At 43.7% G+C, this 288,358-nt stretch overlaps 5 protein-coding genes across 13 annotated transcripts; 4 read left to right on the top strand and 1 right to left on the bottom strand.

Annotated features, from left to right (window-relative positions):
* Positions 1–15,817: 15,817 nt before the first annotated feature.
* On the bottom strand, positions 15,818–52,931 carry MCM3 (minichromosome maintenance complex component 3). 2 transcript variants are annotated; one of them, XM_061622312.1, is made up of 17 exons: positions 52,666–52,931; positions 50,031–50,143; positions 47,487–47,695; positions 44,372–44,502; positions 42,685–42,923; positions 41,313–41,421; positions 40,026–40,179; positions 39,000–39,131; positions 37,965–38,173; positions 35,522–35,696; positions 29,316–29,442; positions 27,989–28,139; positions 27,019–27,159; positions 23,491–23,594; positions 22,853–22,944; positions 17,937–18,009; positions 15,818–17,134 (listed from the first exon to the last, which is right to left on the bottom strand). In XM_061622312.1, the coding sequence occupies exons 1-17, from the start codon at positions 52,747–52,749 to the stop codon at positions 16,936–16,938; spliced, it is 2,442 nt and encodes an 813-aa protein (XP_061478296.1). In that variant the 5' UTR covers positions 52,750–52,931; the 3' UTR covers positions 15,818–16,935. The 2 variants fall into 2 exon arrangements, with proteins under 2 accessions (XP_061478296.1, XP_061478298.1); XM_061622314.1 differs by lacking the exon at positions 50,031–50,143 and having other exon boundaries at positions 52,666–52,718.
* A 59-nt stretch (positions 52,932–52,990) lies between these two features.
* PAQR8 (progestin and adipoQ receptor family member 8) lies at positions 52,991–111,818 on the top strand. 3 transcript variants are annotated; one of them, XM_061622315.1, is made up of 2 exons: positions 52,991–53,105; positions 105,551–111,817. In XM_061622315.1, the coding sequence occupies exon 2, from the start codon at positions 105,581–105,583 to the stop codon at positions 106,640–106,642; it is 1,062 nt and encodes a 353-aa protein (XP_061478299.1). In that variant the 5' UTR covers positions 52,991–53,105; positions 105,551–105,580; the 3' UTR covers positions 106,643–111,817. The 3 variants fall into 3 exon arrangements, with proteins under 3 accessions (XP_061478299.1, XP_061478300.1, XP_061478301.1); XM_061622316.1 differs by lacking the exon at positions 52,991–53,105 and adding an exon at positions 88,492–88,918 and having other exon boundaries at positions 105,551–111,818; XM_061622317.1 differs by lacking the exon at positions 52,991–53,105 and adding an exon at positions 101,411–101,468 and having other exon boundaries at positions 105,551–111,818.
* Positions 111,819–122,252: 10,434 nt separating this feature from the next.
* EFHC1 (EF-hand domain containing 1) lies at positions 122,253–156,879 on the top strand. Its single transcript, XM_061626158.1, has 11 exons — positions 122,253–122,427; positions 130,187–130,408; positions 137,691–137,978; positions 140,833–140,982; positions 143,114–143,306; positions 144,463–144,683; positions 150,903–151,043; positions 152,287–152,500; positions 153,307–153,454; positions 154,486–154,699; positions 156,722–156,879. Exons 1-11 carry the CDS (start codon positions 122,365–122,367, stop codon positions 156,791–156,793), a joined length of 1,926 nt encoding a protein of 641 aa, XP_061482142.1. The 5' UTR covers positions 122,253–122,364; the 3' UTR covers positions 156,794–156,879.
* A 34,077-nt stretch (positions 156,880–190,956) lies between these two features.
* Positions 190,957–242,241, top strand: LOC133382828 (cysteine-rich venom protein catrin-like). Of its 6 annotated transcripts, XM_061622322.1 has the most exons (7): positions 212,841–212,988; positions 214,007–214,097; positions 215,032–215,177; positions 215,616–215,710; positions 221,554–221,642; positions 224,194–224,256; positions 225,217–225,400. In XM_061622322.1, coding segments are annotated over exons 1-7 (498 nt in total). In that variant the 5' UTR covers positions 212,841–212,976; the 3' UTR covers positions 225,219–225,400. The 6 variants fall into 6 exon arrangements, with proteins under 6 accessions (XP_061478304.1, XP_061478308.1, XP_061478305.1 ...); XM_061622320.1 differs by lacking the exons at positions 212,841–212,988; positions 214,007–214,097; positions 225,217–225,400 and adding exons at positions 190,957–191,147; positions 194,872–194,953 and having other exon boundaries at positions 224,194–224,473; XM_061622321.1 differs by lacking the exons at positions 212,841–212,988; positions 214,007–214,097; positions 225,217–225,400 and adding exons at positions 192,058–192,123; positions 194,872–194,953 and having other exon boundaries at positions 224,194–224,476.
* A 4,225-nt stretch (positions 242,242–246,466) lies between these two features.
* LOC133382829 (serotriflin-like) lies at positions 246,467–284,874 on the top strand. The gene is made up of 7 exons (XM_061622326.1): positions 246,467–246,526; positions 272,099–272,212; positions 274,245–274,335; positions 275,775–275,920; positions 281,422–281,516; positions 283,506–283,594; positions 284,686–284,874. The coding sequence occupies exons 1-7, from the start codon at positions 246,467–246,469 to the stop codon at positions 284,811–284,813; spliced, it is 723 nt and encodes a 240-aa protein (XP_061478310.1). The 3' UTR covers positions 284,814–284,874.
* The last annotated feature ends 3,484 nt before the right edge of the window (positions 284,875–288,358 follow it).

Raw genomic sequence — 288,358 nt, forward strand, 5'->3', positions numbered from 1 at the left:
TGTTTTTGTTGTTGTTGATGTTGATTTTGCAGAGGACATTGTTATTGTTTCAGATGTTGATGTTGGTGTTGATGTTGACAATTACAATGATGTGTTCTTGTTGTTGATGTTGATCGCAATATTGATGACTATGACAATGACGATAATGACGATGTTGTTGTTGATGTCGATGTCAATGTTGAACTCTTGTTGATGTTCTTCTTCATGCTGTTATTGACGATGACGATCTTCTCGGAAAAGCTGCACCCGCTGCCCTGTTGGACAAGGGCAAGCCTGCAAAGGTGAGTTGAAGATGTTATTTTTATTATTGTTATAGTTTATTTCTCTTGACAATATTAATGCTAATGTTGTTGCTGTTGTTGATGATGTTTTTTCAATGTCGATGATGTTCTTGTTGATGCTGTCATTGACTATGATGATCGTCTCAGAGAAGCTTCACCCGCCACCCTCCTGGAAGACGGCGAGCCTACAAAGGTGAGTTGATGATGTTATTTTTATTATTGTTATACTATATTTATGTTGACGGTATTGATCCCAATGTTGTTGCTGTTGATGATATCAATCTTGATGATGGTGATGATGATGATAATGATAATGTTGATGATGTTGAAGATGTTGATGATGATGCTATTATTACCATTATTATAGCTTATTTATTCCCCGACTTGATGTTGATGGTGTTCTTGTTGGTGGTGCTGCTGCTATTGATGATGTTATTATTATTGTTATAGTTTATTTATCTTGATGATGTTGATGTTCATGTTGATGTCGATGTTGATAATGACGGTGATACATTGTTGTTTTTGTTGTTGATAATGTTTTTGTTGAGGATATTATTCTTTCAGATGTTGATGTTGACGTTGACGATGACGATTACATGTTGTTGTTGTTGACCTCCTGCTGCACCCACCCCACCTCTCATTCCCCGCCACTCGTTCCCCCAGAAGCTGGTTCCTTCATGGGCCAAAGTGTACACAGTTTCTTGTCAGGGTGAAGAAAAGAGGATGTTGTTGGTGGATAACTGCCCCACAATGTTTTAGCTTGCATCATACTTGGTGCTGCAGCGTAAACCTGCTTCCTTCAAGGGCCAGAAGCAGGGTCCTCTATGGGCCAGAAGCAGGGTCCTCTATGGGCCAGAAGTGGGGTTCTTCATGGGCCAGAAGTGGGGTTCTTCATGGGGCACCGTTTACATCTTTTATTGTCAGGGTGAGGCGAAGAGGATACTGTTGGTGGCTAAGTGCACTACAATGGTTTAGCTTGCATCATACTTGGTGCTGGGGCATAAACCTGGTTCTTTCATTGGCTAGAAATGGGGTGCTTTATGGGCCAGTAGCCGGATCCTTTATGGGCCAGTAGCCGGATCCTTTATGGGCCAGAAGCGGGGTCCTTTATGGGCCGGAAGCGGGGTCCTTTATGGGCTGGAAGCGGGGTCCTTTATGGGCCGGAAGCGGGGTCCTTTATGGGCCGGAAGCGGGGTCCATTGTGGGCCGGAAGCAGGGTCCATTGTGGGCCGGAAGCGGGGTCCATTGTGGGCCGGAAGCGGGGTCCATAGTGGGCCGGAAGCGGGGTCCTTCATGGGGCACAGCTTACATCTTTTATTGTCAGACTGAGGCAAAGAGGAAATTTTTGGTGGTTAACTGCCCCACAATTGTTTAGATTGCATCTACTTGGTGCTAGAGTGCAACCTGATTCTTCCATGGGCCAGTAGCCGGGTCCTTTATGGGCCGGCAGCCGGGTGCTGCATGGGCCGGCAGCCGGGTGCTGCATGGGCCGGCAGCCGTGTGCTCCATGGGCCGGCAGCCGGGTGCTCCATGGGCCGGCAGCCGGGTGCTCCATGGGCCGGCAGCCGGGTGCTCCATGGGCCGGCAGCCGGGTGCTCCATGGGCCGGCAGCCGGGTGCTCCATGGGCCGGCAGCCGGGTGCTCCATGGGCCGGCAGCCGGGTGCTCCATGGGCCGGCAGCCGGGTGCTCCATGGGCCGGACGCAGGGTGCTCCATGGGCCGGACGCAGGGTCCTTCATGGGCCGGCAGCCGGGTGCTCCATGGGCCGGCAGCCGGGTGCTCCATGGGCCGGCAGCCGGGTGCTCCATGGGCCGGCAGCCGGGTGCTCCATGGGCCGGCAGCCGGGTGCTCCATGGGCCGGCAGCCGGGTGCTCCATGGGCCGGCAGCCGGGTGCTCCATGGGCCGGCAGCCGGGTGCTCCATGGGCCGGACGCCGGGTGCTCCATGGGCCGGACGCCGGGTGCTCCATGGGCCGGACGCCGGGTCCTTCATGGGCCGGACGCCGGGTCCTTCATGGGCCGGACGCAGGGTCCTTCATGGGCCGGACGCAGGGTCCTTCATGGGCCGGACGCAGGGTCCTTCATGGGCCGGACGCAGGGTCCTTCATGGGCCGGATGCAGGGTCCTTCATGGGCCGGCAGCCGGGTCCTTCATGGGGCACAGCTTACATCTTTTATTGTCAGAGTGAGGTAAAGAGGATACTGTTGGTGGTTAACTGCCCAACAATTGTTTAGATTGCATCTGCTTGGTGCTAGAGTGCAACCTGGTTCTTTCATGGGCCAGACGCGGGGTCCTTTATGGGCCAGACGCGGGGTCCTTTATGGGCCAGACGCGGGGTCCCTTATGGGCCAGACGCGGGGTCCCTTATGGGCCAGACGCGGGGTCCTTCATGGGCCAGAAGCGGGGTCCTTCATGGGCCAGAAGCGGGGTCCTTCATGGGCCAGAAGCGGGGTCCTTCATGGGCCAGAATTGGGTTCTTCATGGGGCACCGCTTACATCTTTTATTGTCAGGGTGAGGCGAAGAGAATACTGTCGGTGGCTAAGTGCCCCACAATGGTTTAGCTTGCATCATACTTGGTTCTCGGGCTGATGATCTTTATGGGCCAGTAGCCGGGTCCTTTATGGGCCACAGCTTACATCTTTTCATGTCAGGGCGAGGCAAAGAGGATGTTATTGGTTGCTAACTGCCCCACCGTGGTTTAGCTTGCATCATACTTGGTTCTAGGGGTGATGATCTTTATGGGCCAGAAGCCGGGTCCTTTATGGGCCAGAAGCCGGGTCCTTTATGGGCCACAGCTTACATCTTTTCATGTCAGGGCGAGGCAAAGAGGATGTTATTGGTTGCTAACTGCCCCACCGTGGTTTAGCTTGCATCATACTTGGTGCTGCAGCAAAAACCTGGTTCCTTTATGGGCCAGAAGCAGGGTCCTTTATGGACATCAAGTGGCATCCTTCATGGGACAGAAGTGGGGTTCTTCATGGGGCACGGCTTACATCTTTTATTGTCAGGGTGAGGAGAACAGGACATTGTTTTTGGTTAACTGCCCTACAATTGTTTAACTTGCATCTACTTGGTGCTGGAGTGCAACCTGGTTCTTTAATGGGGCAGAAGCGGGTATTTTTATGAGCCAGAAGTGGGGTCCTTTATGGGCCAGAAACAGAGTCCTTCATGTGGCACAGCTTATATCTTTTATTGTCAGAGTGAGGCAAAGAGGATATTGGTGGTGGTTAACTACCCCACAATGGTTTAGCTTGCATCATACTTGGTGCTGGAACAAAAACCTGCTTCCTTCATAGGCCAGAAGCGGTGTCCTTTATGGGCCACAGCTTACATCTTTTGTTGTCTGGGAGAGGAGAAGAGGACGTTATTAGTCGCTAACTGCCACAAAATGCTATAACTTGCATCATACTGGTTCTTTCTTTGGCTAGAAGTTGGTGCTTTATGGGCCAGTAGCCGGATCCTTTATGGGCTAGAAGCGGGGTCCTTTATGGGCTAGAAGTGAGGTCCTTTGTGGGCCAGAAGCCGGGTCCTTCATGGTCCAGAACTGGGGTCCTTCATGGGGCACAGCTTACATCTTTTATTGTCAGAGTGACGCAAAGAGGATATTGTTGGTGGTTAACTGCCCCACAATGGTTTAGTTTGCATCATACTTCGTGCTGGAACAAAAACCTGCTTCCTTCATACACCAGTAGCCAGGTCCTTTATGGGCCAGTAGCCGGGTCCTTTATGGGCCGGTAGCCGGGTCCTTTATGGGCCGGTAGCCGGGTCCTTTATGGGCCGGTAGCCGGGTCCTTCATGGGCCGGAGGCCGGGTCCTTCTTGGGCCGGAAGCCGGGTCTTTCATGGGCCGGTAGCCGGGTCCTTTATGGGCCGGTAGCCGGGTCCTTTATGGGCCGGTAGCCGGGTCCTTTATGGGCCGGTAGCCGGGTGCTTCATGGGCCGGTAGCCGGGTGCTTCATGGGCCGGTAGCCGGGTCTTTCATGGGCCGGTAGCCGGGTGCTTCATGGGCCGGTAGCCGGGTCCTTCATGGGCCGGACGCAGGGTCCTTCATGGGCCGGACGCAGGGTCCTTCATGGGCCGGACGCAGGGTCCTTCATGGGCCGGACGCAGGGTCCTTCATGGGCCGGACGCAGGGTCCTTCATGGGCCGGACGCAGGGTCCTTCATGGGGCACAGCTTACATCTTTTATTGTCAGAGTGAGGTAAAGAGGATACTGTTGGTGGTTAACTGCCCAACAATTGTTTAGATTGCATCTGCTTGGTGCTAGAGTGCAACCTGGTTCTTTCATGGGCCAGATGCGGGGTCCTTTATGGGCCAGACGCGGGGTCCTTTATGGGCCAGACGCAGGGTCCTTTATGGGCCAGACGCGGGGTCCTTTATGGGCCAGATGCGGGGTCCTTTATGGGCCAGACGCGGGGTCCCTTATGGGCCAGACGCGGGGTCCTTCATGGGCCAGAAGCGGGGTCCTTCATGGGCCAGAAGCGGGGTCCTTCATGGGCCAGAATTGGGTCCTTCATGGGGCACCGCTTACATCTTTTATTGTCAGGGTGAGGCGAAGAGGATACTGTTGGTGGCTAAGTGCCCCACAATGGTTTAGCTTGCATCATACTTGGTTCTCGGGCTGATGATCTTTATGGGCCAGTAGCCGGGTCCTTTATGGGCCACAGCTTACATCTTTTCATGTCAGGGCGAGGCAAAGAGGATGTTATTGGTTGCTAACTGCCCCACCGTGGTTTAGCTTGCATCATACTTGGTTCTAGGGGTGATGATCTTTATGGGCCAGAAGCCGGGTCCTTTATGGGCCAGAAGCCGGGTCCTTTATGGGCCACAGCTTACATCTTTTCATGTCAGGGCGAGGCAAAGAGGATGTTATTGGTTGCTAACTGCCCCACCGTGGTTTAGCTTGCATCATACTTGGTGCTGCAGCAAAAACCTGGTTCCTTTATGGGCCAGAAGCAGGGTCCTTTATGGACATCAAGTGGCATCCTTCATGGGACAGAAGTGGGGTTCTTCATGGGGCACGGCTTACATCTTTTATTGTCAGGGTGAGGAGAACAGGACATTGTTTTTGGTTAACTGCCCTACAATTGTTTAACTTGCATCTACTTGGTGCTGGAGTGCAACCTGGTTCTTTAATGGGGCAGAAGCTGGTATTTTTATGAGCCAGAAGTGGGGTCCTTTATGGGCCAGAAACAGAGTCCTTCATGTGGCACAGCTTATATCTTTTATTGTCAGAGTGAGGCAAAGAGGATATTGGTGGTGGTTAACTACCCCACAATGGTTTAGCTTGCATCATACTTGGTGCTGGAACAAAAACCTGCTTCCTTCATAGGCCAGAAGCGGTGTCCTTTATGGGCCACAGCTTACATCTTTTGTTGTCTGGGAGAGGAGAAGAGGACGTTATTAGTCGCTAACTGCCACAAAATGCTATAACTTGCATCATACTGGTTCTTTCTTTGGCTAGAAGTTGGTGCTTTATGGGCCAGTAGCCGGATCCTTTATGGGCTAGAAGCGGGGTCCTTTATGGGCTAGAAGTGAGGTCCTTTGTGGGCCAGAAGCCGGGTCCTTCATGGTCCAGAACTGGGGTCCTTCATGGGGCACAGCTTACATCTTTTATTGTCAGAGTGACGCAAAGAGGATATTGTTGGTGGTTAACTGCCCCACAATGGTTTAGTTTGCATCATACTTCGTGCTGGAACAAAAACCTGCTTCCTTCATACACCAGTAGCCGGGTCCTTTATGGGCCAGTAGCCGGGTCCTTTATGGGCCGGTAGCCGGGTCCTTTATGGGCCGGTAGCCGGGTCCTTTATGGGCCGGTAGCCGGGTCCTTTATGGGCCGGTAGCCGGGTCCTTCATGGGCCGGAGGCCGGGTCCTTCTTGGGCCGGAAGCCGGGTCTTTCATGGGCCGGTAGCCGGGTCCTTTATGGGCCGGTAGCCGGGTCCTTTATGGGCCGTATGCCGGGTCCTTTATGGGCCGGTAGCTGGGTGCTTCATGGGCCGGTAGCCGGGTGCTTCATGGGCCGGTAGCCGGGTCTTTCATGGGCCGGTAGCCGGGTGCTTCATGGGCCGGTAGCCGGGTGCTTCATGGGCTGGTAGCCGGGTCCTTTATGGGCGGGCAGCCGGGTCCTTTATGGGCCACAGCTTACATCTTTTCATGTCAGGGCGAGGCAAAGAGGACGTGGTTTAGATTGCATCTATTTGGTGCTAGAGTGCAACCTGGTTCTTTCATGGGCCAGGAGCGGGGTCCTTTATGGGCCAGGAGCGGGGTCCTTTATGGGCCAGGAGCGGGGTCCTTTATGGGCCAGGAGCGGGGTCCTTTATGGGCCAGGAGCGGGGTCCTTTATGGGCCAGAAGCGGGGTCCTTTATGGGCCAGACGCAATATCCTTCATGGGTCACAGCTTACATCTTTTATTGTCTGGGGGAGGAGAAGAGGACTTTGCTAGTCACTAACTGCCCCACAATGCTTTAGCTTGCATCATACTTGGTGCAGGGATGAAAACCTGGTTCTTTAATGGGCCAGAAGTGGCATCCTTTATGGGCCACAAGTGGGGACCTTTATATGCCAGAAGCAGGGTCTCTTATGGGCCCGATGCCAGGTCTTCTATATGCCAGATGTGGGGTCTTTTATAGGCCCGATGCGAGGTCCTTCATGGGCCTGAAGCGGGGTCCTTCATGGGCCAGTAGCAGGATCCTTCATGGGCGACAGCTTACATCTTTTATTGGCTGGGAGAGGAGAAGAGGACGTCATTAGTCTCTAACTGCCTCACAATGCTATAGCTTGCATCATACTTGATGCCGGGATGAAAACCTGGTTCTTTCAATGGGCCAGGGTCCTTTATGGGCCATAAGCGGGGGGCTTTATGGGCCAGTAACCGAGTCCTTCATGGTCCAGAATGGGGTCCATCATGGGCCAGAATGGGGTCCTTCATGGGCCACAGCTTACATCTTTTATTGTCAGGGTGAAGTAAAGCGGACATTGTGGGTGGTTAACTGCCCCACAATGGTTTAGCTTGCATCATACTTGGTGCTGGTGCAAAGACCTGGTTCCTTCATGGGCCAGAAGCAGGGTCCTTCATGGGCCAGAAGCAGCGTCCTTCATGGGCCAGAAGCAGGGTCCTTCATGGGCCAGAAGTGGGGTTCTTCATGGGGCACCGCTTACATCTTTTATTGTCAGGGGAAGGCGAAGACTATACTGTTGGTGGCTAAGTGCCCCACAATGGATTATCTTGCATCATACTTCGTTCTGGAGGTGGTGATCTGGTTCCTTCATGGGCCAAAGTGTACATAGTTTCTTGGCAGGGTGAGGAAAAGAGGACATTCTTGGTGGATAACTGCCCCACAATGCTTTAGCTTGCATCATACTTGGTGCTGCAGCCTAAACCTGCTTCCTTCATGGGCCAGAAGTGGGGTTCTTCATGGGCCAGAAGTGGGGTTCTTCATGGGCCAGAAGTGGGGTTCTTCATGGGCCAGGACTGGGGTTCTTCATGGGCCAGGAGTGGGGTTCTTCATGGGCCAGGAGTGGGGTTCTTCATGGGCCAGAAGCGGGTTCCTTTATGTGCCAGAAGTTGGGTCCTTCATGGGCCAGCAGCCGGGTCCTTCATGGTCCAGAACTGGGGTCCTTCATGGGGCACAGCTTACATATTTTATTGTCAGAGTGAGGCAAAGAGTGTATTGTTGGTGGTTAACTGCCCCACAATGGTTTAGCTTGCATCATACTTGGTGCTGGAACAAAAACCTGCTTCCTTTATGGGCCAGTAGCCGGGTCCTTCATGGGCCGGTAGCCGGGTCCTTCATGGGCCGGTAGCCGGGTCCTTCATGGGCCGGTAGCCTGGTCCTTTATGGGTGGGCAGCCGGGTCCTTCATGGGCCGGTAGCCGGGTCCTTCATGGGCTGGTAGCCGGGTGCTTCATTGGCCGGTAGCCTGGTCCTTTATGGGTGGGCAGCCGGGTCCTTTATGGGCCAGTAGCTGGGTCCTTTATGGGCCACAGCTTACATATTTTCATGTCAGGGCGAGCAAAGAGGACGTGGTTTATTTTGCATCATACTTGGTGCTGGGGCAAAGACCTGGTTCCTTCATAGGCCAGAAGCCGGGTCCTTCATGGGCCAGAAGCGTGGTCCTTCATGGGGCACAGCTTACACATTTTATTGTCAGAGTGAGGCAAAGAGGATATTGTTGGTGGTTAACTGCCCCACAATGGTTTAGCTTGCATCATACTTGGTGCTGGAACAAAAACCTGCTCCCTTCATATGCCAGAAGCGGGGTCCTTTATGGGCCAGAAGCGGGGTCCTTTATGGGCCAGAAGCGGGGTCCTTTATGGGCCAGAAGCGGGGTCCTTTATGGGCCAGAAGCGGGGTCTTTCATGGGCCAGACGCAATATCCTTCATGGGCCACAGCTTACATCTTTTATTGTCTGGGGGAGGAGAAGAGGACGTTGCTAGTCACTAACTGCCCCACAATGCTTTAGCTTGCATCATACTTGGTGCAGGGATGAAAACCTGGTTCTTTAATGGGCCAGAAGTGGCATCCTTTATGGGCCACAAGCGGGGACCTTTATATGCCAGAAGCAGGGTCTTTTATGGGCCCGATGCCAGTTCCTCTATATGCCAGATGCGGGGTCTTTTATGGGCCCGATGCGAGGTCCTTCATGGGCCAGTAGCAGGATCCTTCATGGGCGACAGCTTACATCTTTTATTGTCTGGGAGAGGAGAAGAGGACGTTATTAGTCGCTAACTGCCCCACAATGCTATAGCTTGCATCATAATTGATGCCGGGATGAAAACCTGGTTCTTTCCATGGGCTAGCGGTGGGGTCCTTTATGGGCCATAAGCGGGGGGCTTTATGGGCCAGTAACTGGGTCCTTCATGGGCCATAGGCGGGGTCATTCATGGGCCAGAATGGGGTCCTTCATGGGCCAGAAGTGGGGTCCTTCATGGGCCACAGCTTACATCTTTTATTGTCAGAGTGACAATAAAAGCGGACGTTGTGGGTGGTTAACTGCCCCACAATGGTTTAGCTTGCATCATACTTGCTGCTGATGCAAAGACTTGGTCCCTTCATAGGCCAGAAGCGGGGTTCTTTATGGGCCAGAAGCAGGGTCCTTCATGGACCAGAACTGGGTCCTTCATGGGCCAAAAGTGGGGTTCTTCATGGGTCTCCGCTTACATCTTTTATTGTCAGGGTGAGGCAAAGAGGATACTGTTGGTGGCTAAGTGCCCCACAATGATTTAGCTTGCATCATACTTGGTTCTAGGGGTGATGATCTTTATGGGCCAGTAGCCGGGTCCTTTATGGGCCGGTAGCCAGCTCCTTTATGGGCCAGTAGCCGGGTCCTTTATGGGCCACAGCTTACATCTTTTCATGTCAGGGCGAGGCAAAGAGGATGTTATTGGTTGCTAACTGCCCCACCATGGTTTAGCTTGCATCATACTTGTTGCTGCGGCAAAAACCTGGTTCCTTTATCAGCCAGAAGCAGGGTCCTTTATGGACCACAAGTGGCATCCTTCATGGGGCAGAAGTGGGGTTCTTCATGGGGCACGGCTTACATCTTTTATTGTCAGGGTGAGGAGAACAGGACATTGTTTGTGGTTAACTGCCCTACAATTGTTTAACTTGCATCTACTTGGTGCTGGAGTGCAACCTGGTTCTTTCATGGGCCAGAGGCGGGGTCCTTTGTGGGCCAGTAGCCGGGTCCTTTATGGGCCAGTAGCCGGGTCCTTTATGGGCCAGTAGCCGGGTCCTTTATGGGCCAGTAGCCGGGTCCTTTATGAGCCACAGCTTACATCTTTTCATGTCAGGGCGTGGCGAAGAGGACGTTATTGGTTGCTAACTGCCCCACCGTGGTTTGGCTTTCATTATACCTGGTGCTGCGGCAAAAACCTGGTTCCTTTATGGGCCAGAAGTAGGGTCCTTTATGGACATCAAGTGGCATCCTTCATGGGGCACGGCTTACATCTTTTATTGTCAGGGTGAGGAGAACAGGACATTGTTTGTGGTTAACTGCCCTACAATTGTTTAACTTGCATCTACTTGGTGCTGGAGTGCAACCTGGTTCTTTCATGGGCCAGAGGCGGGGTCCTTTGTGGGCCAGTAGCCGGGTCCTTTATGGGCCAGTAGCCGGGTCCTTTATGGGCCAGTAGCCGGGTCCTTTATGAGCCACAGCTTACATCTTTTCATGTCAGGGCGTGGCGAAGAGGACGTTATTGGTTGCTAACTGCCCCACCGTGGTTTGGCTTTCATTATACCTGGTGCTGCGGCAAAAACCTGGTTCCTTTATGGGCCAGAAGTAGGGTCCTTTATGGACCACAAGTGGCATCCTTCATGGGGCACAGCTTACCTCTTTTATTGTCAGGGTCAGGCAAAGAGGATGTTGTGGGTGGATAACTGCCCCACAATGGTTTAGCTTGCATCATACTTGGTGCTGGGGCAAAAACCTGCTTCCTTCATCGGCCAGAAGCGGGGTCCTTTATGGGCCTGAAGCAGGGTCCTTTTTGGACCAGATGTGTGGTTCTTTATGGGCCAGAAGCGGGGTCCTTCATGGGGCACAGCTTACATCTTTTATTGTGAGGATGAGAAGAACAGGACATTGTTGGTGGTTAACTGCCCTACATTTGTTTAACCTGCATCTAGTTGATGCTGGAGTGCAACCTGGTTCTTTCATGGGCAAGACGTTGGGTCCTTTATGGGCCAGGAGCGGGGTCCTTCATAGGCCACAGCTTACATCTTTTATTGTCTGGGGGAGGAGAAGAGGACGTTGCTTGTCGCTAACTGCCCTACAATGCTCTAACTTGCATCATACTTGGTGCTGGGATGAAAACCTGGTTCTTTCATGGGCAAAAAGTGGTGTCCTTTATGGGCCACAAGCGGGGGCCTTTATATGCCAGATGTGGGGTCCTTCATGGGCCAGAAGCGAGGTCCTTCATGGGCCACAGCTTACATCTTTTATTGTCAGGGTGAGGTAAAGCGGACATTGTGGGTGGTTAACTGCCCCACAATGGTTTAGCTTGCATCATACTTCGTGCTGGGGCAAAGACCTGGTTCCTTCATCAGCCAGAAGCAGGGTCCTTCATCGGCCAGAAGCAGGGTCCTTTATGGGCCAGAAGCAGGGTCCTTTATGGGCCAGAAGCAGGGTCCTTTATGGGCCAGAAGCAGGGTCCTTCATGGGCCAGAAGCAGGGTCCTTCATGGGCCAGAAGCAGGGTCCTTCATGGGCCAGAAGCAGGGTCCTTCATGGGCCAGAAGCAGGGTCCTTCATGGGCCAGAAGTGGGGTTCTTCATGGGGCACCGCTTACATCTTTTATTGTCAGGGTGAGGCGAAGAGGATACTGTTGGTGGCTAAGTGCACTACAATGGTTTAGCTTGCATCATACTTCGTTCTGGAGGTGATGATCTGGTTCCTTCATGGGACAGAAGCTGGTTCCTTCGTGGGCCAAAGCGTACATAGTTTCTTGGCAGGGTGAGGAAAAGAGGACGTTGTTGGTGGATAACTGCCCCACAATGCTTTAGCTTGCATCATACTTGGTGCTGCAGCGTAAACCTGCTTCTTTCATGGGCCAGAAGCGGGTTCTTCATGGAGCACCGTTTACATCTTTTATTGTCAGGGTGAGGCGAAGAGGATACTGTTGGTAGCTAACTGCCCCACAATGGTTTAGCTTGCATCATACTTGGTGCTGGGGCATAAACCTGGTTCTTTCATTGGCTAGAAATTGGGTGCTTTATGGGCCAGAAGCGGGCTGCTTTATGGGCCAGCAGCCGGGTCCTTTATGGGCCAGCAGCCGGGTCCTTTATGGGCCAGCAGCCGGGTCCTTTATGGGCCAGCAGCCGGGTCGTTCATGGGCCAGCAGCCGGGTCGTTCATGGGCCAGGAGCTGGGTCGTTCATGGGCCAGGAGCCGGGTCGTTCATGGGCCAGGAGCCGGGTCCTTCATTGGCCGGTAGCCGGGTCCTTCATGGGCTGGTAGACGGGTCCTTTATGGGCCGGTAGCCGGGTCCTTTATGGGCCGGTAGCCGGGTCCTTTATGGGCCGGTAGCCGGGTCCTTTATGGGCGGGCAGCCGGGTCCTTTATGGGCCAGTAGCCGGGTCCTTCATGGGTCAGTAGCATCTACTTGGTGCTGGAGTGCAACTTGGTTCTTTCATGGGCCAGAAGCGGGTTTTTTTATGGGCCGGAAGTGGGGTCCTTTATGGGCCAGAAACAGAGTCCTTCATGGGGCACAGCTTGCATCTTTTATTGTCAGAGTGAGGCAAAGAGGATATTGTTGGTGGTTAACTTCCCCACTTGCATCATACTTGGTGCTGGGACAAAAACCTGCTTCCTTCATAGGCCAGTAGCCGGGTCCTTCATAGGCCAGTAGCCGGGTCCTTCATGGGCCGGTAGCCGGGTCCTTTATGGGCCGGTAGCCGGGTCCTTTATGGGCCGGCAGCCGGGTCCTTTATGGGCCACAGCTTACATCTTTTTATGTCAGGGCAAAGCAAAGAGGACGTGGTTTAGATTGCATCTGCTTGGTGCTAGAGTGTAACCTGGTTTTTCATGGGCCAGAAGCGGGGTCCTTTATGGGCCAGGAGCGGGGTCCTTTATGGGCCAGGAGCGGGGTCCTTTATGGGCCAGGAGCGGGGTCCTTTATGGGCCAGGAGCGGGGTCCTTTATGGGCCAGGAGCGGGGTCCTTTATGGCCAGACGCGGGGTCCTTTATGGGCCAGACGCGGGGTCCTTCATGGGCCAGACGCGGGGTCCTTCATGGGCCAGACGCGGGGTCCTTCATGGGCCAGACGCGGGGTCCTTCATGGGCCAGACGCGGGGTCCGTCATGGGCCACAGCTTACATCTTTTATTGTCTGGGGGAGGAGAAGAGGACGTTGCTAGTCGCTAACTGCCCTACAATGCTCTAACTTGCATCATACTTGGTGCTGGGATGAAAACCTGGTTCTTTCATGGGCAAAAAGTGGTGTCCTTTATGGGCCACAAGCGGGGGCCTTTATATGCCAGAAGCAGGGTCTTTTATGGGCCAGATGCGAGGTCCTTTATATGCCAGATGTGGGGTCCTTCATGGGCCAGAAGCTGGGTCCTTCATGGGCCACAGCTTACATCCTTTATTGTCTGGGAGAGAAGAGGACATTATTAGTCGCTAACTGCCCCACAATGCTATACCTTGCATCATACTTGATGCCGGGATGAAAACCTGGTTCTTTCAATGAGCCAGGGGTAGGGTCCATTATGGGCCATAAGCGGGGGGCTTTATGGCCAGTAACCGAGTCCTTCATGGGCCATAGGCGGGGTCGTTCATGGGCCAGAATGGGGTCCTTCATGGGCCAGAAGTGGGGTCCTTCATGGGCCACAGCTTACATCTTTTATTGTCAGAGTGAGGTAAAGCAGACGTTGTGGGTGGTTAACTGCTCCACAATGGTTTAGCTTGCATCATACTTGGTGCTGGGGCAAAGACCTGGTTCCTTCATAGGCCAGAAGCAGGGTCCTTTATGAGCCAGAAGCGGGGGGGTTTATGGGCCAGTAATGGGGTCCTTTATGGGCCAGAAACAGAGTCCTTCATAGGGCACAGCTTACATCTTTTATTGTCAGAGTGAGGCAAAGAGGATATTGTTGGTGGTTAACTGCCCCACAATGGTTTAGCTTGCATCATACTTGGTGCTGGAACAAAAACCTGCTTCCTTCATAGGCCAGTAGCCGGGTCCTTTATGGGCCGGTAGCCGGGTCCTTCATGGGCCGGTAGCCGGGTCTTTCATGGGCCGGTAGCCGGGTCCTTCATGGGCCGGTAGCCGGGTCTTACGCTCTTCCTTCTGTAGGGTGGCCAATTACTGATTGTCAACAAGGAGGACATGCAACACCCTTTACATATGCAGATATATTATTTATTATTATTTTGACGTAGTATGCCTTTTCAAATATATTGGTTTCATGCTTCAGGTTTTTTGTTTTGATAATGGGGATTTGAATCTTGATTCAAAGACTGCACTGATGTTCTAGAAAATGATATTGTGTGCATTGCAGACTTCTTGTAACAATTTATTACTGGCTGCCACAATACTGTGGGCTCAATACTGGAATAGACTTACTGCCCTCCTAAAAGAATTGCTCATCAAATCTTCAGACCAGTAGTTCCTAACCTGGGGGCCGTGACCCCCAGGAGGGCCCAAAGTAATCCAGAGGGGACCACGAACAATAAATGAATTATTTTTTACTCTCTGGACACTGTCTGCTCCCCACTGCCGCTGCAGACGACACCTCCCCCTGGTTCCAAATGAGAGGGAGGACTTCTGTGGAAGCGCCAGAGTGTCTTTCAGGCACACCGAGGGCAGGCATCTGCCTGTAAAACATGTGGCAGCCACCAAAGGAGGCTGGGGGTGGAGCTACCAGGAAGAAGAGGGGATTACTATCACTGACTCCCATCTCCTCCCACGGCCGCTGCTGATGACGCCCTTACTCAGAACAAGAGGGCTTTTCGTGAAGTAAAAAGAAGCAAGGCTGCAAGGAAAGGCCGCTTTCCTCCTTCCTTACTGGCAGCCATGCTGCCTGCATTTCTTGGCTCCCGATTCACTGCCATCTCCTTTTAAAAGTTATTGTTCTTTGCAAAGCCGCTCAGTTCTCACCTTTCTGCCCAGACAGAGCCAAGCAACGGTGCGGAACCTCAGGACTTGCTTGCTCCCCATCTCTGAGGCTGTGTGTATGCCAGTGTCCCCTCTTCCACCTACACTCTGCCCCCCCTATCTCTCTCTCCAAGATGCTGCAGCAGTTGAGGGCTTCCCCCCTCCCACATGCCCAAATGCACGCATGCCTGCAGAAGCTTGCAGGAGGGGCAGGTGTGTTTGCGTGCGTGCACTGATCTGTCTTCTGCTCCACTCTTTCCCCAAGTGCATGCTAACCAAGTCATCAGTTCTGATCATCATCCCGAGGCCTAAAAGCACTAACCCCTACTCAATACTGTATTCACAATCTAGCATCCCCACCACTACCACATTGCTGCTCCTTTATTACTATTATTACTATTTTTAAAAAGCTCAGCAGATTGGCTGAGGTCCACATACTGCAGCTGAAATGTATTTATTTACTTATTGCATTTATATCCCACCTTTCCTCCAAGTTGCTCAAGGTGATGCACATAGACCCCCCCCCAATTACATTTTATCCTTGCACCAACCCTGTTGGTGTAAGGCTGGGAGACTGTCTGACCCAAGGGCACCCAGTGGGCTTCATGGCTGGGTGGGGACTTGAACCTGGATCTTAGTCCAACACTGTAAACAACTGGTGTTTGGAGACAGGACTGCACATCTTCAGACTATGTGGGGGGGGGATACCAATTTAATTGGACCTTTGCATTAAGAAAACAACACAAAGGGATATTTGGAGATGTGATTTTGCCATGCACCATTTTTTCAATTAACAATGGCTAAAACTTAGTGGGGTGGGGGTGTTCACAAATGCTTTTCAGCTTATAAAGGGGGTCCTGTACTCAAAGGTTGGGAACCATTGCTTTAGACATTTCTGAACGGACAAATTAACAGATGATTCATAGAAAGAGACACACTACTAAGCAATTTGCTTGAAAAATGAACTCCATTTATTCTGTATTGGAACGAGCAATGTACACAAACCTAGACAGCCGCATTTTTTTGCAATCTTGATATAATTAAAAAAGGAAAGGACTTACAATATTCCTACAAATGTTCTCTCTTAATTCCAACTGCAACCCTCTCATATTAGAAAAAAGGATAAGGTAAAAGACCCGAGACAGAATAAAAACAGCCAAAAAGATCTTCCTTAGCCTTCCTAGTTCCTATCACTTTGCAATTACAGATAGCATCACGTTTGTCTTATGAGGGAGACACATAGATAGACTCTTAATGACATCACTGGGGCATGATAGAGAAGTAATGTTCTCTAGTTGTACACAAGATAAAGCTTCCAATATGTTCTTTAGCTACTATATTCCAGTAACTAAAGCAACTCCTGGGAAAAGCACATCTTTAACATTACATAACATCAACATGACTTACCCAAGATTTAAGACTCATTGTTCCAAATGGCAAAGCATACATAATGGGAAGGAGCTATGCATGAATACACAGTGAGCATATTCTAATCATAATATTTGCAGTGCTATCTTTGGTTGTAAATATATTTAAATAGCCTCATTAACATTACAACCACATTTGGGTTAATTTATTAAAGTCTATTATCAAGTAATGGAATATGTGCAATTATATAATAAAAACTGCCGATGTGCTAGGCTACAATTCACTGAGGTGTTGAAGCAAAGTGATAGCTTGGAATTGCACCACTGTGCTGTGTCAACCTCTATATTGAACTACAGGACCTTTGCACTGATGTTTCTTCCAGTGTTCCCTCTATTGGTTTATTTAGGACATACCTGTTATTCCTAACAAACTACAAGAAGATGGGTATTAAGTACTTTTGAAAGTAAATGTTTTCTTCCTTGCAACAGGGAAAAAAAGCAAATGTACCACCGTGTTACATAATGTGGGTACCAGTTCTAACCTTCCTCACATTGATTGCTCCAAGCTGAAGTCAACATTCTTCTGATCTAGACTGAGGTCAGGCAAGCCAAGCTTTCTAGATGGTTCCTATGAAGATGCCAAAAAACAACCTCTCCATACTAAGGAGCCAAAGGAAACTCTACTTTCTAGGTGTCCATTCAGATCAGGAAAATTATGTCATCCGACATCATGATCTGGTTATCATCCTGCATCTGTTCCAATGCTACCTTGACTTCAGCAGATGAGAAAGGGTTTGGGTTGTCTTGGTTGATGGCCTCCATTAGACTCTTCAAACCCACAGACTGTGCATGACCAGCTCTGAACACCTCCAAAAGGGCAGCCTTGAACGCTTTCAACCTACGCACGTAGGACAAAAAACAAACAAGCAGTAAACTAGTATGATTTGGCCAACATTCCTCAGCTTGGTTCTCAGGCCAGAAAGCAGATAAGATACTTTTACAGAACTGTGCCTGAGTTCTGTCTGTCCCATCTCATGCCTGGCAGAGACAGAGAAAAACAGGCAGAGAGGGCAGCTACAATGTGCCACTGTGTTTTTACAGTGGGAAACGACAGCACCTACTTCTATGGTCTCTATCCATCTTTAACTGAAAGAATACAGACCAGAGTGAAGTAGTGGCTGAATAGTTTGCTCCTTCAGGGTAATGAAACTCAGGGAGGAAGATGGGGAAATCCCTTACTTGGTCAACAGGGAAACCCAACAATGAACCAAAAGGGATGCTGCTGATTTGCATACTTTAGTCATATGTGACAAGCACAATTTGAATATATTTCAGGAACATGACAGTCCCCAGTTATATTGTAAAATCACTCTGCTCAACTAGTAAAAAAACAGAATAAGGCTGAAATGCAAGCTTACCCAGGAGCAAGCCCCGCTGAATTCAGTAAGACTAACTTCTGAGTAGACAAACTTAAGATTGCACTGCTAGTCTCTGAAATATGATACTGATGTATGAGTTTAAAAATCAAGAGTCAGAATAAACATGGCCTGCTTTGTTTTATTTGTTTAAATTATCACATTTTCAAAGGGAACCACCATCAGAGACTTGTAAGTCTACAAAAACCCATGGATCACAGATGAGTGCCTGAGCCTACATGCAATTAAACTCTGTCCTATAGTATTTCTTTGCACACTACCCACCTGGTTTCAGTCAACTTTGATTGAGTTTCTCCAGCACCTGAAGGTTCAGGAGTCTTGGGAGTGTGTGCCTGGACTAAAAAATATTAAGGAGAGATGGAGTTAATCTTGACGGTGCCACAAAATAGGGGAAGGCAATGCCAGTATTTGCCAACAAACTTTGGTGTATTATGGACTGGAGTCTACTTCATCAGATATATCTAATTAGTTATTAATTCACAACAGGTTTATTGCCATAATATTATACAGCCAAAAGAGTTACTGAATACTATAGCCAGCATGGATTTTTTGTAATGTTAAATTGAAAATACCCCCCTCATGCCATTCTGATGCTTACCATCAGCTCATTTTAAAAATAAACTTACAAAATTTACAGTCCTGAACCCAGAAACACTTGCTTAGCAACCCTCTAAATTTTCATGGCAATATACAAAACAGTCAGAGAGAATCAAGAGTTCAAAGTGTAAAAAGAGAGAGAGAGAAAACCAGACCCTTTCGGACTTTTTTCTGTCAGAGTTCTCATAATTTGTTGACATTAAAACTCAGCCATGTTCACAGAGTACCTGTAATCCCATTAATGACCATGCCCCATACTCTGACCTTCATCTTCTGCAGTTTAAAAGTTTTAAAAAATGCCCAGCTGATTTTTAATTAATTTAAGAAATTTAGCATTACACTCATAAGCCCGGGCATGCTCAGTAAGAACCAACAGTCAAGTGTTCTAAAAGCCAGACTCACAGCTGCTTGGCTTGGCTAATTAAGGGGCCACACCCAAGCCAGACCTTTATTTCAGTTTAGACAGTCATGGCCTTCCCCCAAAGAATCCTGGGAAGTGTAGTTTGTGAAGGCTGCTGAGAGGAGACTCCTGTTCCACTGACAGAGCTCCAGTGCCCAGACTGGTTTAACAGTCAGACACTCATACTGAAGGTCTGTGAGGGGAACAGGGCCTCTCCTAGCAACTCTCAGCACCCTTCATGAACTAAACTTCCTAGGATTCTTTGGGGGAAGCAGGACTGTCTAAACTGAAATAAAGGTCTGGTGTGGATGTGGCCAGGGACAGCTTTGGTTTAAATTTGGGTGGGAGACTGCATGTGCCTGCTGTACAATGAAAAGGTGGGGAAAATGCAGAAAAAGAATGCCACTATTCACAATCTTTCCTTTTGGAAAGGAGAGGGGCTTCTCCTCTGGCCAGTGCCCACCCACCCAATCTCCTTGCCTCCCCCCATCCTCCCTCCACTTCCTGCCCTCATCCTCCCCTAGGTCAGTTTCACCTATTCTAAAGCATGATTGCACAGGAGTAAACCCCACTGAACTCAAAAAGCATGCAAATGATCAAGGCTGCCTTCCCCTCCTCCTATCTCCTTCCCCTTGCCGCATCCTTCCCCCTTCCCAACTCTTTCCAATCCACTTCCCCCTCCCCCTCGATCAGTTTTACCTATACTCAGCATGATTGCATGGGAGTAAATCCCATTGAACTCAATAAGCATGCAAACCTGCCCACCTTTCCTCCTCCCATCATCTCCCTTTTGCCCCATCCCTCCCCTGCCTTTGCCCTTCCTTCCCCATTCCCTTCCAATCCACTCCTCCTCCCTGGTCAGTTTTACCTATCTTAAGCATGACCGCATGGCAGTAAATCCCATTGAACTCAATAAGCATGCAAATGATCAGACCTGCTTTTCCCTTCCTTCCCCTCTCCTCACCCTTCCTCCTCCTCCCTTCCCCCCTCCCTCTTCCTTCTTCCTCCTCCCCTCCCCTCCAGTCCTCCCTCCCTCTTCTCCTCCCCCCCACATGGTCAGTTTCACCTATCCTAAGCATGACTGCAGGGGACTAAATCCCACTGAACTCAGTAAGCATGCAAATGGACAATCCATTCTCAGCAAACTTGCACAGGATCACATTTCTTACCTCCCAGATTAAAAAAGCAGAGAAATTCACTAACAGGCAAAAAACACTTGCGATTTAAGAACATACCTATAAGCCAACAGATATTTCTATCAAACTTTAAAAGGCAGGGAAATTAGACAGCTATAGTGAATGCACCAGGGGAGCAGGAAACCTGACCTCCTCTCTGAGATATTGTACTGCCCTACAAATTCGTCAAAATGCAAACACAATTTGGATTGGTCTTTCACAGTCCAATTCACTTCTTGTGTAGCTTGGAAGAATTTGCTAAGATGTGCCTCTGAGCATATGGGGAGTGCTGGCAACACCTGCAATCAGCCCAAATAACAGAAAAAAGACATGTGCTGTGCTGATCTTGTTTTAGCAGGGAGGAAGCAACAATATTAAAACAGTTGATATAGTTCAAATATTTGATTAACTTTGCAATTTTAGTCAAGTTTCATTCTCTTTTGCTTCTGTTTCTGTGAACATGTGAAGTACAGCAACACTTTACAACACTAAAAAAATTCCAAACACTATTGTGGAATAATGACACTGACTATTCTGCAAAATAGTTTCCAATGGACATGAGGAGTGTCCCAGTTTGCACAAGATAAAACAGTGGGAGGTGAAATATATTCTAGCAAAATTCTAGGTGTGGTCTATGTTTTTAATTGACCATGTCCACCTGTCCTTAAGTGGAGTGGTTTAAACATAGCAGGCTGAAAACATGCATCTTGGGCAGGCCAAGTGTTTTTGCAATAGATAGAGTCATTGCTTAAGTAGCAACATATTGTAATCAGTCTGGTTTTACATCAAACTGCAGTTTCAGATTCAACTGTCAATGCACCCGAAATAGAACATAACCTCCAGTTTGAAACACAAAAGGCTGTCTTCACCATCGTATGACACTGACCAATAAAAAGGCTTTGAAATTAATAAAAATAAATGTGACAGATTTCTAGCATGAATAATGAGAGCAATATAATTTTCTAGGTTAGCTTCTCTGTAGAAACAGTAGTAACACAGGAAAGAAGCAAAGTAAGAAGAACACCAACATACAAAAATGTAATTCTCCATCTTTGGAGATGGCAGGTGTTGCCCCCACTCACCATATGCTCAGAGGCACGTTACCAAATTCTTCCAAGGTACACAGGAAGTGGATTGGACTGTGAAAGACCAACCCAAATTGTGTTTGCATTTTTACAAATTTATAGGGCAGTGTCAAGAAAGCTTGAATGTAATATGGCTCTTGTGAAAAGAACTGTGGGATTTCATCTTGTCTAAAATGGGGCCTTTGTGAGTGAGCAATGATTTTGCAGTTTCGTTTCCTAGCTGAAGCTAATTAGGAGGCCTGAGTGAGAACACATGATTATCAGCTAAGGGCCTGGTACTCAAGGTCAGCCTGGCCTGGGAATGGCTGCAGAGGACATGCCAGTTAGGCGCAAAGACTTGAAGAAGCATTGCATCATGAGAAAGCCCCCTGATTGGCTAATTAGTTCTGGACTGTTACTAGGGACTTTTCCATAAGTATAGGAGTGAAATCTTTAGCCTTTGTTCCCCTGGATTCCATTTTGCCTGTAAGTGGATACCTGTAGGGGTTCCAATTCTATCTGGTACCCAAGCTATGCATCTCTGAGGAAATGTGGGACCATACAACCATTATCTCTTCTGTAAGTATAGAATAGGTTAGTTGTTTTTCTTGTTTTGTTTTGTGATAGAACTCTCTGTATTTCACCTAGTCCTTTAGGTGGGGGTTTTAAGGAACCATTTTAGTGCCGTTAACTGTGCACTTATATTTAATAAAGCTACTTCTTATTTACCAGTGTGTTCATTGCAGGAGGAAATTGTCTCTGAATCTGGTACCTTAGCTACTTGGCCACAGACTACCGTGTATTGGCTTATTTGCCTAAGGCTCCAAGGCAAGGAGTGCTCTTTTGGCTCTTATCTTTTGGAATCCTTGGCAGGTTTAATTCTGGTTTCTTGGTTTCCCCTTGACTCAGAGTGGTAGTCTACCTACCTTGCAGAGTTGTTGCCAGGATCAATTACCCTAGGTTTGGGAGTTGAGTCCTGGGACAAACCGTGTCCGGTTTAAGACAGGTTCATGATAGGCAGTACAATATCTCAGAGAGGAGGTCAGGTCTCCTGCTCCCCTGGTGCATTCACTATAGCTGCCCAATTTCCCTGCTTTTTAAAGTTTGATAGAAATATCTGTTGGCTATAAGTACATTCTTAAACCGCAAGGTTTTTTGCCTATTAGTGAATATTCTTTAAGTTACCACCAGACTTCGTTGTTTTTGCTACAACAGACCACCACAGCCACCTCTCTAGAATTTTTTTTTATACATTTATAAATGAGGAAGCCAGTGTGGTTTAGTGGGAAGGCATAAAACCAAGACCTACAACTAAAGCAGTGTAGGATTGCACTGTTACATGCCCTTTTGTTTTTCATGAATATTGTTATCATAGCCAAGTTATTCCTGCTCCTCCAAAGCATTTTCAAGTCACAGAACAGTGGTTTTTAAGAAACAAGGACAAAGTTAAATCAAATGGTTTGCATGTATTGGGGAAACAGATACTGGGTATATGAGTATTACCCAACTAGTACATTCTGGAATGGCAAAAGAGAAAAGCAGTTTTTCATAATTTGGAGAGTTCTGCATGGAAGTCTGCTAGTTCATGCTAAGCAGCTCCAAAGCCATCACACTTCTAATAACCGTGCCAGATTTGAAGTGCTTTTGCAACCAACTGCATGCATGAATTCCTTCTGGGCAGATTCCACTGTGCTACTGTATGAAAATCAAAGAGCGTTACTACTACTACTACTACTACTACTACTACTACTACTACTACTACTACTACTACTACTACTACTACTACTACTACTACTACTACTACTACTACTACTACTACTACTACTACTACTACTACTACTACTACTACTACTACTAATAATAATAATAATAATAATAATAATAATAATAATACTTTTTGCCTGAACCCATTCTACTGAGGAAGACTGGAAAGAAATTGCTCACCTCCTGGCATTTCCTCTTCAGCATCACTGAAATCATAGGGATCATAGGTTTCCTCTTCCATAGGTTCCTGATCATTAGAACGTGTCTTTCTTCTACAGAAGAACAGAAATTTAATAACAATGTTTTCACCATACAAAAGTTGCTAGTAAAGGCTACCTGTAGTGTGTACATTTGTACATGAAAGGGGGGGGTTAAAAATGTAAAAACTCGCTGCACAATATGGAAAGTATTTTGTGGAAAATAACTCATTGTACCTGTCCTTCTTTCATTTGTCTTCCACCTCCCCACCCTAGACTGAAAAGGAGGGTAAAACGGGTAGCGAGAGGCAATGGGAGGCAGAAATTGAGTTTCTGCATTATTGTGCCGAGTCACACACAGCTCAGGTGTTATGTAAAAACACACAATGGGACCCAGATTACCTGGGCAGATTCCAAGGTGAGCTGCATGTAACTGCCTGGAAACGGCTCACCGAGTGAGCCACCAGCAGGACAGATGGATGTAATGGGATGAAGATCCATTTACACATTAAAGATAAGTGTGCAGTTCTGCCATCTACTGCCCAAGCAAGAATTTCTTCCTTTAAAAAAATATCATTTGGTCTCACTTTATACTGTTTATTTATTTATTTCTTCACTTACCTCTTCTTCTCTTTCTTTCCACCTTGCTGTGCAACTTCACCATCTGTTTCCAGGTCTGAACCATCCTCAGCCTGCTTCTTTCGCTTCCTTTCTTTTTCCAGAACCTTTGAAATGAGAGAAGTCAAAATAATCCGTAAGTGGGACAGCCAATCAGCCATTTGCTCAGGAGCCGAGGAGAGGATGAGTCTCAAAGTAGAAGAGCCCGTTAGCAATGGGAACATTTTACAGCAGGAAAGGGAATCTTGGGTGGCTTTAAGCCTTAAGTTACAGCCTCCAAAGAAACAAGTCACTCAACACTTTAGCTTTAGGAGACATAATGTGAACAGTAACACAACTGAGGGAAGCTATGTGCTCATTGGACCAAACCTATGTAGCCATTAGAGCATAGATCGGGTCTGTTAAGATACATCTTCAGCCACCCTTTGCTTGGGTGCAGCTGAACTGCTGCTGGCTGGACAAAGAGATCCATTTACCAAGTATAAATAAACAATCAGCTGGCCACCTGCACCTGTGAAATGTTCCATAATAATTCAGGAGTGCCCAGACTACACCCCCTACACCTGTCTCAAGAAGTACAACCACCATCTCACTCAAAAGATCCATAGGAACACTTGCAAGAGAAGCAAGGACTCATCACCGGTGTGGCTACTACAACCTCTGTTGGCTCCAACTTGCTGTTAACGACATGGAGTGAAGCTGAGGGTCTACCAGTTAATGTTCAAGTATGGAGAGGCAGGTTCGTGTACATGAAGGAAGCCGTCTTACACCAAGTCAGATCACTGGTCCATCTAGCTCAGGATTGTTTTTACTCTCCAGAATTTCAAGACTACGGCTCTCCCAACGCCACCTAGAGTTCAAGGAGTTTGGGGGAGAGGGAGCAGCCTCGTCCATCTCTTCTGTTCATCTCACCTGCAGCTCTGCATCCCTCTCTTTGTTTTTCATTCTTACCCTTTATATGCAGGATTGCTGATGAGCGTCAAGATATCAAACACGCCAAGTGGAGGCAAGAGTTTACTACCCACATGCACTTGCTCAGAAGCTGAGGAAGGAGGGGAACGGCAAGATTCTCCTCATCTCTTGGTAGGGCTACAACTGCCTTATGAAGTAGTCCTACAAACAGTGCTGTACATCACTATGTGGTAAATAGTTATCTGCATCCATCCATTCAAGGATTGCTCCAGCAGAAGAACAAATTGCCCTTCGGCAGGACTAGTAATTGGTCCTGCCTCTACCCTTGCCAGAAGCCAAGTAATGCAAGTTCCCTGGCACAGTACAGCTGTGCCACAGCAGGAGCCATTGTCAGAGAGAAGCTTTAGCACAGTAGCAATAGTTTTGGTTCCTGGGACCAGCCGTGCTCTCAGAAGAGTGCAGGAGTTTCCCTGCCCAATCTGGCAGCATTTGTGCAGCAATGTGTAAGCCATTAAGGATTTCTGCAGTGAAGGGCACGTTACAGGTTTACTGAAAGCAGTAATACAATTCAGGTTGGTAATTTTCACCTCTTTCAGTCCCAGCAGAGTCTGTACATCAGTATGAAGCACTGGAGCTCTGTTAGTTCAAATCAAGCAGAATTGGAACTGTGGAAGACTCCTCCCATTGAAAAGGATCAAGCGAATTCATCCACATAACCACCATCTCTGAAGCAAGTGGGAGAAATGTAACTTGCTCCTAGGTAGCCTCTGACAGTGGAGAAGAAAAAAGGCGACATCCTCATCTGCTGTTTGTGAGTATGAAGGCAAGGACCACCTTGTTATGATCACCGGAAGCCATTCTGGAAGCATTTTCAGGTAAAAATATTTTAATTGATGAAGCCTGATGACATACACAAGGTGCTTGTGATGATGCGGTCAGCAGTGTGTCTTCTCGCCCTTGTGGCTTACTAAAGCTTGTCAAGGGGTATGACCAGGTAGATCCAGGATGTGGTCAACAATCTTTGCAGGAGGAAGCGGTCCTAGCAGCCCTGAAAAAGGTGGTGAGCCGAACCGCTCCTGGAAAAGCCCACCCTGGACCCATTGGATTGTAACAACTGCCTGGTGGCAAATACTCTCTTTTTAAGGAAGGTGATCAAGAGGGTTGTGGAGCAACAATTGCAAGTACTTTTGGATTAAACAGTTTTATCTTAACCCATTTCAATCTGGATTCAGGCTGGTTATGGGGCTGAATCAGCCTTGGTCACCCTCATGGATAAGCTTTATTGGGAGAAAGAAGGGGAAGTGCATCCCTCTCATTCTGACTTGACCTCTTAGTGGCTTTTGATGCCATTGACCATGGTATCTTTTTGAGCAGACAGCGACATGAATATCGGAAGCACTGTTTTACAGTGGTTCCAATCCTATCTTCAGGATCAATTTCAAAGAATAACATTGGATGATTGTCTTTCGGCCCCATGGCAGTTGTGCTGTGGGGTGTCGGAGGGTACCTTCTTGTCTCCAATACTGCTTAACATCTATATGAAGCTGTTGGAAGCAGTCATTAGGAGATCTCGGATGAGGTGTCAGCAGTACACTGCCAATTCTCATCTCTATTTCTCAGTAATATCTGAACTGGGAGAAACCTTGCAAGCCCTGGACTGGTGCCTGGACTTGGTGATGGGCTGGATGCAGGTCAACAAACTGACTCTGAATCCTGGGCAAGACAGAAGCATCAAGGGTAGGTGATTCCCAAGTCTGGATAATTGGTGAATTGCCTACTTTGGATGAGGTCATACTCCCTCTGAAAGAACAAGTTCATAGTCTGAGGGTGCTCCTGGATCTATCTTTGTTGCTAGAGGCCCAGGTGACCTCTGTGGCTAGGAGTGCCTTTTATCAGAGATAGCCTGATCACTGTTGTCCACGCACTGGTAACCTCCAGGCTAGATCACTGTAATGCACTCAATGTGAGGCTACCCTTGAGGTTGGTCCAGAAACTGTAGCTGGTGCAAAATGCTGCAGCTTGATTGCTCAGTGGGGCAGGATATCACCCACATGTTATCCTGCAGCTGAAAGAATTGCACTGGCTGCTAGTTAGCTAAGTTCAAGGTGTTGGTTTTACTGTATAAAGGCCTATACAATTTGGGAACAGGATACCTGAAAGATTATCTCATATCTTATCTATCCAGTTGATCACTACGTTCTGCAGGTGAGGGCCTCCAGTAGATACCATCTCATCAGGTCTGTTCTGCACAACATAGGACTCAGACCTTGAGTGTTGTGGCACCTACCCTTTGGAATTCCCTCCTCTTAAATATATGACAGGCACCGTCTCTGTTGTCTTTTCAGCACCTACTGAAGATCTTCCTCTTTCAAAAGACCTTTTAACTAGATACCTTTATCTCAGTCTGCATCTATACTGGAATTATCTTTAAGATATTTTTATTGTTTTACCACTTGTTTGCCACTCTGGCCTCCTTTCGGGAGGAAGGGTATGATAAACATAAATAACAGCTGTCGTTTGCACCATTCAAAAATACAAGCAATCTGCTACCAAATACTTGCCCCAAGTTAGATGCAAACTTTGTTATGAAAACTGACAATGCAACTCCTGTTTACGCACCTTTTTGAAATAGGCAAACTGCACCAGCTCTAAAGCAGCTTTGGCATCCTGCTTGTCGACTGTTTTGCTCATCCTGGCTTTAGCATGTGCAGTTGAGAGTCTGATCAGTGTCTCCAGTGTACGGGCTGTTATAGGGGAAGTCTGGAAAATAACAGATTTTATCCTTCAGTGGCTGAATGATCATAAGAGGGAGATTGTTCCAGTTTCAGGAAATCATTTAGAGAATAAAAGCATAGCAGTGCCACTCTGGGCTCCTTCTGGGAGGAATGGCAGGATATAAATTTAATAATAAATAAAGAGAAGCCCACAAGGCTCTTTTGCTATAATGAAGGATGGAGACTACCATGCTTACGAAGCTGTCAACAGAAACAGCAAGCATATGATAGCACTATATGCTTTTGTAGTAATCTTCCACAGCGTGAACAGAAAATGTCAGACACACATGCAGACACTAATCTAGGCAGGAGACAGCACATGGCCTTTGAAAAGGACAAGAAAATATGAAAACCAAATGCATGCAGATCACACATAGTACCTACTGATACCAGCATACTCCTTGTAGCTGGAATTTAAGGTCAGCAGAAGAGTATTTTAAAGACAACTGGATTCGATTCCTAGACTAGAGGCTCTACTCATAGATTAGTTAGGAATGCAAATAAGCTATTGGCCCACATCCATAATGAACAGGACACAAAGGTAGCGAACACTGCAGTGGATGATCTTCATCTGCATGGACCCTATGATTAAGCAGTGTTGTAGCCCTAAAGTGTTGTACCCCTCAAGTGTCTTGTTCTCCATGGAAGGAGAAGATCCTCCTTTCAAACTTTAAGGAGACGTTGTCCATAAAGGAAAATGAGGCTTTCTAGGAAAAGTTCTCCTGACACGTGCACAGACACACACACACCCCTTCACGAAGCCAATCCGTATTTCCCGTGTTTTTTTGCAGGCAAAAGGCCAGCTCACTACTCACCCTAGCTACATCAGAGCTGATCTGGTCCTGACTGCGAAGAGAAGAATATTCCTGTGCGATGAAGGCTGCTGCCTCCTCAGTCAAGACTGGCTTGAGCATCTTGGCAAAATGAATGTATTTCCTCATGAACTCCACGCTAACTATCTTCTCTCTGTTTGACAAACACAAAGTGATCAAGTTGTGTAAGCAATTCAAACCATGTCCCACCCTCCAGTGTATCATGTCTTAACACTTTGGTGCTGAATAGATACGGCCCTAACCATAGACAGATGTAAAAAAAATGAAAATTAATGCCAGTGAAACCCTTTGCAATTGTCCCCCCTGCCCCCACAATGTAATCTAACAAAATAGGTAATGTCCTGTTCTGTATGCCAGCAAAAAGGTAGAATTTGTATTGGACAGGACGTACGGGCCAGGATCACAGGCACCCATGCTCACACTGCAGGACCATCTGAAGTGAAATAAATATACACTTTCACAGAACTCCCAAGATGCTCCTTACGGTCCCCAAAACCTATTAGTCTAAGTTGCTTTAAGGGGAAGTGTGAACGCAGTCTCACATCCACAAACTGCTTTTTGCATCCAGGATTTTGGTGGAAGCAAATGATCCAGAGAGGCATGTGTGCCTTTCTGGGTCATTCCCATTACCTTCAACTCCCAGAACTGCCATGCAAGTAGCAGGGGATCACCAACATAGAAGAAGATGGGGGGCACGGAGAAATTTTCTCTATGAGGAAAAACAAAAGTTTATTGAGGAATTTTAGTTTGAAAAAAAAATAACTACTAATGGAGTGGGAATACAATTAAGAGTTTATAAAGTCATAAATGCTGGAGTCAGTTCTCCTGTCTCTTAATACTACAGGCAATAGATCCAGCAGACTGAAGTATTTCACAACATACACAATGAAGAAATTCACTGCTACCCCATGCAGTGATAGTCACAGGCTTAGATAGCTTCAAAAGGAGGAATAGACAAATTTGTGGAGGATGCATTGGTTCTATAGCTAAATGGAATCCCCAGGATGAGAGGCAGGCAAACAAGGGTGGGGCACTGCCTTCAATTTCCTGCTTGTGAACCTCTGGAGACATAGGGTTCACCAGTAAAGGAATGCAAGAGCAGGACCTCTGGCCTGATCCAGCAAGGCTTCTGTTACTTTTTTTTAGCAAAACTTCGCATCCTGAGAGTAAAAAAATGTTGGGAGTATACAAGAGAGCCCTTGAGGATAGATATCGATGCACGTTTCTACATAATTTTAAAACTATGCACATTGAGCACCCTTAAGAGAGAGTAACAATCTGCAAGAAGGAAATTGAGGGAAGCACTTACTTCCGCCTCTTAGGCCCATGCAGTAGTTCATTGTGCTTTTCGTACACCTGCAGCTCCTGATCTTCCTCCTCCGCAAAGGCGGGATCTTCAGTGGCCAGCAGCTCAACTGTGCTACCTAAAGTCATGGCTGGAAACGTAAGGGAAGATTGTTGCTTGGAGACATCTCTAGGACATATTCAATTATACTATATCCATACAGTAACAAGCACAAGAACATGCACTTTCACATGATAGTTTCCTGAATATCTCCATTTTTTAAAACAAATTCTGACTAGCAAAGCAAGATTTAGTTCATTATTGGCAAGTAAACATTAGAGACTAAATGGTGCCTTTTTCGGCATGTATATAGGCCTCTCAACACAGACACTGCTCTAACATTCCTGTCATCAAATATTTAAGCTTTCTTACTGATTCTTAACTTTTGAAGCAGTTAAATTTTAATGGATTTTAAATAATGCAGCGTAATATTAAGGTTAGTCCTTTTGCCTTTGTGTAGCTTACATGACTTAAGTAGTTTTATGGTGACAATCTTATCCTTCAGTTTTGTTCTGTACTTACAATGGCCTATGGCTCAAGCAATGAAGTTCACTGACTGACTATGCATGCACTGTGTGCTCAGCTACACCATTCCTGTATTTATTATTGCATTTATATCCCACCCTTCCACCAAAGGAACCCAGGACAACAAACATGTCAATATTAAAACAGGTTGAAACAAATTTCTAAAAACAGTTAAAAACCCCTAAAAACAATCATCTGCTCTCAACAACTGATAATTTCAGGGTGGCCAGCAACAAGTCTTTCAGCCATCAAATGCCTGGGTAAACAGGAATGTTTTAAATTTTCTCCTAAAAGTTAATGAAAGAGACTGGTGCACCGCACTAGGGAGGGCATTCCACAAATGAGGAACCATCACTGAGAAGACCCAGGCACAGGTCAACCCCAACCCCCAGTGGTGGCACCACCAACAGGGGCTCCCCTGCTGATTATAGGGTGCAGAGATGCACCTACATATGGTTGTGCTTATATGCAGGTATTCAGAAGAGGGAATATTAGTTGGTGTAGCTGCCCTGCGGGATGAGAGGAGCAGCAGCTGTCAAACCTCCCGTCTCTAGTAAGGAAAGTAGGTGTGACTGAAACCACCACATTATCTTTTCCCTAGTGTGGTGTAGTGGTTAAGGTGCTGGACTACGATCTGGGAGACCAGGGTTCGAATCCCCACACAGCCATGAAGCACACTGGGTGACCTTGGGCCAGTCACTGCCTCTCAGCCTCATGAAAACCCTCTTCATAGGGTCGCCGTAAGTCGGAATCGACTTGAAGGCAGTACATTTACATTTTAGTTACCCCTGCCCCCTGTCTCTTTCTCCTCTTTTCTAAACAATTGCAACAAAAAGAGTTGCAGGAAGATTTGGGCTGTTCATTTTCTGAAGCCAATGCCACTTGTAAAAGGACTGTTTTAATAAGGTCAACTTTCACTAAGCCCATCTCTCCATCTCTGAAAAGAATTGTGAACTAGCTCTGTTATTCCTTTTAAGCTCAGTATTCTTTTTAAATCCTCATCGCTTTTGCCTTCTGCTGCATTTATACATACTCAGGCTTCTCATATGATTGACTGTGTTTTGAATCAACAGAATGAACAACCAGATAATGCAAGTCTGCTCATATCTTGTACCATAATATATGCAACTCAGTGTCTTAACTATAGTAAGCATAGGTAAGTACTAATCAAGAACAGCCTTGCTGGACCAGAGCAAGTGTCCATTGAATCCAACTCTCCCATTCTGACAACACCCAGCCTGAAACCACCGGAAGCTGAGGAAGCTGTAAAGGTGATGGCTTTGTCCTGTTTTTCCATCCCCAGCAAACGGCATTCAAAGGTACACTGCCCCTGAACAAGGAGGTTCCATGTAGTTATCACCATAAATTCTCCATAAATACGTCTTAATCTTTTTAGAAGCCATCCAAGCTGATTAGTTAAGAATATGAAGAGGTATGAGAGCAATGAATGTCATTGCGGCTAGGCCTGAGGTAGCCAAGAAATTTTTTTAAGTGCATTATCAAACAGGCCTTACAATATTATGATAACCTTAAAGTCTAAAGTGAAAACTTTGCGGCGATATCAATGTCTGGCAAATAGCATTGGCAGAAAAACTCACTAAAAACTGCCAGAGGACAAATAAGTTACTTTGAAGTGACATGGTTCATCTTTATTTCATTTGTAAAAACCTTTTACCTCCAAAACCACTGACTTACCCATTGGCTGCTTGTGGAAGGACTCGATCAACTAACATTAGTTTAACTAACAGCACTGGGGGACTGGAGAACACCTGCCCTGGAAGTGAGTAGCAGAGTACTTGGGTGCTTGCTTGCTCAAACCTCTGGGTTGCTGTCTCCTGAGATAGCTGAGGTCCCAGGTAAGTGCTGCAAGGACTGGGACCCCCTGCCTGACCCTGACTCCAGAGAGAGGCTGCAGTCAATCTTGCAGCCTCTTGCATCAGCTCCTGGCTGGGTCAGGGGGCATAAAAGCCCAGTTGTCCTTGGCAGGGTCACCACCTTAGGGATCCTCAAGGGTGAGGATACTACCCCCGCTATTTTTTTTTTAAAAAACCAATCTAAAGGAGATTGGAAGAGGGGAAGGCGTATGGTGCATGTCTAGTTCCTGTGCAGGGTGAGAGCCTGTACAGTGAACTGAACAATAGGAGAAAATTGCCAGATGCCTTCAGAGTGAGAGTCTGCAACTGGCAGAAGGCTAGCCCTCCTTGGGTGTGAGATGGGGGGGGATAGATGTGCCCTGTGTGAAAGATACTGAGTGGGTCTGACTGTTCCCAATTCTCACAGAGGCCTATTGGGCTAACTGGTTCAGGTAGGTTTTGTTGGTGGGCTCATGTTGGGTCCATATCAGGTGTTTAAGAGGAATCTTAGTAAGGAGTAACATGGGTGATGCCACCCGAATTTCAGTGATCATGGGTAGAGGGCGATGGTGAACTACCACAGAAGATGAGGGCAAGGCTTGTTCCTCTCTTCCACTCCTCTCATGGACGGGTTCCTCACTGCTCATCTGCTGTGCCCACTGACCTATTGTGTGCTGTTGTTTAACGCCAGATCGGTACACAATAAGACCACACTCATCCACAATCTGATCATGGATGAAGGGGATGGTTAGGTGTGCATCACCCTGGGTGGGTGAGCTGGGAGGAGGTGATCTGACCCAGCTTTGCCCATCTGGATACTTGGTGCAACATCAGCAGAGGCTGCAGGGATGGGGGGAGGAGGAACCTCCATCTCTGTCACCAGGAAACCATTCTGTCTTGGAGCTGGCTGTAAGGGCCTGCACTTGGTGTCGGGTCAAGGAGACAGTAAACTAGGGTTGCTGCTGGTGTACCAACCACCCTGCTGCCTGGCAGCTTCTCTGACCAAGCTGACAGAGGCCGTCTTGGCTGTGGTATTGGAGGAGCCCAGAAGGGTAGTCCTCGATGCTTTCTGTGTACATGCTGACACCATCACATCCTCTCGATTCTTGCCCTTCTTGGCTTGTTAAAGCTTGCCAAGGGGGGTTGACTTAGTGGATCCAGGGTGTGATCAACGTACCATTGCAGGAGGGAGTGGTTCCAGCTGCCCTGAAAGAGGCGGTGATCCAATAGCTCCTGAAGAAGCCCACCCTGGACCCATTGCTTTGTGACAACCACCGGCCAATCACAAATGCCCCCTTCTTAGGGAAGCTGATCAGAAGGGTTGTGGAGCTGCAATTGCAAGTACTCTTGGATGAAACAGATTATATTGACCCATTCTAGTCTGGGTTCAGGCCTGGTTATGGGACTGACTCAGCCTTGATCACCCTGATGAATAAATAACCTCTATTGTGAGAAGGACATGGGAGTGTGACCTTGTTATTCTTACTTGATCTCTCGGTGGCTTTTCATACCATTGACCATGGTATCCTTCTGGGCAAACTTGGTGAGATGGCTATTGGAGGCACTGTTTTACATCCAGGGATGTTTTCAGAGAACAGCATTGGGTGATTGTCTGTCGGCCCCTTGGCAGTTGTGCTGTGGGGTGCTGCAGAGTACCATCTTGTCCTGCATGCTGTTTAGCATCTATATGAAGCACTTGGGAGTGATCATCAGGATATCTGGGGTGAGGTGTCAGCAGTACACCAACGATATCCAGCTCTATTTCTTGGTAACATCTGAATCGGGAGAGGCCGTGCAAGCCTTGGACTGGTGCCTGGACTCAGTGGTGGGCTGGATGAGAGCCAATAAAGTGACTGAATACTAGAAAGATGGAGCTGTGGAATGGTGGTGAGTTCAGGTAATTGGTCAGTTACCTGCTTTGGATGGGGTTGTACTCCCTCTGAAAGAGCAAGTCCATAGTCTAGGTGTGCTCCTGGATCCATCTTTGTCACTAGAGGCTCAGGTGACTTCAATGGCTAGGAGTACTTTTTACCAGCTTCAGCTGTTAAGACAGCTGCAGCCGTTTCTGGACCAGGATAGCCTGACCACTGTTGTCCATGCATTGGTAACCTCCAGACTGGGTTAATGTAATGCACTCTATGTGGGGCTGCACTTGAGGCTGGACTGGAAGCTGCAGTTTGTGAAAAATGTGACAGCAAGACTACTCAGTGGGGCAGGGTATTGCCAGCATGTCACCCCACTGCTGAATGAATTGCACTGGCTGCCTATTAGCTACTAGGCAAATTTCAAGGTGCTGGTTTTTTTTTACAAACCCTATACAGCTTGGGCCCAGGATACCTGAAAGACCGTCTTACCCCTTATATACCCAGTAGATCACTGCACTCTGCAGGTGGGGGCCTCCTGCAGATACCATCTTATCAGAAGGTTTGTTCCACACAACACAGGAAGCAGACCTTTAGTGTAGTGGAATTTGGAATTCCCTCCCCTTCAATATTAGACAGGTGCCACCTCTGTTATCTTTTAGGCGCCTACTGAAGACCTTCTTCTTTCAACAAGCCTTTTAAGTAGAGACCTTATCCCAGTCTGCATTTGTGTTGGAATTGCTTTTTAATACATTTTTAAGCTTTTTTAATAAAAAGATGTTTTTAAAGCTTTTTTGTTTTAACATATTTTAAAGTTCATTATTATGATGTTTTGGAGTGTTTTTAGTGTTTTTGTGTGCCACCCTGGACTCCTACTCGGAGCAGGATATAAATCTAAATAATAATAGTAATAATAATAATAATAAGCAACTAACAAAGATTAATCTACCAAAGGAAAATCTCTTTTGGGCTTTTTTATACCTCTGTTTGTATTATTTTCACTGATTGTTTGTATTTTTTCATTATGCAAATATGAATATAAATATTCAAAAGAAAACAGCTTTGGGGTGATATCCAACAAATCCTTGCCCAGACCAAACCTGTGAGTTAAGCCCATTGATTCCAATAGGTCTACTCTTGCCGAATATTAGATAACAACCTATTATTTACTACAGGGGCTTCCAAACCTTCCATGAAGCACCTGAAAATCGCTGAGGGTCTTAGTAGACCATTTAGATATCTTTGTATTGGTTCTTTTATTTCTTATATTGTATTTTATTGTATTACAATTTCAGTTCCAGAGAACTGACATTGCGCGTTCTTCTCGTGCACACGTGGACGACCTGAACGATGCTTGTGGACCACTGGAGGTCCACAGACCACAGTGTTGGAACCCCAATTTACTCTAGTTAGACAGCCACACTTCTACTGTATGCAAGCTTTACTAAAACCATTGCCTTTCAACAGAACTGCTAAATATGCTTTGCAGCTTTTGTCTTGTGCCCAGGCAGTGAAGTTCCTAAGCTCCTATTCAATTACAAATGTTTCCTTTTATTACAGCTGAAATGAAACCAGGCCTTTATTTCCACAACTGCTGTTCCTTCACTTCTGGTAGTGTAAAAGTCTTCCAGTATTTCTCCCCTTCACATGCAAAAGTTCTATTTTCCCCTGAAATTCCAGCCTGGCTTCCTACTATTTGGGGTGAAAAAATGTCTCTCTCATTTTAGGAGTAGCAGTCCAGTAACATAGACAACAGAGCACAACCATTCCATCATCCAGAACAGGAAGTGTAGCAGTGGCAGAACTCAGTGGCAGAATAGGTGGGTCCCTATAATCGTTTTAAGAAAGGTAGGGCCTTGTGTGACATTTTGATTAATTCTCCATTTATCACATAAGATTTTCAGATAGGGTCTTGGGAAGAGAGACTTACCATCCCCATCTTGTTCATCCGCTGCTCTGTAGCGATGCATCCGTAAGACATGGTCTGAGATCTCCCGATCTTGCTCTGGATCCATTTGATCCAAGACAATGAACAACAAATCAAATCGGGATAGCAATGAGTCCTGAAGGCCAATATTTTCCATGGGAGTTTTGTACTGGTCATACTGTAAATATGTACAAAAGAAAATGGTACATTTAGCCTGCGACTTTTCGGTGGTCTTATCCCTGAAGTGAGAATAAGGCCTACAATGGAAAAGACGGGGACCCAACATTTTTTTCTGAAACAAAGAAACAAATCTTGCTACTCATATGTAACATGATACTGTTTTTTAGTACGGAAAATGTGAAGGAACGTCAGCCAAAGCTTACTACGCACTTTTCCTTGTGCGTCTCTTCCACCTGCTATATCACATCAGAGAATTCCACTTTCAAATAAGGTCAAGCAAAAACGTAAAACCAAACATCCAAGAAACTGTTGTGATGACTCTGGCCTACTTGACAAGACTACCACCATTTTAAAAGCCTATTTTGGGAGCAGCACCACAGTCACATGTCTTAATTCTTTGCCTGGTACAATTCCATTTTACGTATTGTTGTACTTTTAATTTTTAAAATATTCAATTAGCATCTTGAAATCTTGCATTGTGCAGGCTATAATTTGATTAAATAATTTTTTTTAAGTACAACTGGCAGTATGTTTATAAGTCATTACATCGTGAACTTCCTGGGTCTGCCGGCAAACGCCATTCATTGCAGGTGATGATGTACTGCCTTCAAGTCGATCCCAATTTAGGGCGACCCTATGAATAGGGTTTTCATGGTAAGCTGTATTCAGAGGGGGTTTACCATTGCCTTCCTCTGAGGCTGAGAGGCAGTGACTGGCCCAAGGTCACCCAGTGAGCTTCATGGCTGTGTGGGGATTCGAACCCTGGCCTCCCAGGTCGCAGTCCAACACCTTAGCCACCCCACACTGGCTCTCTCATTGCAGGTAATCTCACAATATAATGGTTTCAACTCATATGGAAAGTTCTAGACCATGTGCTTCACATAACCCTTTCCATATCAACTTTACTACCATGGGACCCTTATGCATTACAGAGGGGTTTTTTGGAAGTGTTCTAGAGCACAGAATTAGTTCGTGTAGGGTGCTGGACAGGCCTTTCAAGGCTTAATGTTGCTCCCAAGAATGCCTCCTAAAGTAGCAACGAGCTGATTTCAGGCTAGTGGAATTAACTTAGTTTTTTTACTAGAACCTCATGACCCACCAACTGGAGCCAGATAAAAGATAGTGACTGGGATGAGCAGAGCCAGGTGCAAAATCGTGGTTCAGGGTTGAGCCAATTTCCTATTGCAGCACCCTTGCATTACTTGTTTACACATGTATATATTTCCTGTTTATACATGTATACATTCCTACCCAAGTTACTACAGATTAAGGATTTGATCATCATCATAAAAATCCATCCTGACTCTTCCCTGCTCCAAGTTTTCTTGTTTTCAGCAACTCAACTGAGAAAAAGTAAAAGCTTGTTGTTATAATAATAATAATAATAAAATTTTATTTTTAGGCCGCCTATCTGGCCAAATGAACGGCCACTCTAGGTGGCGTACATAATTAAAAATACAACATATAATACAGTTTTAACATATAAAACAATTATAATCCACCAACCTACATCTATACACTGTAAACTAAAATTATCTAGGAGACTTGTATGCCCGCTGAAACAACCAAGTTGTTGCTGCTATTGTTAAACAATTGGGTGTAAGAAACTCTTCCTGCCAACCTGCTGCAGATTACTAATCTACCTCTGCCCTAGAGGACCCTCAACAGTAAAATGTGGATGATCGGTAGCAGTGGGCGAGGTGTATTTCAAAGAAGCTCACCTGCCATTACTGATCTTCACACTGAGGAATGGTTAATAAGCTTCCAGTGAATCCTAAGAACTCTGGAGCATGGTTTGAAAATAACTTACCTGCATAAAAGTTGTAACGCTGTTACAATTATTTCTGGTGTATATTTTATAATTCGTTTTGGTTTTCTGTATACTGCTCTGATATTTTATGATGCAACTTTGGGAGGAAGGGCAGGATAGAAATTAATTAAATATTTTTTTAAAAAATGGCTTGGGGTTGAGACAGGACACACGCTAGCAGGTTGCCAATCACTGTACACAGCGTAACATGCAGATGAGCACTAGAGAATTCCACCTGACACTGTGCTGGGCTTCAAATCCATAGTATGTGAGAATGAATATGGCCACTTGAATAAGAGTCTCCCTATATTCAAGATGTCACAACTTTTTGAGCTGAGGTGACACAAGGTGGGTAACAAAACCAACTATTTAAAGCAATCAAAAAGAAAGCAGAAGTCTGCGAAGTCAATAACTTCATCATGAGGTTTACCTGAGCAAACCTTCTCAAGTACTCACCCTTCCATACACTGGATTGGCAGCTGCCAGGACACTGCAGCGAGCATTGAGCTGGGCCTGAATGCCTGCTTTGGCAATGGTAACACGACCTTGCTCCATCACCTCATGGATAGCTGTGCGATCAATATCAGACATCTTATCAAATTCATCAATGCATACCACACCCCGGTCAGCCAAGACCATGGCACCTGCTTCCAGACAACGCTCTCCTGAAGACAGAAAAATTATAGTACACATTTGTTTGAACCAGCACCTTCAAACACTTCTTTAAGCGGCAGTATCTTCATGAAAACCAGACATTGTCCCAGCATTGTTACTTAACATGTCCTACAGAAGAGTTAGAGCAGTTTAAACTCATTTTTATCTGACCAGATGCAACTGGATGCACACAGCCAACATAAACATTTATAACACCCACCATCTGCAACTTGAGCATTGATTGCCAAGTGAGCAAAAGTGCTATGCTAAACAGCTCACATTAACCTGAGTCTGCTGACAAAGCAGATCAGTGGCAGAGCACAGAGTTGTTCTAACTGCAAAAGACACACCTATGTTTAGCAGAATTAACTCCGAGAGGCCTATTTCCAGCTAGAGAGATGCCAATAATCTGTGCAGCTTCTTGACATAGCTTACTTCTGGAATTCAGCTAGGAACAATATTGCTAGTTTGCCAGTCATTTCTGCTCAACATACATAGGCTGCCAACTTCAAATATTTTAATTCATAGATTTGCAAGTGTTAGAAAGGTTTAAAATATACACCCAATTTAGAGCAAGGGATATGAAGAAACCCAAACAAGTAGTAACCAGCAGGCTAGTGGCAGATCAAGAAATATAACCCAATTCAAAACAATCTGTTGAGCCCTATAAAGCAACACTGCTCTACGCTCCATTGAGGTCTCCAGCTTCGCTCCCTGCCACTCAGCTTCCAAATGCAACACAAGAACACAGACTATCTCAGCTTCAGAGAGGCAGTCATCAACTTGTGTTTCCCATTGCAGTGACTGTTCCCCTTGCCGAGTTAGCCTGCTCCTTACCGGTTTCTTGATCTGTAGTGACGGCAGCAGTCAGACCAACTCCAGAAGAGCCCCTGCCGGTAGTGGGGATTGCCCTTGGAGCTGTACACAGCACGTAACGTAGCAACTGAGACTTTGCAACAGAAGGGTCACCTGAAATAGAAAAGACTGACACGCTATAGTACAGAGGTGCAGAACCTCCAGCTCTCACCAAGTTTTCTTGTTTGGTCTACAAGGCTGTTTTAGCCAAGCCACACCCACCTACCCTATACTTGTCATCATATATGATGTCAGGTGTGGGGCAGGCAAAGACACAGAGGTTTGCAGTTATATGGGAAATTGACCCTGTAATATTGGAGAGGAGATAAGATGACCTGTGACAATTGTTTCTTCATGTCCGATTTTCTGACTCTCTGTGAATTTAGCAGCCAGACCTTTTAGGAGATTGTAAGCCTGTATGAGGCTTAATTGGCTATTTTCCCAAAGAGATTGTAAGCTTGTTAGCTTAATTAGGTGTTTTCTTAAAAGCAGCCACCTGTTCAAGACAACATCCTTGAAGTTTGGGAGAAGGCCTTATCTGTTGGGGTGGATAGTTGATGTTGTTGTCTCATCTGCAAAAATATTCCTAAACATTGATAAGGGTTGAGAACCTGACCTTCCAGCCAATTAAGCTGGTTCAAACTACATGCAACCAATTAAGTTGGTATAAACTTCAAAAAAGGTGCTTAACAACCAAGAACATGATCATAATGACAGGTGTGATTGATGAGGTTGTTGAGAATTAGCATCCAGCCTTTGGAACTTTTAATTATAAGTTCCCAAGATTTGTTGCCCAAGTGAACTTCAACACAGACCTGGACAGGTGAGGTGCTGCATACTGGCCATCAGCTGGGGTCTCTCCATTGTTCACTTGGAGTTCCCAACAACTGAATGGAGAAAGTAAGCTCAGTAGATTTTGCTGTCTGTATCCTTTTGCCTGCTAATGAATAAAATCTTGCCATTTAAAAGATGGATGGCAAGTCGAAAAAGTGTTCCCCACAGTCATACCAATTAGCAGGATGTTAATATCCCCTCTGAGGCGACTTCTGTTCTCCAGAACCTTCTCCACTCCACCTAGGAGCATGCAGAGAATTGCCTTCTTAATGTACTCATGGCCATGGATAGTAGGAGCCAGAGACCTTGCAAGCTGATCAAACACATCCTAGGCAGAGGAGAGAAGAGGTACAAAAACGATTTGAGTGCCCACAGACAATTAACAATAATTCCAAATAGCAACAGAAAGCAATTACTTTCAAGACATCAAGTAGCACTTCAGGAAAAGAGGAGTTTACACCACTATTGTAAGAAGCGTCCTGTCTCACTAAAATTAAAACTAGATTAAGGTGACACCCACACTGGAACAAGTATGTTTTAAGAATCAGCTGAATATATATAATACCTTGTTTGGTATGCATTACGGGATACTGCATCATTGCAAGACAGCTCTACAGAAAACATACTAAAATGAATTTCTTTACTAACAGTGTTTTTGGCTGCAGAATAGCTCACACAAAAAAACCCACCACAATTTATGAACAATAAAAGCATAAAAGAACAGAGTAAAAACAGCTTAAAGATGCAACAATTTTTAAAATTCAATGCAGACATAATCTTATTTTTAGTTTCATTTTAACACACATATAGGTTTATGAGGGGGGCTCTGCCCCCCTGCTCACCAACTCCCAACTCCAACTCCCACTACCAGCACCCAACCCCCTGCCACCCCCCAGACTCCCCCAATCCCCTTGCCAACCCACTTGCCTCACCTGTTCCTCTGCCACTGCTACCACCACCCCAGCCAGGATGCCGCTGCTGCCTTACCTGCTTACTGAGGCAGGCAGTGTGAGCAGCATGCAGGTGGCGGGGCAGAAGCCTTCATGCTACAATTTGTAGCACCGCCTGTCAATAGGAACTGCAGCATGACACTAACATTTTTATTTAGATAGAAAACAAATTGAGAAGCTCTTTAACAAATAGGAACTAACCCTCAGAGAATAAATATCCCTCCAAGGAAATATCCCTTTAAGGGGATGGGGCAGGGAGGAATGACATCAAGTTTATTACCACTGGTCCATCTGCAACCCTAGTTTTAAAAGCATGCTTTCCAAGGTACATGTCACACAGGCCATGTTTAGGCATATAGCTAAAATATCTTCAACATACACCTAAAAATGTTCAGTGTGACTATTACAAACATAAGTATTACTTACAACTCCGCTGAGTCAACACTATAACAAACCTGAGCTTTTCCAAGCATAATATGTGAAATTATATTAACATCACAGCCCAGTTTACCTTTGAGTGGTTTTTGCTAAATTTTTTTATCTTGGAAATATCAGCTGATGAATATTCAGGCCGAACCTCTTTATTCATTTGCTTCACTTGGCAAGCAATCAGAATGGTCCTAGAGGAGGCAAACAACACAGGCCTTTTGTTATGTCTAAACACCCTGCTCCAGCTTAGATGACTGCTCCAGGGCTGAAATCTTTTAAACTTTCAAAAAACCTTATCTACTAAAATAAAAGTGCCCCCAATTAATCAAGCAGCAGATTTTAGACAACATTGTTAACATAGGTAAAAATGGCAAATAACAAACATAATCTTAAGGGGCATTCACCACTTTCCTCTCATACTGAAGAAATGCCTTTGTATGTGAACCAGCCTATCACAATAGTGAGAAACCATGAATGTGAACTATATGCACAAGCTTTATGAGCACAAGCAAAGTCTCTGGCTCACACACTCCCCCTAGCCCCCAACTCCTTCCCAATGCTGCTGCCCACATAGGGGAAAGTCTGAAAGGGGAATCTCACCTAATGCACACTTTGTGGCCCTTGAAGCTGGAACCCTACACATACACAAGGAGAGCAATACTATCTGTCCTGCAGTACCTTCTTAATTCAATGTGGGGAGAAAGACTGCATTGGCTAAGTAGAAATAGAAAGGCATTCTGCATGAGTTCAGAAGCGCTTCTACTAAATTCCCATTATCTACCAGAAATAATAATTGGCTATCAAGCCAAGGAACAATTTATGGACTTCTTAATATGATGCTAAGTACTTATATTGGGTGCTACAACTTTCCTTCATTTAAATGATATATTAGATGGGAGGACAGAGTGGCTACCAGATTTTGCACTGTAACCCAATTCACAATTTACATATTGACACATATAAGTTATGCACACATCATCGGCAATTGTAGGGGGAAAACGTTATGGAGAAGAAGTAGAAGAAACCATTTTGCGAGGGGCTTCTGGCAAATTTCTATGGGGGTGACTACTGAGAGAGATACAATAAGCAACCCCAGATAGAGAGAGGCCAGTAGGAAGCACCGAGGCAGGAAATGGCAAGTCAGTGCATAAAAAGAGCACCAGCAGCGAGGACGGCGTCACACCGGTTGGGAGCGGGTGCCCTGCACAGTAGCACCTTCACTACGATAAGCCAGAATCTTTGTAAGCTGCCAGAAGGTGCAAAGAATACATGCGAGGAAAGAACTTTAAAATGTTTGTCAGAACTGAACAGATGAAGTTTTAAGATTCTGTGGCAAAGGGACAGGCAGCAGTAAGGGCAACAGCATATTGCACAATCTATTGCACAAAGCCTTGCTGAGTAGCTGGACCTTATGACACCAAACAAACAATAAGCTTGCATACTGAACAACTTACTTAAATGTCCCTGAAGTGTAGCCACCTTTCTTTCCTGGAAGACAACGGAAGGTCCCAATGACCTGCACTCGGTCCCCCGGCTTCACTTTGTCTACCAAGTCGTCATCTAAAATGATGTTCACAGAGCGAGGGAGCTGCCCAGCTGGTGCCTTTTCTGGCATCTCTTGGATTGTGATGGTTTGATGGTCCTTGTAGGTAGACAGGCCAAACTCTGTCTCAAGAGGGTTGTTCTCTTCATCCTGGACAAGTAACATAAAATAAAAGTCACCTTGCTTTTTAATGTAGGCTGCTATGTTCATAGTGGCCCCCTGTCCACAGTCACAGTGCTACCTTGGGAAATGTTGCTGTGAAGTGATTAATCAAGGCATTTAAATGCAAAATTATTTTATTTAATTGTAAGCTTGGCGGATCATAAAATCAATGTATTTTCTCTGGGCAATTGAGTGCAGGGGGTCTAGTAGACTACCTCAAAGAAACACCACTTTCTGCAATCCAGGAATGGCTGGTATTTCGGTCAAATCAAAAAGGTCAGAGTTCAGGAAATTCACAAGCTGACTATTATATGCTATTAAGCACTATACAGGGCAGTTGCAGCAGCATGTGTTTCTACAGCAGTTGTTTTTTTTAACACACAGAACTACTGAACACACAGCACAAACCCATTCAGACTGCAAGTGGGGGAACGCCATTTTTGAATGGTTTACCACATAAAAATGTTTTTTGGTGTAATAATGTAATTCGGTATATCCTATTTAATCTAGTAATTAAAATTAAAACCAATATTTATGAATCACTATTCAACAGTTGCATTGGTTAGAAGAACTCTACATTCACTCTGTCTTTATTCTGCTTTGGAGTTACTGTAATTATAGTTTGTTTCAAAAAGGCAGGTGCATATTCCTCTTTAAACATTCAACAAAACTCATAACTAATTTTGCTACCATTTTTTTTTTAAATCCAACTGAGGTCAATTCATCGAGCCCTGGACATTTATTTATTTAATTTTAATACATTGGATTGTATCCAGGCAGATATATGAATGGAAGGACTTTTTTGTTCACAGAAAGCGGCCAAGATCCAGTGGAGGCTTCTCTCCCACAGGGATAAAAGGTAATATTAACTGACTACTCCCTCTCCCTGCACCACCTTCTCATGCCGCTCTGAAGTGTCCCCACAGGGGGCTGCAGAAAGAATAGGAACAAAAACTGCCTTCACCATTTATACAAACAGAACAGCAATTTCAAGTCTGGATACTACTCATTAAGTGGATATATTGTTCTGTGACAGCCAGTGTGGTGTAGTGGTTAAGTGCTGGACTACGACCCGGGAGGCCAGGGTTCGAATCCCCACACAGCCATGAAGCTCACTGGGTGACTGTGGGCCAGTCACTGCCTCTCAGCCTCAGAGGAAGGCAATGGTAAGCCACCTCTGAATGCCGCTTACCATGAAAACCCTATTTATAGGATTGCCAATAAGTCACAATTGACTTGAAGGCAGTCCATTTCTTTTCAACTAGTCTATTCAGACTGTACCTTTCCAAATCAATAAATTCCTTTTCTCTTGGCAGAAAAATAGTCAAAATAATGAAGATGTGAAATAAGAGATGGGAAATTGGGAAGAAAATAGCTGAATTAAGATAAATTGGTTGATGGGAACACCCAGAGGACACTGAATCCATTTGGTTCACCTTGGTGGGGTAAACAGCAGTGGATGGAAAAGGTTCCAGGGATGTCATATCTGTATACCGGCGCTCAATTGTCTTCTTGGTAGCAGGACAATAGTGCACACTGCGGACTATTTTTGGGCGCACCAAAGAGCCTGTGTTGGGGTAAGAAGGAAAAACAGTCTTGAGTTTTATTTTAGGTTACAATACTCTCAGTGTTCACTCCAAAAGTTCACAAGTGAAATTCCAAATATTTAGAACATAACAAAAAAACTGTTACATTAGCAGCCCAGTTCTATCCAATACTAAATCCAAGTAAGTTCAGTGTAACCTATTCCTAAGCAATCATGCAAAGGACTGCAGCCTAATACCCTTTTAAATGAGTTGTAACCAACTCAGAGATAAAGGACAGGTGTAAAATATAATTTTACTAATAAGTTTATTGTACTAGCCAAAGACCACGACAAATACATATACAAAATATTCAAGAGTATACAAAGTAGTATTTCAAACATTACAAAGTAATGCAGGAAAATTACAACAGAAAAACTCAACTTCATCTTAAAACTCTGACTCTCCAAGACAGTTTATGGCAATTTTGTCTAATTGTCTCTTCCTAATCTTTTTTTCTGCCAAGGCAGAGAGCTACTCTATATATCACATAGCTATTGGTCTCACTCAAAAGAAAATGAACAATTTTTGCAAGGGCATTCCTACATCCATTAAGTTAGCAAGGGTTTCAAGAATCTTTTTCTTAAGTCCCTGTACAGAGGGCAGATTAGCATGTAATGAATGTCTTCCATTTGATGCTGGCCACAGGTACACAATCTGTAACTGACTCTAAAATGTTCTGTTTTCAAAAGAGGAAACCATGGAGATAATTTAGAGCTTTTAATGAACTGCAGATCCCTCCTAGAATCTATCCAGAATAGCTAGCCCCTTAACTGCCTCTTATCAAAGGCAGATTTGAACTCAGGAACGTAGTAGCTATGCTGTTCAAGAGCTGCCTTCCAATATTGATTATTACCCATTTCCAGGCAACACCGTGCCGGAAGAGGTTCATTTGGCAGAGTAGTGATTTGTTTAAAGTACCTCAACTGAGCACAGCCTACTCTTGTCTTAACTGATGACCATCCAGATTCTATGTGCAACTGAGGTGCAGGAGTTCAAGATGGGAGAGAATCGTTTTCGGGGGGAAATATGTCCTGGAAATTGCAGAATATATGTAAAATATCTTTCTCACTGGTGCCACAAGACGATTCTTTGCTCCCCAGCAACACCAACTCCCACCATCAGATCTCATGAGTATACTAACCAAGGAAGGGCAATGCTTTAACCTTGTTATCATCACTTTCCGGTTATTACACGGGTGTCCGCAGGTGTTAGGGACAGAAACTAGATAAACCACGTGAAAGAAAATACCCATCCATGAAGGATGGGTTTATCAAGAGAAATTAGGTACAACAGCTAGATGAGACCACCATGCTCAGGACAGTAAGCCAGCGAGCAATAGTTGCTAATCGGCAGGGGTTGGGGAGAGAGAACACACAGCAACAGGAGTGGGCTACTTCCTGCATGTCCTGTTTGAGGGATCTTTGGAAGCATCTATCTTGCCACTTTGGGAGCAGGATGCTCAGTTGAGAGAGGATACTTTACCCTTCCTAATTCTCCCTCAGATTCCTCCCACTCCCACTTGTCTGTTTCCTAGCTGACACAAAGACTGGGAAAAAACCCCACAGCTAGACAAAGTGCCAATCTCAGGGCTCATTTCCTTTGTGCCTGCTCCCCCCTCCATTTAAGAAGGTGTTTCCCAAGAGAACATGAAATTCCACCAAAAGGCGTAAGCCCTGTGTAGGTATTACCATGAAGTACAGAGAAACACACAGGTGAGCACTAGCTCCATCCCTCTCCTCCTCAGCTTAATGCCTTCCCCCTCAGTTTATGGAGGGCAACTGTGTAAAGCAGGGAGCCTCTTGTATTCATGGGTTCTGAAATGCACAGGGAACCTCCATGGATATAGGACTCAGGAAGCTCCCCACTTTACAGTCGCCCTCCACAAGATGAGGTCTCTGGGAATGACAATGAAGGGAGAAGAAAGCAACAAAGTCATTCCCACTGTCCTCCCCGACATTTTCTCTACCTCATTGTAACACCTGAAGAGGGCAATTATATCCGTTATAACACACTTGGCTTTTGCCCTGCGCAATCATTTACCTAGATCGTTGAATTATACATGTTTTAGCAAAGAGGTACCTACTTCCACGTCAATTCTGCTACCAATGAAAGGTGGAAGCAGAGGGTAAATTCAGTTAAGGTACTACCATATGCCCCACTACCCATCACATTGGATACCCACACAGCAATTCAGTAGTGTTAAGGGTTAATTTATTCAGTTATATAGTACTGCCTTCAGGGTGGCATCTGTTCTGTCATGACTTCGCACCTCCATTCCATAACTGATGTCCTGCATCCGCCATCTTAGAAATATAAGCTGATCATGCACTGTGGCCGGAAGCATGACTCGGGGAATACTCTGGGAGAGCCAGTTTAAATGTAACACACTGTAAAGGTAAAGGTGTCCCCGCACTTGTAGTGCTAGTTGTTTCCGACTCTTAGGGTGACGTCTTGCGACGTTTACTAGGCAGACCGTATATATGGGGTGGGATTGCCAGTTCCGTCCCCGGCCTTTCTTTACCCCCCAGCCTGTGCCAGGTACTCATTTTACCGACCACAGATCGATGGAAGGCTGAGTGGACCTCGACCCCTTTTACCGGAGATTCGACTTCCTCCTTCCATTGGAATCGAACTCCGGCCGTGAGCAGAGCTTTGGCTGCGTTACCGCCGCTTACCACTCTGCGCCACTGTAGTATTATCTTATTTGGAGTTCCTACTGTAAGCTTCCTGTATGTTCACTGAAGGGTATAAAAATCAGGGAACGAAGTTAGTTGTGGCCAACCCACCCACACTGCTTTCCGTTTGTGAGAGTGTCTTTTTTAATAAATATTTTTATATTTTTCTTATAAACTGCTATCTGACTCCTTAAAGACCAGAGTGAGACACGGACTCCTGTTTACCATAACAGTACTAAAGGCTGTTTTGCAGTATTCACAGCTCTCCCTCCCCCCCCATTTCCACTCACATTTTGTAACAATACCCTCCACACAGACAATGCAGCTGAGAAACTGGGACGTCAGTGTCCGGGGTGTCACATGCTTAGATCCAAAACTGCCCTCAAGCCCAATGTAAAAATCTTCATACTGCTTTGAATATGTGGCGTCAACAGAAGCAATAAAGTCCTTCAGGGCACGCTGGAATGCCACCATCTCCTCAAAGGCACTGTTCAGCAGACTAGAGGAAAGATGAACAAAACTCATCAGCCCTGGTGTCAGAAAAACAATTCCTAGTGCTGTGGCAGCCCCTATGATAATCATAGAACAGTAGAGTCGGAAGGGGCCTGCAAGGCCATCCAGTCCAACCCTCTGCGCAACGCAGGAATCCAAATCAAAGCATTCCCGACAGACGGCTGTCCAGCTGCCTCTTGAAGGCCTCCAGATGTCAACAACAGGCAGTTGTTGGGGGAGGGGACACCCTCCAGTCTTGTGAGGGATGCTTAGTGGCCTTCCTACCCTTTCACATCTCAGTTGCCAAACTCAGTTGTTTCTTCCTCAAGGAATTTGTTTGTTTGTTCATAAAGAATTATATCCCACATGAGTACAATTGGGAGATTTTCATACCATATTATTACATAAACAAGCAGAATAGCTTTCCAGTTAGGAGTACTGCTTTTCCAAGTGGCCTAAACTCCAGTTCAGATCTGGACTGCTATCTACTGCACTGGGACTGCATGCATGTGGGTGTACACACACTTGATTCTCCCCTCACCCTTTACCATGGGTATTAAATTGGTAACTCTTACAGGAACTCTTTCCTGGGTAGGGGAAACCCACTTGCTTTTCATTAGAATGGGATCATGGGTCTCCTGGTCTATATACACTGCTCTTCAGTAAGCTCTCATTAGTTTGTTCATAAAAGGATGGATTAAAGGATGATGAGCATTTCATTGGAAAACAGATGTTATGCAGACGTTCTTAATTTTTTTAATTTCTTATTCCATTTATAAGAGAATCTGAACAAGTGGGTCCCTTTTACACATCATTTAAGGAATAGTTCTCAAGAGAGATGCTTGTTCTCCTTTATTCAACAGGGTAGTATTCAACTAAATAGTTGCACACACACAAGGATTACTGCTAGCACAATGGGACCCTTCCCCTCTCCTCCCCCTGCACTGTCCCCAAGTCTGCTCCGGAGGACTGGGGGAAAACCCCCAGAACATATTTAGAGGATGAATGGGAGGAAGAGATGGGAAAGAACATTTCATTGCAATAGGAGAAATCCTTGTGGAATGCAACCTACAGTTCTTAACGAGGCATTTCATTTTTGGTAGAGTAGCAACTGAAAAAAGAAAGGCTAGAAACAGGATAAATACTGAAGCTTCTGTTGCTTCCTATCTTTGAGGATCTTGTTTACACTGTGTTGCCACTCACAACAAATCCTGCTACAGAGCTTTTCTAGTTACCAGTCTCTTATGGAAATTTTTAGGCAATTTGCATCAATTACATCGATTGCAGTGTCTCATTTTTTAATTCTTTAAGACTTCTCAATCACATGTAGTTATTCAGCTGTTTCTATCTCAGTGTGATGTTTATGGTTCAACATTATTGTGTCTTAAATGCTGCATTATTTACAGCAGTCTATTTGTATTTATCTATAAAATAGTTGTATGCCCAAGAACATCTCATTGCCTCTCACAGAAGTAGCTGATCGCAAGGCCTCTAAACACAAAGGGGTGGGTAGAAAACGCAGCAATCAAGACGGTTACATACCTTTAGAAAGACAACAAAGATCCAGAGAATAATCTGAAGGCAGAGGACACAGTTATTCCGCTGAAAATAAGCCTTACTGTCCTGAAACCTCCTAGTTGAGATGCTGCTTGGGAACCATATGTAAAACCACCCCAAGCACTTCCCCACCACCCCTCAGAGAAGTAAAGGAGGGAGCAGCATACAAATACAATAATAAATATAATGCTATTATATCCATGCTTACCCAATTCACTGGTTGCCACTCTGTTTCCGGACACAATTCAAAGTGCTGGTGATGACCTATAAAGCCCTATATGGCTTAGGTCCAGGCTATCTGTCAGACCATATCTCCCTATATGAGCCTGCCCGGGCCCTGAGATCCTCAGGAGAGATCCTTCTCTCAATACCTACGTCCTCACAAGCATGACTAGTGGGGATGAAGATAGGGCCTTTTCGGTGGCTGCCCCGAGGCTTTGAAACTCCCTTCCTAGGGAAGCAAGAATGCCCCCCTTCTTGCAGTCCTTCCGTCGGCAAGCAAAGACTTTTTTATTTCAACAAGGCTTTGGAACGGAATGCTGTTAAGGGCAGGTCTTGAAGGGTGCTGCATTGCTGTTGCCTAATTGCATTATTTTAAACTGAGTTTGAATTATTTTAACTGTATGTATGAATGGTTTTAATACTGTAAATTGTTTAATTTGATTTTAATCTAGGCTTTTGTGTGTTTTTAATTATATGTGTGCTTTTATCTGGAAGCCGCCGTGAGTTCCAGTTTTGGAAAAAGGGCGGGGTAAAAATAATGAAAATAAATAAAATAAACTTACCGGCTGGCTCTTTTCCCATTTTTCCTTCGGAGGTCATTGATGTTCACAATCAGACGGTACTGGTTGTCACTAATCATGTCCCTGACTTTACTCTGGTAAATCCCCTGATCCTCCTGAAACAGAGGAAGTGTCACTGAGATGAAGATGCATTTATTTAAATAGACACTATTTATGAAGCACTTTGCAATGTCCATCGTAGCAGGAAAAAACCTTTTGCATCAAATTTGTCTGAAATAACTGTCATGTCAGGTCCTCAGTTTGTCAGTTACAGAATTCTAGTGATACCCAATAGGAAAGCACCCATCACCCACCTTGTACAGTATTCTAGTCTCTACCACCAGCCAGAGCCCAGATTTTCAAAAGGAGTATTATACTCTGCCACAATCGAAATGCAATACTCACCCCTATCCTCATGGGGAGCCATGAAGCTCAAACCCCAATTCTTCACAGCATCAAACTACAGAAGTGTTAGAACCAGGGGAGAGGGGGAAAGGCCCAGCTGTACTTCCTGCTGAAAGCAGAACTTTGAATACTTTACATGCTGTAGATGTGTGTATGTGTCTTTTTCTCTTTACCCTCCATTCATGGTGTTTTCTATCTCACAAGCTGCCTGGGATTGCTTCCTGCCTTTGTAGTGGCCAGGAGGGACACCAAACAACCCAAGGATGGGCCAAGGAGAGTCACACTCTTTCTTTCTGTATCCACTTTAGGCTTTTTTTCCTCTTTCAAGGTGGGCAGTACAAATCCAAAGAGGAAGTATTTGAGAATTAGCACAATAAATTAGCAGAAATACCTTGTCAGTCTTCTTCAGCCTGGTGCCTTCCAAATATTTTCGACTACAACTCCCATCAACCCCAACCAGCACAGGCACTAAAGTTCAAAAGACCTGGATTTGATGGGAATTTTATTCTAAAACATCTGGGGCGCACCAGAGCATCTGGTTTAAGATTTGAGGTACCACTGATCCAAGGTTGCTTCCCTAAGCTACAAGAAATCCTGAACTACAAGACTGTTATATTCATCTGTTCAATTTCTACCAAATCTGCAGTGAACTTTACCCATGTTTATATACCTCAAGTATCGTCTGCATAAAGGATCCTCCGTGGTGCAGAGTGGTAAGCGGCAGCCGAAGCTCTGCTCACGGCCGGAGTTCGATTCCAACGGAAGGAGGAAGTCGAATCTCCGGTAAAAGGGGTTGAGGTCCACTCAGCCTTCCACCCATCCGTGGTTGGTAAAATGAGTACCCGGCATATGCTGGGGGGTAAAGAAAGGCCGGGGACGGAACTGGCAATCCCACCCCATATATACGGGGTAATGACAACAGAAGATTTATGTAACTTCAAAGTTGACAATGAGGACATTGAACTTGTCAAGGATTATCAATACCTCGGCATAGTCATTAACCAAAATGGAGACAATAGTCAAGAAATAAGAAGAAGGCTAGGACTGGGGAGGGCAGCTATGAGAGAACTAGAAAAGATCCTCAAATGCCAATATGTATCACTGAACACCAAAGTCAGGATCATTCAGACCATGGTATTCCCGATCTTTATGTGTGGATGTGAAAGTTGGACAGTGAAAAAGGCAGATAAGAGAAAAATCAACTCATTTGAAATGTGGTGCTGGAGGAGAGCTTTGCGCATACCATGGACTGTGAAAAAGACAAATAATTGGGTGTTAGATCAAATTAAACCAGAACTGTCACTAGAAGCTAAAATGATGAAACTGAGGTTATAATACTTTGGACACATAATGAGAAGACATGATTCACTAGAAAAGACAATAATGCTGGGAAAAACAGCAGGGAGTAGAAAAAGAGGAAGGCCAAACAAGAGATGGATTGATGCCATAAAGGAAGCCACAAACCTGAACTTACAAGATCTGAGCAGGGTGGTTCATGACAGATGCTATTGGAGGTCGCTGATTCATAGGGTCACCATAAGTCATAATCAACTTGAAGGCACATAACAACAATATAAGGTCTGCCTAGTAAACGTCGCAAGATGTCACCCTAAGAGTCGGAAACGACTCACACTACAAGTGCAGGGACACCTTTACCTTTATTATCGTCCACATAATCAGGATGAAAACAGACTGCACCCACCAAAGGCTGGATTCCCTCACTCCACGGCTTCACTTATAAAATGAGGTGTGCCAGGGCTCAAGTGTGCCAAGAAGCTGGAAAGTGTACCCTGACACCAGATGAGCGAGGACTGGTTGCAACTCCATGATCAAGAACGCTCCTCCCAGTTACCACCGGGCTCATGCAAGATGAGGCGAGAGAGACTCTGTTGCCATCAAGGGATGCTGCTTTCACCTGCCTTGCCCCACCCTCCAGCCTGCAAACGCAGCTTTCTGATCTTTGGGTTGGGGGATACCTTGTACTTTGTTCAGTTTTATTGCTTGCTTTTTTGATGTTTATATACTTTTATGTGTAATGTTGTTGTAATGTGCCTTTATATGCCTTTATTTTGTACGTCGCTCAGAGTGGCTGGGTCTCCAGCCAGATAGACGACTAATAAATCGAATACAATAAAATAAATAAAAATAAAGAGGACCGAGTCTTGCCACTAGAAACAATTCCTGCGGCTCAGCCCGAGGGCGCCCCCTAGACTGACGCTGAGAGCGGACTCACCTCATCGTCCAAAAAATCCAAGTAATCTCGCTGAGCTTCTCGCAGTTCCGCATCGTCCAGCGTAGCTACCGCGGGGGCTGCCATGCCGTGAGCAACACTTCCACGCCCGTTCCAATGTTATGTTTGCTCCCGCGGGAGTAAAATCAAGCCCGGCCGCCTCTGCACCCGCGCAGCTCAACCTCTCTCCGAACTTCCCTTTGGCGCGAAAATCTGATACTTTTTCCCGCCAAGGAAGAAGGGCGGGGCTAGAACGACTCCTCCTCACCGTCCCGCCAACGCCACCTTCCCATTGGTTTAGATTGAGATCACGCTAAGAAATAGAACCACACAGACAAAAGGGAACATTTTCCCCTTTTGCTCCCGCGGACCGAACGTTCCGAGACACCAGCCAATCGATGGAGTCGGAAGTGGGGAGGCGGGCTTTACATCGGCATTGTAGGGTATGTAGTTTCTACAACTCAATTTTTTGATTTCCAGTTTGACGTACAATTTCTTTGAGTTGGAAAGAGCGCGAATGTGTGTCTTGCATCTACCTTTTTTTGTGTGGGGGGGGATACATTGCTGCCCTATTAGAAGCTTTCCTATCTTTTTCTATGGGCAGCTATCACTTTTACAACGCAGGCAAGAAGCCCATTGTCCATAAAGTCTATGTTCATTGATGATGCGAAGTGTAGTTTGCTTACGCGTAGGAATGAAAGAAAATGTAGGAAGTTGGTTGTTGCAAATCTGTCTTGGCCCTTCGAGACAAAAATCCTTGAGACTCAGTGTTGGAAACTCCGTTGAAGTTTTGATAGCTTGGGCTGCAAGTCAATGCATGTTTACTCAGAAGTAAGCTCCACTGGATTCAATGGAATTTACTCCCAGGTAAAATGTGTACTGGGTTGCAGCTTAAGCGGCTTTATGAGCAATGTGAGGTGCAATAACATTGTAGCCAGTAGACAATAGGGCCTTTCCTCTGGCCTTACAACACCATGTCAACTCAGCGAAGAAGAAACATAGTTCCTTTCCCCCCACTATTGGGAGCACTTTCATGTGTGGGAGTGTGGGCTTATCCACACGGGAGCATTACTTTGTACTAAAGATGCTGTTTTTACCTTTGTTTTTTTATTTCCCGTGAAATGTGCCTACATAGTGTATAACGCAAGAAACGTAGATCCAAACCAGGCTGAATCAAAGTTTTCCTTTATTGAAGGAAAAGAGAAGAACAGAGATACAAAATTACTGGGTGCATGACAGCACTGATCATTAATATATTAACCCATTTGGAACTCTAAACTATATATTTATTTATTATTAAATTTATATCTTGTCCTTCCCAGAAGAAGCCCAGGGCAGCAAAACTAAAGAGATAAAACTGCTATCGGAAATAACAGGTAGCAGAGCATACCTATCCTAGGCCCAGTAGAATACAGCTGAAGTGATGGGAACATCTGCCTCAAAAGCAGACAGGAATCTCAATGCCTCAAGGTTTGCACTGTTTTCTCAACCTGTGGCCCAAAGTCCTGTGCTGCATTCCTTGAGAGTGTAGTTATGTAAGTTGGAGCTCAGATTGCCATCTTGGGTCTCAAACCCTGCTCTTAAATACACTTTCTCTCATATAAACCAATGTGAAAAGGAGGCGCAATGTGTGAGGTGATCTTGTGTATGTATTTCTTGCCAACACTCTTAGAAAAAAACACACAGTTCTGCTTTCTAATGCTGTCTTTGAACAACGGGATTGTTCTGCTGGGCATGAGGGAAATCTGCCAAGAAATAACATTTAATTCAGGGTCTGCGTGTTCCTTGAATGGTCCTTGCCAAAAGGTGGTCATTGCTTCTTGTCCCCATTCCACAGTACTCGGGAAGGCACAATGAGTCAGAAAACATGGGGTGTGGGGTGGGAAATGTCGTCCATAATACTCCAGGGTTTTGCCACCCCTTCAACTCACAATGAACCAAAGTTGCATCTTTCCTGTGGTGGGTTTGTCTGAGATGAGGCATTCCCTATAAGTTATTTTCTGTAAGTACTACTTACTACACATTGGGCTGTATCCAAAGTAGCATTAAGTACTGTGTTGTGTCAGCATAAGGATTTCAGCGTGTGCAGTGGGACTTCCCCCAATTCTCTGCCCCTCACATACCCCCCCTAAATCTGCTCTAGGGCTTTCCCTAACCCTCCACAGCAGATTTGGCAAGTGAACGGGGTGCAAGTGGAAATCCTGGCGTTGATAGGACATGTTAGTTGGATACCACCCGATAAGTGCAGGTGGGTGTTAAAGAATCCCTTCCCAAATAGCAACTGCAAAATGTGAAAACTTTACATGTTTCCTGTCCAGGCATTCATTAAGAATTCACTGGATAGTTAATTTAGAATACTTCAGAAGTAAGTCTCTTTGCATTTAATGGGGCTTACGTCTACCCAGGTAAGTGGGTACAGGATGGCAGGCTATGCTTTGGTTTAGGATTGGCATTGGGGACGACAGGGTTCTTGTGCCTTTAACAGCTCCACATTTAGGATCAGCAGGATATATGGTTTCAGCCAATGCTAGTCCTACTCAGAGTAGACCTTTTGAAATTAATGAACATTATGACTTTAGGTTCATTAATTTCAATGTGTCTACTCCAAGTAGGACTAGGATTGGATATTAGCCATAGCGACTTCCCATAGTAAACATGAGGGCTTTTTAAAAAAAAAAAGCAGGAAGGGGAAAGAAAGCACCAATGACTGTACTCTCTCTAATTTTGTGTTATGCCATATCCCCATAGCAACCATGTTGTGTTATGCCATGCCCTTATGGTAGCCATTTTGTGACTGGTACCCAGAGCATTCACTCCAAAATGTGCCCACTGGTCCAAAAAGATTGGTGACCCCTGCATAGACTGTGGCAGTGGTTCTCAAACTTTTTTGGTTCACGGCACACTGGAAAACATATAAAAAATTTCTGGCGCTTTGTGTACAAAATGGGTTTCTTCTCGTTTTTAAAATATACTTTCACAATATTTGAGGCACACCTAGCCACCTCTTAGGGCACACCAGTGTGCCTGGGCGCACCGTTTGAGAATCACTGGACTATGGTATCAAAAGAGATCCAGGAGAATCAACAGGGTGCCCCCCTCCCCATTCCCTGGCTTAAGTTATCCACCAGGGTTATTTCCATCTCCATACCAGATTTATATGGAACTAAATCGTTTTTAGCAAATCAGTTTCAGTGGTCTTCCCTGTGCCAGCAAAGCAGCACTTACGCCACTTCTCAAGGCGTCTCGGCCAGAATCCAGGTGAGTGTAGGATTTCTCCCTTAATCGTTAATCTCTTTTTACACTGCACAAGCAGTGTACATTTTTTTCTGCCGCCCATCATCGTGTAGTGAATTTTGGGGTGTTTAACCAATAGTAAGCCTTTCACAATATTAACTTTATTAGTTATATGCAGTGATAATGCCTGACTGGTGGTGACACTGAGTATGGAAGATATTACCTCAGGCTGTAGAGCTATATCACTTGAGTGCTTCATTTTTTTTTCTCCCAGGAACGGGTTTGTCTTTCCTGATTTTTATTCATTGTTTTCAGATTGTTCATTTCCAAGGGTTGTGTTCTTTATGTACTAGTAATATCACACAAAAACTCTCAAGTATTTCAATTTTGTTTTTGTTGTGTGGTTTTTTTACATTTTTACCAAGAATAAAAATATAATCTTCATTATCTCTTATGTTTGTAAGTTTGGGTGAGATGTACCATTACTCAGTATTTAAATGTGTATGTTTACTAGGTTGTTAATTTTTTAATTCTACATTTTTTCACATCATGTAGTTAGTGAACATGTGCACTGCTGATATATTAAAAACCAAGGCAAAATCCACCTCCAGATTTCCCCCCAAAAGACAGGAAAATGTTTTATTGACTACATCTATATCTGGAATCCAGTTAAAAGGACTGTGTTAACATTTGTTGTGAAAAGGATAAACTATCCAGTTCTGCAAACAAAGAACCAGGAAACAGCAACCAAATCTTGCCATACTGAATGAATGGAGGGATAGGTAGAACTAACATCTTCATAGCAACAAGTATGAGTCAGGTAAGGATCTAGGAGTGGAGCAACAACTGCCACATGATAGTATAAAACAATCATGGACATCTATATTGCAGCATGTTGGCACTCGTTTAAGAAACAGGCAAGCTTCCCCACATTTGCCATTTGGTAAGTTTATACACATCAGCAAAACCTGGAAGTAAGTCCCACTTCAGTATTATTAATTTATTATTTAAAACTTTTATATACTACTTTCTGTCACGAGTGGCCTGAGAGTAATTTCCATATTTACAATCAGAACAGTACAGTTAATAAAATTCAGTGTATAAGAACAATGACAATCAATACAGCTGCAAAGAGAGAGTAAAGGCTAATACTAATATAAACACGACCTCCAAAAAAAGGACATTACCTAGTAAGCATATGCTATGAGACTGATGGTGTTTTTCCCAATGAGGCCTAAGATTTAACATTTGTTTTAAGAAATTATTTTTAGCATATTATTTGCCAAAATGCCTATTTCACCAGCAGCTGCTTTGTAAATTGCCTGTTTATTGGGTACTTATCACTATTTGTACTTTTCTGCAGTGGATTTCATTTCCCTCTGACCTCACAGTCAACAATCCCCATCCCACTCCAAACCATGTAACTCAGGATAACACTTCATGCATCTGATGAAGCAGAGAGTAGTCCACAAAAGCTTATGCCATAATACATTTGTTAGTCTTTAAGGTGTCACACACCACTTTGTTGTTTTTGCTGCAAGAGACTAACACAGCTATCCCTGTGGAAATTGGTTTATGATGAAATGGGCTAGAATGTGAGAAACTACTTTAAGGCAAGCTTGTAAATACTCACTCAACTGGATACGGGTAACAGGTTTGGGCACTTTTAGGCCAATTGATATGTGGGTGATAAGCAGTGAATCAAAACATCAGTATCTCACATTTTAGGGGGAGATACTATGCAAATCACTGCTGGTTGAGGCCTTGCTCTCTATCAGTTAGAATTGAAAGTATCTGCACAGGAAACAGAGGCAATTCCTTCTCTAACAATAAATCCTTTTACAGGGATGAAGCGGATGTCCCCTTCAAGGGTTTTGTGTCTGCCTTCCTAATACACTGCTTTTTCAGACTTAGAAATTAAAGTCATGATTGCCTTTAAGTGACTGTTACGTACCTTTTTTCATTCTTCAAATATTTTTCAATGAAGAAGAGCTTGTGCTCAAAATGTAGAAAGAAATGCTATTGGTTTTTGCTGCTGTTTTTAAAACCACCATCACTTTGGATCCTACCGTAATGTGTTCCTTTCTCTTTTTTGCATGGACTTTGTAAGTAAGGTTTATTTGAAGGATGGGTCAAGAGGGAGTGATCTATGGTCTCCTGATTCTGATTGATACCTTTTCCTGGAAGAAGCGTTATTTTGCTGACAGCAACAAAGGTCACTGTTGTGACCTTTAGCAGAACACCTGCAGCAAGCAGGAATGAAGAATGTATTAACTCAGGCTCATTGATATGTTTGTGTGGTAACTGACGTTAGAGGGAGCCCCAGCTGACGAAGCGTCAAGGTGAGTTAAGCAGCAGAGCGAGTTCGGCAGCAGGGCGAGGAGGCCAGGGCCCCCCACTCTGCCCGTCTGTTCCCTGACCTCAACTAAACTGCAGTCTCCAACCCATTGACGTAATAAACCTTAAACAAAACTATGCAGGTAAGAAGCCAGCAGGGGTGTGGGGGCTTTCCAGTGTTTTGCACTGCGTGCAGCATGTACGACTATCTGCCTGTTGGACAGAAGTCGTGGGTGTGCTCTTGGTGCAATGAGCTCCTGGCTCTCCGGGAACGACTTCATTTCCTTGAGGCCAAGGTGGCGGACCTGAGAGAGGCAGAGAGGTGTGTGGAGGAGGCCTTTAGGGACACTATAGCTGTGTCCCACTCCAACGATGATAGCTCTCCTGCTATCATGGAGAACGATGGTCTCGGGGAAGGAGAGCATCCAGCTGAGGAAGAGGGAAACGATCCCTTAGAAGGGACCCATTCCTTGGGGGATGAGCAGCTATCCTCTCGTGCCGAGAATATATCTCCAGGGGGTGGAGGGATCCTTGTAGTGGGTGATTCGATCATTAGGAACATAGACAGTGGGGTGTGTGATGGGCGTGTAGACCGCAAGGTGTTTTGCCTGCCTGGTGTGAAGGTTGCGGATATCGCCCGTCGTTTAGATAGTTTGGTAGACAATGCTGGGAAGGAGTCAGTGGTCGTGGTGCACGTTGGCACCAACGACATGGGGAAATGCAGCCGTGAGGTCCTGGAAGCAAAATTTAGGTTGCTAGGTAGGATGCTGAAAGCCAGGACCTCCAAGGTGGCTTTCTCTGAAATGCTACCGGTTCCACACGCAGCACCACCCAGACAGGCCCAGCTTCGCAGTCTCAATGCGTGGATGAGACGATGGTGTCGGGTGGAAGGGTTCGGATTTGTTAGGCACTGGGGAACATTTTGGGACAAGCCGGGCCTGTACAAAAGGGACGGGCTCCACTTGAACCAGAATGGAACCAGACTGCTGGCACTTAAAATTAAAAAGGTAGCAGAGCAGCTTTTAAACTGACTGAGGGGGGAAACCCGACAGGAGCTGAGAAAGGTCCGGTTTGGAATAAACCTCCCCCCTGGGATAAAAACCAAAGAAATGATGAAATTTTAAAAGGGGTAGGCCTAGAAGTAGGCATTGTGAGAGCAGGGGCACAGGATATAAATTCAGAAGAGCAAAATTACCACAGGCCTAACCACAAGTGCCAAAGACACTTGAAGAGAGACACTGCTTACAAGTGCCTGTACGCTAATGCTAGGAGCCTCCGAACCAAGATGGGAGAACTGGAGTGCTTGGTCTTAGAGAAGAGCATTGATATAGTGAGCATAACCGAGACCTGGTGGAATGGAGAAAACCAGTGGGATACGGTTATCCCTGGATATAAACTATATCGGAAGGACAGGGAAGGACGTATTGGTGGCGGAGTCGCTCTATACGTGAAAGAAGGCATTGAATCCAGCAAGCTCGAAACCCCAAAAGAGGCAGACTCCTCCACAGAATCGTTGTGGGTGGTGATACCGCGCCCCAGGAGGGACTTAATACTGGGAACGATCTATCGTCCCCCTGATCAAAATGCTCAGGGAGACCTTGAGATGAGATATGAAATTGAGGAAGCATCCAAACTAGGAAATGTGGTAGTAATGGGTGACTTCAACTACCCGGACATAGACTGGCTGCATATGTGTTCCAGTCATGACAAAGAAGCAAAGTTTCTAGATATTCTAAATGACTATTCCCTAGACCAGTTGGTCATGGAACCGACCAGAGGGACGGCAACCCTGGACTTAATCCTCAGTGGGGACCGGGACCTGGTGCGAGATGTAAGTGTTGTTGAACCGATTGGGAGCAGTGACCACAGTGCTATTAAATTAAACATACATGTAACTGGCCAAGAAAATCCAACACGGTCACATTTGACTTCAAAAGAGGAAACTTCACAAAAATGAGGGGATTGGTAAAAAGAAAGCTGAAAAACAAAGTCCAGAGGGTCACATCACTCGAAAATGCTTGGAAGTTGTTTAAAAACACTATATTAGAAGCTCAACTGGAGTGCATACCGCAGATCAGAAAAGGTACCGCCAGGGCCAAGAAGATACCAGCATGGTTAACGAGCAAAGTCAAGGAAGCTCTTAGAGGCAAAAAGTCTTCCTTCAGAAAATGGAAGTCTTGTCCAAATGAAGAAAATAAAAAAGAACACAAACTCTGGCAAAAGAAATGCAAGAAGACAATAAGGGATGCTAAACAAGAATTTGAGGAGCACATTGCTAAGAACATAAAAACCAACAACAAAAAATTCTATAAATACATTCAAAGCAGGAGACCATCTAGGGAGACAATTGGACCCTTGGATGATAAGGGAGTCAAAGATGTACTAAAGAACGATAAGGAGATTGCAGAGAAGCTAAATGAATTCTTTGCATCTGTCTTCACAGTGGAAGATATAGGGCAGATCCCTGAACCTGAACTAACATTTGCAGGAAGGGATTCTGAGGAACTAAGACAAATAGTGGTAACGAGAGAGGAAGTTCTAAGCTTAATGGATAATATAAAAACTGACAAATCACCGGGCCCGGATGGCATCCACCCGAGAGTTCTCAAAGAACTCAAAGGTGAAATTGCTGATCTGCTAACTAAAATATGTAATTGTCCCTCGGGTCCTCCTCCGTGCCTGAGGACTGGAAAGTGGCAAATGTAACGCCAATCTTCAAAAAGGGATCCAGAGGGGATCCCGGAGATTACAGGCCAGTTAGCTTAACTTCTGTCCCTGGAAAACTGGTAGAAAGTATGATTAAAGCTAGATTAACTAAGCACATAGAAGAACAAGCCTTGCCGAAGCAGAGCCAGCATGGCTTCTGCAAGGGAAAGTCCTGTCTCAGTAACCTATTAGAATTCTTTGAGAGTGTCAACAAGCATATAGATAGAGGTGATCCAGTGGACATAGTGTACTTAGACTTTCAAAAAGCGTTTGACAAGGTACCTCACCAAAGGCTTCTGAGGAAGCTTAGCAGTCATGGAATAAGAGGAGAGGTCCTCTTGTGGATAAGGAATTGGTTAAGAAGCAGAAAGCAGAGAGTAGGAATCAAAGGACAGTTCTCCCAATGGAGGGCTGTAGAAAGTGGACTCCCTCAAGGATCGGTATTGGGACCTGTACTTTTCAACTTGTTCATTAATGACCTAGAATTAGGAGTGAGCAGTGAAGTGGCCAAGTTTGCTGACGACACTAAATTGTTCAGGGTTGTTAAAACAAAAAGGGATTGTGAAGAGCTCCAAAAAGACCTCTCCAAACTGAGTGAATGGGTGGAAAAATGGCAAATGCAATTCAATATAAACAAGTGTAAAATTATGCATATTGGAGCAAAAATTCTTAATTTCACATATACGCTCATGGGGTCTGAACTGGCGGTGACCGACCAGGAGAGAGACCTCGGGGTTGTGGTGGACAGCACGATGAAAATGTCGACCCAGTGTGGGGCAGCTGTGAAAAAGGCAAATTCCATGCTAGCGATAATTAGGAAAGGTATTGAAAATAAAACAGCTGATATCATAATGCCGTTGTATAAATCTATGGTGCTACCGCATTTGGAATACTGTGTACAGTTCTGGTCGCCTCATCTCAGAAAGGATATTATAGAGTTGGAAAAGGTTCAGAAGAGGGCAACCAGAATGATCAAGGGGATGGAGCGACTCCCTTACGAGGAAAGGTTGCAGCATTTGGGGCTTTTTAGTTTAGAGAAAAGGCGGGTCAGAGGAGACATGATAGAAGTGTATAAAATTATGCATGGCATTGAGAAAGTGGATAGAGAAAAGTTCTTCTCCCTCTCTCATAATACTAGAACTCGTGGACATTCAAAGAAGCTGAATGTTGGAAGATTCAGGAGAGACAAAAGGAAGTACTTCTTTACTCAGCGCATAGTTAAACTATGGAATTTGCTCCCACAAGATGCAGTAATGGCCACCAGCTTGGATGGCTTTAAAAGAAGATTAGACAAATTCATGGAGGACAGGGCTATCAATGGCTACTAGCCATGATGGCTGTGCTCTGCCACCCCAGTCAGAGGCAGCATGCTTCTGAAAACCAGTTGCCGGAAGCCTCAGGAGGGGAGAGTGTTCTTGCACTCGGGTCCTGCTTGCGGGCTTCCCCCAGGCACCTGGTTGGCCACTGTGAGAACAAGATGCTGGACTAGATGGGCCACTGGCCTGATCCAGCAGGCTCTTCTTATGTTCTTATGAACAAGAATTAGAACTAAAAACAGCAGCTAGTTACTGTTCATTTGAGAACACCCATTTGGGTAATGCTAAAGTCATGTGTTGGAACAGTCCACTTTTTAAGAAAATAGAGAAATGAAACAGGAAGGAATGACCCTTTCACCCCTATGCCACACCAGCACCAGCACATATTCTAACAAAGAGGCCACTGTACTGTTGTCATTAGACGGTTTATTGTGTAGCTGCTGGTAGCATTTTTCAATGTTCAGTATCCAAAATGAACATATTCTCAAGCCATATTATCTGGTGCCTCAAGACTTGCACATTATTGGAAACTATGTTTATTTATAAAAATATTTGCATACCACTTCTTACATTTGAAAAAATCAAATTGGTTTACAACAATCATGCAATTAAAACTATGTAAAAATTTAAAATTGGAGTCCATCAACTTACTATTACAGAAAGACACTATATTTTCTTAACTGCCTGCATAAGGTTAATGGCATAGAAAGGTTTTCAGCAGACATTTAAAGGTTAAAACAGAAGGTGTTGCCAAATCTCTATTGGCAGAGCATTCCACAGGCTGGGCCAATGACACTAAAGGCTCTATTTCGTGTTGGTGTCAGATGTGCCTTGTCAACTTGGGGACGACCAACAATGTTCCTCTTAATTGTTGCTATATCTCAGGGGTGGGGACCCTATGGCTCTCCAGATTTTTTTGGATCAACATTCCCCTCATTCCTGACTATTAGTTATGCTGGCTGGAACTGATGGGAATTGGTCCAACCACATCTGGAAAGCCACAAGTTATATCTTAATCTGATGTGAAAATTAAGACTATTGCATTTTTGTTCTAAATAAGCAGAGAGCAGAGGTGGAGAACCTTTTTCAACTACATTTCCTCATGCCAACCTTCCTGGGGTCACAGTGCCAGTGATGGGTGGAGCCAAAGGCAAAAAGTGGGTGGAGTCACAGATATGATTCTTACCTTTGTACATTAAACTACATTCTAGCCACACAAACATCTACACACACACCTCCATCTGTGGAGGCAAGCAAAAGGCATTATCACAGTTCAAGAGCACATTCCAGTCAGACAAAAGCACTTGAGGAGGGCATGCGCAGATCAGATTCTATGGCCTGGGGAGGGAACATGGTCTGGGCAGAGGCCCGAAAGCTAGGTAGATTCAGGGGAGAGATTCTCGGTCACTGAGATAGCAATTTGGTAGTTTTTAAACCAATCACTGAATTATGGTTTGCTTTACACACAGTTATTTTAATATCAGCCTTACTGCTAGTCCACGGACAATTTCTGATGTTTATTTAAACACCATACAGCCCAATTCTATGTGAAATGGGTACGGGCATCCATATATTAAAAGAAAACAAAACAGGGAGGTCTTTATTTTTCCCTCCCCATAGGTCCCCTAACATATGTTAAACTGTGGACAATATATCTGTGTTTTCTTCCTCCTGCCTTTGTTCTCCTTGGCCCTGGTCCAAGAGCCCGTTATGACAATCAAGCAGCCCGGCAGTATATCTTCATTTTTATTTAGCTGAGAAATTCTTTTCTTGACTAAGGGTAACTCATGGTCAGAAAACTTGAAAAGCCCTGCTAGAACCTATCCTTTTAGCTCTACACTGGTAGTGCTGACAAATTCTTGATAACTATTCAGATGACTGGGCTTATTGCCTTTTGTTTATCCACACCATGAGTCAAAGAAGTTTTAAAAAATTATCTGCACTGTTGATAGTAACCAAGGAATGATAAGGCCAACATAGCTCCTGGCAGAAAGATTCCATGACCCATAAGAAGAGACAGAATCAATAGGCCTTCAGTCAGGACAATATCCTGCTGTGAGTCATTCCTGCAAATTAAAGAACATGGAGAAGTTAGTTTTTTCAGGCCTGTTTGTTGTTATGTGCCTCCAGGTCAATCACGACTTATGGCAACCCTATGAATCAGTGACCTCCAAGAGCATCTGTCATGAACCACCCTGTTCAGATCTTGTAAGTTCAGGTCTGTGGCTTCCTTTATGGAATCAAGCCATCTCTTGTTTGGCCTTCCTGTTTTTCTACTTCCTTCTGTTTTTCCAAGCATTATTATCTTTTCTAATGAATCATGTCTTCTCATTATATGTCCAAAGTATGATAACCTCAGTTTCATCATTTTAGCTTCTAGTGAAAGTTCTGGTTTAATTTCTTCTAACACCCAATTATTTGTCTTTTTTGCAGTCCATGGTATCCGCAAAGCTCTCCTCCAGCACCACATTTCAAATGAGTTGATTTTTCTCTTATCAGCTTTTTTCACTGTCCAACTTTCACATCCATACATAGAGATCGGGAATACCATGGTCTGGATGATCCTGACTTTAGTGTTCAGTGATACATATTGGCATTTGAGGACCTTTTCTAGTTCTCTCACAGCTGCCTTCCCCAGTCCTAGCCTTCTTCTGATTTCTTGACTATTGTCTCCATTTTGGTTAATGATTGTGCCAGGATATTGATAATCCTTGACAAGTTCAATGTCCTCATTGTCAACTGTAAAGTTGCATAAATCTTCTGTTGTCATTACTTTAGTCTTAAAACAAAATTTTAACAAAGCCCATAGGTTTGCAACTGTCATTATTTTATCACATGTATCATTTAACTTACACTTTTCTATAACCAAACTGATGAACAGAGAATATTATTTACAGATACTTGCACACCCTGCTCTCCTCTGTAGGCCAGGACAGTTTACCCTGTGGGCTAGGGCAATTGTATTAGTCATAATTCAGTTCAGTTCTGGGCGCCTCATTTTAAGAAAGATATAGACAAGTTAGAGCGGGTTCAGAAGACGGCGACGAGGATGATAGCCGGTATGGAGAACAAGTCTTATGAGGAAAGGTTGAAGGAACTTGGCATGTTCAGTCTGGTGAAGAGAAGGCTGAGGGGTGACATGATTGCACTCTTTAAGTATCTGAAGGGCTGTCACATAGAGGAGGGTAGATTTGTTCTCTGCTTCCCCAGAGGGTAGGACTAGGTCTAATGGTTTTAAGCTGCAGGAGCGTAGATTCAGATTGGACATTAGAAGGAACTTCTTGACAGTAAGGGCAGTTCGGCAATGGAACCGACTGCCTAGGGAGGTGGTGGGATCCCCTTTGCTGGATGTCTTCAAGCAGAGGCTGGACAGCTATCTGCGGGAGATGCTCTAGCTGTGGATTTCCTGCTGTGAGCAGGGGGTTGGCTTGATGGCCTACAAGGCCCCTTCCAACTCTATGATTCTATGATTCTAATTAATCACAAGGGTGAAATATTGCAAACCGCAGAAGCCTGCCAGATTAGTTAGCCCAACATGCAGTGAGGGAACTAGGGGGAAACAGAAGTTGCTCCTTTTCTCTCTTTCATTCCACTCTCTGTCTCACCTTTCAGACAGTGCTAGCCTCAGGTCTTCCTGGAAATCATACCCTTAGGATCCTTTCTGCCAATGAATCATTGATACAGTTATTGACTTGAAACAGAAGTGTACTTTTCTCATTACTGTTATTACGACTTCCTTCACAACTTCCAGAGCTCAGCCCTAATGCTGAGTATTTTTCCTTTTAGCTTTTAGCACCATAGTAAGTAGCTTGCTATTTGGAAACATCTGAACACTGCAGCAGCATGAGAGATGAATAACGGTGCTGTTAGGTAATTTTAGACTCTGGATTTAATGGTTTTGTGTGTCCCACCCACTTCTTTGTAGGGATGGGATCCGTTGGCTGGTGCCAGTTCAAGCATTCCGTCCACCCAACACTCCAGCGTCAACGTGGGTTCATTCTTTATCTGCAAGCCACTGTTTTTACTAATGGTTTTCCCCTCTGAAAAATGTGTGTGTGTGTTATGTGCCTTCAACTCTATTACGACTTATGGCGATCCTATGAGTCAGTGATCTCCAATAGCATCTGTTGTAAACCACCCTGTTCAGATCTTGCAAATTCAGCATTGTGGTTTCCTTTATGGAGTCAATCCATCTTTTGTTTGGTCTTCGTCTTTTTCTACTCCCTTCTGTTTTTCCCAGCACTATTGTCTTTTCTACTGAATCATGTCTTTTCATTGTATGTCCAAAGTATGATAACCTTAGCTTCTAGTGATAGTTCTACTTTAATTTGTTCTAACACCCAATTATTTGTCTTTTCTGTGGTCCAAGGTATCCGCAAAACTCTCCTCCAACACCACATTTCAAATGAGTTGATTCTTCTCTTACTTTTTTCACTGTCCAACTTTCACATCTGTACATGGAGATTGGGAATACCATGGTCTGAATGAGCCTGACTTAAGTGTTCAGTGATACATCTTTGCATTTGAGGACCTTTTCTATTTCTCTCACAGCTGCCCTCCCCAGTCCTAGCCTTCTTCTGACTTCTTGACTATTGTCTCCCTTTTGGTTAATGACAGTGCCAAGGTATTGATAATCCTTGACTAGTTCATCATTGTCAACTGTAAAGTTACATACAAATTCTGTTGTTATTACTTTAGTCTTTTTGATATTAAATTGTATTGCTTTTGTACTTTCCTCTTTAACTTTCATCAGCATTCATTTCAAATCATTACTGATTTCTGCTAGTAGTATGGTATCATCTGCATATCTTAAAATTATTGATATTTCTCCCTCCAATTTTTACACCTCCTTCATCTTGATCCAAATCCGCTTTCTGTATATGTTCTGCATATAGATTAAACAAACAGGTTGATAAAATACACCTCTGTCTCGCACCCTTTCCGATGGGGAAGCAATTGGTTTCTCCATATTCTGTCTTTACAGTAGCTTCTTGTCCAGAGTATAGGTTGCACATCAGAACAATCAGATGCTGTGGCACCCCGATTTCTTTTAAAGCATTCCATAGGTTTTTGTGATCTACGCAGTCAAAAGCTTTGCTGTAATCTATAAAGCACAGGGTGATTTTCTTCTGAAATTCCTTGGTCCATTCCATTATCCAACGTATGCTTTTGATATGATCTCTGGTGCCTCTTCCCTTTCTAAATCCAGCTTAGACATCTGGCATTTCTCACTCCATATATAGTAAGAGCGTTTCTTGTAGAATCTTGAGCATTACTTTACCTGCATGGGATATTAAGGCAATAGTTTGATAATTACTGCATTCCCTGGGATCCCCTTTCTTTGGAATTGAGATGTATATTGAAGACTTCCAGTCTGTGGGCCATTGTTTTCTTTTCCATATTTGCTGAAAGTTTTTTGTCAAAATTTGGACAGATTCCATCTCAGTAATTTGTAGCAACTCTGTTGGTATGCCATCTGTTCCTGGTGATTTGTTTCTTCCAAGTATTTTGCAGGCAGTTTCCACCTTACATTTTAAAATTTCTGGTTCTTCATACGGTTCCTCCATGAATGAATCTGTCATCCTTGCATCTCTTTTATAGAGTTCTTCAGTGTATTGCTTCCATCTTCCTTTTATTTTATCTTGGTCAGTCACTGTGTTTCCTGTTGATTATTCAACATCCCTACTGTTGGTTTGAATTTCCCTTTGATTTCTCTAATCTTTTGGAATAGGGCTCTTGTTCTTGGTTAAGGTCCTGGACTACAACCTGGGTGACCAGGGTTTGAATCCCCACACAGCCATGAAGTTCACTGGGTGACCTTGGGCCAGTCACTGCCTCTCAGCTTCAGAGGAAGGCAATGGTAAACCCCCTCTGAATACCGCTTACCATGAAAACCCTATTCATAGGGTCATCATAAGTCAGAATTGACTTGAAGGCAATCCATTTTTTTCTTATTATCCTCTTCTATTTCTTTACAATAATTATTGTAGTAGTTATCTTTGTCCCTATGTACTAGTCGCTGTATTATTGCATTTAGGGATCTAACCGCGTTTCTATCTCCTTTTGCTTTCCTTCTATCTTTAACCATTTTAAGTTTCATCAATCATCCATTGAGGTCTTTCTCTCTTTTTAATTAGAGGTATTGTATTTTTCCATTCTTCAATGATGATGTCTCTGACTTCACTCCATAGTTCTTCTGGTTCTCTGTCAACTACATTTAAAGCCTCAAATCTGTTCCTTATTTGATCTTTATATTCTTCCGGGATGTTATTTAAATTGTATTTTGGCATTATGATTGCTTTGTTCTTCTTCTTTAGCTTTACTCTGATCTTTGATATTACCAGTTCATGATCTGTACTGCAGTCTTGTTTTCGCAGAAAGTATGGAACTTCTCCATCCTCTGCTTCCAATTATATAATTGATTTGATTCCTATATTGACCATTTGGTGATGTCCATGTGTACAGTCTTCTTTTCAGTTGCTCAAAAAAATGTGTTTGCAAAAAACAAATTATTAGCTTCACAGAATTCAGTAACTCTCTCTCCTGCTTCATTTCTATCTCCTAAGTCCCATTTTCCCACAATTTCTAGTTCTTCTCTGTTCCCTTCTGTTGCATTCCAGTCCCCCATGATTATCAGAGCATCCTGTTGTGGTGTGTGATCAATTTCTTCCTGTACTTCTGCATAAAACCTCTCAATTTCCTCTTCTGTGTTTGCCGTTGGAGCATAGACTTGTATGATGGTTATGTTGATAGGTATCCCATTAAGTCTCATTGATATCATTCACTCAGACCTTGTGTTATAGCTCCTAATTGCTTTTGTTACATCAATTCTCACTATTCGAGCAACCCTGTTTCTTCTTAATTTATCATTTCCTGCATAAAATATTTTGTAATTGCCTGATTGAAAGTGTCCCATTGCTGTCCATTTTAATTCACTCATTCCAAGTATTGTAATACAGTAGGGCCCCGCTTTACGGCACTTCATTTTATGGCACTTCGCTAATGCGGCGGTCTCAATTAGACGCAATTAGACTAAAGCCTCACTCATACGGAGCTTGTTCCGCTTTTACAGCGTTTTTCAGGCGTTGCACCCCATTCTATTCAATGAGTTCTGCTTTTCAGCGGGGGTCCAGAACATAACCCGCTGTATGAATGGGGCCCTACTGTATTGATATGTTCTATTTCTTGATTGACAATTTCTACCTTTCCCTGTTTCATGCTTCTCACATTCGAAGTTCCTATTGTGTACGTTGTACAACTCCGGACTCTCCTTTCACATCTGTGCACTTCAGCCTCCGGGCTTCCTTTCCGCTTTGACCTGGTTGCGTCATTAGTCACAGCGCTACTCGTACTTGTCCATTGTTCTTCCCCAGTAGCTCACTGAGTGCCATCTGACCTGGGGGGGTCTCATCTTCCAGCACTATTTCGTATTGCATTTTGGATAGTCTATTCATGGGTTTTCATAGTAAAAGGTATTCAGAAGTGGTTTACCATTGTGTTCCTCTGAGTCTCGATGCATCCTAGTCTGGTGTCTCAGCTTTGACCATTTCACCTTGGGTGCCCCTGCTAGGAGTCTATCTCTTGGTCTAGACCAGCCTTCCCCAACTAGTGGGCCACCAGGGGTTGCTGGACCACAACTCCCATCAGCCTCAGCCAGCATTGCCAATGGTCAGGAAAGATGGGAACTGTGATCCAACAACATCTGGTGGCCCACTAGTTGGGAAAGGCTGGACTAGACTCCTGATGGCATTGCTCTCAGCTTCTTCAACACTCTCAAACCCTATTGATATTACTATAGATATTTTGAAAGGACATACAGGTTTTTGAAAGGGAATATGGATATTTTGAAAGGGAATGTCAATAAATTAAAGGAAATATTGATAAAAATATCGATATGAATATCAATATTTTAGATGTGGATTTTAAAAAAACACAAAACCATTTCTGAAAATAGCTGCAGAAACTGACAACATAAAAATCTCATCTGCAGTGATAGCAATAAGCAAATTAATGGAAAAGTCAGTACCAAATCCAGAATAGGTGGAATTCTAGCACATCCTTACCTCTTTGTGGTATGCTCCATTTGAGAGCTCTCCTGCTCATTCCTACCCTGACAGAACCACTGAACCACCACAAAAAGATAAAATCAATGAAAAATGTAAAACAATGTACAATTTAAAATTCCTAAAATGCTCATCCAAAAACACAATAAGAAGGACAACCTCTACCCCACCCCAGTAAAAGATGAGCACCACAATAGAGGCTAGGGCTGCCAAGTCAGAAGCATCCCAACCCCTGAGACCCAGGGCCTGCAGGAAGAGAACATCGCCGCCCAGGGAAGGAGAGTCTGCTGCTCCTGCTGCTGCTGCTGCTGTGGGATCACCACCTCCACCACCCTTCCCTGTGGGACTTCTGCCTGGCAGACCTGCATCCTGCAGGACCAGGCCCCAGGTACCCAGCCAGCTGTGACCGATTGCTACCACCTGTCCCTCTTTGGAGGGATACATAAGGGCTGGCTGAGGTTTTTTGTGTGTTTTTTTTATTTTTATTTTTTATTTTTATTTTTTCCCTTTCTCTTTTGGGGGGGTTGTTTTAAGGTAGGGCGGTGAGAGGTAGGGGGGTTCTTGGGGTGGAGGCCCAGGAGTGGTGGGAGGTGAGAGGTAGGGGGGTTCTTGGGGTGGAGGCCCAGGAGTGGTGGGAGGTGAGAGGTAGGGGCAAGGGCCTGCCTGACTGGTGAACAGGGAGGGAGATATGTGTAGACTGGGAGGGGATACTGTGAGAAGGGTGGGGAGCCATGATATTGAAAGGCTGGGCGGCAGATCCTGGAGAGGCGCAAGTGGCAGGCCACATCAGCATAGGGGCACAAGGGATAGATGCATAATATCCATCCCTTGTTCCGGACCTGTCCACAACCAGAAGATAACTGGGGGATGCAGGACTCCATCCAATCTTCGACTGCTGTTGTGTAATGCCAGGTCTGTGGTACAAAAAACAGCACTCATCCATGACATGATCTTGGATGTGAACGCAGACCTGATATGTATTACGGAGACCTGGCTGGATGAGGCCTCAGCTCCTATACTTGAGGCCATGTGTCCAGCCGGTTTCCGATACGCACAGCAGCCGAGAATTGGTAGGCGGGGAGGGGGAGTGGCAGTCATCTATCGGGGATCTCTGGTTTTCGCCAGACCCCCTCTCCATGAGACCAAGTTTGTTGATTGCATGTACTGGAGGTTGGGCCCAAAGGGCAGTTTAGGGATTCTACTTGTGTACCGCCCACCCTGCTGCACAGCAGACTCCCTGACCGAGGTGCTCAAGGTGATCTCGAGCGTGCGGTTGCTTTCCCCCAACCTATTGGTTGTAGGGGATTTCAATGTACATGCTGAGACTGCCCTTACGGGAGCCCCTCGGGATTTCATTGAAACCATGACTTCTTGGGATCTGCACCTTAGTAATACGGGGCCCACCCATGTAGCCGGTCATGCTATTGACCTTGTGTTTGTCTCGGGAGGGGAGGGAAGTGTTCTGAAAATGGGGGCTGTTTCTTCTAACCCTGTGTCATGGTCAGATCACTATCTGGTGAATATAGATCTCTCTATGCCGCACACCCTCCACAGGGGACATGGACCTATTAGGATGGTCCGCCCCAGACGCCTGATGCAACCGCAGGGATTCCTGAATGCGCTGGGTGATTTGGAGCTGACTGAAGGACGCCCGGCCGAAGCCCTGGTGATGGAGTGGAACAGGGAGATCACTGGGGCTTTGGATAGGGTGGCTCCGAAACGTCCTCTCCCCCTGAATAGAACTCAGATAGCTCCCTGGTATACACCACGGTTGCAAGGTCTGAGACAGGAGGTGAGACAACTAGAGCGCCGGTGGCGGAAATCTCACTCTGAAGATGATCGGACGCTGGTTAGAGCAGCAATAGCTGCCTACCAAGTGGCAGCAAAGGCAACAAAGAGGGAATTCTTTGCTGCCTCTATTGCGTCAGCAGAGTGTTGTCCCAGGAGATTGTTCCAAGTGGTCCGAAGCTTGGTCAGTCCCGTTGCTCAGGAACCCATGGAGCAATCTAAAATCTCCTGTGACATTTTTGCTAAACACTTTGCTGGTAAAATCGAGCGCCTGAAGAGCATGATTCCGTTCGCCGTGGATACAGGTAGTAGGCCAGGGTCGGCCAGTTGCATTCCGGTCCGGTGGGATCGGTTTCAGCCTCTTCCCTCTGAGGAAGTGGACAAGGTGCTCAGTACTGTGAAGCCAACCACCTGTCTGCTTGATCCTTGCCCTTCGTGGCTCGTCACGAGTTGCAAAGAGAGACTGAGCGCAGGGATCAAGGCAGTGGTAAATGCATCCTTGAAAGAGGGTGCAATGCCATCAGCCCTCAAGGAGGCGGTGATAAAACCCATCTTAAAAAAAACCCTCCTTGGATCCCCAAGAGCTGAATAACTTCCGCCCAGTTTCTAATTTACCATTCTTAGGCAAGGTAATTGAGCGAGTGGTGGCCAGACAGTTACAGACACACTTGGAGGAAACGGATTATTTAGATCCATTCCAATCGGGTTTCAGGACTGGACATGGAACTGAAACAGCCTTGGTCGCTCTGGTGGATGATATGAGGAGGGCGTTGGATAGGGGAGAATATGCCTTCCTCGTCCTCCTAGATCTCCCAGCGGCTTTCGATACCGTTGACCACGGTATCCTGTTGGATCGCCTAGGGGGATTAGGAATAGGGGGCACTGTTTTACAGTGGTTCCATTCCTATCTCTCAGATAGGCACCAACGGGTAGGTTTGGGAGATGAGGTATCAGACCCTTGGCCTCTTAATTGTGGGGTGCCACAGGGCTCTATCCTCTCTCCCATGCTGTTTAACATCTATGTGAAACCGCTGGGGGCCATCATCAGGAGTTTTGGGCTGAAGTGTCACGAATATGCGGATGACACTCAGCTCTATCTCTCATTTAAGTCCTCACTAGAGTTAGCTGTGGATACCATGTCCAAGTGCCTGGAATCCGTAAGTGGATGGATGGGAGAGAACAGGCTGAAGCTGAATCCCGACAAGACCGAGGTGTTGCTTGTGGGAGACAGAGGAAGGCTGGGTATTACGGACCTGATGCTTAATGGGGTGAGATTACCCCTGAAGAACCAGGTCCGCAGCCTCGGGGTCATTCTTGACTCCAGGCTGTCCATGGAGGCTCAGGTCTCGGCGGTGAGTCGGGCAGCTTGGTATCAGTTACATCTGATACAGAGGGTGCGACCCTACCTTCCTGTTCATCTGCTCCCACGGGTGATACATGCCCTGGTCTCCTCTCGCTTAGACTACTGTAATGAGCTCTACGTGGGGTTACCCTTGAACACGGTCCGGAAGTTACAGCTGGTACAGAATGCGGCGGCACGCTTGATTAAGCACAGCCGTCGCCGTGACCATATCACGCCAGTGTTAATAGATCTTCACTGGTTACCAGTTGTTTACCGGGCCCAATTCAAGGTGTTGGTGCTGACCTTTAAAACCCTATACGGTTTTGGCCCAGTCTATCTGAAGGAGCACCTACAGAATCACCAATTATGCTGCCTGACGAGATCAGCCTCACAAGACCTTCTCTCGGTCCCACCGGTTAAAACAGCTAGGCTGGTGCGGACCAGAGAGAGGGCCTTTTCGATTGTGGCCCCCACCCTCTGGAATTCCCTTCCTTTTGGTCTCCGACATGCTCCCTCCCTGATGGGTTTTCGCCAAGCCTTAAAAACCTAACTATTCAGGCGGGCCTATGGGATTGGGGAGGATTAATTTTATAAGGTTTTAAATAGAAATTGGTTTTAAATTGATTATGATTGTGTTTGCTTGTATTTTATTTTGTATTATGTACTGCTCTCTATTATTGTAAGTCGCCTAGGGTGTCCACTAACCTGGACAGATAGGCGACCAACAAATAAAATTTATTATTATTATTATTATTATTATTATTCAGGGGTGGGCCCTACTGATGACATTAAGCATGATACATTAAGCATCAACCACAGTTGTTTGGAACATACAATTCAAACAAACGTTTCTCTGATTGGAAATTAAGATAGAAATCTTAACTAAAATATGATGTTCCCAGGTCCAGCTGTGAAGAAACTGAAGCATTCCTTCTCATGTGCTTGGGGAGCCTTGGTAGGGAACATTTAATCTAGCCTACTTGCTTCTGGCAAGAAGGGTTTAAGTGCCCTCAGGCCAGGCCAGTCACCAGAAGGCCATTGTAGGAAGAAAGGAGCCTAGTGTTGTGGAGATGTTAGATGGGAGCACTCAGGAGTAAAGATGGATGCCCTTGAAGGCTGCAATTCTAAACACACTTACTAAGGGACTAAGCCCCCATAGAACTCAATAGGGCTTACTTCTGAGTAGATGTAGTTTGGATTGTGCTGTAGGTAAAGCTTGATTAGGGATCCGCTGCAAAAATATCCAAGCAGGATTGGCACTCCCCTGCCTAGAATGCCTTGCTCCGTCATTTAACATGGCTGCTCCAAATTTCTTCACAGACTTGACTCTTCACTTCAGAAAGAGGTTTGAAAAATGAGTAAGAGTTAAGCAGATTCTCTACCCTTTTCTACCTACCCTGTGGGCTGCTATAAACTCACCTTGACAGCCAACCCAATTCCAGTGACTAATAACTGACAGAGAGAAAAGACACATGGTTTGGTCTACCTTCACAGGCAGCAGCTTGGGAACAACAGCAATTGAAGCCACACTTCCCAATATGTGAATTCTCTTTTACCGCTATTGGGCAAGAAACAAACATTTTGACAAGGATAATAATAATAGCTGACATTGCTGGCAAAATTGAATAACTCAGCATTATACTACTAAAACACTGTTGTACCCAGCTGTCTCTATTCTGTAGATTTAAAAAATACAGTTTTGCTAAATGTTGGTGGACATTAACAAGATTTTTTTCCCCCAATACAGAATAATGGATTTATGAATGTGTGCTTTTAGAGAAGGGAAACTTACTTCAGGGATATTCCGAGTAGTTCATGCAGGAACTTATTTTTGATTGTTTCGCATTTGACTCTACTAGAGCTACTCTAAGATTGCTGCACAATATTACAAGAAAAATATTGTTTTAACAATGTTTTAGCATGTCATGCTTTGCCAAACCATAGCTTAGTTTAGAATGTATGAGCATGCAGGCTCCCAGAAAGGTGATTGTGAGCACTTCACACCTCCCCGGTTGTTTTGCTTCTGTGTTGCGCTAAGCTAAGCCATGGCTTGGCATGTTGTTCAAACCTAAGTTTGTGGTTTAGCTCTCTCCAGAGTAACCATGAGCTGTAATCAAGGTTTGTTTATGATCTATGGCTCATGGTTTGTCTAGGAAAGTGACACCACAAACCTGGATTTGGGCAACACACCAGCCCAGCCATGGCTCAGCTCAGTTCATTCCCCAAGGCAACCAGAGCTGTTTTCATCTCATAACCAGGTCACAACAATTCTATATAATCAGTTTCATCCAAGACTGCCTATAGTTGAGATGGCAGCTGCCCCTCTAGAATCTTGCTCATGAATGGAATTACAAATAGGGAATGTCAACAATACCCTTGGAAGGAACCATGACCAATTTAGCCATCAGTCTAAAGATCAATGGAAACTTGCATTTTCTCAGTTCAACACTGTTGGTCAGTGACGCAGGTTGTGAGACTCACAGACAAGGTTTTTAGCAGAGAGAGAGAAACCTGAAGCAGAAGGGTTAAACTGTGAGAACAGAGTTCCAGACAATCAAGGTCAGTCTGGCTAGCTGAAAGTGTGATAAGCTGGGAACTGGCAGGATCTCAGGTGTGGGGGAAGAATTCTCAATGGAGGAAGATGTCTCTAATGTCTTTGCCTAGTAAAGACTCTTACATGAAACTTGCCTGGCCTGTCTTATTCCTGTTCTAAACGGTTCTTGGATTCATACCACGTCTCACCTACACACGCGGAGCGCAACAGGGGTTATGGGCCCAGATTATGAGGCGTTGTAGCGGGTTCGAGAGCTGGTGAAGTGGCGTTGTTGCAGAGAGAAACAAAGCAAAAGTGAGAGGCAAGTAAGAATGAGCAACATGGCTGTAAATCTGTCTTCCGGGATGCCGATGGAGAGACTGAATGCTGTAAATTACTCCAGCTGGAAGTGGAGAATGAGAGCTGTTCTGATTAAAGAGGATTTAAATGATGTCGTGGATAACTCCGCTCCGGCAGCTCCTTCAGCAGCGTGGCTGAAGAAAGACGAGAAAGCGAAGGCTTTTATTACTCTGGGGCTATCAGATTCACAACTGTTGCTGGTGAGTAATGAGCCGACTGCTAATCAGATGTGGGAAAAGTTAAGAGCTGCACACGTGCAACAAACTGCGGGAAGCAGGCTGTGTTTGGCACGGAAGCTTTATCAGATGCGTTTTACTGATGATGTGACTATGGAAGAGCATTTGGCTGATTTTCGTAGATTAAATGCTGAGCTCCAAGATCGAGGCGTACATCATAATGACTTGCAGATGGTTTATCTCCTGTTATCTTCATTTGATCAAAAATGGGACGTGCTGGTTGCTGGTCTTGAAAGTCAACCAGACGGGGCTCTATCATTGGACTTTGTGGAACAGAAACTTCAACAAGAGTGGTGTAGGAGACAAGAAAACAAGAAAATGGACTTAAAAGAGGCTGAGACTGTGTCTGTACAACGGATTCAAAGAAGCAGGGAAGAGACTAAAACATGTTATTTTTGCGGGTCACGTGGGCATATACAGAGACATTGTTTAAAGAAAAGGAATTACAGAGACTTTGAAAGTCAGAGGGCAAGCGTGAACTTTGTTTCTAAGGAGAGCAATAAACTCATTAACTCTAAGTGGCTTCTTGACAGTGGAGCGTCTAATTGCCTAATCACAGACTTTAGTTTATTTTTCACTTCAAAGCCGACGCAGGAGAAGCTTTATCTGGCTGACGGATCTACACAGAACGCTACAGCAAGAGGAACGCTGAAGATGGGTAATTTGGGAATTTTAACAGATGTATTGATTTCTGGTTTAAAATATAACATTCTATCAGTGAGAAAATTGGCTCAAATAGGTTGTAAAGTTACATTTGAAGGGGATAGATGTTTTGTGAGAAAAGATGGTGAAATATGCATGCAAGGGAAATTACAGAACAAAATGTTTATAGTTGAATGCAAGATTGATAAAGACATGTGTGCTTGGATAGCAGTAAATAAAGAGAAACATGAGAATTGTGTCCATGAATGGCACAGAAAATTAGCACACGGACATTTTCAAAAGATACAAAACACCCCAAAATATAGTCAAGATTTGAAGTTAACACACTGTGAGCATGTGGATGAGTGTGAGGTATGTTATAAAACAAAAATGACTGTGAAGCCAGTAAATAAGAGCTGTGAAAGCACGACTTCAGAACCCTATCAGCTTATACATGTGGATTTAGCTGGTCCTTTTCAGTGCTCAAAAGGTGGAGCAAGGTTTTATTTAGTGATTGTGGATGATTTTTCCAGATTTACACATGTGTTCTTATTGAAAAAGAAAAGTGACGCAGAAGAGAAATTAAAGGCATTCATACAGAAAACAGAGACACAACATGGGGCTGTTATCAAAAATATCAGATCAGATAGAGGAGGAGAATTTACCAGTAATTCATTTCAAGCATATTTGGAAAAGAAGGGAATAATTCAAAGTCTCACCGCTCCCTTCAGCCCTTCCTCCAACGGCTTGGCAGAGAGGAGGAACAGGTCTTTGCAGGATTCCTTGAGAGCAATGCTAGCAGATGCTGATATGAATCAATCTTATTGGGGTGAATGTATAATGTACACTGTTTATATTCAGAACCGCCTAATGCACAGAGCAATAGGCATGTCTCCCTGTGAGAAACTGACTGGAAGAAAACCCAGGGTGACACACATAGAACGTTTTGGGGCAAAATGCTGGGTACATGTAGTAAAACAAAGAAGACATGGCAAATTAGGCTCAAGAGCTCAAGCAGGACGCATTTTGGGATTTCAGAATTCATATTACAGAGTTTGGTTACCTGAGAAACAACAAGTAGTGTTAAGCAGAAACATAAAAGTGATAGATAAACCTTGGAGACACAGCCAAACAGTGATCTTAGAGAGTGAAAACAAACAGGAAGGTGCAAATGTTCCTTTCGGGCAGCAAATTCCATTAAAACCTGCATTAACAGATTTGATTCATGGTGGCAAACGTACTGTTAAAAGACTGAGAGGTGAAGACATAACAACACATGATACAGAAATGCCAAGTACGAGTGCTGGTCCAACTAAAGTTGAAAGTGAGGAAGAAATGGAAATAGATAATGTCAGGAGATCAGAGAGAAAAACGAAAGGTCAACCTCCTCAGAGATTTGCATTTAATGTTACACAACAGAATAATGAAACAGATGAAATTCCAGAGGAATGGGAAAAAGAGGGGCCTATAGATAAAGAAACAATGGATCTAATGTGGAAGTATTGTGTTGAAGAATGAAATGTAATGTATCATCAAATAAAGCAAACATGAATCTGTGAAACTTGTGTAAATAAAGAATAAAGAGAAACTGAACTGAACTGAATCTGTAAATAGAAGCTGTAAGAAACCATGTACTGAAATGTATTTGTAATGAAGATTAATGTTATAGAGATGTAATAATTGTAACTTGATGTTTTGTGGTCTGTAAGTCTCAGGTGGGGGCTGTTGGTCAGTGACGCAGGTTGTGAGACTCACAGACAAGGTTTTTAGCAGAGAGAGAGAAACCTGAAGCAGAAGGGTTAAACTGTGAGAACAGAGTTCCAGACAATCAAGGTCAGTCTGGCTAGCTGAAAGTGTGATAAGCTGGGAACTGGCAGGATCTCGGGTGTGGGGGAAGAATTCTCAATGGACGAAGATGTCTCTAATGTCTTTGCCTAGTAAAGACTCTTACATGAAACTTGCCTGGCCTGTCTTATTCCTGTTCTAAACGGTTCTTGGATTCATACCACGTCTCACCTACACACGCGGAGCGCAACAAACACTGTATGCAGGAAGACAATTAAAAAGAGCTAAATGAGTGGTTATTTTTTTCCAGCCAAAATAGCTTTTTTTTCTATAGGTAAAAGTAACAAATTTATTTTGTTCATAATATCATAAATGGAAGTACATCTCCACCACAGCACCTCTTTAAGAGACAATGTACTGACGCATGTTTGTCCTGCTTCATGCATTTTTAACTGTACATTCTGCTACCCCTGCCATCATTAGGCACAGAACATGACAATTATAGTTTATTTGCTCCTCTGACTGATATAATCGATTTGTTGTCAGACAGTGAATGTTTACTTGTTTGTTCAAAGCATTTTTAACCAACTTCAGCCAAAAGAGGCCCTTAGAGCCACACAAATTGGATAAGACAGTTTCTACCCCCAGGCCTACTATCTAAAAGACATGATACAAAGGGGAAAGGGATGGGGGGGGAGAAAGAAAAAACCCAGGCATTCTTTCTCTGTTTTAATACGTAAAACTGAGGCTTTTTGGCTTCTTGCTGTGTGAGATGATTTAGTTTAAACTATTCTGCTATTTCCCTCTAACAGAATAGCGGTCTAACCACAAATGCAAGAGGAAATCTGTTGCCCTTTATAATTGGTGGTTTCGGACACAGGTTATTTGCTACAATTGTCACATGGTTAGAAACAAAAACAAACACCACTTGGAAGATGCATGCAAAATGAAAAATGTAGTTCCAGATTTGCTTCCAACAGCTTCAAAATTAGTTCCTATTTCAAGGCAGAAGGACTTCAGAACAAAAAGGAATTAGGTCGGTTTCAACCTCTGGATTTTGTCACAACTGTCTCTTGATTTCTTTATTCTCTCAAGGCTGTTTTTTCTCCTCACCCATTGTCCCAATGCTAACACAGATCACAAGGGTTGATTTGGTCCTAGAAATGGTGCTTGTGTTAGACCTGAGCAACAGAATCTAGTAATGCCCTAAAATAGAACTTTGGTCCTGGCCCAATGGAAACCAGGCTGGAAGCTGAGGGAGAAAATAATTTTGGGTTGTGTTTGGAAAAATATGGGTTGATTATGACAGAAGAAGAGATGAAAAGGATGAAGGAAGAGGCTGCAAAGATAAGACAGGGCTGGCTCTGGAAGTAAAATAATCTTAGAACTGTTTTTTATAATCTGCTCTGAGAGCTGCTTGGCTATATGCTGTAAATAAATAAAATGGAAATAATTCCGCCAATTAATCCAACTGAACGTGAGAAAAGGATAGCAATGGTGCATATGTGACCTGCAATACACTGAATGAAATAAAATAGAACAATTACTGTTTAAGAGCAGAGCTGATGCATTTCAATGCAACAGTTCTGTAGTAAAATGTATGTCTAGCAACATTTGCATAAAGTACAAGTGTGGGCAACTAGCTGAAATAGAATGGAATAAGGGCTGTCAGTTAGATGATGGAGCAAATTTGTTCAGATACAATTTGAACCATTGGGTTCAAACTACAATAAGAAGGATTTTGATTAAACATTAGGAAGGACTTCCTCATGGTAAGAGCTGCTCAGCCATGGAACAGACTGCATTGGAAGGTAGTAGACTCTCCTTTATGAGAGGTTTTTAAGTACGGACCTGGTAGCTGCCTATCAGGGGTGCTATAGTCACTGATTTCCGGCATTGGCAGGAGATTGGACTTGAGGTACCTTCCAGCGCAATGATGCTGTTATATAAGAGCATAAATCTTTCTACAATTGCAAATAGCAACTTCAATGGGGCGGCTAATCAAGAATGGAGCCATGGTACATGGAGATGGGTTTTTAAAAATATTCTCTCTCTGCTGCTGTCCCAAAGAAAATTATCCACCTCCCCAGCTGATATTTGTATCAGTAGGAAAGCTCCCATTGGCAAAAAGTATAGGTCACAATGATATAGATCTATTTCTTCTTAATTCTTCAGTAAATCTTAGATGCGTGAGATGATCTGTGGTTATTTAGAGGAGAGGGAAAATACTTTACACATTCTCAGAGAATCTTGATAAATGCATTGGAAGTCCACAAACTGAAACATAATCAGGGGAAGCTAAGCAGGGTCAGGTCTGGTCAGTGCCTGGATGGGAGACCGCCTGGGAACCATATGTAGGCCGCTTTGGGTTTTGATCACGAAAAGAAAGGTGGGGTATAAATGTAATAAATAAATAAATAGTTACTAATACAGGAAGATAGCTCTGCCTAGCATAAAGGATAGCAATTATATGCTTCACTTACACATGCAGATGATCCTGAAACTCTGCATCTGGGCAGGAATGCAACCTCAAAAAAATAAATACAGAGAATATCCAAAAGTAGCTGTGCATGTAGAATATTTTAAAACTAGGCTGCATACTGCTACTTTTTAAGTTCTGAGATGTTAAGCTACTATGCTGCATAACATTTTTCTTCTTAAGATTATGAAACAGCACAACATGAGGAATTAATAAATATGGTACAGTAGATAGTGAGGGTAAAAAATCTGCAGAATTGAATAACTGGTATTAACCTTAATTTCTCTACTTGTAAAAGGGACACGTTAGGGTTATGTGTGTGTATGTTTAATGCAAAATTGTATGACCAAGGTGTTATGGAGAAAACCAGCAGTCACTTAGATCTGAGATCAAGGATCTTTATCTCCTTTGAGGGGAAGTCAGGTTTAAAGTATCTATGTGCTATATTGTGCTGGACTAATCCAAACACAATTAATTTTTATTTAACATAAAAGACAATGTGGAGGAAAGACCTGTTCCACTTGCAATGTGTGAACTAGTTTGCATTACCTAGACAGAAGTGATGGGAGGATAACATTATCAGGAAATTATTTATTATTTATATATGTTATTAATATATAATATATATGGCTCTCAGATCAGCTAACCGGTAACATTAGGAGTGACACAGAACCATATATTTCAGGGCCGAATTTTCATGAGCTCTAGCTTAGATTAAGGCCTGTTGAATAATAAAAGTAGTAAATAATATAGTAGTATATAATAAGGTAGTATAACACACTGTAAACCCCCAGTAAAATCTTTTAACTGAACTGAATAGCAGCAATTCACCTGCATAGGGGAAAATATATCTTTAAGAGAGTTATCAAGGATCATAGTGAGCCTGTTGTAAAGCTACCACAAAGTGCACTGTGGATTTCCAGTTTATTTTGTTAATTAATTTGTAGTGGCTGATGTTTTCCTTAAACTGATGACCACACTGTGCTTGCTTAGCTTTGTTGTTATGTGCCTTCAAGTCGATTACGACTTATGGCGACCCTAGGAATCAGTGACCTCCAAGAGCATCTGTTGTGAACCGCCCTGGTCAGATCTTGTAAGTTCAGGTCTGTGGCTTCCTTTATGGAATCAGTCCAGCTCTTGTTTGGTCTTCCTCATTTTCTACTCCCTTCTGTTTTTCCCAACATTATTGTTTGTGCTTGCTTAACTACCAGCAATTAAACAATGTTCCTTACACATGAACTATAAAATGGTATTCCAGGTGCCCAAGGACATGAAGACTACATGCATACTAACTTCTCCGTAATTGCTTTAATGTGGGAAGGAATGCTTTAAAAGGCCCTCTTTAAATTGTGTATCTATAAATTATAGAATCTTGCATGGTTGGAGTTCAAATGACCAGAAGGTTGTAGAGATAGGAACCATGCAAGTTGTCTCCTATACAGAACTGAATTCTCAGAACTTCTACACCAGACACAGTTTATATGTATTATTTTGGCCAGTCTAGATGCAGTCACTTGATCACTCAACACTTAATTAACACTGCTGAATGTGTGAACTGGTTCCTTTAAAAACCACTATGTCAGAAGGTAATGTGAGAAAACTTTATCTGTGATATTTGATGTTTAGTGGCTCATTTATTCACATGTGGAAATTGCTGCCTAATGCTGCAGCCTTCAAGTGATGAACATGCACCTTATAAACCAGCTCTGTGTTTCACTGTCTGTACACTGCAGGCTACTTCAGAAGGAAAAAGAGAATGTTTACTGTTAGTGAGGCTTGCTTGCATTGGTTCTACTGAAACCTATTCTAATCTGAGCATATTCAGTGATGTTCAGTAAAAGGGTCATGGCAGCTTCCAGCAGACAAAAACAAGCAAAATCACATGACTTTGTAACATAAGAATGAGATGCACATCTGTTCAAGTTCTGAACTTGTTTTAGGTGCACTTTTTAAATGTATACTTAAAATTATAATGTGTGAATGTGACAAATAAGTGTTTGAAAATCTGTGCAGTGGATCTCATAAACCTCAGGAGAGCTAGATGGATACGGGCGGTCAATTGGGGGAGGCCTGTTTCCGCTCGGAGCATTGCAGATGAGGTTCCTGGGGGTAAGTTCAATAAGCACCTGAGAAAGTCCGTTTGAATTGTCTCCAAGGATGTAATTGCTTCAATATCCCACCCCCATATCAAAGCACCATAAAGGACCTGAGGTATTACTTTAGCCTCAAAAATTTTTAGGGCGGGGGTGACCAAGCTACCCCCGGTTAAGCGATGAAATTTTAAGATGACTCCCACTGTTTTTGTTCCTGTTTGTTTAGTAAATTGCAAATGGGTTTTCCAGGAAAGGGTATCTGAGAAAATCACTCCCAGATACTTAAATATCCGGCACTGTTCTATTTGGTGATTATCCATTGACCAGCGATGATTCACGTGTCTTTTCCCAAATACTAGAACTTTAGTTTTTTTGTAATTTATTTTCAGCCCCTCAATGACACAGAGATCGTGAAGACGTCTCATTAGTTTTTTTAAACCTACTGGGACTAACGAAAGAAGGGCCATGTCGTCTGCGTAAAATAGTGCGGATATCTTCCTATTTCCAATAGAGGGAGGAAAAAATTGTGAATCAGACAGGTCAGATATTATGGCTGTTAAAAATAAATTAAATAATAGAGGTGCGAGGGGACACCTCTGTTTGACACCCCTCGCCACTAATATCGGGCTTGCCATTGCACCGCAATTGTTTACTCTAACCTGGGCAAAAGTGTCTGTATACAGAGCCCTTATTAAATACAGTAATCGGTAATCTATATTCATGTTATATAGTTTTGTCCAAAGTTTGCTCCTATCTACTGAGTCAAACGCTGCGGCCAGGTCAACAAATGCCACATAGAGATGTTTTGTGGGGCCACTTATGGCCTGATTTGCCATAAGGTAAAGAGTTAAGCCGTGGTCAATCGGGGAAGACCCTTTCTTGAAGCCAATTTGTCCAGATGGTATAATGTTATTTGAATTTGCCCATTGTTCCAATTTTAGAAGAAGAAATTTACTGTACAGTTTTAATGCCACGTTTAATAAACTAATGGGACGGTAATTGGAGGAATCAGAAGGATCACTCGTTTTGTGGATTGGAACGATGATGTTTCATCTCCATCCATCTGGTATAATGCCTGATTCATTAACTCTTGAAAACAAACATGCCAGAATAGGGGGCCACCAGTCGGGGAAATTTTTAAATATTTCGGGAGGAAGGTAGTCTTCCACTGCACATTTACAAAATAAGGATCTGTTAAACTTATGTTTAACCCACTCTTCTATCCAGAAAACTTGGGGAACTAGACTAGAAAACTTACTGCATAGGTACCATCTAACTACTCACCAATTCAATACCATTGGTTCGGATATGAAACTTCGAGATGCTGTTATCCATCATAGTCAATATTTAGATCGCTTATATCTACTTAATAGCAGATCCGCCCCATGGTATTAGAGATTTAAAACCGATCACAGCTGCTCCCCATATCTTACCACACTTATGCCCAGTAACCTCAGACATGCATTTACCTCGGACTTCCGGGAAGGGTGACTTCGCTTGTGCCTGCTTTTGAGACGTGCTCCCGCCTCAAAAGAAGCTTATTCAGATATAAATCAGTCAGAACATTTTTTTTTTGACTGATGAAATTTCTCCCGGGCAGGGAGAAACGTAGAGATCAACCTCAAAAGCCTGTTTTTGTTGGGAGGACTGGATTTCATTAATTTATGAGAAAAGGTCCAGCCAACAATGCCGGACGGACTTCCAACTTTTGCTCTATCTGTTTAATGCGATACGTTTATCTTTTCTTCAAAGAGAAAACCGACTAACAGGCAAGCACCCTTCTTTCTATTATTTTTCTTACTTGGTTTAAATTGTTGCAGCAAAAGGAGATTTGTCAGATTGATCGGCTTTGAAGTACTTCTGGGTGAGCTATAACTCTTCTCTGTTATTCACGAAATTAACAGCTTATCTCTGTTTCTGTTGCAAAAAGCTGTCCTTCAAGTGCATTCTAAAGATATAAACAGAAGAGGGATTTCTATTCCGAGGAATGTTATATTGTCTGGGACTATTCTCTTTTTGGTCTATTTTATTTCGACGAATCTGCTTCACGACGCCACTAACTGTTTTGATGCTGGGAACCAAATTTGTTTTGTATTCTTGAACATAGAGAGATAAGGCAGGCTGCTCTGTTTATACTGTGATGTCATCAAGCCTGGAATATTAACCCAATTGCTGCTGAAATAAGAAGTGGTTCTTCTTTACTTCTGTTTTGCTTTGTTTTCGTGGTTTTAAAAATGGCAATCAAGAAAGTGGCTGAGAATCTGGAAGTAATTATGTTTCAGAAAATAATGGATGAGATTGAGATAACGAAACAAACCCTGCGACAGGGCAGTAAGGAGCTGAAAATGGAACTGAGCAAAATGACGCAGGAGCTTAAAGAAATAGGGGATCCTGTGAGAGAGGAGAATGAGATCAGAGACGTTATCTCTGAAGAAATTAATGAAGATATTAGAGATAAAGTTATCAATGGCTTGGATAATCTTCTGGACTGGAATGACGTGATGGAGTTTGATATAGTGAAAATCTATGGAATTAACTGCAGCCATGTGACAATGGAAAAACTCTCAAGAGATGAGCCAGTGCATTTTGTAAAAAAGAAGAACAGAGATATGACTTTACAACAGTACTTCAGCAACTTATTCAGAATGGATGGCAAGAAAATATTTGGGATAGAGGAAATTCCCATCAGACTCTTATTATATGACTATGGCTATGACAGCAAGATTATTATGGAATACTGATAATGGAAGATTGGACACTGAAATTACTGGACTTAACAGGACTATTGAAGATGGAAGATGAAATTAATAGGGATAATGGAATAATGGCTATTGAAATTATTGGACCTAACAGATTTTGATGAGATGGATTAATCGAAATGTTTATTTGGAGAAAAATTGATAGATATATTTCTTAAAGAATTGAAACCTCTCTTTGACTTTTTGTGGAAAGAATAAAGTAATGTTTATGAGATTTGATGATTAATTAAGATAACTACTGGAGGAAAGTGATTTTATAATATAATTTAAGAGACAGGATGTTATATATTGTAGATCTATAACTGATTTGATCTGTGACAAATGGGAAGTCAATATTTTATTTTTATTTTTATTTTTTTTGTTTAATCATTTTTGTTTTGTTTTGTTTTTTGTCTTTGAATGTTTTATGATTTTGTTTCGTATGTTTTATGAAAATTTGAATAAAAATTATTGTAAAAAAAAAAAAGACATGCATTTACCTCAATTTGATTTTTCACCTTGCCTAATGCGGAACAGGAAGGAAGAATTGCTAATGTTCCTAAGGAACAAAGATACTGTATATGTGGGTATCAAGGGGTGGAGGACCTTCCACATATTTTACTGGATTGCCCAATTTACTATAATCTCAGAATGAACCTCACATTGAGATGGCCATACCTTTATGAGTTGGCCACGATTGCCGACAAAGTATCATTCCCAATGTCTGACCAGAATTATGAGGTGACACACCACGTAGCTATATTCGCATCTGCAGCTAGGAAACTAAGAGCAGGTTTATCTTCAGAACTCAACCCGAAATGGAATTTTTAAGAGGCTCTACCGATGCCGACCGTATTTTAATTTGCCATTTTAGCAATTAAAGTTTATTTAGGAACTAGATACATGGCCATAAGACTAACACATTGATTTTATATCGTTTTAATTATTTGTTACTTGTTAAAGTTTTATCTTGGATTTTGTTGTGGATTGTATATCTTGTGTTGGCCAGTGGCCCTGCAATAAAGAAGATGATGAAGATGATGAAAATCTGTGTATCATACAGATACGGTCAACAAAGCACTGGGATTGATTGAGGGTATCTGTTGCCTATTCATTATGAGGCAAACCTGGGTTTATTGCTGTGTAATGGGCGATACACTATTTAGTCAGAGTAGTTCCACATTACAAAATCATGTATATGTGGTAAGTGGTTAGTTTATTGTTGTTTCCCTGAGTTTTCAGAATGCAAATAGGAGGGAAAGTACCATTTTATCCCCCACCCCTTCAGAGCTTCAAAGGATTTCAGACAGACAGCTGTTTTTCACAGCTGCTGGCTAGGATATTAAAAAATAAATTGACTTAAATGACATGAAGATCTGGTAATATAAAAGAAATGATATTTGAAAAGATCAAGAGTTTGGATAGATGCTGTTTTTTCCTTGCTGATGGTCTTTAATTGATTATGATTATCAGTAAATATTGTAAATTTGATTTGGGAATACTTACAGAGGCAAGATAGGAGCTGTTGAAGTTTTGACAGTGGAAAAGTACAAGTGGTACAATATACTGGGTATATGGAAAGACGAGTTGTATCGAGGCAAACATTTTGTATGTGAGTTTGTAATCATGCAACAAATTGGGATGCAATATGTAGCTGTCAGTTTCTGTACCAATGACCGCCCCCCCATCTTGTAATTGTTCGCGTTGTTATTATTATCCCCGCAGTGGCACTGATTCTGATCTGTACCCGTTCTTCCCCATCTATTCTCGCCATCACATTGGCATCTCCCCCCCCCCCTTCATTTCGAAGGAATCGGGCATGCTCATCGGATGCTCTCCCGCGTAAGGTGTTGCTTGTTGTGTGTACGCGGCTGGTCGTGTGAATGACTGAATGCGGTTTCTATCAACCTGTTCGAGGCACCGCGCGTGTGGATGCGATGTAAACGTGTGGCGCCGTCCACATGGACGCAGTGGCACAGGCCGGCCGGCGTCAGCGGAGATCATCTGAAGGCCACAAAGAGCCTGCAGTTGCGGGGTGGCTGAGCGTAAGAAAAGGGGTGGAGGGGGGGAGAAAGTATTACCGTTGTGCGTGTAGCCGCGCGTGGGTAGCAGCTCAGGTGGCCGCTCCAAGCATCCCTCGCCCCCCATTTCCCTCCCTTCCCTGAATGGGGAGCCCCTATCAGAAGGAGGATGGGAGGAGCCAACGAGCCGCGCAGAGCAGGCACCCGGGCGGCCATGTGAGTTGCCGCTTGAGTCCTCATCTCTGGAAGAGCAGGAAGCGAGTGGCGCTTCCCTCCGTCGCTCTTCCTCTCTCTCTCTCTGTTGCCTTCCTTCCTTCCTTCCTTCCCTCCCTGTTGCGGGAGCCGTTGTCGCCCAGCAGCGGCTTGCATGTCAATCGGTAGCAAGCAAGCAAAGGCAACCCTTCAGCAGTGTGGCGCTCGCCCGCGTGACGCTCTGTTCCAGTCCAAGCAATACAGCGGGAACGTCGACTGTCGGAGGAGGAGAAGGGAATGAAGCACCCGGAGGAAGAGGCTCCATCGTACAGAGTCAGGACCGAATGCAGCTGAGCTCGCCAAGATCAAGCTGCTGCTGCTGCACTTTCAGGTGAGGTTTTGAACCGTTCATCAAAGGCATTTGAGAAAGCCCCGGGGGTGAGTTTTTAGGGGTAGTTCTCACAACTCGCTTTTGCAGAATCTGCCTCTAAGCACGTGCAAAGTTCCGTTCTCCTCGCCCCTGAAATAAGCGCAGCGCGTTTGGATGTGTTTGGGTTTTTTGGAAAGGCTCCCACGTCTGTTTAAATCCCACTTCTTCCTCCCCCCCCCAGTTAGGGCCGACTGGTAAGTATTGTTCCTAAACCCCAGAAATGGGCATTTTGCGAGGTCTACAACTGTAGTGTGTTGGGGTGATAAATTCTTAGCAAGTGTTTGCTGTGTTTTCTGCAGAGCGCTTGTTGATCCTGGTTGCTCGATCTGGCGCTGTATTTGTGCCTGGGTTTTCTTTCTCTTGGCTCTTTGAGGACGGCTAGGACTATGGTGGTGACGTTATGCAGCTGCGCTGTGCTGCTTGGAAATAGCTTTTGTATCAGTTTTTGGTAGTGACGAATCTGACAGTTACCAACCTTGGTTAAAGGAAAGCAACCAGCTGTAATTTCCTTCATCAGAGAGCTCATCCCTAGTTCTCCACTAACAGGTGAACATATGAACCATCTTCTTACCCTGCTGGCTGGTCCTGACCAATTTCCTAGAATTAATTATAGGACCTCATCCTCAAGGAGGACTAGGTACTTGTTGGCCAGTCTATTGTGCTCGCAGTCAGGGTAGTTAAAAGAATAGACTTTCTCCAACCTTTCAATACAACCTACTCTGTGTATTTCGAATATGGAATATTGCTGGTTCTTGAATAAATTAACATCGAAGAGTGCAATTTGTGCCGGCTATAGTGAGGGAAATGAGAGGAGGAATTTTGTTCAGTTTTACTACTGGATTATCTAATTGCCTGTATAGACATCAGATGCCAAACATGCAAGGTTTAATGAGGCCTGGAAAGTGTAGACTGTGTATCGTACAGATACAGGTGCTGGTAAAACAGAACAGCTGTTTCCTGCATGAAAACCCCCAGCAAAAAGTGCTTAAAAAGCTGCATTGGCTGCCAATCTGTCTCTGGGCACAACTTTAAAACCCTGGATGGCTTGTGCCTAGGGTACTTGAAGAACTGGCAGCTCCTGAGTGAGCTAACCCAGGCATTAAGAATTTATTTGCCAGCCTTGCACTAAGTGCTTCCTCCTTTCTGAAGTGCAGTACATGACAACACAGAGCAGAGCTTTCTCACCTTTAGAACTCCTTACCCATTTCAGTTCACTCCTTTAAGGTGACAGTTCAAGGCTCATTTTTATTCTGTAGTATTTTTTTTAATTTGATTGCTACTGCTGATTGACATTGCAATCCTAACTGCATCTACTCAGACATGACACAAACGCTTCTAGTTGTGTCTTTGACTTTACTCTGAATAATTTAATGCAGAGTGACTCTTCCTCGGTTGCTTACTCACCATCTCCAATGTGAATTAGGATCTTCACATCATCCATAAACATACTTTGAGAAGGTGGAGAATCCTTACTCTGTAACCACTCCTTGTGAGTACAGCAGGGTGGTTAAGGACAGTGTTTGATTTCTAAAATAAGAGGTGCATGGTTCAGGCCTTCTGGGAAGTGGCATGCTTTTACTGGGCTTGTTTATTTGAATATAGGATATCTCTGGTCCGGCAAAATAAATCCTGCTATGAAATTATTGTTCAAGTAAACGTGGCTTCTCTGAGATCCTTCATTAGCGTCTACCTACACTGAGCAGAGGATGGAATTGAGTATAGAATTATGAGGCCTGCTCCCAGTCTTAACCCCAGTGGAATCCTGATAGCTAAGTAACACCTGGATTGGTTTTTTGACTTAGAAACTCTGTTTCCCTAATACCAAATGTACAGTGTGAAAGCTGATGTGGCTGTTCATGGGTGTAGTGAAAACACTCTGCATGTGTGCAGATGCACTCTCCTCTTTGCAGTAGCATGCTCTTAAGATAGAAAACTAGTGTTGGCAAAACCCTGGAAAGCCCATCTTCAAATTAAGTCCTACTTAAAGGTTAACCAATATTTACTGAGTTCCGCCCTATAGCACAGGCAGCAATTTAAACGTACTTTTAAAAAATGTGGACACACGTGGATTTATTATGAGAAAGTGTACAGCCAGGGTTTCTTTGATAGAAGTCTTACTTATGTAAGCAATTCATCATGTGTAAAGTGACTTTCTGTCATAAGAACAAAGGACTGAAGTCTGAACTAGAACAAGCCATTCCAAAAAATACCTGTTTTTTAAAAATTCTTTTTCTGTTAACAGTATTTTCAGTGATCTCATGCTACTGGGAATGTTTAGAATGGAAGTATTAGGTATTATTTGATCTATTTATGATGTGATTTGATCCAGTGTTGTTGCCTGCATGGAGGAAGTCATGGTTCCTACCTTGAGAGGTTTATAATCCAGCCAGCAGGGGAGGACTAGCCCCAGAGGAATGCAATGGTAAACCTCCTCTGAATACCGCTTACCATGAAATCCCTATTCATAGGGTCGCCATAAGTCGGAATCGACTTGAAGGCAGTCCATTTCATTTCAAATACAGTGGTTTATTTTTTATTATTGTCTTCTGAACATAAATATATGTTTTGTTTTGGATTGCTCATTTTATGGAGGACTTCTCCCTCAAGCGCCTTCCATCTCATTTCTTTGTAAGCACTAGCCACTACTTTGATTCAGGCACCATGGAAAATTTAAGAATGACCTAATTAATCTATTTCTAGTCCATATTGCCTTCATATGTGTTCACTGATAAGTACATTCCATTTCAACTTTGCATTAATATGCCATTTTTGAAAAATCTACATAAAATCTTTATTTGAATATGTATTTCTAAAAATACCCATTGCTAAGGTTGGGGGAAGAAATTTGATTCAGTGTGCATTTAAAACCGAATTTATCAAATCTACCCTTTCTGAAACAATATGAGAACTGAAATACAGCAGTTGTTCAAAATTTGCACTTAGCCGAACTTTGGAATGCAGTTCTCCAACCAATGTTTACAAAAATGCATGAAAATGGACTGCCTTCAAGTCAATCCCGATTTATGGCGACCCTGTGAATAGGGTTTTCATGGTAAGCGGTATTCAGAGGGGGTTTTACCATTGCCTTCCTCTGAGGCTGAGAGGCAGTGACTGGCCCAAGGTCACCCAGTGAGCTTCATGGCTGTGTGGGGATTCAAACCCTGGTCTCCCAGGTCATAATCCAACACCTTAACCACTACACCACAAAAAATGTACACAAACATTCATTCATTCATTATTACATTTATATCCCAACTTTTCTCCAAGGAGCTCAAGGTGGCATACATGATTCTCCCCCTCCTCATTTAATCCCCACAACAACCCTTTGAGATAGATTAGGCTGAGTGACTGCCCAAGGTCACCCAGTGAGCTTCATGGCTGAGTGGAGATTCAAACCCTGGTCCAGCATTCTAACTGCTTCACCCAGGCCTGGTGCCAGCGGGCGGCCAGGTCAGGCACTGACCAAGGGCCCCTGTGGCTGACTGAGAGCCCCTGAAGCTGGGGCTGAGAGGGTGGAGCTCCTGTTCCACAATCCCTGCCTGTATCAAGTCATGGGGCATGAATGCAAATCGCGACTGGATGATAGCATGGGAGTTCCACTGTCCCAGGCAACACCACCAATGCATGTGTGCACTGAAATGCACCTGGTTGCGCCATCTCTTGCATCGCCACATGAGCGCACTGCGTGTATATGCCTGCCATCACCCAAGATGGCAGTGGGGGTGTCAACACACCCACACCACCATCTTGGGTGATGGCAGGCATGTGTGCTGGTGCAGCAGTGCAAGAGGTGGTGTGACTGGGTGTATTTAAGCACGTGGGAGGAGGGAGGGGGCCCATTGTGGTCTGGTGTCAGCCCTGACTACATGAACCAGTAAGTAGGTTAGTGAAAGTAACACAAAAAATGAATTATATTAGGAGAAATAGCTTGCAAAAATGTATACATTAATCAAAACTGCATTCAAAAATGTGTCGTCTTAGAAGAAATTCGTGCTAAAATGCTGAAGAATTTTCATGCATTTTTTTTAAATTGCCAATTGCTGCAGAAATGCGGAGAACTGAACGTAAAACTGGGAAAATGAACTGAAATTGACAGACCCTTCCGTTCCTACCCATTCCTAAATGTATATTCTGAGCTCAAAATACTAATTTTTAAACTCATTTTGATATGTTTTTTGAGCAGAGAACCGTGTCATAATATTTGGAGAACATTCTGATCCATACATTAGTCCAGGAGGAGTGGATCAGGTTACTTAATATTGGAATTAAACTATTTTATAAACTATTTTATAGTTTCTTCCCCTGAGCAAAAGCACCAGCTGACCCATGTGTCACTAGGTTCGCTGGAGTGGCAAAGGTCATAGTATTAAACATACCCTATGCAAGTTCCAAAAACGTGTGCTCATGTTGCTGCTCTGCAGTGAAGTTAGCCTTGATTGGCTTTCAGCCTGCCACCGTAGGTGCGCAGGCACCAGTCCTGGAACTGTCGGCCCAGCTCGCTGTCCCCGGGGCAGCTAACGCTCACTGACTGCAGCAAGAGCGGCAGCGGCTTTGGCGTGGCGGGAAAGCGGGCAGGCAAGCGAGCCCCTGTTCCAGGCGGAAAGAGAGCGAGCGAGTGCTGTGTCCTGCCTGGCGAAGGCGAGCAGGCAGGGAGGGAGGAGCCGGCTGGTGAGCAGATCACCAAGCGTGGGGGCCCCCCAAAGCACACGGCCTGGGGCAACTGCCCCGCTTCCCGATGCCTAGGGGCGGCTGTGGTAGTGGTAAAAGTAGTAATAATAACAGTTATAATCCTTTGGAAGGGAATCCATGAACATAACAACACAAAATAGTCCAGCAGTACATAGTATGTGATTTGGCAGTAGATCAGTTGCTTTGACAATGGACTTTATCGTTTCATTTGGATGATGTAATATACGCAGCCGTTTGGTTACTGAAATCCTCCGTGGTATTGTAAAAACTTCTGAAAGACGATTCACGCAATGTAGGGCAGTATAAAGTCAGCATTGTGGGCAGAAGCATTTGCATTTATGACTGAGAAAGGTTTTCCTTAAAGATTTTTCAAAGGGTCTTGTTGTGCCAACCATTGCTCACTTGACCAACCCTCACATGGACAATGCAAATCTGGCCTTCAATTAATTGTATTCAAGCTGTTTTCTAGGAAGTTTGCTTAGGCTGCATCTGTGGATGGCACCGAGCAATGTGCATTTCCCTTGTTAGAAGCTACTTTCTTGTATTGTGTAGAGCACGCATAAAATAATACATACTGGTGCATAATTTCTGCATTATTGAGTAACACCATCAAACTTTGTGCCATTTAAAAGGAGACAGTAGGATATACCTTCACAGTTTTGTCTCTCTAGAATTTAGGGCACACTGAAAATGGAAATGGACTGCCTTTGAGTCGATTCTGACTTATGGCGACCCTGTGAATAGGGTTTTCATGAGGCTGAGAGGCAGTGACTGGCCCAAGGTCACCCACTGAGCTTCATGGCTGTGTGGGGATTCGAACCCTGGTCTCCCAGGTCATAGTCCAGCACCTTAACCACTACACCACACTGGCTCACTAGAGATTTGGAAATGTTGGTGTATTATGCAGAAATAATAGGTATTCTGTTCCAAACCACCCCCATTGTTTTTGCTGAGTTCTGGTCCTCGCATCACTCTGAAGAGCAGACTTCAGAGTAATGTTCCTCCCCTGGCACCACCTGTCAGGCTCCCACCCGTGGCTCCCACCAGGGAGAAACGTACTTTTTATTTTTCTTTAGCTCACCCTAGCACTGATCTCACAAGATCCCACTGCTAGGCAGCACCACCAGTCACTCCCTGTAAACAATACTGCTAGAGACTTCGCCTTAGTTTCCCTTCTGGCTTATTGTTGCTTTGTGTCTGGGTGCACTTGCAGGCCACAACCCCCCTGTATCTTTGTGCCAATAAAGCATACAGCCCTGGCTTGCCCTGGATACTTGATGATACACTATCTCTTCACCACTGCCACCGTTGATACTGTTTTCCAGCCTTGGTAATTACCCTGCCCTCCTTTCTGGTCTGTGAAAGCCCCAACCATGGATCAGGCTTTTGGTAAACCAATAAAATATTTATTTATAAACACCAGGAAATAACAAGATTATGTAAGGTATGTTTAACAAGCGTATGGTTTCATATAGTGTCACTCTTTATGTTTCTGGTCATGTATATATTGCCTAAATATCAGCCAAATACAATCCAACCCTCCCTCAGAACTCTGCCAACCAACTCCTCCAAAATCCCTCATCAACCAACCGCCCTCTCCAACAACTCCCCCCGACTCAACTGTCATCCTCCCATTTATACCTTCAGCCATTCAAACACTCAGCCGATCATCATACAGCATTCTCCAGCATTCTAGCCAATGTACTCCCCGCTGTCACTCAGTCACTTACCATATATCGCTTAATAAACCCGCACTTACCATATTTACAGTTATTAAAATACAGGGACATCACACAGACCCACATGTTTAATGTGTTGAGATAGATCAGACGTTTAGTTAAAGTTAGGAGCTGCTGCCCCATTGTTCGTAGACCCATTGATCCTGGATGCAACAATTCTCTCCTCCCATTTCTGTGCTAGGTCTGTATAGTTTTTACATGATCGTATTGTCCTCCATTTTTTTTTAAAAAAAGTTCTGTATGGATGTAAAAGTTCTGAGCCTCTCCTCATGTGCTCAAATTAGGGAGCTTAGTTTCTAGTGTACCCTACCACAGCAAACTGTGCCCAGCGTTTCCATTTTCAGCATTCTGGAATGAAAACCAAATGTCTCACAGAATTATTATTATCAGATCTTTTGTGACAGTACCCACCGATACAGAGTACTAACACGTCTTCTTCTTTTTTGTTGCCCTTCTGTTCTAGCTTTTGGATTGGATTTTCTCCTGTCCAGGCCGTTCATTCCTTCATAGTGCATTTCTCTCAAAGCAGAACATTGTATGTTGCATTCTCCCACTTGTTCTTCAAGCACTGGGAGATCTAGGCTGCCATAATCTTACTAAAACAAATATGGAGAGTGCAAGAGTTGAAAATACCCCCTTCAGTCAGTGCCCCCCCATTACATTTTAGGCAACATGCAGTTCTGGAATAAATCTATTGTCTTTTTAGCAATTCATACTATAGTACAGTTAGGAAATCTGGTTTTTCATTTCAGCTTTGCTACTAAATACAGACCATTCATGCCAGTGCATTCTCGCTTACAGATAATTTATATTATATATCCACATTTTAGTGAAAGGACAACACATTCTGTAGTACACTTGGTAAAACAAGTGAAGAAGATAGTGTTTTTAAATACCACAGGAAAAGGAAATGGCATTAGGCAGCATTACATACGTCTCTATTATTTTCTCTGTTCTTCAGTATAGACTAGGAGGAGCTCAAAGTGGCTTCATTTCTAAAATTATACAGCCACGAGAATTCTTAAATTAATTAAAAATCAGCCAGGCATTTTTTTTAACTTTTAAACTGCAGAATATGAAGGTCAGAGTATGGGGCAAGGTCAGTAACAGGATTACAGTACTCCGTGAATATGGCTGATTTTTAATTAATTTCAACAAATTATGAGAACTCTGGCATAAAAAAATCCAAAAGTGGTCTGGGTTCCCCCCCCCTCTTTTTAGACTTTGAACTTTCGATTCTCTCTGACTGTTTTATGTATCGCCATGAAAATTTACAGGGTTGTTAAGCAAGAGTTTCTGAGTTCAGGACTATACGTTTTGTAAGGTTTTGTTTTGAAATGAGTTTATGGGAAGCATCAGAATGGCATGGGGGGTACTTTCGATTTAACATTGCAGAAAGTGAAAAATCCACTCTGGCTATAGTATACACCCACTCTTGTGGCTGTATAATCAAACTTTAAAAAGCAGGGAAATTGGGCAGCTATAGTGAATGCACCAGGGGAGCATGAGACTTGACCTCCTCTCTGAGATATTGTACTGCCCTACAAATTCGTCAAAATGCAAACACAATTTGGGTTGCTCTTTCACAGTCCAATCCACTTCCTATGTAGCTTGGAAGAATGTGGTAAGCTGCCCAATTTCCCACTTTTTAAAGTTTGATAGACATGTCTGTTGGCTATAGGTACTTTCTTAAACTGCAAGGTTTTTTACCTATTAGTGAATTTAAATATATGCAGAATTGTTTTACTCCCCATTTAATTGTAATTTTCCTGTTTATGTATTACACTGACCATTGCCTACATCTGTGGAGTTTACGACTGTGTTAACTAGAGACTGACATATATAAAAGAAAAAATACATAGAATGCATCATCTGAAAACAATTTTTCTAATAAATGTTTAATATTCAAACATACAGTTATTAATGTAAAAAAGGGGGGATCATTTGGCAGTATTCTGCATCTAACTTTTCCTTCTTTACAGCTACTTCAAACTTTTTTGGGAAATATTACATATACGCTTCCCATCCTCAAATGTTCAGTGCAGCAAAACAAATACAGCTGCAGTTCGTGTACTTCTAGGAACACAAGTAAAAGGAAAAATACTTAAATATTGAACCATAAAAATACCAAATTCCATGCCCCCTAGGGTAGGGTTGCCATAATGCCTGGTTAGCCTGGTTTTACCCGGATTCTTTCTATGCCACCCGGCGCCCGCTTAGCTTGTTAGGTGGCCAGGATTCTCAACTTTAAGTTAAAAAAAAAATAAGTTTCTAGGTGGTCCGGCTCTTGATATACATCAAAACGTCAGCCGCCCCCGACTGTTAAATCTTTTTTTTAAGAAATCTGTACTGTATAGCACTTCTTAGCTCTAACCCCGCCCATTCAGGATTGCAGCCAATAAGTGAAGCCAGGGTTGTGTTTGGTTGACCTGAGGCAGTGTCTAGAAAACCTCATTGCAATGCCAGAAAATGGTGGTTTCCCCCCGTTTATCTAAAAATCTCATAAATTGGGTAAGCATATACATTTCAGGTTTTTCCCCTCTTGTGTGCAGGAGTCAGATCCTGGGCAGTGTTTTGAAAACCTTCCCAATATTTGCTTTTGTGGGGGTAAAAGCAATGCTAATCCCATATGCCCAGAGTAAATCCCATTGAATTCAACTGTTGTTCCCAAGCTACTGCCTATGGAAGTAGACCAAACCATGTGTGTTTTCTCTCTGTCCATTATTGCTCACTGGAATTGGGTTGGCTGTCAAAGTGAGTTTATAGCAGCCCACAGGGTAGACAGAAAGGGTAGAGAATCTTCTTACTCTTACTCGTTTCTCAAACCTCTTTCTGAAGGGTCAAATCTGTTAAGAATTTTGGAGCAGTCATGTTAAAAGATAGGGGCAGGGCACTGCAGGCAGGGGGTTCCCAACCCTGCTTGGAGATGGATGTCTTTGCAGAGGATCCCTAGTCAAGGTTTACCAACAGCACAATCCATACTATATCTACTCAGAAGTAAGTCTTGTTGAGTTCTATGGTGCTTAGTCCCTTAGTAAGTGTGTTTAGAATTGCTGCCTTCGGGGACATCCATCTTTACTCCTGAGTGCTCCCATCTACCATCTCCACAACACTAGGCTCCTTTCTCCCTACAATGGCCTTCTGGTGACTGGCCTGGCCTGGGGGCACTTAAACCCTTCTTGCTGAAAGCAAATGGGCTAGATTAATTTTTCCCTACCTGGGCTCCATATTATAGCTAAGATTTCTATTAATTTCCAATCAGAGAAATGGGTTTTTTTTCATTGTATACTCTAAACAACTGTGATTGATGCTTAATGTATCATGCTTAATGACAGCACTAAGGCCCATCCCTGTGACATCACTCAGGAGTACCCCCTCCAGCCCGGCCCTGAAATTTCAGGCTTTGGGATGCTTCTGACCTGGCAACCCTAATTCCCGCCTTCCATTGTTCTTAGCCAATGAGGGACACCACAGTTGTCCTGGAAAAATGAAGAATTTTAGTCTGCTTGCCTGCTGCATCTGCAGAATCTAGCAGGTTAGAAAACTGCACATGCCCACTTGATCAACACATGCAGCTCCACCCCTTACCCATACACTTTCTGGTTGCGTCAGCAAGGAGGAGCAGCTTTCATCTCAGTTGCCTGTTTCTCAGGATATGTGTCTTAAGTGGTGAATGCAATGGGAGGGTCTGCCTGTCATCATGGAGGATGGAATAAAAGGGTTTGATTCCACCAAACACTCCCTCCCCTGAACAGATAGAAGATATAAAAGCAAACCTCTCTGTAAAAAGGCAGTGATACTAGCATTTGCATTTTTCAGCCCTGTACCCACCTTATTAAATGGTGCTTACTCCTAAGTAAAGTTGCATTGGAATGCAGCCTCACTCACCCTGTTGCCTGACAGAGCCTCTGTTCAGCAATTCAGAAAAGGCTAAAAAGCATTTTTTGATACATACCCTTCTTCAAAATGACGGGCAGGCATCTCCCCACCAAAGATCACCCTACTTCCATCACCCCAGGGATGGATGTGTGTGTGTGTGTGTGTGTGTGTGCATGTATACCTACACGCATGTGTATATATATACATACACACAGAAGCGCTCCCTCTCTCTGTGCATATAATCAATGCAGTGGGGGGTATAACTTCACCCCCCCCTTAAGACTAATAGGAATTGGAACAGCTACCCTGTCTAATGCTACCACAGCTTGCCAGGTCTCTAGAATTCACTACATTTTTATTTTCTTTTTTTTAAAAAAGGTGCCAGCACCCAGGTGTCCATCATGTTCCAGCCTTTATCATAGAAGGCTCCATTTCCCCTCTATCTGATCGGATATGTTAGAATCGGTGTACTAAAGACACTTATTACATGCTCAGACATGCTCCCTTTAGATAAGATGATTGACAGAACTGATAGAGGTACGCCTGGCTCCTACATTATTATCTTTCCGGCGCCAGGTAAAGACCTTCTTATGCTCCCAGGCATTTTAATCATTTTAATCTTTTTATCTTTTTAATCTTGTAATACTAATCCTTTTATCATCTTATATTTTGTTTACTTGTATTTTGTTTTCATTGTGTCTTATATGTTTTGTGATTTTATTATGATGATGTATGTATTTTATCCTATTCTGTTTACCGCCCTGAGAGCTACTTGCTATGGGCGGTATATAAATGTAACTAAATAAATTAAATAAATAAATAAATAATATTGAAATCTTGATTTCTAGCTGCGTTAAAAGTCGTATGATTTTATAGTGCTGCATTGACTTGTTTTATGTTTGTTGTGCATTTTTATTTTTTTACTATGTTTGCAAGCTGCCCTGAACTCCGTTTTTAACAGTGAAAAGCAGGGCTGTGGAGTTGGAGTCGGACAGTAGAAAAATAGATGAGTCGGAGTCGAAGGTTTGACATACCGACTCCACAGCCCTGGTGGAAAGGCAGGATGTAAATCCTCTTCATAAATAAATATTCCATAATAGGCATTTAAGGTTGAAAATGAAGGATTTTTTTAAATCTTCAGATCCTCCCCCAGTTTTTGGTGGTAATTGCTAGGCACAAAGCAAAACTGGACAATGCAACTTTTACTATGATTAATTTGCCTAATCAGGACATGATTTGCATAATATGCAGATTATGAACCTAATTTATAATTTGCATAATATGCAAATCAGCCTGCCCGGATTTGTGGGATTGGAATACGGCGACCCTACACTAGGGACACATGAACATAGCTCTGTAGACAGGAACATATTATCTCAGTATCCTGTTTTAGAACTCCGGTCGAACATATGTTGTAACTGAAAGTTTGTTGCACAGTACCGGGTATATTCCACACAAACACCATATATAGAACTAGGTGCACCATTTGATAAATGCTTCTATTTTTAGAAATTGACATATTTTTAAAGCAGTTGTAGCTATGAAGACAGGCTTGAAAGTGTGTAAGTGATGACTGATGATTTCAGAAGATGTGGTAGCTGGACTGAGTAGGGAAAAACACACAAAAAGAATACACTTTCTGTTACTGTCCAGAGTCCTCTGTGGCTATAGCAGAGCTTGGAAAAGTTGCTTTTTCAAACTACAACTCCCATCAGCCCCAGCTGGCTCGGGCTGGTGGGAGTTGTAGTTCAAAAAAGTAACTTTTCCAAGCTCTGGGCTATAGGTATACCCAGTTTACCCACACACTGTATTATGTGCACCAGCTAGTTACCAAACCCTCACTGTTTTTTAATTTTTATTTTTTATATGCGATTTATTAGACGAGTTGCATACAAATGCTGTTATTTGTGAGTAGCTAAAACAATTCAGTCCTCCAAATGATAGAGGGTAGGCCGAGGTTGAAATAGATGCCCTGTTAAATGAATATAGCTCTTCAGCAAAGTGTTACACCCACACAGAAATGAGAGAATAGGAGCTTCCTGGAAGTGAAACAGCGAGTGCTGACCTTGGATTTTTCACTCTGTTGTATTAATTGCTTGCTGCTTCGTTCATCATTGCCACATGATTGCTGAAAACTGGCCAGTTGCAAAATCCTAGAATTTGCTTAAATGAAGGATGCTGTGAGCACTGTTAATTTTATGGCTGTAAGTGTTTTCTTATAGTATTGATATTAAGATATTTTCTGAGAAATCTTGGCTCTTGATTTTAACCCATCTAACACAGATGTTTTCATCAAGATACCATAGTCGTGTATTGTTATATTGTCGCAGCTGGAAAACTCTGTCAGATTGGAGGCACTGAAAAGTAGTTTGAAATTCTGGAATGGTGGTAAATCGTTTCCCTCCCTCCTAAGATCCTAGAGGCAAAAGTAACCCCCCAGATGCTCTATAGAGAGGGAATACTGGTGAAGGAAGAACTTTTAGTACATTAAAAAATGAAACTTAAATCTTTCCAGTAGAAATAAGATCTCATTTGTGTTTGTTTACTGGATTATATATCTATGGTGGAGGAAAGGCTTCTCCAAATTTGTTTTTATGAGAAAATGCAAAATAGTTCTCTAAGATAGGTCTCTTGGAATCAGAAAATGGTTAGATAGTTAATTTCCATTGGTCTTCTGTTATTTTTTTAGTTTGAGTTGCAAACTAGAATTTAAAAATAGATTGAGAAATAGACATGTTTGATGACCAATTTGGAGATAATTTTTTGGAATGCAATGTTTAAGTTCCTTTTTTTATTTATAATACTTACATCCTGCTTTATAATCTCGAGAGACTCTCAACATGATTTACAAAAATTATCAAAATAAAATTGCACTCAGATTTAGTACAGGGACAGGAATTACACATGAGGTCCATATGGAACCGGGATTATGCCGGCAGCATGTCCTGCTGACATCCTTGTTCTTCCCTGGTGTTATACCAGGCGACGGTTCGCACCAAGATCCCTCAAGAAAGGGAGTGGGCTAAACAGCTGGATCTTGTTCAGCCCATGATGGAAGCTGTCTTTCTTGGCTGGCAGTTGCCCACCAACAGCTTTGACCAAGGTACTCCAAGGCAAGGGAGTGTGGCTGAGCACCTTGTCCTCAGCTCATGATGGAGTTTTCCCTGGCTGGCAGCTGTCAGTTGTCATGGCTACGAAAACTATCAGACTGGAATACATTTCTGTCAAGAAACCTTTTGGGCTTCTCAGATTCAAGTAGGTACATTTTCCATTCTTACCTGGATGTTCTTAAATATCCCTTCAATACCATTGTGGTGGCAGAGAAGGTGTATTAGATTTTGACATTAGATGATCAAATGTTCTGTCTTTCAGAATAGATAAAGTATAAGTAACGTGTGGGCTGTGAATATTGGCCCAAAACAGAAAATAATATAGTTTTTACTCACTAACAGTGAAAAGTGTCCTTTTCTGCCTTTATGGTAGTGTAATAATATTAAAAAAAGAATTCAATAGTGGTAAATTTCAATCAGAAGGACACCTGAATTTCTACCCAAACCTTTTACACAAGACAACATGGAAGAATTATCCATCTCTTGGAGGGGGAGGGTTTTTGGACTTAAGGTTTTTTTCCCCATTTACTTTTGATACCCTGGTCAAGGCAGTAGTTTGATGATGATTTTTGTTTGGAGTTCATCCTTTCATATGTTCCCTTAAATTTAGTCACCAGTAACTTTCTTATATTTAGATCAGTTTCAGCTCTGATTTCCTGATGCTTGTTTGACTAAGCTGAAGTGAATTCAGTGAAAGGTGGGAACATAAGAAGAGTCCTGCTGAATTGGACCAAAGGCCCATGTAGTCCAGCATCCTGTTTCCCACAATGGCCAACCACATGCCTATGGGAAGCCCACAAGCAGGATGCAAGGTTAATACCCCTCTCCTCCTGCTGTTTGCTAACAATGGGTATTCAATTGCTGCCAATTGGAGTCTTTTTCTGGTGCTAATAGCACCACACCAGGGGCGGGGGGACAGGATTTTTGTCAGGACTGTTAAAACTTCCTTCCCCATGTGCTCTGGATAGAAGAAAAAAAAATATTGTAGGATTAGCCTTAACACAATCCTTTTTAAACAACAGATGTTAGATTTTTTTAAATTGTGAAAATGGAAATCCAATCTGGAAGTCTAATGTCATTTGTCCTGGAATAACAGAGAGAAATATGAGCTATTAAGCTTGTGTTGCAGACCTTTTAATTGTGTGTTGGTAGTGGTAGTGTGGGTGAAGTTGAGCATGGCTGCAACGAGGATGATAAGGGGACTGGAAACAAAGCCCTATGAGGAAAGACTAAAAGAACTACACTTGTTTAGCCCTAAGAAGAGAAGACTGAGCGGAGATATGATAGCATTGTTCCAAGTATTTGAAAGGATGCCACACAAGGAGGGCCAGGATCTCTCCTCAATCCCAAAGTGCAGGACATGGAATAATGGGCTCAAGTTGCAGGAAGCCAGATTTCAGCTGAACATTAGGAAAAACTTCCAGACTCTTAGAGTGGTACAACAATGGAACCAATTACCTAGGAGGTGGTGAGCTCTCCAACACTGGAGGCATTCAAGAGGCAGCTGGCCAGGCACCTATCGGGTATGCTCTAATTTGGATTCCTGCATTCAGCAGGGGGTTGGACTAGATGTCCTTTTAGGCACCTTCCAACCCTATGATTCTATTTAATGGAAAAATGAAATAGTTTTAGTGAGTTCTGATGAATTAGAATTTTTAAAAAGTGAATGTTTCAGAAAGGCGTTCAGGGTGAGGTTTGGATTCAATACACGCTAGCAACCTATATACAATTGGAAGGCATGGAATGCCTGAGAGCTAATTGAAATTGAGTTGAGAACTTTGAGTTGTACTGTAGTTTGGTCAACTGCATTAAATGTGGTCTTGAGACTCCTATCTTAATAAGTGGTTGCTGTCAAAGGAACCTGAGTCCAACTCCCTCACCCCCAAGGCAATTGTTCCCGCTCCCCATGCCTCTCCTTACCCTGGGCTGAGTTATACCCAGTGCCAACCCTGGCACCACCACCACTTAACCTGGTCTTCCACTCTGAGCAAGGGGAACTCGGAATACCACTGGACTGGTAGAGATTCCCAGGACTTGGAGCTACAGGTACACTCACAACTCTGGAGCCTCCAGCGCAATCCCAAAACGGTAGTCAGTAGCTTTGTGATCAAGGTTCTGGTTTCAGAGCCACCATTCCTGAGCAGCGTACAATTTTCTTTAAGCCCAAACACCCTTAAAAAGGGCTAGGCATCGTCAACCTTTCCATACATAATTGCTGTAAACCGCCCAGAGAGCTTCGGCTATGGGGTGGTATATAAATGTAATAAATAAATAAATAAATACAACACAGTGAGGAGTTCACACAGTGAGGGGTTCACACAGATAAATCATAACAAAACTTACTAGCCTAAGCTAATACTCACACCATAAAGTGTAAGAGCCTGGTCCCCTGCTGGCTCATTTTACCCCAAGACTTCATATAGGCACTTCAAAATGAAATAGGAATGAGGAGGACCATTAACTGAAGAGTCACTACTCTTTTATGGGGTTTTGCCTGGTAACAGCAAGAGGGCCAATTAACCAGTCCTGGCACCTCTAGTTGATGGAATAAGTTCACAGCAAGGGCAGGGCAACTAATTTATGACAACTCAGGCCTCCTGACCTTGGTACCAGGCAGAGTAGATAAGGTTCAGCTGCCTCCCCGTTAGAATAACAAGCTGCAGCTGGATGGTATGAGATGCCCTAATTTTTCCCAGCCAGAGCATCCCAGGAACCTATGTGAAATATTCCCCACAATTCTCTCTGGCTGAACCATTTTACTTTGGTCAACCTTAAGCTATTGACAGTTGCCGGTCCCCAAACTGTGCTTATGACACTAAAATCACAGCCAGTTACTTCCCTGAATGTATTCCGCAAAGCCTTTTCAGACAGGCCTTTGGGACTTCCGGGGAGGGTTAATTTTCAGGACTAACTGCCTATTACTCTGAACTGTTATCATTTCTATTTATAGTTTCCTTGTTATATTGTATTTTATGTGTATTTTATTGTGCTGCATTTACTGCAACTGATTTGTACGTCGCCTAGAGTGGCCATTGGCCAGATAGGCGACACATAAATTAAATTATTATTATTATTATTACTTTGTGAGCTCCGTGACTGGATTTCCTGCTGCTATTTCTCCACTTAATTTCAGTTTCCTCTCTTGTTAATGGCTTCTCTTTTTTTTTTCTCCTTAGGGATTTATATGACCTTGCTATACTTCTAGCATGATGACAGCCATCTTGGAACGGATCAGCACCTTGTCCATCAGTGGACAACAACTCCGCCGGCTCCCGAAGTTCCTAGAAGAAGGCTTCCCCAAGATGCCTTGCACAGTCAGAGAGTCTGATGTGCCACAACTTTTCCGGGAGCCATATATCCAAACTGGGTATCGCCTCACAGGACAGGGCTGGCGCTACTACTTCTTCAGTCTCTTCCAAAGACACAATGAAGTTGTTAATGTCTGGACCCATCTGCTGGCAGCTTTGGCTGTGCTGCTGAGGTTTAATGTTTTTGCTGAAGCAGAGGGGTTGTCTTTGGAGGTCCACTCTTTGCCTCTCTTCATCTTTGTCCTCTCCTCCGTAACGTATCTAACATGCAGCCTCTTGGCTCACCTCTTACAGTCTAAGTCAGAGATGTCACACTATACCTTCTACTTTGTGGACTATGTTGGGGTCAGCATATATCAATATGGAAGTGCCCTAGCCCATTTCTATTATAGCTCTGACCAAGCCTGGTATGACAAGTTTTGGCTTTTCTTCCTGCCCGCAGCTGCTTTCTGTGGATGGCTGTCCTGTGCCGGCTGCTGCTATGCCAAATATCGTTATCGGCGTCCTTACCCCATCATGAGGAAAGTGTGTCAGGTGATCCCGGCAGGGCTGGCATTCATCTTGGACATCAGTCCTGTGGCACACCGTGTGATTATGTGCCATCTTGAAGGTTGTGAGGAGACAGCTGCTTGGTATCACACCTTCCAGATACTTTTCTTCCTAGTCAGTGCTTATTTCTTCTCCTGCCCAGTTCCAGAGAAATACTTCCCAGGCTCGTGTGATATTGTTGGCCATGCCCACCAAATTTTCCATACCTTCTTAGCCATCTGCACACTCTCACAACTGGAAGCCATCTTCTTGGATTACAAGAACAGGCAAGATATTTTCCTTAGGCGGCATGGATCTTTCTCCATCATTCTGTCCTGTGGCTCCTTCTTTGGCCTAGTGGCTTGTAGTGCTGTCACCGCCCACTTCTTGCAGCGCAAGATCAAGGTGGAGCTGGCCATAAAGGGATCCTGAGGGATTGCCATGGGGACAGGGTTCAGTTGCAACCTGTTTGAAGTAAGCCAGCAAAAAGGAACTACATATAAATACTGTATATAAGTAAATTAACCAAGGGGCTTGCCTCTATAAATTATAACCAAGGAATTGATTGCAGGCTGGAACTATCTTTTTTCCCTTAAAGCTGCCTTATGTCCTAAACGTTTTGTTTTACTAAAGTGTACCAATTGCTGGCCAAAGGGCATTTTGGACATCTAACTAAATATACTTTTTAGGCAGATTTTTCTAATGGTTCTGCTTTAAGTTATCTACAGAAATTGGTATGCATGTGAAAGAGAAGAGGGGACTGATGAATAATCAGAAGGGGAATCACTCATTTACAAAAGCCCAATTCTTTCTGAGATTGCTTGGATTATACTACTTCAGAATGGAGGTCTGAGTTCACATTACTGAATACCAAAAAGGAGGGTGGATCCCTGCATACAGGAAACTAGAATGTCACGGAGAAGACCAAACTAGAACTCTTCTCTCTGCCATGCTATTGCATGGATTTTGTTTTTGTACGGGGAGCGTTTAATAATTTGAGGTCCCTACCTATGACTGGGAATGGTAGAGCATAGATACAGGTTTATGACCTCAGGAGAACTAATCCACAGTCTCAAGAATATGGTGCAGATTGACAGGACTCATAATCCAATTTGGTCTAGTCCATTTTAGCTGCATTTGACCTTGATATCACCAAAGTCAGCTATATTCATCCAGCAGGCTTGAGTTTCCTCCTGAGTTGTATTAATATTTTACATGTCAGGAACAAATATTTTACATGTCAAACAGGAGTACAAACAGGAGTAATAGCTGGTCTCAATAATCTGTTTCCTGCTCTGATTTAGGTATTTGTGAATTCACAACTCTTGTGTGGGGAAGAGTGCTTTAGTTTTCTTCAAGTAAGATGGACTGTACTAGTACATCAAAATTCCATTTTTCTTCTCTGTGCGTTCCTTTTTGTCTAACCATTGTCAGCAAATCCTCCTCCTCAAAAAAGACCACCCCTCCAGGGTTTTGTGTGTGTGTCCTCCAGTCACCAACTATATGTTCTCCCTTCCCACCCACCCCCCATGATTCCTGAATCAGCTTGGTGAGTTGGGGAAGGGAAAGTTAGGGAATGAGGCCAAACACACCTTTTTATCTTGTCGTAATCTATTAGCTCTCATCATTTTTCTTCCCTTGTTGAGATATTTCAGATAGTGCAGCACGTTTCCCTCTGCACTTCTTTAAGAATCTTTGGAAAAGAGGAGAGAAGAACACTTCAACAGAACAGATATAAGGAGGATAGAGGGGGAGGGGTGCTTGGACTTGCAAGCAGTCCATTTTGTAGAGGTTCAGTTGACCACCCTACAGTGAAAGTTACTACTGTAAAGACTAGTGTTGACCATAAACTTGCCTCACATGTTTTCTTTGTTCCTTACCCTCCTAGGTCCTTTCATCCTCTGACTGAAAAAAATCAATAACTGCCATCCCTTTCTAGGAAAGTAACTTCTTGTATCTACAAAAGGCTATTTTTGAGACTTTTTTCTCCCTATCCTATTTCTGTAGCCTCCATTGCACATTCCCATCCAAATCAGTTTTCTGGGTAATGTGGTACATTTTTCAGCTCCCCCCCCCCAACTCCCTTTCTTAATTTTAGGTTTCCTCAAACCACTCTAAAAAAGGCAAGGTGAATTTTGCCATCTGAAAACTAAGATATGGGAGCTTCTTCCCCACGGTAGCACCAATCTTTGTTAATGTGGGTGAAAAGAAGGTACAGTGTTGCATGGGAGAGTATGCGCATATGTGAGCCACACAGTTTCTGCTAATTCTGCTATTTTTCTGCTTGCCTGTTCGTTGACTGGAGCCCAGCATGGATTGAGCTCTGGAACCTGTGTGGCTTTTGAGAATGAGATACACTGAATGGAACTGCTTGCACCATTACCCCCACTCCAAAATATAAAGGTCATATGCAGACTTTTTCCTAGTCCGTGAAGGAAGGCCAATTAGGCTGGATTTACATATGCATCAACATGAGGTGGTGAAGTCCTGAGGTTACAGACTATACCACTTTAGACTGCTTTGCTTGTACATAATATTTGAACACACACACACATTATCTAGAATAATTGTAGCCTAATCTCTCCCTGCATTTCTGGTTTAATATTTAGAGAGCTTTTTTTAAACATAGGTGAACATTAAAAAAAAAAATTCACATCTGCAGAGTAATGAGTACAGTCCATTCTGCCACCTAATTCTTCTGCATATTTAAATCTGTCCATAAGATATATCTTAGTCTGGGATAAAATATTTGGAGTACAGTACAGCTGTGTGACATCTTTTCAGATGAAGCAAGGCTAGTATGACTGACAGGTCTTTGAACTGTCAGTATAACAGACATCATTGAGAAAAGGACCCTCAGTTCCTTCCCATACCTTTTCCCCGTCTCCAACTTCAAATATTTTAGGTACAGCTCCATTAAAGGTTGGTCTATTCTGACCTAGCCCCACCTTTTCAAAAACAGTGGCTAATCATGTGTTAAAGCAAAGTTCCAGCTTGTTTTAACAAACAGTAGCATGCAGAAATTTAGCAGTAGGACTGTTCATGAAAATTTAAAATAGAAAAAAAGCCTTCTCAGGGATTGCTAGTGAGATACAGAGCCATTCTTTTGTTAGAGCAATTTGAACACATGGTAGGCTTGACAGCGAAGAAATATCACTGTAACCCAGTGGCTCTTTGGCCTAGGCCAGATGAGGCTGTGTTCAAAGTTCAGTTTCCATGGGACCAAGCTTCCTTTGTTGCAGAGCTTGGAAAAGTTACTTTTTAAAACTATAATTCCCATCAGCCCCAGCCAGCATAGCCACTGGATTGGGCTGATGGGAGTTGTAGTTCAAAAAAGTAACTTTTCCAAGCTCTGCTTTGTTGGTAGTAAATGAACATGAAATACTGATTTCTCCCTTGGCTTGAAGGATATTTTTATACATGTAAAATCCACTCCTGTACAACACTGTCTGCAATAGTCAGTGAGGTCTCTCATTCAAGCTCAGGTCCTTGAGTGTGGCTTCATTTACTACCTTTGAAGCTGAAGTTTATGTTATGTATATGACTCAGAATCGCACATGCAAAATCATATCCCAAATTTCCAGTAAAATGTCATTTTCAACTGAGAGACTCCACTTTTGGCATCATGGTGCCTTCTAGCATGTCACTGTATTATGTGGTATAAAATTCAATAACAACAGTAAATAACTTTCCCAAGTCACTTCAGAGTCTGAACTGTGCGTATCTAAGAGCTATTCTACACAATATGCAGAATATGGCAGAACTGGGATAGAATTCTGGATGGTACTAATTTGGAAATCTGTGTGTGTGTGTGTGTTATTTTCAAATACTCTCCAATGTAAAAAAAAAAAAAACCCTTCCTTTAAGTAATAAACTAGTACATTAAAGGAGTGGGATGTAGCAAACCGTCTTCTCTGATGTGCTGGTGTACTACATGTGGTGGTGTTTTTACAGATGCGAACATTGAAAACTATGATGACCCACCCCACTTGCAGGCTGAAGTGGTATAGTTCTGTTTACCACTTTATCCACAATGTGTAGATCATTTTACACAGATTGGGATGCCTCTTCATGAATTTTGGTGAAAGTGTGTTTGCTTTATGTAGATGTAAAGGTATTTAGTCTAATGATTCAAGTACACCTCAGGCTTGTGGTCATGAAGAGTTGTTACTATATAAGAAAGCTCTTCAATTATGTGCTAAAGTTGTTTGGAGAACTCTTACCAGCTTGAAGTTAAACGCAGCTAATTTCAATTTTAAGCTGCCACAAGGAATTTAAACTAACCTCCCATAAAAAGAAACGCATGAAATTTAATGTTGGATATCTATAAAATATAAGAGAATGGATATGTTCATCATTCTAAACTGATGGGCTATATGAAAATTCTCAGTGATTTTAGATCACCACCTAGTGGTATAATAAACCAAGATTTTCTGATAGCTTTAAAACCTTGGGTTTTTGGTGTGTTTAACTTGAACTCAGCAGAGTTACTTTTCTTTTTATTCAGTTAGAGGTTTCTTTATAAATAAAAGTGTAATTTGACCAAAGTTGCTTTTCTGCTATGAACTATAAAATACTAGCCTGTTGCTGTCCAGTTCTTTGTGTCTTCCCAAGTTACATTCGTAGTTCCTCTAGTAGTCATTAGTTGAATGTATACCTCATACTTGGTTGCCTAAAACCTGGTATTAAAAGTGATGCTCCAGTCACATTTAATGTATTCAAAGGTTTGCAACTGGCATCAGTGGACCTAGAGCTAAACATATCTTCTGAATATCATTTAGTTTGGAAGAGCACTTGAAGACCAGTCTGTTGGTTCTGAAAGCAACTTCAGTGTAATAGGGTCCTTTGAGATCCTCTCCAACAACATCTTCCTCAGATGCTTCCCAGAATCCATTACTGCTATTTCTGTACATTTCCAAGGAGGCAGCCAGGACAGATATGTTCATTCAGAAGTTGATGTGCTTCTACAGAACAATCAGAAAGACACCATTAGATACTCTGTTAGTTTTACGTTACAGAAGTCTAGATGATTGACAGCAATTGAAATTATAGGCCTATTTATAATTACAGTTGTTCCCAAAGAATCAGTGGGTTAGAACCAAACATTATCTGCCATCTTTAGCCTCATGCCTTATATATGGTTGTTCGTTTCAACCACTTGGATTTGGTATTTTGACAGAGTGGGGGCACAGTTATATGTAATTATTATTTCCAGTACTTGTTCTTAACAAGAGGAACACATGCTAGATGCTTCAGGTGTGCCTTGGGTGCTTATCCCTATCAAGTGATAGTTTTTATTATTTTAATAAAAACATTATTAATAAAAATGAGTGGGAGATTTTGTATTTTCTTTCTTCAATGAAAGAGAATGTTGGTTTTGATATTACACAAATGACTGTTCCCTGCCTATCTCCTGAAGTCTGTATTACTAATAACATTTGAACATTTGTACTGTATTAACAATTGTGTGTAAGGGGAATCAAAAGTAAAAGTTCTAAGAAATTTAAAATATTTGGTGTATTATGTGAAATCTCTTAAACCATAGAGTGTATTGGAAATACATCCGTGTGACTTGCAAAGTTGGAAAATACTCTCATTAAAGCTTTTAACTAGGGCCAAAGTTTTTATGCTTCTCAAGTTATGGATCTGTCTTTGTCATCCATATAAAGAACCATTAACACTGAAGATGCTAATTATAATACAGTAATAGTAGTTGTCTGTGGAAATGAGAAGAGAATAATAGCTGTCTATTTCATTAACCTTTTTCTGTGGAGGTCTGACAAGACAGGCTACAATCCAGCCAAAGTCGAGAGACTTAAGTACATACTCATATCAGTGTGACTCAAAAGTGTTCATCTTTGGCTGAATTATTCCCCAAGTGTTTTTATTAATGGATATTGTATGTCACAGTTAGGGACAGGGATTAGGGAGAAATTCGATTCAATTCTTCTTTAAAAGCATATTTACTTAATTCGCATTTCCAAAACAATATGTGAACTGAAACACAGCCATCGTTTGAAATTCACACTTCTTTGAATTTTGTAATGCAACTCTCTAGCCACGTAACGTGTACAAAAATAAATGCATACACTAGAGTAAGGAGTGCATAAAAATGCATATATATTACTGAACATAACACACAAAAATGATTATTAGGATTTTACAAAAGTCCTATATATTGATGAGCTTTGCATACAAAGTGAAAATTACAAAAATGTATATATTAGGAGAAATTCACACTAAAAAGCTGATGAATTTTCATGACGACTAAGAAGAAAAGCAAACTGATGTGAAGAACTGAACTTAGGTTTGGAGGAAAAAGCAACGAAGAGAAATCAAAATTGACCTATTTGTCCATCCCTAGTCACAGTGACACGTATTAATTTAGATTTGTAGTTTGCCCTATCATAAGAGCTCAGGACAGATAACAGTATTGTAGCAATCTAGAAGATATGGATATAGAGAGATATATACATTGCCTTGGAAGAATATCCCATTTGTTTCAAATAAACTTTCCTTCAAGTAGGTGTGGTGTAGCATCACAGCCCAGCATCCTACCCCACCCCTCTAATTCCTATGCCTGGTCTATTCTGCTGAAATATAATACTGTTTTATGTTCCTGCTGACCTTTCATAATTTCACTACTTCCACCAACTGCACCACTCCACTGCACTCTTTGAAAACCTGTGCAATAATAAGACTCCTTTGGGCAAGGAACATATGAAAGAAATCAGTGGTGCTTCTCCTAAGCTTTTAAGATTCTCAAGTCCAAGCCTGGCATATTTGATACACTGAACAACACAAGTTTCTATCCTGTGTAGATAGTGCCAAAACCAATCTCTAGCTCACAAGGTCACTTATAAGAATGTGAGTGGAACACAGCATTTGACTATTTGAAAAGTATTTTCACTAGAGGGAGACATGTTCATTGTTCAATCCTCAGACTGTGCTTTACCATTGAACTAAAACCCTGTCATTGCTTCATAGATGGCATTAAATTAAAACATCTAATTTTCTGGGGTAAAAACCTACCCCCAGAGCAGTTTTCATTGTGAAATTTCCACATAAGAAACTGGAATGGGATGGGAAGTAACCTTCATCCATCCAGAGCTGATTCCAAGCACCCTCATGGGTTGGGTGGGTGTGGTTTCAAATGCCCAGGGCATTCTCTTTGAAGGGCAAAATCTACCTTGGCGAGCAGCCTTGAGGGACTTGGGAAACCCAGCTTTGTTACAGTGTTGTTACCTAGCTGGTAGAACTGTGGTAGGAATGTACCTGGGGACAACTTATTCACCAGCATTGAGTTGGCTGAATATTTGCTTCAGAAAGATCTTGCTTATGTTGGCACCATTAGAAGGAATAAACCTTACATACCAATGGAACTGTTGCCAACTCTCCAAAAGTAAGTTTACTCTTCAATATTGCTTTGATGATGAACAATGCACACTTGCATCCTATGTCCTCAAAAAAAAGGAAAATCAGTGTTTCTACTATCAACCTCAGGCATTGCAATGCAACAAAAGGTGGAATGGATACTCTGGACTACCTATATAGACACTATACATGCATGCATAAAGTTAACAGGTGATCAATGATATTTTTCTTCAATGTGATCAATGTTGCTAACACTAGTACCTATTTATTTATTATTTAATTTGTATCCCGCCCTTCCTCCCAGCAGGAGCCCAGGGCGGCAAAGTGCTAAAAACACTTTAAAACATCATAAAAACAGAACTTAAAATACATTAAAACAAAACAGTGTTAAAAACATTTTTTTAAAAAACTTTAAAAGGGTTAAAACATTATTAAAAAACATATTAAGCAATTCTAACACAGACGCAGACTGGGATAGGTCTCAACCTAAAAGGCTTGTTGAAAGAGGAAAGTCTTCAAAAGGCACCAAAAAGATAGCGGAGATGGCGCCTGCCTAACATTCAAAGCGAGGGAATTCCACAGGGTAGGTGCTGCCACACTAAAGGTCCATTTCCTATATTGTGCAGAACAAACCTCCTGATAAGATGATATCTGCAGGAGGCCCTCACCTGCAGAGGCAGTGATCAACTGGGTATATAAGGGGTAAGGCGGTCTTTCAGGTATCCTGGTCCTGAGCTGTATAGGGTTTTGTACACCAAAACTATAACCTTGAACTTGGCCCAGTAGCAAATGGGAAGCCAATGCAATTCTTTCAACAGCTGGTTGACATGTTGGCGATACCCTGCCCCAGAGAGCAGTCTTGCCGCCACATTTTGCACCAGCTGCAGCTTCCAGACCAACCTCAAGGGCAGCCTCACATAGAGCGCATTACAGTAATCCAGCCTGGAGGTTACCAGTGCATAGACAACAGTGGTCAGGCTATCCCAGTCCAGAAGCATCCCCAGCTGTCTTACCAGCTCAAGCTGGTAAAAGGCACTCCTAGCCACTGAGGTCACCTGGGCCTCTAGTGACAAAGATGGATCCAGGAGTACCCCCAGGCTACGGACCTGCTCTTTCAGAGGGAGTACAACCCCGTCCAAAGCAGGCAACTGACCAATTATCTGAACTCAGGAACCACCAACCCACAGCGCCTCCATCTTGCTAGGATTGAGACTCAGTTTATTGGCCCTCATCCAGCCCATCACCAAGTCCAGGCAGTGGTCTGGGGCTTGCACAGCCTCTCCCAATTAAGATGTTACGGAGAAATAGAGCTGGGTATTGTCAGCATACTGCTGACACCTCATCCCAAAGCTCTTGATGATTGCTCCAAGGGCTTCATATAGATGTTAAACAGCATGAGGAACAAGATGGTACCCTGCAGCACCCCACAGCACAACTGCCAGGGGGCCGAAAGACAGTCACCCAATGCTATTCTGAGAGTGACCCTGGAGATAGGATCGGAACCACTGTAAAACAGTGCCTCCAATACCCATCTCACCAAGTCGGCCCAGAAGGTTACCATGGTGAATGGTATCAAAAGCCGCTGAGAGATCAAGTAAGAATAACAGGGTCACACTCCCCCTGTCCTTCTCCCGATAAAGGCCATCCATCAGGGCGACCAAGGCCAATTCAGTCCCATAATCAGGCCTGAACCCAGACTGGGATGGGTCAAGATAATCTGTTTCATCCAAGAGTATTTGCAGTTGCTGCGCCACAACCCTCTCAATCACCTTCCCTAAGAAGGGGGCATTTGCAACTGGTTGGTAGTTGTCACAAACCAATGGGTCCAGGGTGGGCTTTTTCAGGAGTGGTCGGATCACCGCCTCTTTCAAGGCGGCTGGAACCGCTCCCTCCCGCAATTATGCGTTGACCAAACCCTGGATCCGCTCAGTCAGACCCCCTCGGCAAGCTTTAATAAGCCAAGAAGGGCAAGGGTCGAGAGGACATGTTGCTGGCCGCATCATCACAAGCACCTTGTCCATGTCATCAGGCCACATCAACTGAAACCGTTCCCAAGAAGTTGCAGCAGACGTTGCACTGGACACCTCATTGGGGACTACAGTAGATGTGGATGGGGCATCAAGACTGCTATGGAGGCGAGCAACTTTACCCTCAAGGTGCCTTGCAAACAATTCACAGTGGGCCTCCGAAAGGTCTAAGACTCCATTTCCTGAAGTTGATGTCAACAGACCCCTGCCAATATGGAAAAGCTCTGCTGGATGGCTACTTGAGGATGCGATGGAGGCAGAGAAGTAGGCCTTCTTTGCCACCCTCACTGCCACACAGTGGGCATGGTTATGATGTTTTACTCGTGCCTGATCAGCCTCACAGCACGTATTTCACTACTTGCACTCTAGCCGTCATCCAGCCTGTTTCATTGCCCTTAGCTCACTGGTGTACCAAGGTGCAAGCTGGGCTCCACAGTGCCGAGAGGGTGCTCGGGGGCAGCCATGTCAAGAGCCCGATGTGCCTCACTGTTCCACAGCGTGACAAGGGCTTCAACAGGGTCACCTGCTCTATCTACTGGGAACTCCCCCAGGGCATTCAGGAATCCACTGGATTCCGTTAGGCTCCGGGGGCTGACCGTCTTAATCTGTCCACCACCCCTGGAGGGAAGGATCAGAGCCATAAATCTAAACTTCACCAGGAAGTGATCTGACCATGACAATGGGGTGACATCCACCCCCTATCTCCAGACCACCCCTTCCTCCTTCTGTGTGTTATGGGTACACAACTATCCAGACTGGAGTCTTACATCCCTACAGCATCAAATGAGTCAAATGCTGGTAACTCTGGGGAAAGGCTTAATTGGCCCAAAGATAGAGCAAAGGGTGCAAGGTGTGCCTGCTCCTACCCCAAACATCTGGGCAGTGCCATCCAACCTCCATCTCCAGCATCTTCTGGAACAATCATACGCTGCACAGCAGGGCCGGCTCCAGGCATGCGGGGGCCCTTGGGCATCAGCTTGCCCTGGCCCCACGGTGGGTGGGTGGGTGTGCATGCACACATCTCTGCCATCAACTAAGATGGCAGCAGCGGCTTCAGTACCTTAGGCAAGCTGCGGCCGCCATCTTCATTAAGGGCAATGCTAAAAAGCCGGCTGATAGGTAAGTGGGGTGTGGGGGGGGGCATGGATCACAGAAGGGGAGCGGAGGGGCCCCTGAGGGGCTCCTGTAGCTCTGGGGCCCTCAGGCCAGTGCCCAACCTGGCCGCCCTTTAGAACTGGCTCTGAGCTTGGGCACTGGCCAGAGGGCCCCGGAGCTACAGGAGCCCCTGAGGGGCCCTCCGCTACCCTTCCATGATCCGTGCCCCCCACACACCCCACTTACCTATCAGCCGGCTTTTTAGCATTGCCCTTAATGAAGATGGCAGCCGCAGCTTCCCTAAGGTACTGAAGCCGCTGCCGCCATCTTAGTTGATGGCAGAGTTGTGTGCACACCCACCTACCCACCCACCGGGGGGCCAGGACAAGCTGATGCCCAAGGGCCCCCGCATGCCTGGAGCCGGCCCTGACCTTTAGATGCCTTCTGTTAATCGTTTCTTCATTAGAGCTGATTGTTTTCATTCCTGTGTTTTTTATCTTTTAGAACTCATCAAGTGAATTGCTTTCCTTGTAAAAGCTGCTTTTGTCACATCCGCCAAGTGGAGCTATGAAGAGAAGGTAGTTGCTTCACGGTGATGAAACTTCCTTTTTTTTTTCCTTTTTCTTTTTTGGAGATCTTAATGTCTCACAGGATATACCGTTACTTTTATTTTTAAAAAAAACTGATTAGAGATAATAAAAATAATAGCAGGAATTTGTAACCTAGCCATGATGTGATTTACCTTCACCTTGAAAGCACCTCCACTATTTTTATTCTGTTTGTTTCAGCCCAGCAAAACTATACACAAAGGAAGAGACCAGAAAAACTGGTATTGCGAGTAGAACAGTTACTCTATGGTTACCATTTTGCTTTTTCTGTGGTCATGGCACTATCATTCCAGATCACCAACTGTCAGCCCTCCATTTTCTCGTGTTGCTGTTACTCTGATAGATGAGCAACTGTCAGCTCCACAGGGAGGGTCAGCTCTGCATTCTATGTCATTGCCGTTACCGCAGAAAGACTTGACTGCTAGTAGCCAAGGGAAGTAGCCAGAATGAGTTCTCCATGGTTCCCTTAATAATCACCTTCTATATGACAATTATGTTTGCTATGCTTTTATGCTGAATTCTTGTAATTACTTTTTGAAGAGTAATTTTATTAGCTTCCTTGAGTACATCATTAGAATGGTGGGATGTAAATAACAAACCAAGCAAATCATGCTGTGATGGTAGGTTCATTTTGGACTTGTATTCCCACAGTCATTCTGCTCTGTACACCTTGACTAGGATTGCTGTGTTTTTCTAGCAAGAGTCCTTTGCCTTTAATAAACTTGTAATAGCAGGTGCACTGTCTCTGGCATTGAAATGGGAAATAGTGGGAAATACTTATTTACCAAGCAGCTATTAAGAGACACAGGAGCCCTGGCAAAGACAAATCTCTCCCTAGATACGCCTAGCTATAAGTACTCAACTTATACTGTTACTGTTTCCCTTCAGCCTTGGTTATTACCTTACCCTCCCTTCTGGTCTGTGAAACCCGAGCCAAGGATCAGGCCTTTGGTAAACCAAAATAGTATTTATTAAATAACATTAATAACAAGATAACTTTGATAATGATCTACAAGCTTATGGTTTCATCTATTACTGTGATATTTGACTTATTACTAATCCGAACTCCACCTCCCTCTTTCTCCACACTCTCCTGACATACACCAACTCACACCCACCTCCAAACTCCACCAAAACAACCCACTCACGTCCACCCAGATTCAACTGTCATCCTTCCATTTATACTCTCAGCCATCCAAACACTCAGCCAATCATCCAGCATTCTACTGCTCATTTACTCCCCCCTCCTCTTTCATTCCACTTACCATGTATCTTCTATACAAACAGCACTTACCATATATACATTAATACAGGAACATCACATTTCCCCCCCCCCTAAAAATAACGGCAGAGTATTATTCCTGCTCTAGGATTCATACGCCGCGTTAACAATAAAACCAAGTCTTTATGGGGAAAATGTCTTTCTTTGTTCCTCCGTCTGGTCATGTCACTGCAGTCCCAGCCACCTGACTTGACAGTCCATTGGCCAATACATTGTCCTTGCCTTTTATGAACTGGAAGTCCACTTGATAGTCTTGTAGGGCCCAGGACCACCTCCACAGCATAGTGTTATGGTTTTTCATAGTCTGTAACCATAACAAGGCCCGATGGTCAGTCGTCACCGTAAATCTTCGTCCCCACACGTATGGGCGCAACTTGTTCAGTCCCCACATGACCGCTAGGCACTCCTTTTGGACCGACGAATAGTTTTTCTCCCTCGAGAAAACTTGCGACTCAGATACGCCACTGGATGTCTGGTGCCTTCTCTCTCCTGCAGCAAGACGACTCCCAGCGCGAGGTCCGACACATCCGTAGCCACGATGAATGGTTGCTCATAGTCTGGTGCTATTAATATAGGTCCTTGGCACAAGGCTTGCTTCAGCAGATCAAAAGCCTTCTGACATTCATCCGTCCATACCACACGCTCAGAACACTTTTTCTTTGTCAACTCATGCAAGGGGGTTGCGATTTCCCCAAAATCTTTCACAAACTTTCTAGAAAAACCAGCCACACCTAGAAATGCCCTAACTTGTTTTTTAGTTAAGGGGATAGGCCACGATTGTATTGCCTCCACCTTGCTCCATAAGGGGGTGATTTTCCCACTCCCCACCTTATGTCCTAAATAGATTACTTCCTTCAGCCCAAACTGGCATTTCTTAGCTTTTATTGTTAGGCCTGCTTTTCTTAATGCCTCTAATACTGTTGTCAGGTGTTGGACATGCTCAGGCACCGACTTGCTAAAAATGGCCACGTCATCGATATAGGCCACTGCAAAATCTGACATGCCTCGCAACACAGTATTAATTAGCCTCTGAAACGAACTTGGTGAGTTCCTTAGTCCCATGGGTAAAGTCACAAACTCATATAACCCATCTGGTGTACTGAAGGCAGTTTTGGCTCTGGATTGTTCGTCTAGTTCCATCTGCCAAAATCCTTTACAGAGGTCTATCATAGAGATAATGGTTGCTGCCCCCAATAACTCTAACATTGCCGAATTATGGAATTCTCTCCCTGATGAGGTACGCCTGGCGCCAACATTGTTATCCTTTCGGCGCCAGGTAAAAAACTTCTTGTTCTCCCAGGCATTTTAACATTTTAATATCTACTTTTAACACCTACATCTATCACTCACAATCTTAATTTTAGACTCGCTGATCTGGGAGTTGGAGGTACTGCTTGGCAGTGGTTCTGCTCCTATTTGGCGGGTCGTCTCCAGAAGGTAGTGCTTGGGGAGTTTTGCTCGGCACCCTGGGTCCTCCAATATGGAGTCCCACAGGGGTCAGTATTATCCCCCATTCTTTTTAACATCTACATGAAGCCGCTGGGTGCGGTCATCAGGAGTTTTGGAGTGCGTTGCCACCAGTATGCTGATGACACGCAGCTCTACTTCTCCTGTTCATCTTTCTCAGGTGAGGCTGTCAAGGTGCTGAACCGATGCCTGGCTGCGGTAATGGACTGGATGAGAGCGAATAAATTGAAGCTCAATCCAGATAAGACTGAGATGCTGTTGGTGGGTGGTTCTCCTGACCAGATGGGAGAACCTGTCCTGGATGGGGTTGCACTCCCCCTGAAGGAGCAGGTTCGTAGTTTGGGAGTTCTTTTAGAACCATCCCTGTCACTGGAGGCACAGGTTGCCTTGGTGGCACGGAGTGCTTTCTATCAACTTCGGTTGGTGGCCCAACTACGCCCCTATCTGGACAGGGAAAACCTTGCTTCAGTTGTCCATGCACTGGTAACCTCAACATAGGACTACTGCAATGCTCTCTACGTGGGGCTGCCTTTGAAGACGGTTCGGAAGCTGCAGCTCGTGCAAAATGCAGCGGCCAGATTGTTAACAGGAACTCGGAGATGTGAACATATAACACCGATTCTGGCCCGCTTGCACTGGCTGCCTATACGCTTCCGGGCTCAATTCAAAGTGCTGGTTTTGACTTATAAAGCCTTACACGGCTTGGGACCACAATACCTGATGGAGCGCCTCTCCCAATATGAACCTACCCGTACACTACGTTCAACATCAAAGGCTCTCCTTCGGGGACCCACCCAGAGAGAAGCCCGGAAGGTGGCAACAAGGAAACGGGCTTTCTCTGTGGTGGCCCCCGAATTATGGAATTCTCTCCCTGATGAGGTACACCTGGCACCAACATTGTTATCCTTTCGGCGCCAGGTAAAAACCTTCTTGTTCTCCCAGGCATTTTAACATTTTAATATCTACTTTTAACACCTACATCTATCACTCACAATCTTAATTTTAGTAATTTTAACATTAACATCTTAAACAGCTTAATATTTTAATTGATTTAATACATTTTTATACTTAACATTTTAGGATTGTGTCTGTCGTGTCCATGTGTTTAACTATGTTTAGTTATTTTTTATATTGTTTCCATGTGTTTGATATATGTTTTTAATTGTATACTGGATGTTTTTATGCTGTAAACCACCCAGAGAGCTTCGGCTATTGGGCAGTATAGAAATATAATAAATAAATAAACTTGCCTGTCACTGAACGTATGTATGCTCACTTAAATTTTCCAAGATGAGTTGTGCCAAAGCAGTAAGTCCCCGTAAGACTACTATTGTGTTACTTAGATTGATTTTATTCATTTTATCAGGCTATTCTTAGCACATTTTGACTGTGTACCAGAGCCCAATGACCGTAGAGGCACAGCGACGGTCCTAACAATTGCCAAAGTGATCTGACGACTTTCAGAGCAGAAATCAAAGTGAATATTCAATCGACAACACACTTTGTCACCGGATTTGAAAGAAAAAAGCAGCAACTTCGTGGAATATAGGGGAGAAATTGTTCCATGGGGGAAAAGAACGGAATAAAGAAGCAGGCATTAAGGAGAGAGTCGTCCTGGAAGCAATATCCCCTGCTATGACGGAAGTCATTGTGCAAGCAGGTCCTAAGCATTTTCAGAGCTTGGAAAAGGTACTTTTTTGAACTACAACTCCCATCAACCCCAGCCAGCATGGCCACTGGATTGGGCTGATGGGAGTTGTAGTTCAAAAAAGTAACTGTTCCAAACTCTGATTTATACAGAAGCATCTGTTACTGTGTCCAATCAGACTTAATCCCTAGGGTGTACAATAGCAGGACTGCACCTCAGTCGCTACTCTTGATCTAACTGTGTCTCTCCTAAAACATACAATATTAACCATTCCAGCAAAACCATCCTCCACCTTCATATAGTTAGCTTGTTCATCATAACATTTCCTGAATTCCCGGCGCTTCTCCCACCCGCCGCTGCTGCTGTCGTGAATGTGTCCGTTCAGGAGGAGACTCGCGATGCGTTTTGGGGCGGGGGGGGGGGAAGTCTCCAACTTAACAACGCAACCCTTTTTGCTGAACTGAGCGAAAGAAGGCGCGGGGAGGGGGCAGCCTCAGCGGGTATCTAATGCGCACGCGCGAAAAGTATGCGCTCGATGAGTTCGTGAGCCTGACGGGAAGCCCGAGTGTTGACAGTTACCTAGGAAACGACTGTTGCCTTGCTGTATATGGGAGGAAATCCGTCGCGCGCCCAGCGCTTAGCGGCTCGCCATCATGAGCTCCCAGCCGGTGCAAGGGCTGCCCCTCCTGCCGGGCTCATCGTTTCGGGACCCCACGGTGAGAATTCCCCCTTTCCTCCCTCTAACGCTTCCTTTCCGCTGTAGGATCCTACACCTGCACTCTTTTCCTTCCCGTACACCAGTGGCTCTCAAACGGTGCGCCGCGGCACACTGGTGCGCCGCAAGAGGTGGCTAGGTTCGCTGCGAATGTTATGAAAGTATATTTTAAAAAGGAGAAGAAACCCGTTTGTATTTAAGTTATTTTTATTCATAGTTTAAAATATGTTAATATATTTTTAATTTTCTACACGAAGTGCGCCAGAAAATTTTTATATGTTTTACAGTGCGCCGCGAACCAAAAAAGTTTGAGAACCACTGCCGTACACCCTAGCAACGTATGGCCTTCCATGTGTTATTGCTGGACCACAACTCTTGTCATCCCTCACCATGGGCCATGCTGGCTAGGGCTGATGGGGATTGAAGTCCAATAACATCTGGAGGGCCACAAGTCCCCCATCCCTGGGAATTAGCCAGCCTTCTCCTTATTCCATCAACTGCTCTCTCTTCTATGCAAAGTCAGATATGCAGACCCTTTGGGAGCCCCTGTTCATCTATCCTCCGAAAAACCTGATAGGGACCACCCCTAAAGGAAGCCACACATTGCGGGGGGTTGGGGGAATGGTGACAGTCGAACTGTGAAAGAAGAAAGCTTTATTATTGATTAAAATGGATTAAAGTTTGAGGGGGAGAGAAGATGTGTGTGTGCGCTAAACCTTTAAAAGTGTGACATGCTTTATAGACAACAGAATGGAACCTGATAACAACTAAAATGTCCTGAGACATCTGCTGTAAATAAGTCACTAATAAGTCACTATAAATAAATAAATATAAATAAATAAGTCACCTCACCGCTAAAGGTATCCAGCAGGACTACCTGACATTTCTGAGGCACAAAATACCTCCCCATTCCAACTGCATGGCCTCCAGCTGAGAAATGGGATACTCAAATGTTACTTATATGTAACTCCATAATTTCCCCTCATGGATCACTGCAAGTGCTTCTCTTTCCAATTACACAGGGTCTTTTTTCTCTGGCTGCTATTTATTACACATCGTTCCTCTACAATAGTCTGACCTGCACTGTATTCTAAAGTGATCATAACAAGATTTTTAAAAATAGAATGCTTACTCTCACAATGGTTCTGATTATACTTTTTATAGAGTGCCTGCAACTCAGAACACACAGAGCAGCATTTATTATCTGGATAGACCACCATTGAAAAGATAAAAGGAAACCTTGCTCTTCTATGACCATGTGCATGCATTTAAATCAAAATGCATCTATCTCTGACTTAGAGGTTTAACTTCTGGGACTTGTGAGCTCATTAGCCATATGGGACGGTGAGATCTAAAGAACTTTAGTGTTCATGAGGGTACACTAAGGGCTCATCCAGACGACTGCAAAATGTGTGACACGCCCGCTATGTGTGTTCATTATTTCTCGGTCGTCCAAATGACGTCTCACGCTGTTACGCATTTTCGTGGGTTAAATCCGCTCCTTGCAATACCGGCAAAAATGCGATTTGCTGTTTAAAATCGGGAATCATCCGTTGTGCCTTCAGGAGTTAGGATGCAATACCGCAGACTTTACAGCTGATGGGCGGTTCTTGGGCGTTTCCCCTTGCCCCTTCTCATTCCAGCCAATCATGTATCTGCACTTTTGCGCATGTGCGAGAATAAGCCCAGGAAAATTGAACCAATCATCGCAATAGTGGGGTGTTGGGGGGGGTCTGCAACTACTGCGCAGATGCATTTTATTTTTTGCCAGCCTGCAAACTGGGCGGCCGCTCTGGGTGAGATCTGCAATGCACAGCAAGCGAGAAAGGGGGGGGGGGGTCGGTTTCAGCCTGCCTCCGAAAGCCTTGTCAATTTCATTCTACTTGCTGGGGTTTTTGCTTCAAATCAGAAAAGCCTACATTCCTTTAAGTGTAATATGGCAAATACAAACTTAGAAAAGGGCTTCTGGTGGGTTTCAAGCCTGCTCCTGAAAGCTTTGTCAATTTCATTCTCCCTGGGAAGGAAAGGGAGAAGGAGGGTGTGTGTGACACGGCTTGCTTTTTTGGAGAAATAAGTGCAATTGCCAGTGTTTGTATCTCCTTAAATATCAATAAAGGCAGAAAAGCATACATTTGTTTAAGTGTAATATAGCAAATACAAACAAGGCAGGCGTGAAACCGACCAGCAGCCTTTCCTTCTGAGGCGAGAACTCCTTTACAGCCATATTGTGCTTTGTTGCAAAGGGGGAGAGGAGCATAGGTAATTTTTTGGCTGACCAATTGGTTGATAGGGGGAGGTTTTAGAGGCGGAGCTTGGAAAAAGCGAAAAGAATGTAGGGGTCTTACCGCTGCGGGTGCGGGTGCGGGTGCAAAAAAGTGGTTTTTTTAATTGGGAAAGAGCGAACTAAAAGGCAAAGTGAGGACTATCAGATGACAAACCGAATATGGAAACCGTGGATTAGAATCATAGAATCATAGAGTTGGAAGGGGCCTTGTAGGCCATCGAGTCCAACCCCCTGCTCACAGCAGGAAATCCACAGCTAGAGCATCTCCCGCAGATAGCTGTCCAGCCTCTGCTTGAAGATATCCAGCGAAGGGGATCCCACCACCTCCCTAGGCAGTCGGTTCCATTGCCGAACCGCCCTTACTGTCAAGAAGTTCCTTCTAATGTCCAATCTGAATCTACGCTCCTGCAACTTAAAACCATTAGACCTAGTCCTACCCTCTGGGGCAGCAGAGAACAAATCTGTACCCTCCTCTATGTGACAGCCCTTCAGATACTTAAAGAGTGCAATCATGTCACCCCTCAGCCTTCTCTTCACCAGACTGAACATGCCAAGTTCCTTCAACCTTTCCTCATAAGACTTGTTCTCCATACCGACTATCATCCTCGTCGCCCTCTTCTGAACCCGCGCCAACTTGTCTATATCTTTCTTAAAATGAGTAGCCCAGAACTGAATGCAGTATTCCAGATGAGGCCTGACTAATGCAGAATATAGTGGGACTATTACTTCCCTCGACCTGGAAACTATAGCTCTGTTTATGCAGCCCAAAACCGCGTTTGCCTTTTTTGCCGCAGCATCACACTGCTGGGTCATGTTCAACTTGCGATCCACTACAATTTCAAGGTCCTTCTCACACGCACCCGCTCTGTTTGGATAAGCCCTAACAAAATTGTAAAAAAAAATTTAAATTCCAGCATCTCTTCTAAAAGCAAAATAGGGACAAGAGACATGTACCAGACGCCATCCTGGGAAAAGAGGAGAGTTGAGATATATGCATTTGGAGATATATCAGTCTGACACCTGTGTAAAGTGGCAATAGTATCCATCCTGCAATTAGGAGGCATCTTCAAATGAGGAGTAGTATTCCCACCTTCCCTATGTGCTTAGCTAGTGATACAGCACCAGTATGCTTCTGACGCCCCTCCAAATGCAGACCAAATGTTTTCCCGAGTACCACCTACATGTATTCTCCTAACACCACTAAAATGATCTTTACTACTAATAATTACTGGGATGCGTTCTTTCAGAGAAAAGAAAAAGCATTTTTTATTCCATCATTTTTAATGTTTTTAATTGCTGTAAACCGCCCAGAGAGGTTCGGCTATGGGGTGGTATATAAATGTAATAAATAAATAATAAATAAATCATTCCTTTAATCTGTTTTAACCTCTTCCTATTTTTTAAAGTGAACCAATTATTTCATGGCCTGCTGATCTTCTGGTTTAAGTGATATATTTCACTTATTCCCAGCCCTAACTGGAGATGCTGGGGACTGAACCGGGACCTTCTGCATGCAAAATATGTGCTCTATCACTGAGTTGCAGCCCTTCTCCAAATGCATTGGGAGATTGTATCATTCCTTAGGTCCATGACACAACTATTTCTGACATTTTCGTATTGGGACTCAGGCACTTTTACTGGTATAACGTCAAAATTTACCAAGTTTCTAACATAGCTAGAATTCTGTATATGAGGTATCATATTTAACTGGGAGTGCCTAAATTATATTTCTTTGTTCAAAATTGGGCTCTTTTATATAAAGAAATAATCTCTTGCATATCAAGAAGACCAGAGAAAGCAAGAGTCTTTCATCCTAGTTTAAGAAATGACAAAGAATGACACAGAATAGTGTGATCCTAAGTATTTTTAGTCAGAAGTAAATCCCACTGAGTTCTATGGAACTTACTTCACAGCAGTCACAGGACTGCACCATTACACTGTAATCCTAAGCACACTTACTCTCACATTGAGCTCAGTGTGACTTACTTCTAAGTCACCATGCTTAGGATTGTGTTGTACAAGAGATAACCTAGGAAGACGACTACAGAAGTGCTGGGATCTCTGAACTGAGATCTTCTTTTCATCAGTCCATTCAATGGACCCTTCCATGAGTAAAAAGAGTGCCTGCCTCCCTGCCTCCTAGAGAGTTCAAGACAGAGACCAATGACTAATACAGTGTTGAAACTTGTAGAACTGGCAACAGTTGAGAGCCAGCACAGGAATTTATGGTGCAGTGTGTCATGCAATTACTCAGAAGCAGGCAATGATGGGGACAAACCAGGAGGATGGGGATAGATAGGGAACAATTCACCTGTGCATTATACAATTGCTGATTTTAATATTTAATGTTGTTCCCTGTCTTAAATGCATAAAGTAGAAAGGGGGATTTAAAAACTTAAAATAAATACATTTTAGCCACCAAGCAGCCAGTTATATCTGCATGAATCTATCCACTTGCTGTGTGGTGTTAAACATGAGCTAAACCAGATGAGAGAATGGAGGTCTGTGAACTTTAAATCCCCTGTCACTTTAAATTTTGGCAACAGAAGCCATGGGGAGGAATGGGAGAAATGAATTGGGACGATGGTGCCGCGGGAGGGACAATTTGAGTTGAGGGTTGCCAGACCAGTGCCTGTGGGCACCATAGAGCCTCTATTGGTGCCCCTAGGCAGGTGCCCCAGACTCTGAGCTTTCATTTTTAAAAAGGTAAGTCTCTAGCCATCCTAGAAAGTTATGAAGCAAAGTGTGCAGGCACCCTCTAACCAATTTCTGTGAAATGAGCCAGACTGGCTGCTTGTACCTGTCAGTATTTTTAGCCAAGAGTGAAGTTAGAGCTGTGATTGATAAGTGAGTTGTTTGGACACCAAGCAATAGGAATCCCTGGAGTCCTAAAGACCTCCTGTTTTCCTGTCCCCTTTAGTGCACATTCATACTTCTGTCTTCTAGTAGGTCTTGGAATCAGGGCCAGCTCCAGGCATGTTTGGGCCCTTGGGTGCCAGCCTGCCCTGGGCCCGTGGTGCCCCCCCAGACCATGCAGGCCTACAGTGCACGCCCACTCTACCTACCTCTTCTCTCTTTCTGTGAATGAATTCCCTGTGCGCTGCCCTATGCTGCGTGCGTGCACATGCCTGCCATAAACCAAGATGGTGCTAGGGGCATCAGCCCCTTACAGAAGCCTCTGCTGCCATCTTAATTGATGGCAGCTGTGCGCACAGTGCGCAGAGCATTCACAGAAAGGGAGGAGAGGTAAGTGGAGCGGGGGCATGCCTCAGGCCCACATGGTCTTTAGAGGGGCCTGAGAGATCCCTCTCTGTGATCTGCGGCAGGGTCAGGAGTCGACCCTGCTGAGCATCGCAGAAGGGGAGCTCTACCCTCACACCCTAAGAAGGGCCCCTTCAGGGGCCCCTCTGAGCCACAGGGGCCCTCGGCCAGGGCCTGACCTGGCTGCCCTTTGGCACTGTCGCTGCTTGGAATCACCATAGTTTACTGTTCCTTTTTCCCTAGCAACCAGGATGCATCTTTCCTGTGGTGAGTTTTTCAGAGATCAGGGACTCTTTAGAAGTTATTTTCTGAAAATATTACTACACAATAAGTGCAGATAGATGTTACAAAATCCCCTCCTCAAATGGCAACTGCAAAATGTGAAAACTTTGAGAAGAGGCTTAGGCATACCTCCTGACATCCAAGCACTCGTAAAGAATTCACTGTATAGTTAGCTTAGAATACAGTGGTATACATGGCTACTACAGAAGTAAGTCTCTTTGTGTTTAATGGGGCTTACTCCCAGGTACAGGATGGCAACCTAGTCTTTGGTTAAGGACTGGCGTTGGGGATAACAAGGTTCTTGTGCCTTTAACAGCTATATCTCCACAATGAGGAACAGCAGGACATAGCTGACTTCCCATGGTAAGCATGAGGTTGTCTGGGGGCAGGGAGAGGAGGTGTAAAATCAGCAATGATTATATTCTCTTTAATTTTGTGTTGTGCCATGCCTCCCCAGGCAGCCATTTTGTGTTATGGCACGCCCCCATGACAGCCATTTTGTGACTAGTGCCCTCAGCAGTCTCTCAAATTTTCTGTATCCCGGTCAAAAAGATTGGTGAACCCTGGTTTCAGTCTCTCTCTCTCTCCCCCCCCCAAACACACTATTTCCCCAATGAAAATGGCCAAAGTTGCTATTTGCCTGTTAGGGAAAAGTTACATGTACAGCAGGGGAACCTGTGGTGTTGTTGGACCACAGCTCTTAGAATCCTGGACCACTGACCATGCTGGCTGGGGCTGATGGTGAGCTGGAGTCCAACAACATCTGGAGGGCCACAATACATAGGCTATGTATGTGTAGACTTTCCTTGATGGGGCAAATTATAGTTGCAAGGGTCATGGTGCATTTTTTATCAGGAAAATAGTGCAGGGGAAATACCCCCTCCCAGGGTCATAGTCTGAATGTGGATTCCTCCACCCCGAACTGCTATTTGCCAAAGTTTAAAGAGATGGGAGATCTGATTCCAGATCACCATTTTGTCTTGTTTGGCTCTGAGATTGCAGCTGACAGAAGGGAACAAGAAAGGCGTGCCTCTCTTCATTTGTAGAGAATGTCACTCTAGGAAAGTGTTCTTCAGCCTTAGGGCCTCAGGTGTCGTACTATAACTCTCATAATCCCTAACCATTGGCTCTGCTATGTGTCATGAACAGAAATTATAAACGACATTTGGGGACTCAAGGTTGAAGAATGCTGCTCTATGATGATCCTATAAACTACTCTGTGTGTCATTGCAAGAACCATACTCTTTGGGTTGAAATGTTCACCTACTTCACAGCTGAATAAGACCATTACAAATAATAGAAATGAGGTGATTAGTTATTTACCAACAGACCTTTAAAAGGATGAGAAATATTTTCCTTTCTGTAATTAAGATAGCATTTGAGTCTTGATACTGGGCTAAGTTCAAGGTTCTGGTGCGGTGTACAAAGCTCTATACATCTTGGGACTAGGATATCTGGACGATTGTCTTACCCCTTATATACCCAGTTGACAACTATGCTCTGCAGGTGAGGGTCTTCTGCAGATACCATCTTATCAGGAGGTCCATTTTGTACAACATAGGAGGCGGTCCTTTAGTATAGTGGTACCTACCCTTTGGAATTCCCTCCCCTTAAATATTAGACAGGCACCATCCCTGTTACCTTGCCAGTGCCTACTGAAGACTTTTATCTTTCATCTTTCAATAAACCTTTTAAGTAGAGACCTTATCCCAGCCTGCAGCTGTGTTGGAATTGCTTTTTAAGATGTTTTTAAAGATTTTTAAAAAAATGTTTTTAAAGATGTTTTGCTTTAATATATTTTAATGTCTGTTTTTATGATGTTTTATAGTGTTTTCGTTGTTTTTGTTTGCCGCCCTGGGCTCCTACTGGGAGGAAGGGTGGGATATAAATTTAATACATAATAATAATAAAATAATTTTCTTTCTTTCTTTAGAAAACTGCTTTTCATTGCTCTCAGACTTTGGGTTACAAGAATGGTTTTGCCTTTAAGCGACTTCCAACTGTGGGGATAGGTGGGAACCGGCTTTATGTAAACCAGTTGTCCCAAGCTGAACTGGATGAACTGTCCAACAAGAGACCAACATTAACCTATGGCCAACACAAGCAGGCCCCGCCTTCAGATTTCATCCCAGCACATGTGGCTTTTGACAAAAAGGTATTGTTCAAAAACATCTAATTTCAGGAAGAGGGATGGTCAGTCTTAGAAAAGTTCAATGTTTACTGCCAAGTTCAGGGAACAATTCATTTTCAAATAAATTTATTTTCAAATACGTCTTTGGTGAAAGACAATTGAGGCCTGGCTTGAAAAAAGTTTGCTTTACTTAGGAAGACTGTCAGTCCTAATAGAAGTCCTGCCAGAAGTTTGATTGACCTGATGAGCATCTTTATCCTTCAGTTTTCAGAATTGTGCTGTGTGGAGTAATCAAGACATGCAGGTGTCAGAGCCATGTGTTGGAACTGAGTCATAGCTGAATCTCTATAAAGAGGAGGGCAGTTTAAAGTTTATTAAGGGCAAATAGCCTTTCTTCCTGCCCACTCTTCCTTCCCTGAACCTCCTCTTCCCAGATGATTCTTTCCCCTCCCAGCAGGCCTCTGAGCCTAGAATTAAACCCCAATCCAGAATTGTAGCTGGATGCAGAGTTCAGGACCTGTCTGCCCCCCCCCCATTTGATAGGAATTATAGAAATTTGATATGACCAAAATTGGATTGTGTCTAGTTTGGCTGTACCAAGAGGTAAATTATTCTGCTTCAGTTACTGTGTTTATTGCTAGAGGTACAAAGTGAGTGCATGAGTAAAATTCTTACAGTAAGTGAGAGCCTTAAAGACGGGGACCTGTTCCAGCTAAAGTAAATCATAACTTCCACTGACTTCACTGGAGTTTTTTTTTGCCAAGGAAGCATGTACAAGACTGCAGTGTTAATGATTACCAACTTTAGCTGAATTGGGGCCAGTGGCTTAACTGAGTATAAATCTTGTAAAAATCAGTTAGACGTGCATCCTGATCCTTTCAATGTTTATTATATGGAAGTATCGCTAAGTTCAGTGAGACTTGTTCCCAAACAAGGAGATGATTGGGAAATCCCCCACCCCCATTCACAAATAGTGCAAGGTGTTGGAGCTAGGTGAGGCAGGTGCTTATGGTGCCCAGAAGCTGAATATTCCAGTACAATGTGGGAGACGGGGGTATTTTTACCATTCCTTCCCATAGTGCACAAGACAGGTTTTTTGAGGGGAATTAGGGTCTGTGTCTTCTGGAGAGCTATCATCATAATCAGTTTTTGGAAGCAATACACTGAAGAACTCTATAAAAGAGAAGCCAGGATGACAGATTCATTCATGGAGGAACCGTATGATGAAGAACCAGAAATTTTAGAATATGAGGTGGAAGCTGCTCTTAAAATACTTGGAAGAAACAAAGCACCAGGAACAGATGGCATACCAATAGAGTTGCTACAAGCTACTGAGACTGAATCTGTCCAAAGTTTGACAAAAATCTGTCAAGAAATATGGAAAACTAAACAATGGCCCACAGACTGGAAGTGTTCCTTTTTTTTTTTTTTCAATAATTTTTATTCAAATTTTCATAAAACATACAAGACGAAATCATAAAACATTCAAAGACAAAAAACAAAATCAAAAATAGTTAAACAAAAACAAAACAAAAAAAAATTAAAAATAAAAATAAAAAATAAAAAATAAAGAGTAAAATATTGACTTCCCATTTGTCAAAGATCAGATCAGTTATAAGTCTATAATATATAACAATCCTGTCTCTTAAGTCATATTATAAAATCACTTTCCTCCAATAGTTATCTTACTTAATCATCAAATCTCATAAACATTACTTTATTCTTTCCACAAAAAGTCAAAGAGAGGTTTCAATTCTTTAAGAAATATATCTATCAATTTTTTTTTTCCAGATAAGCATATCGATTAATCCATCTCATTACTAATTATGATAATCTTATTGTCATAACCATAGTAAAAATAAACATTTCAATTAATCCATCACATCAGAATCTGTTAGGTTCAGTAATTTCAGTAGCCATTATTCTATTATCCCTATTAGTTCCATTTTCCATCTTCCATCTTCAGTAGTCTTGTTAAGTCCAGTAATTTCGGTATCCAATCTTCCATTATCAGTATTCCATAATAATCTTGCTGTCAAAGCCATAGTCATATAGTAAGAGTCTGATGGGAATTACCTCTATCCCAAATATTTTCTTGCCATCCATTCTGAATAGGTTGCTGAAATACTGCTGTAAAATCATATCTCTGTTCTTTTTTTCAAAATACACTGGGTCATCTCTTGAAAGTTTTTCCATTGTCACATGGCTGCAGTTAATTCCATAGATTTTCTCTATATTGGGCTCCATCACATCATTCCAGTCCAGAAGATTATCCATGCCATTGATAACTTTATCTCTAGAATCTTCATTAATTTCTTCAGAGATAACATTGAGTTCCAAACAATAGATTTTATTTCTAAAGTCCATAGACTCCAAATCTTTTTCCTGTTCCACGTTTGTTCCAATCTCCGGGGTCTCCTCTCTCACAGGGACCCCTGTTCCAGTCTCCAGGGTCTCCTCTCTCACAGGGACCCCTGTTCCAGTCTCCAGGGTCTCCTCTCTCACAAGGACCCCTATGTCTTTAATCTCCTGTGTCTCCAAACAATAGATTTTATTTCTAAAGTCCATAGACTCCAAATCTTTTTCCTGTTCCACGTTTGTTCCAATCTCCGGGGTCTCCTCTCTCACAGGGACCCCTTCCAGGGTCACCTCTCTCACAGGGACCCCTATATCTTTAATCTCCTGCGTCATTTTACTCAATTCAATTTTCAGCTCCTTACAACCCTGTCGCAGGTTTTGTTTCGTTATCTCAATCTCATCCATTATTTTCTGAAACATAGTTATTTCCAGATTCTCAGCCACTTTCTTAATTGCCATTTTAAAAGAAAAATATAGGAAAACCACTTCTTATTTCAGCAACAATTGGGTTAATACTCCAAACTTGGTGACATCACAGTATAAACAGAGCAGACAGCCTTATCTCTCCATAGTTAAGTAAACAAAATGCAGTTCCCAGGATCGAAACAATTAATGGCAGTCGTCAGGAAACAGATTCGTCAAAAAAAAATAGACCAAAAAGAGAGTAGTCTCAGACAATATAATATTCTTCAAAATAAAAATCTGGAATAGAAATCCCTCTTCTGTGTATATCTTTAGAATGCAAATCCAGGACAGCTTTTTGCAACAAAAACAGAGATAAGCTATTAATTAGTGCGTAGCAGAGAGAAGTTATGGCTCCCCAGTGAGATGTCAAAAACCGATCAATCTGGCAAATCTCTTTTAAACAGCAACAATTTAAGTCAAATAAAAGAAAAATATAGAAAGAAGGGTGCTTGCCTGTTAGTGCGTTCTCTCTTAGAAGATAAGGTGAACGTTCGCTTTATCAGATAGAGCTTGCTGTTGAAAATCCGTCCCACCTTCGTCGGCTGGACCTCGTCCCATAAATTAATGAGATCTGGTCGTCCCAACAAAAATAGGCTTTGAGGTTAATCTCTTCGTTTCTCCCTACCCGGGAGAAGTTTAATCAGTCAAAAAAAAAGAAAAAACTGACTGATATATCTGAATAAGCTTCTTTTGAGGCAGGAGCCCGTCTCAAAAGCAGGCACAGGCTAAGTCACCCTTCCCGGAAGTCCAGACTGGAAGTGTTCCATATACATCCCAATTCCAAAGAAAGGGGATCCCAGGGAATGCAGTAATTATCGAACTATTGCCTTAATATCCCATGCAAGTAAAGTAATGCTCAAGATTCTACAACAAAGGCTGTTACCATATATGGAGCGAGAAATGCCAGATGTCCAAGCTGGATTTAGAAAGGGAACAGGTACCAGAGATCATATTGCAAACATACATTGGATAATGGAACGGAACAAGGAATTTCAGAAGGAAATCACCCTGTGCTTTATAGATTACAGCAAAGCCTTTGACTGTGTAGATCATGAAAAACTATGGAATGCTTTAAAAGAAATGGGGGTGCCACAGCATCTGATTGTACTGATGCGCAACCTATACTCTGGACAAGAGGCTACTGTAAGGACAGAATATGGAGAAACCAATTGCTTCCCCATCGGAAAGGGTGTGAGATAGGGGTGTATTTTATCACCCTATTTATTTAATCGATACGCAGAACATATCATACGGAAAGCGGGATTGGACCAAGATGAAGGAGGTGTGAAAATTGGAGGGAGAAATATCAATAATTTAAGATATGCAGACGATACCATACTACTAGCAGAAACCAGTAATGATTTGAAACGAATGCTGATGAAAGTTAAAGAGGAAAGCACAAAAGCAGGACTACAGCTGAACATCAAAAAGACTAAAGTAATGACAACAGAAGATTTATGCAACTTTACAGTTGACAATGAGGACATTGATCTTGTCAAGGATTATCAATACGTTGGCACAGTCATTAACCAAAATGGAGACAACAGTCAAGAAATCAGAAGAAGGCTAGGACTGGGGAGGGCAGCTGTGAGAGAACTAGAAAAGGTCCTCAAATGTAAAGATGTATCACTGAACACTAAAGTCAGGATCATTCGGACCATGGTATTTCCGATCTCTATGTATGGATGTGAAAGTTGGACAGTATAAAAAGTGGAGAAAATCAACTCATTTGAAATGTGGTGTTGGAGGAGAGCTTTGCGGATACCATGGACTGCGAAAAAGACGAATAATTGGGTGTTAGAACAAATTAAACCAGAACTATTACTAGAAGCTAACATGATGAAACTGAGGTTATCATACTTTGGACACATAATGAGAAGACATGATTGATTAGAAAAGATAATAATGCTGGGAAAAACAGAAGGGAGTAGAAAAAGAGGAAGGCCAAACAAGAGATGGCTTGATTCCATAAAGGAAGCCACAGACCTGCACTTACAAGATCTGAACAGGGTGGTACATGACAGATGCTCTTGGAGGTCACTGATTCATAGGGTCGCCATAACAACAACAACAGGATCTGTGTCTTCTGGAGAGCTATCACCATAATCAGTCCTTCTTGGGCCACTTATTAGGCTTATACCTTTAAAAAAAATATTAGCATACAAATAGTTTTTGTCTGAGGGGTCTGGTGGCATGGGGCCACCAAATTTCAATATTAGAATGAACAAACAGAGAATCATTAGGAAATTCTGTTTCCACCTATGCGGTAGCATGAAGCATGCTAAACTTTAAGGACTAAATGAGTAGTTTCCTGCTCACGTAGCTCAGAACTGCAGCAGTCTAGTACTGTAGCACAGGAACCTGCTTATCTAGTGCCAGACCTGAATGGTACAAGATGGAGAGAGGGTATTCCTACACACATCCCATCCCAGAACTGTTTGGGAGAGCTGCAGGGAGGAAATGGGCTGTGCAATGTGTGTTTTGTGCATGCTTTCCCAATCCTATTTTCACCAGTACTCCATTCTAGAATAGTTCAGGCTGTTACGAGCTGTGACTCTTTTGGGGACACACACACACACACACACACACACACACACACACACACACACACACACACACACACACACACACACACACACACACACACACACACACACACACACACACACACACACACACACACACACACACACACACACACACACACACACACACACACACACACACACACACACACACACACACACACACACACACACACACACACACACACACACACACACACACACGAGAGAGGGAGAGGGAGAGGGAGAGAGGAGACCTACCACTTAAGCAGGTAAGGACCTTAAGCTTGCTGGATCAGAATAAAGGTCCATCTACTCCAGCATTCATTTTCTCAGTGTCCAATGAGCAGGGCTGGCTCCAAAGGGTGGTCAGGTGGAGCCCTGGCTGAGGGCCCCACGGCCCACAGGGCCCCATGAAGGGCCCCTCATTATGGTGGGGGAGTAGCACTCCCCTTCCACGGCAGGCTCCCTGCTGCGGATCACAAGGAGGGATCTGCCATCCCGCTCACTTGCTCTCCCTCCTGCCCGCTTGCCAGCTTGCCCACTCGCTCTCCCTCTACCCCCGCTGCCAGCTTGCCCGCCTGCTCGCCCTCCCCCCGCCGGCTTGCTTGTTTGCCCTCCCCCCGCTTGCTCGCCCTCCCAGCCACCCCCCACTTGCTTGCCCTCCCCTCGCCCCCCTGCTCGCTCGCTCGCTTGCCTGCTGTCCTGCTCCTCCACCACCTGGTAGGTAGGTAAGTAAGTGGGGCGTAAGTGCATGCATGAGTGTGCCAGGGCCCAGGGCAAGCTGGAGCCTAAGGGCCCCAGCATGCCTGGGGCCAGCCCTGCCAATGAGATACTTCTAGAAAGCCACAATCGGGGTATGAAGGCAGTTGCTTCCTTCTGCCCATTTCACACAAATCAGTGTTCAAAAATGTATTTCCTCTGAATCTGGAGGATCTGTTTAATGCATGAAGCCATTGACAGACATGAGCTCTGTGAATTTGTCTAGTCTCTTTTTAAAGCCATCAAGTGGCCTTCATCATATCTTCTGGCAGTGTTCCCCAGAAATATTGTGTGAGGAAGTACTTTTTTATTTTTTTATTGTTTGATTTATATCCCGCCCTTCCTCCCAGATGTTCTGAATCTACTATCAGTCAATTTCAATGGGTGATTCCAAGTTCTAGTGTTGTAAGAGAGGAAGAAAAAATTATATATGTATTTTCTTCACACCATGCAGATGATAAAATTATATGGTCATACGACAACATTCGTAATTATTTTCTGAGATACTAATTTTTGTACTAAAATACATACGTCTGGTTTGCAAACTGGGATAGGCTGTAGTATTAGGTACTATCTGAACACACTACTAGCAGCATTTCTAGATCAAATAATAATCTGAAAGTACAAGGATGCCTTTTGAGCATCAGTTAAGGACTGATTGGCTGTTTATTGTTGCTATCTACCAGCAGTTAATTTATTTAAATATTTAACACCTATATACCACCTTTCTTTTTTCAAGAAAACCTTAAGGCAGCTCATATCAGCATAACCAATAATAATACCCCAAACAAGGTCCTTCTCTATGACCACCCCTGCTGAGGAAAGAAAAGCAACTTCCTGTTTTATTTTCTCCATAATCCTCTCAGTCAAAAGACTAAGCTTAAGGGGCACATCTTCCACAGTTCTGAACTATTTTCACAGAGAGTTAAAGGACACTTGAGACCATTAGACAGCTTGTTGCAGCTGTTAGCCTGATGTTTGATGGTGGTGCTTTCCTCCCGTTTCCAGAGCCAGCAAATCCTTTATAGCCCCTGGGTTTGATATAGGGAGAATGTAGCATGTTCCCATCTGCTCACACCTTCCTTACAAGAGAGTCTTCTGCAACTTTATCATTAAAGTAATTGCCCTCTGTCTTATGGGGCTCCTCTTTTTTGCAGGTGCTGAAGTTTGATGGTTACTTTCAGGAAGATGTCCCCATATCTACAGAAGAGCACTTCCGTATCCGCCGAGTGGGCATTTATTACTATCTGGAAGATGATAGCATGTCTGTCATGGAGCCCATTGTGGAAAATTCTGGGATTCCTCAGGGCAAGCTCATAAAACGGCAACGCCTACCCAAAAATGATTGTGGGGACCATTATCATTGGAAAGACCTGAACAGAGGAATCAACATCTCTATCTATGGCAAGACTTTCCGGATAGTTGATTGTGATGCATTCACAGCGGTACCGTAATCTTAGTTGCTAATTTGCAGAATTAACTGGATAAAAAGTAGAAAATGGGCCATGCATAATTGTCACCTGTTACCCACATTTTCTCTAAGCTGCTAAAAAAGCTCCACTAGCTGCCAGTCTGTTTCCAGACACAATTCAAAGTGCTGGCGATGACCTATAAAGCCCTATACAGCTTAGGTCCAGGCTATTTATCAGACCGTATCTCCCTGTATGAGCCTGCCTGGGCCCTGAGATCCTCAGGAGAGGCCCTTCTCTCAATACCCACATCTTCTCAAGTACGACTAGTGGGGACGTGTGAGAGGGCCTTCTCGGTGGCTGCCCCTAGGCTTTGGAATTCCCTCCCTAGGGAGGTAAGAATGACCCCCTCCTTGCAGTCCTTCCGCCGACAAGCAAAGACCTTCTTATTCCAACAAGCCTTTGGAATTGAAGGCTAAGGACAGGGCGTGAAGGGTGCTGCATTGCTAATGTCTATTATATCATTTTTAAACTAGTCTGAACTCTTTCAGCTATATGTGTGTATGGTTTTAATATTGGAAATAGTTTAATCTTATTTTAATGTAGACTTTGTATGTTTTTAATTATATGTATTTTTATCTGGAAGCCGCCATGAGTTCCAGTTTTGGAAAAATGGCGGGGGATAAATAAAGACAAAAATAATAATAATAATAAGCTCCAAATGCTGCAACTTTTCTTCATAGGGAAGTTGCTCCCTTTCCTTGATCATTTTGGTTGAAATTTGTTTACTTATTTGGTTTGAACCCAATAGTGCCTGTGCATGAGTGGACCAGACTTCTGCTCACGTAATGGGACTTCCTCTCCTCCCTCTTGCAGCCCCCCCATGCTCCCAAAATCTGTTTCACAGATATAAAACAAATTCTGTCACACCTTTTGCAGCAAACATAATAAAGATTTTTACGGTGCCTTAAATACTAACAAATTTATATCTGGCATAAACCTTCATAGACTAGAATCCATGTTATTTAATTCCAGGAGTTTACATGTAGGCTGCAAGCCTAAAGTGTACTTTCCAGGAAATGTCTCGTTGAACATGGGACTTACTACCAAGTAAACATGTAGTGTAGTATTGGGCTGCAGCATATCAGTAAACCTGCATCAATTGGTGTCGGTGCCAAAAGAATATATTTGAATAGTTCAAGCTGCATAGCTTGTTACTCTTGTAACAAGGTACAAAAAAGTATGGAAGTTGTCTTTTCCTAATCTTATATTCAGCTATCATGGATACCTTTTGCTAGGTCTGTGCCCTTGAGCACTCATGTCTTTTGTCCATTTTTCTTCTCACAAATGTAAACATGATTTGGACTTTTAAGGTCTATTTGCCAACTGATTAATCTGGAGTTTTCCTTTTTATACTGCACAGTTAAACCTCTGCCTATGATATTGCTAGATGAGTTTTGCACAGTTATCTGATAGATCTGTTTTTATATGGGAAAAAGAACCATATGGACGGAGCCCGGAGATGTTCTTCTTTGGTCCAAAATAGTCTCTGGCAATATAAGCACAGGGTTTGATAGCAGTGTAAAAGACCATGTATACTTTCTGAACTAGCACCAGGAAAGTTTGTTACAGCAAGCTGAAACTTACATAAGTTAATATTTTGATGTTTATTCTCCATAACTACAAACTAAAACGTACTTTTAAGTGTGAAATGTAGAAAAGCTATACATTATGCAAAGGCAAACCTGCAGATGCAGATGCAGAGTATACACATCACAAAGAACCGCACCCAATCACAGCTCTTTGATGAACATACCTGTATGATAAGCATGTTTGCAAGTACAATATAACTGGATTTACACTTTACATTTTAAAGCATGCACTTAAAACACATTTGACTGATTTCTTACATTAGTTCAGTAACGTGGGAGCTACAGTGGGACTGCTCCTTGCCATGTTGCCAGGGAACTATGAAAAACCTGGGACTGCAGAGGAAGAGCTTATGAGGTGACTCCTCCTTTCTGCTCCAGTGTTGTTTCCTCAAGGTTAATGATGATGTAGAGAGCCTCCTCTTGGGTGGTCCTCTTGGGTGGTCCTCTTGGGTGGTCCTCTTGGGTGGTCTTCTGTGGCTTTTCATATTACCCTGGCAGTGTGGGAAGGAGTGGTGGTGCTATGAACCCAGTCATAAGTGTTCACCTAAATTTTTAACTTAAAAAAAAAATTTTAATTAAGAAAAATGCTTATGCAGTTCATCATCCCAATATGTGTATTATAATAGTGTAATACATAACATAAAACTATATACATTTTATGTTAAACTCTGACGGTGATGTCATATTGTTCTTATCTCCATATTTCTTATTTCAATCCTAGCAGGATTTTAATATATCAATATTTTTAATATCTCAAAATAGTCAAAATAACTTAGACTGGGTATGTATCTTTAAATTTAACTGTTAAAATGCCTCTTTGATAGAGGTCTTGCTACCTAAAGGTAAAGGTAAAGGTAAAGGTGTCCCCGCACTTGTAGTGCGAGTCATTTCCGACTCTTAGGGTGACGTCTTGCGACGTTTACTAGGCAGATCATATATATGGGGTGGGATTGCCAGTTCCATCCCCGGCCTTTCTTTACCCGCCAGCGTATGCCGGGTACTCATTTTACCGACCACGGATGGATGGAAGGCTGAGTGGACCTCGACCCCTTTTACCGGAGATTCGACTTCCTCCTTCCATTGGAATCAAATTCTGGCCGTGAGCAGAGCTTTGGCTGCATTACCGCCGCTTACTACTCTGCGCCACGGAGGATCTTGCTATCTAGAAGCCCCTTTTCTGTCATATAATTCCTTGCTTTCCTTATCTCAGTATTAATGACATGACTGTCTTTTCCCAGACTTTTCTGGAGAGTCAAGGAATAGAACTGAACCCTCCAGAGAGAATGATTTTTGATCCTTACACAGAGCTCCGTAAAATGCCGCTGCGCATGTATGTCACTCCTTCGGATTTTGACCAACTGAAGCAGTTTTTGGCCTTTGACAAAAAGGTGAGTCTCTGGTTTGTTTTATTTCATATTATTTCTAACTCACTTTGCTATATATATCAAAGGAGCTAACAAACTCTTCCCAATGACAATGTCAATAAACTAACAATCAGTAAAACAAGCAAATAAATAAAAACAATTCAAACAGGAGAAAATTAAATGCTATATGTCTGAACAAAAATGTGTGAATCTCCTATCTAAAGTTGTAAAGAAAGAGATCTTGTCAGATCTTACTATTTTATTATTTCTTTATTAGATTTATATCCTGCCCTTCCTCCCAGCAGGAGCCCAGGGTTGTTAGAAAGTTTCTCTCCTGCAGCAGCCCCAACACTGAAAAGACCTTGCCCCTAGTATCTGCTAAGCAACTTCCCAATGGCAACAGAGGAGAGAGCAGGCCCTCTGAAGCTACTTGTAAGGCTCAAGTAGGTTCATATGGGCAAAAGCGTGCCCTGGATGACACCCTCAATGCACCTGTAAATAACAAAAACCATAGAGGTTGCGTCATGCTATGCATTTAGGTTAATGTGTAGCTCGGGTCTAGCATGACTATTACTGGTCAGACATACAAAAGGTGCATTTGACTTGGCTTCTACTATACCCCTCGTGGGTCTTGAACCCGCCTTGCCTGTTTCTGAACCCGCCTTTCCAGAGCTCTATGGTATGAGCTAATGGAAATGAATTGAGTAAGAGTTCCACTATGTCTTCCTCTGGTTCTTATCCTAGTTGCTTCCTTTGCTATCCAGGCAAAAGGGCCCATTTTCTTTGGACAAGCATTGCTGGCCTTGTTTCAGGGAAATCCTTGCTTCAGGGAAGTGTGAATGTTTGTACAACCAGGATCCCAAGTTCAATCCACATTTTTCTGTTTCTTAGTTTAATCAAAGGTGGTCCACACAAAAGCTCATTTGATCTTGAAGCTATTAGTGCCAAGTTGCTGTTTCCTGACCAAATCTGTGGGCATTCTGAAGTAAGCTCTATCCACAATGTCTTGTTTGGCCCCACAATCTCATTAGTTAAGTCCATCCCCCCTGTTCAAATAGTGGCTAAGCATTGCACAGGAATTGCTATGTGTGTGTGTATTTGAGTTCACAGACAATGTTTAGTAACCTCCATCCCCCCAAAAAACCACCATTGCCCCAAATGATCACTTTTTTGTTTATGCGCAAATTTGCAAATTAATTTTAAAAAAAATTTAAAACAGCGGCTTCTTTAGGCAGCAACCAGAAGTAGCAACTGAAAGACAAATAAGAAACACAGGGGAGGCAGGGGGCATGAAAAGGGGAGGAGGGAATGGGGAAAATGCTGATGTGCCCACACAACAAAAAATCCCACTGCAATGCCGCTGGTTCCAAAATAACAAGGGTTTGGGGTTGGATTATTTTTCATATTTGGATTATCCAAGGATAGGGGAAATTTGAATTTACTGTTGAAAAGAAGTGAGATAAGTGTTGAGTGAGTCCAACGTCATGTGGACAAAGCCAGTTTAATCCAGATACAAGAAGGTTCTAACCCATAGTAAATGGCAGTGTGGACGAGCCCGTAGATGCCTCCTCCCAAGGAGGAGTTATGGACTGGTCATTCTTCCTTCTAGTTTTATATTTCCATTGCCTCCTCAAGGCATTTTAATTTTGGCATTTAATTTACCTGTTTATGTTGGGCTTTCCCCCTCTCCATCCCACCACTGTGCCATCCTGCCTTCATTTAATTTTATTTTAATGTTAATTTTAGATTTTTAAAATTGTTATGAGGTTTTTGTTTGTGATTAAAATGGAAAAATTGGATAAAAATTAACTTAAATAAATAAATGCATGTAGTGGACTTTCTCCTGCCCAGGCATAGCTGCTGCCTATATGAATAGGATTTCTTTCTTTCTTTCCTTCTTTCTAAATTGGGTTTATTACTGACATTCCCATAGGGCTATAAAGAGCTGCCTTATACTGAATTAGACCACTAGTTCATGCAATCCATGGCTGTCTCCTCTGATTTTGCAGCAGGTCTTCAAGGTTAGCACTCTTAGCACTGAGATTCTTTTTAATGGGACTTTAGATAGGAGATTCACACATTTTTATTCAGACAGGGACTGAGCAAAGTATGTGTCCTATCAACCCTGAGCTATGTCCCCTCCTGTGCCTTATAGGTGCTTCGTTTCTATGCCATTTGGGATGATACTGAGAGCATGTTTGGTGAGAACCGGCGTTTTATCATCCACTACTACTTGGCAGATGATACAGTGGAGGTGCGGGAAGTCCATGAGCGGAACGATGGCAGAGACCCTTTCCCAGTCCTGATAAGGCGACAGCACCTGCCCAAAAACTTTGTGGAGAAGAAAGGTAAAGGGGGCATTTGCCCCAGTTGTTTACGGGTAAAGTATTCGAAGAGTTACTGTGTAAATCGACGTGAAGGCACATGACAACAACAGTTGGAGAAAAAAACCAGGGTCACACAGGTATATGTGCAAGTACATTTGGGTGTAGGATGAATCCCATTAAAAGTTGCTATACCAGGAAAACGTGAATATGGAAACTTGTGAATCAAATCTATGACATGCAGTAGTCGGCATGAGAAGCATGTGTGGAGTGGGGGGTAGACCCTTTTTCAGACAGATGTGATAGAAAAAGACAGATATTCTCACATGAGATGTGGTTAAAGCTAAATTATCCATCATACCACTTAAATACTGCACTGTAATCATATTCCTGTAAAATCACACTCTTGTCTTCAGGGCCAGTTCTAAGGGGTGGCCAGGTTGGGTACTGGCCCGAGGGCCCTGCAAGACAAAACCTTCCAAGCCACCCGCCATCCCCCTGCTTCACCTACCTTTTTCTGCTGTTCTTTGTGGCTGCGCGCACTGGGTGTGCAGGGTTGCCATCAAACAAGATGGCGGCCGAGGTTTCTGTAAGGGACTGAAGCCTCTGCCACCATCTTGGTTGATGGCAGCAATGCGCATTCTGAATGCCATCAACCAAGATGGTGGCAGAGGCTTCAGTCCCTTACGGAAACCTCAGCCGCCATCTTGATTGATGGCAACCCTGCGCGCGCAGTGTGCGCAGCTGCAATGAACAGTAGAGAAAGGTAGATGAAGCAGGGGGGGTGGCGGGTGGCTTGGAAGGTCTTGTCTTGCGATCTGCGGGATTGCGGAAGGGGAGCGGAGGAGCCCCGGGCAGGCTAATGCCCAAGGGCCCCTGCATTCCTGGAGCCGGCCCTGCTTGTCTTCTCTTGGGATGTTCCATTTTATTTAGTCTCTTGCTAAATATTGTCCAGTGATACATTTTGAGATCCTTTGGAAATTACTTCCAGAGTCTAAGCATTATCAATTTCTGTCTTTTTAAAATTGTCTTATTAATATGGCAAAATAGAGGCCTTGCTGTTGTCATAATTCTGCTGTTTGCTCCTGAATATAGTTTATACTTTTTCAACAGCTTAAGTTTTTCTTTTGGAGTAATCAAAGGCAACACAAATCTAACTAACCTGCTTTCCTTCTGCTAGGAACCTTCCCAACTTGTGTGCTGGAGATCTCTGATCAGGAGGTCCTGGAATGGTATACAGCTAAAGATTTTTCTGTAGGCAAATCCACTACCCTACTTGGGCGCTCTTTTTTCATCTATGATTGTGATGAGTTTACTCAGCAGTTTTGTCGGGACAAGTTTGGCATCACAGACTTCCACCCAGTTGATATAAGGAAGCCACCCGCGGAGGAAGTGAAACAGGTAATGGGTTAGCGAGGGCGGGGGAGGAAGAAGATGTAAGAACAACTTCAACTCAAGGTTAAAGTTCCAATCCCCACCCTGCGTTCTTGCAAGAGAGCTCTATTGAAATCAGTGGGCCATATTTCCAAATGTGTTTATAATGTAAACTCCTGACTGCTTATTTTGTCTTGAAAAGCCACAGCAATCATTCACAGATCATTCTGGTGCTTTTTAAATGGTTGAACCATGGAAAGGGACTGCTTTCAAGTCAATCCCGACTTATGGTGACCCTATGAATAGGGTGTTCATGGTAAGCGGTATTCAGAGGGGGTTTCCCATTGCCTCCCTCTGAGGCTAGTCCTCCCCAGCTGGCTAGGGCCTGCTCAGCTTGCCACAGCTGCACAAGCCAGCCCCTTCCTTGTTCGCACCTGCCAGCTGGGGGGCAACAGGGCTCCTTGGGACTATTCTGCTTGCCCACAGCTGCACAGGTGGCAGGGCACGTAACCTCTGAGCCACTCACTTAGCTGGCCCTTGACACCCAGGAGACACGAGCAGGGATATGTTCATGTGGTTTCCACCTAGTGGCCGAAAAGGTAAAGTGTTTTTTAGAAAAGTTGGATCTGAGGATGCCTGAGGCCTGTGCTTTCAGGGTGTGGTTCCCAGATGGATTCAAAACAACTGTGCGAAAGAACCTAAGAAATAAAACCAGTCATTGCTTGCATCTTACTGGTGTAGCTTACATATATTATACTGTCGTCAAAGGTAAACTGGATGCATCGGTCTCCTTGGATTTCTTCACACATTGTGAGTAGCAGTGTGATAGGAAAATAGCTGTTTATGGACTTATGAAGGAGTTTGATGCTGAACAGTAGGACTGGGTGCAGTATACAGGGAGATTGTCCCAGTACTTCATTGCTAATGATATTAATAATGATAGCAAGAAGCGGGCTATTTTGCTGAGTATTTGTGGAGTAAAGACATATGGACTGATTAGGAGTTTGGTGGCTCCTGAAAAGCCCAGTGACAAATCTTTTGAGGAGTTGATTGGGATTGTCTCAAGTCACCACAACCCCAAGCCATCTGAAATTGTGCAGCAATTTAAGTTCTAACAGTTTTTCACGCTCTCCTGGGATGTCTGTGGCAGTTTATGAAGCAGAACTGTGTCACCTGTCAGAGCATTGTGGGTTTGGAGACACCTTGAATGCCATGCTGAGGGACCGGCTGGTCTGTGGCATCAATGCTGAGAGGATTCAGAGGTGCTTATTGTCAGAATCCAGTTTAGATTTTAAAAAAGCCCTGGAAGTTGCACGAAGCATGGAGGTTGCAGCTCAGCACACTCTGGATTTACAGGGGGTCTCTCAACGTCTAAGTGATGCCCAGACACTTACTGGCACCATGCATAAATTATCCACTACCACATTGGCTAAAAAGTACCGTCCAGGTGAAGAGATAAACCACGTACATGTTGCAACTCCTTGTTTTCGCTGTGGAGGGAAACGTGATGGCCGCTCATGCCCCCACAGGAGTAGGGAGTGCTGGTTTTGCTTGAAACAAGGCCATTTGGCCAAAATGTGCCATAAAAAAAGAGCACAGACAAATGGGAAGGAATGTAGCAAGAAGCAGATACATCAGATGGCAAGTACAGGGGAGCATGATAAGGGCACAGATGAAGTGTACACTATGTACAACATTGTTAGAAAAGACTATAAAGAAAAACCACCGCAAATGGATGTTATTGTTAATAGGAAAAGCACAACCATGGAAGTGGACACAGGGGCTTCTGTGTCTATAATCAGTGAAGCCACTTATAACTGTTTGTGGCCACAGAATAAGGGGGTCACAGTTCACTGAAAATGATTATACGCACATATACTGGTCAAGAAGTCCCACTGAGAGGCAGTATTAATGTAGAACTGAAATATGCAGAAGCGACCTTTCAATTGCCCTTAGTTGTGATAAAAGAAAGAGGCCCTAGTCTGACAGGCTGGGACTGGATAAGACAACCGAACCTCAACTGGGCACAGATCAACAAAGTTAGCTCACTTGGGACAGAAGCAGTTCTTTCAAAACATAAAGAACTCTTCAGACATGGGTTGGGTACTCTAAATGGGGTAAATCGTAGGATTTTTGTGGATCCAGATGCTAAGCCACTTTTTTAAGCCCCGCCCAATACCATATGCTATGCATCACAAAGTGGAGCAAGAATTAGATCGACTACAGCCCAAAGCCTGTTCAGTTCTCTGAGTGGGCTGTTCAATTGTCCCTGGCTATAAAGTGACTGTGAACCATGTAGCACGGACACATACCCCATTCCTAGAATTGAAGATCTATATGCCACCCTGGCTGGAGGAAAAACTTTCACAAAAATCGACTTAAGCGATGCGTACCTTCCGATTCCTCCTGAGGAAAGTTCAAAACTATGTAACAATAAATATTCATAAGGGACTGTTTTGTTACAATTGGCTCCCTTTTCTGTTGCCTCTGGAATCTTTCAAAGAGCCATGGACAATTTGTTCCAGGGTATGCTGCATGTCTGTGTGTATCTTGATGATATTCTGATTACAAGAACACCAGAGGCAGCACATTTACAGAACCTAGACAAAGTACTGTCAAAGCTGTCATTTGAAGGCATGCGTCTCAAGAAAGAAAAGTGCGTTTTTCAGGCCCCAGAAGTTGTGTATCTGGGACACAAAATTAATGCTGCTGGCATACACCCTGTGGAAGGGAAAGTACGTGCCATTACTGAGGCACCTGCACCAAAGTCAGTTTCAGAACTGAAGTCCTTTTTGGGGTTGCTAAACTGTTATGGCAAATTCTTACCCAATTTGGCAACAGTATTGGCACCATTACATAGACTGTTACAAAAAGGGATACGATTCTATTGGGGTCAAGAGCAGGCAAGAGCTTTTGCAGCAGCAAAGAACTTGTTAAAGTCATCCACACCAGAGCTTGGAAAAGTTACTTTTTTAAACCACAACTCCCATCAGCCCCAGCCAGCATGGCCACTGGAGTGGGCTGATGGGAGTTGTAGTCCAAAAAAGTAACTTTTCCAAGCTCTGATCCACGCCCCTTATTCATTATGACAGGCGTAAACAACTTCTCTTGTCTTGTGATGCTTCTCCATGTGGAGTGAGAGCAGTGTTAGCCCACCGAATGCCTGATGGATCAGAGCGTCCCATTAGTTATGCATCAAGATCCCTAGCCCCAGCAGGAAAAAACTTTTCACAGCTAGAACGTGAAGGGTTAGCAGTGGTTTTTGCAGTAAAGAAATTCCGTTCATAGCTATATGGCAGATGTTTTGTCATACGATCAGATCATATGCCCCTTCAGGGTCTGCTGGGAGAGAACAAGCCAGTACCTCTAATGGCATCTGCTAGAATCCAGAGATGGGCCTTGACGTTGTCTGCATATGACTACAAATTTGAATATAAACCAGGTCAAGCCCTGAGTAATGCTGATGGCCTTAGCAGACTTCCACTACCAGATTGCCCAAAGTCAGTACCTCAGTCTACTGAAACCATTCTTCTTATTGAATTGATGTCTACAGCAAAGACTGAACGAGAGACTGACCAAGATCCTCTGTTATCTAGAGTGCGGAATGGTCACAAATTGATGATTTGAGGGGGGAAGCACAGATTTACACTATCAGCATAGAGAGTCCTTGAGTATCCAGGATGGATGTTTATTATTGGGGTCTCACATAGTAGTACCACCAGGGAGTCAGTCTGCTGTGCTAAAATTGTTGCATGAAGCACATCCTGGCATTGTATGTATGAAGGGATTATCATGTAGTTATGTGTGGTGGCCTGGAATAGACCAACAGATTGAGACAGTGGTGCGACAGTGTGGGACTTGTCAATCTAACTGCCATGCTCCTCCAAAAGCACTCTTACATCCATGGGAATGGCCACAACGACCCTGGCCAAGACCACGTCGATTATGCTGGTCCATTCATGGGGAAAATGTTCTTAATAATAACAGATGCACATTCCAAATGGTTTGAAGTTCACATCTTGTCATCCACTATTGCTGAAGCAACTGTGGGTAAACTCTGCCTGTCTTTTTCTACTTTTGGATTGCCAGAAGTAGTGGTAAGTGATAATGGGCCACAATTTACAGGTGTAATTTTCCAAGACTTTTCAGAGAAAAAACACATCAAACATGTAAGAATTGCTCCACATCACCCATCATTCAATGGCCTAGCAGAAACAACTGTACAGACCTTGAAAGACGTACTAAAAACATGACGTGTGGCAGCTTAGAGACTGAATTAGCCAGAATCCTTTTCCAGTATCATGTTACACCACATTACACCACAGGAAAATCACCAGCAGAACTACTAATGGGTAGGAAATTGTGTACACACCTGGACATCCTACACCCTAATGAGGCTATTAAGGTGTGAGAAGCAGGAAGCACAAAAATTCTACTATGAGTTAAAAACAGCATCAAGTACCCTAACAGTGGGGAACCTAATTTATGCCCTTAATTTTGAGACTGGACCTCATTGGCTGGCAGGTCATCTTGTAGCACAGCGACAGTGGTGGACAAGCCAAGAACACCCACAGTTGCACTATGGGGTTCAAAAAGAATTCCTAAGCCCAGGGAGAGGTTGAATTTATAAACACAAGGGATGTTGTTAAGACCAATGTATCTGTTGTTTGGTAATATAGGTAGATTGTATATCAATAGTATAAACTAAAGGGGGGAGGAGTATAAGATATGTTCATGTGGTTGCCACCTAGTGGCCAAAAAGGTAAAGTGTTTTTTAGAAAAGTTGGATCTGAACATGCCTGAGGCCTTTGCTTTCAGGGTGTGGTTCCAAGATGGATTCAGAACTGAGAACTGTGTGAAAGAACCTAAGAAATAAGCCCAGTTATTGTTTGCATCTTACTGGTGTAGTCTATATATATTATAAGTTCAACATTAGATTTGCACCCAAGTGCTTATGTCTTCTCCCCATGGATGTTAAACCATACATAGTATCAAGATCAAGCTTCAAAAAGTCTTTCTACCACAAGCTCTATAGAGAGCCACCTGGAGCCTAGGAATGAGACACATAGGTTGACAGTTTGTAGAGTTCAATTAGGTGGTGACATAGTTCAGTCTAGGTTCAGTAGTCATTCTCTCTTCCCTCATCCAATTCAAATTGTGGTAAAACAGATAAGCTTTTCTCTGTAAGCTCTTCTTTTCTCTGTAAGTAAAATCAAGGCTGTATCCCATGACAACAGCAGACTTGCAAACACTCAATTTAGAAAGCTACACTCACATAGCAACTGTGTATGTCTTGTTCTGTACATTCCTTCCTGTCTTGTTAGATAAGCGCCTGGTTAGATAAGCGCCTCTCTGTGTAAGCCTTTGTGATCTTCAAAAACATATAAAAAGGGGAAGCAGGAAAAGGGGGGGCGTGACCCATGCTTCATCCTTTGCTGTGAAATGTATGTTGTTTAGCCCTACTGCAGTAGATTTTGAATAAAGCCTTGAATTCGCTGGCTACTTGTTTGATCTTTTCTCTACCTGAGAGAACCATAAGAGTTTTTACAACAAACAAAATTGACAAACTTTTTAATGTTTCTCTCATCTAAGCTGGAGGGCTGTCACCTTCTCTAATGAGTATCTCATTCCAGAAGCTGGATACTGTTTGACAACTCTCAGGAGCTCATCTGATGTCATTAGCTCCCCTTGATACATCAACCAACTAATGAAGATTGATTGCAAGCAATGAGTTCTATAAGGGATGGTCTAGCAACTGCCAGTGTGGCGTAGTGGTTAGAGTGTTGGACAATGACCTGGGAGACCAGGATTTCAATCCTCACACAGCCATGAAGTCCAGTCTCAGCCTCAGAGGAGGGCAATAGTAAACCACTTCTGAATACTGCTTACCATGAAAACCCTATTCATAGGGTTGCCATAAGTCGGAATCGACTTCAAGGCAGTCCATTTCCATTTTTCAACCATTTAAAAAGGACCAGAAAAGGACAGCCATAACATCAGGGATCCATATCAGCAGAAATTTGGGGATGGAGTTAGCTGGAGCGCCTTGTCGGAGAATAGAATCTCTTGGGTATTGACAAAGCTGCCCTGTACCTGTTCATTCCTGTTATAACAGAGAATAATGATAATGCAACAGCAGGTGCTGAGCCATCTCAAAGTGAATGAAGTACACTTTACAATGTCCTGAACTAAGTGACATAACATAATGCTATGATTATTTGTTCTTGGGGTTTTTTTTACCTGCAGATAATCCCTCCCTATAACGGTTATGGTTTCCTTGATGACTCTCTCCAAAACTGCTTCAACCTGATTCCACAAGCACCTAGGAAAAATGTTATCAAGATGCTAGAGAATGACCATAAAGTGTTGCGTTATGCAGTTAAAATGGTGAGATGTTCTGATGTGTGTTGTGCTTTCTGAAGTGGAGGATGAGTTTTGGAGAGTGGATGCTTTCTTCTCTAATGGCAATGCTCCAAATGGTTGAATTTCTGTGTAGCATAGCAGATGGCTCCAAAAAAAGGACTTTCTCTTTTAAATTAATCTCCTTACGCCCTTGAAACACAATGCTTTAACAAGCTCAACTTGATAAAGAAGCTGAAAGAAGACTCACCCCATCCCATGTACAATAATGTCATCAGAAAAGTCATTCAATTAAACTCTATTTGATCAAGTTCTAGTTACCCGAGTATGGACTAGGATGCAGATTTGAATATACACTAAAATGGTTATCCCATTCAGAGCAAAGAAGTGTGGGTAGACTGAATCCTCAGTCAGATGCAAATAGGGTGCACGTATAATTGAAACTGGCAGTTTCCAACCTAGCAAGCGATATGTATGTGTACAAGTCTTCTTATGGATGCAGATCTCTTTAGCTGGATCATGGTGCCTGTGATTCCATGGAGTGGGAGATTTATTTGGCCTTTGGACTCTGCAGCTATATTTCTTAATTGCTTCCATTTCAGAGCATCTGATACTGTCTTTTCTTTCTGAGTAGCTGTACTCTGGACAGAGCAATAGCTGTCACGAAAATCTGGAAGCACGACAAATATTGCAGCCCCAATAACTCCTAATACTAAATATATGAAAATTCTTCTAAAGAGAGCTGATAACCAGGGCTGTCAACAAATTAAAATATTTTCAGTTCTTACTCCTGCTCTTTACGGAATTAATTGGCTAATTAATTAACTACATTTATATATATTTTCATATTACTAAATTATCCTTATACATGCTTTTTTGAAATACTGCAGGTGGTGTAAGATTTACAGTGTAAAACAAATGCTACAAACTCATTAGAGGGAAAGGTCCTCCTTGGTATGTTCTTTCATTCTCTATTACAGCAACACACTAGAACCAAATAGCGCCTCAAAAAATAAATGTGCCCTTAACACACAGCCCCACACATTATCCAATAAAAGCTTGAGGCTGCAGTCCAAACCCTGGCCAGGCAATGGCAAAGGTTAATGGAGGAGCAGCGCCACCGCCGCATCCGCCTTGCTGTATACTGGCATAGAGAGGTTGAGGCGTGAGATGGCGGGGTGCAATGATGAAGGTCAGATGAGTGGCATAGCCCCACTGTGCTGTCTACTACTGCTACCTGTGCAGTAATATCTGGACATAATCTCTCCAGGAATCGCCAAATCCTGAAGATAGTAGGCGACGTTTCGTCCTCTCCTATTGCCTCGCCACTGACATGATCAGCATCTATGAACCACCCTTGCGCAATTCAGGAATTATTGGAGGCAAATACCTAGGCAAGACCAGAGTCTCTAAGCCAGGGTCCTCTACAGACAACCCTGTTTACTATGAACCAGCTGACCTCACCATTGGGGCTATGGTGGAAGGTGAGTAGAAGACGGAAGGTAAGTAGAAAGATGAGGCATAACGTAGCTATATTAAATTAAATACACTATTTTAATTAGACCTTTGTATATGAGAAACATTAAAGTTCTTGATGTTTTCTCTTTTAGCCATCCAGAATGTAGTCTGCCTTTAATATTGTACTCCTCAATATCTTGTGCACACAGAGAGTAACAAATCTTGAAGTGAGAATGGACAGTTCAGAAGCATTTTTTCCAATTTCTCTTGCTTTCATGAAGCACAATGCTTAAATCCGACTAACTCATAATGAACAAGCTTTAAAAAAAAACACCTAGTTGTAGTACGTACTGCTGAACTGATTGTTGTGTGATTTGAGCCCCTTAGACTTTCACAGCCCTATTACATTATCATCTACATTGTAGGGAAAACAAAACAGTAAAAAATGAAGGAAGAGGCAGAAGATATTGCCAGTCCTTCTGCAGCTTAATTTTATACTCTGGTCCCAGGACAACAAGAGTTGTGCAGTGCAACCACAAAACTCTCTGCACTCTGATCATGGCAGATCTGGAAGATTCTATTCTAGAGTCTGCTTTAGGCTGGAATCCAGTACATGTCTACTCAGAAGTAAGCTCCATAGTGTTCAGTGGGACTTACTTCCAGGTCAGTGTGTATTGGATTGCAGCCTCAGTCACTTTCCAAAGCAAGGTAGATGACCAAGCTGCAGGGTCAGCTGAAACCTTTGACTCCTTGGGTTGTATACTTGTTTTCCAAAGGAAGTGCTTGATGATCAACAGAGGTAGTGATAACTGGTTGGTTTTCTTTCATCCAGTGTTTGGGCACAGGTTCATTATCACAGATGCCGATGAGTATGTCCTGAATTACATAGAAAGCAATTTAGAGAGTTTTCCAGCAGCAGTTGTGCAGTCAATGAGGGATCACTTTGCACCTCGCGGAGCAGCAACAGAGGCAGTAAAGAGGTAGGCTTTTAAAGAATACGTGTGCAAGGATTTCTACAGGAGTCATTAGATTCTTCCCGGGAAGCTTCACTCCATGTTTCTTATCCATTCCAATCCTGGCAGACTAAGGTCCCCTTCTTATTACATTATAATCATGGCAATGGCATCACAGTAGCACAGTTCCTTCCCACTATGAAATTAGCATAAAAATCTGCTATGGCTCCTTTACCAGCTGTTAGGGAATAATAGTCTCAAATTGTGCCACCTACAATTCTGCCCTCTCACAGTGTTCCACCACATAGTGGAGTAGTTCCTAGACTGGCTGTCTTAAAGACCACAGGAACCTGAAATAGTACAGGAGGAAAACAATTTCTGGGATAGAAATGAGAATGTCACAATTCCTTCAGTGAATCAATATAGGAAACTGTTGGCTACTACAGGTGTATTAGGTGTTTTTGGTTATCAAGTGTGCCAATTCCCACCTTAGGAATCTTGCAGTTTAACTAGCAAAGGCACAGAAAAACAAAGATTTGTCTAGCTGCAAGAACTCCTACAGAGCCCTGATTCAGTGCTCTTGATAAATTTTGTCAAAACAGTGTTTATGATTTGTCAACTACAAGCTTTGTAATCTGTTTCTTCTGGAGATCAATTTGCTAAAGACTGAGCAGATTAATTAGTGGGGCTGTGAGTTAGAGGCAAGCTTTTTATTTTTGCGTGTGGCTCCTGTGTTTCTACAAGACTATAGAATGAAAAAAGGAAATCTTAAAAGATGGACTTTCCTTCAACCAATGAGTGGCAGATGTCATTTATTAAATTGTAACTTGAGTATTCCAAAAGTTTGTTTCTGTTGAGGTTTTGACAATATGCAGATTTATCTAAATTTAAATCAGTTTGATTAAAAGGCTGGTGATTAATGAAGAATTAATCTGATGACAGCTCTAATTATCTTAAGTAAGCCTTTCAAGATTATTTTAGCTAGACTAGGCTAGGTTTGTACATACTAGATGAAGTATACTTGCTGGAAGTAAATGAAGTTTCTTTTCTCCTGGTAGGTTAGCTTCAAGTGAGCCTGACAAGCAGGAGCTAGATGTGCTAGCTGAGCACATACAGGAACACATGAGGCGACATAACTACTTGCCGGACAGCAACATGCAAGCCGCGTTTCTCCAGCAAGACAAAGATGGGTCAGGGCTCCTGAAGAACGAAGAATTCTTTGCTCTCTGTGACCACTTTAAAGTGCCTATTGACGACCCCATTTTGCAGAAGGTAAAGAGTAGAAATAGTCACCGTATCTAAAGTCCGGCAAGAAAGCCATGACAATGATTTGCAGTAATCTGATCAAATGTTTTGTGCAAATTTCATTCCAAGTCCTATTGCGTTCACTCCTTTAGTTCCGAGTCAATATATATTGTATCATGCTGTATCATGATGAAAGTCCCTTCCCATACAGGCATTAAGGACAGGGGCAGGTAATGTGGTCAACAGCAGGAGCCACGGTGGAACTGTAAAATAAGAGCATATATGGTTTTTTTAAAAAAAGGATTTGTAATGTTCTGCTCATATATGAAGATAATGGTACACTAGTCCCTCCTGCACTATTGATTATCTGCCACAGAGTGACAACAGCTTAGAATAACGAGATGTTAATGGAGAGAAGATAGCTTCATCTTTGTATAAGGTCTCCTATAGCATAAGGAGCTGCCATGTTGGCTGTGTCCTTAGCCACAGATCTGTTGACAATTCAAGTTGCAGTTGATAGAATTTGCATACATTTATCCAAAAGTATTACATGGTGTGGTGTATTGCATGTTTTATTAGATGCAACTTGCCTAATTTCTGTTAGGAAATTAGAAGTGGTAATTTTTGGAGATAAGGGTTGCTGCCATTCACTGTTCACTCACTTTTTTCGGAGTACCCACATGACATTGTGAGCCCTTTGCTGCATTTTTTTTCAGCCCTGATTTGTGGTGTGTGTGTGTGTGTAATACAATGCAATTGCAGCACCAGACTGCCTAGTGCGGATAGGCAAAGAGCTATCCACTCTGGCTTTTCAGGGCTCCTGTGCCTTTGAAATCAAACGCTTCATTTTACAAATCCATTCCATTTTATTGCTACCTGTTGATCCAGGCAAAGAAAGTAGTGATGAATAACCTTTGATTTTTCCTTGGAATATTATCTCTAAATAGCCCCAAAATGTCAGATTCTCTTGTGGCAGATTTTTCTTTTAGTAAGAGATCTCCCCCCCCCTTTTTCAAATGTTGAATGGGTGCTCTTTGGAGCACAGCTCCACCATAAAATGAAAAGGTATCAATAATCTCCCCATCCTCTGCATTCAGAAGAGAAACTGACCCTGTCTAAAAGCCACTGTGTATGCCTTTGTATGCTGGGTATTGCAAGTGGGGAGAGTGCTGTTGCACTCAGGGCATCCTTGTAAGCTTCCTGAAGGCATCTGCTTCGCCACGGAGAGAAAGAAGATGTTGAATTAAATGGTCCTCTGGCCTGATCCAGCAGGGCTCTTCTTGATGACAGTGCTAAAAGTGAAGCCCTGCTCCTCACTCTATACACTTATGCCCGACACATGAACAGGGCTATAGAGGAGCCACACATGGAACAATCCTAGAGCTAGGAATTCTCCCATCACCAGGAGCTTCTTATCTTTTTTTCCATGTACTTGAACCGTTATAAATAGGTCTAAACTAAACTGGAATTGTTTTTGTTCAGTGAACTAGTCAGGTTTAAAGGAATTCTTCTCTTGAAAGCAGCTGGCCAAGGCTGTCAGCTTCTATGGGCCACATCTTTTTAATCCAGGTGGTTCTCAATTTGGGCTGTTCCTTGGAACATGCAAAGTGGTTCCTAAATGAGTTGTGGAACTGTTATTCAGCCAAAGGACAGATGTAGATGGAGACTGGAGTGTTGTTGTTTGGAAAATGGAGCAGGAAATGTACTCTAATCCAGAACACTCCCTTCTGCAGCCCCTCTCAGAGGGGAGAAACACCTTTTACCAAGAGCTCATTAAATTGCAACTGTACAGTTGCAGTGTATAAAGGCCAGAACTACTCTTGAGTTCACATCCACAGTTCAGTTTGTAGAACACCACTCAGACTGGAAAGAAACTCTTTGACTGCAGTTACGTCCTTTCCTAGAGAAGGGAACTATCTATTTTTCACCACTGTGGAGGAGCCATAATTGGTCTTGTTAACTACATACCGCTACAGACTCCCACCCACGCCTGTGAAATGATATTCCCAGCTTTTCAATGACTTGACTTCTCTTACTTTTGTCTTCTAGCTTATTGACCTTTGTTCTCACGGAGAAAACCAGATAAGATATCCTAGCTTTCTCAGGGCGTTCCTGGGCTGATCACCACAAAAGGTATAAGCGACAGCAGCAACAGCAGGAATTTTCCATACGTATTCCCTAATGTATATTAAATTGTGCTAATTCTTGAGCAGTTGTTTTGGTCTCCTTCCTTTCTATCCTACACACTCACTGAACCATTTTTTTCAGAGCCCTTGGCAGAAGCAGACATGACTGTACGCTCATTGCAAGGAATACCTTACATCTTCTGAAAAGGCATTTCTCCCACAATTGCAATCTCACAGTTAGCTGAGAAGGCTATTTTGACCTAGATGACCCCGCTCACTTTTCACTAGGGACCATGCCAATGACCACAACTTCTTCTTTTTTTAGATTTGCTCAGCTACACGAATTTAAATGTAAGCACTACATTTGGGCTAGGCTACTGCTCTTGAAACTGTGTGTGTGTGTTGCAGCTGCCTCCTGCACTGACACAAATGTACTGTTAGACTGGGAACGGTGTAGAGGCTTTTCCAACAAGTAAAGCTTGTGGCTGAGTTATGGTCAAGATGCCAACAGTAAACAATTGCTTCATACCCTAGGGATATTTCACATTATCTACTGTTGTGTATGCTGGGGGGTAAAGAAAGGCCAGGGAAGGAACTGGCAATCCCACCCCATATATACGGTCTGCCTAGCAAGACGTCACCCTAAGAGTCGGAAATGACTCGCACTATAAGTGCGGGGACACCGTCACCTTTACTGTTGATGTATGAGCCATGATTGATGTATGAGCCATTGTTGTCATCATCATTTATTACCTGCCCTTTACCCAACGTTCCCACGGTGGGTTACAACAATTTCAAAATATGACATTAGAAACAATTTAAAAACAAACTACAATCCCCAAATAGGGTGGGTCCTAAAAATACATGTCTCAGTTGTTAAAGCCCGGGATAAAGAGGTACGTCTTCAGCATTCACCTAAAACTGTACAGTGAAGTTGCCAGATGCGCCTTGGTGGGAGGGAATTCCACAACACAGGGGCCACCACAGAGAATGCCCTCTCTCGGGCCACCACCGTCCGAGCTTCCAAGGGTGGCAGAACTACCTAAAGGGCCTCCTCGGATGATTTCAGCACCCCATAGGGATCTATAGGGAAGGCAGCAGTCTTTCAGATAGTTGGGACCTACATAGTTTAGAACTTTAAACACTAGCAGAGCCCTCTTTTTATGCCCAGGAGTGCTCCTAGGACCTTTATAGCAAAGGCAGTACCCATTTTAACTTTAATATCATGACTTGTTTCCAAGGAGCACAAGATAGCATAAATGGTTTTCTCCCTCACCCCCATTTTATTCTTAGCACAACCCTTTGAAGTAGGTTAGGCTACGGGTATGTGAGTGGCCCAAAGTCACTCAGTGAGCTTCATGGCTTAGTGAGGATCTACAAGACCAAGCCAGGATTCAAAGCTCCTCAGATAAATGTTGCTTGTAAATTGGGTAATTCATTGAAGTGAAAGCTATACCTGGGGCCGTTGTCGCCGCTGTTACCCGCTGTTGTCGTCCTTGCGGGCTGTGCTGCCCGGGGCTTTGCTGCTGCTTGTGTGCGGGCGTCGTTGCTGGGTTGTGCCGCTGCCGCCGCCTGCCTGCCTGCCGCTGTCGTGGTTGTGTTGCTGCCTGGGCGTTGCGGCTCTGTTTCATCGCCGCCGCTGCGGGCCGTGCCGTGCTGCCGGGGTGCCGTCGTTGCGGCGGTCGGGCCGCTCTTCGGAGTGCCGTCGCAGCGGCTGGGCCGTTGCTTTTCGTCGCGGCCTGTGCCGCTGTTACCGGCGCTTGCCCGCCCGTGTGCCGCTGCGGGCTGTGTCGCCGCCCGGGGTGCCGTCGCTGCGGCTGGTGCTGTCGCCGCCGTTGTTGCGGGCCCGCCCGTGTGCGGGCGTTGTGACCGCCGCCTCTGCCGCTGCGGGCTGTGCTCTCGCCCGGGTCGTCATCGTTGTGGCTTGTGCTGCCGCCGCTGTCGTCACCCCCGCCGCCGCGGGCCGTGTCGCCGCTGGAACATCATCGTAGCGGCCGGGCCCATTGCTTTTCCACTGCTGCCGGGGCCTTCGTGCCGCTGTTGCTCGGACATTCTTTCGGCTGCTTCTGCCTGCTCCTTGTTGTTGTTTCATCGCTGGATCGTTGCTGCCGGGCTCCGTGGCTTCTGCCTGCTCCCATGTCTTTGTTTCATCGTGGCTTTCTGCCTGCTTGCCGCCACTCCATTCAAGTTCGCTGCTTGGGGCGTGTTTTACCCTTTTGGCTTGCTTACTTGTTTGTTTGTTTATTGGGTCGTGGGCAGATATTTTACAACTTTATTTGCTGATATTATTTATGGACGAAGTTTGATGCGGAGGAGTATTCTTAATACCGGCTGCTAGTGTTGATGTTTGGGTGTATTTTAACTTGTTAGTTTGTTTGTTTGTTTGTGCATGTGAATCAGATTGTGTGGATGTGTTTGTGTGCGTTTATGTGTATTTTATGTGTTGTTGTGTGAATGTGCCTGTTGTGTTTTAGTATTTTTAAATATGTGCCTGGGAGAGCATATTTTGCATTTAACGGGGAGGCTTTCGGGGGCCCCAATTAGCGTAGTGACGGGTTATGGGAGGTATGGCGCTAGGAGGAGAACGTGCCAGGTAAGGGGAACTCGCCCCAGACAAGTTGTGTCTGTGCCTTGTTCCGGTTCTCCTCAAGGCCACAGAACTGCTGGTTGTTCTATCAGCCAGCCCTTAGATCTCCAGGTGCTGCTTTTGAATGCCAGGTCGGTATATAATAAAACCTCCCTTGTCCACGACTTAATTGTGGATGAGGGTGCCGACCTGGCATGTCTAACCGAGACCTGGGTGGGTGAGCAGGGAGGAGTTGCTCTCTCTCAGCTTTGTCCACCTGGGTATACGGTGCAGCACTATGGTAGACCTGAGGGTCGGGGAGGCAGGGTCGCTGTGGTCTATAGGAGTACTTTCTCTCTCACGAGGCATCCTGTCCAGATGGCGACTGGTCTAGAGTGCCTCCACCTTGTGCTGGGTCAAGGAGACAGACTGGGAATCCTGTTGGTGTACCGCCCACCTTGCTGCCCAACAGCTTCCCTAGCTGAGCTGACAGAGATAGTCTCGGAGGTATTGCTGAGGTCCCCCAAACTTGTGGTGTTGGGGGACATCAACATTCATGCCGAGACTGTTTTATCTGGGGCGGCTCAGGACTTCATGGCCTCCATGACAACCATGGGGCTGTCTCAATTTGTTACTGGCCCAACGCATGTATCGGGTCACACTCTTGATTTGATCTTCGCCACTGGTCATGGAAATGGTGATCTGGAGGTGGGGTGTTTTTCATCTACTCCATTGTCATGGACAGATCACCGCCTGCTGAGTTTTAGACTTACAACGACTCTTTCCCTCTGCAAGGGTGGGGGACCTATTAAGTTGGTCCGCTCTCGGAGGCTTATGGATCCTATTGGTTTTCAGACGGCTCTGGGAGTTTTTCCAGCTGATAGTACTGGCGCTCCTGTCGAGGCCTTGGTCGAACTGTGGAATACGGAGATGGCCCGGGCTATTGACACGATTGCTCCCGCGCGCCCTCTCCGATGCAGAGCTCATACAGCTCCGTGGTATACCCCGGAGCTGAGAGTGATGAAGCAAGAGAGAAGGAGGCTGGAGTGCAGATGGAGACGAACTCCAGATGGATGCAGTTATGCTTTGGTAAGTGCCTCTACTAAGTCGTATATAAAAGCGGTAAGGGCGGCGAAGAAGTTTCACTTCGCTGCCTCTATCAGGACATCTCTCTGCCGCCCTGCAGAGCTTTTTAGGGTTGTACGAGGACTCTTACATTCTGGTCCTCGAGATACTATTGAAACATCTGAAGCTCGCTGTAACGACATCGCAGGGCACTTCCAAAATAAAATCGCATGCATCCGTAGGGACCTAGACTCCGATGTTATGACAGACGAATCCATTGAAGTGTCCAGAACACGGTCTTGTCTTTCATTATTGGATGAGTTTCAGTTGGTGCAGCTTGAGGAAGTGGACAAGGTACTTGGATTGGTGCGGGCGACCACGTCTGCTCTAGATCCTTGTCCATCTTGGCTAGTGAAGGCTAGCAGGACTACTACCACCGGCTGGGCCAAGGAAGTGATAAATGCCTCCTTGAGTGAGGGAGTAGTCCCTAGTAGCCTCAAGGAGGCAGTAGTAAGACCTCTCTTAAAGAAACCTTCCTTAGACCCAGATGACCTGAACAACTATAGACCGGTGGCGAATGTCCCCTTTTTGGGCAAGGTTCTGGAGCGGGTGGTTGCCGGTCAGCTCCAGGTGCTCTTGGATGAGACCGATTATCTGGATCCGTTTCAATCCGGTTTTAGGCCTGGTTTTGGCACTGAAACAGCCTTGGTCGCCCTGTATGATGACCTTTGTCGGGAGAGGGACAGAGGGAGTGTGACTCTGTTGATTCTCCTTGATCTCTCAGCGGCGTTTGATACCATCGACCATGGTATCCTTCTGGGGAGACTCGCGGAGTTGGGAGTTGGAGGCACTGCTTGGCAGTGGTTCCCCTCCTACTTGGCGGATCGTCACCAGAAGGTAGTACTTGGGGAACATTGCTCAACTCCTTGGACTCTCCATTGTGGAGTCCCTCAGGGGTCGGTTTTGTCCCCCATGCTTTTTAACATCTACATGCAGCCTCTGGGTGCCGTCATCAGGAGTTTTGGAGTGCGTTGCCACCAGTACGCTGATGACACGCAGCTCTATTTCTCCTTTTCATCTTCTACAGGTGAGTCTGTGGATGTGCTGAATCACTGCCTGACCGCGATAATGGACTGGATGAGAGCTAATAAACTGAGACTCAATCCAGACAAGACTGAGACACTGTTGGTGAATGCCTTCCCTGCCCAGATGGTGGATGCTTACCCTGTTCTAGATGGGGTTACACTCCCCTTGAAGGAACAGGTTCGTAGTCTTGGGGTTCTTTTCGATCCTTCCTTGTCTCTGGAGGCGCAAGTGGCCACGGTGGCAAGGAATGCATTCTACCACCTTCGGTTGGTAGCCCAGCTACGCCCCTATCTGAACAGGGATGACCTCGCCTCAGTTGTTCATGCTCTGGTAACTTCTAGGTTGGATTACTGTAATGCGCTCTACGTAGGGCTGCCCTTGAAGACAGTTCGGAAGCTTCAGCTAGTGCAAAACGCAGCAGCCAGACTGCTGACGAGGACCAGCCGGCCAGCGCATATAACACCTGTTCTGGCCTGTTTGCACTGGCTACCTATTTGCTTCCGAGCCAGATTCAAGGTGCTGGTTTTGACCTATAAAGCCTTACACGGCGTGGGACCGCAGTATCTTGTGGAACGCCTCTCCTGCTATGAACCGACCCGGTCACTTCGCTCAGCGTCTAAGGCCCTCCTCCGGGTACCAACCCATCGGGAAGCCCGGAGGACAGTTACTCGATCTAGGGCCTTTTCTGTAGTGGCCCCCAAATTGTGGAATAGCCTCCCCGAAGAAATACGCCTGGCGCCGACGCTTCTATCTTTTCGGCGCCAGGTTAAGACCTGGCTATGCTCCCAGGCATTTTAAAGCGTTTAATGTTACAATTTTAAATCTCTTTGTTTCAGTTTATTTATTGTGATATTTTGTATTTCTGTACTTTTAATCTTTTGTACACCGCCCAGAGAGCTATTCGCTATGGGCGGTTTAAAAATGAAATAAAATAAATAAATAAATAAATATATGAAGCTGCCTTATACATAGTATGCCTGTTTGTCTGTCCAACCTAGCACTGTCTACTCTGCCAATAGCTCTCTGTCTCAGAGGGCTTTCTACCTAAAAGTATCAGAGCATAAGAAGACCCTGCTGGATCAGGCCAATGGGAAGAGCCTGGAAGATAGCAGAGACTGAACCAGCAACTTTCTACATTCCATCGACCTTCCCAAAATGTTCTAAGGCTGCTGTTCCATCTCAACCAAGCATATTGGGGAATGAACTTGCCATGACTGGCCTCACAATAAAGAAGCCACATTTCCTGAGGTGACAGGTTAAGCCAATATATGTTAGTGGTGAATGCACAAATATGAGTTCTTGAGATCTTTCCATGCCTTTTTATTTCGGAAAATATTGTGTCAGAGATAGCTTTTTAAAAAGCTGTTTAACAATAAAAATTCATACACAATTTGTATTTTTCAATGGCACAAGGGGAAAATAATAATTGAGAAGGAAATCCTGAAAAATGTTGCCCTCTCCTCCCCACCTCCCCAGACCCTTCAAGATTAAGTTTAAAATATGCAAGAACAGGCATTTTTATCTCAGCTTCCTGACTTAAATTTGGTCCATATTAATATTAATAAGGGGACATACCCCTGGCATGTACACATCTTCTGTTGTAGACTGTTGTTGTACACTGCCCAATGCAAATACTCCTTTGCTGAATAGTGATAAGAATATATAGCTTCTGAATGAACATCAACAAAAAACAAAGCCCTTAGTAACAAATTCCGATGTAGTTGTGCAACAATAAAGGATAATAAAGGCTGTTCTTCTGGAAGACACAAAATCAGGACTAGAGGTAGCTTTTCATTTTGATCTCGTGGAGGTAGAGCTCGAAAGGATTCTACAAGTTGAATCTCTTCCGGTTCCAACAGATCGGCCGCAAGGGGTAGAGGGGGGCTATCATCATGTTGGGGATAGGACGCAGCTTCTATGGAGGTGTCAAGATCGATCAGATTTGTAGGAGCACGAGGAATTGCTTCCCCCAGATGCCATTGGGGGCGCCACGTTCTCAAAAAATCTGGAGACTAGAATCCCACTCGCGGTAAGAGCCTCTCTACTAGAATACACCGAACTGGCAATGCTCCTATTCTTAAACGTGATTACAGCATGTGCAGTCATATGGTTGTTGAATAGGTATTCGACATGAGTGATATCTAATGTATATAGCTGCCCAGGTAGTATACCCTCTAGGACTTCTAGCAGAAGGAGTTTGCGCGAATGTTGGGATAGAAAGCCTACTGGTTTAGGATAGTTCACTAAAACCAGTTTGCAACAACTCAGGACTAAGTTCCAGTGAGTTTTTTGAACTTTTCTGCGTGGAAGGGTCTGTTTGCGGAGGGGAGGGCCTCTGATCATAGGCTGCTAGATCTTGGGGCAGCTCCTGGGATAGATGTATTTGAGAAGGGGGAGAGGGTGTTGTACATGAAGCAGGGCAAGGAGGGGTAGGAACACTGCATGCTTTCCATCTGTAGTAGTAGAGTCTTAATTCCATCCAGACTAACCAACAAACTATCTGCAATCTCCATTATTTTATATAGCATTTCCTTTCTGTTCCAAAACCAGCCACTAAACACATAGGGCTTGGGTGGGCAGAACATTTAAGAGAGGATTCTGCTTTCCTAACTGCTTTACCAGATGGGTACTGAAACAAACAAAACATCATGTATTTTCAAGAATACAAATGTTAATGCCCTGCTGTAAAAGATCTATACACTGAGCTTTGGAAAGTTTGTGGTTAGACCTGCAAAATCATGCTACGTAACTTCCAATCTACCTAGGACAAGACAGGCAGTAAAAGCGCTGTGAGGTTACATCTCTCAACCCAGAACAGATGACGCAGGAAGAACCTCAGTGCTCTTAAAAGTAAACCTCCCTGCCCCCCCCAAAAAAACTTGACCACATTAAACCACTGCCTTTATTTCCTCCTCCCCGCATGAGACCACAAATCCAGGTGAACTTTTTTGCTGCCCAGCCTGGGAAGCAGATTGTGAGACAATGAAGGTGTTAACATTGAATCAGAAGAGGTCCATGTGGTAATATCTATGAATAGTCTCTTCTTCCATTTCTTTGGAAAGAGACTATGACTGTTACACATGCACACACGAACACAGAAGGCACCCCTCTGTGGAAATGCATGTTACATGTAGTTTTATTATACTTTTTGGGAGCTCTTGAAAAAAAGATATCCACTGCAGCTGCTGAGGCTGCAATTTGAAGCTCACCACCAGTGCAGGGGAGATGCAGATGCAAAGGGCCTCCATAACCCTCCCTCCCAAGCTTCCCCCCCCATTTTCAATGTGAGTGGTACCCATTTCTTTCTCTCCTTTGAGGATAGAAGCAGTGGGTATAGGAGGGGTGTTTTTTGGTGGAAAAGTAGCTTGAGAGGAAAGAGTTAAGGAAGCCGCTTGTCTGTCTCTCTCACACACATCCCTTCTGCTTCAAAATCCAGCATCAATGAGTGCATTGTGTTAAAAACACACACCCAAAAGTATCATATAACTATACAGCATCACAAAAGGACCGCAAGAACAAACCCAGAAAGCTTGCAGCCTTGTTTGCATGAAGTTTTAGAATGAAAGCAAGTTATCTAGAATTGAAAGTAGGTAACTGAATCTGGTCTGCTATGGAATGTATGCTTTTCTGCCTTTATTGATATTTAAGGAAATACACACGCTGGCAATGCACTTATTTCTCCAAAAAAGTAAGAAACTGTCCCCCCCCTTCTCCCTTTCCTTCCCACAGAGAATGAAATTGACAAAGCTTTCCAGAGCAGGCTTGAAACCAACCAGAAGCTCTTTTCTTGTTTGCATTTGCGATATTACACTTAACCAAATGTATGCTTTTCTGATTTGAAGCAAAAACCCCAGCAAGTAGAATGAAATTGACAAGGCTTTCCGAGGCTGGCTGAAACCAACCACTCCCCCTTTCTCGCTTGCTGTGCATTGCAGAATCTCACCCAGAGCAGCCGCCCAGTTTGCAGGCTGGCAAAAAATAAAATGCATCTGCGCAGTAGTTGTAGACCCCCCCCAACACCCCACCATTGCGATGATTGGTTCAATTTTCCTGGGCTTATTCTCGCACATGCGCAAAAGTGCAGATACGTGATTGGCTGGAAGTCCGTGGTATTGCATCCTAACTCCTGAAAGCACAGCAGATGATTCCCGATTTTAAACAGCAAATCGCATTTTTGCTGGTATTGCAAGGAGTGGATTTAACCCGTGAAAATGCGTAACAGCGCGAGACGTCATTTGGACGACCGAGAAATAATGAACACACATAGCGGGCATGTCACACATTTTGCAGTCGTCTGGATGAGCCCTAAGACTACCTGTTTGTGGTACTGTGGCTTGTGCTGTATTACAACACAGACATTTATATAGAATTGTGTCAATGAGAAGGCACCTACATACAGTCAAAAGAAGCCATAGAAAATTGAAGCAATGTGTTCAACAAAAGCTGTCCCTCTTATGAATAGCTAAACTAGTGTATAGATGTGAAATACACGCTTAGAACAGCGGTCTCTCTCTTTGTAACTGGCTGTTTATAGGAAGGAGGTGGGCAGAATGAAGCTTCCAGGAAGGACGCTCTTAAGATTAAACGGGGGCCAGTTCTAAACCAGAAAGGGGTTTTCTGGGACGACCGGATTAAGATCAAAAATGAGGGTGTAAGGAAGAGCGTGGAAGGTGTGTGGGGTTTTTTGGTGGTCGTGGTGTGACGGCAGAGGCAGGACGGGATGGCCCAACGGGAAAAACAGATGAAATACTGAGAAAGGCATTCCCTTTGGAAAGGAATCGCACCGCCGGCAAACCGCGGGACGCAGAGGAGCCCATCAAAGAGGAGGATGCGCGAGGAGCGGAGAGGAAGCTTGCACGCCTCCCACCAATCCCAAGGAGTTGCATTCCCGACACGGGCAGGCAGCTCACATCGAGCATGAGCACGCAGAGCACCAGGCAGAAGCCAATGTCAGCGTGGTTGTGGATGAGGAACTCCTGGCTGAAGACCGGGTGACTTTTGGCCCGCCTGCGGAACGCCATGGCCGGCAGGGACCCGAGCGAGTAGCCCGGCCCCACCGCCTTCAGCCTCCGTCCACCGCCAACTTCTGGGCCCCGGGACAACTTCGGCAGCGACCAGAGCCCGCCCCTCCCCCTGCGCAGGCGCGACTCCTGCCGACTGCCGAGCTGGCTCCCCCGCCCAGTCCGGCTTAACCCTCTCTCTGCCTCGACGGGCCGACAAACGAACGTCGGCGGGCAGACCGAAGTCCTTTAGCCGGACGCCTCCTCCTGCCAAAACCCAGCTCTGCAAACGCCGCTGCCTTCTGGTCAGACATCACCACCCAGAGCCTTCCGTTCTGCAGCCCAGCCGGATTTCGTGGCATCGCGCCCAAACCTCCCCAGTCCTTCAGACCGAAGAGAGGGAGAGAGAAGCCCGCTTCGGGCCACGTTCGCCTGAAAGTGCGTCCCGTCGAGTTAACCCTAAGCCACTGCAAGCGATAGCAAGCCGAAAGGGCCTTGTTTTTTAATCCTTTCTGTAGAAAATGAGATAAGCTCCACATGTTCAACTACATGTGGAGTCTGAGCCCTTCTTCCTTTGTCTGTGGGATGGCATGTTTCTCAACTGTTTTGTGGTTGTGTGTTGCGGTGTATGTGTGTTTGCTCGGAAGCAGATCCCACTTACTCCGGGAGAGCTTACTCCCAAGTAAGTGTGTAAAGGATCGCAAAACGGGTAGGCATAACCCCCTCCCCCGTGCATTTATGAAATACAAAATTTCAAACAAAATGTCATGGTAGGCTGGATAAGATTCATGTATATGTTTGTGTACATATGACCCTGTGTTTTCCTTTTTAAATCTAACTAGTTGCTTGTATTAAAAATGTGTTTTAGACAAAAATGTGCTTTGAAGGTAATGCTATTTCTTCTTCTGATTATGTGTGTATATTGTCCTAATCTTTTACTTATGACACACTGGCCTCTACACCATCAGGAGGTGTGTAGGGAGTTTATATATCACTTCCCCTCCCCACAGTGTCCCCCACTATCTGGCCATAGGATTGCAGCCCCAGGGCTGCAGTCCTAACTCCACTTACCTGAGAGTAAACCACATGGAATTAAATAGAATTTTCCTCTGATTACACATAGTTCGGATCGCAGCCTGGGAGTTGTTGATACCATCTGCCCAAAGCAGCTGGGCAGCAGCAACCCCTGGTGGGCTGGGGAAATAACTCTGAAAAACAACTCCATGTATTTCTCTGCAACCCTGATGCCTTCACACTTGATTAGTTATCTGTCCCCAACCCCGCTGAAACTGACAATTTTAACACATCTAATATAAGGAAGTTACTAAAGACTGAGTGTGACTTAGTCAGATACAGCCCAGTAAATCTTGCCATAAGCAAACGCTCTTAGATTTGGGATGCAGCTTCAACTGAAATTAAGAGCTGATGACAGTTCATAAATATACCATAGCAACATGGTACTTCCTAAGACTACCACTTCAAAATTCAAAAGGGGATTTAATGAATGAATATATCCTTGCACCAGAAATTTGTCACCTGTGGAACCCTCTCATCTCAGGGTGAAGTGCTGTAATATATAGCCTCATTCCTTATGCCCTAATTCGCTATGTATAGAAAGTGCAATGTGTGATCTCTTGCATGCTATTGGAAGTAGCACAGTACCTAGAAAGAGTCTACATTCAGATACAGCTTATGAAGGGGGGGCTGTAAATCTGTAGATTTGAGTGGGCGAGGAAGGAGCATGTTCAGTCCCAGGTTCAGTCGCAACCTGGGTAGGATTGGGAAGATCAAAACCCTGAAGAGCCTCTGCAAGTCATTGTTGACAATACTGAGCTAGATGGACCAGTGGTCTGACTTTTCCCATGTTCTGTACTTCAGCATAGACCAACATTTGGTTTATGTCCTGATCTTTTGAGATACAACATAAGCACAGCTGTCCATAGGATACCAGTTCTGGCATGAGAGTACAATGCTACATTCATGCTACTGCTGAACATTTTCCAGTGTTGGAAACTGTGTCCTCCTCTACCCGCAGCAGAACTATATGGCCCAGGCAAAGTTATGACACTCAGTTGGGCAGACCTCACTTTCTTTAGGTCTTTCTGTGCCAACTATGCAGCTGAATAGACTTTTGTCTCACTTGCAAGCAGTATGGTTTTACTTTGCTTGCAATAGTGCAAAATGTTGCTGCTGAACGCAATCCATAGACTGGCATCCTCTGTGCCCATTCTTTATTAAGTTTGAGCTTTTAGCACCAATTTAAAAAGAGTCATATTCAAGCAATGAACAAAAAGCTCTTTCATTGCCTGGTTTCTGAAAATATGTATATCTGAAGACCAGCAGCTTCAGGAATAAAATAGGTCAGGGTAAACATCCAGACAAAACATCTAGCACCCATCCCAGGTCCTAAAATCTTGGAGCCACTGAGTTACAACATTTTTGTCCCTTTATTTTCTTTACCCCAGAAAAGAAGCAAATTCTGGATCAGCTTGCTGTATCACGCAGCCAGCTTAACAAGAGATGTTTTGTTGTCCACAAAGATGATTAATGCATAACTCAGCAATGGACTGATATGTCAATTCCTTTAAATATATATATATCTCCTTTTGGGGAGATGTGTGTTTAAGTCTCTGTAGTTTGTGTGTTGTTGAAGTGTATGTGTGTTTAAGTCTCTGCAAACTAAGAAATTCAGTTAAAATGAGTTTGTGTGGAGTAGTCATCTGGGCTGAGTTACAGTCAGCATTCCTGGGCTGTTACGCATCAGCCTAGCCCTGCTTGGAACTGGATGAATGAATCTTTCTTACTTGGAACACAGACATCTTGCAATTTATATTCTTTCCTGTTGTCTGAAATATGGCAAAAAAGTCAGAGGAAGAAAGTTCTTTTTAAAAATGAAGTGACCAACAGATACCCAAGATTGAAGACAAACAATGGTGGGCTAAGTAGTTGTTATGCTAAAGAAATTATAGTTACAGCTGACTGAATAAAGTAGATAGCAGCAAAGCCCATTGGCTGAGAGGGTAACAACTGTGGCAGCCTGATCCTGTGCATGCTTACTCAGAAGTTACTTCCACTGAGTTCAATGGGAGTTATTCTCAACAGTACACAGGGCTGCAGCCGTAGAATTGCCCCGTAAGCATATCTATATATAAATATATATTTATTTATTTGATTTATTAGTGGCTTGACACCCGAAGGGCCCCAAGCGACTTACACAATGTTAAAACAAAAATCAATAAAACATGCTATAAAACATAACAATAAACTAAATAAATAGCAATAGCACCCCCACACAGCCGTGCAAAGGTTTGGCAGCATATTAAAACAAAACATCATCTCAATCTATCAAATGCCTGGGAGAAAAGGTACATCTTTACCTGGCACCAAAAAGATGACAATGAAGGTCCAAAAGCAGACCTCACTGGGGAGCATATTCCATAGATGGGGAGCCACAACTGAAAAGGCCTCTTGTCACCACCCTCGGAGCCTCCCTCATTGGGGGGGGGCATGGAGAAGGGCCTCAGAGGACAATCTAAAGGTCCGGGTAGGTTCATATTGAGATAAGTGTTTCAAAAGATACTGGGGTCCTGAGCCGTAAAGAGCTTTATAGGTTAAAACCAGCACTTTGAATTGGGCTCGGAAGAGTACAGGCAGCCAGTGCAATTGGAATAGGATAGGTGTTATATGCTCTGTTTGCTTTGAATCCATCAACAATTTGGTAGCTGCATTCTGCACTAATTGAAACTTCTGAACTGTTTCCAAAGGCAGCCCTACATAAAGCGTATTGCAATAATCTTGAGGTTACCAGAGCATAGATTACTGTAGCCAGATTATCCCTGTCCAGATAGGGTCACATTTGGGTCACCAGCCTAAACTGGTGGAAGGCACTCCACACCACTGAGGCCACCTCTGCCTCAAGCAACAGCAGTGGATCCAGGAGAACCCCCAAACTATGAACCCACTCCTTCCAAGGGAATGTGTGACCCCACCTAGAGCAGGCCACACACCACTCAGCTGGTCAGAGAAACCACTCAGTAACATCATTTCAGTCTTGTCTGGATTAAGCTTCAGTTTATTGGCTCAGGCCATTATTGCAACCAAGCACTGATTCAGCACATCCAGTGCCTCACCTGCAGAAGATGAAAAGGAGAAATAGAACTCTGTGTCATCAGCATACTAATGACAACACACCCCAAAATTCCATATGACCCCATCCAGCGATTTCATGTAGATGTTAAATAACATGGAGGACAGAACCAACGCCTGTGGGACCCCATACTGGAGAATCCACAGAGCCAAGCAATGATCCCCAAGTACCACTTTTTGGAGCTGGCCATCCAAGTAAGAAGGGAACCACTGCAATGTGACCACAAAACAGTTGTGCCAGAAGGACCCTGAGTGCCCTATTATAGTGTAGAAGGTCAGGATAGAAATATTTTACATAAAGAAATGAATAATAAAATAAGGATACCATGGTCAGTGGTATCAAAAGTCGCTGAAAGATCAAGGAGGATCAACAGAGACACTCCCCCAACACAGGTCATACTACAGGGCAACCAAGGCAGTTTCCGTACCAAAACCAAGCCTGAATCCTGATTGAAATCCATGTCAAGTGAACCTAATGAGAAAAGGAGTCGGAGATGGGTGGGAGTTTCTAAAAAAGGAAATTTTAAAAGCACAACGGCAAGCAATTCCAACAAGGAAAAAAGGGAGAATACAGCAGAATAAGCCAATGTGGCTTCACAAAAAGCTTAGAGATGACCTGAAAACAAAAAAGGACACATACAGGAAGTGGAAAGAAGGCCAGGCCACAAAGGAAGAGTACAGGCAGGTATCATGGAATTACAGGGATGGTGTCAGGAAGGCTAAAGCTGAGAATGAGCTGAGGTTAGCAAGAGGTGCTAAAAGCAACAAAAAAGCTTTCTTCAGGTACGTCCATAGTAAAAGACAGAGAAAAGAAATGGTGGCACAGCTACACAATGAGGATGGCAAAATGACAACAGATGACAAAGAAAAGGAAGAAATCCTCAATTCCTACTTTGGCTCAGTCTTCTCCCAAAAAAAGGGTCTATGACCCTCCCAGGAAACATGAAGTAGAAGGGGTAGGATTGGAGCTTGAGACTGATAGACAAATGGTCAAGGAATACCAGATCACTGTGAACAAGTTCAAATCAGCAGGGCCCGATAAAAGCATCCTAGAGTATTGAAGGAACTGGCTGAAGAACTCTCAAAACCGCTATCTATTATCTTTGCGAAATCATGGTGAAGTGCCGGATGACTGAAGAAGAGCTATATTCAAAAAGGGCAAAAAGGAGGAACCAGGGAACTACAGACCAGTCAGCCTAACATCCATCCCTGGAAAAACTCTGGAGCAGATTATAAAGCAATCAGTCTGTAAGCACCTTGAAAACAATGCAATGATTACTAAGAGCCATCATGGATTTATGAAGAACAAATCCTGCCAAACTAATCTTATCTTGTTTTTTGATCGGGTAACCTCTCTTATAGACTGTGGGAATGTTGTGGACATAATATATCTCGACTTCAGCAAACATGCTCATATTTCATTGAATGCCAAGACTGGACATTCACCCTCCAATCTGTTCTGACAGGGGAGAGGTGCAAAGAGGTTCATTCTGCAAGCAAGTGTGGTAGTGACTGATATAGGTTGCTTTGTTCCCCTTGATGGGGCAACTGATGGGGAGGCAGGCCCACACCATCTTGTGGTCCTGTCTCTTTTTCTGCTCTTTCAGATGTGGCAGCTGTTTTGTGTTATGCCACAACCCCACAGCAGTCCTCTTGTGACTGGCACCCACAGCACTTTCTGAAAATGCTGAAATTGGTGGGGCAAGCATGAAAGATGAGGGGGTGACAACATTTTTTCTGTCTCTGCCACACTCTCTCTCTTGGTTTCACCTTTTCCTCCCGTCCACTGCTCCTTGCCACCCACATGAAGATTTTCCAAGTTCTAGAAACATTTTAGTGTTCACATTTTTAATACTGGCAAATGTTCTCACATTGATTTTGATATCTTGCTGTCTTTTTAGGCGGCAGTCCTAACCCCTGGCTAGTAGGAGTGGGGCTTGGTGAAATGGTGCAGCCAGCACCATATCTACAGCCCCTGCGCTCAGACTGACCAGGGCAGAAGGTGATGGACAACAGGAAAAGGTGCCTATTTACTAGGCCAGCTCCCAGGCTGTCGCAGTGAAGAAGCCCAGATTATAGGGATGGGCAAGAATTTCAGTTCAGTTCACATTTCAAGCCAAATCTATCAAATCCATACTTTTTGAAACAATATCACAACCGAAACACAGCCAACCTTTGAAAACATTTAATCGAATTTTGCAATGCAGTTTGCTAACCAATGTTTGCAAATATATATATATATCAGGGGAAAATGTGAATAAAAATGAATATATGAGAAATTTATTTATTTATTATTTATTATTTCAATTTATATACCGCCCTTAGCAGAATAGCTCTCAGGGCGGTGAACAAACAAGATAAAATACAATATATCATAGTAAAAAATCACAAAAACATGTACAAACAAACAACAGAAAGCACAACAAAAACGAAATACAACACAAATTAAGAAGGATACATATTAAAAGTAGAGAGATTAAGAAAATTAAAAGATTAAAATGCCTGGGAGCATAAAAAAAGGTCTTTACATGGCGCCGGAAAGATAGAAGTGTAGGCGCCAGGCGTACCTCTTCGGGGAGGCTGTTCCACAACTCAGGGGCCACCACAGAAAGGCCCTAGATCTACCATCTAGATACACCATCTACCTGTGTGAGTTTCTGCAAGACCTGCTCCCTGCATTTCTGGCTGATTTCCACCTGGCCTGGAAGGGTGGGGCCCTGACTCTCTCCAGCTACAAAAGCAGCAACTGCTGAAGGGGCCAGAGACCATCTACCTGTGTGAGTTTTTGCAAGACCTGCTCCCTGCATTTCTGGCTGATTTCCACCTCGCCTGGAAGGGTGGGGCCCTGTCTCTCTCCAGCTACAAAAGCAGCAACTGCTGAAGGGGCCAGAGACCATCTACCTGTGTGAGTTTTTGCAAGACCTGCTCCCTGCATTTCTGGCTGATTTCCACCTGGCCTGGAAGGGTGGGGCCCTGTCTCTCTCCAGCTACAAAAGCAGCAACTGCTGAAGGGGCCAGAGACCATCTACCTGTGTGAGTTTCTGCAAGACCTGCTCCCTGCATTTCTGGCTAATTTCCACCTGGCCTGGAAGGGTGGGGCCCTGTCTCTCTCCAGCTACAAAAGCAGCAACTGCTGAAGGGGCCAGAGACCATCTATCTGTGTGAGTTTTTGCAAGACCTGCTCCCTGCATTTCTGGCTGATTTCCACCTGGCCTGGAAGGGCGGGGCCCTGTCTCTCTCCAGCTACAAAAGCAGCAACTGCTGAAGGGGCCAGAGACCATCTACCTGTGTGAGTTTCTGCAAGACCTGCTCCCTGCATTTCTGGCTAATTTCCACCTGGCCTGGAAGGGTGGGGCCCTGTCTCTCTCCAGCTACAAAAGCAGCAACTGCTGAAGGGGCCAGAGACCATCTACCTGTGTGAGTTTTTGCAAGACCTGCTCCCTGCATTTCTGGCTGATTTCCACCTGGCCTGGAAGGGTGGGGCCCTGTCTCTCTCCAGCTACAAAAGCAGCAACTGCTGAAGGGGCCAGAGACCATCTACTTGTGTGAGTTTCTGCAAGACCTGCTCCCTGCATTTCTGGCTGATTTCCACCTGGCCTGGAAGGGCGGGGCCCTGTCTCTCTCCAGCTACAAAAGCAGCAACTGCTGAAGGGGCCAGAGACCATCTCCCTGTGTGAGTTTCTGCAAGACCTGCTCCCTGCATTTCTGGCTGATTTCCACCTGGCCTGGAAGGGCGGGGCCCTGTCTCTCTCCAGCTACAAAAGCAGCAACTGCTGAAGGGGCCAGAGACTGTGTGTGTGTATGTGCGCGTGAATCTGCTGCTCGGGATGTCTATAGACTACTGGGGTTTTGTTTTGTATTATATGTTATATTTTACTCTATGTTATATTTTAGTCTATGTACGCCGCCTAGAGTGGCCGTTAATTCGGCCAGATAGGCGGCCTAGAAATAAAATTTTATTATTATTAGTAACCACCCTCTGGACTTCCCGATGAGCTGGTACCCGGAGGAGGGCCTTAGATTCTGAACGAAGTGAACGGGTAGGTTCATAGCGAGAGAGGCGTTCCACAAGGTATTGAGGTCCCACGCCGTGTAAGGCTATAGGTCAAAACCAGCACCTTGAATCTCGCCTGGAAGCAAATAGGGAGCCAGTGCAGACGCGCCAGAATAGGTGTTATATGCGAAGACCGACTGGTCCTCGTTAATAGTCTGGCAGCCGCGTTCTGCACCAGCTGAAGCTTCCGAACTGTCTTCAAGGGCAGCCCTACATAGAGCACATTACAGTAATCCAATCTTGAAGTTACCAGAGCATGAACAACAGAGGCGAGGTCGTCCCTGTCCAGATAGGGGCGTAGTTGGGCTACCAGACGAAGATGGTAAAATGATGATAAATGGCTTGCAAAAATGTGTACATTAGTCAAAACTAACTACAAAAATGTGTTTATTAGGAGAAAACTGCACTAAAATGCCAGAGAATTTTCATGAGAATTTTTTAAAAAAAATCTCAAATTACTGCAGAAATGTGGAGAACTGAGTTTAAGATTGGAAAACTGAGAAACCAAGAGAACTGAAATTGACAGATCTTTCCATCCCTACCAGATTGTGCCTGTTGTCATTAAGTGACACCATCAGGGTCCACACAGGATCTGTTCCTGCTCCAACTCAGGGGTTTCTATGGGCTACTCCTGGTGGAGATACTGCTGGCACCAGTTTGAGCAGGTGTATAGAGGAAGTCCTTACCGGCAGGGCTTACCTGCCAATGGAGGACCCCCCCCTGCTGGTGGTCCTGGTCAGGACTGATTGGAGGGGCAACTCTGTTCCATTCAATCCCCCTCCAGTAGGCAGATTACAGGATGGATTATTCTGTCAGTTTATAGTTTTTGTTTATATCGTAATTGTTGTATTATATGTTATACATGAATGAAGGGTGATACAAAAACGTGTAATAAACAAGTAACATCATCTCCCTGACATGACAGCTTGTAGCAGGCAGGGACTTTATGTGTGGATGTTTTTAAAACACGCCTTGCATTATCAAAGTTGCTGAGCAATTAAGCTTAATCAAAGCTTCACCCTCAGGCCTACAGTTATGCAATATATTTTAATCTTTTACTGGGTGTATGTTTTAAAGCTGACTACCTGATACTTCACACTAAGCTTACAATAAATACAGGATAGTTAAGAAACTGGCTTTAAGCAGTGAGGTTTTTTTTTTTTTTACTTAAGACAATGCAACACTGATGTGGTAGTCTGATCTCAAGGCAGAGTACACCTATTAACAAGGTGTGGCATCTTCTGGAATTATAACCTCACAAAAAGATGACACAATAAGGAATATATGATTAAATGGGAACAAGACATAGGAGAAAACATTCCTTTAGATATGCGGGGAAACCTTTGGAAAGTCTCACATATATTCTCTCTCAATGTGGCTATCAGAGAAAATTGTTATAAGTTAATGTGTACAACAGTCCTGTGAAAATTCATAAAATAAATCAGAATTACTTTCCAACATGCTGGAAATGCCAGAAAGGTAGAGGTGATTTTTTTCACTTATGGTGGAGATGTGAGGTTGCAAAGAAATACTGGAAAGTAATCCAGAAACAACAGAATGAGATCTTAGGATACCAGCTACCTTTTCATCCTGTAATGTTCTCGTTAAACTATCTAAAATACTCTGTAAATGTAAAGCACATGGAACTGGTTTCACATCTCTTAGTGGCTGAAAGAATGTTATATACTAAATGCTGGAGAGTGAGTACAGTACCAACAATTTAAAGAATGGAGATATAAAGTCTGGGATTATGCAGTAACAGCTAAAGTTTCTTGTATATATCCAAAATTATGGTCCAACATCTGAGCTGCATTCAGGATTTATGTTGTTCTGAGTAAGTTATTATATTAAGTAATGTGAATAAAGCTTAGCTCCAGCAATCTATTAGTTATAGGTTGGATAAAGTGAGGAAAAAATAACCTCACAAAAGATGACATGGTGCTTGGCACTGCCAGGATGTTACACCATCACTACAAGGTTAAATGGCAGTAAAGACGAGTGATTCAATACAATATGTTGGGCTGCTGTTGGTTACTTTTAGTTGTCTTAATTTGTTGATATTATGTTTGAAATTTTGTTATTGTAAAGTTCTTTTTATTTAATTGGATCCCACTCTGGTAACTATTAGAGATGAAGAGCAGGTTATAAATATTTTAAATAAATGGTCCTACTTGTATTTGCATTGACCTTATATAAGGAATACCCACGGTTCAACGTATGGTATGACTCTTTTTATAATGTATCTGGCTCTGCACAACCAAGATTCCTAGGATCTGTTGAGACAATACTCAGCCCTGGAACCTCTTCATAGTGCAAGGCTGGGTATAAGTCTAGGTTGCTGGATCAGGGATCTTCCACGTTAAATAAACACAGTGGCCCTAGGGTGCCTGCAGACCATCAGTATTTTGCAGGAGGCATTCAAGTGCACACCAGAACTTAGATTTGTGCAATTAAAGTGGATTGAAATGCTATGTTGCCATGACATAACAAATCCTTTTTATGAAAGAGCATTATGTGATTTGGAAAGTGACAGGGAAATGAACTGAAAAGTGTGGGATGAACGGATAATTAACAGGAGAATGTTAATGATCATACATCAAGATGAATGCTGCATAGATAGTATGGAGGAGGCACCTAGTCCAGTTGCATAGGTACACAATAAGCTGTGGTTTCATACACATAACCTAGGTAATGGTGCCATTATCACACTTTCCAGTGCATTTTCCGATCACTCTTCTTCAGCATCAGCATCATCAAAATAATAATTGTAATTTATTTTTATTACTTTATTATTATTATTTGAATTATATTCCACCCTTCCTGCTGAAGAGATCTCAAGAAGTTCAGTCTTGGGGGGGGGGAGGTAGGTTTATTGTGCAAGAACACCAAACCAACTTGAATTGCACAAACTGTATTTGCCAGGATGTGATTGAATCCCACCTGAAAATAGTGATGGTCTGGAACTGGGTGGCCATAAATGTATACGTGCACAGGTACAAAAATATCTGCGTGCGTGCTTGTCCTGAGAAAATATAGTGGAGGTCAAAGGAGTTGTAATTGATGGGAGGGGCTAGAACATACAGCACAAAACATTCTGTCAAGGGCCGCTAACTGGTGTGGATGGGAAACAGCTGTAAAGTTACAAAAGCATAAGGCTTAGACCTTTTGTGTATATATACTCACATGCCAATCACAGAGAGAACATTTGAATCTGAATGTCCCACTTATGAGATATTGCCCCCATCTGCAATCACCATTAGGGGTGGAGGAATTAGGGATGGGGGGGGGAAATTCAGTTCAGTTCATATTTAAAGGTGAGCCTATCTAATTTGCACTCTTTGAAACTGTACGCAAACCCAAACACAGCTATCCATCAAAATGTGCACTTCCCTGAATTCTGATATGCAGCTCTCCACCCAAGGAATGTGTACAAAAAAATGCCTATACTAAAGCGTGCATATATGCCATGGCCTCGTAACTCTAGCTTTTCCACAGGAAGAGTAGTATGTAATAAATATCAGTCAGCAGTAAAAAAAATTCAGTACTGTAAGATCAATCTCCACATAAAATGGTTTATCATAGGTAAATGTCTATAAGACTCTGGGATTTCACAGGCTGTTTTTGACAATTTCTGAGAACTTGTGACTTAGAAAAATACTGCACAAATACATATTGGTACATGTTCAAAATAATGAACAGCATTTATTTACAACAATGGAAAACACAGGTTTCCCCTCCCCTCCCTGACCACTAAAGTTCAGAATTGCAAGCGTTGTTTTGGACTGCCCGTCTTCCTTTTTTCATTTCATCTTCCTTGCCATTACCAGCAGGGGTTCTACTGTCTGTGTTTCCGAATATCTTCAGCATCATCAACACAGCAATTTCCCATTCCGTTGTTGCATCGGCCAACATAGACTTCCACAGGATGGCAGAGTGTATGTCGGCAAACTCCCTTTAGTCTCCTACATCGTCCTGTGCCTTTATAGAGAAAAGGAGAGTTTGTGATCCTTATTAGTATTGCTATTGACTCCTGTCCAGAATACATTGTCTGAAGTTGAGGAAGATCAAGGCAGAAAACACACACAGACTGAGGTTAATGTGAGGAAGTGCTAATAAAGTTAATAAGGGCAGCAGTAAATCTTCTAAGAGAGGCATTAGCAGATCACATCCTTGCTACCCATTTCTAGCTAGAAATTAATTAGCAAGTTTTATCAGCAATATTGGGGATGTCTGTAGGATGCTCTTTTGGCATGTTCACATAGCTTAACATTACAGCAGGATTCTAAAATCTGTGATTTTCCACTATGTTGGGGTGCACAGCGGCACTGTTTACATCCTGGTGCCCAGCCATACTTGAGGATGGACCGCCATATGATGTTGCACACATACAAAGAACTGGCACACACATGAATGATTCTAGCATCAAGCCATTACATCCATGTGTGGATGAGCCTTCATAGATAAATCACCACAGACATGGGTTTGATGTCAGCTCTAACATAACACTTTTCAATGGAGATGGTTCATTCAACACACTCAATTGAATGTTGTTGATTATTGTAGGGATTGGAAATTTGTGGCGCTTCAGATGTTATGGAACTCCAACTCCTTGCAGTGCCAGCATGGGCAGGGGTTAGGGATTATGGAGGGTTACAGGTTCCCCAAACCCTGCAGCACTGAGAGATCAAGTGATGGACATGAATGTGTGAGCAGCTTCAAACATTGCTCCACAAGTTGTTCTTGAAGCTTTTCCCCATTACTTTGCACACTTTCTAAGAGTGAGTGCATTAAGCAACATAGGGTGCTTCCAGACAACATACAGCACTTCATGCATGCATTAATCAGCACCAAAATCTCAGCCTGTAAACCCCCCCCCCCATTTAATCAGGATTTATCCAAACATTCAATGAAAAATCCAATCAGTTTAAAAATAAAAACCTGTTGCCAATTACCTGTTCATGATATCTAAATGGCCAGTCTGCAGTATTAAGCTTCCATCTGGAGATACCCACAATTAACTTTTGTCACATTGCTATTTCTTCTTCATCATCAGATACCTAACAATATTCTAAGTGCTCTGCATAGTTACAGTGCCGCAATCTTTTGCCCTCTTATCTGGCAGTGAGCCCCATTGAAGATGGTGGGACTTCTGAGAACGTAAGGTGCAGTGATGCCAGCGACTTGGATGGGTTTAAAAGAGGTTTAGACAAATTCATGGAAGATAAGGCTATGAATTGCTACTAGTCATTATGACTATGTACTACCTCCAGTATCAGAGGCAGTATGTCTCTAAACACCAGTTGCTGGCAATCACAGGGAGGAGAGTGCTGTTGTGCTCATTTTTTGTGGGCTTCCCAGAGATATCTGGCTGGCCACAGTGAAAATAGGATGGTGAACTGGATGGACCTTTGGCTCTCCTTGTATTCTTGTGCATAAGACTGCACTGAATAGTAACTTCCAGTGCAAGATGTATATGTTTAGTACAGGAAATAGTTGTATATATTTGATTGATTTGTTTTAACTGTGCCTGTAGTCCTGAAGTATTGAGAGGAGGTTCTGACATGTGCTTTTTCAGTTGGAATAAAAAATTGTGATTGTTTACGTTTGGTATATGAATTTATTCAAACAATGTAAGATGTGCCAAACTCAGAAGGTGGTATTCAATGCCAGTTCTACTCAAGAGTAGACCCACTGAAGGTAATGGACATGACTAACTACTCTGAGTAGGACTTAGATGAATACAACCCAGAAGGATCGCTTATGACTGCTTCAAACATCACATATTTATGTAAACATTTTTGCACGGGGAAAAGTTTGATGATTACATATCTCTCTCATGATTATGTGCAGTAGTTTCCCAGTGCATATATACACTAGCGAAAATGGCACAAACATTATTATAACCATTTTGAAATTAAAAAAGAATCGGGAGGGGAAATCGATTCTCAAAAATGAATATATAGTTTGTCACACTGAGAGAAGGAGAAACTTGGATGTAACGCCTCAACTCCCTGCAACAGTTATGAATTGTTTTACCCACATAGCCCTGTCAAGTCACTTCCAAGTAAAGAAACTGAGAAGGAATACATTGTTAGTGTTGGCAGACATAATACAAAAGAGGAAATTAAAGAAAATACCTGAGGAAATTGTGGTTGTATATTCCACATACCCTTTAACACTCTTACCTGATTTATCCAGATAGACAGGTTGGAACAGGAAAAAGACAAGGAGGAAAAAATTAAGAAATCTCATGCTGGCTGAAGTACAGCGGGAACTGGAATTACACTAGGGGAAAAAGCAGGGCAGATATAATGAGACAGTGGTTCTTAAATATATGTTACTTAATGATACTAACTGACATTTTTTGTCACCCAAATAAGGACCACTTCACCTGTGTTGGAGCAGGGTTTGTTTGTGTTTTAGTTCCCCCCCCCCATATTCCTGTATTCACAGGACCAACACAACATGTTAACTGGCACATGTCGCAGCCACAGTAAAACTATGATTTTGTATCTATGGTCTATAAACATGGTGCACAATCCATTCATAACTAATCACTTTTAAGTCCCATACATTTTATTGGGAGAGTTTACCACATGCCTGAGGGTTTTTTTTTTATCCCAGTGCTTTTTTTGTGACAGTAGTCACTGGTATGGAATACCATAACCTCTTTTTGTTTTCTTGTTTACTTTTTGTTTTGCTGCCATTTTGAAAAATACAAAAGAAATGTATAGAAATTGAATGGACAGGACTAAGAATGGGGATAGAATCTGGTCTCTTGCTTATAGATTTTTCCTGTACGTATATTTTGGATTCATATTTATGTGAAAGGCATGTCTATGGCATTATTTCTATGGAAGAAAATTATGATGTCAGAATTGGCCCATTGAAAAGACCTAGGTTACTTGAATGGAATTCCAATTGAAGTGGGAAAATGAGGAGTGATCACTCCAGGGAAAAACACACTTATCAAAAAAACCAAAAGTGAGCACTCAGTCACATCCAAATGTAAAGTTGTCTTCTATGGACCAACCGCATTTAAAAAGTAACCACCTTCTCATGTTACAAAGTAATTGCAGAGGTTCACCCTCTCTTATGATATTTGGGCAGTTAGATACTTGAAAGTTCTCAAGCAGTATCGTTCAAATCTATTAAAAATCAATGACAGTTTTGCTCTTGGGATGTAAAACTGTACCTCTTTTTTTGCCTCTAAAGCCTGTGTGAAGAATCTATAACAACAGACTCTTTCCCAGCAACATGAAATCAGAGTCTCGGTAGAAAGTGCTGCTGGCTGGATAGTAATTGTATCAGAATATTCCTGCCTTTCAAGAGCTGCCACCAGCTTCTGCCACTAGCCTCAGCTGGGCCTCAAATGGATACAGAACAGAACCTTCACCACAGCATCCCTGTGACATCATCATTTGTGACATTCCAGTAGAGACTTTCCTGAAGCCACTCCCACTGTTCAGTTTGCTTATTCACATGTGAAATACAAAGGAAATGTACAAGTGATAAACATAATATTATCAAAGTTTCAAAATCACCATCTAGGGTTCCATAATGAGATTTTCTTCAATATTCCAGAGGTTCATCCTCTCTTACTATATTTGGGCAACGTATTTCATTCTGCTCGAGAATTAGAGATAGTCACTCATTAGCAAGACTCTCCTCATGGATTGCGATATTTTGGCAGCCCTTCTCTTGGGAGGGGGTGTAATCTTCTGAGGTCAAGCAAGTCACTACAAGGAACAGGGCCTTATTAGTAATGGTGATATCCTTGTGGAACTCCTTACTTTCGGAGGAATCTCACTGTTCTTTAGAGAAGCTGAAATTAAGGATAAGGATGGGAGAGAGACATGGCCGCCCTCTAGCGCCTGCCCTGTTTTCCTGCCTACTCTGTGGACCACACTTCCCAGCATGTGAATTCTCTTTTACCATTATTGGGCAAGAAACAACCTGTTATGCAAATAACAAGGTGCATCATCGGTGGGTTTAAGGGGGTTGAGCTGGCCACATGGAAATGCATCCATAGAAGCAACAACAGTGGTTAAAGTGAGGTTAAAGGAAAATGAAATGCAAACAGAAAAAGAAAATACAGTGATAATTACATAAATGCAATACCAAACCAACCACAACAAGATTCCTGTGCTTAAGACAGAAAAGTCAACATCCCACAGCCAGTCAGCGTTCCTAACCAAAACTAAAAAAATTCTAGCAGCCAATCAGCCAAGAAATCACAGAAATCCCCATTCAGCACAACCTGACCCGGGTGCTCCAGTTAGTGCAGAATGTTGAGGCACGATTGCTGACATGAGTGAGACCCTATCAGCACATCATTGCTCTGTTCTGAAATCTGCACTGGTTACTGATCTGCTACCAGGCCAAATGCAAGGTGTGCTTTCCATGTTACAGGTTCCACTTAGTACTTGTTCTGCTCTTGTAAGACATCGATAGTTTAGTGTGGCAGCACCTACGCTTTGGAACTCCCTGCCTATTTACATTAGGCAGGTGCTTAATTGTACTCATTTTGGCACCTGCTAAAAACATTTTTGTTTAGGCAAGCCTATCCAGGCATGTACAAGCTATTGTGTGTTTTACTTTTATTATTTTGAATGCTTTTAATTATCTGTCTTTAAGTATTTCTGCCAATATTTTTTTTGTTTTAATTCCTTCTATAAACCGCTTGGAGGTTTTTTACAATAAAGCGGTATATAAATGTTGTAAATAAAATACATAAATAAATTTTGGAGTCACTGTGGCCCTTGGGTCTCTTTCCACTTTTATTCCAAGTCAGGCCCTTTGTTACCATCTAGCTCAGTGATGATGACATGGATTAGCATTGGCTCTCCAGGGTTCCAGGCAATAATCTCTTCCAGACATTGAGTTTTGGACCTTTGCATGCAAAGCATGTGCCTTACTACTGAGTTACAGCCCTATTTAGTATCTTTTAAAAGTGTTCTTTTCAATTCAGTAATGAATGCACAGCATACTAGGGCAGATCCACACCATGCATTTAAAGCATGCTCAACATACATTCGATGCTCATAATGCCACCACAGAATCATGGGAACTGCAGTTTGTTAAGGGTGGTGGGAATTATAACTGTGAGGGGGAAACTCTACTTCCCTGGGGGAAGTGATGTGCTTTAAATGCAAGTTGGATGTGCATTAAATATATTATGTGGATCTGCATTACTTAATAAATTTTCCTGCATATTAATCATTTTAATTAAAATTTAAAATGGAAATAAGCTACACATTTTATTGGGTGACCATGGGCTACGCACCATCTCTCAACCTAATCTGCCCCTCAGGGTATAAACAACACAGGGGGACCATAACCACCTCAAGGAATAAGGGCACACTTAAAATATAGAGGAAATAATAATTTGTAAATAATAATTTACAACCATAGCATGCAATCAGATACATATCAAGCCATAGTGTGAAGAAATATTTATATAAGCATGAATGTCAAAGATGTCTGTTATTTACAAAACCTGTAAAGATATTTGTAGTGCAATCCTATGCATGTTTACTCAGAAGCAAGTCCTCATGTATTCAATGGGGCTTACTCAAACAGTGAAGCATGCACCATCTCTCAGCCTATTCTGCCTCTCAGGGTGAAAACAACAGAAAGGAACCATGACCACCTGTCGGGAGGCAGAGTTGGGGTCCCAAGGGGTTGGAAGGAGAGGATTCAGATGGATGGCAGAGGGGAGGGGGAGTAACTTCACCCGAGTGGAGCGAGGACGAAGCAGAGGAAATGCCAGAGATAGAGTTGCTTAGCAACGGGGAGCCTGAGAGCTTTGGAGTTTCAGATTCTTCCCTGGACATTCCCACGCCTCCCCTGCTCCGAGGATCAGATCAGGAGGGGGAAGAGGGAGGGCTGTCCCAGGCAGAAAAGCCGCGAGGCAGTTTACCATCAGCCCCCCCCGCTATCCCCCATACTGGAATTGGAAGCTTCAGAAGAGGAGGGGCCGATGCTTCCCCCTTCGCCGCGCATAAGAAGACATTTGAAAAGACAAGAGAGAAGGGGGGGAAGGCGGGTAGTACCTGAGGGGCAGTTAAGGAGGAGCGAAAGGTTGCGCACCCGTTTAGCCCCTTCTTAAAGAACAGGTGGGAAAGCAGCCCCTTGCTCTGTCAACTTTCTCCCAATGCCGCAGGACCTGTATCTCTGTGTTGCTTCATGAGAAGACGCAGTCTTTGTCTGGACATTACCCTAATAAAAACTGAATTACTTACAACCCCTGGTCTGGTTCCTGAGTCTCATCCTGGCCTGACAGCTTGACAGAGCCACCTCAATCACCCTCAACGCTCTCTTCACTTGACTGGGACAAGATGTCAAAGGGAGCAGGGGGGGGAACGAACTCCACTTCTGAGACGGAAGAAGTGAAACTCTTGAGGACTAAGGTAGCTGATTTGCAGACGGATGTTCAAGCCCTGCTAGCAGCAGTCAAGGCGCTGAAAACGGATAATCAAGCCTTGAAGGCCACGATAGACCAGATGTGAACAGCCCCTCCAGTTGCCGCAGTAAAGGTTTCCATTGGATTGCCCCCAAAATATGTGGGACAGAGTGATCAGCTGGCAACTTTCGTGGCTCAATGTGAGTTATATCTGGATGTCAGGCACACAGAATTTCCAGACAATGGGGCTAAAGTAGCCTTCGTGATTAGCCTCCTGGAGGGAGAAGCTGCAAAATGGGTGACTCCGTATCTGGTGAGAAAGGATACTGTCTTAAGAAGATACAGAAGATTTATACAAGATTTATACAGGAGATGACTGAGATGTTTCAAGACCCGCAAAGAGCTGAAGCAGTAGCGCGGCAGCTAGGCGCTCTGAAGCAAGCTAAAGGAACTGTTCTCGAGTACATTAACGCCTTTAAAATGTTGTCCCAGGAAACTGGTTATAATGAGGCAGCCTTGATGTTTATGTACTGGAGTGGATTAAATGCTGAAATCCTGGATGAGCTGGCCAGGACCACCCCCCCCCACTGACCTCCCAGGGCTAATCCAGCTATGCCTACAGATAGATCACCGGATGGAAGGAAGGCGCCTGGAAAAGAAGCAGGAGGTCCCGAGATATTCAGCCTCGGCATCCTGCAGCAAGGCCCATTCCACTGCAGGGATGGCAGGTAATGCAACTGAGGGACAGGGAGGGGCTAGGCCAAGACTGTCAGAAGAAGAAAAAGAAAGACGACGTCGGGAACGTTTATGCTTTTATTGTTCAAAACCGGGCCATGTGGCCCGAGACTGTGGACTAAAAGGGGGGAAAGCCGAGCCGTCGGGAAACTAGAACACCCAGTCCACGTGCAGGCCGGTGGACTGGGGGCAGCATTATATAAAGGCCCTCCAACGACCCAACCTCCCTCAAAAGGGGTGTTGGTCTTACCTATTTGGATTACAACTTCCAGAGGAGTGGTGTTTAATTCTACTGCCTTAATTGACAGTGGAGCCTCCACAAATTTTATTGATGCAAAGCTAGCCAAGCATCATGGAATTTCCCGGTGGAAACTAGACGCTCCCCTATCTGTGGAGACCATTGATGGGAGACCCCTGAAGTCAGGAGGGGTGACACAAGCCACAGAGGAAGTGAAACTTCAAATCCCTGGGCATGAAGAGTTCATTTCGTTATACGTGTCAGATCTCTCGAACTTTGAGGTGATTCTGGGAATGCCCTGGCTAGCCAAGCACGAACCCAAGATAAGTTGGAAGGAGGCGGTGGTGTGGTTCACCTCAAAGTATTGTCAGGAGAACTGTCAACCTGAAGGAATCAAGAACACCTTAGCAGCGGCAGTGCAAGAGATCGAGCAAGTGACCCTACCGCTGAAGTATGAGGAATTCAAAGACGTATTTGATGAAAAAGAGGCAGAGACTCTACCCCCCCCACCGCCCTTACGACTGTGCGATTGATCTCGTGCCAGGAGCCAGCATCCCATCGGGGAGAATTTACTCTCTCACAGAGACTGAGAGGGAGGCCCTGAAGGAATTCCTGGATAAAAACCTGAGACGAGGATTCATACGTCCCTCACAGTCCCCTGCTGGAGCACCACTATTGTTTGTGAAAAAGAGGGGGGGGGACTCAGACCTTGTAACGACTATCGCGCATTGAACCAGATCACCATCCCTAACAGCTACCCGCTGCCCCTGATCTCAGAGCTGCTAGACCGACTGCGCTCTGCAAAAATCTTCACGAAGCTGGATTTGAGAGGAGCGTACAATCTGATCAGAATGAAGGAGGGAGATGAATGGAAAACGGGATTCTTGACCGCTTATGGCCAGTTTGAGTACCTGGTCATGCCGTTCGGGCTTTGTGGGAGCCCAGGCGTGTTTCAAAAGTTCATGAACAACGTGTTTAGAGACTTGTTGGACACGTATGTAATCTGTTACTTAGATGATATCCTGGTGTTCTCAAAGAACCAGGAAGACCATGATCAGCATGTGAAAACGGTGTTGAAGAGACTGAGAGAAAATCACTTGTATGCTAAGTTAGAGAAATGTGGATTTGACCTCAAGTCTTTGGACTTCCTTGGGTACCGAATCTCAGCGGAAGGAGTGGAGATGGACCCAGGGAAAGCAAGTTGTATACTGGACTGGGGCCAACCTGCTACCAAAAATGATGTACAACGATTTCTAGGGTTCACCAATTATTACAGGAAGTTCATTCCAGGGTTTTCCAAATTAACAGCTCCTCTGACTGACTGTTTAAGGGGAAAGAAGAAGTTTCAATGGACAGAGAACCCCACCAAGGCCTTTGAGGAGCTGAAGAGAAGGTTTGCTACCGAGCCCATTCTGCGCTTTGCTGATCCGACCCGCCCTTTCGTCGTGGAAGCAGATGCTTTGGATTTTGCCATCGGGGGGGGTCCTTCTGCAATTAGACCAAGAAGGGAAGGAGCTGCAGCCCTGTGCGTACTTCTCTCGGAAGTTAAAGCCTGCAGAGAAGAACTACACAGTATGGGAGAAGGAGCTGCTGGCCATTAAGGATTCTTTTGAGAACTGGAGACAATACCTAGAGGGGGCCTCTCATCAGATTGAAGTGCGCTCCAACCACAAGAATCTGGAAAGCCTCCAAACAGCCAGAAAGCTGAACCAGAGACAGATAAGATGGTCCCAGTTCTTCACTAGGTTTAACTTCAAGATTACTTATCATGCCCAAGCCAAAAACCAGAGAGCAGATGCCTTATCCAGACAGCCACAATTCAAGGAAAGTGAATCCGATGACCAGCCTCAGTACATGATCCCGCCAGAGAAATTAACATTGGGATCATGTCGGCCTTCATGGGAAGAGGAACTCAAAAAGACACAACAAGAAGATGTAGACATGCTAAGATATAGGCAGGAGACGGGACAAGATCAAGACTCAGAAGTAACTTTCCACTGGAGAAATGGACTGTTATGGTTCAAAACAGCCAGATATGTGCCAGAAGGGGAATTAAGGCTCAGAATCCTACGCCAGTGCCATGATTCCATCACAGCGGGACACTTTGGAATTTACAAAACCATTCAGAACGTGGCCAAGGACTTTTGGTGGCCTAAAATGCATCGGGATATCGAGAACTATGTAAAGTCCTGCTCTGTCTGTATGTGGACAAAAACACAAACAGGAAAACCAGCAGGACTGTTACAACCGTTACCTGTCCCACATGAACCCTGGAAGGACCTCTCCATGGATTTTATAACTGATCTGCCCAAGTCCCAAGGAATGACAGCCATCCTAGTAGTGGTAGATTTACTCACCAAAATGGCGCATTTTCTTCCTTGTGCAGGGGCTTTAGAGGCTAAAGAAACGGCCAAGTTATTCATCAAAGAAGTCTACCGGCTGCATGGATTGCCAAACAGCGTAGTCTCGGACCGAGGAACTCAGTTCATAGCCAAATTTTGGAGAGCAATGTGGAAACAGCTGCAGACGGAATTAAAACTCTCCTCCGCCCATCACCCCCAGACAGACGGACAGACAGAACGCTTGAACGCCGTTTTGGAAAGATATTTACGTAGTTATGTGTCCTATCAACAGACTGACTGGGTATCATATTTGCATTTTGCAGAGTTTGCCTACAACAATTCCCTGCACTCCAGCACCCAGCAAACCCCGTTCTTCGCTAATTATGGATTCCATCCTAGAGTCTTTCCAAGCAGCTCAGAGGGGATGCTAGTACCGGCCGCAGAGAACTTCCTTAGGGAATTGCAGGCGGCGCAACAGACATTGAAACAGCAGTTAAACGAAGCCAAAATGGAGTACAAGCGAGTTGCTGACCTGCACAGGAAGGAGCCCCCCCCCTTCAGCCGGGAGACCAGGTCTGGCTGTCCACCCATTTCCTCCAGATGCCAGGTAAATGTAGAAAATTACAAGACAAGAGGGTGGGTCCTTTTGAAATAGAAACTCAAATTAATCCCGTGGCGTACCGACTGAAGCTACCTGACACGTTTAAAATACATCCTGTGTTTCATCGATCCCTGTTAACGAAAGCCGCGCCTCCCAGTGAGTTATGGCCGGAGGGGCCTCCCGGAGCTCCGCTCCTGGTAAATGAGCAGACTGAGTTTGAATTTGGGGAAATCCTAGACTCCAGAATAAGACGCCGCAAGTTGCAGTACTTGATTCACTGGAAAGGCTATGGACCAGCTGATAGATCATGGGAAGATGAAGCTGATGTGCATGCTCCAGATTTGGTAAAACTTTTCCATCAACGTTTTCCCCACCGCCCCAAGCCAGCAAAGGGGGGGGCACAGCTTGGGAGAGGGAATGATGTCGGGAGGCAGAGTTGGGGTCCCGAGGGGTTGGAAGGAGAGGATTCAGATGGATGGCAGAGGGGAGGGGGAGTAACTTCGCCCGAGTGGAGCGAAGACGAAGCAGAGGAAATGCCAGAGATAGAGTTGCTTAGCAACGGGGAGCCTGAGAGCTTTGGAGTTTCAGATTCTTTCCTGGACATTCCCACACCTTCCCTGCTCCGAGGATCAGATCAGGAGGGGGAAGAGGGAGGGCTGTCCCAGGCAGAAAAGCCACGAGGCAGTTTACCATCAGCCCCCCCTATCCCCCATACTGGAATCGGAAGCTTCAGAAGGGGAGGGGCCGATGCTTCCCCCTTCGCCGTGCACAAGAAGGCATTTGAAAAGACAAGAGAGAAGGGGGGGAAGGCGGGTAGTACCTGAGGGGCAGTTAAGCAGGAGCAAAAGGTTGCACGCCCGTTTAGCCCCTTCTTAAAGAACAGGCGGGAAAGCAGCCCCTTGCTCTGTCAACTTTCTCCCAATGCTGCAGGACCTGTATCTCTGTGTTGCTTCATGAGAAGACGCAGTCTTTGTCTGGACATTACCCTAATAAAAACTGAATTACTTACAACCCCTGGTCTGGTTCCTGAGTCTCATCCTGGGCCTGACACCACCCCAAGGAAGAAGAGCACACTTAAAATGTAGAGGAAATAATAATATACAACCATAGTGTGAAATCAGATACTTACTTATTTATTATATCCCACCTTTCCTCCCGAGAGCCAGTGTGGTGCAGTGGTTAAGGTGCTGGACTATGACCTGGGAGACCAGGGTTCGAATCTCCACACAGCCATGAAGCTCACTGGATGACCTTGGGCAGTCACTGCCTCTCAGCCTCAGAGGGAGGCAATGGTAAACCCCCTCTGAATACCGCTTACCATGAAAACCCTATTTGTAGGGTCGCCATAAGTCAGGATTGACTTGAAGGCAGCACATTTACATTTACCTTTCCTCCCAGTAGGAGCCCAGTAGTTTCCCCCTCACAGTTATACATATCAGGACATAGTATGAATATTTATATAAGCATGAATGTCAAAGATGTCTATTATTTACACAACCTATGAAGATAGCTATAGTGCAATCCTATGCATGTTTACTCAGAACAAGTCCCCATGTAGCCAAAAGCTAGCCTAGTTTGTCCAGACCAGAGTGCAAGGCACCACTTAAAACTACAGGGGAACTTGCGCTGATAAAAGTGGTTGTTGTCAGCAAATAAAATAAAAATAGAGTAAAAGCTAGTTAACCTTTCTTAGTACCACTAGTCAGAGTCCTTAAACAGCCCCCCCTCGCTAAGGAAGGAAGCCTGCCTTCCTGCCTTCAAAGGAAGGAAGCCTGAGATAATCCTAAGGAGTTAAGCCCCAGCTGATAGTTGAGCCATCAGCCTCAATTAATACATCATTGGCTGGCAGCAGTAGGTGGGAGGGACCAGCCACACATATAAAGTCAGAGCACCCTAGCAAGGGAGCCTGCTCCACGAGCTAGAGGGAGCCCCAGCTGACAAAGCGTCAAGGCTCCAGCCGACAAAGCGTCAAGGCGAGTTAAGCAGCAGAGCGAGTTCGGCAGCAGGGCGAGGAGGCCAGGGCCCCCCACTCTGCCCGTCCGTTCCGTAACCTCAACTAAACCGCAGTCTCCAACCCATTGACGTAATAAACCTTAAACAAAACTATGCAGGTAAGAAGCCAGGAGGGGTGTGGGGGCTTTCCAGTGTTTTGCACTGCGTGCAGCATGTACAACTATCTGCCTGTTGGACAGAAGTCGTGGGTGTGCTCTCGGTGCAATGAGCTTCTGGCTCTCCGGGAACGACTTCATTTCCTTGAGGCCAAGGTGGCGGACCTGGAAAAGCTGAGAGAGGCAGAGAGGTGTGTGGATGAGGCCTTTAGGGACACTATAGCTGTGTCCCACTCCAAGGATGATAGCTCTTCTCCTATCATGGAGAACGATGGTCTCTGGGAAGGAGAGCATCCAGCCAACAAAGAGGGAAACGATCCCTTAGAAGGGACCCATTCCTTGGGGGATGAGCAGCTATCCTCTCGTGCTGAGGATATATCTCCGGGGGGTGGAGGGATCCTTGTAGTGGATGATTCGATCATTAGGAACATAGACAGTGGGGTGTGTGATGGGCGTGTAGACCGCAAGGTGATTTGCCTGCCTGGTGTGAAGGTTGCGGATATCACCCGTCGTTTAGATAGTTTGTGTCATGGCCCCGTCAGAGGACTCCTCAGATGAGGACGACTCAGGAGTAACAGCAACAGACCCAGGAGCAGCAGACCCAGAAGAAGACACGGAGGAGACTCCTGAGAATCCAGCTCCTTCTCCCCCTCAGCTGCAGAGCACCCCAGATACAGCGGAGGCCCTGCAGCCAGACGCAGACAGTGAACAGGATACTCCCCCCTCACCTGCAGAATGTAGACAGCAGAAGGTCAGGCAGAAGAGAGACAGGCCTGTCCCCTTAAGGCCAAAATGCTGAGGGCTCACACCTGCTGTCAAACCTGCTCCTTATCAGGCACACCTTGGCTTCAGCTTGTTGCTGACTGCAATGTCAGGTGTGGCTTCGTGTATACCTAGTTTCCCTGCAGCATCTCTTGGACTGACCCCTTGGCAATTGATCCCAGACCTCTACTGACCTCGCTGTTGGACTTCTGACTTGGCAAGTAAGCTTCAGACCAGCCTGGCCCTTATCAGGTTCCCTCCTCGTTGGCCTGGCAGATTTACAACCAGACTGCCGGCTAAGGACTTTCCTTCCCTGCTAACGACCCAGGAATTTCCAGCCCCCACCGGCACTGCTGACTCAGTGCAGAGCTGACAGTTCGGTAGACAGTGCTGGGGAGGAGTCAATTGTTGTGCTGCATGTTGGCACCAATGACATGGGGAAATGCAGCCGTGAGGTCCTGGAAGCAAAATTTAGGTTGCTAGGTAGGATGCTGAAAGCCAGGACCTCCAAGGTGGCTTTCTCTGAAATGCTACTGGTTCCATGTGCAGGACCAGCCAGACAGGCACAGCTTTGTAGTCTCAATGCGTGGATGAGACGATGGTGTCGGGAGGAGGGGTTTGGATTTGTTAGGCACTGGGGAACATTTTGGGACAAGCCGGGCCTGTACAAAAGGGACAGGCTCCACTTGAACCAGAATGGAACCAGACTGCTGGCACTTAAAATTAAAAAGGTGGCAGAGCAGCTTTTAAACTGATTGAGGGGGGAAACCCGACAGGAGCTGAGGAAGGTCCGGTTTGGAGTAAACCTCACCCATGGGATAAAGACCAAAGAAATGATGAAATTTTAAAAGAGGTAGGCCTAGAAGTAGGCATTGTGAGAGCAGGGGCACAGGATATCAATTCAGAAGGGCAAAATTACCACAGGCCAAACCACAAGTGCCAAAGACACTTGAAGAGAGACACTGTTTACAAGTGCCTGTACGCTAATGCTAGGAGCCTCCGAACCAAGATGGAGTGCTTGGTCTTAGAGAAGAGCATTGATATAGTGAGCATAATGGAGATCTGGTGGAATGGAGAAAACCAGTGGGATACGGTTATCCCTGGATATAAACTATATCGGAAGGACAGGGAAGGACTTATTGGTGGCGGTGTCACTCTATACGTGAAAGAAGGCATTGAATCCAGCAAGCTCGAAACCCCAAAAGAGGCAGACTCCTCCACAGAATCATTGTGGGTGGTGATACCATGCCCCAGGAGGGACTTAATACTGGGAACAATCTATCGTCCCCCTGATCAAAATGCTCAGGGAGACCTGGAGATGAGATATGAAATTGAGGAAGCATCCAAACTAGGAAATGTGGTAGTAATGGGTGACTTCAACTACCCAGACATAGACTGGCCGCATATGTGTTCCAGTCACGACAAAGAAGCAAAATGTCTAGATATTCTAAATGACTATTCCCTAGACCAGTTGGTCATGGAACCGACCAGAGGGACGGCAACCCTGGAATTAATCCTCAGTGGGGACCAGGACCTGGTGCGAGATGTAAGTGTTGTCAAACCGATTGGGAGCAGTGACCACAGTGCTATTAAATTAAACATACATGTAAATGGCCAATTGCCAAGAAAATTCAACACGGTCACATTTGAGGAGGTCTTCTCACTTTGGTTGGTCAGAACAACTGTCCACAGTACACTGGCAGGTACCCACAGTGGAGGTGGGGGTGGTTCCAAACAGTGGCATAGCATAGACCACTAGCACCAAAATCAGCAAGAACGATATCAGTGGTCAGCTCAAGGAAGGCCCATCACATGCAATGCCCCCTAACCCCCCCCCCGCCATGCTTCCAAGCTGATCTTCTGGATAGGCTGACATTCCTAGTTCTTAGGCAGCAGTGGTGTGTGGCAGTGTCAAATCCTTTCTTTTGGGATAAATAATTACAACAAAATAACTAATCATGTTATAGCATATGGGTTCACCGTTAGTGAAAAAGAAAGTCATTGATAGAAGTAAGGATGACCCATTAATGCGGAGATGAAAAACAAGCGAGAGTATAAAGGAGCAAAAATATCTCCTGAAAGGTATGGGTAGATAGCAGTTGGATGGAAGAGCTGTATGGCTAGCAGCTGGTTCAAAGCAAGAGAAGGTGGCCTGAGATGTAAGCAAGGCTGGCATAAGGGCTTTGGGTCCTCACAGACAAGAGCGGCTGAACCAGCAGGTGCGCCTGGCGCCAACACTGTTATCTTTTCGGCGCCAGGTCAAGACTTTCCTCTTCTCCCAGGCATTTTAGCATGTGCTTTTAAATTGTTTTAAATTGTTAAACTGTGTTTTAAATTGTTTTTAAGCTATGTGTTTTAAATTGTAAATTTGTTTTAATGTTTTTGGTTGCTGTAAACGGCCCAGAGAGCTTCGGCTATGGGGCGGTATACAAGTGCAATAAATAAATAAATAGGATGTGCGAACTGAGGGAGCACCCAACTGTCCCTACACCATTGTTTACAAACATGGCCTCCATTTATTGTTCACACAGGAATTTGGTTCAGACTCCGACTAGTTAAGTATTGGGAGCTCAGCTTACCTAAAACTATGAAATCAGAAACCCTGCAGTAATTACACATTCTCACCTCACCTAAATATCAGTCTAATTAACAAGTAATTCCATTCGTTAGAATGTCTTGATAGAACAGCTCTAATATTCACTTAACGAGCATTCAAATAGGACAGATGTTTATCAGACAAATATACTTGCAATGCAAACTCCACCTGCCTGTGACACTCATCTGTGGCATGGGAAATAAGAACCATCAATAATAGAAAATTACAGCATACGTTTTAAATGCCACTGATATAGACATGGTTTCTACATCTCTGAGTATCACTGTGTCACAATAAATGGAAGTGTAATCTTTCTCCTCACTGCACGTTCGGCCTTCATGCTTCTGCCTTCTCTTTTGTGACTTCAAGGTCCCTGGCAGCACCCTGATCAGCATGAAAATCCTTTCCCTTCTCTTGGCTCTCCTCCTCCTGTTCTGTCCAGCTGCTCCAGGTAAGGTGCATCTCAGTTCCAGTTCCAGGGAGACTATAAAGGGATACGCTGGTGATGGGAAATAAAAACACACACAATTGCTTTAAAATTAGGAATGGCATTAACGCCTTGACAAATGCAATTAGCAATAACCTGGGAGAAAAATCTATTCAGATAGGTAGGGAACTGCCTTACACCAAGTCAGACTGTTGTCTACAATGACTGGCTGCTCTGCAGGGGCTTAGGGTGGGAGCTTTCCCCTTCCAACCAGGAGATGCGAGGGCTTGAACCTGGGACCTTTGGCATCCATATCGTGTGCTCTACCACTGAGCTGCAATCCATCCACAATCTCCTTGTGGGGAAGTTGGACCTGCCTCTGTGTCTGTATAACAGCTTTCTTTTATCCGTTCGTGTGGTGGTATGGCAGCAGGACAGGGGCAAGGCTTGAAACTCCGACTCCTACCTGTTTGTGCATGGGCTCCTTTCTGTCAGTATCTGTTTTGTAGCTTATTGCATTTTCATTCTGGTCTTGTGAGAGCTCAGAGCTGACAGGGCAGGGGCTGAGCACAATTTGTATCGGTAATTCTGTTTGTAGCCTTGTATAGAACAGAACAGCAACAACATTTGGATTGTGAGGAAGGTAGGCGATATTTTTCCTATTCAGAAGCACAGAGCTGTGCTCTTCAGACTGCTCACTTCAGAGATGCATAGGAAAGATACACTGGAATAGTCAGTATCTGATTCTAAGTGAGCAAATGGACATTCTCGTTGTTGAAAACAGTTTGTGGTATCTGAATGAGATCCAAATTCTTCAAAAACCAAACTAAGACAATCATCCCCTTCATATTAAAAAGGATGCTGTCAACTTAAACCTTTAATTTTATATGTCTGAAATCCCCACGACTAGTTTTTCTGGTTTAACCAGAAATGTATTTAATTACAAAAAACCTCGCCTGTTTTGCATCAGAGTAATCAAAATAACAAAGGAAATGCACCAGCTATCTGTCAGTATGAAAGAAGTGTGGCACATTATGAGGGATAACCCCCCCTTTTTTTTCAATTCTGGCTCAGATGATGCTTATTTTGGCAAGCTGAGGACCTGTTCCTGTCACCCAAATTGGTTTAAACCCCATCCTCTCCACAGTGACAAAGCATGCCATCATCACAGACAAAGGAGAACCAGGGCTCCTGACTCCATTGTGGTTTTATCATCAACATTTTCTGGTCCTTTGGAAGCCAACCTTCCTTGTCATGATTGCTATGGTAATAAAAATAAACCTGCACAATCTAGTGGCATTCACAAGAGAGGCTTGAAAGAGAAAGAAAGACATATCTACAAATGGTCCATGGAGCAAAAGTTCTCATTTGTTGACTTACCTAAAATTTAATTCTTGTCACTTTTGGCATTACTTCTGTCACTGGTAGATGTTGTTTAGTCTAATGGTTTCCATCCACAACTATGTACTAGAGTCATTCTAGTTGTACAGAATGATGGAAGACGGAGGTGGAAGAATTTTAGGGAAGGTATGTCTGCAGGGAATGGGGGGTGTCATATTTTTGACTGATGCCTGTATAAAAACAGCAACATAGGAAACTACCTTACACTGAGCTACATTGGTCTATCTAGTTCAGTATTGTCTACACTGACCGGCAGCATCTCTTCCAGGGTTTTAGGCATAAGTCTCTCCCAGCCCTTCCTGGAGAACTGAATCTGTGACCTTCTGCATGCAAAGCAGATGCTCTACTGCTGCTATTTATTTACCACTGATATTAAAAGTCCACAGAATAGTAAACTGGGTCATTCGAAATGGGTAGCACAGCCCTCTCTGTAATCATGCAATTTGACTCTTTGCAAGGCTCAGAGTGGGGGTGGGGGTGTCAAAAATGTGATTCTCTCCACACATGTGATAATAAAGTCCAGAATTGTTCCCACCTCTGTCTTTTTCATTTCATTCAGCATAATGTATAGAATGTGGTCTATAGTATATAAGTGTGGTTGCATCTAATATATATTATACAGCATGGCTCTTTCATGTGTTCCCTTTTGTGGCTGTGAAGATAACATCAGAAGCCCTGGTGAACTGGGAAGAGGTTATGCAATGCCCCCCCTACAGCCAATGAGTGTTGCCCCAGTCACTGGGAAGAGTCCACTTGAGTGAACAGGAACTTGTGTGGATTGGAGGCCTGGGGCTTCCCAGGTGGTGTGGGAAAGAGTTGTGCTACAATTGCTCCCATGCTGTGAAGCTAACCTAGGAATATGCCTTTCAGGTTCCGCAACAGAAGCCATGAACTGTTCATTAAGAGATATTTACATGTACAAATATAAACTTTTCTAAGTGCTTGTTATATAGAAAGTAAAGTAAGTGCTTTCTGGAATACTTGACAAAAAAACAAAGAACCTTACCAATATTTTCTTTCTCTCTCTCTCACCCCATATGTATATATATTTTTTGCAGACGAATCAGATACTGTTATTTGTCGGACATACAACAACATATGTTCCACTTTGTTGTGCCCCTTCTTTTATTACACCAATGGAACCTGTTACGACGGAAAACAAAAATGTTGCGCACGTTGGATATAAAGAATTTGTTGCTGTCCTTCAGAAAAAACTTGAAAAATGAGCAATATGCTTCCTTTGCCTAATGTAAATGCATGCATATTATCTTCCTTTAAATAAAGACACTCTGCTTGGATTGTGATCATTAGCTCTGCCATTATAAGTAGCCCAAAGAACAGTATTGATAGCATTTGACTGCTGAAGCTAAGGGGGTAGCCCCCAACTGATGGATGGGTAGAGAACCGTCTGTGAGCTGCTCTGAGCTCCTTGGAGGAAGAACAGCTTATAAATAGAACAAAACAACAAAAGTAACAAATGCATGTACAGGCACAGAAGTATTTATTACCTTTATAGCCCACCTTCCTCCCAAGCAGTTCAATACATACAGTCCTTTTTATTGTCAGAACGCTATGAAGGAGGTCAGTCTGGAACATGTTAGCTGGGAAAATGAGCTCTAGCCAAGTGGGGGCTTACACTGAGTCCAGGGACACCAGGTCATGTATGGCCAGCTCTAGTTCTAAATCCAAGAAGCAGCGCCAAGTTGCTCATAGGTCAAGCAAGGCACATGTCAGGTATAATGGTTTTGGAATGTCAGTTATAATGGGAGATTAGGCCAGTACAGACAGCTTGGCTGTTCCAGTTGGATGCAGGCTGGAAACGATAAAGAGCTAGCTACTGGTGCCCCCATGCACATCTCTCCCACTGCCTACTGTATACTGCAGCATGGTGGGAATGGTGCTGACGGCTGGGAAGGAAGATAGCAAGGAGGAGCCAGACAACTGCAGCAACACCCTCCTCCGAGAGATCCATAAGGCGTCCAAGGACACATCTGACAATGTAGCAGAAAGGGATGAGGGGGAAATTTCGTCTGGTTCGCATTTTAATGTCAACGTACCTAATTCACATTTCCTGAAATAATATGCAAGTGGAAGTGCAGCTATCCTTCAAAAGTCACACCTCTGAATTTTGTACTGCTGTTCTCTAGCAAAAACAAAAGGTGTACAAAAAGGTGTGTATTAGGGGAATGCATATATAAAACGCATATATGAGTGAAAATGCATATTAGGGAAAATTTGTTGGCAAAAATGTATATCATATCAGGCAAAATTGCATTTAAAAAGTGTGTATCGAGTGAAATGCACGCTAAAATGCTGATGAACTTTTGCGTGTTTTTTTTTTAAATTGTATTTATTCAGATTTTTGTAATAAGCAAGTAAAGAATAACGAATAAAAATCCCAATTGTGAGGACTTTTTAAAAAATAAAACAATTACACTGATGCAGAAATGACATGAACTGAGCTTAATACTGAAAAAATGTGTAACTGAGAGAAACTGAAATTGACACATTTGTCCATCCCTAGCAGTGGGCTTGAAATGGGTCAAGATAATCCGTTTCATCCAAGAATCTTTGGAGCCGGGCAGCCACCACACACCCTCCTCTGTGTGACAACCTTTCAAGTACTTGAACCAGTGCTATCATATGTCCCCTCAGTCTTCTCTTCTCAAGGATAAACATGCCCACGTCTTTCAGTCTCTCCTTATAGGACTGTGTTTCTAGTCCCCTAAACATCCTCATTGCCTTCCTGTGAACCCATTCCAGTTTGTCTGCATCCTTTTTAAAGTGTGGTGTCCAGAACTGGATACAGTACTCAAGATGAGGCCTAACCAGTGCCGAATAGAGGGGAACCAATACTTCAAGTGTTTTGGAAACTATACTTCTGTTAATGCAGCCTCAAATAGCATTTGCCTTTTTGCAGCCACGTCACACTGTTGACTCATATTCAGCTTGTGATCAACAACAATCCCAAGATCCTTCTCGCAGGTAGTATTGCTGAGCCAAGTATCCCCATCTTAAAACTGTGCATTTGGTTTCTCTTTGCTAGGTGTAGAACTTTGCACTTATCCTTGTTAAATTTCATTCTGTTGTTTTCAGCCCAATGCTCCAGCCTATCAAGATCCCTTTGAATTTGATTTCTGTCTTCCAGAGTATTAGCTATCCCTCCCAATTTTGTATCATCTGTAAATTTGATAAGCATTCCCTGCACCTCCTCATCCAAGTCACTAATAAAAATGTTGAAGAGCACTGGGCCCAGGACTGAGCCCTGTGGTACCCCACTCGTTACCTTCCCCCAGTTTGAGAAGGAACCATTGATAAGCACTCTTTGGGTACAATTCTATAGCCAGCTGTGGATCCACCTGATAGTTGTTCTATCCAGCCTCCATTTAGCTAGCTTGCTAATCAGAATATCAGTGGGCACTTAATGGGAAGAGGTTCCACTAGAATGGCGCTACTGTGTCAATCATTTGTGTATTTACCCTATCTCGAGACCTTTATTCCTTTAGAATACAGTTCTGAAGAGAGTTTTATGCAGATGAAAAGTTGGTGCCAAAAAGGTGATTTTATATGAACTAGACGTTTAGCCAGCTAACTTACCCTTGTATGTGGTTGAGGAGAGGTAGCCATAGCTATTTGGGTAGTCTTGGTTTAAGCAGCGTGTTTATCTGGAACCAGATTAACAGCACAATCCTAACAACCCACATACTCTGAAAGCAGTCCTATGCTATGTCAGCACTCTATGTTTGTAGAAGATGAACTCAGGTTATGAATCTTGCAATAGGTACAGCTATCTTTGAAATCTGATTCCCACTCTAAATATTGCAAAACGTGGGTGGAGTCTTATGCCTTAAACTCCCTTTTGCAAATTGGCTTCCGCTGTTTCATCTGTACTGGAGTACTGACGCCTGTATCTCAAAATGACTGGTTATGCCTATGAGGAAAAAAGCTAGTCCAGTGTACATATGTGGAGCTTTCAAAGTTACTCTGAACTCAATTTTATGAGCTGCTGCTTGGTACCTGCTACCTTGAACTGAAAGTATGGTTGCTGCCCTTACTGGGTAGATAGTATTTCAGTAAGTTATGTCTCTGCAGCACAGACCTCTAATCAAGATGAAACCTTAATTTAACAAATATCTCCTCATAAATCCTCACTATGGTAAATTCCTAACAAATCTAGTGACTATGCTGGTAATGCATGAACTGTTGCAAGCAGTGGCAAAATGGAAACAGATTAGAATCTACAAAAGCTTTTGAAGAGGCGAGCCAAATTTGACTTCAACCTTAGTTCCATTTATTACGATTACTCACTTTGTTTGCAACTGGTTTGCAAGGCTTCCTCATATGGAGTTGGTGCTCTTTTCTCTAACATTTTTCCTGATGGAAGAGATAAACTAATTGCTTTCACTTCACACACACTCAACTTTGCTGAGAACAGTTATGCACACATAATAAGCTAGATTTCTGGTGCTTGGAAGTTTCCTACCAGTCTCTGTGTAAGCAAGCATTTTTATTTTCAACATTGACTTTGCTTTTTTTTTTAATCAAAACCTGGTATTCTATCCATTGCAAACGATGATAGATATTGTTGCTGCCAGCTTATTCCTATGCCATTCAACACAGGAAGGGAACTCAGTTATGGCAATGCTGATGGATTCTTGCATTTTCCCAGCTGCAAATATGACAACATCAAGGAGGACACTTAAGATGAAATTTGTTTAGCATAGAAGCTGCCTATCACTTGTTCTGCTATCAAGGCAGAGAGAGCACTTAAGAACACTGCCCTTTCCCTTGGGAACAGGACAACCCGACATAGTACACCAGGTAATTCTGCAAGTCTAGATTTTATTCCCTCTCTGTCCTAGCACTCAGAGCTCTCAGTACATTTTATGTGTTTTATGAGGAATTAGGGCAGTGATACCAGGACTCTTTGGGTCTTGGAGTCTAGATGCCTTTCTTGAAGACCATTTTGGCATTGTGTGAATGAAGGCTGTTGCTCAGAACCATGTTTGGCAGCCTGGAATTGACAAAGTTCTCATTCAGCTACTGGGGAATGGGGCCTTGCCCCAACCCTGAAGTTGCATGGCTCCCAGTGTCCACCATGCACCTGTTAGGCATCTCTGAGAGCAGAAACCGTGATTGCATAAGGTTCCAGTCCAGGGGAAGCTTACATGCATAGAAATCTACACACCTAGGCTTTTCCCCTGCAGACATCCATGCCTAATATGTGGGTGTCAGGGGCAGGGCTTAGGGAAGCTGTGAAACTTGGGGGGAACGTGGCTAGTGCCGTGGCCCTGTTCCCTGGTACCTGCATGAGGATTCCTTCATACATATGATGCATGAAGGGAGGTATTGAGAGAAAGATGGAATACTAGATCTCTCTCTCTCTAGTATTACAGTTAAACTGGCAGGCTTTATAGCCTCTGAAAATTTACTGAGAAATTATTGGGCTTTTAAAAAACAATATGCAGGTTGATCCTGATGCAGGTTTTTTTTTTTGTAGCACTCATTTACAAAGTAGGAAGTGTTCTTACTATTTATACAACTCTCCAGAGCAATTAAGGACTCAGTGCAGTAGCTCTTCAGAAGAATCAGAAAAGACTACACTGGGAAAGGTAATGTTGAAAAGCCTTTTACTTTGACAACAATAATTTTCCTAAAGAAATGGCTCACATTCCAAGTAAATGTCTGCTAATGGCTTTCAAAAATTATAGGCACACATCCAAAATATTAAAAAAAACACATTTCACGTATATGAAGTTTCTAAAGGAAAATTCAGACACCTTCCGACAATCAAGTCTACTTCATTCATGTTACTAAACTTAGGAAGTTTAGTGAATGACTGTGAAAAACAGTAACAAATGAAGCAAATACCTGCTGCTTTTTATTTGTTGCTATTTTTATGTTATTCTGTGGGGGGTTTTATTAACAGAATTGAGGTTTATATAATCCATAAAATAAATAAGTACATGTATTATCCTTCCCCGCTTTCTAAGATTATTAAAAAAAAAAACTTGACAAAAGCTAGTATGGATTATTTTATTCCAGAAATGTTATTGGAAAGAATAACCAAGTAGCTTTAGGATTGTGCTAACAGAGAGAAAGCTAACAGTCTTCACACCATTTATACCAAACTCACTAGGAATACTCTGAAGAAAGTTACTTGACAAGTACAGACCATTATACTTATTTTTCTTTTCCTTTTGCAAGCATTACATGATATGCTACTGCTTCAGAGTGCAATCCTAACCATGTCAGAAGTAAGTCCTATCGAATTCAGTGGGGCTAACTCCCCAATAAGAAGGGTCATGATTAGACTCAGTCAAAAGTTTTTTACTCCGTTTACAGTAGTTGTTATTGTTGTTATATGCCTTCAAGTCGATTACGACTTATGCTGACCCTATGAATCAGTGACCTCCAACAGCATCTGTTATAAACAACTCTGTTCAGATCTTGTAAGTTCAGGTCTGTGGCTTCCTTTATGGAATCAATCCATCTCTTGTTTGGCCTTCCTCCTTTTCTACTCCCTTCTGTTTTCCCCAGCATTATTATCTTTTCTAGTGAATCATGACTTCTCATTATGTGTCCAAAGTATGATAATCTCAGTTTCATCATTTTAGCATCTAGTGATAGTTCTCATTTAATTTGTTCTAACACCCAATTATTGGTCTTTTTTGCAGTCCATGGTATGCATGAAGCTCTCCTCCAACACCACATTTCAACCATTTTCTCGTGCACGGTTAGTTTGGAAACTGCTAATTTTAACTGATCCCCTAGTCATAATGAAAACTGTAGAATTAGATTAAGTAGGTGCAAGAAATATAGACAAGACTTGGTATTGCAGCAGGATTTGTTTTTTATTGCAGTAATGATTTCAAAATATCTAAAGGCACTTTCGAAACCACCTATGCAAATTAAGGGCAAAATGGATTTAGTGCTCTTATTTTTCCACCACCTCTGCTAAAAGCACAGACAGACACTGCTTTTTGTGCAGACATCTATTACAGATGAATGAATGAATGAATGAATCTTTATTTTTACCCCGCCCATTTTCCAAAACTGGAACTCAGGGCGGCTTACAAATAAAAACTACACATAGGTAAAAAAAAATACAAAAATATACAATTAAAATAGAATTAAATTATTCGTGACATTAAAACCATGAAACACACTTAAGATACTAAGACAATTTAAAACATTAAGGATAGGACCATAGAACAATAGCAGACCTTATGAGGTCCTATCTTAAACATCTTCTAATCCAAAAGCCTGTCGGAATAAAAAAGTCTTTGCCTGCCGACAGAAGGATAGCAAGGAAGGGGCCATTCATGCTTCCCTAGGAAGAGAGTTCCAGAACCTGGGGGCAGCCACCGAGAAGGCCCTTTCTCGCATCCCCACCAATCGCGCTTTAGAATGCAGAATGGAGAGGCAACTTATGTCCAAAGAACCGCTGGAAAAGTTGGGATTTAAAGACCTAATAGAAGAGAAATCAGAAACCCAACCTAAGACGTTGTAATGAAGAGAAACGAAAAGGGAGAAAATCCTGACCATCTCTTATGGAAAGCAGCAAATCTGCAGTAGTACATATTGTGCATTGTATATTTCAAATGTGATTGCAACATGAAGTGCGCCTTCAAAGAAAATGCTGTAACTGTTGGCCAAATAGAGGAGTTACAGTGCAGTCCTATATGCTGTCTACTCAACAATAAGTCTCATTGAGTTTAATGGGGCTTACTCTCAAATAAGGGGATAGGATTACTGCAATCCTATCACCAATTTATTGGGAGTAAGCCCCAGCGAACTCAGTGAGAAGTACTTCTGAGTAGACATGTGCTGATACAAAACAAGCCTCCCCTCTGAAAAATGAAGTTTTGTAGGAGATACAGTAAATGGTTTTCTTTAGGGGTTTGGGGTGTTAATGGTTACTTTTTGTTTTTAAATAATTGTTTTATTATGTTCATAATGTTGAAAAGTTGTTTTTGGTTATTATATTTGTTATGTCACTGTTTTATTATTTTTTGTTATTAGGAAATTGTTTTTGCAATTGTTTTTGACATGTATTTTTGTTCACCTTGTTGTAAGCCGCCTTGAGCACAATTTTATGTGGAAAGGCGGCATACAAATAAAATGATGATGATGATGATGATGATGATCTCAATGCCCGGGCAGGCTCATATGGGGAGATAAGGTCTGACAAATAGCCTGGACCTAGGCCATATAGAGCTTTATAGGTCAAAACCAGCCCTTTAAATTGTGACCGGAAACAAACTGGCAGCCAGTGGAGCTGTCGTAACAAGGGGGTTGTATGGTCTCTGTAACCAGCTCCAGTTAGCACTCTGGCTGCAGCTCTTTGTACCAGTTTAAGTTTCCTAACAGTCTTCAAAGGCAGCCCCACATAGAGCGCGTTACATTAATCTAAACGGGATGTAACTAAGGCATGCATCACTGTAGTCAAATCAGGCATCTCCAGGAATAGGCGCAGCTGGCGCACCAGTCTTAGCTGGGCAAAAGCACTCCTGGCCACTGCAGAGACCTGGGCCTCCAAGTTCAAAGCTGAGTCCAGGAGCACACCCAAACTGCGAACCTGTGTCTTCAGTGCCTTTCGACTAACCAGGAGCACCTCTGTCTTGTCTGGATTTAATTTCAATTTGTTCGCCCTCATCCAGTCCATCACTGATGCCAGGCACCGGTTCAGGACCAGGACAGCTTCCTTGGCTTTAGGTGGAAAGGAGAAATAGAGTTGGGTGTCATCCGCATACTGATGACACCGAACCCCGAACCCCCGGACAACCTCACCCAGTGGTTTCGTGTAGATGTTAAATAACATGGGGGACAAAACTGAGCCCTGAGGGACCCCATATGTCAACGGCCAAGGAGTCGAACAGGAATCCCCAGCACCACCTTCTGGGTTCGTCCCTCCAGGAAGGAGCCGAGCCACCGCAACACAGTGCCCCCAAGTCCCATCCCGGCAAGGCAGCCCAGAAGGATACCATGGTCGATGGTATCGAAAGCCACTGAGAGGTCCAGTAGAACCAACAGGGACACACTCCCCCTATCCAGCTCTCTGGATAGGTCATCCACCAAGGTGACCAAAGCTGTCTCTGTCCCGTAGACGGGCTTGAAACCAGACTGAAATGGGTCAAGATAATCTGTTTCATCCAAGAATCTTTGGAGCTGGGCAGCCACCACACACTCTATTACCTTACCCAGAAATGGAATGTTGGAGACTGGCCGATAATTACCCATTATAGAGGGATCCAGGGAGGGTTTTTTCAACAAAGCCCTTACAACTGCCTCTTTTAGGCACATTGGAATTCTGCCTTGTTGTAAAGAGGCATTTACCACTCCCCTCACCCAGTCGGCCAGTCCCCCTCTGCCATTCTTAATGAGCCAGGAAGGGCAAGGGTCTAGCTAACATGTGGTGGCTCTCGCCTCTCCAAGGATCTTGTCCACATCCTTGGGCTGTACAAATTGAAAAGAATCCATTGTTATTGGACAAGCAGGAGCCAAAGTTACATCCCTTGAGACTGTATCAATTTTAGCATGCCAGTCGAAGCGAATCTGAGCTACTTTATCTGCAAAGTGCTGTGCAAATTCTTGACAGCGGGCTGTTGAGTGGTCTATATTACCCTCTCAGGGGCCTGAATGCAAAAGACCCCTGACCACTCAAAACAGCTCCGCTGGATGGCTCCCAGCAGACGCAATGGTGGCAGAAAAGAAAAGTTTCTTCTTTGCCCGCACTGCCACGGAGTAGGCCTTCAAATAGGCTCTAGCCCGTGTTCGGTCAGACTCATTCCGAGTCTTCCGCCAATGTCGCTCTAGTCCCCGTCTTATTCATTTCATTGCCACCAGCTCCCTGGTAAACCAAGGAGCTGGTTTGGCTCCACTCCGTGAGAGGGGATGCTCCGGGGCGATTGTGTCCACTGCCCTGGCCATTTCCCCATTCCAGAGGTCAACCAGGGCTTCAACAGAATTGCCTGCCGAGGTGGCAGGAAAATCCCCAAGAGCCATCAGGAAACCATCCTGATCCATCAGTCTCCTGGGGCGGACCATCCTAATCGGTCCCCCACCCCTGCAGAGGTTCTGAGTCCCAGTGAGTCTAAACCCAACCAGGTAGTGATCTGTCCATGACAATGGTACTACAGAGAGTTCCTCCACACCAAGATCACCATCATCCCAACTCACATAGAAAACAAGGTCCAAAGTGTGGCCAGCGGCATGAGTGGGGCCAGATAATACTTGGGACAGACCCATGGTTGTCATGGAGGCCGTGAAGTCCTGAGCCACTCCCGACAGAGCAGTGGGGACTCCAACACCAACCCCGAGACCACCTTGGCTAGCTCAGGAAGGGACACTGTTGAGCAGCGGGGTGGGCGGTACACCAACAGAATCCCTATTCTGTCCCAGCCACCCAACTTCAATATACACATTCAAACCCTGAAGACTGTGGGAGAGGGCACCTGGTCACGGAGATGGTATCATGATAGATCACTGCAACTCCACCTCCCCGTCCCCCAGGTTTCGCCTGCTGTTGCACGGAGAAACCTGGCGGGCAAAGCTGGGAGAGATTAACCTCCCCAGCCTCATCCAACCAGGTCTCCGTGATACAAGCCAGGTCGGCGTGCTCATCCAAGATCAAGTCCTGAATGGCGGTCGTTTTACCATTCACCGACCTGGCATCCACAAGCAACATTTTCAACCCAGGGGAACTGTCACCACAGCTGACTATTTGAATGGGGAGACAGTTTGGGGGCAACCAACACCCTATTACGCTTCCATCTCCCCTGATGACATAACTGTCTCCCCACTCCGTATCTCCCTCTGCCCTCCAAAACATGAATGGCAGCCCCCTGGTTCCCCTACCCTACCCACTCATATTGAAAACACATCCCTCCTTAACAGCAGGCAAGACTATACTCTTAAAACCAACAACCGACAGGCAAGTATCAAACAAATTAAAAAAAACCCTCAAAATAAAATGGCTGGATAGCAAGTAAGCAAAACAGCTAATTCAGGTCACGATCCTAATCCTGCAAAAAGTAGGGAAACCCGATGGAAAAGTCAAGTCCAGGCAGCAGCAACAGAGCACTGGGTGAATATCACAGCAGAGAAGAAGTATAAATCTCAATTGATGGGAAACCCATTCAAACGTACACATTTTTAAACTCATTTTCTCATTCTGCTGGTTAGGAAAGGCATGTAAAGTAGATGGCTTGTTGTATCAAGTTGCTGCATCCATAATAAGCAAACCAGCCTGAGCTTCTGCATGAGCAATATTGATAGATGCCACCCTTTGTTGATGTAGCTTAGTAACATGCAAGAAGGACCAATAGACACTTGTATCCTATGAGAGCACAATATGGTTTTTCCAGTAACCTTTCATTTAATCCAGAGATGTTACCACTTGAGGTTATTTCTGCTGCTGTAATGCACATGATAACATTCTACAGCATTACTCTGTAGGATTCCATTATAAGGTCCTTATTAATTCCAGATCACATCTGCTCCATTTGCTACTAAAGAAGACAGGTTATCTAACTACCAGCCCTGACAGCTCCACCTGGGATCAGAAGGGCAAGTTGTTCTTCCTTGTATATCATCATTTAGCTGTATGAATGAATCATTTTATTATGGTCGGAGACCACATATTAAAAGAGAGACATAAAAAGCAAACATACAGCATGGAGGATTCAAGAGACAATTCTTTAGAGAGTGGGTTGAGAACATTTTTTCCTAATTTGCATTGAAATGAGAAGAAACTTTGCGACATTAGCGGTGACATAAGATGGCACATCACTTAGACAAATTGACACCAGATTAGCAGGATTGCCCTTAGGCAAAGCAGTTACTAACGGGGAGATTAACCTCCTTCTGTATTCTTTATATAACTCGCAAGATAGGGTATTGCTTCCATCTTCCTTTTATTTCATCTCGATCAGTCAGTGTGTTCCCCTGTTGATTATTCAACATCCCTACTCTTGCTTTAAATTTCCCTTTCATTTCTCTAATCTTTTTGAATAGGGCTCTTGTTCTTCCCTTTTTGTTGTCCTCTTCTATTTCTATACAATAACTATTGTAATAGTTCTCTTTTGTCCCAACGTACGCGTTGTTGTATTGTTGCATTTAGGGTTCTGACCGTGTTTCTATCTCCTTTTGCTTTTGCTTTCCTTCTCTCTTTAACCATTTTAAGAGTTTCATCAGTCATCCGTTGAGGTCTTTCTCTCTTTTTAACGAGAAGTATTGTCTTTTTGCATTCTCCCCTGATAATGTCTCTGACATCACTCCATAGTTCTTCTGGTTCTCTGTCAACTAAGTTTAAAACCTCAAATGTGTTCCTTATTTGATCTTAACATCTTCTGGGATGTTATTTAAATTGTATTTTGGCATTATGATTGCTTTGTTGTTTTTCTTTAGCTTTACTCTGATTTTTTATATGATCAGTTCATGGTGTGTACCGCAGTCTGCTCCTGGTCTTGTTTTAACAGAAAGTATGGAACTTCTCCATCTTCTGCTACCAATTATAGAATCAATTTGATTCCTATATTGACCATTTGATGATGTCCACATGTACAGTCATCTTTTCGGTTGCTTAAGCTCTGCCATAGTGCTACTTTCCTGGAACTAAGTTCTCTTGAAGAAAGTAGGATTTAGGGTCACCAGGCTGCCCCATCCCATTACAGATAGGCAGGGGAAGAGACACCAGTAATGGTTCTACCTCTTGCTGGCTGGCTCTTGCTGGCTGCCTCCACCCTGTCCCTGCCTCACCCCTTCTGCAACAGTCTAGAAGCCAAGTGTGCCTCACAGCAGAACAGACCAAAGAAATCTTGGTTACCCCCTCCCCCATGCATGTGGGGATTTCGAAGACATGTGCGTGTTCTCTGGGATCCACATGAACTTGTACCATGGCAGGTCCAAGGGGATTTGCTTCTTCAGTATTCAAGTTTGGACTGGACTGTCAAGGTACAACAGGATATTTTATTTATTATTTATCTATTTATTACATTTATATCCGACCCTTCCTCCCGGAAGGAGCCCAGGGCAGCAGAAGCGAAATGAATGCATAAGGAGGCAGAAGAAACTGATGTTAGTAAATGGGAGGCAGGTCAAAATAAAATTGGATAATTGCCACAAAGGTACATGTAAAAACCAACAAGAAAATTAGGTGTATTATTACATCAAGGTATTAATGGAAACAGTTTCCTTCAAATTAAATGCACTTCATTAGTCCTACTGGTGCCACTGTCCATATAATCCACGCTAAAGCAATATTGTTTAAATCATTTCTCATTCTTTAGCTAACTGAATGGGAATTTAGGCCCACAAATTGGAGTTTCTTTCTCCATAGATTATTTGTTGCTATAACGGAGAGCAGCTTTCTCCTTGTATTTATGTATGTATGTACGTATTATTTGATTTAGCTCCTGCCCTTCCTCCCAGCAGGAGCCCAGGGCGTCATTTTCTTGACTGCACCCAAGTCATTCAGATTATGAGCCTGGAAAACCCAACTTCTGCAATGAGAACACAGTATGCAAATACATCTGAGAGTAACATTCAGCATCTCATAGGATTTGGTCATTAATAGGCTATTTCGCAGACTGTGCAAAGGCAAACCTACTTTTGTGTCTCAGCATCTACTTGATGGAAAGTGATAGCCAATAACAGTTTGCCAAGAAATCTACCTCCATGACACATCTGCTTGCAAGCATGTTTGTTACACTCACATTTGTAACATCTTGGGTAAAATCCACCCATAGTTCATTGCTTTTAAATCCCACTTACTTCACCTGGAGACATTTAAGCATAACTTTAAATCATTGAAATCAGTGGGAGTTTTAGACTGCAATCCTATGCACATTTCCTTGAGAGTAAGTCCCATTCAGCTCATTTGGTTTACTTCTGAGTTGACATAGCTAGGATCATACCACAAAGTGGTTTGTTTGTGATATCTGAAGTAGTCCTTCATTGTAGACAAACTTCAATAATACATGCAGTTAGAGATCATTACATGCAGTTAATTTAACATTTTCTATCCTGCTTTTCTCCCACTAGGCTAAAACAACACAGAAATACAGTCTCAGATGTTACAACAGTCTCTGCTAGTAGGCAAAATCTGGTTCAATAAGACAGGTGCCATAAAATTTAAGAGAGTTTTTGTTCCTGCCCTACCTCTGTTTGAGTCCCACATTCAGACAAGCCTCCTTTGTATGAGCCCTCTTTTGCCAAATTTAGGCTGTCACTTTAGATGGATCCAGTGAACTATGCACAAGATCAAAAACTCCACCACAAAGTAAGATCAAGAACATCACTTCAGATTGGGGAAAAGGACTGTGTTCACTTTAAGGCTGGGATCATAAATATACTAATTTCTGAGTAAACATGACTAGTCTTGAACTACATGTCCACAAAACTTAAGGAAGTGGAGATTCTAATCACATTTCCAATTCCCTCCTCCACCCCCAGAAATGATTCTTCTCATGGTCCTCCTGCCCTTGGCTGCTGTGCTGAAACAATCTCTAGGAGAGGTATGAGCCTTAAGATTTGTGTAAAACATCTGTTAGGCAAAGCTTGGTCAGGGATCTGCAATTCCATGGAACCCTACAATTCCTGAAATACTCTGATTCCAGTGTGGCATTCATATATATAGTTGGAGGCAGCATTAGCACCAGCACAGGCAGGTGCACAAAAATGAGTCATAGGATCTGTTCTCTGGGGCACCCTGCAGATAATAGCTGACTGCTCCACAGAGACCTGTTCAGTTGCAGCAAAGTGATGAAGGAAGAGTGTGTTAGTGGAAGGAAGCTGGTTCATCACAGCACTAGTGGGAGAGGTGGCTGCTGATTAGCTATCTGCCCAGTTTTTAATTCAAATTTCTTGGGGAAGGAGAGACATTTCTTTATTGCACAAGACTGGGTTGTATGGGTTATATGACTGAAGGTTAGGAGACAGCTAGCTTAGTAGATTCATAAGGAAAAGGAGGATATTTCAAGGTGGAAGCTGAATTTTTGGAAGCATTCTGCTAGGAAATTAATTTGGGTAAACATACATTACAAGGGTAAGGATTGTGGGAGGGTCATTTCTGCAGCAGCCAGTCAGATGCTTCTATTACAAGGGATGGAAAACCTAGTGCCCTCCAGGAGTTGTTGGACTCCAACTCTCTTCAGCCCTAGCTGGCATGGCTAATAGTCAGGGATGATGGGAGGTGTAGTCCAACAATATCTGGAGGACCCCAAGTTCTTCAACCCTGCTGAAATAGCTCACAAGCAAGCCTTAAAAGTGATTACTAGGTGTGTGTAGCAGATTGATGGATTCTGAGCTAGAATGTGCTTTGGGTGGATTATGGGGTTGCCTGAGGTGAAGCAGGATCTATATGATCAAAGCAACAACAAAGGAGCACCTTATGGTATCTTGACAACTCTGTCACCAAACAACACTACAGGCAAGTGACTGCTAAAAGCAAAAGTAATGTCTCTAACATTACCATATAAGGAAAATGCCGGAGCGGGAGAGGAGAGGTAGAGCAAAAGCTGGGGGTGCGGGAGGAAGGAGAGCTCTGTTGTGGCATCTTAATGGAATATTCATACAAATATACGGAGTCAGAGAATAGCAACGAAACAGAGGGGCTTTAAAACAGCAGCTAAAAAAATCACTAAAAACAAGAGGACTTTTGTATCTCTCTCAAAAGCCAATATGAAGTTAGGGATACATTTCTAGCCCAGCAATCACCTGTAAGAGGTAACTTTTTTCTGTCCCAGTCCTACCTGGATTTGAGAAGGAGCCGTGGGGAATCAGCTGTGAGACAGACAAGAGCTATGGGAGCTCACCACCCAATAAAGGCAGGAAAGAGCTCAGTTCCACTCATTACCTCATTCTGTGGGCAATGCACAAATGACCTTTGAGGATGGGCAAACTGAGCATAAATGTGAGGCAATTCGTATGCTGAATTCGTGTTTCAGATTGGTAGACAGATACATGTTGACTTTAGAAAACATCAAGCGGGAGCATTTAAGCACCCTGTGGTATTCTAACAGTGTATCCTAAACACTATTCCTGTGCATTAGACTGATGATAGATGGGTAGAAGCAGCAATATAGTGGCAAATTTAGAATTGCAGGGTCCCTTCATGATAGCCGTGCTACATCCCCTCACAGCCGCACTCGCTCACTCTCCATTGTCATCTCCACAGCCCTTCCCATGTGCATCTTCTCCCACAGTAGCAGACGTGCCTAGAGGCCAATCTGTGTGAGTATGTTACCTACTGCGAAGAGTCTTCTTGATGGCTGACTAATCTTCTTTCATTCTGATTGGCTCAGATCAGCAGGAAAGAACAAAGAACCATATTTGAAGATTTTTTTTTCCAGTGGCTAACATACTCCACTGTCATGCTAATTGGCTTGTAAGTCACTGGAAACATAGGGACCTGGCTGGGACCCTGGTCCCAAAAAAGCGAAGGTTCTAAGACCCCCTGAGACCCTGGATAACTACATCCCCGGGTAGAAGTAGAATTTTTCAAATAAAAGGCATTCTGGCATAACATTTTTAAACTTTAGGATTACTCAGATTTCCTGAGTGACATCTCTGTAGAGAAACAGAAGGAAATTGTTGACAGACACAATGAAATCAGGAGACGGGTACAGCCTGCTGCTAGAAACATGCTGAAAATGGTAAGATACACTCACAGATGTTGCTAGATATTGGATAAGGTTGCCAGGTCAGAAGCATCCCAAACCCTGAGATTTGAGGAGCTAGTGATGTCATGGGGGTGTGCCCTAATGATGTCATTAAGCATGATGCATTAAGCATCAACCACAGTTGCTTGGAGCATACCACTTAAAAATAATCTCTGATTGGAAATTAAGATAGAAATCTTAGCTAAATGAGGGTCCAGGTCCAGGTCCAGCTGAAGTGACATGATCATTCCTTCTCACCTGCGTAGAGAGCCTGGATAAGGAAAATCTAATCTAGCCTACTTGCTTCTGACAAGAAGGGTTTAAGCGCCCTTAGGCTACGCCAGTCACCAGAAGGCCATTGTAGGAAGAAAGCCTAGTGTTGTGGAGATGTTAGATGGGAGCACTAGGAGATGGGAGATGTTAGATGGGAGCTAAACTGTCTGGAGTTGATAGGAGTTGTGGTCCAACAACATCTGGGGACCCAAAGTTGAGGAACACTACTTTAAACAAACAAACACAGATGCTAATGACACATTTAGCATAATCTCTAGTTTGGTCCTGTTTGGGAAGGGAAGTTGGGATTCTCCTTTCACCACCCAATATCACACTTGTGGGATTTTAGTTGGTCTTTGAGCATACCATTGTATTGTGTGTGTGTGCGTGAGTGAGTCATGACCTAGTTAAAATGAGCTGGTTCAAATGTCACACTAAACCATGCTTGATTATGATGGGTGAGCCGCAACAAACCTTGGGCTCACATGTTCTCCCCTTCCTCCTCTGGGACAGTCATGAGGATTTGAAGATTTCGCATCAAAATTACATGCTATAATTAATAAAAAAATGGAAGCAGAAGTGATTAATCTCCTCTTGATTGAACTAGAAGAGAGAGTATGTGAGACTGAGACTTGCTAAAGCTCATTCCTATTATGATAAACCATGGTTTATTGTGCCATCTTTACTGTTCCAGTGTAATGTAATGTAATGTTTGTTTGCTTTGCTTTGCTTTGCTAAGACATGGAGTAAGAAAGCATGTGAGAGTGCTAGAAAATGGGCCAAAAAATGTCCATCGAGAAACAGTCCTAAAGAGGAGCGAACTGTAGATGGTAAGTAAAATTGAGAGACTAAGGACTTGCATATTATACAGCAAAAATTTGTGTTTTAGATGTTAGCCATCTAGGGCTGTGTATGATGAAGGGTGGAATACAAGTATTAATAGTAGTAATAATATTGGGAAATGGTGAAGGAACCCTACTCCATTGTTCATCTGCTCAAACTGGAAGCTTCCATTGGCTGCTTTGATTATTTTAAATAAATAAAAAAAACTTTTGTGAGACTGTTACACGATGTTTTCCGTGTAACAAGTAGTTTGGCCCTAGTTAAGGAACAAACCAGCATCCAGCTCTCTAGCCAATGAATGCGAAGGCATTGAAAAGATTGAGAAGACTTCACACCTATACTGGGCAGTTTTATTAAACTTTTTTTCAAAATAAAACAACTTGGGGTCAAGGTGCCTTGTGAACTGCCTCCCATGGTACAGACCCAGTTGATCTTTAAGAGCTGCCAAGGAGAGCCTGCTGGTTGCTCCATATCTAGTGAACTGTCACTTGGTGACAATACAGAAGCACACCATCCTCTCGGGTAACTTGTGAGGTACAGACAGTAATGACCTCCTAAAAACCTTTATGTTTCGTTTTATTTGTGATAAACAGTTCATTTTGATGCAGTTTTCAGGAAATTTGATTGAATGTTGTACTTTTATTGTTTTTATGTATACGGCTCAGGGATTTTTATTTAGTGGTATATTTTTTTTAAAAAAAATGCAAATAAGTAAATAAATAAATTTACACTCTGTATTTTTACAGTATTTAATCAAATGGGTAGCCATCCTTTGAACTTCAACACACTACTTATTCAGGGTTTGGACCTAAATGTCCATGCTGGTGCAAATTCTTAGATCAATGTAGTGGCTAATCTTCACAAAGCTAAGCAATTTGGAGTATGCACCCTTAGACATGACTAGATTTCTTTTTATTGCAGGTGGTATCTGTGGTGAGAATATATTGCAGTCCAGTTACTCCACTTCCTGGCTGGCTGTAATCGAAGTGTGGCAGCGTAAAGAATCTAACTTCAAGTACGGCATTGGGACAATAGACCCAAGAAAAAATATTTATAGCTATTCTCAGGTATGAACAGGAGAACCCTAAGTACCTGGCATGTCTATCTAAATAAAAATCTAAGTGTGCAAGACTTTCCAGAACCAACCCAGAATCCATCGTTTTGGGGTTCTTTCTGGCTTACTCCAGATAATATGAGAGACGGAGAACAACGCAATGTAAAATACCCACCTCAAATTTCCAGGGACATCTCTGAATAGTTGTTTTTCTCCTAGGGTACCAGAAGCCTCACATCATATGAGGCATAGAACAAACTATGAACATAGGTGGCACAAGTTCTTCATTATATGGGTTATGAAGATCCTCTCTCTCTCTGAAGTTGAATAAACTGGATATACACCATTTTGCTTAAATACTAAAATCATTCTTTGATTGTGTAATTACAAGAATTGTTAGGACTTGACCTTTGTTCTTAAATTTATTTTAATGCCTTTATTATGCTTATAGCTCGTTTGGTATAAAGCACATCAGATTGGATGTGCCCTTGCCTACTGCCCAGGAAAATCCTACCCTTTCCTCTACATCTGCCGTTATTGTCCCAGGTAAGTCTGAATAAAGTGTTCTTGATTCACACAGTTCAAAAGCCCTGTGTGCAGTCTGTGGCCACATTCACACCATACATTTATTCCACTATTATTCTGGGAAGTGTTGTTTGTGAAGAGTACTGAGAATTGTTAGGAGACTCTGTATTCTCCTCCCAGAGCTACCAACAAGTGGTTTAACAGTCAGACCCTCTTCCCAGAGAACTCTGGGAGCTGAGAAGAATAGGGGTCTCCTAACAACTCTCAGCACCCTTCACATACTACCCTTCCCAGGATTCTTTGGGGGAAGCCATGACTGTTTAAAGTGGAATAATAGTGGAATAAATGTATGATGTGAATGTGGCCTCACACACATAGCTCCAATCATTTCAGAGGGGAAGCAGAACAAAATAATTAATCTGTTGTCCAGGCACATGAATGGAGAGGCTTTGTGTATGTTTGGGGGATGGGAGGCACTGGATTTCCAGCACACATAAGAAATTGCTAAATTGTGACTATCTGTTGCAAAATAATTTCTGAGGCTAATGTAGCTGAGCAATCTGTGACAATAATATAGGAATATATCCTCTGTAATAAGGGCCGTGGTGAGAGAACAGTCTGGTTGGCCAAAAGAAAAGGGTATTTAAGAACAGTATCTCTGATATTTTGTGCATGCCTTTTCTGTGTTCGATGTCTCTGCTAGGCTCCCAAATAATAATAATAATAATAATTTTAATTTATAAGTCGCCTATCTGGCCAATGGCCACTCTAGGCGACGTACAACTCAATTAAAATACATCATAATAAATACAGTACAACAATAAAACAGTAAAACAGTGACAGTTCAGAGCAGCAGGCAATTAGTCAAAAAGATTAACCCTCCCCGGAAGTCCCGAAGGCCTGTCTGAAAAGCCAGGTCTTGAAGGCCTGGCGGAATACATTCAGGGAAGGGGCATGTCGAAGATCATATGGGAGGGAGTTCCAGAGAGTGGGGGCCGCCACTGAGAAGGCCCTCTCTCTAGTCCCCACCAGCCTAGCTGTTTTAGTTGGTGGGACTGAGAGAAGGCCCTGTGTGGCTGATCTGGTCGGGCGGCATAATTGGTGGCATTGGAGGCGCTCCATCAGATAAACTGGGCCGAGACTGTGTAGGGCTTTAAAGGTTAATACCAACACCTTGAATTGGGCCCGGAAAACAACTGGGACCCAGTGCAGATCGAGCAGCACTGGGGTGATGTGCTCCCGGCGACGACAGTTTGTAAGTAGTCGAGCCGCCGCATTTTGTATAAGTTGTAGTTTCCGGACCGTTTTCAAGGGTAGCCCCACGTAGAGTGCATTACAGTAGTCCAAACGAGAGGTGACCAGGGCATGTACCACCAATGGGAGCTGATGAACAGGGAGGTAGGGTTGCAGTCTACGTATGAGGTGTAATTGATACCAAGCTGCCCAGCTCACTGCCGAAATCTGAGCCTCCATGGACAGCTTGGAATCAAGGACAACCTCTAGGCTGCGGACTTGGTCCTTTAGGGGCAGTTTCACCCCATCGAACATCAAGTCAATATCTCCCAACCTTCCCTTGTCCCCCACGAGTAGCACCTCGGTCTTATCAGGATTCAGCTTCAACCTGTTCCTTCCCATCCATCCACTCACGGATTCCAGGCACTTGGACATGGTCTCCACAGCCAACTCTGGTGAGGATTTAAACGAGAGATAGAGCTGAGTGTCATCTGCATACTGGTGACACTGCAGCCCAAATCTCCTAATGATAGTCCCCAGCGGCTTCATATAGATATTAAATAGCATGGGAGAGAGGATAGAGCCCTGTGGCACACCACCATTGAGAGGCCAAGGGTCTGAAACCTCCTCCCCCAATCCCAAGAGGGATTAAAGAGTCTCTAATTGTGTTTGTGGGGTCAGATGCAAAGTGGTGTTGGTGGGAGTATGGTCTGGATGCCTTGAACTAGGGTTGGGAAGAGATATAGTACAGCAGTTGTTGTTATGTGCCTTCAAGTCAATTACGACTTATGGCGACCCTATGAATCAGCAATCTCCAGTAGCATCTCTTATAAACTACCCTGTTCAGATCTTGTAAGTTCAGGTCTGTGGCTTCCTTTATGGAATCAATCCATCTCTTGTTTGGCCTTCCTCTTTTCCTACTCCCTGCTGTTTTCCCCAGCATTATTGTCTTTTCTAGTGAATCATGTCTTTTCATGATGTGTCCAAAGAATGATAACCTCAGTTTCATCATTTTAGCTTCTAGTGACAGTTCTGGTTTAATTTGTTCTAACACCCGATTATTCATCTTTTTCGCAGCCATGGTAGGCGCAAAGCTCTCCTCCAACACCACATTTCAAATGAGTTGATTTCTCTCATCCGCTTTTTTCACTGTCCAACTTTCACATCCATACATAGAGATCGGGAATGCCATGGTCTGAATGATCCTCACTTTAGTGTTCAGTGATACATCTTTGCATTTGAGAGCCTTTTCTAGTTCTCTCATAGCTGCTCTCCCCAGTCCTAACCTTCTTCTGATTTCTTGACTATTGTCTCCATTTTGGTTAATGACTATACCAAGGTATTGATAATCCTTGACAAGTTCAATGTCCTCATTGTCAACTTTAACATTACATAAAACTTCTGTTGTCATTACTTTAGTCTTCTTGATGTTAGCTGTAGTCCTGCTTTTGTGCTTTCCTCTTTAACTTTCATCAGCATTCGTTTCAAATCATTACTGGTTTCTGCTAAGAATATGGTATCGTCTGCATATCTTAAAGTATTGATATTTCTCCCTCCAGTTTCCACACATCCTTCATCTTGGTCCAATCCCGCTTTCCATATGATATATCGGCTGGGTCTTAAGAGACTATTGAGTGTCTTTGTGGAATACTGTAAAGAAAACTTTCTTACAATTAACTATTCTAAAACCAAAGTAGTAGTATTTTCTAAGAGAAAGGTTAGATACCCCTGGTTTATGGGGAGCAACAGAACTGAACAGGTCGACTCCTATAAATACCTGGGTATCTGGTTCCATGAAGCAGCAAGATGGAGAGCCCAAGAAAAATATGCTAAGGCCAAAGCCGCAAAAAACATTGGCGTATTGACTCGATTCTTTTATACAAAGGGCGGGGAATTCTTGCCAGCAGCCATCCGTGTTTACAGAACCAAGATAGTCCCTTCAATTCTCTACGGGGCACCAATATGGTTCCCGTACCTCAAGGGTTCACTTGAAGGAATTCAATCTTTTTTTCTCAGGTCCATTTTTGGTGACCCAAGATGTGTTTCTGGATCTACCCTCAATCTGGAGGCTGGCCTTAACTCTCTGAAATGCTCAGCTTGGGTTTGTGTTATTCAATACTTGCTTCGCTGCTGCCTTGCGGACACCCACAGTCCCTTTACATCCCTGGTAATGAGAGATTCCTTTGAGCCATCTTGGGCAAAGGCGGTAGCCAAAAAGGTTATCTCAGTAGGTCTCTCTCCCTGTGATTTGCTCTCTTTGGAGCTTGGAAGTGCCAAGGCGATAGTTAAACAGAGGCTAGCGGATATTGACACCCAAGAGCTCTCGGCAGCTGCCCAGGGCCCCTGCTCCCCCCTGACATTGGGCCTATCAGGACTTCCTTGTAAAGATGGAATGCCCTCTCTTAGCTGGTTATCTGTTCCCAAGTATAGGAGGGCATTTTCATTGGCCCGATTTAACACCCTACCATCTAAACTCTTGGAGGGCAGATACAATAAAATCCCAAGCAACAATAGACGCTGTCCCTGCGATAACATCAAAGTGGAGTCTATCTTACATGTTTTGTTCAACTGTAGATATTATGCAGGGCCCAGAAAAGATCTAATTTACCCAATTATGCAGTCCTTCCCTGGCCGCCCCCTTGAGTCTCTTCTGATCACTCTACTTGAGGGTTCTGACAAGGCAATTACAGGGCAGGTGGCAAAATTTCTGAACCTGGCCATTTTAATCAGACCCTGTAAGACTGTAAATGGCAACTAACTCAACTGGATTTTTTTTTTGTCTGCTTAGTTTCTGATTTCAAGCATTTTTATCTTTTTATCTTTAATATTTAATACCATGTTTTTGTATTTGTGGTCGGTCGACTGTAAATAAAGGTGGTTGCTGTTGTTATTGTGTGTATAGATTAAACAAATAGGGTGATAAGACACACCCGTCTCACACCCTTTCCAGTTGGGAACCAATCGGTTTCTCCATATTCTGTCCTTACAGTAGCCTCTTGTCCAGGGTACAGGTTGTGCATCAGGACAATCAGATGCTGTAGCACCTCCATTTCTTTTAAAGCATTCCATAGTTTTTCATGATCTAGTATCACAATTACAGGAGAAGGGAGGGGAGAGAGACATCTGAGGCCTCACTCTCCTTGTTCTTTTCACAGCCTATGGCAGTGGTTCCCAACCTTTATGAGCACGGGACCCCCTTTATAAGCTCAAACTTTTTTGTGACTCCCTCCCCCCAGGGAGGCAGGCTGGCTGCCAGGAAGGAAGGGGGAAAGCAGCCTTTCTTTGCAGGCTTGCTTCTTTTTGCTTCACAAAAAGCCCTCTCCTCTCATTCTAAGCAAGGGCGTTGCCAGTAGCGGCAGTGCAAGGAGACAGGAATCAGTGGTAGTAATCCCCTCTTCTTCCTGGTAGCTCCACCCTCAGCCTCCTTTGGCATCTGCCATGTATTTTATAGGCAGATGCCTGCCCTTAGTGCGCCTGAAAGATGCTCTGGCGCTTCGGCAAAAGGCCTCCCCTCTCGTTTGGAGCAAGGGGAAGGTGTCATCTGCAGCGCCAGTGGAAAGCAGACAGTGTCAAGGGAGTGAAGACTTTTTTCAAAAATTAATAAATAATTCATTTCTTTACTGTTCACAGCCCCCTCTGGATTACTTCGCGGCCTCCCTGGGGGTCCCAGCCCCCAGGTTGGGAACCACTGGCCTATGGTATTAAAGTTGTCCAGGCCTGAGGGTTTAGGAGCTAAATGCTAGGTTGGTAATTGTAAGATCTCTGCTATCCAGGATTTCATCCTAAATTAGTAGAGTTATTTGGCATGTATTACTGAGATCTTGCTGAGTGAAACACAAAGAGTTAACTTGCTCCAACTTTGTCTACTGGGTTTTTATGTTCAGCAGCCTAGGCTGGTTGGCAGAAAGGTGGACTTGTAGTGGTCCATTGTGATACCATTGATCTAGTCCGATGTTCCACTTGGTTATCAAGAGTAATTGATGGTGGACTCACAAGCCCAAATTGGGCTTCTGTTAGTGCACTGCCCAACCCCACTGACAGTCTCCCTGCCTTAGTTGGAAGAGGTGGTCTCAAGACTCATGTTGCAGTATCTCAGGCTGGTTGTTCTTGGGAGGGGCCAACATCCATGCCCAGGACCCCATGTCTGCACAGGCTCAGAATTTCATGGCCTCCAGGGCAATCATATGCCTGTCTTAATTAGTATTAGGCTTCACATATATGGCAGGTCACAGTCCTGATGTTTTATACTGGGACAGGGATGATGGTGATCTGGGGTGGGAGAACTTGAGATGGCATTATTATCACTTAATAGGGTTTAGGTTTACTGGGACTCAAGACCTCTGCAGGTGTGAAGATTTGCTAGAATGTTCTGCCTCTAAAACAGAGGCAGAGAATTGGATTTATTTATTATTTCTTTCTTACATTTCTTTCTTACATTTATACCCCACCTCTCTTTTTCATGATTGAAACCCACGGCAACTTACATATGGTTCCCAAGCAGTCTCCCATCCAGGCACTAACCAGACCTGACCCTGCTTAGCTTCAACCTTATGTGCCTTCAGACCATGGCCTGGCACATTTTATGAAAGGTATTTTGATAATGAATGTATTGCATTCCTCTGTGATTTCAGAGGGATCGGAATAGATCACTTAGCAATGCCCTACAAAGAAGGTCCACCCTGCGAAGACTGCCCTTATGACTGCGAGGATAAACTCTGCAGTAAGTTACCAATTATATAAAGCAACTCCTCTGGATAGTATTAATTTTCTTGTCAAATAGCAGTAATAGTAGATGTAGTTAATCACTCTAGAATTGCCAGTGAACCTAGTTTTGTGCTATAAACAATAGCTATCAAAAGATGTATCATGATTTGAGACTGTTAAGCAAGCTTCCCTTGTTGCTGGAGGCTTCTTGGATAGATTTAAACAATAAGAGCTTATCCACACGGGAACCTCACTTTGTACTAAAGAAGCTGCTTTTACCATCCCAATAGCTTTTCAAGGTCCACACTTCTTGCTCAATGGTAGCTTCCAATCTGCTGTTTTTCTTTCACACACATAGGCATTCCCCTGGAAAGGTTTAGTATCACTGTTTTCGTGTGGCCCCACCCACAATTTTACATGTTTACTCCCTCCGGAGTATCAATATTGCTAAATGGAGATGGGGAGGGTTCCCCCCCCCCTCAATTTCATTGTTTCTTGTCAATTGCATGCCTCTTCTGCCTACATGGAGGAGTGCAGCGAACCTGAGAAGGTTTTTCCTTTTCTTTTTGCATTATAATTGGATTGGGTTGATGTGGATTTAAAGGGGGAAACTGTGTTATAGCTTCTGCTTGCCTGCAACGTCATGCGAACCATGCGAATTACAAGGGGATGCAAGAAGCACCATACACACACTAAATCGCTGTGCAGATGAGCTCTCAGGCCTCTATAGGTAATAAAACAACTAGCACCTTCAATCAAGCGAAGAACCAGGCAGAATGCTAGTGCAGTTTAGACAAGACTGGAATAATATAGGCCCTATTATTTGCTATTTGATGTTACTAATAAATAGGCTGTAGTATTCTCACCAGCTCGAGCATATGAGTACAGTAATACCTCAGTTAACAAAGTAGATGCATTTCTGGGCATTACTTCTTTGGTACCAGAGGTAGGAATAACATGGAAAGAACAGGCATAGGTTCCTACACCCACTCATAGATGGTGGGTGCAGATTCAACAGGGATTTTAAAGGGTATCTACCTGGCACCCACCCTTCCCCCTCCTCTGAAGGATCATATTGGATCCTTCCCTCCCTAACCTTGGGAGAAAGCAAGAGATCTCTAGCTGCAGATTAGCCCTATTTATTTCAACATTATTCAGGGCAAAATTTTTGGAGACTGGGGTAGTGGACACATATGTGGCAGCTTGGATTGTAAAGATTGCATATTATAGCCTTATTGTTATTAATATGTATATATATCATCCTTCATCACCCTATGCTGACCGAAATGTATGGTATAAAATGGAGATTCTTCTGAACCAATTCGGGGGACAATATCTTGATACCCCAGTGTTGGTAGCAGGAGACTTTAATGCCAGAATTGGGAAAGAAAAAGAACAACTAAGGGAAGAAGAAGTGAGACTTGCTGAGAATGTTAGGTCATTTAGGAATTCAACAGATCTCAGAACCAGTAAGTATGGAGAGGTATTGAGGGCCTTATAACAGAACATATTAAATGGCTGTACAACAGGGGATGGGGAGAGAGAATTCACTTTCTTTGCAAATAAAGGGGCAAGTATGGTAGGATATAAGGCAGTATCTCCGATATTGGCTGAACAACCGGAGAAATTCCAAGTCCTACCAGATCAATGGGCCAAAACTAGTATTGATGGTAGATTATTTAATTATAAGGCTTCGTACCCAAACTTCAGTAAGGGTACGGATGGGATATTCAGGAGAACGATCAAATAGTATCACTACCTCCCAGGGTTGTTTGCTGGCCCCCTATTGTTCAACCTGCATATAAACAACATTGCTACTGCTTATCCAGCACCAATTACAGTCCAGTGTATCTTGGGAATAGGCCTGCTTTATGCTCATGATACAGTCCTCTTGTCTTCCTCGCAAGTGGGTTTAAGGAGGACAATAAGGGATTTCTGTAGCTATTTTAAGTCCAGGTTACTATCAACTATGGTAAAACTCACATTATGGTAGTAGGGAAAGATCAGAGTCAACATAGGTGATCTATGAATGGAAACCAAATAGCCCAAGTTAAGCAATTTAGATATTTGGGGGTCACTTTTTCTAGCTCAGGATCTTTTAAAGCCCATCTGGAGATAACCAGAACATGCGCTGGTCAGACAGCAAATGTCTGACTTCAACCCCCAATTAGCAGACACAATGTCGGCCACCTGAATGAAGCTTGTCTGTAGACCAGTTTGGGAACTCCTATTGCATTTGTATGCATTTCTCTACACTGCCTTAATATTTTATATGAGTGAGTGGTTTATAAATATTTTTATAAATAGTCGCTCTGAGAGCCCCATTGTAGGGCAGAGGGGTGGGGTAGAAATATTTGAAATAAAATAAATACATAAAATAAAAAATACAATAAAAATTTAGGGCAATGGCAAACTCCTTGTGCTCCAAGGCAGAATGTTCAGAAGGAGGCTAATATATATAGTTGGATACAATAAGAGTAAATCAGGGAGGAGGGTAATAAAGTGTTTCAAATGGGTTTATTTCTCTCTTGTGCATTTTAACTTTGTCATGGTTTGATTCCTTTCAGCCAATCCATGCAGGTATGAGGATAGGAAAATGGACTGCAAAGCTGTGATATCACTGTTCTCATGTAAGAGCTCTTTTGAGCAACAATGCGAAGCTACCTGCAAATGTACAACAGAAATTAATTAATTTACAGAGTAGTATCACAAGATCAATCTTGGGACAGCTGTTTTTAACTGAACAGAATGGAAATTTATCATTCAAAAGTAACATACCAACTTTTTTCATGTTAGAATTTAATATCTGAAATTATTGTGTAAAAAACAGACCATTTCAAAAAGAAATAAAGACCAAGAAGTCATTTCCAAAGTGAGTGAAACTTATCAAGCTCTGTGCTTGCTTTGTTTTTCTTTAATTGTCGTTCTGCTTTAGAAAATGTTTCCGACTCTTCTAAGCGAAACATTTAAATGCAAAAAGTGTTCACCAATCGCCTGCAAAATCTGACTTTGCTTTAGATTTCATTTCTGGACAAAACAGTAATTAAAGTGTATTCTGTACTATTATAATACTGAGCGTTGTTTAGTAGCTCTGATAGAAACTTGATAACTACTCCAGGTTTTACATGAATCAGATGTAGCTACTAATTTGTATTTTTCTTTCTTTTGGCAATTCCAAATACAGCATTCCCTTTACTTTTGTTTCTTTGTTTTTTTAAAAATTTTTTAAAATTTAACTACAATAGTTAATAACTATTATGAATTCATTAAGCTTTGTTTGCTGCAGTGCTTTTTTTACTGATAGTAAAAGAAGTAATATTGGAAAATATATTGAGCTCTAATTTTCTACCAGAGGAGAAAGAAGAATCAGCCATGATTAAAAATCTGCTGATAGTTTCTGTCCTCCTAGAATCCTATGGGCTCCAGTACCACCATCACACCAGGACTGTATAAATAAAAAAGCAATTCTGGTTAGATTCAGTGGTCAACATATGGCTAGTCACTCACATGCCACCACAGTTAAAGCTTGCAAAAGTGTAGTGTAGTAAAAAAACAATGATGAACCACAGAGCTGGTACTTTTTTTTACAGGAGGAATGATGCCACCATCTGCAGGAACAGTATTTTAAGCTTTCAGGGATTGGAGGAGAGGCCTGGCCTGGCACCTGATCCCGTAGGTATGGAAGGCTCCAGGACCGGCGCCAGAGGGCTTCCAGGTTGGGCCCTGGCCAAGGGTCCTTGAAGGGCCCTGCCCTAGGGTGGATGGGTGGGTAATGCTCCCTTCTGCGATCTGCGGTAGCATCGGCTCCTGACCCTGCCTTGGATCACAAGTGGGAACTCCCAGGCACCCCCACTACAGCCGCACAGGCCCACGACGCCCACCTGCATGCCCCACCTACCTCTCCCTTGATCAGAGCTTGGAAACGTTACTTTTTTTGAACTACAATTCCCATCAGTCCAATCCAGTGGCCATGCTGGTTGGGGCTGATGGGAGTTGTAGTTCAAAAAAGTAACTTTTCCAAGCTCTGCCCTTGATATAAATGTTGGTTGCGCTGCAGGCGTAAGCCTGCCATCAACTAAGAGATGCGTGTGCATAGCACGCATGTGTGCCATCAGCCAAGATGGTGGCAGAGGCATCAGCCCCTTAGGGAAGTCTCGGCCGCCATCTTGGCTGATGGCAGACATGCATGCACAGCGTGGGCAGAATTCACCAAGGGAAAAGTAGGTAGGTTCCTTAATAATGTTTAGGTTAGGTTAAGTAATGTTTAGGTTAAGTAATAAATAATTAAGTAATAATTCCAGTCATTATTCATTATCAAATTATATTGCAGAAGAAAATGTAGTTTTCTCATCTACCAAATGTTTCAATGCAATGCAGGTTTTTTCATTTTCATCTATGAAAGACTACATACATTTTTCTTTTAAGTGGCAGCAACATCACAGATACAGCACACAGCACAACAGATACTCTGCATGGGTGTTCTGTGGAGGATCTTAAATAACACTTTGTTGCAGTGTGTGTGGATGGCACTTGCGGACTGAGGCAGACGGCCATCGCATTAAGGTTCGCAAGCGAAGCAGCATCATTTAATTACAACAAACCATCTGTCAATTGCTGTGGAACTTTTACCTCAGGAACTTTTACCTCTTTTACAAAGAGTGAGGGGTGTACCTGAAAGCATTCTTGTGGCCTTAATAAAGCTGAACTGGTGAGGAAAAGAAAAGGCTTACAAAGTGGGTATCAATGCCCAACAGCATGAGCCTATAATTTTGGGCAGGGATGTTATGTGGTTACAAGGCAACAGCTTGTAAAAGCTGCAGAAACCATTTTGCCGGCCACTGAGCAGAAGAGGGTGGAGCCTGTAGTTGAGTCTGTGATCACCTTAGCAATCCCTAGAGTTCCTGGAGGAAGCAACACAATGTTACCAGTACTGAACTTAACTGATGCTGGAGAGGCACAGGAGTTCAGAGAATTAAAAAGTGATTCTGGTTTAAAAGCCATAAAAGAGCAAGCCCTATCACAAGGGGTCCCTTTTACAGAGAGCCTGAGGGAACAAATTGTGTGTGGGGGGGAAGGGTTGTTGTATAGAATGTGGCTGCCTAAAGCAGCCTTTCCCAACCAGTGTGCCTCCAGATGTTGTTGGACCACAACTCCCATCAGCCTCAGCCAGCATTGCCAATGGTCAGGAAAGATGGGAATTGTGGTCCAAAAACATCTGGAGGCACACTGGTTGGGAAAGGCTGGCCTAAAGGGAGAGGTATAAACTGTTAGCAAATACAGAACTAGATTGCTGGAGATGGCACATGATATTCCTTGTGCTGGACACCTAGGTGTTAAAAAACCCAAAAAGAGACTAACTGTGGATATATTGCCAAAGATGTTAATCGAAGATGTTTATGGCGCCTGGTGGATAAGAGTGAGGTGAAGACAAAACTCCCCTTGAACCTCTTCCTATAATTGGACAAGCTTTTTACCAGATGGGGATTAACATAGTGGGTCCTTTCTCCAGACCTTCAGAGCATCCTGGAGGTGTATTTTAGTGGTAGACTTAGGTACCCAGATTCAATAGAGGCACCTGTTGTGACTGAAGCATTACTGTTTTTTAAAAAAATGAGATTAGGATTCCCCTATGAGGTGTTGATGGACCAAGGCAGCATATTTATGGGGGAAGTTATGCAGTGCCTGTGGGCTGAAGCATTTAAAAACAATCACATCACCCAGCCACCAATGGCTTGACTGAAAGTTTCAATGGGGTGCTGAAAGGCATGAGAAAGATCACCCCCAGGACTGGGACTAATGGTTGAGGTGTTTCTTTTTTTGCCTGCAGGGAGATTCCCCAAGGATCCACAGGGTTTCCCGCATTCAAGTTGATGTTATTAAGTTAGATTCATGGGAGGGGTCCTTGGTGGAGTATAAAACATCTGTAACAAATTCCATAATTGATTTCGTAACAAGTTGGAGACCATGAGGAATATAGTACAAAAGGATCTGAGCCAAGCGCAACAAAAACAAAGTTGTCGGTATGATAGACCAGCAAGGGAATGTACATATGAAGTGGGTAATATGATCGTGACATTTATCCCCAGAAAAATAACAATTTACAAGCCAGCTGGGAGGGGCCATTCATTATTAGAGAGAAATTGGACATCTTAACATATCATTAACATATCATTAAAAAAGCAAGAAAGACACAAGGTGGTACATGTGAACATGTTAAAGACCTACTACAGTAGAGATGCAAGGGTTTTACAAGTCACCTTGTTTCCAGAAGGGAGTACGCCTGACTTGCCTGATTTGGTGCAAGAAAGCAAGTTAGAGGGAGGTTTAGATCAGCTGGAGTGGTCAGAGGAGGTAGATGATCAGGTCAAAGAAGAAATGATGAAGGTCTTAAGCAGATTTGCTGAACTCTTTAGCAGTAGACCTAGTAGAACCAGTATTGCAAAACATTTTATAGGCACGGGGAATCACCCCCCATAAGATCTACCCCCTATCATATGAATTGATAAGTTCTTGAGGAAATTAGAAAGGAAGTGAAAGAAATGTTAAGAGTTGGATGTGATTCATGAGTCAAATAGTCCTTGGTCCTCCAAAATAGTGTTGGTTTCTAAGAAGGATGTGACAATCTGATTCTGCATTCATTTCAGGGCCATCAACAGAATTACAGTCCTGGATGCATATCCCATGCCAAGGGTGGAATCCATGCTAGAACTATTGGGATTAGCAAGAATAATTTCCACTGTACACTCTGTAAGGGGGTTTGGCAGATGGAATTGGAAGAGCAGTCACGTCGTAAAACTGCATTTAACATTCCTGATGGGCTGTATGAGTTTACACTGATCCTATTTGGTGTTATGAATTCTGCAGCCTCATTCCAAAGACTAATCAATACTATACTGAGAGGCATGTCAGATTTTGCTGTAGCCTACATTAATGATGTGGCTATCATTAGCAAATCAGTACCAGAGCACTTACAACATTTAACAACTGTTTTAGAGGTGTTTAAAAGGGTGGTGTGACTATAAAAGTAAAGAAATGTCACTCTGGGTTACTTGAAGTAACACCCCCTTATGGTGTAAAGTAAAGGTTATATAGGCTTGGCCTGTACCACAAAAGTAAAAAGCAAGTGAGCATTCCTGAGTATGGCAGGGTATTATAGGAGATTAATCAAGAGATTTGGAGATATAGCTACTCCATTGTATGAGTTAACTAAGAAGAAACAGCTTGAGAAGATAGAATGGAATGGGAAGTAAGAGGCTTTTGACCAGTTGAAACAGGCTTTGTGTCAGAGTCCAGTGCTAATAGCTTCTGATTATGAGCAGCCTTTCATTGTGGCCACTGATGCCTCTGACCTGTGTCTTGGTGCTGTGCTCATGCTGGAGAAGGAAGGCACGAATCATCCTATTGCCTTCTTGAGCAGAAAATTAACATCAAGAGAAACTACTCTTCGGTACAAAAGGAGTGCTTAGCCATTGGGTGGGCTTTGAATAAACTATGTCCCTATGTGTGGGAAAGAAGGTTTACAGTCATCACTGATCTTTGTGCACTGACGTGGCTGGACCCGAGGAGGAATAGTAACAACATGGTTCAAAGATGGTTGTGGGTGCTGCAGGAATATCCAGTGGACTTTGTGCACATCAAAAGAAAGGACAATGTGCTGGTGGACGGGCTATCCAGACATGGACTTCCATCAACTGCCCTTGAACTAGGACTGTATGGACACTCTTCCCTTGAGTGCAAGGAACTCTTTCAGAATGTATTGAATTATTCTTGGGCACAAGAAGAATGTTACACTTCTGTTATGGGGGGAAGATGTGATGCTTCAATATGTAAATATGATATTCACGGTAGAGGTTAGTAGTAGGTTATATAAGGTAATTGGTGAGTGTTGGGGGGATTGAGTGAGATGGAATGATGGTGAATGCTGTTTGTGATTGGTTAAGTGTCTAAGGGTTGAATGTTTATATTTGAGAAAAGTCAGTTGACAGGAGATAGGCCACAGACTTGAGAGGGAGAGGATTGAAGGGGTGGTTAGAAGTGGGTAGTGAGGCCGTGGTTAAGGAACTTAGTGAGTGTACTTTGTATGACCAGGAGAACTACAATTTGTAACCACATGCTTGAGATCTGAGTTAAAAGTATTCTTGCTTATTCAATATCATCTGTTAAATAAAGCTGTTTAGTTTAAAACACAGCTGACTGTTGGCCAGCTATTGCAACAGTTCAAGGGTGGGCAAGATATAAACCAAGGTGGATACAGTATCAATGGTGGCAGCAGAGTACCTGAAAGAGTAACTGTAGCAGGTTATAGGGGACAAATCTAGGCTGTGATCTTCTATTATTTATTTATTTATTTATTTATTAGATTTATATCCCGCCCTTCCTCCCAGTATGAGCCCAGGGCTTTTCTAGAGACAGAGAGATTCACAGGGGGAGTTGAGGCTTGACTTATATACCTGGGCATTGGTTAGCAAGGGCTGGAGGGAATAAGGCAAAGTCCCTAAAGCAGCATTGTTATAGAGTGTGTGCCTGAGAAGATGTCTCTCTCTCTTCTAAAGGCAGAGTGATAGCAGGTAGGAGCGTGACAGCGTGCTAACAGTTAACCCCCTTAGGCTGTATACTACCGGAACATTTTCCTTCTCAGTAGGCCAATTGGCAAGCACCTCCTCATTTTAATTCCTTTTAAAAAACAAGCACACTAGAGGATCTGGAGACCTAACTTTAAAATCCTCCTTTCTGTCACTGGCTCATTGTTGGTGTTGGGTACATTACTCTGGTATCCTTTCAGTCAAAGTGATAGCAACTAGCCATGGCTTGTAGCATAGATGAAACAATAGCCAATCGTTTTAAAGATTTTCACAAGGCCACACCTTATCAAACAGCCTCCAAATTTCTCTGGGGTCTCTCTGAAGCCTTTTGAGCTACAGCAGTATTATGGCTTTATAGGTGGGTGGTGAAGATAAGGAGACAGCATCAGGTTTACGGCCAAATGAGTTGACTAAAACAAAGAAAATATGAGACTTGAGGAAAGATATGCAATGCAGGAAAAAGTTATAGAAAATAAGTACATTCCTCTTTGAAGTAAAAAACAAACAAACAATATTAAGTAGACTAATAAGCCACCCACTTGCCCTAGACTAAATTCTCAAGGGTCTCAGCAGAATTGCTTGTACATGAATAGCTCTTTGTTCCTTGAAGTCTTCATTCCATGCTCAATACACTTCTGCCTGTCTTCAGGCATGTTATCACAATGAGACCCATCTTGATCTAAACAACTCCAGAATGGCTACTCCTTGATAAAGATTCTCCTTGTCAATCATATGCCCCACCCCAGTAGGTCAGAAGAAGTCATGAATGTCTCAGACTGAGATGTGACTTTAGTCACATATGCAATGACAATTTTCAAGTCTTGATATTTGCATCTCTAGGCCAGGTCAAGTGAGCAGCCAGACCAGGTGATTTGGACAGGTTAACTCTATAATCCCTGATGAACAAACAGGTAAAAATATGACAGTAAAGTCCACTTCCTGAACAATGAGTATCATTACATCTGAAGGTATGCATCACTTAAGTCAATTTAACGTGAGCTTTTCCCTTCAGCAGGGGTAGTGCATAGATCTTCAACACTAGGAATTTACGATGTGTCCAGCTTTGCTACACACTTCACAGTGACTTCATAGTCTCCATATATCCCTACAGTAATTCAACAGAGGAATCATTAAACCAGCCCCCTAAGAAAACTGAAGAGGTTCAATAACACCTTTAGCCTGTCATCAATCTAATTCTTCCTCCTCTTTGTGACATATAGCATACCATCCTGGCCAGGGCTTAAAAATTGCTTTGGCCCCAAGTGAACCAATATGATTGAAGTTTACCCAGTTGAGCTTATCCATTTCCATCACATAAGACTAGAGCCTCAGGGCAAATGAAAGGCCTCTTCTGCATTGATACTTCCTCTCACTGAGACATATCACCATTTTAAGTGGTCCAAACTGTGCCCCCTTATTCTTTGGCCATAAACAGTTATAAGTGGCTTCACTGATTATAGATGCAGAAGCCCCTGTATCAAATTCCATGGTTAAGCTCTTCTCATTAATGGTAATATCTGCTTGCAGTGCTTTACAGTCTTTTCTAACAATGTTAAGCAATGTATTCTCAGAATGTGATCCTCTCTCCCCCCCTTTCCTTTTTATGTATGGCATTAGGGTTGCCAGGTCAAAAGCATCCCAAAACCTGATATTTCAGGGGCGGGCCCTAGTGATGTCATGGGGTGGGCCCTAGTGATATCAGTAAGCTCAACCACAGTTGCTTGGAGCACACCATTCAAAATAAACACCTCTGATTGGAAATGAAGATAGAAATCTTAGCCAAAAGAGTGTATTCCCAGGTCCAGCTGAAGTGATGGAATCATTCCTCACCTGCTTAGGGAGCCTGGGTAGGAAACATTTAATCTAGCCTACTTGCTTCTGGAAAGAAGGGTTTAAGTGTCAGGGCAAGCCAGTCACCAGAAGGCCATTGTAGGAAGAAGGGAGCCTAGTGTTGTGGAGATGATAGATGAGAGCACTCAGGAGTAAAGATGGATGTCCCTGAAGGCTGCAATTCTAAACACACTTACTAAGGATCTAAGCCCCATAGAACTCAACAGGACTTACTTCTCAGTAGACATGGTTTGTGCTGTTGGTATGGTTTGACTAGGGAACCTCTGCAAAGATACTGATACCAAAGCAGGGCTGGCAACCTCCTGCCTGGTATGCCCTGTCCGCCTTTTAACATGGCTGCTCCAAACTCCTTTACAGACTTCACCCTTCACTGCAGAGAGAGGTTTGAGAAATGGTAAGAATTAAGAAGATTCTCTACCCTTTCCTGTCTACCCTGTGGGCTGCTATAAACTCACTTTCACAGCTAACCCAATTCCAGTGACTAATAATTGACAAGAGAGAAGACACACATGGTTTGGTCTACCTTCACAGGCAGTAGCTTGGAAACAACAGCAATTGAAGCCAAACTTCCCAGTATGTGAATTCTCTTTTACCACTATTGGAAAAGAAACAAATTATGCAAGCAACAAGGTGCATCATCAGTGGGTTTAAGGGGTTGAGGTGACCACATGGAACCACCGTTGTTGTAAGGGAGTAAGGTCAGAGGTAAATGAAATGCAAACAGAAAAAGAAAAGACAGTGATGATTTCCTAAATGCAATAGTATACCAACCACAACAAGATTCCTGTGAGTAAGACAGACAACTCACTATCCCACAACCAGTAAGAGTTCTTAACCAAAATTAAAAAAAATTCTGGCAGCCAGTCAGCCAAGGTCACAGGAATCCCCATGCAGCACAACCTGACCCAAGGGCTGCAGTTACTGCAGAATGCTGTGGTACGATTGCTGACATGAGTGAGACCCTTTCAGCACATAGCACCTCTGCTCTGAAATTTGCACTGGTTGCTGATTTACTACCAGGCCAAATGCAAGGTGTGCTTTCCATGTTATAGATGCCAAACAGTACTTGTTCTGCTCTTGTAAGAAATTGATTCTTTAGTGTGGCAGCACCTACGCTTTGGAAATCCCTGCCTATTGATATTAGGCAAGTGCCGTCATTGTACTCTTTTTGGCACCTGCTAAAAACATTTTTGTTTAGGCAAACCTACCCAGGCATGTAGAAGCTATTATTTTTTTAATCTGTTTTTAACTCATGGTTGGTTTTATTATTTTGAATGTTTTGAAATACCCATCTAACTGTTTTTGCCAATGATTTTATTTTTTAATTCCTCCTGTAAACTGCTTTGAGGTTTTTTACAATAAAGTGGTATATAATTATTGTAAGTAAAATACATAAATAAATTCCAGAGTCTCTGTGGCCCTTAGGTCTCTTTCCTCTTTTAGGCACAAAGGACTGTGCCTTATACCATGTCAGGCCATTTGGTACCATCTAGCTGAGTACTGATGACATGGACTAGATTGGCTCTCCAAGATTCCAGGCAACAGTCTTTTCCAGAGATTGGATTTTGGACCTTTGCCTGTAAAGCATGTGCCCTACCACTGAGCTACAGCTCCTCCCCTGTTTAAAAAAGTATGTTTTAAAATTGTTCAATTCACTAATGAATGGGTAGCATACCTAGGGCAAATCTACACCATTCATTTAAAGCACATTCAACACACATGTGAAGCACATGAATTCCACCACAACAACTATGGACAAGGGAGCTCTACTACTGACGGCTTTTATGGGGTAATTTTTTTACATACATTCCCCTTGCTGGAGGCTACAAATTGGAAATACGGGGCAGTCTCCTCCCTCGTTATGCCGTTGCCCTCATACCTGACCGGGACACCAGCAGTCGGTGTGGGCCGGGACGCTGCTTGGTGCTTACATCTGCACCAGGCTGCCGCTGCTGCTGCCGCTGCTACCTTCGCGAATGGGAGCTGGAGCTGGGCTGGGGCTGTGGCCTTTCAGCGGGCCTGGCGCTGCAGCCTGTCCCTGGGAGATGCCGCGCTGTTGCCATGATCTTTCGGTGAATGCTGGGGGCGGGGGAACTCCCCTGCAGCTGCCGCTGTTCTGTCATCCGACCTCTGTCTTCTTCGCCCTGATGTTGGCAATGTTTACATCCTAGTGCCTTCATTTTTGGCTTCTCTGAAGAGCACTTTTCTGTTAGTCACAACTTCAAGGGGTCTGTTTGCCGCACCCCAGTCTCCGCTGAATGTACTGGATGCTGGATGCTGAGATCAAGAGGGGGTGTCATTTTTCGGTCTTGCAAATGGACTATCACCCACACCGGTCTTTGTGCAAGGGTGGGAAGACTCACACCAGGAGTTTCCATCTGAAGGTGCACTTTTTGGACTATACAGATGAGAAGCCTTATTGTAATTAAGCTAGTCTCTATGTTATTGTTTAGCTTTTTTGCTTAGTTTTTTGATGTTTGTGATGTTTTAGATGTTTTTGCTTTGTACGTCGCTCAGAGTGGCTGGGTAACCAGCCAGATGAGCAACTAATAATTTTTTTATTATTGTTATAGTTGTTAAGGGTTGTGGGAACTATAACTTTGAGGGGGAAACTACAATTCCCAGGATTCTTTGGGTGAAGTAATGCACTTTAAATGCGAGTTGGATGTGCTTTAATTGTATTAGATGGATCTAATTAATAAACTTTGCCTTCATGTAAATCATTTTAATTATTTTTTTTAAATGGAAATCAACTACAAAGTTTACTGGGTGGCCATGGGCAAATGGGCCTTTACTGGGTGACCATGGGCAAATGCAGCCATAGTGCATAAGGATGAGACCAGCCTAGATCTGTGGGACTGGCATCTGAGACATCGAGATCCAAAGTGATCCTGCAGCTGCAAAAACACAACCTTGCAACAGGTATCAATGTAAACCCAGAGTGCAATGATAACATAAGCAGGTGCGTAAACTGTATTGAAGAAAAGGGAGTTAGGCCCTCATTTCCACCAGGACAGAGAGAAGAAGCACCAAGGTGCTACATCTTATACACAGTGACCTCTGTGGACCATTTAATGTGCTCTCACTTGGAAGGAATAGATATGTTCTAATTTCTGTGGATGTTTTTTCAAGGTATTGTGTCACCTACCTACTAAAGAAGAAGAATGAAACACATGAGTTGCTGAAGAAATACATTTTGATGGTCAGCATGAAGTTTGAGAGAAAACCAAAAGCTCTACAAATGATAATGGTGAGTTTATCTCTCACCATACACAGAGCTTCCTAGACGAGCAAGACATTTTGCACAGGAGCCATATTCATGAGCAGAATGGAATTTCTGAAAGGAAACTCAGATCTCTTCTGGAAATGACTAAATGCTTGTTGGCTGATACTGATTTACCCAGCAGCCTCTGGGGTGATGCGATTGTCACTGCAATGTATATCTAGAACAGATTGCCAACCAAGGGCACCACACATACACCATTCCAGTTATGGCATGGTAGAATTCCAAACCTGGGACTTATTCAAGTGTTTGGGAACATCGCTTTTGCTTACATAGCAAAACAAAAGAGGCAGAAGCTAGATGCCAGGACAGACAGACTATTTTGATTGGCTATGCTCCTGGGAGCAAAGGCTACAGAGTAATGAACTTGAAACCGGTGATGACAGCATAAGACACGTCTACTTTGATGAGCAACGCAGAGCTGACAAAAGAGGGACTGTGCTAGATTTCTCAGAAGAGCAAGGACATCATGTCCAATCCCTCATAGATGTGCCAGTGCACACATATGGGACACCAGTGACACTACAGACATTTGCACAACCTGACCCAAGCCCTGAGGAGAAGGAAGAGGGAGAGGCTGAGAGCTGTACAGACGTAGATGAGGATGTCGAGATGACTGGGCTGGAAGATGCTGCAGAACCAGACCAGATCCCAGAACAGTCTCCAAGATGCTTATTGTGAACCAACAAAGGTGTACCCACCTATGCTTGTCCTACCTCACAAAGTCGGCGCTACCCAGCGAACCATCAACTTGGGAAGAGATTAAGCAGATGCCAGCAGCCGAGGCTGCTCAGTGGAGAAAAGCTGCTCAGGAGATGGATGCCCTGCACAAGAATAAAATGTGGACCCTGACAGACCAGGCAAGAAAGCCATAGGGTGCAGATGGGTGTTCAAGGGGAAGCAAGACGCAGGAGGAGAAAGTGAACGCTATAAGCAAGACTAGTTGCCAAAGGTTTCCTGCAGAAATACGGAGAGGATTGTGATGCAATTTTTGCTCCCGTTGTTAAACATAGCACTATAAGAACGCTATTAAGTGTGGCAGCCTCCAAACAGATGCACGTTAGACACCTCGATGTGAAGACTGCTTTTCTGCATGGACAAATAACAGAGGAGTTATATATGCAGCAACCCCCAGGCTTTGTGGACCAGAAGCATGCACATCTTGTTTGTAAACTTAAAAAGGGCCTATATGGATTCAAACAAGCTGCAAGGGCCTAGAATGAGAAACTGAATAAAATGCTCAAGGAGCAAGGCTTCAAGCAAGGTGAGGTAGAGCAATGCCTGTACACCAGAAGCAAAGATGGACATTTGACTTTTATCCTGACTTATGTTGATGATCTGTTTGTAGCAACTCAGCAAGACCAGGACTACACAGAAATTGTACATCATTTAAACAAAGAAGTTGAGATCAAAGAATTAGGCACTGCAACATACTACCTAGGTATCCAAATTGAAAGGGAAGAAGATGGCTCCTACCTCCTCAACCAAAGGCAAAATATTGTTGACCTTTTAGAGACTCTAGAACTCAAAGATGCCTACGCTGTAGCAATGCCCATGGTGACAGACTTTCTTAAAGACAATGATGTAGGTGAATCTTTACCAAATAACAACCAGTACAGAACAGCAATAGGGAAGCTTCTGTACTTAACCACCAACACCAGACCCGACATAGCAAGTGCAGTAGGGATTTTAAGTAGGAAAACTAGCACACCCACACAAAAGGACTGGATTGCTGTCAAAAGGGTGGCTAGATACTTGAAAGGGACAATGGACTTTAAACTCAGATTGCCAGCTAATAGTGATGCAAACCTTGTATGCTACACTGATGCAAATTGGGCTGAGACACTTTAGACTCCAAATCCACTAGTGGCTTCTTGTTTACATACGGAGATGTATGTAAGAAATAATAAGCAAGAAATAATAGAGTTTTCTTCCACAGAATCTGAATACATACTGGCTGCAGAAGCATGCAAAGAAGCCATTTGGCTTAACCAATTGCTAAAAGACTTTGGAATAAGAGTGCAAATATCAATTCAGATGATGGAAGACAACCAGTGTTGTATTTGACTTTCTCAGACTGAGAGAATCACACCACGCACTAAGCACATAGGAATTAAATACCACATAGTGCTCAAGGTGACAGAGAAAGGATTCATCGAGATGAATTACTGTCCAACTACAGAGATGACAGCAGACATCTTCATGAAACCATTGCCAAGAGACCACTTCCAGAACCTTCCAGTCAAGATGGGGCTCTGGGGTTCTTACATGCCAGCTTGAGGAGAAGGGTTGGGATAAGCAAGGCTGCATGCCCTTTAATAGGGAGATGTCCCTTCTAGACAGAATTTAGGGACACCTCTCAGTTTGTTTACTGTGATGTAACTTCCCATTGGTAGGTGTTATTTCCCTTCTTCTCTCCTTTGTTAAGAGATATTCTCTTATTAGCGTAATTCTCCATTAAGCGACAGAAGAGAGAAGCCTGTACAGGCTTCTCTGCCAGATGATCCCAATCATGGAATAAATCTACTACCTACTTCTGTCTTTTCTCTCCAAGGTACAGCCTATGTTTCCTGAACATATGAAAGGTTGTGAGTAAACATTCTTAATACTTTTTACCAAAGAAGACTGTCTCTGTTGCGCTTATTCAGCTAGTCTATATGAGGGAAAGGTGGGCTGGTTAATTCTCATTCCGCTTTTGCGAAGTATATACTCTGCTAAGAAATAGAACTACTAAACTGTTTCTATTTCATTTAAACCAAATAACACTAGTAAGATAAAAAAAAAATCCTGGGTTTATTTCTTGGTTTCTCTTCACACTGTTCTTGGTCTTGCTATCCAAGATGGCTATCTTGGAAACACTCCCAACAGCACAAGCCTCAAGCATGCTCAGTTCCAACTTTCCTAAAAACAACCACCATTTTTCCTTTTGGCCACTAGGTGGCAATAACAAACAAAAACCTGACATGCATAGGATTGCGTTAGCAATTGGATTCGGCTCTACTAGGTACTATGCAGGTTTCAGCTAGCACTGCTAGAATGAAGAAATAGATAATGGCTCACCCCCATTTTTTTTGAGTATAAAAACCTGCAGTTTCTTGGATCTGTTTCCAACAGAGAGCAAAATACACGGGTTCCTCATTAGGTAGAAAAAATAATGAGAAACATGGCAGCTTTTATATTAGCAAAGCTGGAGAATAATTTAGGAATTTAAATTCTTTTGCAGGTACCCCCCCCCCAAATGGAATAGAAGCCAATTTAGGCAGCAATACATAGTATATAACCCTCCAAATACGCTATGTGGCACATATGTGGATGTTCACTTGGGCTTTTCCAACTCTAATTATGTTTATATTTCTACTTCTTAAAATTTGTTATAATAGGGCTTCTGTTGTACATTAGCTCATTCTATTAAATGGCTACAGCTAACCCAAGTCCTACTCACAATAGCCAGTAGGCAGAGTGAAGTCAGGCTGCCAATGTCCAGATATGACCATGAGCTAAAGATCTGTAAAATTATACTCTTGATATTGTCTTCTGCTTTCTAGTTGAAAATAATAGGGCAATAGGGCAATTAAAGATGTTTTAATTAATCTGTGTTTTAACTGGCAAATCAATTAGTGATCAATTGCATATAAATAATTGTGGACATTACTAAATCCTCAACATGGTTGTTTTTTAGATATTGAAAGAACTGTAACGTGATAGTACTCTTCAAGTACATGAAAGGTTGTGACATAGAGGAAGGCTGGGATCTCTTCTCGATCGTCCCAGAGTGCAGGACATCGAATAATGGGTTCAAGTTGCAGGAAACCAGATTTCGACTGGACATCAGGAAACACTTCCTGTTAGAGCCATACAACAATGGCATCAATTACCTAGAGAGGTAGTGGGCTCTCCGACACTGGAGGCATTCAAGAGGCAGCTGGACAGCCATCTGTCGGGAATGCTTTGATTTGGATTCCTGCATTGATGGCCTTATAGGCCCCTTCCAACTCTACTATTCTATGATTCTATAATACATTACCAGTTATTGTTGGTGAGAAAGGCCGTCTTTTAAAATCTTTCTTTTTCATTCTCTATCAGTCACACTTTGCCATGTGAAAGTGGGGGGAGTAGAAGGGGCTGCAACCCTCATAGGAATGACCAGGGAAGCTGATGCCCTCTTTCATGGCAAAATCTGGCAAGAAAGACTGTTATTTTAGTCAAGGCCAATTGATGTGCTATAAGTGTTATTTCCTTTGATCAATTACAAGTTCTTAGAGTTCATTCTTGCATTCATTCAAGTGCATGTACCGTTGTAACAAACATATTTCAAAAAGATTGAATGTGATAGCTTATAAATTTATTATTTGCCCATAAAATATGCCTGAAGTGTAGGCAACATTCATGACATCCTGCCTGATCAGTTTGAACTCCCCATTTTAAAAACAGGGTCCTTGCATCTCAGAACCAAAACAACTTCATAAAATAAATACACAAATGTGCCATTTACCCACAGCCACAGTACTTAAAATTGGCTTCTGCTAAATAATCAACTGTCAGTGCAGTCCTATACATGTTTGATCAATGGAATTTATTCTGCAGTATGCTTACTTGATGTTGACTGACTAAGGCTGCAATCCAATACATGTCTGTTCAGAAGTTAGCTCCATTGGGTTTAATGGGACTTACTCCCAGGTAAGAGTGTATTGGATTGCAGCTGAAGACCTACTTCCTAAGAAAGGATAAGATCAGTTTGTTACAGCTGGAAAGGTTTTATAGGTAGCTCTGCTTTTCTTTCAAGAGCTTTGTTGAAATGTCAGATTTATTGGTCTCATATTTTACAGCAGTCTGAGCAGGCATTGCCCTAGACCTCTGAGTTCTTCCATAGGTCAGTGAAGCGGATCAGGAATTTTCAACAAAACTGTGTCAGTGCCAGATAAACATGGATTTCTCTTTTGCCTCTAGCAATAAAGTGGATCTTCCTTTTCTGGCACCAGTACCATGTAAATCGGGGGGGGGGAGTGAATACCTGCACTTCTCCACATAGCTTGAAAACGATTATCTTAAAAATGATGATATTGGGGAAAGCCTGTGGTTTGCTCTCAGGCCCACAGAACTCAAATGCTGAAGACAGTATCAACTAGGGCTGAACCACAGTATTTGCCAGATACTTTCCCAGCAATGTGGTGGAGGGAAGAGAGATGAAAAGGGTTAATGAGAAAAAAGGCACTCTTGAGGGAGAAGGTGAAATCTATTAATGGGGGAGGGAAAGCTTACTATGATGAATGGGCAGAGCAATCCAAACCAGGGGAAGCTGGTGGGAGGGGGGATTGGTGGAGGAGGAGCTGGAGGGAAGCGCCGTGGTATCTACTTGCCACTTGGGCTCTTCCCTTCAGGCTCTGTCAGGAGCTACACGCAGGAGCCTGAGGGGAACAGCCTGCTTCCACAAACAGCCCTACTGGGGAGTAACTCTCCCCCATAGACCCACATTGCAATTATTTTACTCTGCTGACCCTTTTGCCAACAGAAGCTTTCTGTGGATCGGGACCCGTGGGAGCGCTCCGAGGGGGAGTTTGATGCTGCATAAGTCCTCCTCATGGCTCCTCCCCCACCATGCTCCCAGAACACTCTGTTTTTGGAACTACCACTGGCTTCTGCTGGCTCTCCATCTGCCGGGCTGGCTGTCCCTGGCAGACCATCAGGTCCACCACATCCAAATCCCCCCAGCCTGGTGCAAATCCTAGTCGGATTGTGCCCTTAGGCAGCAAAGAGTTTTCTGGTTCACAGAGGCCATCGGTTCTACCTGCACTGTAAGGAAGAGAGGAATGGCCATCTCCACTCACTGCTGGTTTCATCACCTGGGCTAGGCATCTCTCCCACCGAGGCTATCAGTCCCCACTGCCATGTGAGGAAGTGCATCAGGGCCATCGATTCTGGTGGTGATAGTATCAAATGGGCCTCTGTGAGATTACTTGCCACAACTGGAGTAACAACATGCTGGCAGATTTCAGTAGGGCTCAGGAGGCCAAGTCCAGCTGCATTGCAGCCATTCTAGAAAGGCTGGGTTGCCATGCTAATTTTCAAGGGTGCCAAGAGCTGTGAGCACCTCACTTCCATGTAACTTGCAACATCAGTAATTTGGTGCCTAAGTCTGTCTGTTTCCCTCTTCCCTCCCTATTCCTTTTTCCTGTTGTGCCATGCCTTTTTAAATTGTATGCCTGAGGTCAGGACCTATGTTAAATTCATTGGTTTGTAATCTGTTCCGAGAGCTTTTCCATCTAAAGAGTGGGGTATAAATGCTTTGAATGAATGAATGAATGAATGAATGAATGAATGAATGAATGAAAGAAAAATGGCAATAAGCAGCTTATTCAGTGTTCTCCCAAAAAAGGATCTGTGACCCTCCCGGGAAACATGAAATAGAAGGGTCAGGATTGGAGCTTGAGATTGATAGACAAATGGTGAAGGAATACCTAATCACTTTGAACAAGTTCAAACCTCCATGGCCTGATGAATTTCATCCTACAGTATTGAAGGAACTGGCTGAAGAACTCTCAGAATCACTGTCTATTATCTTTGCAAAATCATGGAGGACTGGTGAAGTGCCAGATGACTGGAGGAGAGCTAATGTTGTCCCTATCTTCAAAACAGGCAAAAAGAAGGAACCAGGGAACTACAGACCAGTCAGCCTAACATCAATCCGTAGAAAAACTCTGGAGCAGATTATGAAGCAGTCAATCTGTAAGCACCTTGAAAACAATGCAGTGATTACTAGGAGCCAATATGGATTTATGAAGAAGAAATCCTGCCAAACTAATCTTATCTCATTTTTTGACAGGGTAACCTCCCTTGTAGACTGTGGGAATGCTGTGGACATAATATACCTTGACTTCAGGAAAGCTTTTGACAAAGTGCCCCATGACATTCTGATTAGCAAGCTAGCTAAATGTGGGCTGGATGGAACAACTATCAGATGGATCCACAGTTGGCTCCAGAATCATACTCAAAGAGTGCTTATCAATGGTTCCTTCTCAAACTGGGCAGAAGTAACGAGTAAGGTACCACAGGGCTCAGTCCTGGGCCCAGTGCTCTTCAACATTTTTATTAACGACTTGGATGAGGAGGTACAGAGCATACTTCTCAAATTTGCAGATGATACAAAATACCTGCATATACCCTTAATGTCCTCAGTGTTTGGCCTCACAGCCAATCCAAACCTAAGCCTGTTAGCAGCACTGTGGGCTCATCTACACAGGGTTTTACTGTGTGTCTGGTGCTAGTTGCATCCCCTTTTAATTTGCATGGTTCCCATGACATTACTGGCAAACAGAAGCTATCACAGTTTTTCCTCTGTAAATCCGTACTAACCCAGTCCTCTGATCATCTGAAAAGGAAAGGAAAAACTCTCTTCACTCTATATGTCTAGGGCTTCCAGACGCTTTGCTCTAATGGTTTTAGGTGGGTGTGTCAATTGTTCCCCTCCCTACGTCCACTCCCTCCTCCTCCCTTCTTTCATTTCGTTTCCTGGGCGCTGAAGAGAAACTTCCTCTGCTTTCTCCCGTTCTGCAATACTTTTTCATATTGCTGCAAACGGTGCCTTTATTTTCTTTTTCCCCTAACGTGCACAAAAGCACAACACTGCTCAAACAAAAATTTGTATTTTAGCTGTATTGTACCAGTGAAAATACAATAATCACACTTCTGGGTTGTTGTTGTTTTTAAATGGTAGAACAAACTGACTGTGAAAGGTGCAAACAGAAAACGGAGGTTCTTTCTGAAACCTTCCTCTGCTATGCTATTAATTATTAAGAGCTCTATATGGGGACTGGGTAGTGCTATGCTACATAGCAAGATAAGGATAGCCCACCAGCCATTTTTTGGGGGTGCAGCCTTTCCCATTTTGAAAACAGTGGGCGCATTGATGCACCTATTTTTGAAATCATAGAATAGTAGAGTTGGAAGGGGCCTACAAGGCCATCGGGTCCAACCCCCTGCTCAATGCAGGAATCCAAATCAAAGCACAGAAGAAAAAAACTGCAGCCCCCAAAATGGTGCTTGTGTGGGAGAGGGAGAGCCCACCCCTTGCCCACAACCCTGTTGTCCCAAAGTTCCTTTGAGAAGGATGGGCATTCATGCCCAAATCAGTAGCTTTTGGTAGTACAGCCTCTCTTTCTCCCATACATCTATGTCTTATGGAAAATCTTGGAGCAGCAGAGTCCTTGACAGGGGCTGGGTCTTTCCCTTCCACCAGCCATTGTGGGGATGCAGCCTTTCTTCGCAGTGCAATTCAATGGAGACATCAATGTCAATTTTCATTGGAACCAGAGAAGAATTGGGGGGGGGGCTTAAAAACCTCACCTCTCATTTGAGGTGAGATTTTATGATAACCCCCTCCACAAAAGTTCTTCTCCAAGCCTACACACAGGGAACTTTGAAACAAGAGCTGTACAGGAAAAGAAAGGGCTCAGGAGAGGAGAAAGGGCATCTATTTTGCTTCCCATTCTCCTCTGGTGGTATCTAGGACTTACCCACATGAGAACATAAAACCTTCTACCCCAATAAGAGAGCCCTGGCCAGCGCTACGAAGCTCCTGTTCTAGGCTAGCTAGAACCCTGAACAGGACTCGTGTGAGGAAGCTGAGCATACATTTGCAACATATTCTGCGTACTCCCACTTGGAATGTTGAAATTCTGTTGTGATGTTCTCTTAAAGGGGTATCACCCCACATCTGTTACCTGTAGAAATCTGTGGTTGGTGAATACTGTCACATTTTGCTCTGTATTTTAAAAGAGCTAAGAAAGAAAGTCTACAGACCATCAACACTGAACTGGCCGCAAAACAGCCACACATTTCCTGAAAAAGTACAGTACTTTGAGAAAATGAAGCTCGATGCTGAAGAATATTTCTCGTAGTGCTCATTTACAAAGCAGGAAGTGTTCCTGGTATATATATACCGCCCCATTGCAATTTAGATCGAACTCCTGCAGCCCTTCCAGAGCCAAAGAGGACCACATTTGGAAAGGTAATGTAGAAAAGCCTTGAGGGAGGGGGGATCATCTGCTTCCCAAAGCAATGCTCAACATTCCAAGAACTTGTCTGCTAATGGTTTTTTAAATGCATATATACATTCACTATCCAGATCAATCCTACTTTCTTAGTTTTCTATTTGGCATGTCTTGAGGTGTTGCTGGTGCTGCTTTTCATTTTGAGAGCCTGACTTCTGTCTATTCCACTCACTTTTGTCTTTGTTGTTGCTTCTTGCTTACTCCCAATGCCTTTGTATTCCAGATCTGCCTGGATGAAGGAATATTTGCTGCATAAAGTTATTTCAGTTGGACTTTCTCCTTCTTTCTTGATATCTATAAATTGTGAGGAAGTCAAACATACTGTCAAACAGAGACCAATGGATATTGACCTACAGGAGCTGTATGGCACACACTGCAGGGGCCTTGTTCTCCCCAGTCACTGGGTTTGTCAGGCTCTCGTTCTAAAAATGGAATGCCCTATTTGAACTAGCTATCTTTTCATAAAGAAAGCTAGAGAAAGCTTTTTCTCTAGCACACATTTATTTATTCATTATTTGATTTATATCCCGTCCTTCCACCCAGGAGGAGCCCAGGGCTGCAAACAAAAGCACTAAAAACACTTTAAAACATCATAAAAACAGACCCTAAAATACATTAAAACAAGCATCTATAAAAACATTTTTTTAAAAAGGTTTAAAAACATATTTTAACAAAAAGGTTTAAAAACATATATTTTTTAAAAAAAGTTTAAAAACATATTAAAAAGCAATTCCAATACAGATGCAGACTGGGATAAGGTCTCTTCTTAAAAGGCTTGTTGAAAGAGGAAAGTGTTCAGTAGGTAGGCACCGAAAAGATAACTGAGATGGCGCTGTCTAATATTTAAGGGGAGGGAATTCCAAAGGGTAGATGCCGCCACACTTATGGTCTGTTTCCTACGTTATGTGGAACGGACCTCCTGATAAGATGGTATCTGCAGGGGGCCCTCACCTGCACAGCGTAGTGATTGACTGAGCATGTAAGAGATAAGACGGTCTTTCAGGTATCCTGGTCCCAAGTTGTATAGGGCTTTGTACACCAAAACTAGACCTTGAACTTGGCCTGGTAGCAAATGGGCAGCCAGTGCAATTCTTTCAGCAGCGGGGTGACATGTTGGCGATACCCTACCCCAGTGACCAGTCTCACCACCACATTTTGCACCAGCTGTAGCTTCTGCACCAACCTCAAGGGCAGCCCCACATAGAGCACATTACAGTAATCTAGCCTGGAGGTTACCAGTGCATGGACAACGGTAGTCAGACTGTCCTGGTTCAGAAACGGCTGCAGCTGAAGCTGGTAAAAGACACTCCTAGCTTTTGTGGTCACCTGGGCCTCTAGTGGCAAAAATGGATCCAGGAGCGCCCCCAGACTATGGACCTGCTCTTGCAGAGGGAGTACGACCCCATCCAAAGCAGGCAACTGACCAATTATCTGCACTTGGGAACCACCAACCCACAGCATCTCTGTCTCTGTCCATTCAGACTCAGTTTATTGGCCCTCATCCCACCCACCACCGAGTCCAGGCAGTGGTCCAGGGCTTGCATAGAATCATAGAATAGTAGAGTTGGAAGGGGCCTACAAGGCCATCGAGTCCAACCCCCTGCTCAATGCAGGAATCCAAATCAAAGCATTCCCGACAGATGGCTGTCCAGCTGCCTCTTGAATGCCTCCAGTGTCAGAGAGCCCACTACCTCTCTAGGTAATGGTCAGTGGACTATAAACAAACTATAGTTGTATATAAATATAACAACAAATGTTTCATGTATATGAAGTTTCTTTTGAATTTGTTGTCATAAGGGAAACAATCAACTGTGGGCAATGCCTTTTACTTTAGTCATCCTGCTGTCAAAGGAGTTTTCCAGGAAAGATAATAATTTGAGAATGGTGGATTGTCCATTACTCCAAGGTGTCCTCACAGTGAGACAAAACATTGTATGAATCCACCTCCATGATTCAGGAAGCTGGTCACATTGAATTCCGTGGGTTTTGCTTTCAAATAAACATGCTTAGGCTTGCATTAGGTGTCCAGAAACAAAATATTCTAATACATTTGCTGATTGTTTTTGTTTCCTCAGAGATGCTCCTTCCAATTGTACTCCTGTCCTTGGCTGCTCTCCTGCAACAGTCTCTAGGACAGGTATGATCTTAAGACTTACATAGGTAGAACATTTGTCTGGCATGGCTCGGTAAGGGATCTACAGTTACTAGGATAGTATCACAGTACTATGCCACAACTGTTACTGATCTCGACGTGTTTTCTTTCCAGTTTTCAAGATCCAAGAATATATAGGAGGGAAGGTAGAAGGCATGAAAGTAAGGAGGAAAGATACACAGGCTATTTTCACAGGCTTAGATTGCTGCTAAGCTGCTGTTTATTCTGAAGTAATAGCGTTCAGACTTTCTTCCTTCAGGAAACTGTTCCCACATCCATCTGTCTGCTGAGGAATTCTTAGGGCCCCTCCATACCACTGCATAATCTGCAATGTAATTCCTTTGTGTCCTCATTCATTCACCTTCATCCAAATGACGTTGCATGCTATTACAGAAATATTCACATTGATAAATCCACATTTGGCATACCACCAAATAAACGGTAAACTTCTCTGTATCAATTATCAATTGAATTAATGTTTGGTTGCTTGGACGCATTAGAGCGGCTCTTCCAGTGTAGGCAGTCCATGAGCATCCCTCCGTCATCTGTCTATACCGTCTTTTTCTTCTCTAATGACCAGTTATATTCCCAGTACTGAATTAGGCTATTTTTGGGTTTTGCTCTGGTCTTGTATTCTACTAATTTTGTAATCATATGAAAAATAATCCGACAACCACTTTAGTGACAGAAAACACAACCGCTAATGTCAAAAATAGAATGTGCTTTTTATTACCAGGGAAAAATATGTTTTTGCAGGGTTTAAGCTGGGGATTCTTGCGAGCTTCGGTTGATAAACTGCTCTGTGCGCAGCTACAGCAATGCTATTTCGCTTTTGCGCAGTTTGTGTGTGTGTGTGTGAGAACGTAAAACGCATGATACAAAATGGACCAATGTGCTTTTAGGGGAGGAGTGACAGGCAGAGCTTAGTGAAAATTTGATATAACTTTAAAATCTCACACCCACGTATGGATAAACTCAGGAGTTTTTAATATGACAAACTGATAACAAACAACTAAGGTATGGACTCTCCGGTGACAAATTGAATCCTGAAATGTGGATTTTCACAGTAGGTTTGGATGGGCCTGTCATGCCTGCACCTCTCTGTTTGACCCACCACTACCTCCTCCTTGTGTGTATTAGCAGATGAGGGGGCACGCTATTTATTTCTCTCCAAATACAATTTTTTATAACAATGCTGCTTTATTTCCTCAGCCCTTGCTATATCCACCAGATTTACAGGCGAGCTTCAGCCCTCTGTGCCTCTTTGTATCCTATCTTAAGATCACAGCTATGGGTTTGCTACCTTAACCTGCTACTGTAAAAAGGTAAAGGTGTCCCCGCGCTTGTAGTGCGAGTCGTTTCCGACTCTTAGGGTGACGTCTTGCGACGTTTACTAGGCAGACCATATATATGGGGTGAGATTGCCAGTTCCATCCCCGGCCTTTCTTTACCCCCCAGCATATGCCGGGTACTCATTTTACTGACCACGGATGGATGGAAGGCTGAGTGGACCTCGACCCCTTTTACCGGAGATTCAACTTCCTCCTTCCGTTGGAGTTGAACTCCGGCTGTGAGCAGAGCTTCGGCTGCGTTACTGCGGCTTACCACTCTGCGCCACTCTAAAGTAATTTCGCTGCCACTGTTTGATACTGTATTACAACCCTTGTTTATATTTATATCAATCCTTATATGTATTATAGTAGCTGGTCAAAAAACCAGGTGTGTTTTGAACCAAAGTGATTTATTAAACAACAGATTTGAATATGAATAAGAATACTTTGTGCTCAGGTTCTTAAGTGTGTGGTTACAAATAAACCTTCATTACTTCTGGATGAGGTACACTCATTAAATTGCTCAATTAATATCAGTAACAGCATCCTGCCTAACTACTCACACTACAGCCACTCTTCCTTCCAAGACAAATCCCTATCTGCCGTTCAACTGCCAAACACTCAAATCCAAGTGGTTTTTTAACTCAACCAATCACAAACCAGCCTGCACCAATATTCTATCTCACTCACAAGGGGCTACGGAAATTCACCACTTACATTAATAATACTAATAAAAGCGTCTTACCATAAATAACAATTCAAATGCATACAACATTTTAACATAAAAGTGTGGAATGTCACCCCCCCCTTACACAGAAGCACAGTATGCTTCTTGTACTCAAGAAGGATACGCAGTGTCCAAACAAGAGTCCACTTTTCTCTCTTTGGGGGAGAGAGTCCTTGCCTATCCATCTGGAGGTCCAGGAATGAGAGTCTCTGGATTACATAGTTCAAAAAGAAAATGTCCAAAGTCCATGCTCCGCCAGTCTTGTCCATGTAGAGTCACACTTCACAGTTCTTTCCAAATTATTCACAGCCGCTGATGCTCTCCCTTCTCCTGATCTCAAAGTCCTTATAGTAGTCACGCGATCTGGAATGTGTTGTCTCCACACCAGCAACAAGCGCCAGTTACCCATGGCGCTGCAACTTAAGCCTTTTCTTCCACATCCTCCCTTGGTATGGCTTGAACACTTGACACCAGAACCAGCTGTCTCCGTGTTTCCTCTCCACCTCGGCACTTGATAGTTCATAAGCCTGGAGAATTTTCATCCCCAAACATGATAGCCTAATTTGGATAGCCTAATTTGGGCAAGGAATAAAAGGAACATGGTAATTGAAGTCTACTACCAACCACCCAATCAAGGAGAAAATGAGGATGAAACTTTTACAAAGCAAATTGCCAATGTTTCAAGGAGACATGATGTAGCAGTAATGGGGGACTTCAATTATCCCGATACCTGTTGGAAGACAAAGAAATTCCTGACTTGTTTTGGAGATAACTTCTTCCTACAGAAAGTGGAGGAAGCAACTAGAGGATCAGCTATCCTTGATTTGATTCTAACCAACAGGGATGACTTGATGGATGTAGTGACAGTTATTCTAGTCATGACAGTCATCCCACCAAGTTTCAGTTACACCTATCAAATTGTATTTACCCTCCTGTAACTGAAACTTGGTGGGATGACTCTGTTAGATCCAAACCCAACACGCAAGCTGTCCTGTTACCCCAGCTCACTTATTACACCCCGGGAGAGTGCGGAGCTGAGTAAAAAGGAACCCACTATCAGAGATCAAACAACACAAAACAAAGCCTTTGCAAAGGGGACCCAATACTTACAAGCCAAAGCAGGTGAGCATGGGAACCGCGTTTATTGATAGATGGGGGTTTATATAGGTTTACCCTGAAGTTTACAGTATCATGTTCACGTCATAAAACATAAAGAAACAATTGCTAACTGCCCGGGCTTTGGGACGTATGTGAGAAAGAAAAAAGGGGTATAGGAGAAGAACAAAAGTGGAAACATTGCACTGTCAACTTGTCTACATATTTCACATGTCCTTGAGATAAGCACTATGCAGGAACGGACAAAGGCGCATGGGAAGAGGAGGTTCAATTGCAACCGGGCGCCCTCTAACTTAAACACAGACATGGTATTATTTCGTCTTGCATATCAAAAGGGAGGGATACAACTCGAGAGCTATGAGGGACAATAAAGCAGCCTTTGACATTTCTGAGTGAAACATTTTGACAGTAATAAGCAAAGCCATAAGCATATATACGGTATGAAATGCATAGTAGGGGAGTCTCCAGCGTAATCCGGCTTTTATTATGTGAGCCACTGGAATGTCGGTAAGGGTTAGGTCACAAGGAAATAAATCTACATTTTATACCGAAAGTCAGATAAATGCCACTCTGGTTCTATTTCTCATGAAGCCTAAGCTGGTTTAGGTAAGACCAGTGAACTATAGTTTTATTAACACAGGGGTTTCAATTTGAACACAACAATCCCCCCTTTCAGCCCTGAGAGACTAGTTAGTCTCTCAGGTAGCTGCATCACCTTGTTTGGATTGCCAAGCCGGTCTCAAAGCCAATTCCATGTAAGTTGGCTGTGGTTTTTTGAAAAGGGACACTGTGAGTCGGTTCAGGCAGGCAGAGGCCAGTTGCATTAAATTGGGAATACATTGTACACAGCAACAAACTGAAATTAACAAGGCACCTGTTATAACAATATAAAATAAGATCTTATGCCAACTGGGCCAGGCTGAAAACCAATTGGAGAAGCTCGAGAACAAGGAAAAATTCTCTATGTGCTCTACTTCGTGATATATATTTCCGATGTCGTTAATGTGTTTTATGACATCAGCCTTGCTGTCTGTTATGTGGGTACAACATTCGCTCCCTATCAGCGAACAGACCCCCCCGTGGGAGCTCAATAAAAAGTCCAAAGCGAGCCGGTTCTGGAGAACTACAGTTCTAATTTGCCCTTGTTCGTTGGTGAGATCCGAAAAGGCAATGGCCGAATCATTCATAAAACGCTCAAAAGCTTGAGACAATTCTATGAGCTCCTGGTATGTTTTGGCTGCGCCATACTGTGGAAAGAAACCTCTCAGCACTGCCTCCCCTGTGCTTCTTTTGTTACGGCGACGCAGAGTAGGCAATGTGGAGGAAACCCGGAGTCCTGGAACTACTCTTCCCAAAGTACAGGTCCAGGAGCCCGTTACTGGTAATTTCCTTACCGCTGAGTGCCCACAAAGCCACCAGAGTCCAGCTGGGGTTTGATGATCCACTAGATCTGTAAGGAAAGGTACTAAATGGTGGTCCGCAAAAGTCAGGTGTAGCAAATGCTGCCAAATAGAAAGCCACGTTAAACCCGCTGCTTTTCGTGTTTCATTTATAAAAGACCAATTACCTGGTTTTGTAGAGTAAATTAAGCCATCGCATGACATCCCTCCTGCTGGCTGGCTTCCGCTGCCTACGCATACTGATCTCGCTATGGGCCCACTAAGAACCAACCCCCCTTCTAGTTCCTGTGAGCTGGAATGTGAGGCGAAGGAGAGATAGTCATTTAACGGCAATGGGGCCCCCGTCAAGGGGACTCCCGCCTGTCCATGCGGTGGGGTGTGTGCACAAACATAACAGGTGCCCTTTTCTGGAGCTGTTTCTTCCATTAAGGCAACAAAAGTATTTCCGTCCCACCCATCGCCTCTTTTGGTGTTTCTATGTTTGAACCCGCCCCATGTTTTCCTGGTTTGTGTAGCTTGTGTCACCTTGTCTTGTATGGGTTTCTGAGCGCCCAGTTTATCTTTTAGCCATGCATAACATGATGGTTCTCCAATACCTACACAAAACTTTGGTCTTTCTGCCATCTTGGGCTGGGTTGTTCCATATTTAACCTGGAAAGTAAGCATGTTATATTCTGAACTTATAGATGTTATGTCTACCTCTGGAGGGCAGCCGTAATTAGGCATATGTCGATATTGCCAGCATCGAAGTGCAAGTCTAATAGGCCATTCAATTTCAGCCTGGGTGCAATGCGTTACCCAGCGGCCAGTATAATTATGTTGCAAGATAACGGCTGTTTTATGACACAACCGTCCCGCTATGTCAGCCTTCACTATCCCTTCCTTTATCTGATTTACATCGTAAAGAAAAGGGTCTGGGCAATCCCGTGTTTTTGGGATTGTTCGTCCAAAGTCTTTCAGGTAGTAATAATCATTATCATTGCATATCTTCACGTTTGGGGGGCAGCAAAGGGGTAAGGCATATCGAGCTAACACAGTCATCCCCCATAAGTAAATAGACATCCTTTCTGTTTGTTGGAGCATTTCTGTGTTGATGTCTTATTCAATGTCCGCGTTCTGGAAAGGGAATTGTGCCGCCTGCCACTGGCCGGTTTCTTCGTTCCTCTGCAACCGTATCTTGGGGACCTGGGGTGGTGGCGGTGCCGCTACTACAGCTGGCTTTACGTGGGAATGGTGTATCCACGACTTTCGTCCTTCTAGGAAAACAGCAGCTTGTGTAGTCAACAGGACTTGATGTGGTCCCGTGTATCTTGGCTGCAAGGAATCGCCCCTCACGAATTTCTTTGCCCAAACAAAGTCCCCGGGGTTGTATGGATGCACCTGGTCCTCAAGGGGTACCGTCTTAGTGGATCCGGCAGCTTTCCACAGTTCCCGGAGCCTGGTCTGCAAGGAAAGATACTGGGATACAGTTATGTGATCCCCCCCCAATAGTGAAACCTCCACATTTGGCAAGCACACCCCTTTTGTGGGAGGCCTGCCATACACTAATTCGAACGGTGAAAGCCCTAACGCCCGGGTAGGGCGGGTACGCAAATGGAAAAGAACGAGAGGGAGTACCTGAGGCCACCTTAAGCCTGTTTCCTGAGTATACTTAGCCAACGCTGTCTTAATTTCCCGGTTCTGTCTTTCCGTCGCTCCGGATGATTGTGGATGGTAAGCGGTATGGAACATATGTTTAATTCCCAGACCTTCTTCAATTTTTGTCAAAATCTGTCCTGTAAAGTGTGTTCCTCGGTCTGAGTCTATTACCTCTGGAATTCCGAACCGCGGTATTACTTCTTTCAGTAATATTTTGGCTACCGTTGTTGCCGTAGCGTTTGTGGTTGGGAATCCCTCTACCCATGCTGTTAAAGGGCATACCATGACTAGAAGATGTTTCTTTCCTTCCGCCTTAGGGAGATCAACGAAGTCGATTTGGAGCTGAGTAAAAGGTGCAGCCGGCACGGGTCTACCCCCTTGTGGGGCCCTGTTTGGTAAAGCTGGTCCGTTGGCTTGGCAAATGTGGCATGCTTTCACTATTGCGCCGCATACGGGTTGGATTCCAGGGGCATACCAGAAACGTGTGATCGAATCTGATAAGGCAAGTATGCCGTAATGACCTCCATGGTCATGGAACCATTTTGCTGCTGCGTGATACAACGCTCTGGGTAGACACGCTCGGCCGTCCGGCATGGTCCATAGTTGTTGTTTCAGGATCGCTCCTAGTTCAGTCCATTGCTTCACTTCCCGTGGGGGTATTGAAACAGATACAGGCGGGACAAAAGCAGTGGTCACTAGTGCCAGAGTTGGCATACTCATAGGTAGTAATGCTGCGTGGCGGGCAGTCTGGTCAGCCAGGGCATTTCCCAAAGTCACTGGGTCCTGTTCCTTAGTATGTGCCTTGCAATGCACCACTGCTAGCTGTAAGTGTCATGAACCTGTAATGGTCATGAGTTATTAGAAATCTGATGACAACACTTTGGTTCCAGTAAGGGACTCTGGGAGATGGTTATAGTCAGAAAGGACAGGCCTTGCCAATTTGCAAAGTTAAGTTTCATTTTCCCAGCTGAAGACGGTTAGAAGAAGCCTTAACAAGCTGCACCTGTTTATCTTTGTTGATTAGCCAGTGCCTGGCACCCAAGGTCATCCTTGGCCTATGCAGTTGGAAAACACCGTTGGGAGGGGGGCCTGAAGGCGCGAAAATGTGAGAAACATCGAGAAGAAAGTTACATCAGTCAATTCCTGATTGGTCAATTAATCTTGGACCGTTAGGATCTTTTTCCCTTAAGTATAGGGCTAGGGACCCACAGCCTTTGTTCTCTGTTCTCTGCCTATGCTGACTGGCACCAGAGTTCCAAACCTTTTCTGCTTTATGGTTCCTGGGGTTGCTTATGGGAAGGCAACCTATGTCTGGTTCCATTGCTTTATGTTGAACATCCATCTCTCTTAGGAGAGGTGCCACGCAACCAACTACCTCGTATGTAAGTAGTTAGGTGAGCTAGTTTATTATTTTCTTGTTGTGTGTATGAATTCTCTTGTAAGAACCTAAACCCCTGTTGGGTGAATGGTCTTAAAGGATTACTTGCTGCTATATGATATGTGCATTTATATATTTTAATAAAGCTACTTCTATTTAACCTGGTGTGTTCATTTGAGAGAAGGGGTGGTTCTAAATTCAGTGTTTTGACCCAACCTCAGTCACTCACTACCAAAGAGGGTTAAGAAGTTAAAAGCTTGGATTTTAAGTGTTAAACCAGAGGTGCCTGGCAAGGAGTGTAACTGTGACTCTTGCCTTTTAGGACCTTGGTTTTATATACCTTCTGGGCTCAGAGATCCCCTGGCTCTGAGTGGACCAGTATACAGGGGTGGTGGCAGCCTACCTTCTACCTTGCAGGGTTGTTGTGAGCGTACACAGCCTTGGCAAGGGTGAAGTAATAGCTTTTCGGTTCCAGTCTCATTTCCCTAAGGGTGGGGTCTGAGCCTGATGCATGTTCCCGGGACCCTGAGGGTCGGGCGGGCATGACATGGCTGGCAGCGGTGAGGATCGAAGCCATTCCTGCTCTTAAGTGAACACGCTGTGTGAGATAAGTGCATTGCAGCAAGTTGTAAATTTTAAAGAGACTTCTGACACAATTGTTTGTTACTTTGGGTAGTAAGGTTAGTGCAGAATGTCGCAAAAGATAAAAACCAGATCTCAAAAGAATGGAGCCGAGGATGTGCTCCTGGCAGACACTGCGTTGCCTAGTCAGCTTGTTCAGCTGGAAGAAGGCGCTGCTGCTCTGTCGTTTATACCTCAGCCTTCTGTGGATGAAAAGGAGTTCGTGTCTAAGCAAACTGAGGATAGCGAAGATGAGGAGGAATCAGATTTGGATGAGGAAGAGCTGCCTAGGAGCATGCAGCGCTACCTGGCTAAGCAAATGAAGCTGTTGTCCCTGCAGTTCAAGGCTATGGAGGAAGATCGCCGGAGTAGGGAAAGCTTTGCTCGTGAGATGCAACAACCACGAGGAGGAAGACCAGACCTCCATAAAAAATCCTTTCCGACTTTTCGTGAGACAGATGACATTTTTACCTTCTTCCAAGTTTTTGCTCACTCTTGTAGGGATCAAGGTGTGCCTAAAAAGTACTGGATGAGTGCTTTACGCATTAATGCTGAAGGCGAGTTGAGAGAACTGTTGAACTCCTTGCCACTGGAGTATGCCGATGATTTTGACTACTTTTATGCTGTAGCCAAGTCTCACTTTGCGCTAACTTCAGAGGATTGTTTTCGGCATTTAGAAACAGACCAGAAGAAGCCTCGGGAAAGCTTCTCAGCCTTTGCTGCACGGATGGGCAGAAATGTGGAACGTTGGGCTGACACAGCCGAGGCTGTAACCCGAGAGGAGGTTTTAGATCTGTTTGCAAAAGAACTGTTTTACAGACGCCTCCCTCGAGATTTGATGGCTCTGGTCAGAGACCAGCAGCCCCGTTCTCTGACTGAAGCAGGCATGCTAGCAGATCGTATGTTTAAAAACAGAGCTGGAGAAAAGTATACTTTGTTTCGGAGACCGGAGTACGTTCCTGTGAAACCGCTGAGGCGAGAGACCGCAGGTATGCAGAAACCAGGGCAACCGGCGAAGGAAGAGAAAGGGGGGCCTGCTGGCTACTTCAAAGTGCCTTCCGCCCGGCCCGAGGCTGCATTGCAAGAGAAGCCCCGTGGAGAAATAATTTGTTTTAAATGTGGGCAAATTGGACATAAAGCTAATTCCTGTTCTAAAACCTTGTCTAAGCCCAATCCTGCTGGAAGGAAGAACCCAAAGGTTGCTCCAGTTGCACGCGTGAGAGACTTAACGTCCCCTGGAGCGGAACCTCCTGAACTTTCTTCATGGTCGTCAGCCGAGGAGAATGAAGGAGCAGAATCGGATTTTGTATTTTCTGCCCCAAATTCACAAGACCGTCCTGAGACCCCTCGTGGACCAGTTGTTAAGGCCCTGTCGGTGAGTGTTGTACAAAATATATCTGGGGGCCAAGAGGGAGAAGAAAAGGATGGTTTGCTGCAAGGGAGGGACTGTCCAGAACCTCTTTCATCGGAATGCAAGGAATGGGTTCAAACGCAGTTTTCAGAACCCATATATGTTAACTGTATTCAGGTCATGGGACGGGTAGATTCGGGCGCAGAGCTCTCCAGTGTTGCTGAACACTTGGTGAAACCAGAGCAATATGTCCCTGACTTACAAGTGACTGTCACGGCTTATGGACCCAGGGCTGTGCAAGCTCGTGTGGCCGAGCTAGTGCTTTCATACAAGAATTGGACTGGGCGCCATAGAGTTCTAGTTCATTCAACCAACAGTTTGTGGGATGTTTTGATAGGAACAGACCTGCTCTTCCTGCACCATAAAGAGACTGAACGTAGGGCGGAGAGGGATGCTCTTGCTAAGTCTCAAGTTTTGTTAGACACCTGGAAAGGTAGTGGGAGAGAAGCTAAGGCTTTAAAGGAACGGGCTGTGTGCTTGCCTAAGCCACAGAAAGAAAGTTCGCTTTTGCAGCCCAGGGGAAGGGGGCTGATGGAATGTAAAGTGCCGCCTGTTGGCTCTCAAGGAACTAAGACTGTTCTAAAAAGGAAGGAAAGCCTTCAAGGTTGTAAAAGCAAAACAGAAGTTAACTCGGCTGGTTTATTACCAGCGGAGGAATCTGAGCCTCCTAATAGACATTTAATTATGGCCTGTACCAAGGCGTGTGAATTTGCAGAGGATTCTTTGGATTTGGTTACAGAGAGTCAACAAGCAGGGGGGATAACTGAAATTACCCTGCCCGAAGGTTTGACTCAGGAGCAACGAAGGCAATTAGTTCAAATCCTGATGGACTTTAAACCTATGTTTTCCAGTAAGCCTGGAAGAACTGACTTGGCTATTCATTCCATTAACACCGGGGATCATCCCCCTATGCAAGCTTCTCCGTACAGAGTTATAGGACGAAATGCAGAAGTGGTAGAGAGGGAAATCCAAGCTATGCTGGAAATGGGAGTTATTGAACCCTCTACTAGTCCCTGGTCCTCCCCTATTGTGCTAGTGGCTAAACGGGAAGCTAATGAAGTGCGTTTCTGTGTGGATTACAGGAAGCTGAACCAGATTTCCCAAGTGGATCCGTATCCTTTGCCTAGGATGGACCATTTAATAGAAAGACTGGGAGCAGCAAAATACATCACTACACTGGATTTAACTAAGGGATATTGGCAAGTGCCTCTAGATGGGGACGCTGCTGTGAAATCTGCTTTTGTCACGCATATGGGCTTGTTCCAGTTCAAGGTTCTCCCATTCGGACTTCGAAATGCCCCAGCCACGTTCATGAGGCTTATTAATTCTGTGATTAATGGCCTAGGTGAATTTTCTTGTGCGTATCTGGACGATCTGGCCATCTTTAGCCCTGACTGGAAGTCGCATTTGAACCATTTGAGAATTGTTTTACAGCGACTGCAGGCCGCTGGACTAACCATCAAAGCGCAGAAATGTCAATTTGGTCTGGGAGAAGTTGTGTATTTGGGACACAGGGTGGGGCAGGATTGTGTCAAACCCCTAGAGGCTAAGATCGAAGCTATTCAAAATTGGCCTGTCCCTAAGACCAAGAAACAGGTTCAATCTTTCTTGGGGTTAGCCGGCTATTACAGAAAATTTGCTCCACATTTTAGTAGTGTTGCTACCCCTCTAACTGAACTGTGCAAAAAGACTATGCCAATGCGTGTCATTTGGACTGATAAATGTCAAAGTGCTTTTGATGCTTTAAAGACGATGTTGATAAACTATCCTGTTTTGAAAGCTCCTGATTTTTCAAGCCCTTTTGTAGTTCAGACGGATGCCTCTAACTTTGGGCTTGGAGCTGCTTTGCTCCAGGAAGATGCTGCTGGAGAATTGCACCCTATTGCATACATTAGTAAGAAATTGCTTCCAAGAGAGCGCAATTTGGCTACCATTGAAAAGGAGTGTCTTGCTTTGGTTTGGGCTCTTGATAAGTTACGCCCGTACCTATGGGGACGTCATTTTCAATTGCAGACAGACCATTCTCCTTTGTGTTGGTTGAACAGGATGAAAAACTCCAACCAAAAATTGTTACGTTGGAGTCTGGCCCTCCAAGATTTTGATTTTACAATTCAGTTCATAAAGGGGCGTGATAATATAGTAGCTGATGCTCTATCTCGCCTATCTGTTCCAGTTGATTGATATTTGATTCATGCCTATTCCACTGACTGATTTCCCGGCTCTGATGACCTCTGGACCGTTTTTAGACCTTGTTTTACTCTTTTACGCTTTTAACATGTTTTATGGACTTTTTAAAGATTTTACGGCTTATGACCTTTTTTGAACTTGGACCAGTTTTGGATCACCCCATTTTTTATTCTATTTTTTTTTTTTAATTATTTTTTTTTTGATAATAAAGTTTTCTTTTTTTGGGGGGTGTTTTAGGGGTCCCTTATTTCTTTTTTTTTTCTTTTCTCCTTTATTGTTTGTTATGTTGTAACTTTGAATTTAATTAGAAGGCATAAGACAAGAAGTAGCTCACTTGCTTAAAATGTATTAAATTGTTTTTTCTTCTCTTTTTTATATGCTGTATTGTAATGTTGATGGATTTTTTTTTTCTGACTGTTCCCTTATTCCTGGTTGCTGTGGCGATGACGCAGAACTATTCAGAGTTCTGACATCATCTTCCCAAAAAGGGGCGTGTCATGAACCTGTAATGGTCATGAGTTATTAGAAATCTGATGACAACACTTTGGTTCCAGTAAGGGACTCTGGGAGATGGTTATAGTCAGAAAGGACAGGCCTTGCCAATTTGCAAAGTTAAGTTTCATTTTCCCAGCTGAAGACGGTTAGAAGAAGCCTTAACAAGCTGCACCTGTTTATCTTTGTTGATTAGCCAGTGCCTGGCACCCAAGGTCATCCTTGGCCTATGCAGTTGGAAAACACCGTTGGGAGGGGGGCCTGAAGGCGCGAAAATGTGAGAAACATCGAGAAGAAAGTTACATCAGTCAATTCCTGATTGGTCAATTAATCTTGGACCGTTAGGATCTTTTTCCCTTAAGTATAGGGCTAGGGACCCACAGCCTTTGTTCTCTGTTCTCTGCCTATGCTGACTGGCACCAGAGTTCCAAACCTTTTCTGCTTTATGGTTCCTGGGGTTGCTTATGGGAAGGCAACCTATGTCTGGTTCCATTGCTTTATGTTGAACATCCATCTCTCTTAGGAGAGGTGCCACGCAACCAACTACCTCGTATGTAAGTAGTTAGGTGAGCTAGTTTATTATTTTCTTGTTGTGTGTATGAATTCTCTTGTAAGAACCTAAACCCCTGTTGGGTGAATGGTCTTAAAGGATTACTTGCTGCTATATGATATGTGCACTTATATATTTTAATAAAGCTACTTCTATTTAACCTGGTGTGTTCATTTGAGAGAAGGGGTGGTTCTAAATTCAGTGTTTTGACCCAACCTCAGTCACTCACTACCAAAGAGGGTTAAGAAGTTAAAAGCTTGGATTTTAAGTGTTAAACCAGAGGTGCCTGGCAAGGAGTGTAACTGTGACTCTTGCCTTTTAGGACCTTGGTTTTATATACCTTCTGGGCTCAGAGATCCCCTGGCTCTGAGTGGACCAGTATACAGGGGTGGTGGCAGCCTACCTTCTACCTTGCAGGGTTGTTGTGAGCGTACACAGCCTTGGCAAGGGTGAAGTAATAGCTTTTCGGTTCCAGTCTCATTTCCCTAAGGGTGGGGTCTGAGCCTGATGCATGTTCCCGGGACCCTGAGGGTCGGGCGGGCATGACAGTAAGGGATCAAGAATAGTTTGTAACAGTTTTTGCACAAGCTCCAAGTGTTGGATAGGCTTGCCCCCTGCAGTTGTAAACCCCCTGTATTTCCACAGATGAATGTGACAGTGTATAACTCCAAAAGCATACCTGCTGTCGGTAAAAATAGTCACTTTCTTACCTGCTGACAATTGACATGCTCTGGCCAGCGCATAAATCTCTGCTGCTTGCGCTCCCCATCGTCCTGGGAGGGCTGTCGCCTCCACCACCTCCCATTGTGTTGTTATCGCAAATCCTGTATATCTTACCCCATTTTGGTAATAGGAGCTGCCATCTGTAAACAGTATAATATCCGATTCTGGCAATGGCTCATCAGACAGGTCTGGTCTGATCTGTAAGGTAGATTGTAAGACTTGCACACAGTCATGTTCCGGGAGGGGCAGGGGTAAATCGGGTAAGAGTGTGGCTGGATTTAATGGTCCACAGCGTTCAAATCTGACATTTGGATCCTCTAGCAGCTCTGCTTCCAGCTGTTGCTGTCTTTGTGCTGAAAACACCTGTGTGGTACCCTTTCGCAGCAAAGCCGAAAGGGCATGGGAGGTCCATACAGTGGTGGAGTGTCCGAGGGTCAGTCCTTTCACTTTGGTTAGCAGCAAGGCTGCCGCAGTCAGTGTGCGCGTGCATGTGGGGGTCCCACGAGCTACATTGTCAATCTGTTGAGAGTAAAACGCCACAGGGAAATGGCTGGGACCATATAATTGTGTCAGAACTCCACTGGCCACCCCACATCTCTCATGTACAAACAGATTAAAAGGTTTCCCATAATTTGGCGGTTTCAGGGACATGGACGTGGCTACGCTTTGCTTTAATAATTCAAACGCCTTCTCGTTGTCCCGGCTCCATTGTATCAGATCAGGAGCCTTGCTTGCAGTAAGCGCATATAGTGGCTTGCTCAATTCTCCACATGATGGCAGCCACGGTCTACAGAACCCAATCAGTCCCAGAAACCCCCTTAACTGCCTTTTTGTTCTTGGAAGGGGGCAGTTTTGTATGGTAGAAATACGCCCCGGGTCCATTTGTCGCCCCTCTGGCGTTAAGATAAACCCCAAGTATTTGACTCTTTCTGATAGCCACTGGATCTTCTTCGGGTCTATTTTGTGACCCCTTGAATGCAAGTATAACAGAAAAGCCTTACCGTCTTCTCGCAGCGCCCCCTGGTGCTCATTGGTAATCAAAATATCATCAACGTACAGAACAAGCACGGAACCTCTTTTTGGGGTGAACCCTTCGAGATCGTCCCTCAGGCATTGGCTAAACACCCCGGGACTATCGCGGTATCCCTGTGGGATTCGGGTCCAAACGAAAGAGCGCTGGTCCCATTCGAGTCCGAACAGATATTGCGAATCTGGGTGGAGAGGGATGCTAAAAAAGGCATTTTTGAGATCAATCACGGTAAACCACTTCGCGTCCCATGGAATCTGACTGATAATCGTTACTGGATCTGGAACAACAGTGTGCAAAGGGATCACATACCTGTTTACCGCCCTCAAGTCTTGGCAAAACCTCCACCGGACTGGATCTCCGGGTTTCTTTGGAGGTTTCTTTATTGGTAGTATTGGCGTGTTGCAGGGGGTCCGCTGCGGCCGGATAACTCCTTTTGCAATGAAGCCTTCTATTATGGGGCGTATGCCTTCTCTTGCTTCTAGTGACAGAGGATACTGGGCGACGTTTGGTGGCGGGAGGGATGGCTTTACCTGAATTCGAACGGGGCTTACTGATCGCAATAGCCCCACGTCTGTATCTTCCGTGCCCCATAAGTCAGATGGCAGGTCAGCAAGGTCTCCCGGTAAACCGTCTCCTGCATGTTTGTGTCTAAGTGTATTACCCGTAGGCACCCCTAATACACTCATCAGCAAGCCCACCCCTTCAGGGGTGCAGGTTAAGGTAGCCTCCAGTTTACACAACATGTCACGTCCCATTAAGGAAATGGGACAAGAAACAGAGTAGAGAAAAACGTGGTTAAACATTTTATCATTGTATTTAACTTGCAACGGTAGTGTTGTGCACATGGGCGTGGGGTTTCCATCTACCCCCATTGTCATTTTTACTTCTTTACTCAACCAGTTTCCTGGTGCTTCATTAATCAGGGAGTATGTAGCTCCCGTATCTACCAGAAAGGTCACCGCTTGTCCTTGCACGTTTAGGGACAGTCTGGGTTCTTGAGTTGGGAGAGAGAGAGAAAGAAACATCCCTACTAAAGACATCAGATTCATCAGACCGGATCCTGCCCCCTCCCTTTCCACAGTTAGTCATTGTTGGTGTGCTGGGCGCCCTCCGTACTGATCCCATGAAGCCGGCGTCTGTTGGACAACAGGAGGGGGTGGAGGTGGGTAATCCGTTTGCGCACCTGTGAAATCTGGGTAAGAAGGGTTGTTAGAAATGTGTTGCACGTTCCCTGTCCTCCACGGACAGTCCTTCTTGAAATGTGTGTACTCTCCGCACTGAAAACAAGCCCTATCTCCTTGCCATGGACTTCTCGTTTGTCCTCTTCCTCTCTGATTTCCGGCTCTCGGCCCCCTCGGAAAACCTCTGCCTCTACCTCGAAATCCTCTATTTGGTGGCTGGCCTCTTATAGCAAGAGCCAGCATTTCAAAGTCCTCTTTTTTCTCCTTCTTCCTACTTTTCTCCTTGTCCTTATCCCACACAAAATCCGCTACTTCCAATATCACTGTCACAGCTTCCCCCCCCCATCCGGGTCTGAAATTCAGAAAATAATCCCTCACCGCTGGCTGCGCTTGATGAACGAAATTGGCAATGAGGGTTGGGTGATCCAACACGTTTTCTGGGTTCAGATTTGTATAGCTACGTGCTCCCTCTAACAAGCGCGACCAGAATTTTCTGGGAGGTTCACTGGCTTCTTGTTTTATTGCCATGAATTTAGCTTGGTTGGGGGGTTTCTGTGACATCCGCTCCAAGTGTGTCAACAGCCTATCCCTGTCGGTCTGCAGCTGGGCGCGGCGAGGCTGCGTCCAGTCTCCCGCTACCCACGCTGCAGCCACCCGTGCTTGGTCCGACCAAGCTCTATTTCCCGCTGCCTCCGCAGCCCATGCAGTCTCCAACGTCCACAACCTGCTACGTTCTTCACCTGTCAAAACCCTTCTCAGCAAATGTTCCACATCCGAGTATGTCGGATTGTGGCTTTCGAACAACCTGCCCAACAACTCTCTAATTCTCCTTGGCTGCTCACCAAAAGTTCCAGCCATCCTACTCCATTCCTTTAAATCCCATTCCAACCAGCTCTTTAGCTCAACTACTTCGGTACGCTGGATGCCCCCTCGGGCATCTACGTACGGCTGATCATGTACAAGTAACGGCATCTCTAATGCTTCTGCCTCCTGCCTTTTCTTTTCTTTTGTTCGCTGGCGCGTGTCCATACCCCCTGAGGCACCCTTCTCCTCTTCCCTTTCATCTGTGTCATCATCCGACACACATGAAAGAAACCTCTTCTCCGGAGTGGGATTTCCGCTCCCGGGAGCTGGGAGCGGATCCGGAGCAGAAGGTATTATAGATCGGCTCAGGACCGTTCTTTTACTTGACGTATTGTCATTAAAATAAGAAGGAGGGGGTTCCTCAATGGACAGAGTTCTTATTGCCATCAAAGTAAGACTGTCCCATTTTTGTGACCCTATTTTCCATAGGAGCCAGAATTCCAGTTGGTCTGGGTGGGTATCCCCAATCCGTCTCCGCAATCCCAACAACGGAACGGTTTCAAAGGACCCATCCCTCGGCCACCGTTCACCCGGCACCGATACTGCAGTCATCCGCGGCCACTCCTCCTCACAGAGCTGTATCATTTTTTTCTTTTTTAAACCTCTCCTCCTCACTGGCAACTCTTCCTCTTGCCACAGCATGCACATGATTCCCAAAGGGCTGTCCTTGACCGGCACACCCTCTGTATTCCCCATGACGTCTGATAGCGGGTTTTTTCTCAACTGTGCTTTATCCCCAAAATGTCAAAGCCGCCCGCTTTTATTGATAACCGAGAAAATTCTCTCGTGGCGCCTGTTATCAAATTAAGGGGTGCAATGGCAAAAAGGGGGTCCGCACAAGGGATCCCGGACGAGCCCCCAATTGTTAGATCCAAACCCAACACGCAAGCTGTCCTGTTACCCCAGCTCACTTATTACACCCCGGGAGAGTGCGGAGCTGAGTAAAAAGGAACCCACTATCAGAGATCAAACAACACAAAACAAAGCCTTTGCAAAGGGGACCCAATACTTACAAGCCAAAGCAGGTGAGCATGGGAACCGCGTTTATTGATAGATGGGGGTTTATATAGGTTTACCCTGAAGTTTACAGTATCATGTTCATGTCATAAAACATAAAGAAACAATTGCTAACTGCCCGGGCTTTGGGACGTATGTGAGAAAGAAAAAAGGGGTATAGGAGAAGAACAAAAGTGGAAACATTGCACTGTCAACTTGTCTACATATTTCACATGTCCTTGAGATAAGCACTATGCAGGAACGGACAAAGGCGCATGGGAAGAGGAGGTTCAATTGCAACCGGGCGCCCTCTAACTTAAACACAGACATGGTATTATTTCGTCTTGCATATCAAAAGGGAGGGATACAACTCGAGAGCTATGAGGGACAATAAAGCAGCCTTTGACATTTCTGAGTGAAACATTTTGACAGTAATAAGCAAAGCCATAAGCATATATACGGTATGAAATGCATAGTAGGGGAGTCTCCAGCGTAATCCGGCTTTTATTATGTGAGCCACTGGAATGTCGGTAAGGGTTAGGTCACAAGGAAATAAATCTACATTTTATACCGAAAGTCAGATAAATGCCACTCTGGTTCTATTTCTCATGAAGCCTAAGCTGGTTTAGGTAAGACCAGTGAACTATAGTTTTATTAACACAGGGGTTTCAATTTGAACACAACAACTCTCATGACTAGAATATAATGTTTGAAGGATATAACTTGTTCAAAAAGAACAGAAGGACTAGAAAGGGATGCGGAATAATGCTATTTGTTAAAAATATATATTTTATATAATATATAAAATGGAGGACTTCAATTACCCCAATATCTTTTGGGAAACATATTCTGCCAAACACGGCTCCTCCAATAAATTCCTGACTTGTGTTAAAGATAACTTCCTTCTACAGAAAGTGGAGGAAGCAACTAGAGGATCAGGTATCCTTGATCTGATTCTAACGAACAGGGATGACTTGATGGATGAAGTGGCAGCTACAGGAACTTTGGGGAAAAGTGACCACACTCTACTAGAGTTCTTGATCTTAAAGGAAGCAAAAGCTGTGAGTAACCATATGCATACCCTGGACTTCAGGAAAGCCAATTTCAATAAACTCAGAACAATGGTAAGTAAGATTCCATGGCAAGCGGCCCTAATGAGAAAAGGAGTCCAAGATGGGTGGGAGTTTTGAAAGAGTTTCTAAAGGCACAATGGCAAACAATTCCATCAAAGAAAAAAGGGGGAAGACAGCAGAAGAAGTCAATGTGGCTTCACAGAAAGCTTAGAGATGACCTAAACACAAAAAAGGACACATACAGGGAGTGGAAGGACGGCCAGACCACAAAGGAAAAGTACAGACAGGTAGCATTGAATTGAAGGGATGGCGTCAGGAAGGCTAAAGCTGAGAATGAGCTGAGGTTAGCGAGAGATGCGAAAAGCAACAAAAAAGCTTTCTTCAGGTACATCTATAGTAAAAGACAGAGAAAAGAAATGGTGGTACAGCTGCTCAATGAGGATGACAAAATGATAACAGATGACAAAGAAAAGACAGAAATGTTCAATTCCTACTTTGCCAAGTTGTCTATGACCCTCCTGGGAAATGTGAAACTGAAGGGGCAGGATTGCAGCTTGAGACTGATAGACAAATGGTCAAGGAATACCTAATCACTTTGAACGAGTTCAAATCTCCAAGACCCAATGAATTGCATCCTAGAATATTGAAGGAACTGGCTGACAAACTGTCAGAACCATTGTCTATTATATTTGTGAAATCGTAGAAGATGGGTGAAATGCTGGATGACTGGAGGAGGGCTAATGTCCCTATCTTCAAAAATGGCAAAAAGGAGGAACCTGGGGAAAGGTTCCACTACAAACCAGTCAGCCTGATATCAATCCCTGGGAACATTCTGGAACAGATTATAAAGCAGTCAACTTGTAAGCATCTTGAAAACAATGCAGTGATTACTAGAAGTCAAAATGGATTTATCAAGAACAAATCCTGCCAGCTAATCTTATCTCAACTTTTGATCGGGTAACCTCCCTGGTAGACTGTGGGAATGCTGTGGACATAATATACCTTGACTTCAGCAAAGCTTTTGACAAAGTGCCCACTGATATTCTGATTAGCCAGCTAGCTATCAGGTGGATCCACAGTTGGCTACAGAATCGTACTCAAAGTTCCTTGTCAAACTGGGGGCAGGTAACGAGTGGGGTACTCCTGGGCCCAGTGTTCTCACAGTTAAGAAGTTTTTCCTGATGTTCAGTTCAAATCTGGCTTCCTATAACTTGAGCCCATTATTCCATGTCCTGCACTCTGGAATGATCGAGAAGAGATCCTGGCCTTCCTCTGCGTGACAACCTTTCAAGTACTTGAACCAGTGCTATTATATTTCCCCTCTGTCTTCTCTTCTCCAGGCTAAACATGCCCAGTTCTTTCAGTCTCTCCTCATAGGGCTTTGTTTCCAGTCCCCTGATCATTCTTATTGCCCTCCTCTGAACCTGTTCCAGTTTGTCTGCATCCATCTTGAAATGCGGAGACCAGAACTCGATGCAGTACTCAAGATGAGGCCTAACCAGTGATGAATAGAGGGGAACTAATACTTCACGCGATTTGGAAACTATCCTTCTGTTAATGCAGGCTAAAACAGCATTTGCCTTTTTTGTAGCCACATCGCAATATTGGCTCATATTCAGCTTGTGATCAATGATAATTCCAAGATCCTTCTCACATGTCGTATTGCTGAGCCAAGTATCCCCCATCTTGTAACTGTGCATTTGGTTTCTTTTTCCTAAGTGTAGAACTTTGCGTTTATCCCTGTTGCAGTGGTGTCACTAGGGGGGTGTGGGGGGTGTGGACCGCACCGGGTGACACCATCCGAGGGGGTGACACCCAGAGCTGCCCCACCCCTAGGCACCGGGAAGCGGGGCAGTTGCAGGGACCCAGGGAAGCAGCAGCAGCAACGACGAAGAGAGAGGGGAGACAGAGAGAGATAAGCGACCCCTGCCCCCAGCCAATAAGCTGTGAGGGCCTGCCCCCAGAGGAGAGGCAGTCTGCGGGGCCTATCGGCTGTGTCCTGCCATTTTACCTTCGGCCTCCCTTCCCTCCCCCTGCGAGGCCGGTGTCCACGCCCCCTCCTGGTTGCCTGGTGAAGCCTGAGGCCTGGCTGGGGCCTGCTCCCCACTTGCCGCCTGCCGAGATGCTGCACGGCTTTAAGGCCGGAGACCTCATCTTCGCCAAGAGGAAGGGATACCCACACTGGCCCGCCCGGGTAGGTCTGTGTGAGAGAGATTAAAAGAGCGGGGGGGCAGGGAGGGAGGAAGAAAGAGCGCTCCTTGTCGCCTGACAACCACGCCCCTCCCTCCCTCCCTCCCTCCCGCACTGGGTGACACCAACACTAGTGACGCCACTGCCTTGTTGAATTTCATTCTGTTGTTTTCAGTCCAATGCTCCAGCCTATTAGGGTCCTTTTGAATTTTGTCTTCCACCGTATTAGCTGTGCCCCCTAATTCTGTATCATCTGCAAATTTGATAAGCCTGCTCTGTACCTCCTCATCCAAGTCATTAATAAAAATGTTGAAGAGCACTGGGCCCAGGAGTGAGGAATATTTATTCCACTTTAAACAGTCATGGCTTCCCTGAATGAATCCTGGGAAGGGTAGTTTGTGAAGGGTGCTTAGAGTTGTTAGGAGACTCTGAGGGCAGAGACATAGTTATTGTTCTGCTGGTTCCAGAGCGTCTCCACCTCTCTTTTCTGAGAATGGGGGTACACAATGCTAGTCAACCCCATCCCTTTCTACTGTAAAACCTGATGGGATCAGATTGAGTGATTTTTTAAAAAAATATTCACTTCAAAGAGATTTCACAACTGATCGGCAGATCAACTCATTGCCCCTCCAGATATGGCTATTGGAAACCCTTTGCTGTAGGTGACTAATGTGCTCACAGCCCTATTCTCCTCCCAGAGCTACCAACAAGTGGTTTAACAGTCAGACCCTCTTCCCAGAGAACTCTGGGAGCTGAGAAGGATAGGGGTCTCCTAACAACTCTCAGCACCCTTCACATACTACCCTTCCCAGGATTCTTTGGGGGAAGCCATGACTGTTTAAAGTGGAATAATAGTGGAATAAATGTATGTTGCAAATATGGCCTAACTCAGTGCAGGTGACAGAACACTGGCATAATAAAATCCTATTAGCTAGCCCCAGTTCCCAGTCTTGATGCCCAATTTTGAACAAGCCGAAGCTTTCAAAGGCGGGCACACATATTATCCACAGCACTTCGCCCCAATTTGGCGAAGAGATTGGTGTCTTCACTCATGCATGCAGATGATATTGTCCTTTTATCCCAAACAAGTGTCGGACCCTGACACTTGCTGAGAGCGCTTGCCTCCTTTTGCACAGAAGAATTGCTAGAAATTAATCACGCTGAATGCAAGGTATTAGTCTTCTCTCGAAGAAAGCGTAAGCAATGGTGGCAAATTAATAACCACCCTATAGATCAGGTTACTGCTTTCAGGTATCTGGGAATACTGTTTCACTCCTCAGGTACTTGGAACAAGAACGCCGCGATTGCCCAGAGATCGGTAAAGGCATTGCTATCCTTTTTTTATACTAAAGGCGGTCAACGTGTCCCCTTGGCTGTACAGATATTCAATGACAAGGTCACTGCCCAATTACTGTATGGGCTCAGATTTGTGTCGGTGGTAATTACGCACCGCTGGAATCTACCCAATCCAAATTTTTGAGAACAATAATGGGTTTCTAATGTGGCTTTACGTCTTGAGCTAGGGATATTACTAATTGAGACCTGCGCCTGGATGTATAGATTCAGTTATTGGCTGAAGCTATTATGCTTCCCCACCGGGCTGGTGCCATTGGCGGATACTTTCCAGTCCAATTGGAAGCAGGCAATGATTAAAAAACTGCAAGCCCTCGGCCTCTCGCTCCAAGAGGTTGGGGCCTTAGGCTACTCGAAGGCCAAAATAGATATCATCCAACGTCTTAAAGACATTGAATTTCAAAACCATCTGAGCTTGGCTGCTGCCTATTCTCACTGCTATATCAATGAGGAATCTTTTGCACCTGCCAATTATTTAGCAAATTTGCACATTTTTAAATATAGGAAATCGTTCGCCTTAGCGAGATTTAATGTCCTGCCATCAGTGTTGTTGGAGGGAAGGTATAAGGGTGTCACCCTCCGTGAACGGGTTTGCCCCTGTGGGGCTGGGGAGGTGGAGTCTACAAGCCATGTATTATTGCATTGTTCTTTATATTCGGACCTCCGTACTATTTTCATCTCCCCAATTTTGCTTTAATTTTCCTCGGGCTCGGAGGCCGACTTTTTATATTGCCTGCTTGCAGATCAGGATCACTGGATTACTGCAAAGGTGGCCTCGTTCTGTGCAGCTGCTATAGCATGCAGGAGGAAGCTAATATGTCCTCTATAATACGAGTTCATGATTATTTTTATCCGAGTTTTATGTAATGTTCACAAAATTTTAATTACCTTTTAATATTGAAGCTATTTATGCTGTACTCTATTGTACTGTATTGGGCTGCCTGATCTTTGACTGAAATAAATCTATTCATTCATTCATATGCATAGCACTAATTCAAGTCGGCGGTTACTAGAGTGTGGATAACTCTAGCAAGGCTACATTGACCTGGGAAATGTAACAAACATTGACCTTGCACTTGCTGAAGCCCCTCATAGCAAAACATTCGATCCAATGCCTGCAAAGGCTGCCTTGGGTAGTGTAATGGGCCCAGCCCCATATAGGCTTAAAATGTGCTTATTATTGCTGTAATAGCTTACATAGTATGCTTATTTCATAGTATGCATAATGCTAGATGGCAAAAATATCTTTTTTAAAAAGGCTTCCTCCCTCCCAGTAAAGCAATGAGTTTTTAAGAGAATTTGGTAGCAGAGTGCAAGGAGATATGGTGTCTGGGAAGAGAGATAAGGTGTCTCAGAAGGCATCCAAATGCTCAGATGGAGGCCGGGCTTGGCAACCAAGAGGTCTTCTGTATCTTTAAAAATTGTGCAGGCGGAGGGAGAATTCCATCTTGTGGTTTTTCTCATTACAGTGTTGCAAGAACACCTGCACTTGGCTGACGTTCTCTTCTCCTAAAGATACAGGATCAGTCTCAGGCCATGAACCTGGTGACCCTAGTGCCACCAGAACCACCAGGAAATACTTCTGGTTAAATTGCCTAGTTGTTGACAAAAGGGTTCGCGGGTCAAACTTGCTGTCTCTAGCAGATGGAACAGAGAGTCATCATGCAGAGAAGACAGCTGATAAAGCCATGGGAAAGTGCCTCTCTTGGATAAAAAAGTTTGTAAAAGCCAGTTCACTTTAGGCTTAGCACCCATCTCCGACTGGAGGCAGGTTGAAGAAGGTCTGCAGGAATAATGATTCCATATATGTCATCTGATGGGTGAGATGTATTGTGACATGTACGTCCATGTACATTGTAACTTTGGCTCTGGAGCAAGACTTTGAGTTTAACTCAGTCCTTTTATCTATTGTAACCCAATTAAGTAAGTTATATTTTCAGGGTCTTATACTTTGATGTTAAATACAGCAACCTCTTTCTTGCTGATTTGTATTCTTATTTCCTGTATCTGCTATGATAGCTAAGGCCACTTAGAATGCATTTTAATAGTTGCAGTGTGAAAGATATGAATAAATAGCATGTATTAGAAGCATATTCTGCTGTCTGAAGTCTGACTCCCAAATAGAAAATTTCTGGTACCTCCCAAGACCCAAGAATCCTTGGGTGGGGTTTCTATCTATTTATCTGCCTACTTTTTGATGACTGCTGTTGAAAACCTGTGACCCTAGGTGAACTAATGTTCAACGCGTAAGGACTGTGAGTAGATACGGATAAAGGGAGAAGGCAAAGAACCCTTGACCCTGTGCATTCATAGGAAAGAGGGCTGGCCTTGCTGGTATCAGTAGGGATGCACAAATCTGTTAATTTTGGTTTCTCTCTGTTTCTCATTTTTTGTATGCATTTTGCCTAATATGCTCAGATTTACAAGCAATTTTGTACATTATTTTGACTAATAATATGCATTTTTGTGTGTACTTTCACCTAATGTGCACATTTGTTGGAATCGTGTTTTTGTTGGGAAACTGCATCACAAAATTTTGAAGTGTGAATGTTGAAGGATAGCTGTGTTTTGGTTCACCCATTGGTCCAGGAAGTTAAAATTAGGCAGATTCACACTAAAGCATGAAGTGAATAACCCACCCACCCCGTTCCTTGCCCTGGGACTATAGTGCTGCTAGTTTTGGTTTCTTTGTTTTTGCAAAGCCTCTCCAGCAATAATTCCAAGTCCCTGGGTACAATATTCAGGTGCCCCCTGAAACAGCTTGCTCTGCCTTACTTCATGGTAGTGCCAGCTGCAAGGAGAGATCACTTCAATTCCCTCCTTAAATGGTAATATATGAATTGCCCTCAGGCTGGATACTTACATGTAAATGTGAGACAATTTATATAATGAATCTGAAATTTGTAGCAATATCACAGATGAGGATTTAATCATCCTGTGGTGTCCTAATAATAATATAAATGTTGTTACTATATTTTAGGCTCTTGAAAGAAGGAAGTACAGGCATACCCCGCTTTAACATACGCAATGGGACCGGAGCGTGTATGTAAAGTGAAAATGTACTTAAACTGAAGCAATTATCGATGCATGTACTGCACTGCAATCGCCACCAGATGGCAGCGGTGTCATGCCATTAAGTGTCCATAATTGCGAAGCACCGTAAGTGGGATATGGTGGCGTATGGTGCATGTACGTTATAGCGAGGCGACGTTAAGTGAAGCGATGTTAAGCGGGGTATGCCTGTATAATTTTTTAGATCTAATAAATCTCTGGCATAACTTTTTTTTTTAAATTAGGGTAAGTCACCCATTGTGAACGATGTCCCTCTAGAGAAACAGAAGGAAATCCTTCATACAATGAATAACATCAGGAAGCAGGTGGATCCAACTGCTACCAACATGCTGAAAATGGTAAGATATAACTCACTGAAGTTGCCAGGTATTGTTGAAAGTCTTCACAGTGACACTGTAGGCAAATCTTCTTTCCTCATAGCATCGGTACAGACTTTGGGACATAGTTTAGAAACTGGAGCCAAGTGGCATTGAATATGTGATGTGTGATCAAACCCAGAGACCTTGTTGACTAGGCATGGATTGACCTTGGGCTGACGCGCTGATTCTGCATGGGGAGTGTAGAGCACCAGCCAAGGACGAATGCAGGGTGAAAAAATCTTGCATGCCACTTCCAGCTTGGCGAGCATCCTTTGCTTCTTTTGCAAAGTGAATGGGAACATGGCCCAGAAGCCTCGGCACCTGCTGCAATTCTCACAAGGTGTACTGAGAGGCTGGAAACAGCGTGTGAATCTGCATATGTGTATGACAGTGAGAGAGGCAACACAAATGCATACACACACATCGCTCTCTGTCCTCAACTCCCTGCTTCTAATGCTATTCTCCCACCCATATCTGGCCTTTAACAATATTGAAAGTAGACTCACCTCTGTGTTGTGGTGGCCCCCCATTTTCTGAAATCTTCCATCACTGCAATGCAGCTTTTTAGCAGAGAGTTGGGTTAGCCAGATGGAAGCTATAAAACTTACTGTGCAGATCAACATGACCCTCCTCTGCTTAGCTATGAGAGGCAGTGAATCTTTTGTTAGGGTGTCGCCACTTGCCAGCATATTCATGGAGGAAAGTTTAGTTACATGCTCTCTTCCACTCAAATGAGTGTGACTTTAAAGCCTTTGTTGGATCATGCCCAGCGAAATTATAAATGGATTGGGATTTAAGCAGTTTACGAAAAAGGATGTGAACTGCCCCTATATCTGTTCAGTATTTGGTATTTAATGCTTTGATTCCAGCCCATCTGGGAGCAATCTGCATGGGGCTTCCATCCCCAGCTAGGTAGGAGTCACCTGTGCCATTAGCACAGCCTTTCCCAACCAGTGTGCCTCCAGATATTGTTGGACCACAACTCCCATCAGCCTCAGCCAACATTGCCAATGTTCAGGAAAGATGGGGAATGTGGTCCAGCAACATCTGGAGGCACACTGGTTGGGAAAGGCTGCATTAGACGCTTCAAGGGGTTTCCCTTCTCCAATTTAGCAGTCGGAGGTGTGCCTGCAAACCCCTTTTAAAAAAAGCTAAAATGCCTGCTTTGGGAGGAAAAGTTGGGAACCCAGATTCAGTCTCCTTCACGGCCAAATGCTGGTAGGATTTTTCCTGCTGTTTGTGTGCTCCATTGTATTGTGTGTATGTGTGTGTCCAGACTCTCTCTGCAACCTTCCAGTCTGTGCAGAAAGGGGGGCACTCTCTGTGGCAGCATATATATATATATATATATATGTTTTTACTGATTTTTATGGCGAAGGGTGGGTTAGAAATATAAGTATAAGAAATATAAATATAAGTGTTATTTCATCTACACTGGCTTCCAGTTGTTTGCCGGGCCCAATTCAAGGTGTTGGTATTAACCTTTAAATCCCTATACGGTCTCGGCCCAGTTTATCTTACGGAGCGCCTTCAACGCCACCAATTATGCCGCCCGACAAGATCAGCCACTCAAGGCCTTCTCTCAATCCCGCCAACAAAAACAGCTAGATTGGCGGGTACAAGAGAGAGGGCATTCTCAGTGGCGGCCCCCACTCTCTGGAACTCCCTCCCACAAGATCTCCGGCACGCCTCTTCCCTAAATGTATTCCGTAAAGCCTTAAAGACCTGGCTCTTTCAACAGGCCTTTGGGATCTCCGGGGAGGGTTAATTACTGCGACTGAAATGCCTCCTATCCTGTTTTAATATCGTTGCTGCTGTATTATTCTCATACTGTTTTTTATTGTATTATTGTATTTTATCTCATTGTGTTTTAACTGTTTTGTACGTCGCCTAGAGTGGCCTTTGGCCAGATAGGCGACACAGAAATTAAATTTATTATTATTTATTTATTAAGTAATAATAATACGGTATAATAGTAATGCTTTTATTTTCCATTTTTTACTATACAAAGAAATGGAACAAGAAAGCTGCTGCAAATGCAAAAAAATATGCTGCAAAATGTCAGTTTAGAAGCAGCCCCATAGAGGAGCGAAAGGTGGATGGTAAGTAAACTCTACAGATGTTTTACACTTTATAAATAAAGAATGAGTTAGCCACAAAGGGGAAAACAGTTCTTTGGAGGCAATTTGAGCACAAAAAGGTCTGAGGGGGAAACATTAAGTAACACCCTCCCAATATTTGCTCAAATGGGAGACTGTTACATATATCTACACATATAACATAGAGTTCCATCTTCACTCAGGAGGCAAACTAGGGCTGTGTCTACATGAGGTGTTAATATGTGTGTGGGTTGCACTGATCCAATTTTCCTGGGTGCGCTTTGTGCACTTTTGTCCACACATGAGCACTTTCAAAGTTATGCCTCCAAAATATATTTCAGTATTTGACTTCCTCACCTCAGTTACTCGTTCCCTGCCTTCTGGACGTTCCACAAACCTGAGGTCTTCATGGACATGCATACAAGCATGATTTATCTGCACCAGGGCCAGCACCAGAGGGAGGCCAGGTCGGGCCCTGGCCGAGGGCCCCTGAAGGGCCCCTCCTTAGAGTGGGTGGGTAGCGCTCCCTTCCACAATCCGTGGCAGCATCAGCTCCTGACCCTACCATGGATCACGAGAGAGAGCTTCCAGGCACCCCTACTACTGCTGTGCAGGCCCACGACACCCTCCTGCATGCTCCCTTGATATAATAATAATAATAATAATAATAATAATAATAATAATAATAATAATAATAATAATAATAATAATAATAAATGCTGGTTGCGTTGCAGGCACAAGCCTGCCATCAACCAAGATGGTGGCCGAGGTTTCCCTAAGGGGCTGATGCCCCTGCTGCCATCTTGGTTGATGGCAGGGATTCTCACGCATAGCATGCATGCATGCCATCAACTAAGATGGCGGTGGAGGCATCAGCCTCTTAGGGAAGCCTCGGCCACCATCTTGGTTGATGGCAGGCATATGTACACAGCGTGGGCAGCATTCACCAAGGGAAAAGTAAGTAGGTGGAGCATGCATGCAGGTGCCGGGGCCCGGGGCAGGCTGGTGCCCAAGGGCCCTGGCATGCCTGGTGCTGGCCCTGATCTGCACATGTGCACCAATTGTTTTATCCCATGAATAGCACAACACACTTTCAAGAACATTTCACGGCAGGCAAAATGGAGGGTTTGTATTTACAGAAAGGTAGGAAGAAAAGAAAGAAAGAAGACAATGATGACATTTTATCATTATCATTATCATGGAAGACTCTGGGGAAGACCTGGATCACTTCGGGGTAGGCTGAAATGCTTCCAAAGCAGCCTGCTGCGGTTTGGTATTCGGGCGTCATCCGAAGTGCATGTGCTTCCCTACTGTTTATGTAACTTTGGGCTATGGTCAAAATGCCCACACAGGCCCTAATTGTTGAATCAGTTTTGTGACTAATGTTACTGAATTTGCACCAAGCAAAACAAAATTTGCAACCACATTTCTTCTTATGGCAGGTATTGCCTGCGGTGAAACACTGTCACAGTCAGTGACTGCCAATGGCTGGCCAGTTGTTATAGCATCATGGGCTAGCACAAAGTCCAGTTTCATGTATGGCGTTGGGCCAACTGATCCAAAGAAAAGCATTTATAGCTATACTCAGGTATGAACAAAAACTCCAAATGTATCTGGCAAGTAAGATGGTCTTTTGGAAATAAAACTAATGTACAGAATATTTGCTCTTTTGATGCAATTTAAGTAACTCTTCTTCCGTTTTACCACCTGCATGGAACTTTGTAAAGAGCCTAGTTAATTCTATAAGTGCCAGGGCTGGCGCCAAAGGGCGGACAAGTTGGGCCCTGTCTGAGAGCCCCTGTGGCTCAGAGGGGCCCCTGAAGGGCCCCTCCTTAGGGTGTGAGGGTAGCACTCCCCTTCTGCAATCCTCAGCAGGGTCGACTCCTGACCCTGCTGCAGTTCAAAGAGAGGGATCTCCCAGCCCCCTCTAAAGATTGTGTGGGCCCGAGGCACTCCCTGCTCCACCTACCTCTCCTCTCTCTCTGTGAATGCCAGGTGCACTGTGCACAGCTGTCATCAACCAAGATGGCAGCAGAGGCTTTTTTTAAGGGGCTGATGCCCCTACCTCCATCTTGGTTGATGGCAGGCATGTGTGCGCACACTGTGTAGGGCAGCGCACAGGGCATTCACAGAAAGAGAGAAGAAGTAGCTGGAGCGAGCTTGTGCCATGGGCCCACATGGTCTATGGGGGGAAGGCTGGCCCCCAAGGACCCAGACATGCCTGATGCCGGCCCTGATAAATGCTATACCATTTGGCCACGACTGGGGGTGGGGAGAGGGAGAAGAACCAACTGATGAAGGGCACAAGGAGTGGGGACAGTGTGTGTAGAAATTACATATGACTGAGCATGTGGAGTTGTTGAATGGCCAGCCAGTGAAATTGTATATAGTGCCTTAAGGCAGTGTTAAGGTACTCAACCCTAGGTCCCCATATGTTGTTGGACTACAACTCCTATCATCCATAGCCCTTAGTTAATGGTCAGTTAATGGTCAGGGATGATGAGAATTGTAGTTCAACAATATCTGGGGACCCAAGGTTGAAGAACACTGTCTTTTAAAAATAAACAAAAAACAAACAGAAATATGTGGCCTTCAGACAATCCTGGAAGAATTACCTCAGTCAAAACCTTAGTGTTTTTACAATTGTTGTGACTTGCCCTGGGGTGAAGGGTGAGATATATACATTAAGGGGAATGTAGGTTGGGTGGTTAATGTGCATAATAACCGGTCATTGTGCACATTCCCCAGGCCTCATGGAGAATATGCACATAATTCATTCATGAAGAAGGAAGTGTGCACATTTCCCAGTCAATGTACGCAATCCACAACAAGCCTTGGGGAATGTACATATACTGACTGAATTTTGCACATTCTCCAGATTATCCATAATCCTCAACGGGTCTTGAGGAATTTGCATATATTAACAGAGTTCTGCACGTTCTCCAGCCCTTATGCATAATCTCCAACAGGCCTTGGGGAATGTGCATATATTCACTAATTTTTGTACATCCTCTGGTCATTATGTATAAACTCCAAGACCGTTTGGGGAATGTGCATACCTGAACAGAATTTTGTACATTCTCCAGGCAATATGCACATTGTTTGGTCAGTATGCATCATCTCCAAGTAACATGCCTGTTGCACGCCACCCCAATCTCCAAGTGGTGAGATTTCCAGGGGTCCCTGCGCTCGTCCTGGGTTTGGTTTCCCTGGGAAGAAGGTCAGCAGAGACTGTGGTGTCTTTACAAAATATGGTTTATTTATTTATGCACATTCCAACCTGAGCTTAGGATGGAGGGGTTCAAGGCATAAGCAGTCCAATATCCAGCTTTTCCATCAGGGTTACAGGAGGCATCCTAAAGCCATGGTGCAGAGAGCCATTCTCTCTGCCTGCCTCCAGTTCCCAGCCATTCTCAGACACAACTAAAAAGACAAGCCTCTCCTCGGCCCCAGGAAGGGGGAGAAGGCTCTCCTGAAGAGTTGCAAGGACAAAAAGATCTTCCTGGCCCATTCACCAGTTGCTGGGCACCTGATAGACCTATTAACCAACCTAGCCACTCTATTAGCTTAACAAAAGAAACTCATCTGACCAGCAGAGCGAGTTTCTCACCCCAAGGCACAGGATTCCAAATTGGAGGCTCAAAGGGGACTCATAGAAATTATCCTATTCAGCCCCCAAACTCACAACAATGCCTTTGTTTTAGTTCAGTTCCTAGTTCAGAAGTGTGCCATTTGCACCCCTGGGCTGTTTCTGGCCCACTCCCTAATCTTACATGGACCTTTCACTGAGCAGCTAAGCAGAGGGAAGAAAAGAAGGTGCTCCAGATTAACATTTTTCTGCTGTCCAACCTCTTTTTCCTCACTTTCAGCTGTTTCCCAGTCAGCTGAGCATAATGGATTGCAAGGAGAGGGGATTTTAAAACCTTCCTTCTCCCTCCCACAATTTGATTAAAATTGTCCCCCATGTCAACTGTCATGAGCTTCATAGCAGCATGTAGTCCATCATAATTGGGATCACAGTGGAGGGAAGAGCTAACCAATTCAGGAAGTGCTACCCAGCAGGGAAAGGAGCTGGAAGAGAACGAGTAAGATGCATCTGGCTATACCCACTGGGTGTTCTGGTCCTGCCCAGTGCTGACAGATTACCTCTAAGGGAATCCATCTCTTGATGGGGAAAAATGTTGCTCACCCCCACTCTTATTGGCGTCTTTTCTGACTTTTTGGAAAGTGACAAACAGAGTCTATATGCACAGTCACTGAAGTGATATCAGAGAATGAGAATTCATCTTTCAGTCAATATTAGAACATTTCTACACACTCACAATTTTTCAATTTTATAACTTTTTCAAATAGTTAGTCTTTTCTCCCAAATTGCAACACATCAAGCGGCACCCAGCTCCCATCAAGCCACCCCCTTTTCTGTCATTTTTGCTTTCTGTCTCCTCAAAGAAACATTACTTTACATTTTAAAATCTATGTTGATACAAATCCCAGCACTTTAATTTCTTATTTTCTTCCTTGCAGAATTGGTTTGGCAGCTGAGAATCACATGTGTTGTTTTGCTGAGTGTATTCTTACCATCTAAAGGCGTGTAGTAGTTTTATATGTATGCAGAGGTGGAAACAGCACAAATGTTTGTATTTTTATGACGGAAAATCCATATTTTCATATGCTAAAGAACTGCATTGCTGCATTTGGAGAACTGCAAAAGCCAGCAGACAACATGATGCTGATCCAAGGGGAGGGTGGGGAGAACTAGTAGGTGCAACATAGGATTCACGCAATTTGAATTCCTCAACATCCCTACAGCAATCTTATCCAGCGTTTAGAACGAGCTCAAGATTCCCCAGACCTTACCTCACGTGCCTTAAGGCAAAATGGGGAACCTTGGGCCTTGGGCCAAATTCACCCTCCCCAAGCTTCTCTGTCTGGCCACCAGAACTCTTCCTGTACTACACTCCCTCCTTAGCCACATCCCCTTTCTCCAGGCATGCATCTCGCTGGGTGGGCTTTTTACCCCCTTGAGTGTTTTTGCGTGGTTGGGATGTGTCTTTGAACTCTGATAATGACTTATGCTTGCTTGGATGATGATCGAGGTGTGTGTGTGTAGAAACTACCCTACTTTACAAAAGTAAATTTTACATTGGTTGCTCTGCCAATGTTTGCCTCTGGCCCCTCTCGCCACTGACATATGGCTCCCAGAAGAAAATAGAGCCATAGGTTAAAAAAATGGTTGCCCACCACTGCCTTAAGTTCTCTATTACCCAACTGATGTACTGGAGCACACCATATAAGCCCTTGGGTTATCTCTCTGGGCTTTGTTAGGCCTTGCCTCACATGCCTAGAGGTCTGTGGTAATATTGCTCCTCCCTCAGTTTGGAAGCCTCTTGAATTACGAGATGGGAACTGATACACACTAGGAATGTTTTTCAAACCTTCCAAGCCTTGTCTTGTATGCTGTAAGGCTTTTGGTATGGTTGCTATGTGCCTTCAAGTCGATTACGACTTATGGCGACCCTATGAATCAGCGACCTCCAAGAGCATCTGTCATGAACCACCCTGTTCAGATCTTGTAAGTTCAGGTCTGTGGCTTCCTTTATGGAATCAATCCATCTCTTGTTTGGCCTTCCTCTTTTTCTACTCCCTTCTGTTTTTCCCAGCATTATGGTCTTTTCTAGTGAGGCTTTTGGTAAGCTTAGAGAAAACAACTTCACTGAAGGTGCCTCTGGGAATGCAAGGTGTAGGGCATCCTTGGTTATGTTAGAGCCATGTCTCATTCTGTTTCCCTTTGAAGGAGTAAAACAGTGCAAGACACATTCCTCTCTCAGCAAAGCACGCCCATTCAAGAATTCTATTTTCTTATCTTCCTATCGCTTAGGATTGAAATTGACAGACCAGAAACCACTTGCAAAGCACTATAGTTGATGTGAACAATGCATTAACTTGGATGAAATTTGGGATTAGAGCAGCTGTGGTTAGTAAATGGTATAGAAATTACCCATTTTTTTTCTTCATTTCCAATCCCATATATATTGTTATGAAGCTCCCAGCCAGGGGCTTGTCAGTTGCTCCCACATTTTTCACCTTGGGGCTACTTTACACATTACACATGTATACAAACACATTATATGTATACTATATATCACATTTTAGTAATCACAAGAAAAGAACATAAGAAGAGCCTGCTTGATTAGGCCACTGACCCATCTAGTCCAGTACCCTGTTCACACAGCAGCCAACCAGATGCCTATGGGAAGCCCACAAGCAGTACAAGTACAAAAGCATTCGCCCCTCCTGCTGTTTCCTGCAACTGGTATTTGGAAACATACTGCCTCTGACTGTAGATGCAAAGCATTGCCATCCTGGCTAGTAGCCACTGATAGCCTTATCTTCCATGAATTTGTCTAATCCTCTTTTAAGGCCATACAAGCCAATGGCCATCTCTACCTCTTGTGGGACTGAATGCCTATGTAGTGTCTGAAGAAGTACTTTCTTTTGTTTGTCCTGAATCTTCTAACATTCAGCTTCCTTGGATGTCCACGACTTTTAGTGTTAAGAGAGCAGGATAAAACCTTTCCTGTATCCACTTTTTCCATGCCATGCATACATTTCAACACTTCTATCATGACACCTTTTACTTGCCTTTTCTCTAAACTAAAAAGCCCCAGATGCTGCAACCTTCCTGCACAGGGGAGTCGCTCCGTCCCCTCGATCATTTGGTTGCTCTGAACCTTTTCCAACTCTACAATATCCTTCTTGAGGTGAGGCAACCAGAACTGCACACAGTATTCCGAATGCGGTCTCGTAAATGTCTAAAAGCACTACGTGTGAATGTAGCAAAGGCATGGATCATACAGGTACAGCTGTCAGGAATGCTACTGTTACAAAGTAGAAAACAGTATGGTACAAACTTTGCAATTTATAGTTGGTAAATAATGTTGCTTCCCTGATTGAACTAGACAGACTTCATTTCACTTCTAAAAGTGTACGGTAGTATTAGTATTTTAAAAGTTCCACTGAGACCATGACTTGTGTTGAGTGTTAAATTACAGACTTGATTTAATGTATTTTTCCCCATTCTGTTCATAGCTCATTTGGTATAAGTCACATGAAGTTGGATGCGCTCTTGCCTACTGCCCAGAGAATACCTTTAGTTTCTTCTACCTGTGCCATTACTGCCCTGGGTAACTATCATTTTTGTGCAGTGTCCTGAATTCTCCATGTATGAGAGCTCACATGCTGGTGGTAAGGAGCAAGGGGGTGCCCCACCCACTTCTCACATATTACCCCAAGGGTATGTGGCCCTTGACAGAAAAAGGCTCCCACTGGTTTTCAGCAAGGCATGAGGCCCAAAATAGAGTGCCCTCTCATGAGGTAGAACCAACACTTTAAAACATTTCTTGCTGCACATTTATTTATTTGAGAATTTTTATCCTCCTCTTTCATTTCATTTCATTTCATTTCATTTCATTAAATTTATATACCGCCCATAGCGGTATATTCTCCACTGCAGAAGCAATGCTCAGGATACATAAAACTATTAGCAACACAGTACATCATTTAAAATCAATAGAAGCTGTAGAGAGACACAGCAGGAAAAATCAGCCTAAAGTATGAGGTCAAAGCCCCTCAATCTGGGAGATCAGATGCCTCCCTATACAAACATGTCTTAGGTGGTAGTGGTGATTGTGGGCAAACAGACTTCCCAGTCCATGGTATTCCATGATCCACAAAGGCAGCTCTCTTTTGCAGTCCAGGCGGTTGTGCCTTGGCCTGAGAAACAAAAGCTGTCTCCCCCCCCCCCAGCAGATATTAAGGAGGCAGACTTGTAGGAGGAGACGGTCCTCAGTTCATGCCTTCATATCTTCTTCCCCCATGGTAATTCCTAAAGAGGGTGAGGACTTAATGCTTCTAACTTCTTATAGACTGATATCACTCTTAATTAATCATGATAGCGTTACCAATATTTGAGCAAGGTGATTAAAGAGAATTTTAAAGAAATATATACATCCTTTGATAAAATGTATAGACAATTGGACTTGGCCCGAAAGGTGTGGGGAAGATAGCAAGCTGTCTCACTGGATTGAAAAAGGTTTTCCATCCCTTATTGAGAAACGTTACTTCTTTGTCATGACTACTGAAAGTAACTGAAATCACCTATTAGTATTTAGCTTTCTCCCTTTGATGCCCTCCCCGCCCCCCCACAAATTTCAGTCTTCATCTCAGGATAACCATGAGCATTTGGATCCAGGAGAGTGATAATATGTCCCCATTCCCATTTGACCTCACTGCTCATGTTTTTTTTCTCTCTGCACTTGTGAGTAAATATCCAGTGTCAACTTAGGATAACACTTCATGCATCTGCTGAAGTGGTGTCTAGTTCATGAAAGCTTGTGGTGTAAAGTTATAACAAATTGTTATATTAAAGGTACCACAAAACTCTTTGGGTTTTTTTTAGTTTATTTTTATTGGATTTTCAGTTGGTATAAGTAACAAAATGAAGCACAACATTAAATCTACAGAGATAAGAATGCCCTTCCTCCCTCCCCTCCCTCCCTCCCTGGAATGCCCGTTGTTATGGAATTTTTGTCAATCACTTCTCATAGATAAGACATATTTTAGTTTCAACCGGCAAAAAGTGTAAAGTTTAAACTATCCATAAGTCTTTGAAAGGCTTTGGGACTTGATGATTCATGTCTTTAGCTGCTGTAAATGAATTAAATGGCCACCAGTCTGCTGTGAAATCGTCCTTTTTCTTCTTTCCTTTGGACACACACAAGTTTCTCCAGCAGGGCAATTTCCTATAGTTTTTTTTTTATACCAATAGTCCACCGTCAGTCCCTTCAGGTCCCTTCAGTCCTTTTCTCATAAAAAGCAGGCTATTACGGTCCTAGCCACTGTCGGCATAAACCTTATCAGCTTCTTATAAAGGATCTCTCGATTATCTCCCAAAAATAGGTTTAAAAGTGCCAATTCCAGAGTGAAAACTCTGTTTTTTGCAGCAATATTTTAAGTGATCTGCTTCTCTTGAAATTATTTTGAGCAAGTGGTGTGTTACTGTCTTCAATCAATAATTAGAAAGTCATTTGAACTCTATATTTATTTTGCATGGTACTGCATCTTTAGGGACTGTTTTTTGATTATCAAAGTGCTGCATTGCTCTATGATTTCAGTGGGAACATTCAAGACACAATAGCAACACCCTACAAAAAAGGCTCGACATGTGGAGATTGCCCTGCAAACTGTGAGGATAAACTGTGCAGTAAGTTACTGATGTAAAGCAATTCTTTTGGATAGTATTGATTTTCTAAATTATCAGCATAATTCTAAATTATTCTTATTTAGTAAGTCATTCTAGAAACTTTTGCAAATCTTGTCCACCACCCCCCATTCGGGGATCACCAATGGTCAGTCTTATAGATGAATACGCAGAGCTTGGAAAAGTTACTTTTTTAAACTACAACTCCCACCAGCCCCAGCCAGCATGGCCACTGGATTGGCTGATGGGAGTTGTAGTTCAAAAAAGTAACTTTTCCAAGCTCTGAATTTAGACATCCACAGGTGTATCATCACCTGGCCCTGAGACCTTTCCTGGAGATTGAATCCCAGCACTTATTTACTGCCATAAAGAAGGCTTTATTCAGAATTAACTTTTCATAGGAACAGAACTCTAAGCAAGACCCCTTGGGAGATCATTGTGAACAACAACATTCTCTAAAATAGACTGAGCCTAGACCAGTTAGAACTCCCAGGGTAATAATTATTGGCACCTTTAGATTATTTATTTAATGAATCACTTCCTGTAAAACATCCTGAAGTGATTTAACAATACAAACAATACAAATTTAACAATACAATATATATGTAAAAACATATATAAAAACAATTTCAAGCCCAATACAGATACAGGCTGGAATAAAAATCTTAACTTAAAATGCTTATTGGAAGTTGAGCTTAGAACCAGACAGAAAGCTAGTGAGATAACCTAAGACTGGAAAAGCATGGGCATGGAATATGCACTCGCTAATAGCGGGACCAGAGCATCGTGAATCAGTTTGTCTTGAATGTATTCAAGGACAGCTTCAACTGAAGTGCATTGCGGAAATAAACCGAAGAGTTTACCAAGCCATGGATGAAAATAGCAAGTCCCTTTCCTCCAAGGCAACATGCTGATAATGACAAAAAAAATATTTTGGATTAATAAGGAGAAATCTGCTTGACTGTTGCAAGATTAAAATAATATGTAGTGCAAATCTCAGGGGAAAGAGATGGATAGATGATAAATAAAAGCAGGTGTATTTCTCTCTCTCTCTGTTTTGTATCTAATTTTTATTTTTGTTTGATTCCTTTCAGCCAATCCATGCAAGTATGCCGATCTGTATAGTGAATGTGATAACATGAAACAATCATTCACGTGTAATCTGAAAATCATGCATGAGTACTGCAAAGCTTCTTGTAAATGTTCAACAGAAATTATTTAACATATATACAAATCAGCACCACAAGATTCATCTTCAGAGGATGGTTCTTCATTGAAAAGAATGGAAATTCAGCATTAAAAAGTATATTTCTCTCTCTAAAACTGATAACAAATTAGCATTTGTATGTACCTGATTTTTAAAAAACAGCATTCCCAATAATTATTGGCAATTTGACATACAAATATGTTGATCCCTGTGCCCACCTTAGGTTTTAAAAACATTATTATGCTATAGAAAATGTTTTTAATACTTCATAACTACATGTTTAAATATTACAAATTATTCATCCCCTCCTCAACATGTTACAGCTTCACCTTAGATTTCATTTCCATGCAAAACTGTGTCCGGAATATTGCTCAGTAAGCTAGACATGTGCTGTATAACTGCTTCTTATTCAAAGTTGAATCTGATTGTAATTAATAGCTGATATATTCTGGAATTCCATGCGTATCAATCCCATTGATTTTGTTTTTTAAAAATTAGGAAGTGGCTGCAAGAAACTTTTGAATAAACTATTAGACATTTTTTAATGTTTCAAGTGGTTCCCTCAGAACTTTTTGTTGACTGTAAAAATGAAAGTAATTTTACAAAATAAATGCATTCTTGACCTTCACTGATGCCTGATGATTGCACTTAATTCTCTACTATTTAAGAAACAAGAACCAAACATGGGTAAAATACTGCAGTTAATTAAAGGTCAAGTCATACCAAGGTGAAGTGATGTCATGGGTTATTAGTATTCTGAGCATTGAATCCATGACGAAACTGATCTAGTGCTGAGCCAAAATGGGGTTGCCATTTAGGCAGTTCTTTAGGGGCTAGGCCTTATTAACAGTGACATGGTGCTTGTGCCCCGGGACGGAAGTGGAGCTGGGACAGGAAGACAGAAACCACATGATGGGATACAAACAGATCATAAACATTATTGGATACAGCCTCACAATGGCAAGTCCTAGCAGGGCTGCACCTAGACATTTAACTGAAACAGAGCAGCAAATGGCACCCTGTTCCCCCCAACAAGTCAAGGTGCAAAATAACCAAGATGTACCAAATTATTTTGGCACCTGAAACAAAACACAACATGCTCTTCTCTCCCTTCTTGGCAGTAAAAATACAATAGTAAAGAATTAAATTTGCTACCCTCTTATGATACCCAAAATGTGCTGCCTGAGGCAGCCACCTCAATCCACGTAAAGTTAGGGCCAGTTTTGAGGCCTGGTTGCTTTCATATATAGCTTTGGCACAGTTGAAGTTCTAGTCCTTATTGTTACGCATGGAGCTTGAACTTCCTTGTGAGCATAGCTCACTAGAAATCCAAGTTCCCCTATTAAGAGAGCGGCAGGATCTTTGGCTGGAGTTACCCGCACGTCACGCCCCAGAGCATGTATAATTTTACCCTTAACCCAATGACACATACACAGAAAGTAAAATAAAGAGTGGTTTTATTAAGAGAAGGAACAAGGAAAAATATTGCAGTTTACAATTACAGTTAACAATGAGCAGCTTTCTAACTATTATTCATTCATTCAGCAACACTGGATAGACTAAAGCAAAGAGACTAAACTTATGCACAATTTCACGTCAAACTCACCCACACAGAAAGAAAAGGAAAGAAAGAGGCACAGAAGTTGCATATACCTTTCCTGGAGAGTTGCTGCAAGACCAAGACTTGAGAGAGACTTTCGTATGTAGCCCAGTGAGCCAAAAGCTCTGCCCTCATGGATCCAGCGCTAGATTTTAAAGTTCTCACCCAAATCCGTAGCTCTGAAGCTCTGCCATTGTCCCGAAGAGGCTAGGGTGCGTTGATAAGAAAGGCAGCTGTTGACCCCTCCAGAAGGAGGAACTGCCAACCCCTTCCAACCCCTCCTGTTTTATACCTTTTCCTAACTAACTGACCCCAATGTAAACCCAATGTAAATGTCTCCAGGAAGATGTGGACATGACAAATAAGAACAATGAAAGAATTTAGGATAATCAGTCAAGGAATTTGGTTTTCCCCCAGAAACCATTCCTTGAGGAATTCCCACATAATGACTGCAATCTCCTACCTGTGAACGCCTAATGTTCTGTCTCTTTAAGATTATCATAACGGTTATGCAGACCATTTCCTAGTTTGAAAGGAGCTATCCTGTCTCCTCCTAAACGTTTAAAAATGGATCACATTTCCTAGTTTGAAAGGAGCTATTCTGTCTCCTCCCAAAGGCTTTAGATTATCATAAACATTTCCTTTGTTTGAAAGGAGCACCTGTTCTTACTGGGTGACATTCCCCAAATTTCCATAGGAGTCAGGAAGTCTATACCTTCAGGCTTTCAAAATATGTACTCAGAGGTCACAGAGGGGCTGTCTCCCAGGAATCTTTGCTGTTGCAGGCTTTCCAGACTCTGGTTCACTGAGGTGAATCAAAGATTAAAAATCCCCAATATTTGATTCCTCATTACATTATTTATAAATTAAAAACACAAATCACTGGGTTTGAATGGCATTTACCTAAGAATTTTTAAGCCTTCATATCGTAGGACTAGAAAGTGGCCAAGGTAGCAAAAGTTTTTAAAAAGGGATTGAGGATTGGTTCAGGGAATTACAGGAATACCCCGCATTAACGTACGCAATGGGTCCAGAGCAAGTACATAAACCAAAAATGTACTTAAAGTGAAGCACTACCTTTTTTCACTTATCGATGCATATACTGCACTGCAATCGTCATATACGGGCATAACTGATGTAAATAACGCATTTATAACTAAAATAAACACAGTAGGCCTTATTTTAAGAAAACTTTTGTAGTTGGAAACTGATCGGGCGGTGGCGTCATGCCATTAAGTGTCCTTTCTTGTGAAGCAAGCGTACGTAAACGGGGGAATGGTGCTACTGTAAGTATGTCCGGTACTCGCGAGTGTCCGTAAAGTGAAGGTCCGTATAGCAGGGTATTCCTGTACATACCACTTAGCTTAATGTCTGTTCTGGGAAAACTGGTGGAAAGCATTATTAAAAATAGAATTGCAAAGGATATAAAGAAGAAGTCTTGTTGAAGCAGAACAAGCATGGCTTCCACATGGGTAAGTCTTTACAATCTCACTAATCTTTTAGAGTTTTTTTAGGGTGTCAGCAAGCATATAGACTTGGGGAAACATAGGATGGGGGGAAATTTGATTCAGTTCACATTTAAAGCTGCATCTATCAAATTTGTACTTTCTGAAACAATATGAGAACTGAAACACAGTCATGCTTCAAAATTCGCTCTTCTCTGAATTCTGCAATGCAGTTCGCCAACCAAGCTATGTTTACAAGAATGCATATATTAGGGGTAAGTATGCATTAAAATGAATATATTAGTGGAAAAACCATACAAAATGCATTATATTAGAAGAATATAATTTTTGGAAAAATGTTTACAGTAGTCATAACTGCATACAAAAATGTGTGTATTTGGAGAAATTTGCACTAAAATGCGGATGAATGTTTTAGAGGATTTTTAAAAAAATGTAAATTGCTGAGAAATGTGGAGAACAGAATGTAAGATTGGAAATGTGAGAAACTGAGAAAA

The sequence above is a fragment of the Rhineura floridana genome, chromosome 4 (genome assembly GCF_030035675.1).
Source record: "Rhineura floridana isolate rRhiFlo1 chromosome 4, rRhiFlo1.hap2, whole genome shotgun sequence".
NCBI classification, from domain to species: Eukaryota; Metazoa; Chordata; class Lepidosauria; order Squamata; family Rhineuridae; genus Rhineura; species Rhineura floridana.

Coding starts and splice junctions, on each gene's coding strand:
- MCM3 (XM_061622312.1), bottom strand. CDS start 52,749: ATGGCAGCCCCCGCGGTAGCTACGCTGGACGATGCGGAACTGCGAGAA. Junction 42,924..44,371: donor CTGCTGTTTACCCCACCAAG/GTGAACCAAATG, acceptor TTACTTGTCCAG/GATGAAGAGAACAACCCTCT. Junction 38,174..38,999: donor CACTACAGATCAAGAAACCG/GTAAGGAGCAGG, acceptor TTCTGTCTTCAG/GAGAGCGTTGTCTGGAAGCA.
- PAQR8 (XM_061622315.1), top strand. CDS start 105,581: ATGATGACAGCCATCTTGGAACGGATCAGCACCTTGTCCATCAGTGGA.
- EFHC1 (XM_061626158.1), top strand. CDS start 122,365: ATGAGCTCCCAGCCGGTGCAAGGGCTGCCCCTCCTGCCGGGCTCATCG. Junction 122,428..130,186: donor CATCGTTTCGGGACCCCACG/GTGAGAATTCCC, acceptor TTCTTTCTTTAG/AAAACTGCTTTTCATTGCTC. Junction 137,979..140,832: donor ATTGTGATGCATTCACAGCG/GTACCGTAATCT, acceptor GTCTTTTCCCAG/ACTTTTCTGGAGAGTCAAGG.
- LOC133382828 (XM_061622319.1), top strand. Junction 214,098..215,031: donor AGAGGAGCGAACTGTAGATG/GTAAGTAAAATT, acceptor TTTTTATTGCAG/GTGGTATCTGTGGTGAGAAT. Junction 215,711..221,553: donor ATCTGCCGTTATTGTCCCAG/GTAAGTCTGAAT, acceptor CTGTGATTTCAG/AGGGATCGGAATAGATCACT.
- LOC133382829 (XM_061622326.1), top strand. CDS start 246,467: ATGCTCCTTCCAATTGTACTCCTGTCCTTGGCTGCTCTCCTGCAACAG. Junction 274,336..275,774: donor AGAGGAGCGAAAGGTGGATG/GTAAGTAAACTC, acceptor TTCTTATGGCAG/GTATTGCCTGCGGTGAAACA. Junction 275,921..281,421: donor GCATTTATAGCTATACTCAG/GTATGAACAAAA, acceptor TTCTGTTCATAG/CTCATTTGGTATAAGTCACA.